Source organism: Atractosteus spatula, chromosome 5 (assembly GCF_055471065.1).
Source record: "Atractosteus spatula isolate fAtrSpa1 chromosome 5, fAtrSpa1.hap1, whole genome shotgun sequence".
NCBI lineage: Eukaryota > Metazoa > Chordata > Actinopteri > Semionotiformes > Lepisosteidae > Atractosteus > Atractosteus spatula.
Genome location: NC_142710.1, coordinates 30,021,220 through 30,309,577, shown reverse-complemented (window position 1 = coordinate 30,309,577; position 288,358 = coordinate 30,021,220). Strand labels below are relative to the sequence as shown.

The window sequence follows — 288,358 nt, the reverse complement described above, 5'->3', positions numbered from 1 at the left end:
AAAATCTAAGCAAGTAAAAGTACAAATGAAATGTAACTAACGATATTAGCAACAAAATAAAATTACAAAAATGAAGATAGGATTTTAGACGCGTTTTGATTGTTGTTTATGAAACATAGGTGCAGTATACATTCTACTGTCTGTATTGCTGTATTTTCTCGAAAAAAACATTCATTGATGTTTGTATACAGCCTCAACGCATAAAATATTTCATATATGAAACCCCTAAAGCTAAACTTTCGTATCCTAAACCCCCCTTATCTTCAAGGAGGTGTGTAGATGTGTTTTATGATGTTTATTTGAAAATTAATATGAACGCTAATGCTTGTATCGATTGGAACATTTTCTTTTCCTGAAATGAAGCCTACTAAAGCAAAGTCTTTATCGAAGCAAATCAGTCTTAATATTTAAAAAAAACACGTTCAGAAGGTATTTCTAATACCATTAAAAATACATTTTTTGAAAACTTTATACGCAGGGAAAATTATTCGAAACTAATAGCTGGTAAGGAATAAGGTAATGAGTGAAAACCGGTGTTGCTGCCCAATATAATATGATAGCTGTTTTACTTATCAATAATGTTAGGTTTGAGAAATAATGAGTTATAATAAAGTTAATAAAGTTTTTAATGTAGTAAACTAGTTACGTGTTCATGTACTCTACATAAAACATTTATTTGAACGGCGGCTGTTTAATTAATCGTTATGGATTTCAAGGTATACGTAAATGAAACGTTAAATCAGTGAATTAACTATTGTTTCGCATTAGACAAAAGTAGTTCATGTGGGTAGCTGCGTCAGCATGCGTAGTCTGCAAAGGAACAAGTAGGTTTATTGTGAAGATGAAGCTAATTTTTTCAACGAGTTCAATGAATAGAAATGAATCAGAACCTACTAATCTGATATTACATGATTCCAATTTCTATATGAAGAAAACAGTGTTTTGAGAGGTTAGTTTTCATAAATGGATAAGCCTACCTATTCTGATTAATGCATTAAATGGATAGGTGATCTTGTAAAAATTGCAGAAATTTTATTTTAACAGAATTTTTTAGAGGTGCAGTAAAGTTCGCATCAGACGCACTCGAGCGTATTTGGTTATACCTGAAGTGAATACAATACAATGAGAAGAAGAAGAATGTTGGGGATGGAGATTGGGAGCCTACAGCTTCGTACGTTTTAATAATTTAACCACCCGCGCTTACAAATGATCAAGTCAGCCACTCCCTCTTGTGGATAAAACTGAGCCTGAATCTTAGGGTTATAAAAGATGAGTCGAACATCAAAATAATGAATTAAGCAGTCAAGGTTGAAATGAACCAGCTCCAATTAAAATGTTATTTATGAAGAAACTTTGACAAACGTCTAGAAATCTTTGAATGCTCTGTAAAGATGAAAAAAACACACATATTGTTAAAAAAAATACAACTCGGGCAAAATCCAGTGCTGCGTTACAAAAGTTACAACCTTTCAATTAATAATACAGTTTTTGCTTGCTAGTTTAACTTCAGTCTGTATTTCACTAATGTGACTGGCAACCATGTGCAGATGTGCGCCGCACAAACAAAAACACACCTAAACAAATAAGTAAATGCATAAATTAGCCAACTCGTAGACATAGTTCTAAAGTTGTAAAGTACATCAGAATTCGTTCATTTTATAAGAACCATAAACATCATTTAGGTACGAGAACACAGTTGTTCCTTCTTTCTTTATAATATGATTACTCTATGCACACTTTCTTTTGAATTCAGTAAGAGCATTGTGTTAAAAAAGCAACACAACTAAGTGAATTCCCACAGCCCTGAGCATTTGTAAAATGAAGCTTAAATATATTTACATGTATTTGTTTTTGAAAAATATTTAATGAATAGCAATTTCGGAATGCAAGTTCTGTGTTGCAGGGTGTACACTTGAGTTAATAAAAAGGAGATTCTATAATGGTGGCCTGAACTGTGTGCACTTGTTCATTGTCTGTGAGGATAAAAGATATAATGGCCTTACATTGCATGTAGCCAACAAGACATTTCCCCAAATGATGGCATAATGTCCTCAGCTGTCAATTGCATGGGAAGTGGTGGTCTCTACTGAAATCTCATTAAAAACACAAAATTACACACAGAGAAGGGAGTAACAGAAGATGTGCAGTGTTATTATGAAGACTCTGCCAAGCAAACTGTGTACCACAGCCACAGGTCCTGTATGATTCCATTTTCACACCAGTTTCCTAAAGACTACAAGACGCGCAAATAATTAAGATGCAGATGACAAATAGCTGTGTTTATTATCACAGCAAATGCTGGGATTTCCTTATCTGTTTCTGCAAGCAGGCCCAAAATGTAATTGGATTATGTTATTTGATTTTCTCTTGAAGAAAACTTCTGAAAGGACTATATCATACTGTATGTCATCAGATCATGCCATTAAAACCTTCTAGTGGAAAGGAAATTTGTGGAATCTGGAAGTGCCGAGCATGCTGTGAATAAGGCAGCTTGGACTGGATGGTGTTACAGTAGATGTTTCAGTGTTATCCTGGGCAAGCAATTGATTGCAACAGGCCAGGCGCTCACTACATTAGGCCAACAGGAATTGAAAGATCTTTCAGAAAACACAAGCACAAACACCTTTGCCACAACAGCCAAAGCCAACCTCTAATGTATATCATATGCATGTGTTGAGCCACAATGATGATACAGTATTTCATTCCTATGTAATCTCTGATTTACAGTATTTGGGAAACCCAGATTTTGGAGAACATATGTTACAACATATGGTGATGATGTTCATGATGCCAGCTTGCTCTTTCCGTATGTTAGTTCCGTTAACCTATCAATGCCTTCACTGCTCTGGCCATCCACCACTTTGTATATTGAGTAATGCCTATTTGTTTTTGTGCTAGCATGCTCAATCCAGTCTCCTTTAAAGGTGGTATGGCTGCTCTACATTCACAAAAAATGTAATGACTAATTCCAGAGTCATCAGACTGTAAGGAAGAGGTGATTGCCAAATTTTGTGCCTAATTGTAATTCTACAAAGCTTCTTTCATACTATTTAAACAGAAATGTATCAGGGATTGCAATCATTTGTATAGCATTCTCATATTCCATTTCCCTTCTTCATACCTAGAGACATTCTCCTATTCTCCTTTGCCCGAATATCTACCATTCTCTGCCTGTCAAAACACATTACAAACTCCAAACAACCAATGCAAGAACACCTGTTAAACACTTACTACCCCTGAGATCTCAGTTTAATGTGGAAAAAAAGCTAAAAGACAATCTTCTGAAAATCTTCACAGTAGCACTTCAATGTAAGAGTCCTTCCCATAATCAGATGGTCATATTTTCAGGATTTACATTTGTCATTCTAATGAATTCAGAGGTGAGTTAGCAACAAGGTGTTCTTTGAGGATTACGAAAAGAACTGGACATCCTGTGTGAACATAATGACACTTGTGTGGGGTGCTGCATGTGCTCTTCAAAATGTTTTCGGACCTAAATGAAGGAGGAAAGGACTTAATGATGAAGATGAATCCTTTGTAAAGAAGAAAAAAATCATGAACATTGTTAAAAAAACAACTAAGCCAAATTCTGAGTTTTGGATGCTGGTGGAGTGGATTCTCTGACCTTCACTGTTGGTGGTGCAGTGTTGTGCTCCAAAAGCTTATACAAATGGAGAACTGGAATTGGTCAGTCTTGTCACTTCTTGTATGTTTCAGAGTCGTAATTAGAATATATTGTACTAGTTTTAAAACTCTTATCACAAGAAAGTGAGGTATTACATGCTACATGGTAACCATTTTTTCTGTCTGATGTACTTCATATTTGCATTCAAAGGTTTCCTTTTACAGGAATCTAAATTAATACCAATGTTTGTGACCCTGAATTTAGTTCCCTCATGACTGTAAATTGTGTGTAAAGGGGACCTCTAGTGGTGCGATAACATACTGCCTGCCAACTGAGACAAGGAAAGTTGTTTCAAAATGCTTGGACAGTGAACCTAGTAAATAACAGTATACATGTATCTCTGTCAGAGTTAGAAATACATACATTATTTATCTTGATCTTTAGATTATTTGTCCAACACGTCCTCTATGTTATTAGGCTTTTGCAGCACCATCATATTTTTGTGAATTTCTATGTCTGAAACACATCCTATTTTACATTATTGCATTATTACTAAGAGCGGTGTATATACATTTGATATTTTCTTTGTAAATGAGTGTAGACACGCACATGCATTTATTTTGAGCAGTTTTTCACTTGAATAAAGACGTTCCAAGTTATTAGTGATTTTTAACCATCCATTTGCACTTATTTCAGTTTTTCCTTCAAGATCTTTAGGACACGGTAATGACATTAGCATGGATCAGAAATATCGGAGTGTTTGCTTAATGGGTTTAATGGTGGGGCTATGAAGTAATCAGAGAAAACCTAGGGCTCAGATTGGATGATCTTAGATATACACATCCTAAAAATGTGTGTGTGAGTTTTCAGTTGTGCCCTGTGGCTTCTCTCAGTCTGTATGTTGTACCAATGTAACAGTTTTACTAGAAATAAATTAATACTTTTGTTCTGAAAAGAATTGATCCCTGTGTGCTTTCTTAGGTTTTATACATCAAAATATAATGAAGGCCATAAAAACAAAGGGGTTAGTATTGGCAAACTTCGTACTTATTTCTTCTTAGAGTTTCCTCATTAACTCACCCTCCTGTTGTATTTTCTTTCTTGTTTAAATTCCCTTCTTGAACAGATCACTCCACGCTGTGGGTGCCCCAGGGAATGGGGACGTCCGGGGAGGTGTTACAGACCCAAGAGCAAGGGCCTCACAGTCCAGCGGGAGTGGCCGGCTCACTGCACACTGGGCGTGGAGCAGCCTGAGGTCAGACTGTCCAGGGTAATAGGCAGCCGGGCTCCAGGAACAGGGGCCACCAGGAGTTTCGGACTGTCCAACGGGACAGTGGCCGGACTAGAGGGAGCGGGGCCACCTGGGGTAAAGGGCAGTCCGCCGGAATCACCCAGCATGCACGCAGGCAGGGAGTGGATCACAGGGTGTAGGAAGGGGTGTACCACCAGAGCCTGGAGGTTTGGGTCCTGCACTGGGGCCGGGCAGGACAGTCATCCAGAGGGAGCACACTCTTCAGGTGGTCTCCTCCAGAAACCAGGCCAGCATACGCCATGAGGGCGGATTAGGGGGGTGCTTCAGAGCCCGGGTCCGACGTGGGCTCCCGGCCTCGTTTCCACATCCAGCAGTCTGGAGGAGCCCTGGCCCGCACATGTTCCCAGGTGGAGTCCGGGCGCATCAGGAAAGGGGAAAATGGGAACTGAGGACTCCACTGGGAAGCACCGGGTGGTTGTTCGTAGGTGAAGCAACTTCAGATCAGTGCCAGATCGCTGAGGAGAGACCAAACAGGGTTTAAATATCCCACAGCACCTGGTACTGTGTGACGTTTCACTAAAGCCAGGTGCTCTGCGTATCCTGTCTCCTCGGACAGAGGGAAGGCGTGGCCTCAGGCCACCGTGCTGTGATGCAGCGGGGCGACAGTAACAGCTACTTCTTACAATTAGCACAGCGCAAAAAACAATAACACTGGATTTCCTGAAAGTGGGAAGGAAAACATAACACCAAAGTGAAAATGATGTGTTGAACCTCCCAAATACTCGCTTTTCTGTTCTGTAACTGAAATAAAAGTGGTGAACTTCTTAATGATTCACCATTCTCTTGTTTTCATTGACATCTAATGCAAAACATTATCTCCACCAGGAAACAGGGTTGATTTTATTAGTGAGTAATGAGTCAAACTACAGTAAAATGGGTCTGACTCATTTTACTTTTTTATTCCCATTTTGAAATGAGAGAAGGGCTCTCGTACACATAACAAAACTAGTTTTTTTTAAGCTCTTAACTACCATTCAGTTGTTTATTTCTATGTATGGATCATTAACAGCTGTATGTTCTCATTTTATGAACAAGGATAATAATAACACTAATGCTTGAAGGCACTTCACAAAGTCTAAACAATATTTTGATGCAAAACATGTATTTTGATTCACTGGGTGGAGTACAGAATATAATTCTACATTCAAAATGGCATTTTATATCATTTCTTTTACATTGTGTATTTCCTTAAATTCAATTTCATCACCCCAAGGACACCATCCCTAAATGAAAGATTATGTCAGGATATATTTCATGCATTAGTTAATATTTTGTCTTTTTGCTCAGATAGGTTTTTAAAGTAGCGGATATTGATATTTTGTAGGTCAGAGGTCAACATTTAAAGGTCATTGAGGCACTTGGAGTGGTGATTAGGGCTTTGGATATCTGAATAGAAGGTTATAGGTTTGGTGTACAAGTTGGACACTTCTGTTGTACTCCTTGAAAAAAGTACTTAACACACACTGCTCCAATACAGTAAATGCACTGCTGGGTAAATGGGTCTCCGGGTCATCATTGTAAATAAAAAGTTTGTTCTTATTTGACTTAGCTGGTTAAATAAAGAAGAAAAGTGTTTTTGACAAACAACCCAGAAAAACAATATCACTGGCATAAATGATTTATTCATTCTATCCATTCATCATTTTTCTAAGTGCGTTATCCAATTCAGGGTCATTGGGGAGACGAAGCCTATCCCAGCAAGCAACGGGCACAAGGTGGGATACAGCCTGGACGAGATGCCAGTCCATCACAGGGCACACACAGACACAAATACCAGTTTACCTACCAGTATCTCTTTGGACTGGTGGAAACTGGAGCAGCAGGAGGAAACCTACACAAGCACAGGGAGAACATACAAACTGCACGCAGACAGCTCCCTAGGATTTGAACTGGGGGCCCTGGTATACATACACTTTTTTTTTAATTAAACAATTTCATTTAGTAAAATGCAAAATCCGATGAGGGAAATCTATTTTGAAAATATTCCTAAATTGTGTCAAAATGAGATTAAAACATGGGTTTGAAAATAAATTGTGTTTAACTTTCAGTCAATAAAACGCCCACAGCTAGATACTGGAATGGTGACATACTGACTTTATTCCATTCTTGCACTGGCCACTGGCCATGCATTGGCAGTGAACTGTGCATAACCTTCAAAAAGAGCATGGACTGTTCCATTTCCTCTGGGGGTGTTCACTCAGAATACTCACGGTTACACAAAGTACAGGCCATTGATGCAGGCAGAAATATTGGGATAACAGTGTAATTAGAATATGTTTGATATAAAGTGGAATTATTCTGTCATCTTCAGTGTTGCTCTCAGTTATATTCAACTATATTTTTAATAATAAAAATATCTGCTTGGAAGATCTAGGTAAAGGTTGTGAAAGCAAGCCAACTTATCTTGGGTGTAGACAAAAACATAATGCTTTATTATGTATGATAACATGTGTGAGAATACTATGTACAGTATTTTTTTAACAAAGTGCTGAGAAATTTTCTCTTCCCTCCAGCTGCAAAGTAAAGGTTTTTGTTCTTAGAAGAAGAAACAGTAAATTGTCCTGCTACGTATTTCTTATTATAAAGTAGGGATCACATTTCATTTAACTTAATTTATACAGATATCAGCAGCCATTTGTCTGGTCAATACATGTGGGAACTCGATGCTGAAAGAAATATTAATGCCCCGTGTCGTTTAAATCATTAGCGACCTCATAAAAAAATCACCTTTCCTTTTTATAATTGCATTAATAGATCTAAATATGTGAAGAATGGCTGTGAAATTCGAAGAGATGTGATATGAATGGGTAGAAGCCTTTGGAAATGCTGTGAGTGGCAAAGCAATAATATTTTCTGTCATTTGCTCCAAGCCATTTGCTTCAGTGAGAAATTACTTCTAAAAATAATAACAATGAAAAAGAAGATGAAGAAGAAAAGCACATTTAGCTCCAGGGCTGCTTCTGTAGTACATCATTTCAGGGATTTGCAAATATTTGCTGGGAGAACTGTATGCTTTGCATGCTTTTGAAGTCACTAAAAGATTTCCTTTTGTCATCTGGGTTTGGTAGGCTGAACTTTGTTGGATTTTCATAAATTTGTCCCATTTTTAGCAGCTCCTTGAGTACTCTTATCACACAAAATGGTCACTGGTGCCCCCACAACTCAGGGCTTTTGAGAAGAAGATTAACTCATACATTTTTTACTTGGATGGCACCGTGCTCAAGCATTTAGAACAGCTGGTCTTTAAGGGAAGCCAAGCTCTTTAAAATAATGTAAATGCAATGGTTTGCATGCTTGGCTGGTTTAACATCAAGTGACAGCGTGGTGGGATCATGGAATACAGAATCCGAAAGAAGAGAAGATTTCTCTTTTTAACTTAATTGGTGTGATGTAATAGTATGGTTCATAGCCTGGTCATTGGATTTACATGTCGATTCTGCTCTTTAGGGTATTCTGTTCATGAGACTTTGCTCTGTAGCTTTTATTTATTTAACTTTTACCATAAACTGACAACCCCGTTCAATCCAGAAAGCTGCCTTTTCATTGTATAATTACTAGGCTGAGGCGAATATAGGATTTGAATGTATATATTTCTCTGAAACATATCCCCTGGTAGAGGACTTTCATAGTTCCTGTAATTATAACAGACAAAACCAGTAAATTTATTTCAGTCTTGCACAAGTCTTATATGGTTTATTAGGAAAGTTATTATTCCATGAATCCAAACCAGGATCGTGACCTGTGTTGACAGGAGTAAGTCCAGGATAAATACAGGATTTACAGCCAACAACAGAACAAAACAAGGTGCTGATAGAGGCCTTTGTAAATTTTTATGTCTGGGGAATGGGACTGGAGTCTCCCTTGCATGTTTTCCAGCTAAAAACAGGGAGCGATGGGGGGGGTAGTCATGTAATGGGGGTTGGTCACAATACTGTATTGCCCCCAATTTAACTCATGGATTGCTTGGGATTACTTTCAATAATTATTTGTGAATTCTTTCTCCCTCTAAACACAGGAGTCTCTTTATAATTCAGCATTGCGTTGTCAAGTTCCTGGTCAAATGGTTCCTGAAATTCTGGAATGAATTATGGATTCATACATTATATGATTATCCAGTTTGAAACCTTAATCATGGCATTTTCCTATATCAAAACTGCTGAAATAGCAAGCAAGAGGCAGGCATGCTCGATGGAAATGTTCTGCAGATCATCTACAATTATCTCGGCATGTCAAGGTGTCTCTGTATAAACGGGGACCCTGAAACTTTCATGCTCTACTTTTGTTTGTCCCCAATGGCAGGAATTGGCACCAATAGTAGTGAACTCCCAGAAGAGTTCATTGAAAGCCCATCTAATGTGAACCAAGGATAGATCTACCTCTAGGAACAAATGAAACTTCATGCACTGAAATCACCAGGGATATCCACCACCAAAATGCTCAACCTTAAACCATCAGCAGGTATTATCACTGGTACTGTTTTCTAGAATTTAAAGGGCATTCTCAAGCCTTGATAATTACATCGTAGTAGTGTGATCATTTGTTTAAAATAGAACGAAGCAAACATGAGACAGAAGATGAGAAGTCATTGAACAAAGATGCACTTATGGTTCAGAGAACTGCAACATTTCAACGTTCCACACTGACCAGCTAATAAGTTTAGGAATTGAAGTTTTCTGTAGTGTTATTATTATTATTCCTTCCATTTACATGTGGAATAAGTGCTTTTCTGGACACTCCACTCAGATAATGGGGACTCTCCTCCACCACTACCAATTTACAGCCCCACCCGGATGATGCTACGGCAGCCAAAGTACAACAGCACGCTCACCACACACCAGCTTTCAGTGGGGAGGAGAACAGAGTGATGAAGCCAATTCATAGATGGGGAATTATTAGGAGGCCATGATTAGTAAAGGCCAGAGGGAAATATAAATAAATATGGTTTTAGAAAAATAAAATCTACATGGATAACATTTTCTTTCAATCTGCTATTTCATGGATGAAACCCGAGTACTTTGTCTAAACATGGAAAAAAATAGCTAAGCCTTTAGCATAGATTTCCGATTTAACCACTAGGTGGAGTAAAGAGACGAGCTTTGAGAAAACCAGGTTAATGATAGTCATGATTACAGTACCAGAGAACTAAAATGTGAAAGTGATATTGATAAAAAGTTTATATGTTTGCATATATTTTCGTAATTCAAATTGAAAACTAATAATTTATACACTATAGGCCAAATCTGAAGGCAGAAGTGAAAAATCATAATTTAAAGACGAGTGGTTTTTTAACTTTTCTCCGTTCTTTTTCAACTTTTCATTTAAGAAAATACAGACACTGTTAAAGCATTGCCACAACTGTTTCATTATTTGCCTCGTATGCTTTCCTATTGAGTCTTATCCACAAGAACATGATAGATGAGACAGACCCAGGCACTTAAGTGGCCAGATTGCATTTTGCAGGACACTGTGGTTTTGCTTGTTTTCCTCACTGTCAGGGTATACTCTTTAGTGTGTGTGTTTTTTCTCATTTATAGTTTTTTCTTTTAGACTTGGCCTGGGCTGTATGTGCCTTTTTCTCTTGGGACAGTAAAAACAAATGGCAATAGTGCACAACTCCAAACATTCGGTTTCAATACTGTAAAAGGTCTCTGTTGTCTAACCTTTCCTATTATACTTAACTGAACAAATTGACCACTTCTAAGCGTTAACCATACCTTTCATATGATTATTTGGGTTATTGATTTCTAGTCATCTGAGATCAAACAGTCTTCAGCAAAGTGTCACTTGTAGTGTAATTTTTGAGACACTATGCAGGAATCTTAAAGACCTCCCTGGAACATCTTTTTTTTCCCTGCAAAGTCTGTGACATCTACAACACCATAACAACAACATCTTAACAACCCTTAAGACAAGATTGTGTTTGTTTATACATACTGTACAAGTAAGATACCATGCCTCTTCAGAAATACTACTGTGTGTTAATTTAAATAAGCACTCCCGTATAACAAAACTATTGCTGAACCTTCTACTGCTTTCTTTCAAACTGCATATTGTTAGATACTTGTTTTCCATTCCCTGCTGATACTAACAAAAGTCTGAACATTTTATTTCTTTGATTGTGCCGACCAGCAGGAACAAGGAAGGAGACAGCGCTGCTGGAGCTGGAGTCTGAGGAAAGCTGTGTTTATGGTGTCACGTGGTGGACTTACTTGCAGAGTCAATGGTAAGTGATAGAATTCAAGGTCAGAAGGAGCAGAATTAAGATTAGGTTCTTGGCCACAAAAAATACATCAAGGCCCTTTTAGTATGAAATGAAGAGTAGGATTCCCCACCCCCACACCAGTGAATATACACCACCTTTCCTGTCAGGAAATGAAGTCTTCTGTAAGCATTCCAACATCTACTGGAGCAGTTCTCTGTTACAGAGCTCGTTTGTATAACCTGATGTTTCCAGGGTTTTATGGACTGGGAGTCATTTTCAATGACAACATCTATAAAAAAATGTGCAGTACTGAGAAAACATTTGTGAATCTTAAAATAAATATGCAAATATCATAGTTTCACCATGATGGCCTTCTTGAATCAAAACCAGTCTTTGTGGTAATATCCAATAGTGCTTTGAAACAAAATTAAACACATTATAAAATGAGTAATTAAGGAACAGGGGATGTGAAAACGTTTTTTATTAGCTCAATTAAGGGAATAATTAGAATCGGGTGTTTAAATAATTAGGCAGATCTTGGCAGATGAGTTTGGAAGGCCCAACACAGATCAGAAAGGTTGTGAGTTTGTTCTTAATCAAGTGTGTGGAAACAAGTCATGTTACAATCTCTGAGGACCTCAGAAAAAGAGTTATTATTGCTCATCAGTCCAGAAAGAAATCTAAAACATTTCAAGGCTTTGGGCTGCACCAATCCACTGTCAGATAGTGTACAAATGTAGACCGTGAGACCACAGTGACTCTACCCAAGAGTGGTTGTCCTACCAAAATCTCTCTAAGAACAAACTGGAAAATTATTAGGGAAAGTATGAAGAACCACAGAGTAACAAGTTCAAGGAACGCAGGCAACTCTCACAATGGGTAATGTGACTATTTATGGCCCAACTATCAGAGAAAAATAACAATGGTGTTCATGGAAGGATAGCAAAGACCAAACCACTGCTCTCCAAAAAGAACATTGTTGCCTATCTGAAGTTCACTAAAGAGCACATAGATGATTCATGGAGCTTTTGTAACAATTTTCTCTGGACAGACAAGTCAAATGTAGAATACATTGGCCTCAATCAGACACTTTATGTTTAAAAAATCAAAAACTGCTTTCAAACACATTACCCCTTTCAAACACACAAACTCAGTGAAGTCAAGGATAGTGGTGGGAGTGTGATGGTTTTGGGCTGCTTTGCTGTCTCAGGACCTTAATGGCTTGCCATCATTAACACAGCCATGAATTCTGGATTGTATCAGAATATTCTAGAGGAGCATGTCAGGCCTTTCATCTGTGACTTCAAGTTGAACAAGAAGTGGTTCTTGCAGGAAGAGAATAAACCTAAACATACAAGCAGATCTACAAAAGAATGACTACAGAAGAACAAATTCTGAATTTTACAGTGGTCTAGTCAAAATCCAGACCTAAACCCTATGAAAATGTTGTGGCAGGACCCAAAAACAGCTGTCCATACAAGGTAGCACTCCTATGACAGAGTTGAAGGTTTCCTGTAAGGAGGAATTGGCCACAATTCCTCTAAACCGCTGTGAGCGTCTGATCAATGGTTACGGGAAAAGTTATTCTGTAGCCATTGCTGCTCAGGGCTTTGTCACCAGTTACTGAATCTAAAGGTTCACATACATGGATATTGAATGTTGCATCATTTGAGGATAAACAAATGGTGAAAGTATCATTATTTATTTAATAGCTTTAACACAATCTATTATTAAGATTTAGATTAAGATCTAATTTTAGGTTTGGTTTCAAATCTGAACTATATGAAAATCCTAAGGGGTTCACAAACTTTTTCTCAACAGTGTATATCTTATGTCTTATGTTATGTATTGTATCAGGTTATCTTAATCTTTTACAAAGATTTTCCTGAAAATTATGTTTAAGGTCTAATATATAAGAATGCAGACTAGCCAAGGGGGGTTCACAAATCCTTCTTTTGCACTGTAGTTACTGAAACCAAATGAGATAGGTAGAGTGAATGGTCTCCTATTTTGTAGAAATATTGTTATGTTCTGAATAAATAATGTGTAGAATTTTTCAGTGGCCTGTACTAAATACCCTGCTTTTGGAGAAGGCTGTTAAACTAGATTACACTAAAGTCAGACTAAACTAAAGTTTAAAAAGACCTACAGAGGACAGAGAGTCAAATATTGAATTTTTAAAATAAATTATAGTGCAGACATTTGGTCCAGCTCCTTAATTAAATGCATACATTTTTTATCTTTAATAAAAAAGCAGAGAACCACTGGTGCCAACATCCTGCAATGAAAGAAAATGGAACTATTGTGTGGGGATGGTTCTGCTGTAGAAAACATGTAAAATTGTTAGCAGAAAGAGGCCTGGTTTCAGAGACTGCAGTACTGAGATTCAGACCCATATTTTTCCTATCTGTAACTGTCACCCTGGCAAGTGGCCATACACATTCTGTCATTAATCCCTCAAGCTGTCCGTCCACCCCCCACAAATGTTTACAGCACAAGCCATGAGGCAGCAATATTTGAAATGCCAATGTTTATAATTCTTGCTGAATGAATTTGGAATAGATTTGTCAATTCAATACTAGAGAATATTTTTTGGCACATTTTATGTTTAAAATAAAAACTGAAATTGGTCTCCTTTCTTTTTGATCATAAATTAAATTCAGTAACCTACCCCTGCACATAACACAATTCAAATCAATTTAGTCTAAAACATGTTTTTGTCTAGGACTCAAAGAAGTGAGAAGAAAAAATTTAAGTCCAGACAGTATTCCCTGTGTTAAATATTATTAGTGCTGGATTAGGCTCCAGTTTCTCCAGGACCCTGTATAGGAAAAAGCTGTGAGAAAATCGATGGATGGACTTCTTTTCTTAATTTGGGAGTTCCACTGGAATCATAACTTCAATTTCTTTTATCCATTATATATGTTAAAATCAAAGGGGTTTTCCTACACATGGGCTTTCTAACAAGTCCTATCATATTTATATTATTTAATAAAGTATCACAATAAAATATCATGTGAATAAGTATATGTATGAGAACCCTTAGATTCCATAACTAGGGATTTCCTTGACCAGAAATGACTTCGACTTCGATATTTGAAGTCTGCAATTTCCATCATGGGATCTATAAAGTATCTATCGATTTCCTATAAGTGTTTATCATTATTTAGCAGTTTTTGTGAATGATATCCAATTCGTACTTAAAAAATTACTTTGAGTGGGTGACATTTGAAGCTTTCTTTGGATGAACAGCTCACTTCAGGTCCTACCGTAGTGTTTCATTGCGGTTTCTTTTCTTCTTCTTAGCCTTTTTGCTGTATGTTTGCTTGTATTTTTGGTATTATTCTCTTGTCTCATGACCCATGACTTTTTCACACAAATGGTAGGCCTTAAACTCTTCGATTATTTGTTTATACAACACGAAGTTCAATGTTTAATTGATTATGGCAATTTGCTCAGGTCCTGAGGCAGCAAAGCAGCCCAGAACCTTATTACTCCCACCACCATGCTTGATGGTCTGGATGGGGTGCTTCTGTTTGAAGGCAGTGTTTGGTTTCACCACACAAAATGTTTTTTTGTTTCAAAATGTTTGACTTCTGATTGGTCTGTGTAACGGTTGCCGGGTGAGGCTCCCATGGAAAGTATTTTAAGACCCTATGCGAGGCGGCAAATCCAGAAAGGAATAGGGAAAGGAGATGAGGGAAGGTTTATTGGCGCTCACAATGATGATAGGGAAATCTGTGCAGAAGTGAAGGGTAGGTATCCATTGCAACAAATCCAGGGAGGTCCACAGGAGAATCAGGAAACAGTCCATATGTCCATTATTAGAGATCCATCTGGAGACAAAACAGGAAAAAACAAGAACCAGGAATACGGGGCTTCATCCCAGGTCCCGGGCACAGAAGGTCAGGGTAACTGCTATTGGCCTATGCCCTCAGACTTCCCCGTGAAGCCTGGTGGTAGGCGGGCCATGAAACAACCATTTTCCAAAGCTGAGTATCGAAGGCGGGGGGAAGAAACTTAAATAAGCGACTTAACTAGACACATGAGGAAGTAATAATTAAAAGGACTATCTAGAGAGGATTAGAGTGCCCTCTGGAGGAGGGGATGTTGACTGTGACAGTCTGTCCAGAGAATATTCTTCCAGTAGTCTTGTGGATTGTCCAAGTGCTCTTTGGAGATCTTGAGATCAGCAGAAGCAGAGATTTTTTAGCCATGAAAATCACTCTCATTCAATCTTTTCCTGATGGCCTGATGGTGGACTCATGAACATTGACATCATCTACAGAGAAAGAGAGAGAGAGAGGCCTGAAAATTCTCAGATTTTACTCTAGGTTTTTTTCAGTGAATTCCTGGATGATTTTCTAGGTTCTTTTGTGAAAGGTCCTTAGCAGGACAATCGGTCCTGGATAGAGTCATCATGGTCTTGAATATTTTACATTTTTAGACTATCTGACAGTGGATGGATGGAGCGTAAATGTTTAGAAATTATTTTGTTAGCATCTCCACACTTAACAAGGATTTTTCAGTGCTTTTTCTCTATCTAATCCTAAAAGAGGATCAAAGAGTACATACGAGTCAAGTACATGTGACAGGAGATTGTAATTGAGTAGCCATCACTTCTGTATGAGGAATGGGAAATTGGATATACAGTAAGGCTGTTGTTTTTAAATATTTGGAGGTCTAACCCAGGTTTTATACAGGTGTGATAGCAGCAGACTTTAGGCCTACATGAAAAAAAATGGATTGGACAAATGGAAAAGGCATTGAGAAGCTACCTTTGAGAATGTGCATAGTTACTGGATTCAGGACACACGTAGAAGGTCTCAGCTTTGGGCACAAGCTCAGTATATGTTTTTGCTACATGCTACCTGTAACATTCTGCACTTAATATACATTAAATGTGATCTGCCAGATCTGCTAGCTTGCCACGTGAATTCTTTCAAAATCTTTTGGTATTTGCAGCTTCAACAGTGTTCACATATTCACCAATGATACCAAAATAGGAGGATATGATTAGTTTTCTACCTAAACAATCTGAGCAATGGTTTTAGTATAGGCCCCTGTGTTACACCATTAATTACATCACCCAAGTGTCATCATGCACCTCTTATCTATACATTTTGTTTCTATCCAGTGACTAGTGACTATTCAAAGCCTAGAAATACCAACTGCCTGCAATTGAGGAATACATCTTTTACAAGGAATATTATCATATTATCAAACAGAGCTTGTATCATAGTACAAGCTCTGTTTGTATTACATCACAGCTGTTGCTTGTTCAAGTCCTACCTTTTCTAAACAAATTCTGACTAGCCTCTAGTTCAAATTACTATCTAGAGAATCGTCTCAAGTGCCCTGCGATGGACTGGCATCCTGTCCAGAGTGTATCCTGCCTTGCACAAGTTGCTTGTTGTGATAGGCTCTGGTATCATGACCCTGAATTGGATAAAAAAGGTTAGAAAATGGATGAATGATCCTCTCAAGTTAGTTCTGAATATCTCTTCTGTAACCTTAAATGTAACCCAAGTAAGATTTAATGGTTTGTAATTACTTGGTTAGGTTTTATTACCATTTTAAAGGATGAGTGCTACATGAGTTCTACATTAGCAATTTTTAAGATTGCCTTTGGTCACATTTAATAATAATAATAATTCCTTACTTTACACGTAATGGGGACTCCCCTCTACTACCACCAATGTGCAGTCCCACCTGGATGATGCGACAGCAGCCATAGTGGTCCAGTACACTCACCACACATCAGAACAGAATGATGAAGTCAGTTCATAGATGGGGATTATTAGGAGGCCATGAATGGTAAAGGCCAATGGGAAATTTGGCCAGGCTGCCAGGGTAACACTCCTCTCTTTTTGAGAAACACCCTGAGATTTTTAATGACCACAGACAGTATATCGGTTTTATGTTTCATCCAAAGGATGGCGCCTTTTTCCAGTATAGTGTCCCTGTCACTATATATATATATTTGGAAGAGTTCTGTTAATTGTCATGGAGTTGGAAGGGACGAACTGTGGAGAGGCAGGAGAGTGGAAAAAGACCCATATGCGTAGAGGCAGAACAGGGGATTAGCCGTTGCTCAGCAGTTCAGGAGTCGAATAGAAACCAATGCTCTCAGGCAGCGGACGTGGGGCGACCTGGTGCTAGGCGGGTCTCAGGATATCCGAACGTCAATGCTGAGTGAAGGTGAATGAGAGACTCGGAAATATATAGCCCCAGGGAGAGAGACACTGGAAGGACAACAAAGCACAGGAAACTAGGCACAGGACAGAGTAGGAGCGCCCTCTGGCTGCAGAGGGCGTGACACTAATGAGCTGTGAACAACATCTCGTTGTTTCTTTATATACAATTTGTAGGATAACATCAGCATCTTCTATGCTCATATTATTTCTTATAGAACTCTGTCTTTCCTCAGCCTAAGGAATGTTATTGATTTCTTCCTTGATGAACACATAAGCGAAATATTCAATTAGTAATTTCCTTTTAATCTTTTGAAGATGATCACTTTCAAATCTAAGCACTTTACTTGATCCTTACTTTTCATTAGCTCTTGTAAAAATATTATTTTAGCCAGTACTGTAATTATTTTGTATATCTTTTTGCTTTGGAATTTGGAATTCTTCTTTAACTTGATCCTGATATTTTTACTCATTTTATATGGTGATTTCTCTATCTGGATATTTTTCTTTATATATTTAAACAGTTACTGATTTCATGTATATCCTATCTCATTTTAGTTCTCTTATGGTTTTTTTACCAGCATAGTCTGCTTTTCTTGTATTTAAAATGTATTTCAAAATCTTATGAACCATATATCTTATGATTTCTAATTTCTTTGAATGTTTTACATATGTAAAGAGTGCTGTTTATGTTCAAGTCCCTTGTCCCAACACAAACAGCATCAATTGTGTCTTCACTTGTATTTGCTACTGTAGCTATTCACTTGTAATTGTCCAGTGTCCCCTGGACAATGTTAGCCACTTCAGTTGCAGGGAAACACACTCTGTGGTTGACTCAGGATCCTTTATGATATCTTAATTAAAGTGTTCCTGAGAACAGCATCGCCACAAACTACCACCTCTTAGTTTGCATTTTTGGCAGCACTGGCATCCTCTGAAATAGTGACTAGTAAATGAACTATGATGGTGGTAGGAGTCTCTAAATTATAATTAAAGTTACTGTATCTCATTCTTTGCTTGTTACAAATCCATTATGTGTTTCAAAAAAGATGTCTCTCTTGTTTCATTTAATTTGCTATAAATACAACTAAGATATTGCTACAAAGACTTAATTTGCCAAAGTGTTTATATGGATCACACGGCTTTTGAACTTGAAATGCTACATTTTACATCCATTTTCATTGCCACAGACACTCAAAACTTTTTTTGTCTCCAAAACACAACATTGCTTTGGAGCACGTTGTATGTTAAGTTCAAAAAGATATAAAGCAGCATTCCATAAAACATACTTCTCTTGTTTGCCAAATATAAAAAATATATATCACAAATAGACATTTGATTGTTGTTATTGAAAAAAGATTGTTTTTGTCCTTCTATAAGCTTATTTCCATGCTTATTTGTACCACGTGTGAAGCTGCTCAGCATTTAAATTAAAAAAAAGTGACTGCTGTTATGTAAATGTTTTTAGTCTTATTTCAGGACCAGAATTTGTAAAAGAGTGGTCAAGCAGGAATTGGAGAAAGACAGCTGGGTAGGAAACTGGTTTGACCAGATGCATTTTGTCATTCCAGATAGAAAGATATATACTGTATAGTGTTTAGAAACTTCAAAGAGAACTTAATGGTGTTATTGCTGTCACAGACTTTGAAAACTAATTACAGAACTATGTATGACATGCAAGAATATAAGGCATGTCTTTGGGAGAGGTTAGACAATTTGTCATGGTCGTCATCCCTCCTGTAGCAGGTGCTCCTACCTTTTTTGTTGTGTTCCCAGTTTTATTTGTCCTAGCTGTGTCATATACCCTTTTCCCTATTTAAGCCTGGCGTCTCCATAGTTCTGGGCTCAGCTTTGGAAGATGGACGCCTGGAAGCCCGCCTAGCACCCGGCACAGGCTTCACTGCGGTGTCCTGACCTACTGAGCCTGGGGCTTGGAGCGCCTTGTCCCGTCAAGGTTTTAACTATTCGTATTCCTAGTTCTGTGTTCATCTTGGATGGATCTCCCAGCACCTGGACCTTGGACTGCGACCTGATTTCCCCTATTGGACTTCCTGTTGGACTCATTCGCCTGCCCCCATGGATCACGGATCACAGATCACGGCCGTCACCACCCCCTGTGTTTCTACCCAACCTGATCCTGCTGTGTCTTCCCTGATGTCCTGCTCCAGTCACTTCTGGATTATTCCGTCTCGCATAGGGTCTTTAACTACACATTTCACAATTTATTGTAAAAGGAAAACTTTTTATCACTGGAGATTTTAGTTTAGGGCTGTGGAGGGTATTGCTCTTCCTTTGACACCGTTGAATCTCTCAGAATATTATCAGTGTGTACACAAAGCAAGGTGATAACAAATGTTTTAAACAATGACTCTGCTTAAGACAAATTATTTTTAGATTATTCTTCAATACAATGTACACTACAACCTTTATTTAAAAGTTGTATCTAGTTTTCCATGGATGTCATCATTGATTGTTGGCAAGCATGCATCTACACCAGCCCCAATCCAGTGGGTTGTATAGGTCTGAATGCTGAGCCCCGGACCACAGTACGTAACCCAGAGACACCATATCACCAGATTAGGAGTGCGTGTTACGATGCTCTGTCACTGTTCTTGGCTTGCAGAACCTCTCTGGGCTATGATGTGCCAGTGGTCCCTTTTTGGAAAAGCCTGCTCATTCCCAAAAACCAGTCCACCACAGAGGTATTAGTAACAAAATATCTTCCTTTCCTCTTCATCTCCTCTGGACAACCTCTGCAAGTCTTCTGTAATCCAATGGAGGAGTCTGAACAGCCAAATTCCCGACAAACTCCTCTTCCTTAAAAACCACTCATAACATAACCAGGGACACACTGACACACTGAACTGGGCTTACCCCCTCAGTAAATGTCCAAGCTGCCCCTTTAATAGGGAGGTAAAAGGCCCTTGTCTCCAAGAGACCTACTGATGCACCTTACATGGCCTAACCCTTGGTGCCCAGTTTCTAATTATAATCAGCACTACTCTACAGCTCTGCAGAGACTAAGGAGAATTCAAATTAAAGGCGGGAAAACATAGTAGAGACAAAATGCTTAATTCACTCTAGATCTATCATTCATCAGCTAAATCCACTTCGTAACTAATAAAATACTTGCCAGTTTCTTCCATTAACTCTGTTAAATCCTTCAAACTTTAACTGGGTTTAGGACAGCGGCCTGGCTGCTGATGTCAAAACACAGATGTACAATATCAGCTTCTGTGCTATCTAAACTCTCTACATTTCAGGATGCCACTAACACACCCAGGGTTCAGCATGCCAAGAACAGTGACAGACCCCCTAATACACACTTCTAACCTGGTGATATGCAGACTCTAGGTTACATGGTGTGGCCTGGGAGACAGCATTCTCAACTAGGTCACACATAGATCACCAATTTCTAAAGACTGGGAGCATCACATTGTGTCTAGTGCCAGGTTAAACTATACCAAAACTCCAGAGTAAACTGTAAACTGTATAAGTCATTGGATAACCTAGAGAACAGCTGGATGTCAAAAGTAAACCCATTCCCATACAACATACACTTCAAAATCCCACACCAAACTGTCAGGTGACTGTGGAGCTGTATCATTTAGAAATGGCAGCCTACAATACATTAGTTTAAGAAAATTGGAACTGAACTGTCAGTTGTTTTTAGTCAGCTTTTGTTGTTGATTAATTTTGTTTAGTGAAAATAAAAAAAATAAAATTGAAAAGTAATTTTTGCTTGTGGTAACTGTTTTACATTCTGGTAAAAATTCACAAAAGGAAATACTGTTTCCTTTTTCATTAGTTTTTGAAAACAGCAACTTTAACTTTCAAAAGAAACTGAAAAGTAATGATGCTTTTCTCATCTTCTGCTATGGAAGACAAGTGATAGGGATATGACTGAATCCTACTCCTGATATATGAGATGGTCATCTTGGACTGCTATGTGTTTAGCCTGCTATTTTGTTACCTTAATTGGGCATCTTCCACTGAGGTGTCCACCTAATTGTTCCCCCCCTCCAAGGGAGGAGTGTTAGCACACTGCATGTGTCCAGGGATGGTCAGCATCAAATTTCTATTTCTAGCTCATGACAGCTGACCCCATTAAGCCATTGCAATGTCCAGTCTGTCTCAGACTGGACTTTCTATCCTTCTGTATGATATTCAAATTAATGTGTGCAGGCAGTTTTCAGATATATTATTATCCACACATTTTCTAACTGTTTTATCCAATTCAGAGTCGCAGCAGAGCCAGAGCCTATCCCAGCAAGCAATGGGTGCCAGGCAGGGTACACCCTAGATGGGACGCCTGTCTAGTACAGGACACTCACCGACACAAACACGCACTCACACCAGGGCCAGTTTTCCTGGAGGTCAATTAACCAGCCAGCATGTGTTTGGACTGTGGGAAACACTCTGAGGAAATCCACATGAACATAGGAAGAACCTGCAAACTCCCTGATTCTCATTCATTTGTACTCTTCTTCATTGTGCACCAAATCATCAATATTTGTAATCATCCCATCTGGACACAGTATCTTCCAGCTACCTACATTAAGAGAATCAAAGAAACAGAACCTTCTCCTCTGATATATAGTACGTGCTGTCAGGCTGATTTCCTTTATTTGACATGAACTGTATATATAGAATGGTTGTAAAAAAGCTTTGACAACTGAAATAATTGATACGGACCTCAGCAATGCCTCCCAGTAATGATTGTGAACAAGAGCTGTTGTGCAACAAAGTGGCAAACCTTTAGTTACATACTGTACATGTCAAGCAATTTGGCCGGAGTTGATTTAGTTTAGCATGGCCACTGAAGAGTTTTGTGCCTTAAGGAAGGAATGGCAAGTTTGTGTCCATGAGGAGTACTATTAGATATCACACTGACTGACTGAGAGATGCAGTCTAGATTCAAACCAGTATGATCCAGGTTGCAAAACTCTTCTTCTATTCCAGCCAGAGGCTTTTACCTGATAAATAGAGTGTGAGTATCAAGGACATTGTTAGCAAGTCAAGTATTAGTGACGGTTTAACAATACAGTGTACAAACATAGACAAATATTATTGAATAAATTAGTCACTATTGTGTTAAGTTCACTTTTATTATATTAAGCAAAAGTAGGAACCCAGTTACACCACTGACATTTATGCATTATTATATAATTCTAGAATTAAATAGTATTCACTTTAAACTCATTTACAAAGCAGGAATATGTTTTCAAAATAACAAGAATGGAGGACTAATAGTACTAGCAGTGCTAGTATATATTGTACTATTGTTCAGGTGGGTAGCTGCGTCAGCATGCGTAGGCTGCAAAGGAACAAGTAATAGATTTATTCCATGCTTTCTTCTCTTTTCAGCATGGAATAAACCTATTACTTGTTCCTATGTTGTACTCTATCTTATGGATAATGTAAACTACTGCCACAAAAGGTGGTCACTGCCTATGGTCCTATGTGCTGTGTATTTCATTCAACCATGTGCCCAGCTATAAAAAGCACAATCCGTGTATTGTCCAGACTTAAGACATAATGACAGCATATACTTACATCCTCATGATCATGCATTATAGTGATACAGTTCTGTGTAACTGAGCTCAAGTATCTGAGGCATTTGTTAAGTCCCATTTTAGCCAACCTGCTTACTCTTCCATACTGTAGCTCTGAACCAAACAGAAAATTGACATTGACAAATACAACTGACAGTCACTTCCAGACTGGTTGCTTAAAACTTCCCAAGTGTTCATGCGACACTCTGCGGGAAGGAAAGGATGATTAGAATGCATGAATCCCACCCACCACTCACACACATTCAGACAGTGAGAGAAAGAAACCAAAACACCCAAAATGAAAAAGAAAGCTGGAATCGTTCTAGCAGTTAGCGTTCTACCTATACGGAGCAAAGGCAAAACAAGTGCACATACTGTAAATGTAGGCTAGCTGGTGCACGCACATCCGCAGTCCCCTTGAATACACTACACTGCAGCGGCATTGCTCAAAAGCTAATAGCATCAATTACAGTTCTTCGTCCGTGCTTATCGAACACTTCTGTTCTAATTACAGCATGAATGGCTAATAAACTTGTTTTTGCAACGGTTGACTAGCTTATGTTCTGGCAATGGGAGAAGGGGGGAGGAAAAAGTGCTACTCCACAAATCACAAATGCATCCCTTCAGCTTTCAGGTTGCAGTACTGCGGAATGGGAAGTATTTCCTTGCCTGGGAGCCGTAGTGAAGAGTGAGGGGAGGGGCTCCACGGAAGAACTGGCAATCAGAAACCAGCAATTGCTTCGGTCTTCTTTTTGCGGTATCTGCCACATTCAACAAGAGGCGTTTCGCTGTTTCACGGGTCAGTCTGGGCTTCTTTTAATGTGAAATTTGCCTCGCCATCCGTGGGAAGGCACTTAGGAGCAAGGGGGGAGAAGAGAGAACGGAGGGGAAAGAGCCCCTGCAGCGAAGCATAAAAGTAGGCTTTTATCACCCAACGCTACAGGCTGCAAAGTGAGCAAGAACGTTTTTCTTCCCCTCTAAGACTAAATGGTTTAATTCTTTTGGGGTGTCTTCAAAGAAAGATCAAACAGCGGGTACAATGACTGAGAGAGAATCGGCGACAGACACCGGAACTGCAGGTAAAAACTATTCTATTTATGATTCAAACCTGTAAAGCTATGCTGTAGTACTGCGAGGACGGCCAGTGAAGAGATGGATAGGCGTGCACATCTGCAATAGCCCAAATGGTCTACAAGACTGCATTTTTGTTTTTTATCTCCATTTTTTCTTTCCTCCTTCCCTAGATTCTGAAAGTGGGTTAGGTAATGTATTGCGAATCCCATGTAAACCGAGAGGAACGATGTACTAACTACAAGCTTGTGCAGTATGTTGTGATTTCAAGCTTTGACAGACCACTTTGAAGGCTTGAAGTTGGAAACGTTCAAACCCGATTATGAATTGTATATATTCCTTTAAGGGTTTTGATGAGCCTTTTATTGACGGAATGCTAATATGGCCACACATGCACTGCTCAAAACCTATTACTCAATGCTGGGAAAATTTAATTGGCGAACTTGGCGGTGGGTACTTTCCATAATTCTATGATTCTGTTCCAAAAACCTGAAAACACAATTTTTACCAAGTAATACGGATTAAAGTGCGTTATTGTTATTAGAACTGCGTGAGTGGCTAACTCTGGACAATGGATATTTAAGGTAAAAACGAGAAAATAAACGTGGTCCCTTTCCATAAAAAGGGATAAAATCTAGAGGTTAAGAAAAATCACATCTGAGTTTTGACTTCCATCATCCATGGCGGTGCGGAATGGAGTCACATGGCCGGTCCCTAGGGGATTCTGATTCAATGCAGCAAAACTGCATGCGCTGCTCCCTGCCAGGTAAAACAATACTGCGGCTTGGACGTTTCACCCATTTGTCTTTTTCTTCTGTGATTACTTCTACCACCAACTCGGCGGGGATGATTGGACACAGTTTCTACATTTAAGAGTGTTTTTGTTGTACCTCAATGACACAGGATTCCTTTCACTCTGCTGTGGTTATTCCTGTTGCTCTAAGGATGGTTTCTGTGGCATACAGTACTGTAGCTGATGCCCTCTCCTGTTTCAGGAGAGAGAAAAGTTATGAGATGCTTAGATGAATATGTTTTTCATTGGCAGTGTTGTAGATGAGATTTGCAATAACTTACAAGGGAGTGTTCCTGCAGGAGTTTTACGAAAGAAAAGGCACCGTCTGCCCTTCAGAAGGACAGAGCAATAGACTGTCTGACATCAGCGCTCATGACACTTGGGAGTGGTCCTTACATCCCATTCAAATCTCTTTTGCTGATAAACTAAACTGAATTATAATAGTGCAGCACACAAACCCAGACTAAGCTTTTGCATGGACAGGCATTGCTACATGGTAAAAGTAATACAGGCCTGCAGTATTTTTGTGCAATTCATGCCTTTGAAACAGTTTCCATTTTGCCAGAATTTTCAATTTGGTGTTTTCCATATCTGTTGAAAATATCTTCATGCTTTCAGGTTCTCGCAGGAGAATGGCCACTGGTTGTCAGATTTCTAAGCTGTCACTTGTTATCCCCCTGCAGTGAAGCTACAGAAACAGATCAAGCAGTATGCCGTAATGCATTCTCACCAATCCATTACTGCAGCAGTTGCCTGGGATGAATGATGGATGATGGGGAAGAATAGTCTGTCAAGTATGGGTGGTTTAACACATTTATTTGTTATAACTGTGATTGAAGAAGTGTGTATTCCAGCATGGGCAAGTCCATTTGACTGCTGATACAGACCTTTTCTCTCTGTACAGTATATCACCAATCTATTTTATTTACCTGTGGGGTAATGCAACACACATGTATGAGGCAGGGCCTAAGGAAATATTAAATAATCTGCTATTCTAAATGTATTTCCAATTTATATAAATGTTTGTATAAGCCAAACATGAGATGAGTGAAGACGTCATGTTGCCAGCAGCTTTGTTTTAGGCCTTTATTTCTGTGTCAGCAGTGTTCTTGAGTATCTCTGTTATTGGTGTTACTTGTGTACTAAATGTTGCTTTACTGTGTAAAACTAATTAATATTGACATTGAAATGGGCAAGACGTCTAAAAGATATGCTTATCTGTGGAGATTGACCAAAAAATTGAAAAGTTTAAAGGAATTTTTATTGATTTGAAAATCAAGTTTCACAAATCTTGGATCCGGTGTGTGATTATAACATGGTGTGTCTTATGTCTGGCGTTCTCCCTGTATACATGTGGGATTTCTGTATTGCTGTGGTTTTCATTAACCAGTTGGTCAATTGGTGTGTGTGAATTGTGCCCAATGTATAATAGTGTCATGCAAGACACTTTTAACCTGCTCAGGATGTAGTCTTTCTATGTGCCCCGTTTTTTTGGAATAGACTCTGAGACTCTGTGTAGCCAGTTACCAGTTACAAGAGGGTTTATGATGGATGGGAGAAATTAGACTGTGCACTACAAAGTATAATAATAATAAACTTTATATAGTGCCTTTAGGTGGCTTCTCAAAGCGCTTTACAGAACAACAACAATAATACAATATACACAAGATAAGCACAATGAAAAAACACAGTGTGAGGAACAGTAGATGGGGTTACTGAATACGGTAGGAGCAAAGGGGGTAAATAACAGAACCAGTTAAGTAAAAGCCATTCTAAAGCAGAGGCTTCTGAGTCTAGATTTGAAAGAGTTTAGGGAAGGTGACTCTCTGATATCCTTAGGGAGAGAGTTCCAGAACTTTGGGGCATAACAGGAGAAGGCCCTGTCACCCGTAGAGTGTAGATAGGGGGACAGATAGGAAACCAGAATTAGAAGAGCGAAGGTTGCGATTATAGTTCAGACAGGCACTGAGGTGCCAAACCATGCAGAGCCTTAAAGGTGAGCATGAGGATTTTGATGTCGACACGAAACCTGACAGGAAGCTAGTGCAAGGACAACCGGGATAGGAGTAATGTGATCACCTGCACTAGATCTGGTCAGGATTTTGCCTGCTGAATTTTGGTCATACTTGAGTTTGTTCAGTGTGGATTTAGAAACCCCAGTGAGTAGAGCATTACAGAAATCATTTCAGGAGAAGACAAATGTGTTGATCAGCTTTTCAGCAACAGTTAGCAATTATTTCTGAGGTGAAAGAAAAATGTTTGGACAATATGTTGCACATGTGGGTTGAATGTCAAGCGTGAATCAAATATCACCCCCATTTTTTTCAATTTAGACTGAAGTTCAATTACAGTACCATCCACAGATAGGGTTATAGCATTGGCTTCACAAAGTTGATGGGGGGTGGCAATAAGCATAACTTCAGTCTTGTCACAGTTTATATAAAGAAAAATTTGAGTCATCCATGTTTTTAATGTTGGAGATGCAATTAGAGAGAATAGAGACAGCCATATCAGTGTCAGGTTTGGTATGAATGTAGATCTGAGTATCGTCAGCATATAAGTGATAGTTGAGGCCATATGATCTTAAAAGCTGATGAAGTGGAAACGTGTAAATGCTGAAAAGTAGGGTGCCCAGTATTGAGCCCTGAGGAACACCAGAATTAACGAGTCCAGTTTCAGACCTAAATCCGACAAGAGAGACAACGTGACAGTGATCAGTGAGGTAAGACTTGAACCATTTTAAGAACAGTGTCAGAAACTCCAAACCCAATCCAAAGACGAGAAAATAAGATATCATGATTAACAGTGTCAAAAGCAGCACTGAGATCAAGAAGAATGAGGATCAAAAGAGAACCAAAATCTTTGAGCTATTAGAAGATCGTTAGTGACTTTGACCAGGGCAGATTCTGTGCTGTGAAGTTTTTGGAAACCAGATTGGTGAGGTTCGCAATGAGGTGGTTGTTTAACTGAAATGTGACAGCACATTCTAGAATGTTTGCAAGTTGGAGATGAGGCGAAAATTGTTTAGGTTTTCCAGAGTCATGTGTGACTTTTTTGGCACAGGTTAATGACAGCAGTTTTGAGGACAATGTATATATCCAAAAGAGTCAATTTAATCTGGATTTCATTTACAGAGTATCACATCCCGTCGGTTGTTTTTTCTCCATTTCTAAGATCCCAGTAGGAGTCTTTCTGTACCAATGTAACAATGCAACAAGGACAGATGATGTATTGCTTTCCTACATAGATTAGAGTTTATGAATAATATTACATTTTTATGGTCTAACTAAATGAGTTTTCATTATACACTGCATAGATCATTAGTTTAGCTGCAAAGCTTTCCTGTTAATTACAAAGCATGGGTTGTTTTTCTGACATTTAAACCCACTCATGCCATTACATGCATTTTCTGGCCTATTACTGACATTACTTTAAATCTCTTTTCTTCATCAGGCTCGCCGAGGAAAAAGCAACTGCATGTCTTTTACAGCAGTAATCAAAATCTCCTAGTGACTTGCAAAGTACAGAAACATGTCAGGAACACACCCTCTAACAAGAACAGCAAGTGTATGAAATTTGAATGAGAAAAACCGTTTTAAAAGAAGCATGTTAATTAACATCTGTGTGTGTTGGTATTGCCTACCAGATGGACTAGATGGGCCTGAATGGCGTTCTCTTCTTTGTAAACTTTATTATGGTCTAATGTGGTGGATATGCCAAGATAAGTCATCCATCCATCCATCTACTAACCACTCCTTCCATCTCAGGTTCACAGGAGCCTATCCCAGCAAGCAATGGGTGCAAGCCAGAATACAGTGTACTTTTGTGAATTTTCTTAGGATCAATTGGGTGGTTGCTAGATTTTTATCTGCACTGAAGCCCAAGTTAGAACCTTTAATCGTAGTTTGTTCAGCGCACCAGGCTTTTGTTTGTAAACACCATTATGGCTAGAGTAAAATGTGCTGTCAGACTTCACGTGTTGTTTGTAGGTAGTCTAATCTCTTGACTTTACAGTACAAGATGACTGGTTGAGGACTTTTAACAGTTTGGTATTTCGACATTTAGAAAGTTGCAGACTTTGAGCATATAATTGGGATTTTCCAGTATGTGTAAATTATTATGGATGCATGATTAATAGTTAAGGTCATGAATGATGTAGTACTACAAAGTGAGTTGACTTAAAATAAGCAGAAGGTCAAAAGTCTCAAAAATGTCAGTGGTCAAATGTCTTTCACTTTTTTAGAGAAAAGAAGTACAGAAGATGTTTTTTCAGAGTAAAGTTGAAAACTGTATAAAAACTTAACATCACTCCTTGCCTATCATTATATATTTAATTGCTCTTTATCATTTAATAAACATCATAGCAAATTGTACAGTGCCAATAGTCCACACTTCAAAACCAAGCCTATAATATTCTTATATTTTAATGGTAAAAATTAAAATGTTTTGGCTTTGTGCCATTAGAACTGTGTTTTTGTTACGTTTATTCTGCTCCTGTTCTTTATAGATGTGTGGATGTGGGTGAACATGTGTCAAAGGTTGATTTCAAGCCGTCAAGCAGAAGATTAGTAAGTGTAAAGACGTGATAGCTCCCATCCAGTGACAATCAGAAGAGACTCTGCTTCTTGAGGAGCTGGGGTGACCACAGTTGATTGAAGCTCATGCACTACTGTGCTTGACAATCAGCCAGCTCTTCTTATCAAGAATAATTTATTGCATTGCCAGTCTGTTTTAAAACAATAAGATGCCTACAGTCTGGAACTCAGGTAACATGTAATATAAAAAGAGCAAGATTCAGAGGTGGCACCTTATGCTTAAGTCATGTGAAGATGTTAGTGAACAACTAGGAGCACCAGAAATCTTTCTGAACTGTTCCTTTGAACGTCCAATTGAGAACAACTCGTTGGTAGCTAGTGTTGGTCTTCCTGAGGTATGGAGACCGTAGTGGGTGTGAAACCCTTGAGCAGAATCTCTGTTGTTGGGTGTTCTTGTCATGCACATTCCCATGGTGTCTGTTTGGGAAGCTGCCACAAAGAACCTATTGTTCAGGCAGGGGAAACACATTGCTCCAGCTCTCCTTTCTGCAGGACAGTGGCATATTCCCTTTCAAGAACCAGGGGAACTAATTTGACACTCCGGCAAAGCAAAGGTTAAGCCTTCGCTCAAGTGGCTTCAAAGGGTTTAAACGGCATAGGGTTTGTCGGCTTATTCTTTACATGAATAGTAAAAATGTTGTTTCAGGCGTGTGATGCAGGATGAGCAGGAACTCTATTTTCCATTTTTCTTCCAACAGTAAAGTCTATATTTAAGCTCATAAACACACTCACGCAATTATAACATAAAACACACTTTTAGGATCCTGTTAGACTTTTTGCAACGGGAGCTGCATTTTTTCCAGTGCTGCATGCACAATAGAAATGTGTAGTGCAGATATTTGTGTGTTGGAAGTTATGTGTCCCCTCAGTGTGCAGGATGAGTCAGATGCAGTCAGCAGTGCCCTGCTTTCTCATCATGTTTGTTCTGTGCTTTTTATCTTACTTTGATGGTCCACGGGGAGCAGAGAGCAGCTCTTCCAGTCTAAAGAGAGTCTGAAAAGAGTGTTCCACACAATTTAGGCAGACATGCTATATTACAATCAAGCCAAATGAAGCCAAAACAGGTTTCTCCGCACAATTTTTGTTTCTGCAGTCGTGTAGAATTTGGAGCTTTCCGTACATTTCGAATCAGAGTAAATAAAAGGTGTTGCAACTATACATGAAACTACTGTATATCTGAAAATGTGTGACCCCGTTTATGGTAGAGAGCTTTTAGAGTGTTTTGCTTTCCTGGTTATGAGTTAGAAGTGCAGGATGTCTTTTGAAACATGTCTTGAAGCCCTAGATCTTCACATATCTTGAAAGGATTTGCTAAATAGTCTTCTCCATCTTTATCAATAAATTATTGGAGCAGTTCATAGTTGTGTGGTAGAGAAATAAAACAACTTGTACCCGGTCAACATTTCAAGCTGTTATGACTATTTTATTCCAGATCAATATTTGTGATTGCAGGTCCCCTTTTAGAGAGAGGGGAATAAGTACATTTACCCCTTTTATTACTAAAGGCAGTGCCTTTTAAATAGATACGTAAAGTTTTAACCATGACCATGATATTACAGTAATGTACCTGCCAACTGATTCTCTGTGTGTTAAAAAAATGGTGAAGGATATAATAGTTGCATAATAATATTTGGCCTATTTGGTGTACCATAAAACTGAGAGATGGATCAGTAGGATACCATAAGGAGAAACAGTTAAAGCTAACATTATGGCACCCAAAGACTCATTTGTTTATTGTGTATTTGTTAAATATCTCTCTACCCCTTTTCCAAATACAAATGTTTTCTTTTACTTTTTTGTAGCAATGTGCTATTCTTTTTTTATTTTTCAGTATAACGTTATGAAATGCAGAACTGGTTCTGTTCTTGATTATGACATGTAAACAGTGTTGCCTAGTGTTGTTTACACCCCTTTTTTAGAATGGACTCATGTATGCTCTTTTATAGGAAGTACCCAGTGCTATGTGATGCGACTGTTCTAATATGTGCAAGGATTATGTGGAACTTAATCAGGGTCAAGTTTTTTTTCAGGAAGGGATCATATTTAGACCTAGACATTGTTCTAACTCTAAGACAATCAGACTCTAGTGTAAACCTTGACACAGGATGATGAAAGCATAATTTGTTTTTATTTGAATCTGGATCCTTTCCTGAATACTGGAAATACAACTTTTTTCAAATGATCAGGATGTGTAAATCTGAGTACAATTAAATGTATTCCTCCTAGATAGTTTTGAAAACTCGAGAAAAGCAAGTATACTAAAGTAATTAAGAGTACTATTTACAGAGACTGGAGCCTTGGTAGCTCAGACGGCAAGGGCATCTAACTCCAGACCGGAAGGTCCCAGGCTTAATCCCAGGTAGGGGCGAATAATGTACAGTAGCTTGCTCTAATTCCTTCCAGACGGCTCCAAGGTCCACTCAGCCTGCTTTCCAAATGAGTACCAGGGGTTAATCCTTCCAGGGGAAATTGACCGGCCGGAGCGTGATGCTGACCACATCACCTCCACCTCTAGTGTTGGATGGTCAAGAAAAGTGGTGGCCTTTGCCCCCCATTCCCCCATGGGCCTTTATGGCCTGATAAGGGACCTACCTACCTATTTACAGAGATTAATTTTTAATGTATACATTTTTTTCCACCTGTTATTCTTATGCTTACTCAGATCGTTAAGAGTTAAAGTTTGGAGTTTTGGAACACCATGGTGGTCTAATCTTCACATTCCTCTGAAGTATGTGATATGACTGTTCACACATGTGGTCAGGCAGAGTAAAGAACAGCAAGACCAGAAAAAAAGAACAGATGCAGGAATCTACTCCAAATGCAGAAGGAGGGGCCAAGCATTACAGACATTTCTTCCATTCCCTGCATTGCATTGCAAACAGCGCTGATCTTTGCATGAATGTAATCAGTTCTGTGGGAAGGGTCTTTAGGTCAGTGCAGTTCTGATGACATTGTTTTGGTGAATTTAAGGTAAATTTAACACACGTGATAAATAGTCCTGAAGATGTATTTTCTGAGAGCTAGGAAATGATAAGTATCATATTTCTTTAACTCCCCCACACCTCCTTTCACAAAGGCCTCCCAGAGCTGTTAAACTTGGCAAAGCTGAACATTTTGAATATTGGGATTGGGTAGGAGATAATATATATTTAATGGAAAGATGTGTAATTAGGATATATCTGTTCTACGTACAAATGAGAAAACTTTGGAAGTGATGGAGAGGCAGAGGAAAAGGAATTATAAGTTAAGCAAGATTCGCTTTACATTTTCTGTCTCCTTAAACTTGAGGCCCCTCATTGGAATGCAGTCAGTTCCTGGAGAGAGTGCTCCTTAAGGGCTGGACCACTGAGCTTCCTCTCCAGAGAGCATCAGCATGCATCTGTGAGGAGAGGAGTTCGGGTTCCCATGAGAGAGCAGACAGCAGAAGCACAACCAAATCCAGCTGTGCAGACACAGTCACTTCACTGGAGGAGACATCTCTTTTGCTTGTATGTTAAAATACTGTAGGTCGGAGTGATCAAAACACATGCAGAGTATCTCAACTTTCTCTCTCCTGTAAGATATTTGGAGTTGAAGTGAAGTGATAGTTGTGTTTTCTTTCTCTGTCTGATTTTTCAATCTGGAAACTGAAATGAAGTGTGCTTCTTGGAAAACCCCAAGGAAATCAAATCCTTTTCCACCAGAATTCCAGGTTCTGATTGCGCCTAATCAGTTGTGTATTTTGTGTGCAATTAGTTGGCGAAATATTAAAATAATTTTTTCTGGGAATGCACGGAAAAAGGTTGGGCTCTAGTACGTTTTGTTGGGCTAACAACAAAGCGCATTGCTGCTCCTAGTGCTGTGTTTATTGAATTCACACAGTCTGGTATTGTGTAAAATTGAAGACTAAATTGAATTGTCCGTGTCTGCAGTGCCTTGAGAGAGACAAGCCGTAACAAATCTTGAGAATTACATCGTGCTTCCTGAATGACTTAACTCCAGTGTGCTGACCAAAGTCCACGCTGGGCTTTCACAGTCTGACCTTTCAAAAACTCCCTCCTAAATCTACAATGTCAGACATCTCCACCTGTGCTAATAAGTAGCAGGCCTGCCATGTATCATCTGTTTGGGTGCGGCATTTGTGATGGTAGTGAATGCAATTAAGTTGATTAATCAATCAAAAATATACTTGTAATACAACACGTTGTAATAATGGGAACAAAAACTCTGCATTAGCGCATTACTAAATCAAGTGACGTCCTCCAGGAAGTCAAAATATCCCATAAATCGGTAATAATTCAGTTTTACCATAATGTGTAGTCTATATTTTATTGAAAAATGGAGATGCAATAACATTAGGGTTTCTGTCCATGGGGGTATCTTTAGAGATGTCTTTGAAATATATAATCTGATTCTTATTGATGCTGTTTCATCTTTTAGATCCCTTCTTTTTACCTTGATTCAATCGCTCTTTCATACTGAAAACTGTTGCGGTAAAATAGACAATGTTGACTAAATGCATTACTACAGCCTAAAATCAAAAACTTGTGTTAAGCAGTGTTTGTGATTTTTCTGTTTTATTTTTAAAAAACAGAGGGAACAAAAAACTCCTGATTAAAGGTCAAATGTAAGGTGTCCCTATGGTAAGACTATTTTATTGGTTTAAAACAGATTGCGCTGTTTCTTATTCGGGTCTTTAGAAACTGGAATTGAAATGCAAACTTCAAAAATTCAACAAGTAGAACCTAATTCTATTAACGTTATGAGCAATCAAAAACATTTTAAGTGCAGCCAAAATCTGAATACTTTTTCAATTGTGAAAAGAAGAGATAAAAAAATAAAAAGTCAAACATGCTTTGCAGTCTTCTGAAACATCTTTCCAATATGATTTACTTTACAAAATGAGCTTTGAATTTGCCTGTATTATCTACTGTAGCTTTGCTTCTTGTCAGTGTTAGAATTTAGAATGTGCTAATATTTTCTCTGGTCTTTTTTTCTTCTGGCCTGTGTCGTGGTAGAATGCAGACAGCTATGCTTCAAAGCAGTTTTACAATGTGTTAAAATGTGGTTTGTAGTCAATTATAAATTACTATTGTTTTTAAATACAAATCTAAACCTTTTCCAGCATCTGCGAATTCAGCTTCCTTCATATTACATCTTTTCCCTGTCTAGTCTGCACTGCTCAGGACTGAGAATTTCAAGTGTCAGCTGTAATGTTGAGATAGTCTTTCTTTTGAGTTGGCACTCCTTAGGCTGGTAAAATAGAAAAAAAATCCTTTCAAATATGGAATAAGCTTTATTTCTTTTAAGCATTTGGACATTCTTAACTCTTGCAGAAAATGAGTGCAGATAAAAAAAGTGCAGAAGTTGCTAGAATGATTTTTGTAGGGATTTCCTAAGAAATAGCACTTGTCATGTATTATTATAACCCAGCATGTGAACTAGGTCATACTCTTTCATCATCCCTGTACCATGTGAAGGATAATACTAAGAGTTGTAATTGATTTAATACATTTCTTGCTTCAAGCACGTTGGCTCAAAAGAAGGCAGATGTTATTTACAAAGTTGGATACTTTCACTTGCAAGTACCATCATGGATATGTTCTGTAGTGGATTCATTATAATATTAAATACATGCCTCTCAAATAATTTAAACCACTGTTATATACTGAATTCTGCCGTCACTGCTCTCAGGGGAAGGGCTGCTGTAAAGGAGATGTGGATGATGGATGTTGGCTTTTTGCTCTCCAGACCAACCCAGCCAGCCACTGTGTAATATAAGTAATCTCAGGAGGTTTGATTTGGGGAGCTGCATCAGCATGTGTCAGCTGTAAAGGAGCAAGCAAAGGTTAACTCCAGCAGAAGATGCAGAAGGAAGAAGGCTTAAAGGCTAAATTGGATATAGTGTGGAATAAACCTTTACTTGTTCCTTACAATTAACCTGGCTAGCACGCATATGAGATTTCTGCAAAAGATAGGCAATAGATATTTTACTACCTCTCAGGACTGACCCTATATTCAGTGTCAGAAAGAAAAAAACAACATTTAAGCACTGTTTTAAACACATTCTTCTTTCTTTTTGCCTGCAGGTATTATGGCATGCAGGTGAGCACAATTAAGTACTGTGCAGTATCTAGATCAGGGGTCAGCAGCCTTTCAGAAGGAGCGTGCAAAGAGTTAGCACATGCACCTGTTTTTACGAATTTGTGTGCTATTGATACTTTTCTAATGTTAATAATAGTCTTACTTATATTTTCGTTAACAATTGTGTAATATTAAAATATAATATCTAAAATTAATTAATTAATATGTACATCTTACCATTTAGTGTGTTACTTGCTTTGCTTTCCCTTGCTCAGTTCTCCAGTCTCGGACAGTAGCTTGACACTGAGCAGCACACAAGCCTCTGAGTGTTCAGTTGTTTACCAGCAACCGAAGGAACAAAGAACTGACTTCATATGTGAAAATACTGTACCTGTTCACTGAGGTACAGTATGTTGATCCAAATGCTGGGGGCAGTGAAATGTTTCATGTTGAAAAACTCCTCGTTCATCTCTCTAAATGGTTGAAATGGATGAACATCTGGCTTTGCTGTGTGTGTGTGAAAAATGTTATCAGCTGCACAGATTGTGAGCTTTCCGGTGAAAACAATAGGGTAGCCCTTCTAAATATAATGCAGTAAATAAACCAAGTGAAATCTTTCTACGCCAAATACCTTTTTGATTGGATAGCATATTGTAGAGGATTACAGAACAGTCAAGCATGGTTTTCTATCATTTCTCTGACTTAATTTCCTTGTGGCTTGGTATTGCATGTGCCATTAGAGATGACGATTCTTGCCAATAATGGCATGCGTGCTGTAGGCTGCCGACCCCTGGTCTAGAGAAATTCTGACCCTTTGCTTTAAAGTTGGGCACATGTGGGTGGTGGAGATGAGTGGCCTACAGGTGGGTGGAAGCTCTGCTTGAATGATCTCATTAGTTCAAGGCAGGATCCCCTTGAGCCCCTCCTGGCGGGGGCTAAGCACTTGATTCCTGTTTCCCTGAACAAAGAGAGCACTGCCCCGCCAACACCTTCAATGAGTCTGGCTTTTTCTCTGCATGAGGCTGAATTGTTCTATTGTCATGAACACACTGAGGAGTCAGTGGACAGTGTTGTTTTCTGCCAGGTTTAGCAACCCGACAGCTAATTGGAGATTCTCAAGAAATCGTCATTGAAAAGATCTAAATGTGTGAAATATTCTGTGACGAAGTGGGGGAGGTATTTTATCTTACCAACATGTGTGGGTTTCGGGAAGAAAACAAAATATAGCCATTAGATTATTTGAATCGACCTTGGTTTGTGCTTTTATTCAACTTCAATAATAATCTATTCAAGCTACATTCAGTTTAATGCACCAGGTGTCTTTTTGTCTCAGACTACCAGACCCGTGGCAGGTCAGTGTTACCTAGGCGTGCAGACACAATCAATAAATTGATCCTGGATTCCTGTGTCTTGTTCCTTTTGAGCCAAAGTTAAGAAAATTAAGCCTATTATTTCATATAGAATAAGGCTCATTTTTATCAGTAAGTCCTCGGTTCTTATTTTGGTACCTTTCTTATAACAGCACTCCTTAGCACTTGTTTCCAATTCGTTTCCCACATTATGAAATGCTTCACGTGTTAAAAAATGTTTTTTTTTTGTACAGTGTTAAATACAAAATAACAGAAAGGTCTTCGAAAAGCTATTTTTGTAAAATAAGTTAAATACAAAGTAAATGTTCCTGAATGAAACTAGATTGCACAGTATAATGCTGTGCATGGAAAGGATTATTTGTACAATTTGTTCAGCTGTATTCACATGCATTATTATATAATAAATACTGTAACTGTTCTTTAGTTAAAAAAAATCTGATTTATTCTTGGAATAATGTTGCTTAAAAACACTCTGCTTTTGGAGGTGTAAAATTTAAATACTGCAGTTAGAGCCTTTTATTTACAGACTCACTAATGAGCCTCAGAAAGCAGACAAACAGCTTGCTTACTGACCTAATAATACTTACCTAAAACTCCTTAGGTACTCAAGAATTGTATAGCAAAATGGGGAATATGTTTTTAAAGCATTGCATTATTGAACATGGGCCGTTTTTCATGTATCTCCAAATATGAAAAGTCTATATTTAATGCTTAAAATGTGATTTTATTTTTATTATCTGGGTACATATTCCATATCGTGTGTGGGTTCTGGAGAAACAGGGATTACTTTTGTCGAAGTTCTAGTTTTAGGTCATGGTATAGGCCTGCATTGTAGCTTTGAAGCCGTGCATTGATTGTCATTTGATTGTATGCTCGAGCTAAGGGGATTCGGATGTACAGTTTTTTCCAGTCTCCAGCTGTTGCAACACATGTTTCGTGCTCTTTTTGTCTGGGAATTTGGCCAGCTGGAGGCAGTTGAAAAATGACCTCTTGGTTTTTACTGTGCTCACAGTTTACTACATAGTAGCATGAATGGATGTTCATACAGACTGCTGTAAGACAAGGAACATGGTTTTTAAGAAAAAAGGTGACCAAGACTCACCCTACAGTTTTAGTCAATGATGTTCTTTAATTTTTTCTCACACAACAACTGCAGTAGACCAGTTTTTAGAAATTATGCAAATCTTATTTTCATACATTTTCTTCGTGGATTACATCTTGCCTATGATTTATTTATGCCTCTCAACTTCTGCTACTACCACCACAACAAATAGCTTCAAATGTGCTTGTTAATCACCTTAACTGCTGGACACGGGTCCTAAATGAATGTATTGCATCTGAGTTTGACCAGTACCAAGACGTGGCACAAAACAACAGTACTTTCTAACCCATAAAATAATTACAGAGTAGCAAGATCTTTCTATGTCATAGTAGTAATAATAAAGCTAAAATATTATAGAGATTTCAGCCCCTTAGAACATGTAGATATGGTTTCAAGACTTCTTTGGCTTTTAGACTAATGGAGAAGGAAATGGCAGAGTTCACAGCTTTACGGTCTACTGACCACAGTGCACTCCGTCCGGTTGCAAAGGTTTCTGAATTCTGTATTTATGTCCCTTGCAGGTAGACAATGATAAATGATGAGAAAAATGAGATATTGTGTTGCAATGAAAATGCTTTGCAGTAGAAAACAACATTAGCATGAAATTATTGAAGTGCTTTCTTATGTTGGTTACCACATTTTGTGCCTTTAGGATATACAGTTGTGCTTGAAAATGTAGTTTTTATCATTTTGGAAGATTGAAGATCTTATGTTATTAACTTATACCTAAAATAGATTTGTTTAAGTCCATCAGGTCTAACACTTCCTGTAAAACTGGACAGCCTGGTCAACCTATATTTAACTTCCAAAATGTTAATTTCCTGTTTTGTGATACTGCTAAGATATATACAAATGAACTATATTTGGTACTTTAGTTCCAGAGTTAAATTGCAGGAAAGGCAAGTATTGATGTTTCTATTGTAAGGCCTTAATATATTGTATGAAGAACAGCATTCCAATATTCAGTAATTGTATCCTTATCTGACAAATTAGGCCTGTTTTCTCAGTATGCTTTGAATTTGTATTCAGTTTAAAGTACAATCTTACCAAAATAGTTTTGAAAATGTAATTATTCTTAATAATGGAAATCTAGAAAGCTTTTGATAAAAAGAGCTACATGACTTCCTGTGCCAACTTTTGTTTCTTGATTTTTCCTTTATTTTGACCACCTTCTTTCCCATTATACAGTAAATCTTACTGCTTGGGCTGGTTTCCCATTAGGCACACGAAGAACCACCCTTGTCACCCTGGCCTGTGCTTCTGCTTTTAATTAATCAGTATTTTCTGTCACATGGTGTTCTGGTTAGTGTGCAGCACCTCTTTTTAGCAAACATTTTATTACATGTGCTCAGGTGTTGTCATCTTGAATTGTCAGCAACACCTTTGTGACAAATCTTTTTGCACTTTTGTTCTTCTCAGTAGCAATCATAGGATTTTAGAATGCCTTTTTGAAACTTGTTTTCTTTGGCTTCCTGCTTCCTCTCACAGAGTTAGATATATTACTGCAAACAGGTTTATTTTAATCTCTGAACGTGTTTATCCTCTATTCTTCTTCAGATGAAATGGGGATCTATAAATTCCATCCATCCATTTAAGAATTTCTTCATCCAGTACAGGGTAGTGGGGGATTCATAAAATGTTGCATAGTACTTTCTTAGGCAACGTTAACAGTGACTCTGTCTTGAGATGAGCAATTGAGCTCGTCTAGGTCTTAACAATGGCAAAGAATATACAAACACTATACAGTATGTCAGCTTATATTTATGCTGAAAGCAATAACGTCTGAATAATATTTAAGATATTGGTATTAAGAGTGGCTTAATTTGTTGCCTTTTAAAAGGTTACAATATTGCAGATGTTTTTTGGGAGGAGTTACCTTAGGGAAAACAGTGTGATATAAGCCATACAGGCACTACAAAACTGGATATCTAGTGAACTTCAGATTTCAAATGCATTGAGCACACTCAGTTTCTTGGAAAACAAGGGGAATTCAGTGACTTGAAATATGGAAACGTTACAGTCCATGTCACCCTAATTAGAATGCTTTATTTAAAGTATAGCTTTTGATTTTCTGCAAGAAAGGAATTGCACTATATATTCCCATTTGCCATTTCCATAGCAACCTATTCATGTTTTGTGCTACTGAAAAAGTGTAAAAAAATAGTCAGTGTTATATCTTAAAAAATATTTTGATAATCTTTTTCCAGTGATTAGTTTTGTAACAGACAGAAAGGGATGTTTTTGAACATTCATAAGGAAACACTGTAAGCACCCAGCAGGGTTCATTTCCATTAAAGGATTTTGCAGCTCAGTGAGTACAATAGGTTGTATTAAATCAGTTTCAGGCAATCATGTTCTGTGGATTTTTGTTGAATTATAAGTTTAAGGAACAAATGGGTCTTTTTTTTAAAAAAATGTACCAAACAGCAATAAGTCCCTACATTTGTGTAAGTCATGAAGCAGTAATGTATCTTATTGACTGTAATAGCAAGCAATTAAAGGAAACCCAATAGCAAAATTACTGGCACAAAATTGATCAGTATTGAATGACATATCTCCACAGGGATTCTCAGAATCCAGGTGCTAGTTTGTGCGTGATGGCCTTTTGCAGTAGAACACGTCATTTAGGGTATAGAAGGCCAGTGTGTTGCCCATGGAAGTTTTTATATTAACTATTGTTTGTTTGTAGAGAAGGTAACTTCCACTGCATACAATCTGTTTTTCTGGCCTCTTCATTGACTTCATACAAGTACTATATACATTAATCTGGCAACACTTTATTCATTACTGAGAGGGGCCACAGAAACTGCCCCATCCTCTTTTGATATTAAGAAAGACTGAAATTAATACCTATTTTGAAAACAGTAATTAAACAACAGTCTGAAAGCTCTAGCATGTGGATTTGACTTCAGGCCTTTTGACAGCTGGTGTTCTTGCAGTTGTGTCTCCTTAAAGACTCAATTCAGAGCACCCTTTTATGAGCAGAGATTGCGCTCGAGTCTGAGGATTTGCCTGACAGCTTGATTGTTAAGGGCGTCATGTTTTAAAAAAGCTGTTTTGATGATGCAGAAGATCAGTGTTCAATGGGTTGTGTAATATTGTGGTTTGGCAGTTAAAATGTCCCATTTCAGTAATCCACTATCTATTGACAGATTGCCAGTATGTATGTTTTATGCTTTATTTTAATATGCAGAGCCCAATCCTGCTATACTACCTGATCTTTATGGAATATAAGAGTTCCCTTTCTTGTTTTTATTTTGTAACCCACAAGTACACAGTTATTTTAGACATTTTCAGTTCTTTTTAGTATTAATTTACTCCTACCCATCAATATGTTTTCATTTGTTAATGATCTCATTCATTTGGGGACATGTCTCCATTGTTTATGATCTAGGGGTGACTTCCTGACAGTCCTCTCTGCATTTAGGGAAGATGAGTCTAGAAGAAAGTGGAAAGATAAACAACATCTGCAAAAAATTGTGCAGATTAAATATCTTCAGCCTATAAAGTAGGAGAGCTCGTGGAGTCTTTACAGTTCAGAGCCAGAATCTGATTGTAACAAAGTATTGTTATACAGGCAAAAATAATGTTTAATGTAGTCCAAGCATGACATTGTTTCTACAGTTATTATGGCTGTGTGTCTGTTAAGTGTAATTCAGAATGGGTACAATAATGTGAGTTCAGACAGCTCCTTAAAATAATGCATCAAAGCTGGGTCATTACTGTATATTCCTGGTAATACATTCTGAGAACTACAAAGTTCTGTACTGTCATCTTACTCATATTCATTTCAGTGTTTTTATACAGAGAAAATAAAGAATTAGACTATTGAATTGACAGAACTGTCAGTAAATTGAGCTTCATGGAAGTTAAGTCATGTTTCATGTCTGTAGCCTGTTTCCCTTTCTCTCTGTAATGGTTTTCAGTGTATTTCGATTCTTAAGTACAGTATGTCTTACTGCCATGCTCTAGATTCCTTCTGTAGTCAATGAACCTTCTGCTGGCACTGAAGTTCACTGAGAAGTTCTCAGAGGAATTGTGCCCTGTTGACCTACCCAGCTTCCTGTGTAACATTCCAAGTAAGATGCAAGATTTCGTCTTGGAGGATGTTGAGGGAAAATGGATGTCGTGTCATAACTGTTTTTTAACAAAACTCTCTTCTCTTTTTCTATATAAAAAACCTCTACTCAGAAAGTTGTCTTGGTTAAGATGCTATGGATTAAATCGTGGATTCTAATTATTGTCAGAAGCCCATCCCCTTACTTTACAATAGGTCCTTTATTTAAGAGCAGCAACAGCTCAGCAAAAAAGGATTGGGGAAAAAAAGATTAAGTGGAAAGTTGTCTTTCATTTTCTTCACTTAGATGTCTTGTGGCCTTAGTTTTTCTGTCAACCCTGGACTCCTGAACTTGCATAGCAGGCATTTCTCATTATTGTTCGCTATAAACCTTGCAAAGATGCACCCTGATATTTAATGCGTTTTTCTATATAAATACCTTAGCAACAGATTGGGAAGTAAAACATGAAATGTCCAGATAAACTGCAACGTAAATGAAGATGTATTTGTATGTGAATGTGCTTCTTACTCTTACAGTATTGTTTACATTTCAGTTCTGAGTATGAGGGCTTTGTTTGCAGGAGACTTTTGGGCAGTCTTTGCAAATCACTTTCTGAAGAGCTTAATCTAGTCCCCCCCCCCCCCCACCAACCCCTGTTGACTTTTATTCCTGTAAAGAGAGATTCATGTCTTTATATAACCGCATATGGTAGAAGAGTGAGTAAGCTGTGGAAAATAACACAACTGTTGAGGTAAACTCCTATTAGCACCAATCCCTTTACACTCTAAGTATTGATTATTTTTCTTAGAAAAATGTTTTTTTTTTTTTGCAAAGAGGCTTTTCAAGGCATAAGCGAATTCAACAAAAAGGACAGAATTGATCTACAGGTGGTCTCTAATTCAGAGCTGTAATGGAACAGTAAGTGCATTGTGTTGGTTGTGAATGTTCAGTTTTCCCGTAGATGAAAGGCAAGCAATCTGGAAGACAGAGAAATAACATGCAACCCCGCTGAGAGGCAATCTTCAGCCATGGTTAATATATGGGCCTTGGGCCACAGTCTGTATTGTTAAGACCTTTCTTCAGGTGCTATTAAGTAAGGCGAATAAACCAATGATTGTGGCACTGCAAAATTCAATCCTAATTTTCCTCAAATGTCATTTTAAAAAATGCATTAACCGTTTGAGCATTCTGGAATGTTAGAAATACTTTTTGAAATAACACAAATTAGGGTTCAAGGCATGAAAGAGAAAAAAATGTGCAGTAATCTCTGACTGTTTTCTGCTCCAAAAAGGATTTTCTAAATTAGTTTTGTGAGCTGATGTAAACCTACAGCACCCTTGCAATTGCTTTCTGCCTAAAAATAATGTATAATAATGGTTTAGGGATGCTGTATGTTCTTTTATTGCCCTTTGTATTTCTGCTCTGTAAAATAGCATTAATTTGTACTGTTTGAAGTTTCCTACTGATACGGAAACATTACATATTTATGTAAATTCAATCCTGTAGTTTATTTCATATTTATCTTTTTACTTGGCCAAATTATCTTCCTTCTTAAATAAGCACCTGTTTAAAATTTTGTCAACGTTTTATTTTATTTGGTATATTATTTGTGAATGGTACAATTCCTTCTGTGAAGGTTGTGGAGTTGTACTGTGTATAGTATTGATACAAAAAAGTCTTTTTGAAGGCAGCACAGCACATCATGTTGTTTGATTTATTACCTTTATACGTTTTGAAGCTCATGAGCCATGCAAGTAGAGAGCATTGTGACATATTGCTTTCAGAAAAGCACGATAAAGGAAGGCTGAATTATATCCTTGATGCTTTGCTTTGTGGGGCAATGATATGATGTTAGCTTATTTCTCATTCAACTAGTTCTTCCAACTTTGGACAGTGGCCTTTTCATCTCATTCATAAAGCCATTGTTAGAATAAATGCCACGACAGTCACGTTGTGTTGTGTTGACAGAGATAGAAAATTAACAAGTAATAGGTTTATTCCATGCTGAAAAAAAGAAGAAAGAAAACACAAAGTTCGGCCGTGGAGCCTTCTTCAGGTGTGAGAGATAGAAAATTACTTGCAAGTGTCAATCAACCAAATTAGCATACAAGTCAGAATGCAAATGAATGCTCAAGTCTGACGTTTAAGCCGTTGGTAAGGGGAGTTGTGGTTGTGGGTTCTGGAAATCAAATTGGTGTGAAAGAGAGGCAAAGTAAGTCCAAATCCAAAGTCCAGAGGATATTTTGAGAATGATCAAAAACAATCTATAAAATAGGGAAAATGCATTTGGCACACTCAGATAATCATGATACGGCTGCTTGCCAGCAGTCATATCACCCTGTAACTCACCACTGGCTAAACCACTGAAGCTCAGCAGGTGTGAGCCTGGTCAGTGCCTGGATAGAAGACTAAGGTTGCTGCTGGAAGAGGTGTTAGTGGGGCCAGCAGGGGGTGCTCACCTTGTGGTCTGTGTGGGTCCTAATGCCCCAGTATAGTGACGGAGACCTGCCTCTCTGTGTTCATTAAAAACCCCAGGGCATTTCTCGAAAAGAGTAGGGGTGTAACTCCGGCGTCCTGGCCAAATTTCTCATTGGCCCTTACCAATCATGGCCTCCTTATAATCCCCATCTATGAACTGGCTTCATTATTCTGTTCTCTTCCCCACTAATGGCTGATGTGTGGTGAGCGTTCTGGCGCACTATGGCTATGGTCCACATTGGTGGTGGTGGAGGGGAGTACATTGCCTGTAAAGCTCTTTGAGTAGAGTGTCCAGAAAAGTGCTATATAAGTGTAAGCAATTATTATTATTCATAGTTATTCTTTGTTCACTGTCAGGAAATAATGTATTACAAAGGAGGCTATTCCTGAAAAGAATGAGTACATGCATGTGTAAAAAAGTGTGCATTGTGCAAATTACGTATCAACACATTACAGTAGTACCTGTTCTACCCTAATTATGGTCAATTCATCATATAGAAGGAGAGGAAGAGTACCTCTTTTTACACTATGTTGTTGTCCTGCACAAAAATATAATTTTGTTAATTTAAGAACCATAAAAATCTCTCATCCAAGATCTCATTCGGCTCATTCTTGAAAGAAGATAGAAGAAGGCTGTCTTTTCCCAGAGAAACCTGCAGCCCTTTGTGTAAAAAAAAAAGTACTAAAATGGATCAGATGTAGCTCTGACACTTTTTTCTTTTTTCCTTTTAGAGTCAGTATCTTCTGTGTATTCGTCTCCTGCGAAAAGTGTGGGAGATCCTGGAATCACACCTCTTTCGCCCTCGCATTCTTTGGTAAGAGCTTGGCTGGGGATCAGTAACAATAAACCACTGATAAAAATGACACGTTTTCTCAAGCTAATCCTTACATTTTAATGTTTGTTAATTTTCACATTTTTTTAACTAGTAATTTTCAGGGTATTATCAGCTTTGGTGACCTGTCCCCTTAATTTAGAGGTTTAGTTTTTTACTCCTCATCGGTGTTAATTTCTTTTCTACATCCATTATATTTTTTATGGGACTGGATAAAAGCACCACCATTTCTCCTAACTAGACACATCTTTTGATATTTGCTACAATTGTAACCTTTATTTAAGTCCTCCTTCTCAAGCCAAATCTGAACACATTTTTTTATGTTTGTATCAGTGAATGTACGCTATGTGTAAAGCATATGTTTTGGTGCCTGACCTAGAAGGAATCTGATTATGAAAGTGGAAAACACTGGTATAGTTGAAAGCCCAGGACTTCAAAAAAATTATAGTACTAAAACCAAATAATGAATCTGTTTGTGTTATAAATGGTACTTTCAAACTTAAGTTGCATCAAATCTATGTGGTTTGTTATCAACTGTAAATTAAGTTTCATGTTCTTTAACTTTTAGCAATCATGTTCTTGAACTTTAAGCAATCTCCTCCCTTTCCTGCTTCAAGATATTTCCAGTTCAGTGGATAACCATTATTTTCTACAGGTTCCTGTGTTTGCTAGAATCACTTATAGTACCGGCTTTCTCTGAGATTACTGCTGTCCATGGGTTAAGTTATGATACAGACCTGCTTGAGACTTCAGCCACTTTTTTTCTTAAAAACTCTCTCTTAAGCATGTGTTTTATCTACTCTCAAGATTTAACATGTCATTTAAGTTATTGTTGTTTTTCTCTATCATGAGTTCTCAAAGCATTTTGAGTCCTCTGAGCTGTTTGATAAGATTAGGTAATTAGGTAAGATCACTTTATTGGCCATATCCAATTTCTTGTATTAGGAATTTGTCTTTTTTTCACATACCCCAACTTGCTCTCCATGAGACACACAGACAGGGAGAGAAGCTTGGGGTCAGAGCGCAGGGTCAGCCATTTATACAGCACCCCTGGAGCTGTTGGGGTTAAGGGCCTTGCTCAGGGGCCCAAAGGAGTAGGATTCCTCTGCCGGCCGCGGGATACGAACCGGCCACCTTCCAGCCACGGGCGCAGATCCTTAGCCACAGAGCCACTGCACCGCCTAAAACGTGTGCCCGAAGTGGATTGAACTCAGATTGCCTAGACAGAACTCCTATTGACAAACCCACTGTACCAACAGGCTGCTCTCCTGTGCGAAGAGTTGAAGCTGGGCTTTTATGTTCCACTTCAGCTTTTTTGAGCTGTGTCATTAGGTCGTGCATGTTTCACTTTTGTTCGTGGTAGCAAGGGATTTGGATTGCACAGTGTTATGCTGTTTCATCATTAACAGTATGTTCATTTTTTCTGTATAGTATTACATTTCACTTGGCTTCTTTTTCGGACCCAGTTATATAATATTTTTAAGTATCCCATGTCTGACATTTCTTCATTTTGGCTCCAAAATAACATTCAAATTACTAAAGATCAAGATTTTACTCTACAAATGTTTTTGTTGCTTTACATTTATGATTTCTACACTCACCTAATCAGGTGCATAAAATGTTAATAAAAGTTTGATACAGTATGTACTATATATTTTTAAACTAGCACCCTTTCAGCATATAATCTACCATTAGCTTCTTTTTTCTACATTTTTACTTTAAATTGATCATATGGAAGCTCTTATACAATCATAATTTATCATAAAATACTGAAACAGAGAATATGAGCCTTAAATGATTGTGAATATAATTTTTTAAGATCACTTTATTAGCCATATACAATTTCTTGCATTAGGAATTTGTTTTTCCACATATAATATTTTTTGATGTTAAGTAGAATACTAATTGTAAGGACTAGCGTATACAGTATGTGACAACAAGAACACTGGTGGAAGCACAAAACAAGCTATAGAATTTAAGTTTTTTTTGTGAAGAACTGAACATTTGAAACATACAAAACCGGTATTTGGAGTTTTATCACATATTTGCAGAGGAGATGAACTTACAAGCTTACTAACCTTAACAGCGACAAAACAGCAAAATTTGCATGCAAATATTAAATTGCCGCACCTCTTTTCATTAATACTGCCTGTCATTATTAGGACAGAAGGTTACACTAAAGTTTTTACTGCCTATGTACTGTAACTTAACAGCCTTGGTCGTTAGTAATTATTCATGGCGATATTGTAAAGGCCACCACTCTTATCTTGCAGAAAGACCCAGACCAGAATGTTGCAGCGGGGCCGCTGTACATGGTGGTGGTGGCCATTGATTTCGGGACCACGTCCAGTGGTTATGCCTATGCCTTCACAAAGGAGCCGGAGTGCGTCCACACCATGAGGTGAGCACTGCAATGCAGCAGCAGTGGGGCTCTGGCACAGAGCCTGAACAATCTGTCAGGATGTCTGAAGAGCTGCAGAGATGGGCTGTGCTAGAGGAGTCTCCTTAAAAGCATGTCTGAGACGAGACTGAATGGAGGGAGGTTAGGGTAGAGCAGAATCTCTTGTTTTTCAAGCATTTTGAGGTTAGTTGTTTTATGGCTGACTCATAATAATGGTGCAGTGAGTCTTGTGTTCACAGCTAAAATAAGCACGTTTAAAATACAGAAACCCCTTAAATCATTTCTGTAATCTTTATACATTTGTTGTACAGTATTTTCAATTTGTTCAAAAACAAAGTAGGAAATGGTATATATTTACGGTATATGGCATTAAGTGTTCCGATTTTATAAAATGTATGCATAAAAGCAATTGTTTAAATGCTTAATATATTATTTTGTGTATTTTGGTGGTATATTAGTTCACTTCAGATAGGTTTAACATTTGTCAAATGTTATTACAATAAAAGCTATGGTTTCCCTGAGAAATAACACTATACATTCTACCTGCTATGGACATATTTGAACTTTTTAGACATCTCACCAAAACGTGACAGAAATGACATTTTCCAGCCTGAATTGTTTGTAAGATTTGTACTCTGTTGTCATAACAGTATAACTAATGGAGCCCTGATTGTTTAAACATCCTGGCAGGTGAAAGAAATGGTGGTTTTAGTTGCTGTTAACCAATGCTATGCAATGCATATTTTTATTACCCTACTTTTTTTATTACCCTTTGCATCATTTGAAAAAATGCTTTTGTTACGACTCCAGGTGTCTAGGGGTAAAGGGGTGTAACATTTAGGATGGGTTTGAATGCAGGTGGGTTTCTGGTGAGGGACTTGGGAAGCATGAAAACAAAAGTTTGGTACAAAAGTGATTTATTTTTAAAAACTGAATAAGTGACTGGTACGTATACAGGACATAACAACACACAGGGAAAAGGAACTTGAGCGGTGCCAAAGGAAAGAAAATAACAAAACCAAACGGATCTAGTTACTGTAATACAGTGAGGTCTAACCTAACTAACCCAAACAAACAAAAATCAGAAGGTCTTCGGCATCTTCATGCACCTTAACCTCCCTACACTGAACTAACCAGAACCAAAATACACGAGTGGCACACGCCCCTAACCTGGTGTGTCTAGACAGAAAACAAATCTACTTGTGCAGAATGTAACCCGATAACCTTATCTATAAGTTTTCCCCTGGTGTACAAGTTCACAGTTAACAAAAACACAACACGAGTGAACCAATTGATGGGAAAATGGGTAATACCGAAGAAAACACACAAGCAAGGAATAGGGTAACAAATGAGCACAAGCAAGGTAAAAAGGAAAGAAACGAGTGCGGGCAAGGTAATAACAAAACACCGGCAATCAAAACAAACGAACGAAGCCGAAGCTACAATGAACAAACATGAACACTAGCGAGCAAAATGTGAAAACGAGCCGAAGCTAACCCGAAGTTGAGCCGAAAGCTTACCGAAACCGAAAGCTCCTGAAAGCTCTTCGGTATTTAAACTGTGGATCTAGTTACTGATTGGTTGGGAGTTGATTGATGATGATGTCACAACTGCAATGATGGTGGAGTGATGGACCAATTGGTGGGGGGGTGGTACCCGAATACAGGAAGCGGAAAAAACAAAACAAAAACACGGACACGCACGGGGACATAACAGCTTTATTCTAGATTTTGCAGAAATTGTAACTGTGTATTCAAAAGTGTGTTACTTCTGTGGAACCATTAATCAACTTCAGTAAAAGCACCTGGGGTGTGGTAGCTTTGAGACAGGCGTATGGTGAGGTTATTCCTACTTCCTCACCTGGGTGATTTTTTTTTGTGCACCAGACAGTTGAATAAAATGTTATAATTTAACTGGAGCAGTCTCATCCTTATTTTAACTTTCCATCATCCAGTCACCCTTAACAACTGCATAAATTGTGTTGAGTGTTGGAGTTGTGCTGATCAAAACTGATGTTGAAATGTGGATTTTAGAAGGTTTTTTCGGCATGAAGGCTGATGGTGCACTGTTAAACAAGCATAAGAAAATGAATCCAAGACTGTAGAACATGGAAATGTATTGTTATGCCCACCAGAGAAGTCAGAAATGCAATTGTCTGCTTTGGCAGGAATCACTGCTTGTAGGCGTTTCTTGTAATTCTCTATCAGTCTCCTACATCAACTTGGAGAACTTTTTGCCCACACCCCCTTACAGAACTCCTTCAGCTGTGTGATGTTTGAGGGCTTTCTTGCATGTACTGCCCACTTCAAGTCCCCATACAGCATTTCTATGAGGTTAAGATCTGGGGTTTGACTTTTACCCAGAAATGGAATAACCCAAATGTAAAAGAATAGTACTGTAGGTACTTTAGTTGGTAATCAGTTTTCATAGACATTAATTTTAACAGCCATTATCACCAGCAATTTTGTTTACTAATTGCTATGCATAAGAAAAAATGTTAAACTACACTTATTTGACAATGATAAATCTCATAACATTGGTTATTCATTATGAAAAGCTGTGATTAAAATTTCTTGCAAAATTAATTCAGTAGGCTTGCATAATAATATTAACAACGTATGTCTTACAGTAAGTTAAGTAGTTGAGTACAAACCTTAATTATAGCCTTCTAAGGATGAATGTGTATTCGATAAGCTTTGAAGAGATACTGTGAGATAAGTAGTAAACAAACAATATTTGTAATTCTTACTAAATATTTGCTTAAAATGTTCATAGATTTGGAGGTAGGGGTCCACATCTATGCCAGTGACTGTCCAACTCACCTTTGGAATTGAAGCAAGGACTACAAAAATGATTCAGCTTTTTTAATCTTGTTGATATTCCATTAATCTTATGTTCAGCAAACATAAGTATAGGGCTATGTTGCCCTATACATTTGTATAGAAAATAATACATTTGATATTAAAAAGGGTGGTCATTTTAGCTGGTCAGGCACAACATCTGTCTCATGAGCTTGATACTGTTTCAGATATTTCTTTCCTTCACACTGCAACTGCAAAACCTGTTTAAGTTACTATAGCTGGAGCACAAGCCAACAGAGTGTACAAATAGCAATTGGTTGCTTCCCCCGTTTAAAAGGAACATGACAAACACAGCTGTGTGTATACAGCAGCTTTTCAATTTGCATCAACGTCATGGATTGATGAAATAGCAAACTTTGGGTTGCCTAACATATTTTCTGGATAGAGTACGCATCAATAGAAATGGCACTTCATCACATGGTACATCATTCCAGATTATACATTTTCTGACTATAAATTAATTTAATTAATAAAATCAGTTCTTTACCTCAATCAGATCACTAAATTTCTAAAGATTGCAATACATCTTGTGTTTTTATTTCAGGGAATGCATTTTAACATCTCTGCAACTGTAGAAATACATTAGCAAGGTCTCGTGAATATATCCAAATAATTGTTTTACCACCTGCTGGTTATGATTAAACTAACAGCGACATCCAGCATCTCCTGAATGACGCTGTACGTGTACCGTCAGACCACTCATGTCATTTCTCACTGCCTGCTGTCATGAAATAGTGATGCTGAACTGCAGTGCAAAGGACAAGCTCTGTTAGCAGCAGCGGACATCGGAGAATTCTCTGTTTAGAATCTCTTAGCTTGACATCTTACACAAACCAGAAGAGAGACTGTGTTACAGAATACATTTGAACTAGCAGTCTTTCTTATACTGTAGGTCTTAGTAGATTGTTAATCTGCTGCTTGTACCTACTGTAATATAAGAGATTCACAAGGCATCTAATTATGTTGGAGGTAGGTCAGGTGAACTTAATGAGAAAATAGTATAATTTTTTGTGTTTTCTTTCTTTTCTTTTCAGCGTGGAATAAACCTATTACTTGTTCCATAGTATTATGTGGTTTGACTTCCATTTATATTTCATTTACTACCCCACAATATGCTCTTCCCTATATGGGCTCTGTGTCATAAATTCATCAGTGTCATTAGCGCTTGGAGAACATATGGCATACTATATCACTGTGGGAATAGAGCTATTTATAAGCCCTGGCCTATCTCTGCAGAAAAGCATGTTTTTCCAGTAGAGTAGTATTTCACCACCTGATGTGATTGCAACTGTCACTCAGGAGTACCTGCCAGATGTCTTTTTTGAACAGCACCGTCCTCACAATTCTTCTTTTAAGTCATACACCCATTACAAAGTATGCGTAAATATTAAGGTTGTAAATGCTTTTCTTTTAATCATTTTATTTTTTGTAAAGCTAGCATCATCACTTTTTTCTCTTATATGATTCCAAGATGGAATGCACAGGTTAACATGATCTGATTTCTTCTTCTTCTTTTTCACAGCCTTTGTCCCAGACTGTCCTGGGGTCAGCTGCTCTGGCTGCTCTTCTCCACTTGTCTCTGTCGAGCACATCTTCCTCACTCACTTCACATACCTCCATATCTTTTCTCACACAATCTATCCATCTCTTTCTAGGCCTGCCTCTTTCCCTGTTACCTTCCACCTCAAATTCCATTACCCTCTTTGTTACTTCCTCAACGTCCCTCCTCATGATATGTCCATACCACCATAACCTCGCCTCTCGCATCTTCTCAACCACATCCACCACCCTACATCGTCTACAGATTTCTTCATTTCTGATCTTATCTTACCGACAATAATTTTATAGACACCAGAAATTTCTCCTTTGGGTACCAAAATGAGAAGTAAGCTGTCTTGAGCAAAATCCATCATTATGCAGCCTGAGGAAGTACCATTAGGTATAGAATGTTTGCAGCATCTTTTTTGCCAACACTCACAATGTTTGGATAATACAATGTTTGTCCTTTCAAATGTATATTACACAAATGTTGACAATGAGAAATTTGCTCATGCACTAGCAGTGTAACACAGAGGTATGCATCATTTGCCCATTATAAAGTACTACATTGAGGATTTGCATGGATCCATCCCGTGATTTTGTCCTTACTGGATGTCCAATTACTTTGAGATGTGCTGTGTAGTATAAAATATAACTTTCTTGTCCATCCAAAATGATATAAGGATATAAATAAAGGATGGAAATTTGTCTTTGGCATCACCATATTAAAAATGCAAAAAAGTAACACTCAACATAAAATAAATACATATTAAAAAAACAATAGTTCTGGAATACATATACACACAAATCTCTCTGCCCAAACTACATTCCCATTACAAATAATTTGATAGTTCAATACAGGAAACAGTCACTTACTGTAGCTGCATTTAATATACCAAATGATTTCTTGTGTACTTTCCTTGGCCATAGGCATTCTAAAACTGAAGGCAGCAGATGGAAATGGGAATGAAGAGGGTGAGCGGGGTCATCAATGATAAGCTGAGAGTTTTTTTTAACTGCAATATAATACTCTAAACATCTTATATATACTGTATACTTTATATCATATCTAAAAAATAAATGTCTAGATATATTTGAACAGTTCTTCAAGCTGTTGCTGTGGTTGACCATTTATTTTACTAGCAATATGAACAATTCTGATAGCTTAATCAATTTTTTTGTGCCTGGTTCTTCCAGTTTCTGAAGATCATTTTAATGTATAGTTGGATTAGTTGAAACCAACATTTTCATTGGAATTGGAAATGAAAGCCTTTCCTGTACTTGTTGCTAAATCTTGGCTGTTCTTTGTACTGTGTGCACCAGGCGCTGGGAGGGTGGAGATCCTGGAGTGTCCAATCAGAAGACCCCCACTACCATCCTGTTGACTCCAGAAGGGAAGTTCCACAGTTTTGGCTACGCGGCCCGGGACTTCTACCATGACCTAGACCCTAGCGAGTCCAAGCACTGGCTGTATCTTGAGAAGTTCAAGATGACGCTACATACAACCGCTGTAAGGACACGAATCTTGGCATCCACTATCAAAGCATGAAAATTCAATAACAATTATAAAAAATATCTTGAATGTATATAACTCTAGCACTCCTATTTAAATATTGCACCACTCACTTAAAATATATTTAACACTCCAAGCATGTAAGATTTCTTTCCTTATCCTTTTAAGCTTTTGAGTTTCTGATCATTTCTTTTTGGATGAAAGATTTTTTGCATTGTTTTATTTTCACTGCTGCGATCAAATTTTAAGGTAACAGTAACAGTTTGAGCATTTGAGAAAGAAACGTAAAATGCTGTCTTTTTTACTGTAATTCGAGAGGATATGTAGCAAATTAACAGGTAAACTTGTGTTGCGTTTTGTTTATTCTCTTTACTTCAGCATAGACTTAAGCTTTACTGTTCCTTTGCAGCCAGACAGACACTGAAGCATCTCCACACCTGAACCTCTATGTAACAGATTAGTGTATGGCAGTGTAGCTTGTGGGCAATAAGAATTGAGAAAGCTTTTTAGCCACAAGTGGTGTTTGTGAATCTCTGCATAATCTATCATGTCATTTTAACAAACCTGACTTTATGAAATTTTCTTAACTTTTAGTACTTTTGAAGTTATTGTTACTTTGGACAGCTATACTGTATATACAGTACTTCTTGACACTAAACATAGCAAAGAATGTTTAAAAGCAATACTAAAATATTAACAATAGCAACAATTTGATTAAGTGAAATGTAATCCCTGGTGTGTTTATAGAATAGGTTAAACAGGTGTTAGTTTATTCTTATGAGAGTTTTGTTTAAACTGTAGAAGGCTACCAAATACAGGACATCTGTCCCCATTAACTAGAGAGGTTTGAATCTTAACAGAACTGAGAGTTTGGCAGCATGGAGTTCATGAGGAACTCTCAGATATCAATCAAGGAGCAACATGAATGAGAGCTCAATGAAAATATTGAGCTAACAGTCAGACAGGGCAGGAAACTGTGACTCACATTTAATTGATGAGCACCTGAATTTGGTATAGTTCATCTGTGAGTCCAGGTTTAATGAGTGATCAAGAGCATGCCATTTCTGAGCTCCATGAGGTGACAGGAGGATATACATATTTATACAGATATGCTTAATTATATTAGCTGGCATTACAATAAAAAGGAGGATCGGGTTGTTGGTTGGGATGTTCAAATAAACAAATTGATTGATTGATTGATCTTTTCATATATGTATGTTGCTGACACAGGAAGAGAGACATTGCAGTGCACACACATGGGAATAAACAAAATCCTGTACACAGTGAGTTTAGCTACAGTGAATGTACAGTAATTGTCCTCTAGTGATCCTTGTTCAAATTCTGCTAGAATTGTGATCTATGCTTTGGACTCTACTCTGGATTCTAATATTTGTGAGATACATTTTTTATACATACTTCTCTAGAGCAGTTTACATGTTATGCATGCCTGTTTCAAAGGGACACAGCTAAAAAAATGAGTTACACATTTCAGAGGAATCCATACGTTATCATTTTTTGCCTTGAACAAATAAAAAGATGGTATTTTCACTTGCTAATTGTGATGGAGACTAGGTTGTGGTGCAAACCCAATGATATCCGTTGTCTTATTATCATACCCCTTTTGATAACAGGCCTCTTGCCTTGTCTCTACAGAACCTGTCAGTAGAGACCGAGCTGCAGGCAGCCAATGCAAAGAGAGTAAAAGCCCTGGACATCTTTGCGTATGCTCTGCAGTTTTTCAAGGAGCAGGCACTGAAGGTATCTTGCCAGTGAGATAATGTTATACTGTGAAAAAATATCGTTGCTAACTTTCTAGCTCTTGTTTTTGGCAAATGTTTACCATTGTGTAATTATATTTCTTTTTACTCGTAGAGCAACATTGAGTGTAAGAAGGTATTTGCTGATAAGAAAAAAAAATCTGAATTATAGTGAATGAATTTTTAGAAAATGCATCTGTTTTTCAAAGACTCTAGCTTAACTGAAAAGCTAACGAAGCTAACTCTTAGCTTAGCTGAAAAAAAAACAGTCGGACATTTTGTTTACAGGTGCTTTTAAAAAGAACTATACACTTCCCAGCAGTGCATGTGCAATATGTATTAGAGAACAAATACAAAGAGGAGAAAAGGCACAAAGTAAATTGCCACAATAAAGCCACAGTTGTACATTAAAAGCTACAGTGAAAAGATTGGTTTCAAGAATGTCTATCTCTGTTGCAGTGTTTTATGGGATTTGGGCAGTAAGTTCTACAGACGTGGTGCTACACATTGGAGGGCTCCGTTTCCAATTATAAAAAATATAAAATTATTTTAAAAGCATCTGAAATGAAGACTAGGTATTGGGTTTATTGACCCTTACTGTAGTAGCTACATAATGGGGGTTTTCAGAGACACACACGTATTACTAAAAAGACCATGACATGCTATCTGAATGGCTTCTGTCATAGCACAGGTCTGTGATGCCACCTGTTGTGTTGTCTACTTCAGGAGCTGAGCGACCAAACGGGCTCCGAGTTTGACAACGCGGATGTGAGATGGGTGATCACTGTGCCGGCCATTTGGAAGCAGCCGGCAAAGCAGTTTATGAGACAGGCAGCTTATAAGGTAAAACCTTCAACAGTGGAGAAACAAAGGGCAGGTTGGCTTGCTAAGAAAAGCTTTTGACTCCGTGTTTTGGCTCATCAAGCATTTATAAAAGCACAGTAAATATTCCTGGAAAGTGTGACTTCTGTGACTGCAAAGAAATCGGAACCTGCTGAGATCGGCCCATTGCACTTCTTTTTGCACTGGCTTCCAAAAGAAATGCATAGAAAATGTATTGGAATTCAGGAATACTGATGATGCCCTCGGCCTCACCACAGAACATAAGAACATTAATTAATTATTAACATTAATTATTCTACATTGATGACTGCTTCTCTGGAAAATAAATTGCCTAGTGACGGGTAAACAAGAAATGAATTCTTGCTCAAGCAGGTCTCTTAACCTTTCATGATTCCAAGCTGCTCAAAAAAGGCTTCTGACAGGTCAAGTCCAGTCTCCTTTGGTTCTTTGGATTCAAAAGTTTCCCAATTTAAATGGTTTGAAGGGTGTTTTTATACATAGTACAAACATCATAAGAGAAAAAATAAAATTAACATGTAACTTATTTAATAATTTTACACATAAGACAAATTGGAAAGCAAATCTAATTACAAGTTATGTTAGTGTATTTAAATGCTTTAGTTGGATCAGGTCAGATGAATTCTCTGTGGACATTCTATGCTAGTTGGTTCTTTTATGAGATTCTTCTTTCTTACCTGAAAGTTAAGCACAAAGTAGGTCACAAAATAGTAAAGCTTTATGAAGATGACAAAATGTTCTAAGGTCAAAGCTCTACTATTTTGATTGTGTTGTAGGCATATTTTGATTAAAATGCAAATACTATATACTGAAATTGTCCTGTGTGACTAGTGTTTAGAAGTTAATTATCTATTGTGCTAAAAAGGGACAGCATCTTTGGCTCATTTATCTTTTCTTTAATATCTTTGATTCTGTGAGTTTTTCATAAAACTAATCTCTCAGCAATTTCTCATTCATAACATTTTAGTTTTACTAATCTAATTTTGCTGTAAGGTATACTGCCACCAACAGGCCAATAAAAGATTTTTGCCCCCAAAAATACTGCAGGACTCACGTGTCTGTGTCGGCATAAAGCAATGTACAGTACATATCACACTAAGTGTGGGCCCATTCCATACTGGAGGACTCGAGAGGATGTGCCTGAAGTGTTTGTCTGGGAAGGTGGGGAAGGCAGTTTTCCTGCAGAATGAGCTCATCATGTTTCTGCATCATTGTGCCACACCCCCTTCTCCTCAGCCAAAAACTGAGCAAGAGCCTGAGCAGTGCCTGATGCTCTGAGTCATCACAACAGTATGAGCTTCCAGAACTCTCTTAGGATTGCTCTCACACCACTGCCCTTCAGACAGTTTACAACTGCTGTAAATATTGTGTGAATCAACAGCTGTTGCATACTGTAGAAAGAGTGGTCTATCAAAACATGTAAGAAGAACTTAATATTATTATTTTTGAACTTACATGTTCTTTTTCTTCAGCGTTTTTCAGATACATTTCTGAGCTGTGCAGAATCCAAGAGAAGAGTGAACTAGAAAATCTGTTTTTGTTGGTTTGGTTTTTTAGCTTATTTGAAATTCAGACTAACTTTTAAGACTAGTGGACTCCTAGAGCTGCTCAAGGGCTCATTCACTGCAGTTCTGTGCTTGAGAACCGAATGGATCCTGTGATCTACACTTGTGCACAGTTGGACAAATGCCACTGTTATTAGGTGGTGTGAAGCTCAGACAGTCCTTGGCTTGTCAGGACTCCTGGAATAAGGTCAGTGACTGTAGCCCAGTCCATCCAGACACAGCTGTGCCAGCTGTCACATACTGTAAGCTGAACTGACATTTTACAGAAGGTGCTGACTCAGTTTAAATCTGTTCTGGTGGCATGCACTAAAAAAGATAAAGGCAGCAGCAGATGTAGAAACGAGAGAAGAAGAGATGCTCAGAAAGAAGAACATTTGCAAAAGAGATTTCCAGCTAAAGCTGTCTTTTCTTTTTGATAAGCTGTGTAAAACACTCCCTTCTCTTTTGACATGATAGGGTTTTTCTTTTATATGGTGATTTCTTATCATTGGCATTGCATACATTTGTCTTAAAATACTCACTTTGAAATAAAGGCACCCATTCGTTGCCTTTTTACATACGGTGTTTGAAAATAGGGCTCGACTTTTTATGAATATAAAAGCCCCTAACCTGAAGCAGATTACACATGCGCTTTTAAAATAAGACACTCATGGGCTATTCTGTATTATGTCATTCTAGGACAAGAACTGCATCACTGCATCACTGTTGTTGTGGACACTACTAAACAAAATGAAAGCCATAAAGAATCTGTCATTATTCTGTGGACTACTCCTGGAATTCATAAAGCTTTCCTGGGTTCAGCATCAATTATAAATCCTTAAAAAGTCTTCTGCAAAAATGATTATCACTCCCATTACCCTGTACTCAGTTATAATGCAGTTTATTCTGCACAAGACACATTTTATACATTTATCTTTCCGAAACATGACTTCATCCTCCTCACACTAATTAAGTGCTACGGCTTTTCATTATGGTATCTGCAGTGGGAACCCAGAGTGCCCTGTGGTCACTGCAGTGTGTTTCTGCAGTGACTCAGCGTCTTTGCTGTAATGCTTCTATTCCACAGGGGAGAATCGCAATCCTCTTCTTACCTCCATGAACACAGGCAGCACATTAAGGCGTGATTCATTTTTATGCTCACAGGCTCTGGTTTAGAAAGTTTAGAAAGCTCTGGAATAAAAATGAGAAAAAAAGCCTTTTTTTACCAAACAATAATGTATTGCTTGCCAGAGAGTAAATATATCTATGACAGAAATTTATGTTTATTAATAATGACGAGACAAACACTATGCTGCAGACAACAAAACATCCACACATGTTACTATACATACAGTGTTTACAAACAAGGTGTTTTAGAATCCTAACATTCTAATCACCCTGAAAAAAAACCCAGACTTACCAAGTATTAAACTCTTAAATAATGCCTACAGAGGGCAAAAAAGCTGCTTTCTAAATACATGCAATACAACCTGCAGTTAAATCTCTGTCACTGCACCCCAGATGCCACAAAATAAATGGGAGCCTATCGCCCTATTCTAAAAATTCACCCACAGGCAGGAAAGACGTCTGTAACCGAGTTATCTTTTACCAAGAAAACCCAAGTTCCCTAAAAAAAAAACAGAAAATAGCACGCTCTCTCTAGCAAGGTTCAGATACTTAACTCCAGTCAGGTTTGGTCTGGATGATCATGAAGTAGGGGCTCTCGCCTGGTGGAAAAGTTCCAATTCCTCTCTTGTGGTTTGACCTTCTTTCTCTCCTCTCTTCTTGTTGTCTCTTCTCCTCTCTGTGGTCTTAATGTGATCTTATATGGTGTGTTTCTGGACTGCTCATTGACAGTCATTAACCCACAACTTAATTACCTAGGTATACCAAGGTAAACTTTACAATTTTTTTTTCGATCAGGGGAGACCCCACATCTCAGCAAACATCCCCTCTGCTTTGAAACTAGAAGTGTTTATACTACCAGGTGTTACACACTCTATCTCAACTCTTAGAGACACTTCCTAGTCACCTATAGCTGTAACAGTATCATATTAATTTGGTTCGTTATACTATGTACAATGAGAAGTTGATTTAACTATCAAAGGTGTTACAGAGAGGGCAAATTATTTTTTTAATTCCACTCTCATTGTGTAAGTATGGAGGATATGACGTAGACATATACTGAACTCTGATAATGACAACCACTCTGCACCTTGAAGGTCTGAGGTGACAGGTTGCGTGCAAGAAACAATAGTTATGATGTGTGTTGAAGTGCCTTGGGGCTTCAGGTATGCCCTTTGGAACATGTTCTGCAACTCTGCTTCACAGAATATCCTATACACAGACAATTCACGTGTTCAAAAAAATCCCAGTGACACTCATGGAATCTCATTTTCAATCCATTTCCAATCTCAATAAATCATAGCCACGTTCAATGCAATTATGTCTTCGAGGGGAAAAAATGAAAAAGAACTGAAAGAAACAATTTGTATTTAAATGTTTAATTATAGTAATTATTTCGTCTTTGTAGTTACTACTGTGTGAATGATAAAAGCAGTTTTTCAAGATGGACAGCAGCAGGTTTTTTCCTTTGTGTTCCCTTTTCTATGCCAACCGATTGATGTTGACAGGATTACAGAATGAGATTGTCATGAATGATTATTTCGGTAGTCAGAAGATAGACAATAGGGGTTCATTTGTTTCCTCAAAATAAAACTATGTCATCAGACTCTTCACTATCTCTCACATCTGTACCTCATAGCCATCAGATATTTATTAGATATTGACTTAATTTTTGTGTTCTAGAACATCAGTTGAGAAGTTGATTGAATAAGTATTAAACCCATATTTATGACATTCAAAGCGAAGTGTAGCTTTAGATTCCTATTAGTTTCATCAGTTATTCTGACAGACAAACAATTTACCATTCTGCTTTGGTAAGTGGGTATGAATACAGAATTATGTAATTTTCAACTTAATGTGTGTTCAGTTGGACTGAAAATGAAAATGGGAACTAGCACAGTCCTGAATGTCCTTGGATGAAAAAGAACTTTTGTTAAATTACTGTGAAGTTTCATGCTTTAAGATTCCTTAGTACGTCTGGACATTCTTGGAAGCATTGCAATCTAAATTATATTTCAGTAGGGTATTAACTATATGTAAAATTTACAAAAAATAGAACTAATTAAGAGAATTTCAAAATCTTATATCTTGCTTTTTACAACAAATTCGACAATACAGTTGGTAGGCATTGACAATCAGTCATATGTATATGATATAGAAATGGCAAAATATGATTATTTATAAGTGTGTTAACTAAATAACTTTCCAAAAATAATTTGTTCCGAGGAGCTCATTACTTTGTAAACAATTGATATGTAATGAATTATGTGTCATAAGAATTAAATTGTTAAATACTTCCGTTTTTGTTAAACTGGACTTAATTGTGTTGAAGTTTCCTTTTCAGGAGGATTAAGATTTTGTTGATGAAAACAAGCTTCAAATGTTGAACCTGTTTTGTTTAAAATTACACTTAAAGCAACTGAACCAGAGTGTACACCAAGGATTTCTTTTGAGCTTCTACCCAAAATGAAAGTGCTGCATTCCACACGGATCCAACCTCTTGTTTTCCTGTTTTCCTCCCGTTCAGTCTGGCCTGGTTACCCCTGACAACCCTGAGCAGCTAATCATAGCCCTGGAACCGGAAGCTGCTTCCATCTACTGCAGGAAGCTCCGCCTCCACCAAATGATTGACTTGACTTGCAAGACGACTGTGAATGGCTGCAGTCCAACAGAGAATGTGGGAGCTGGGATGACACAGGGTAAACTAGTGTGTGGGGCATTGAATTATGACTAGATGATGATGAGATGTTTTTGGAGACTTCACAGTCCCAATTGCAGTCAGCACCTGGGGCACCCACTAGATAAATACCATTGTGGAGCAAAGAACAATATCCATATTCCAGTTTATGCTGAGATGAGATTTGCAAGAGAGTTTGCATCTTACAGTGAGAAGTACCTGTGATGGAAATCATTTTCAGAATGATTTAAGAATGGGTCAGTCACTTTTCATAAAGTGGGGCTTTTCAGAAAATATTTTTTGTAATTTGATTGTAGGGATTTATATAGTAATATACCCAATGATGATCCATAAAGGCATCATTGATGCTTTCTATGAGGTTTGAATTTGCAACATCTTAATACAATCAAATGTTTTTGTTTGTATCCATAGTCCTCTCTGACTAAATAACACATCATTCCCAGTATTACAGCTTAGCAGTCACTGGATACAGTAATTAACAGGATCCTAATACCTTCCTGTATATCAACTGTCAGACTTCCATGTCTGTTTAGTTGCCTCTAGAATGTGTATGTTTTTGTGAATACTAGCTTATGAATCAGTTGCTAAACAGTGCATATGCATGTTAGTGCATTGCAGCTGTTTGTTTTACAAGGTGGGTATAGAAGTACAAATGAATCCTGTTGTATGCAAACCTTGTGTTTGCAGAGGAAATTGGAAGCAACCATTGTACATTGAGACTTGTAAAATATTATAGCCCCCCCTAGAAAAATAATTATTATTAACATTTGCATCATGTTTTATAAAATAGTTTTACCTATTATTTTACTTTAAACTTGCATGATTCTTACTTCATTAACACTCCCAGTTTTATTGAATGATGCATGCTTTCTGCTGTTTCAACAGCTGCAAACCTCTAACATACTTACCAAATAAGTGCACCAGTTGCTATATTCCAAAAGTGCATAAGTGAAGCTCCATGTGCCTCCTAACATTTTCTTTCGGTCTTGTTCATTAAGAGTTTAATGAGAATAGGAGGTCAATCGAGGTTCACCCAAGTTGCAAAGCTCCCTTCAACACTGAAATTCAATTCATGTTTTTGCCAGCAGTGAAAGCAGCAACAGCAAATCCATATGGGAAGACTTTTTCTAATACTTGTCACTAAATTGCGATTTAGTTTTTAGGATGTTGTGGTCATAAGACATTTTCTTTGACCGGACACTATAATTTAATAATATAAAATAATAGTTGTATGGGCAGTATTTTTCATTTGAGGTTAAAAAGATAATGCACCTGTGTCATTTTGCTCTGAAATCTGGCCTAGTTAGTGACTGAATTGCACTTTTATTTGCAATTAGTCGCATGTATTTTATTTGTTACTTCTGTTTGTTAGTTCAGAAATTTGCAAGCTATCCCAATACCAAATAGTTCTGCCATGCTTGCAAGTAATAATGCTTTTTTATTTGCCTGCAAATATTTTTTGCATGCTTAGTTTATTTTAATCACAGTGGTCTTTATTTTGATGATTGCAACATTTAAATGTATGAAATGCTTCTAGATTGCATTTATTAATATTATATAGGAAAAAAACAGTAGATTGAGATTAAGAATCACTTTTATTTTAGTATTATTTCCAGGGTTTGGAGCTAGATTTATAAAGGAATGTCATGCAAAAGAAATATTGCTTTTGTCTTTTTATTAATGTGGAATACTGTGTTATACTGTGGAATGTATGCTCGTGTTTAATATGGCGAATCAGAACTAAATTATTTATGGAATGAAGCACAGTGTCTTCATAAATAATATCTTGTACATGAGGTGTTTAGCCCAGTTTAGCCCTTGAAGGTTCACTTCTGTACATCACATTTTAATGAAATAACTATAACGTCATCAAACTGCTCCAAAGTGTACTTACAGTCTGTGGTAGAAAGGTTGCCTAAACTGACAATCTGAGTAGTTAAATATTATATAGCCGGTAGAATTCTGATGCTTTTATTATTCTTTAGATTAATTCTCTTATTGGTTTATCTAAATTCATTGTTCATCGGTTAGAGTATGTCAAAGATTAGTGTCTAATCAAAGAATACCAAGAAGTGCAAGTTAAAAGAGTTGTAAACTTGCCTTTGTTCTTAGAAAAGATAGTTACCAGCCTCAAATTAAAAGTAACGACAGAGATGATTTAATAAGACAACAACCACTGCCTGAATGTTGTGGTTTAAGGAGGTGTGCTTTGAGTAGAGAATTGATTATAGAGTGGCATGTTCAGAACTCCTCAAAGTTCTGCCTGAAGGTACAGTGCAGACCTACGTGTGAGGAGAGTTGATGCAGACTTAATGCTGCCTGAGCCGCCGACTGTTGTTCCCTGCATGGGAGAGCTGAGCAACCTTGACATGGCAGTGATGGCATTCTCACACTGCGGTGCTCTACATCGAGGCCTTGAGGTTACACAGCACTGTTATTTAATTCCAGTTCCAGTACATTGAGAAATTGATCTGTATTAAAATTGGATATTTTTGGCCATATTTCCAATTACTCTGGCAGAAGTGTGGAGTCGCAGTTTGGACTGTAGATGTAGAACTGCAGTACAAGCTAATGGGTTTCAACCCTGAGTGTGGCAGTGCTGGTGTACCCGTGAGCATGGCATTTCACTCAGATTGCTTTAGTGCGAAGCCCAGCCATATAAATGAGTAGAGATGTAAAGTGCTTTGGATAAAAATGTCAACTGGAGTAAATTAATATCCATCTGTTACATTTCACTCTCTTGCCTGCTTTTTTTTAAAACGCAGCTTTTCAGCACTTGCCATCTTGCATTGAGTCATGTTCTTTCTATCAATAACCAGCTAAGGAGCATGTCCGGCGCAATCGGCAGAGCCGCACCTTTTTGGTGGAAAATGTCATAGGAGAGCTTTGGTCGGAGCTGGAAGAAGGTAGAGTGTTCCTTTATTGCTTTTTACATCACTCATCGTTTGCTCTTGCTGGTTCTTAACTTCCTGGCAATGACACTGTGGTCTTTTCATAAACGACCACCAGTCACCCTGCTTAATAACACTCGCAGATTAACAATCTGACAAAACCACATTCTTTGTTTCTCTCACACTTCTGGTCTTGTGTGACTTTGTGTAACTGCAGTCCGATATGGTCAAGGGACCATACATGGTCGGTGGATGTCCTTTATTAGACTATAGTGTCCAGTATGTTGTGGAGAAAGGATGGCTACTCATTAAATAAAAATGTTCCTTGTTGTACTGGGAAAGTTATAATGTACATTTTACTGTAATTGGATGAAGTGATTCTTATGATGAGGAGATGGCTGAGAAGCAATTCCATTACATAATGTTTCAAAACAGGTGGTGAGGACACATAAGAAAGCACTAATATATTAGCCCTCAGATCATTAGAAGAAAAATTGTCTGGGGAAACAGTAAGTTTTTTTTGCAATCTACCACACCAAACTAAACTGAGTGCACTGCCAGGAAATATCATTACAGATTCTAATGGGAAAAATGTTCCCCATATTTTGTAAAATCATCTACAACTGGATTTAACTGCATGAATACAATCAAATGAAATAAAATACAATCAAAAGAAAATATCAACTGGAATGTTGATGGGATGGAAGCAGGTTTTCTCTGAAGTGTGACAGAATGAAAAATTATAAAGAATTGTTTAAACTCCCCATCTTTCTAAAATGCTACTCTGGTATAAATTTGTACATACAGTATGTGAATACAGTTCACTTGATTTAATTATGAAGAAAGACTCTGTATGGTAGAGCCTGGCTCTTTTGTGCAAATTGACATGTTTGCAATGGGTCAGTGCATGGCACAGCTGTTGTGATATTCTGTTTTAATACTCCAAAATAGGTAGAAAATGGGTTTAATAAATATCCTTCTGTATACAGATGTAGCAGTACAAGAAACAGTATCTTTTCTTTGTTGGTTTTATGCAATTCCTGGAGCTGTATTTCTTTCTATAAAATAAAATTGTGCATTTATCAAGGGTATGAAATGAAAGAGCCATGGATATGTTTTTCTTTGAGCTATATACTGTATTTGGTGATAGGTTCGGTTTTTAAACCACTTCAGTATTATGATAAAATATTCTACAAATTAAAAATTAAAATCTGATGAGACTTTTAGTGTGCTATTTTTAGGTTTATATCATCAGCAGTTGTATTCTGCTTTCTCTCTCAGTATTCAGAAATGTAGTAAGAGGAAACATACTTATAATTAGAGGAAGGGTGTCAGAGGAATCATGGTATGGACCTGTTGTGGGGTCTCATCTCTCTTTAAACAGGAAACTCCAGTCTTAGCGTGCATGATACACATTAGTGTGTCAGTTTGACCTGGATAATCCCAAATGATTCCATTCTTGTACTGTATGTACTGTATTTAGGATTATTTGATACTAGGAGTCTTAAAATCTGGTTCTGATCAGGTTATAAAACAGCTTGATCTCCATACACTTATTCCTTTATTCTTTCATGCATAGTGTGTTACTTAATGTCCATCTAGAAGAGAACACAGTAAAGAAAGCTTAATGTACTGACAGAAGAAACCCCAAACAATTCTCTTTTAGAACTCCAGACAAGAGGTAATAACTTGGAGGAAGTCCTTCAAGTGTGCTTGGGAAGTCCAACTCTAGTCCTGGTGCGCCAGTTCGTCTGAAGGCTTGCTAGGTCTCTAAAGCAATACCAATACCTAGTCCTACAGCATTAATCTGAAGAAGATTAATCTGGAGTTACATCAATTTATTGGTATAAACTTGCTTTCTCCTCTGTTATATGTTTGTTGCACTTTAATAATACAAATAAATACCAATGTAAAGACCTATTTGTGCCAAGTGGAACTGAAATCCATTAGCAGGATCTAGTTTGAAGACATATTTGTCTTTGGGATGCTTACAAATAGAAAACTTCCACACATCAATAATTTTATACCTGATCGAGCAAGACTTTTCTTTGTCTGACTGTATGTCTGTCTGCTTTTCTATAGGCGATCGCTATGTAGTTGTGGACTGTGGAGGAGGCACAGTGGATCTGACAGTTCACCAGATCAGGATGCCTGAAGGTCATCTGAAGGAACTTTATAAGGCTTCCGGTAAAGAATGCCTTGGGTTATACCATTTTTCAACATGCTAACAAGATTTGCAGGTCTCAGGGGTTTTGCATAATCACAATTACAACTCTCGGTTTTTTGTTTTCTAATACAGTGCTCTACAGTGTTTCCTGGCTTTTCACACTATAAATTTCAACTGCCTTGAATAAGCATTGACTACAATATTTGCATCAAAAAAGCTTTCATGGGCTCTGCTCTTGACTTTCCAGAGTCCTTTGGTAATGCATTCAAAACCCCCAAACCCTGCAACAATGTCAGAGAAGACCCAACCATGTTCTGGGTGGAGGGGTGTAAAGGCATCATCCTCAGTACCCCATTTCTAATTCCAGTTTGTTTTTCTGTTTTTATTTGCAGGGGGTCCTTATGGCTCTATTGGTATAGACTATGAATTTGAAAAGCTACTGTGCAAGATCTTTGGGGCTGATTTCATAGAACAGTTTAAGATCAAGCGACCGGCTGCCTGGGTGGATCTGATGATTGCGTTCGAGTCTCGGAAGAGAGCAGCAGCACCGGACAGAACCAACCCCCTGAACATCAACCTGCCCTTCTCCTTCATCGACTACTACAAGAAGTACCGGGGTCACAGTGTGGAGCATGCGCTGCGCAAGAGCAAGTGAGTGTCCTGGGCTTCGCTGCTCGTCTCGGGAAGAGCTCAGAAAGAATCACCGACTGCATATGCAAATATTTTCATAAAACACCTCAGGGATGACTTTAGTATGTGTCCTGCTCTCCAAAGACCAGCTTCCTTAATCCTTAGCATGACATTTTGGGGTTCCTGCCTAGCTTTCACTATTTTCTCTTTTTTTGACTTGTTCACTGGTGAAATGCTTTAAGAGTAGAACACACAAAATGATTAGCTTGTTATCTTCCGTCCTTTCTTTTAGTTTACAATTGTAGTTTTTTATAACTATTCAGATTGTGCCTGTAAAGATGGGGAGGGGGTTAAATACAGAAATACACATATATTAATCAAATCTGTCTTGTATAGCTAATGTCTTAAAAGTGAACTGTCTGTCAGCGGCCAGTCTGTGATTACACATTGGCTTTATGAGACCTTATCTGTAGGAATACTAAAAATAGCAAATAATAGCTCCTTCTACATGGTGTTAGTTAGATTGTTAGATATTGTTAGTTTAGAATCTTTGAATAGAGAATCAATCCCTAAAAGCCTAGCTTTTAAGTTCTTCCCCAGAGCTGTGAAGACACTCTCCACCTCCTAGTTTCATGTTTACAAAAATATCGAATGGAAGCTGTAATGAGAGCTCAGTACTCTGTCAGCAATAATACAGAGCTTCCTGGCTGTGTCAGATTTCATGGATTTTGCCAGTGATTCCATCAGAGCATTCACAGATGCTTAGCTTTTCAAACAAAAAGCGTTTCTTCTTATTTTGGCACTATGGCATATTAACCTTTTGCTATTGTTATGGTACCGTGGATTAGATTTCCTCTTCTCAGCAGCCCCTTTAAATACAACTTTGTAGAATCTGTACTTTTGTTATTTAATATCTGACTTGTTAAGCATGTTATTGTTTGTGTGTAGCTCTCAATATCTACTGTTAGTAGACATGAAGCGTTTCCGACACAGAAGCTTCGAAAAGAAGCAAATTAATGGCTTGTGGTTCTATGAATATTGTTGAAGCACTGTGCACGTAAGCTTTTGCTTGCTTCAGTATTTTGACTTTTTTTACACAAAATATTCCAAAATTCTATTTCATGAGCTTGCAACAAGGATTGTAATGACAGGTGAAGACCAATTATCTGCTTTGCTCCTGTCTGAAAGTATACATAGAGCAATAATTATAACTCTTCTGTAGCCATTAATATGTATATTAATCATATGTATATTAATATCATATATTATCCTAAACTTGTGAAAAGCTAGGACTTACATTAAAGCAAAGACAGATGTTTCAGCTGTGATATTCAAGAGATGTCAGTGTGTGATATTATCAGTCTTTTGACCAGCACTATATGAAGTTTATGCAGCTGAATATTTTAATATCTTTCTGTTACCTTCATCTCTTCTGTTCATTTATTTTCTGATATTCCTTATTGAAATATTAATGAACATTTACTACACTGAGTTAAGCCTATCTAATATCCTTGTCTTGTGTTTGCTGACTTCTGTTGTGTAAATCATTATACTTTTGCGATTATTGATCCTATGTTAGTAGAAGGGTATCATTTCCAGACATTTTGCACAATAACTGGAAATGCGTGATCTGATAACAGCACTTTGAAGTAGCTTGGGAGATGTAGAAAGCCTATAAAACATTAGCCAGACTCCATGTCATGTGATATAGCATTCGGATATGGAGTTGTCCTTATTAATTCATTGTGTGTTTATCAAGTTCATTAATCCTGCTTTAGTTTTAATTCCAGGTAATATTTACAATGTATTTGTCCATTTTATTCATATTTTATTTCTTAGATATTGTTTCCTTGTGAGCACTGTGTTAACACACTGTATATGTGGTAATACCGGAATCTTTAAACATGCTGTTGAACATTATCTTATTGATAAATAGTTATTTTTATAAAATCGACAATATGTAACCTTTCCGAGAGAAGGTGTTATTCAGAACGCAACCCTAATTTCCGATAATTAAAAACCTAAACAAGGTAGGATTCTTGTATTGTATATGTTCATCAGCAAAGTGCCAGTTGTTTCTTCCCGAAACATTGTCTTTTTAATTTGAGGTCATTCATTTTGATCTTTCATAGTGTGGACTTTGTGAAATGGTCGTCTCAAGGAATGCTGAGAATGAACCCAGATGCAATGAACGCCCTCTTTAAGCCCACCATTGACCACATTATACAACATCTCAGTAAGTACCCATTTTGAAGGAACAGTGAAAACTCTGTATGCAAGACTCAGAAATCTTACTCCTAACTGGTCTGCATTTATCCTCTTAGAATAAAGAAATTGTCACATATATCTTTATTTTAAGTAAATGAACAGATCAATTGTTATAGAAAATGTAACATTTCAAATATGCTAATTTTATATTTTTATATAGTAATTTTAATTTATTTTTCTTAACGCACTCCCCCAAATATTTTCTTCTTATTCTATACTTTTTGTACGTGAAAGTATATCTGTGTTAGTTTTCAAATTGCATCTTGGCCAAAGGATGCAAACAGATTTTCTGAAGTACTCTTCCTTAAAATTGAAAATGGCAAGTCTGGATAGAAATTCAAACAATGTAATCTGTAGATGGTTTCCCTCTTTCCATACCAAATATAAACCCTTCTGATGTATTAAATGTCTAATACATTAATGAACTGTGATGTACATCCAGTTTTGAAATCCAGTTCTAAATAATATGTGAAATTTGAATTTGAGGGATGATTATATGGCCCAAGTTTGTTTTCACAAATTTGAGCAAATAGTTTTTTTTTTCTGTTTACACAAGTCAGTCTAAATTAAATGTACTTTATCCATTAGAGGATATTTGAACTAACAACTTCTAAGAGAATTAAACCATGCTGGACTGAATTGTATTAAGCAAAATGTTCTCTGTGGCACTTGTGGTATCTTGCCAGTCCTTTTATTCCCTCTCCCAAGACAAGGTTGCCTGTTTTCATACACGTCCTTATTTCAAACATAACTTGAAAGTTCAGAGATATAAAACCAGAACTTTGTTGTGATCAAAATGAGCGTATTTTATCGCTGAATGTGGCTTTCCTGTTGTATTTTTGAGTAAAGGTCGTGTGTCGTCTCAGCTCCAGACGTTTGTGTTTTGTACCCCAGGTGAACTCTTCCAGAGAGCGGAAGTTTCCAACATCAAATTCTTGTTCCTTGTCGGTGGCTTTGCCGAGTCTCCCCTGCTGCAGCAGGCCGTTCAGAACATGCTCCAGGGGCGCTGCCGCATCATCATCCCACACGACGTGGGGCTCACCATCCTGAAGGGCGCCGTGCTGTTCGGCCTGGACCCCAGCGTCATCAAGGTGCGCCGCTCTCCGCTCACGTACGGCGTGGGGGTCCTGAACCGCTTCGTGGAGGGCAAGCACCCCGCGGAGAAGCTGCTGCTGAAGGACGGCACGCGCTGGTGCACCGACGTCTTCGACACCTTCATCTCCGCCGACCAGTCCGTGGCGCTGGGCGAAACGGTCAAGCGCAGCTACACGCCAGCCAAGCCCTCCCAGCTTGTCATCATCATCAACATCTACTGTGCCGAGCAGGACGAGGTTGTCTTCATCACCGACCCCGGGGTGAGGAAGTGCGGCACCCTGCGCCTGGACCTCACCGGCACCGAGAGCCCGGCCTCGCGCCGTGAAATCCAAACAATTATGCAGTTTGGGGACACCGAGATCAGGGCCTTGGCCGTTGACGTGGCCACCCAAAAGAGTGTCAAGGCCAACATCGACTTTCTCAACAATTAACATCTGCCAACTCCGCAGCCTCCAGCTCATTGCAAAGCTTGCAAGACTTGTAAGGTTCCAGCCGTTATGGGGCGGCAGGGTGGGGTCACCCATTAGAAAGCTATATTATTTGTCATTAGTCAAACGGTTAAGACATTACACTCCCCTTAGACATTGCAATCCAATAGGTTTAATAGTACCTCGAGTTTTCACAACAGCCATTTTTAATTGAAGCATTTACATGGGAATGTCTGAGACTCACTGTCTACTACTCTTGGACCAAACTTTTGCTCATACTTAAACGCATTCAGTTATCCAACACTGTTAATTATGAGCATTGATGTTTTGTTAAAGGTCATGCTGACACAAGCCCCCTGAAACACCTGTTTGGGATAGTTGTAGGCTGCTAAATGTGATTTACTGTATGCAGCACATCAGATTACGTGGACTACTGCATTGATTACTGCACTGATCGTGGGGATGGGTTTGTTTGATAGCCCTTCATTTCGATTCTCACAATCCTCCTGTAATATTCTCAACATCACTGGTATGCATATTATTCAGAAAACACATGCCTTCATGAACCCTAGAATGTGAAATGTTGTTTAAGACAATACGAAAACTGAAAGCTAATTAGAGAATGCTGCTAGCTGTACTTGTTTTCAACATAGCCATAGCAATATGCTTGCAGTCTTTGTTTCTTTATGCCTGCCACGCGAGGGAAAAAAGACACTATTTGCTAAGCAATTACTGCCTTTTTATTTGGAATTCCAGAGCCTGTTGTAGTGAAGACCTTGGGATCGATGATTAAAAAAATACTTATTTTTGTTTATTTGTGTATATACAATGTTTAAAATATTGTAATATTTTTTTAATTAGTATTTTAGCAGCTTTAGAATTTGATAGTATGCTTGCTTCTGTGGAAACTGTTATATTAATCTCACCAGCCTAGTATGAACCTTGAAGCTGAAATGTATTGATTGATGAAATGAAAGCATGAGTGACATGGGCATTGCTTTTGGAATATATGTTTGGAGCTTGAATACCTGTGCCCTTAAATTTTTTACGGCCTTTTTTTCCAAAAAGAAATCCTGCTGAACTTGAGGTTGATTTTTAGGGAATTACATTTGTAATTTACCACACCTTTTTCGCCTGGGAGTCCACACATTTTGAGGGGTATTTATGTTAATCTTTTATGCCAAAATGAATTCAGAGCTTGATGTGGAATAAAATGAGATCATTGTAATATAGGATCTCACAAGGATTGTTCTTGAAAGAGAAAATAACATCAAGAAAAAATGCTTCACCACTCACAGGACAACTGTCCAAGCAGATTGATAAATGTCTTCTAAATATAATGTATAATGAATGTAACATGAAATGTTAATAATACAGCTTTGGTAGGTAAAACACATTTTTTTCATTCTTTTTTATAGTTTGAACACAAACTGGTATTTGCACTGGATTACTTTGGAAGGTATACAAAAGATGAAATCATTTTTTTTACTAAATTTTTTAGTTTACCTAAAAAAACATTTTTTTAAAGATTGCGGTCAACTTATCATTTATGAATCAATGGGTCCTTCATTAGATATTAGACTTATGTGGTAGTGTTTGGCACAGGTACCACAACTTGGCAACAGCATTTGTCCAGTTGCATTCAAATGAACTTTGACAGGTCTTGTTATACACATTTTCAGGTACCATGTGTGCAGTTGTACTAAATAATGGAAAATTAGAGAGAAGCGAAGATTTTGTTTGCAGATCTGGCTTGAAAACTAATGGTAAGAGCCTCTGTGATTTAAGCAGCACCAACTAGATTTACAGTACATGTGCTAATTAGTGGTGCTGTTGCAAACCTGTGAACTTGAGGTACATTTGGCTCTGAGACAAAACTGGACATTCTCTTTGTAAGTTGTGAGAAATATAATAACAAGCAGTATTTATATTTACTCCAATAAGGAATTTAAAAAAATGCAAACATTTAAATTAATTTCTTGTCTTAATTTGGACACTTAAATGTGGTTCTGTTTCCAATAACATAGGAGTAAGTGCCAGTACAGTATGTGCTGTCTTTAAACTTTCTTATTTCTTTACACTTTTCTTTTCTTATTTCTTTAAACTGTATGTATTTCTTTACATATGTTCCTCATGGACCATCTGCAACTGATAAACTTCGTATTGATTAAAAAATATACACTCTTTACAAACTACAAAACGAAGACTATGCAGTGTTACAAAATGTCAAAGTCAAGACCTTGTATTGATACAGAAAATAACAGGGAATTAATTGAAAAATAACCTAATATTACATATAGAGTAAAGATTCCATTTCTGAGAATGTTGTCCTTACTCATAGATGCAAACAACCTTGAGTCTTTTCAGATTGGGATTGCTGGCAGTTATAGCCATTATCTACTTTGCCTAGTTTCTGGATGCTTCGGGCCAGTCTAGGATCAGGGTGTTCAGTCTTGACTTTTTCATCTGTGGAAATTCAGTTATTGGCTCGCCTCTGGGGTGAAGCTATAGTCACTGAGCTTGTAACTACTAGGTATCATATCACATACCTAAGGTAAAGCACCTTCGCTTCTGGGTTCCCTGTTCCTAAGCAGCTCAGGTAGGCCCATGCCACAATAGCGTTATATCATGTTTGAAAGTATATGTAAAGAACTAAAATTGTTTGTCTTTTTATCTCTATATGATGTTACTAAGCATTCAGTCTGTGAAGACAGCAGATTACAGAGTGTTTTTTTTTCCTTTTGGAAATCAACTGTGATGAGATGACAGTCTGGATTAGTTGTGTGATTAATTATCTACCCATGTGTAACGACTATTTGAAGGACTAAAATATGTCACAAAGGTGTACACTTTAGTTTCAAGAGAATTAAAGCCTAATGACTTCATAGCATCAGTTATTAATGCACCTCACATCTTTAGTCACTTTGTCTTAATTATTTACTGTATAAGCTGATATCAGATTTTTCAATTAAAACCCGTTAAAATGTTACTGTACATTTAGTAGATGAATACAAGTTTAATATTGCATATTGCTTATTTTTTCATTGTTTTTAAAAGTATAACCTTTTCTCCCCCCCCAAAATTTCAAAATTTGATTTTTTTCTACACAATTTTAGATGGTTCTTGGGCTTTAAGATTGTTATTCTTTAAAGATTTATTTTAAATTCAATGTGCATATGCTTCTATATACATTTTACAATTTATTACAGTCTTTCCACTGGTACTTGTGAAATCCGAATATTTTGTTTTGTTCTGCTAAGCACATTTTCTCAGTATTTTTACTATAGTTTGGGCATATGTCTAGTCATAACATTATGGTTTTTAAGAATAATTCTTAATTTTTAATTCTTTAAAAACTGCTAAGCTATTATTTAGATCAATTTACAATTTAAAATAATGAAAATGTCTTCAGAAATGAAGCTCTAGGCTTTGAAAGGATTGTAAACAAAATAATGAGGAAGTCTTGAGCTTGCAGAAATGTTTTTTTAATTGAGATAGTGCATTCTATTACCTTCAGTTTTATTGGATTAAAACCTAATGGGATATTGTTTGAAGATCATCTATAATTGTGTTTTGTCTAGAAATTACCTTTTAAAAATATCATCAATGGTTTATAATACTGTAGTTTTTAGTTCAGCATTAGAAGTCTCTCTATATATAGTAAATATGTAATTAAGAGGTAGACATTAATGCCATATTAAAAGAGCAGAGGTCCCTGAGTTAATTTTATTAATTCTGTTCCAAAATACACGAGGTACTGTACACTGAAATACGCTACCAGACGTCTTATTGAGCTATCATATAAAAAAGCTTTATTTTCATTGTAAAAATTGGCATTGTAATGATGTATGGATTTTGATAGCAAAGCAAAATAAGTCTATTGTAATTATTTTAAAAGTTATATAATTAGAATTTGAAACGGAAATGCTGCCTTACCTGTACCATAATTTTTTCAGGGACGACACTTTTGTTTACCAGATAGCAATGGAGCAAGAAAATCAAACTATAAATGCATCACATTTCCTTGTAATCTTTCAATATCTAATTCCACTTTCTGCCTAGCACAAAATTAATTTAGTCCGTGTGTGTGCCTCAAAATGTCATTTTACATCTGAACCTGTCCCTTTTAATGGCAGGAGATTCCAGGGTTGTTGCAGAATATAAATATATACAGTATGTTTAAGGTATTTATGTTATTCATAGAACTGTTGGATGGAAAATGTAAGAGTACAGGAAGAAAGATTTTTTTCCAAAGCTTTTAAAAGCAGTAACTGCCTCAAATGTCTCTTTTGCCTGACTTATTGGGTGTTTCTCATGCATACAGTAATTGCCAAATGGTGAGGTTATCTGGTGGAGAGCATTTAATAAATGGTAAACACCACAGATGCTCTTGTACTTTCTTGTAAGTAAATCTAAGCAGTGTATAGCAGCTTCTGTATTGTGATTATCAGTGTATATATAGCTGGAGGATTCAGAAGGAAACAGAACATCTCTTCCCAGTGTTTGTGTAGGCACTGATGACTATAATTCAAAGCTTTTGTTTTTACCTCTGTGTAATGGTTGAACCTCAATTCATATTTCCTCATTTTTCTATTGTTTTTGTTTTTCGTTTCATCAGGATTATGTAATGCTGGAGCATGAGGTGTGTGGCCTTCATTCCCTTAGTAATGTGAAGCAAAGAAAAATGTTTCAGCTTGTAATTATGCAAAATACATGAGAATACTATACAAGAGCTTTGTGACTTAGAGCAGTAAAAAAAAAATCAAGCTTGTAAACCAAGTCCCGGAAATGAAAAACAAGTTTAGAAAAAAGAATGTCTGCCATAGGCTAACACGAAGTTACACATTCCTTTGCAAATGTTACTTTGGAACACCAAAGTACATATATCATGATGCAGTAGGCAAGTCAGTAGTCAGGGTTGTAGACCCCAGCCTCAGCCAGAAGCTGAGGAAGAGTGTGGTTTTAGTCCAAACTGCCACGCATGATAATCATGACAATCATTTAGATTTTTTCAATCACTAGAAGTGAGTGACATACAGCGGTGTACTGTAATTGTGTGTGAAAAGGGGACTCCAATCTGCATTCTAAAGCTGCTCTATAGTCACTGGTTTTGCTGTTGGTACTAAATGTTTGTTTTTTTCCTGTGCTGCCCTTTGTGAAATGCTATGCTGTGTGGAAAGGAAAAGGTTTACGCACTGAATCGAGTTGTGGTGCATAATTTCCATTTTCTTGTCCAGTGTGCCACTTTTGTCTTTAATGCATTCAGCGCCTTTTGTTAAAACACATTTAAAAGGACCCATACCACTAATCTCCTAGGAATATGACACTGTAATATGGAATAGTTAGACATACTATTACAATGTACTATAATACAGATAAGTTAGATATAAACCATGACCATGATAACAGAAAAAGAAATTTAAACTGGTCAAGTGATTGAATCCAAAGAAACCACATATTTAGCTTTGGGTACAGTTGCATTCCTACGTAATTAAAGTAAAAACGTGCTCAACGGCACATTTCTTCATTCCTGCTTCCTGAGTCAGATAGTATTCGATTTTATTCTAGTATGCGACTAGTCAAGAAGCATGGAATTTTTTTCTTTTACGTAGGTGCATTTCTACAGTAGCTCATTGTACTTGTATCATATTCTTTAAATGTTTAGCAATTCCTCGAGATCTTTTTTTAATTCGCTTCGCTCCTTTTGAATTACAACTCCCGAGGAATTTGACAGGAGGAACTGTGACAAGTCAATGAAATGGTGCGTGACATCTCTAAAAAATGTAAGCAATACAGAGAACGTTGATCAATATGCAGTGTCTTGTGTTAATAATAATACGATTAAAAAGGCTCTTTAATTGGAGCTTTCAGAGTTAGAGACAGAATATGCTTTAGCCCTAGAAAATGGTGCTTTTGCATATAATATGCAAGCTTTAAAAGGCGAACGCATATACAGAGCAGTAGAGGTTGGTAACGCTACATAGTTTAAACTGCGAAGTGCTTTGCAGATTCAGCCGGATTTTGACACTATACTTGCCTGGAGTCTTCCAAATGTAACAATAAACGGAAATACAATCACTACTGGGTGTTCTCCAATTACTTTGTTCTTGTCTTGTTTTGGGCTCTTAACGAGCGAACTTCGCGATTTTCTTGGTTATAACCTTGTTTGGGAATGCGTACAGGAGCCTTGATTAAGTGCTATTGATGCCTAATTTATGTGCAAGTGTCAACTTTAAACCGGATTGAATTATTATTACAATTACCGCCCAGATAATTGCAGTAGTAATGCTGTTGTTGATGTGTTGATCGTTATGATACGACTATTTTAAAGATTTTACTTAAGGACGGAAACAGAACATTTACATCACATATCCTAAAGTTATACAAAGTTGTTTTAAACATGTTTCGAATATCATTCTATTGGAATATTTTTGAATACTAAACAGAAATACCTAAAATAGGCATATTGTGGGCAATAGTCTATACAGTATATTCTCCACAAATACAACTTCTTTAAAGATTGTTAATATAGTTTTATCATTTGATGACTTGTTCCACTTTAAGATTCTATAAAGAAAAAAAGCAGTTCAGCGTAACCCTAGAACCTATTTTCGTCAACAGGCTGCAACACCAGGAAGAAAATGTAGAACACGTATATTAATACTTAATTAGGTTTGAAACAACTGCTAGATTAAGCAAAGTAGGAGGAAAACCGCTACTGCAAACACGTCACAACGTCTATTGTTCATCTGCTGCGAAATACAGTACAAATTATGAATGATTGTGACGTCCGCCCGACGAACAATGAATATGCTGTAGATGCTGAAGATCCGGCAGACTTTACCACCCTACAATAACGGTAACATCCTAAGGTGTTTTTCTTTCCATGTACTGTATGACAAAAGGTCAGTCATGTTTTGTGAATCGTAGCCATTGTGAAGTTATTATTAAAAGCATTAATATAACATTGATGAGAAGAACTCATGGACATATCATGAGGAGGGACGTTGAGGAAGTAACAAAGAGGGTAATGGAATTTGAGGTGGAAGGTAACAGGGGAAGAGGCAGGCCTAGAAAGAGATGGATAGATTGTGTGAGAAAAGATATGGAGGTATGTGAAGTGAGTGAGGAAGATGTGCTCGACAGAGACAAGTGGAGAAGAGCAGCCAGAGCAGCTGACCCCAGGACAGTCTAGGACTAAGGCTGTGAAAAAGAAGAAGAAGAAGAATCGAATAGAAATGAATTTGGGATTTCAATAACATTTAGACAGTTGCTTCGTTAGTACATACATTGTAAATAATAAGAGTTGCATTGATTGAATGTTAAATTGTGCAATGTGCTATTGCTTTAACCTTGTGTTTGTACTATGTGTGAAGCTTCTTTCAAGGGGAAATAAGAAGGTTAAAATAGAACTTATAGTCGTGCCTGTCAGAGATACAGAAGGTAAACCTCTTTGTGGGGGAGGGTGTTGATGGAGAAAGGATTGAATTTCCCTTTTGCAGTGAATACTGATGCAGTAATACATCCGAGAACCAATTGCTAGAATTAGTTTCTAATTCTAGCAAAAAAAAACACCATGAAGTAAAGTCAGAAAACCACTGTAGAAAAACAGCTCAGGAAAGACTCATTTTATATTCCATTGCATAAAATTGTAATATCTGACTATAGAACCATTTAATGTTTGATAATGTAGTTATCTTTCTTACTAGACCCCGTATCCATATATTATGCATGGCTGTCCAACGATCTGCACGTGAGACTTTTGGATTCAGAGAGGACTGCAGGTTCAATACACTGCATTCTAGTTATACAGGTATGAACTCAATTTTCAACAGAGCAGGCATCACCACTTCTGTGTGATGCTAAAAACTGTAAACCAAAACGTCTTTATTTTCTTTCTTTGTGCAACTGAGAATGAGTAGCTTTCCTTTGTAGCTTTCATTCATCTTGTCATCTCCCACTGTGGAATCTTAGCCCTTTTGGTACCTGACATTCACAACAGAATTTAAAAGAGCACCTAGAATCGATGGATATACCGCATTTTTTATAGCAAATTAAGTTTAAACACAGCAGTTAGTGAGGCTACTGTTCTTTGGCACAGTATTGCCCATTAGGCCAAGATCTCCAGTTGTACTGCAACAGGCTCTCCTTTCCATTCTGCTATAGCAGGTTTGGTAGGGAGAAAAGTTAGATTAGAGGGGCCCCTGCAGGACAGTAGCAGGGCTGCATCTAGTATGAAGACAGAGCCATTGCAGTGTTCTGTGTTTTATATTGTTTGCAATCTTTGCTAATTTGCTTAGGTGTTAGTAAATTGTTTATGTTAAATAATGTGATCATAAACCAATCCTGTACATAATCCAATTTATTATTGTGCTACAGTGCTGAGAAAAAAGTACGACATTCCCTTAGGATTTTCCACATATTTCATATATTTAGAATCTAAAATCTTCTTAAATCTTAATCTGAATCCTGCTAAAGCAATTAACCTGATGAAACAGATCACACAAAATATGGTGCTCTTTCAACATGTATTTATTTTTAAATTATGCAACATTCGATATCCATGTGTGACATACTGTACAGTATGTGAACCTTCAGTAACTGGCAACAACAACCTGAGCAGCAATGACTACAGCTAAACATTTCCTTTAAGTATTGATCAGTCTCTTACAGTGGTTTAGAGGAATTTTAGGTCATTCCTCCTTATAGGAAACCTTCAACTCTGTGACATAGGAGTGTTGCCTTGTATGGACAGCTCTCTTTGGGTCCTGCCACAACATTTTCATAGGGTTTACAGTAGGTCTGGATTTTGACTAGACCACTATAAAATGCAGAATTTGTTCTTCTGCAGTCATTCTTTTGTAGATCTGCTTGTATGTTTAGGCTCATTGTCTTCCTGCAAGAACCACTTTCTGATCAGCTTCAAGTCACAGATGAAAGGCTTGACATTCTCCTCTAGACTCTTCTGATACAACATGGAATTTGTGGTTTTGTCAATAATGACAAGTCGGACATTTTGGTAGGAAAACCACTCCTGGGTAAAGTGACCGTGGTCCTGAACTTTTTCCATTTGTCTGATGGAAATTGGTGGATTGGTGGAGCCCCAAATCCTTAGAAATGGTTTTGTAATCCTTTCTGAACTGATGAGCATCAACAACTCTTCTATTTCTGAGGTTCTCAGAGATTAACTTAGATCATGGCTTTACTTGTTTCCACAAAGCTGTATGATAAAAAACAAACTCACAATGCTTCTAATCTTTATGTAGAGTGGGGCCTTCCAAACCCAGCTCCCAAGATCTACCTGATTATTTAAACACCTGATTCTAATAATTCACTTAACTGAATTAATGAAACTAGTGGTTTACTCAGTTATTCACATCCCCTGGTCCTTATTTAATCACTGTGTATTTAATTCATGCAACATTTTGTTCCAAGAGAGATCAAATCGGTTACTTTAAACCCTTAGGGACATTCACATAGATACTGGTTTTGATGTGGATGACACAGTGGCACAGCTGTTAGCAGTGCTGCCTTGCAGCACTGGGGTTCTTGTTCCAATTCCCAGGGTGCTATCTGTGTGGAGTTTGTTGGTTATCTCTGTGTTCATGTAGGTTTCCTCCCACAGTCCAAAGACGTACAGGTAGGTGAATAAGCTGCTGGTTGGAGTGTGCGCATATTTATGATTGTGTCTGTGTCTGCTCTGTGCTGCACTGGCGTCTCCTGTCTTGGGTTATCCTGCCTTGCCCCTGTTGCTTGACATGATAGGCTCTGGCTTTCCCATGAACCTGTTTTGGATTAAGCAGTTAGAAAATGGATGGATAGTTTTCAAGAAGGCTATTATGGTAAAACTAGGAAATTTTCATATTTATTTTTGGGGCTCACAAACTTTTTCCTGGCACTGTATATTAATATAATCTGTTCATCAATGCCTATGTAAAATACCTCTGTGATTGATTTATAATGGACTACTTGAATGGAGTCTTTTCCAAGGATTAAAATTAAGCCTGGTATGACTGTATGTTGTACTTCATATTTATTTCTGACAATTAAATTGCTCCATATCTCAGGAGTGCTTTTAGTATTATTACTTACTTGAATGGAGGTCTGTATATAAACAAAAGCTCTTCATTTATCTTTCACATCAAATATGTTCCTCAAAAATGATTAACCAAACCTGAACAGAAGTAGTGCAGGGATTTTTAACTATCAGGGGATATGGAGGTGTTCTGTTGGTTTAGGATGCTACTGTGGTTAGTCTGTCTCAACATCTCTTTACACACATTTTGAAAAGAACTTTTTGGTCACAAATATCAATTTCAATTTTTTGTACCATTCAAACACTGTACCAAAAAGCGTTTATGGTCAATAGCAGATACAGTATTTTTTAAGCAATAGTGATGATGGCCATTATACTACATTTCCTGCACTCTCTTATTTGTTCAGAGTGAATTAAAAGGTTTCCTTCATTTGTGTCTATCTTGTAGGCTACATTCCACAGCGAATTTACCAGACTGGGTGTACTTATGGAAAGGAGACTTCAGAATGCATGGAGACCTTTTGTGATACAACTCAGAAAGCACTGGAGGACAAGGCAAACTTTGAACTGATGATCGTGTCTGCTCCCAGGCTAAAACCCATTCGGTCTGACCAAGAAGTTACACTAGCATTGGAAGAATATTGCCAAAGGCAAGCAGCCGCTTCACATCAGATAGGTATAGAACTTTGTTTCTAATGTTTGAGCTAATAGCTTGGAACATTGATGACGTGCTTTTCTAAAAGTAGAGACATCATTGGCTGAAATGGATAAATATTTCATCACTTTAAGAAAATAATTCAACAGTATTAGCACCTTGAAAGCCGTTCCATTCAGGGGTCAGCCAACCTTTTAGAATATGACTTATATTACAGAATATTATTGGCTTTTGTCCGTGCCATTTGAAGGACCCTTCCAAGTAACTCATCAATTATTTGCTTGCCTGAACAATGGCAAGACCTGTACAAGTAGACTGGGGAGTGAAGCAGTATGCAGAGTCACGTGAAGTCAGAACAGCACAGTCGAACTGAAGCACAAAATTGGTCTTGATTGGAAACCTGTAAATGTTCTTGCTGTTTTCTAGTTGGATATTACTGTTGTGTTGAAAGTAATCAACAAGTTACTGGATACTCAATTCATGTTGTAATGAGGCATGTAGTACTCTGGGTACCCTCAAGCTTGCATGTCCTTTTTCTATATTAGATGGAGTTTACTGAGGTGTCTAAAAGTATTAGGTGAATTGCAGATTTTTTTCAACAGGTTTGAACCTCAACAATCATTACAATGAAGGCCATTGCAAAACAAATCATAAAAACTGTGATCATATATCACTTAAAAGAAGTGAAACTATTCTTTCAGGTAGTATAGAGAATAAAACATTAAACTGGTAGCTCAAAAAAGGCTTCATATTTCCCCCATCTTTGTGTAGGATCCAAGAGAAGCTTGCTGGAACCTCCCAAGATTGGTTGGACTGGGTACGTTCCAAAAGCCAAGGTCACTGACTTGGGTTTGGGAGTGCGGTACCATGTGATGAGTGGACACTGTTTTGAAGCATTCAAAAACTCCATCACGAAGGAGCCACAGCCTTCCTCAAGGCAGACACACAAGTAAGTTCCCTCTGAGTAGAGACCCATTTCTGGAAAACAGCCTGCATGGGGAGATCAAGGAAGTTGTTTTATGAGATCTCAAAAGGAGGTTGTCAGTAGCTCACACGTGGTAAATGTTTTCTGGTCTTTTGCATTTCAGAGATGACTCTCATGGTATCCCTTCTGCAGACATGTCAGGATCACGATTGTACAGGCCAGAAGGGATGTTGCCAAAGTACACTGGATACATACCACGTAAGACAATAGTTTTTGAATAACTTTAAAGAATTTTGTGGCAGTCATGCATGCAACTAACTCAGAATAGTAATACTGTTTGGTGAGTGAAGGAATTATGATTTGAATTTCATGACCTGTTTTCCAAATGTGTGAGGTGCAGATGAGCATAATACATGCTAAAAGTGATTGGGCTTCCCCAGTAGGTAGCTTACTTATTAGCATATTGTTTATCCCTACAATGTACTGGGTGCCTGCATGCCTCAGTAAGACACGTTCCTCTCCTCTCTGGACAAAGACTTGAAAATGTTCACAGCTGATGATTCCAAATTGGAAGGCTACATGAGAAAATTATTTAAAAAAATATTGCATTGGTCCTTAGATGTCTATCCTTTGCATAGAACCTCTCTCTACCCATCTTAACATATCTTGGGAAATGTGAGGAGATCAGTAAAAAGAGTGTCCTGAAATGTCTCCTTGTAATAAGCTTTTAATTGTTTTGCACATATCCTCTTCTGGCAATATGAAAGCCATATCTTTAAAAGTAATTCTGATAAATATGGTGGATATAGGTTAGTCCTGTATGTTAACATTTAAGTCACACATTTAAAAATTGAGAAGCATACAGTGTGAGTTGGACTTTTTATTACATTATGAAATATCAGCACTGCCCCCTTGTGAATACTTTGAAGACTATGTAGCTGAAGCAAAAATATGAGAAGTGAAGGGCAGCTCATTTTGAACATGGACAAAAGTAGACACAATTAAAAAAAACAGAACAAAAGGCCATACTTATTTTAAGATTTTGGTCTATAATTTTCAACTTTAAACGGATTATTTCCAAAGCTATTTATCAACTAAATGATATATGAAATTTATTGAGACCCAGATGTGTGTACTATAACCATTTTACAGTGCTATGAATTATTTTTTAAAACAATTTTAACTGAACTATCTTTAAGTACTTATTTACAATGAATGTACTTTTATGTATACCTTGTGTAGCATATATAAAGCCTTGACCAGTAAAAATACTATTTTTGAGATTTCATGTTTTTATGGAAAAAGGAATAACTTTGTGATTAAGAGTGATATAATGGAACTGTGAAATAAATGCATTTTATAAATTATAAATGCATAATTTATAAACTAACTTAAAAACATTTCAAAACCAAGCAAAAAGTAAAGATGTAAGCATTTACATTTTCTTCAGGATATTTGCTTTAAAGAGTTAAAATACAAGAAAAGAAACAAGAGACCCATGCTGTGATTTTATCATTGCTCAACTACGGCTAAGTGTTTTTTAAACAAATAATGATGAACTAACCTTCAAAAGGTGGGTATTTACATCTCACAGCTCACATCTCACAGCCTTTAACAGCCAGAGTGTATTTTGGAAAGTATATTGTTTTTACTTAGTCCCATGGCAAAGTCAAAAGAACCTACACTGCCTTAAAATCATCTGAAACCAGATGACCAGATGCCAAATCTAGTGGGCAGCTTCACAAAATCCTTTCTTTGCTGTGACCTAATGAGCACTTCAAAGAATGGAGGCCTCTTCTTATGATTGCTGACCATGCCTAGTGTTGCTTGAATTGGTCAAATCAATTATACTGACTTAATATAGAACTGTAATCAAAGAACAAAGAATGTGGGAATGTAATTTTTATTCTTGGGATGTAACTGATACGCTACAGTATGTTTTTGCTGTCTCTGTAACAGAATATGCCATATCAAAAAAAAGTGAACCGAGTAAAAAAGAGGTCAGAGATTTGGCAGCCTTGGTTCTTTGGAATTCCCTTATATTTTTAAACAGTTATTATTTTGTAATGGATCTACAGTGTATTCCATCCTTCCCCATGATGTGTCTAGTGAAAAGTTATCCAAATGCTCTGAAAATTAAACCAAGTATGGCTTACAGAACACTGTGTCTTTATGGAACCTGCCTCAACATCTGGCTACATTTAGTTGGAAAACATGTTTTAGATCTAACTACTACTAAATAGGGCCTCTTAACCCCATCAAGGTTAGGGCATTTTTGGGGGAGGTGTACAAACATGCATTTTGAAAAACATTTATGGAACAAATGCTGTTGCTAAGGCAATCTCGAGGATGATATTCCCAAAGAAGCTCTCCAGTACCACTGCATGTTGCCTCCCACATTTCCACTCAGGATAATATTGTAATATGGAGCCACAGTAGTCACTTTACAAATATAATCGTGTACCTATAAGTGGGAGCTTGACACATTTTCAGCCCTCCGCATTAACGCTTATCATCTCAGTTCCCTTTGTCAGGTAATCATATTAATGACTGTAGGTTAACACAAAAAAAACCTACACAGCAATCACTTCTGCAAGCAAAGAAGATTGTACTCCGCTTTTATTATGTTCTCTGCATGTGTATCTTTGTGTCCAAATAAATGTACACAGCTGTGCAAAAGCCTTAGACATCCAAGACAAAACTTGAAATCATGATATACAACACCTTGCAAAAGGATTTAGGGTCCTGTTTTGTGAAATTTGAAAACTTATGCATGCACTCTTATTAAAATAAAATTAAAATAACTACTTTATTATTATTACTAACACAATTATTATACTCAAACTGAAAACGTCTAAGGCTAAGATAAAGTAAGTTCCAATACATGCCAGGAAAAACTAAGGAGAAAAAACTGAAATATGCTGATTGCAGACAGTAAGTATTCAGACTCAATATGTGGTGGCAGCATCTTTGGCAGTAATCACAATCACAAATCTTTTTGAGTAAGTCTCCACCAACTTTACATACCGGCTTGGTGCCATTTTGCCTGGTTTTCTTAGCAGATTTGTTCAAGCAATCAGAAGTTACTTAGGTATTGCTTATGGAGTTTAAAGTCTTTCCACAGATTCAGGATTGAAGTCTTTGACCTTGCCACTCAAAGACATTTATTTTCTTATTCTTAATCTGCTTGTGCTTTGGATCAATGTCCTGCAATGTCCTGCTGAATGTTTAATTTTTATTATAACACCTTTGCTTGTTATTAATACAGCTCAGTGTGGGTGAAAAGAAAGCAAGCTATTTGTTTAGTAATCTTTACCTTAAAAACACCTGAGACGTTTACACATATACAGTATATATAAAAAATAAATATATATATATACATGTCAAGTGTCACTTTGACTTTGATTTTATAAGAACATGAGAAAAGTTGCAAATGAAAGGTGGCTGTTTGGCCAGTTTGGTCATTTAGTTTATTTGGTAGTACGTTTTTTGATCCAAGCATTTCATCCAGCCATTTCTTGAAAAACGCCAGGGTATGAACTTCTACAACAGCGCTAGGTAGCTTGTTCCATACATCCACAACCCTTTTGGTAAAGAAGTACCCCCTGCTCGCAGTTTTAATTGCACGTCGACTTACAGTAGTTTCCACTTGTGCTTGTTGATTCATGTTTCACTTTTCATTCTGAGGAAACTGGTTGTCTTTATCAGTGCTTTTGTGGATTTTGAATACTTGTGCCAGGTGCCCTTATAGTCTTCTCTCTTCAAGACTAAAAAAGCTTCAGTTTCTTTAGCCTGTAAGTGTAGGACACTCCCTTAATCCCCAGAAAGTATTTGATTGCTCTTCTATGGACCAACTCCAGAGCAGCAACATCATGTCTATAACATGCTGACCAAAGTTGTACACAAAATAATTTCAAGTTTTGCTGAAGCAATTTGCTCAGCAGTTACCAGTTAATAATCTCTTTTGAAACAATGCAGATACAAACAAGGAATTCAGTTAAGGAAGCAGGAATGACATGGAGCATTATTCTGTCACATAATTTAAAATAAAACTGCAGCATGACCTAATATCGAAACGTGTACTGCTTGTATTGCAGATAAGCGATTTATCAATGGACTGACCTATGGAAACATGTGTCGGAGGAATTCAGTTTGCAATCACCTTGAAAATTCCTACGGAATGCATTCTGCCAAAAAGCAAGCTTTCCAGTCAGTGTCTCAATAGCCCGACATGGAGAAAGAGAAATCAAAATGAGGAAGATCCTGAAGTTTGGGGTATATAACACTGAGCGAATGAAATATATTGTGTTTCTAAATATCAGTTTTTAGGTCTTTCATCACATAAAAATGCCATTAAGAAGCTTGTAAAACATGTTCTGCAGATCACGTCAGAATGGAGTCAGAATGTTCTTTATCAGCCACCATGGAGTACAGTGATGATTTTTAATTACTTTATGGATAATATGGACCTCTGGGTTCACATAAATATTCCTGAAGATATTTATTACATTTAATATTTCTTCCACACCTAACCCTGACATTCTTCATTGGGTGATATAAGCCATACAACAGTTACAATAACTAGGAGCACAACGTGTTCTTCCTTTGGGCAGTTTCAAGCTAGCTTATCTTTACCTGTTTGCTATGACTATGGGCAAGTTAGATACTGTACATGTTACTGTCCGACATTCTGATTGTCCTTTTCATTTTCTCCATTCTCTCCTCTTTCTACAGACACAGTGCATCTCACTGTGGGGTATTCTTCTTTTCCACTCTGGAATATCAAACAGCCTAAATGCCTAAAATGCCTAAACACATACCGGCAGCCAGCAACTTCATTCTCCAATTCAGATCTAATCTTGTGCAAAACAATTATTGTAAACACATCTGTCCATACTTTTTAGATAGACACTACAGTTCTTTAGATATCTGTTTTCATCCCAACTTTCTATTTCTTCAAAGCAAGTACAGTACAATATTATGAGAGGGCAGCATAGTCTCAACTGTTTTCTTACTCCTGGATACCTCATGAGTATGAAGTGACACAAAGTGTGACAGCACACACACATGGTAAGAACATGTGCTCTTGTGAATTGGAACATGCAAATGTGAACATATTAAAGGCAAACAGGCGTGGTCATTTTCATGCAATGATGAGAGTGTCTTGAGTATCACAATAAACTCTGTCAGCAACTTCCATGTTTTCAGGAGGGGAACTGCATTTCTGTGAAAGCTGCTGAAAGAAATATTTGCAATGTCAAGTCACTGGGGTTTAGGGTCCGTTAACTAAGGTTTATGGTCCACCCTCACTAGACCCAAGTAGCTATATCAAGTGGCAGGGAGCAACCATAATTGACCCAGACTCAATGGCAGGAATCATCTGATTTCGACAGACCACCTGGAAGATTATTTCTGCACAGAAACTACTATGCCATGATTCAGTGTCATCTGGCTACATGATGGCAGCTTGTGCATGAACATGGATACCAATGCCTTGCACAATGGAAAAGGAAGGTGTTGTCTGAATAACCTGGGATGTGTCTCATTCAGCAGCTGCAGACCCAGAGTATGTGGGAGAAATGAAGAATGGTTTGCTGAGGTGTGAGTAGAATAATTATTTTTTTCCAGTCAAATACAGGGGAAATAATTGTGTATGTGTGTGGCATAAAATCTAGCATTAAAATTAATTAATGAGAACATAAAACTTAAGAAAGATTTTAAATGAGGGGAGACCCTTTTGTCCAACTTACTTGGTTGGTTGTTCAGTAGTTAATACTGTATGTTTTCAGTGTTTTCTCGAAATACCCTAGAGTTTGGATCTCAATCATGTGGCTGGGAAGCATGTTCCAGATACCCACCAATCTGTGTAAAGAAACATTTCTTAATTGCCATGTTAAATTAATTCCCTTTTAGTTTCCAATTGTGACACCGGGAGCTTCCAGACTTGAACACAATCTCCTGGGTCCAGGGATCATTCTTGTTTTTCTTCTCAGACTTGTGTGGTATGGTAACCAAAAATCAAACCCATGTTCTAAATAAAGTCTCACCGGTGCTTGTAAAGCTTGAACTTCTCTGGATCTCAATTCTTGTTATATACTCAAACACTGGTTGCATTTTTATTGCTTCCCCACATCATCTTGATTAATTAGAATTGGTATAATAATAAAATTAATTCTAATTACTTACATTTGTATAGCACTTTATAGACCAAAGGATCCTAAATTGTTTCACCTACTCCATCCACTACTGAAGTGCAGCACTCAGCAGAGAGACACACAGCAGTCATTAGGCACCAGCAGCCCCACTACATTGCTCGTCTAGTGGAGAAATGACCCGCAGCTAAGCAGCTTACAGTATTTCACTTGGAAGAAGGAAGATTCAGACAGCTTCAGAAATAAAGACATTCTTTAAGTGACTGTTTTCCAGCAATTGTGTTTAGATGTGAGGTTGTTGAAGCCTTTTGAAATCATATTTATGTGGGATGTTTTTCGTATTACTGTATTTGTTTCGGTGTTTTTGAAACCTTAATTACAGAAGAAATATTCTCATTTTGCGAAGAACATTTTAGGGAACTTGTTCATGAGAAATGGAGTACTCAACTGAAGTCCGAGAGGGATGACGACAACCAAATCACTACACGCTGCAGCTGTTCGGACGCATAATCATTCCTGACGTAATTTCTCCTAAGCGTAACATAAGCAACACTTTTCATCTCGTGCAGCCCTCCTCTAGCCCTTCTTCACCTGTGCAGCTTCCCCTTGGTGAACTCACTCTGCCATCTTGTCTAATGGCTATGGGCTGGCCCTCAGCTAACCAGCCTAAGTCAGTTCTGATTGTGAAGACTGTGAAATATACTGTACAGTAATGCTGTTCAAGATGCCCTGCTTTGATTCCTGCAAAATGTGACAGTTCAAAGGGGGAGTAAAGTACAGGTAAATAAGTACAATAAATACAATAAAAAAACTACAAATGACAGGAGGCCATTTGTGCTCTTTTTTGATAGTAGATCAAATATTGATGGTTGATCGGCTAATTGATCAGAAATTACTATCCAGTCATTAATGAAAAGAAACACAATCGAGTCCTGAAGATGTCCACTGGCCTGCCTTCGTGCCTTTAAGTGATAGTAAAAAATATTACTAGTGACCAATTGATGGGGATTGTTAGCAGAATGCTGGATTTTTCACGTGGAGTTGTACTTGCATAAAGGGTGTGTTTGTACTCTATTTAGTAGACCGGCTCACACAAAAAAAAAAGTTTCGGAGAGGATACCAAAAAGCAACGAGGAATCTTTTTGTGATAGTTGCCACTGTTTCTTTACAGGTTATATGTTGATGTAAAGTAATATTCCACGTTTTCGCTGTTTTACATCGAACGCTCCTTCCTTTTAAAGAAATCATCGATTATTGAGTCTTCACTACTTCGTAGTTTTCCCGTCCTTATTCATTGTTCTCTGAGTATAGAATGATTTTATCATTACTAGCCATTTGAATTATTGCATTTTTAATCATTAGGAGTACCATAATGTATTCTATTGAAAAGTGTTGTTAGGTCGTCTAGCTCGACAACTAGTGAAAATAAATGTGCATCTGTTTATAAAGTTTCGGAAGAGGAAGTTTACGTTGGCGTTATCTGCGGAAACGCAAACGGTAGGACTCCCAGCGGCTCAGATAGAAGATATTTAAGCGAAAGATAGTTAAGCGGTTATACCGGCTTTAGGAATTAACAGGCATTGAGTGTTTTTTTATTTATTTTAAACTTAAAAATGTAAGCATTCTTTCCAAGACCTGTTTAAAGGAACATCACGTGATAAAAAAATCACCAGAAACGGGGAGCACTACGGTTGTCAGCTCAAGACATTGCTTAGTTTGTCTTACCGTATAACCACAGTCCCAAAGATTATGATTATGTAGTTAATGAAGTGAGGAATCGTGACCTTTCTATTTACATCGCTATTGAGCACTGGATGTGTAAAGCCCCGCTATCAACAGCAGGGGTCTTCTAAAGTTAAGCAGCATTGCACAACCTCTTAAATTCTACACTTTTAACTCTATATACTTAAAACTGATTGCCTTTTGTATTGCTTCCCATTGCCCTGAGGAGGGAACATATAACATCTTTTTCATAGGTGGATCTTCATGCTCATTATTTCCTGTCTTGTATATACAGTATACTGATGGAAAAAAAGAAATGCAACATTTTCTGGAATGAGAAAACTATAGTTATAGCTTATGTACTTTCACACAAAGTTGTCGATTTGTTTTAAGCCCACTGACCAGCAATACAGCTTGTGCAGTGAGGCATTGCAACTTGCCAACCACACAAAAGCTCATTAGGTGCACTTTTACCCAACAAGGTCCAGGTGGAGCAATGCCTGATCAGGTCAGTCAGTTTTCTGTGCATTCCTGATTGCCACGAATGTAACCAGAAGCAAGGGAGTGGGCCATTGGCATGCTGCAGGCAGGTACTGTATGTCATGTGCCAGCATTGCCAGACGCTATGGAGTAGGCTGCTCCACTGTGTCCCAACTGCAGAGAAGGTTTCAGCAGACCGGCAGGACAGATGACTGTCCAAGATCCATTCGCCCTCAAGTGACCACACCAGAGCAAGACCGACACATCAGACTGGTCCATCACAGAGATCGTTTCATATCTGCCACCCGTATTGCTGCTGAAACTGCCAGCAGACACAATGCCCGCATCAGTGACAGGACAGTGAGGCTCCATCCTGCTATCCTTAGAGCAAGCGACCTATCAGAGGCCCTCTGCTCACACCTCCTAGATGTCTTGGGCCAGACAGAGGCTGCGATGGACTCGTCAGCTATGGCATCAGGTCCTCTTCACGGATGAGTCACTCTTCAGCCTGTTCCACGCAGAGGGGAGGGCCAGAGTGTGGCGGAGCAGGTGTTGCATTTCTTTTTTCCATCAGTATATATATAGTTTATTTTTGCTACCTGCGGGCAGCATGCTACTATTCTTTTCATTAAACACCTGTGAGATGTTTAACCAGACTTGAATTTTGTCTTTTAAGTTTAGCCTTCTTTACTGCTTCTACAGGGTTTTCTAGGAGCAACAATAACTGTAGAAGTTTCTTACCAGATCAAACATTTTGAAATAACTTAATTTGTATTCAAAGTTAACCCTTAAAGATGCAATAAGAAAGTAAATTCTCCTTGCAGCGGGAGGGGACTGGGTGAAATAATAGGTCAAGTCACTTTTGAGTTGTGAGAAGACCATAGCAATTTTTCATTAATGATAAAAAGGAGCACTGCACTTGGCTGACTTTCTGGATTGTGGGAACCAAGGTACCAGAACACTTCTGCGCTGACCTATATGACTTTGTTGCTGCAAGTGAGTATGAATTCTATGTTTAATTACGGTTTTATCTGGACTTATGAAGCTGAAACACTATCTGTATGAATACATCTACAAGATCTAAATGCAAAATATGTTCCTGATTCCATTCCCCGAGTTTCACCTGAGTAGTCATCTGTTGTATTTGTCCTCCTGTCAGGTACTGTATCTGGGTGTTTGAGACCTCTTTTTGCCATCCAATTTTTATTGGCTAGGAAAAACCAAAAAACCTTAACTCTAACCTCTCTGCCCCATGTGATTCACACCGCGTTTATCAGGACATTTGTCAGAAACGTTTAACCAATTGTAAAAGACATCACACCCCAGATCTATGGAATGAATAGAACTATATCCTATTTAATGTTTATCTTGAAGCTGGGGTTGTGTTTTCAAAGTGTTTCAGTATATTATTCCTTGGTCAGGCCTCCCTCCACTTTGTTTCTAAACTTTTACTGAAAGTAATGTCTCACATAACAGAATATAAGTTTGTCATCCTTAAATTCTACAAGGCAGATGACTGTAATTACTGGAATTAACAGGCTATTTTGTCGTTAGTCTTCTTATTGAAGGCTGGAATAAAAAAAGTGACTGCTGTCTAAATGAATGTTGAAGAAATGGGCAAGTTCCCTCAGACATTTAAATCAACATATAATACTATAATGTAGTTCTGCCTCAAGCTGTACAGCAGAGCAACAAGGAGATTGTTCTGATTGGTATTGTGCAGTGATGATGGTTGGCTGCGAAAGTCAACATGAATATGAATTTACTTTGTCAGCATTATGATGGAAATGGCAGGCTTTTTTTAATGCCCTATTTTACAACATTGATTATAGGGTGGGGATCTAAATAAATGAGTCCACAACAATGCTGTGCAATCAAGCCTTTATAAGCAAGTGAAATGCCTGGGACACATAAATGAATACTGAATACAAATGTGGCCTATTCAAATTAGATACATAAGTGACACATTAAGCTGAATTTTGCTGATGTGCACTACGCCTAAATGGGAAAAAAAGAAACAATCTTAACATGTAATTTAGTGCAAATGTCTGTTTTCGCAAAAGCGACAGTCAGTCTTTCAACATTATTAAAAGTAATGTTTATCAAGCTGCTGTTTAGACTTTTTTTTACAGTTCACCAATTTAGTCAAGAAAATAGGAAAGGATTTAATGAACCAAAAGGGTATGGAATGCCAAACGTATACGTTTGAAATCTGAATTTTCAATGACTTTAGATCACTCACAGTTGAAAACAGTGTTTTCCATAATTATTTAGACTATAAAAAATTAGATGGAGTTAGAAAAAAGGGTAAAATGTATAGACCTTCAGAATGTGAAACTCTAACTTACTGTAGATTGCCAACATGCATGCATTTATTTCTGTCTTCAGTAGTCAACAACATAAATAAAGACTACATGGCCATGAAGTATCTGTGAAGGGAGAATAGAAACTCCACCACTTATAATAGTAGCAACATTATATTCTTTCACTTTTATTTGAATATGAACATTTTCAGGTGCCTGTGCTCCTGTATCTTCTGTGGGTGTGTCTTCTTTATGTGACTCAAACTTTCAGATCTGGCCTTCAGACCAGTTTTAGGTGTCTGTCTATAAAATGCATTCATTATTTGTCATGGTTATTTTGTCACACTTTTGCCGAAAGTGCGAAATATTGAAATGCTAGTTCTAATGCACTCACAAATGACTTTATTACACGTTTTGCTGTGAACACTTGGTCAATTTTTCAGTCATGTTTTGATAACATTGACACTTGGGGATGATGGGACTGAACTGCAGATGACTTTGTTCTAGCATGGCTCTTCTGGACACAACGTATAACATAAGAGAGGATACAAATACAAATTTCATGTTAACCTATTTTAACAAAATAGATAATCCATTTATAAATAGTTGTGTTAGTGAAAGTTAACTTACAGATTAGAATCGGAAGCATGGAACCTGACGTGTTTTTTCCATTGCTATTTATTAAATCTGGGGTTCCAACACTGCTCCTGCCCAGCAGGATTCATAAAGGCCTAGAAATATTCAGCTGCGATCAGTAAAAGCACTCTAGGACCAGAATTCCCCCAACTGAACAAAAACATTTTTAATAACTCAAAAGTATTCCTGTTCTTTACAAAGCAGGTGATTTCTCAATGCATGAGACAGGGTCCAGGATTGAAGGCTCCTGTCTTCGATGCTGAGTGGTTAATTACAATAAAAATTAGATTGCTGTTGTGTCATAGTTATCTTACATATCCTGATATTGTTCTCATCCAGTCACTTTAGTACAAAGTGGCTGTTCCGTCCTTAAGAATGTGTGGAATTTGTACACAGTACACAGGTACACAGTCAGGACAAATTAGTGGAGATGAAAATGATTGTTGTTTCAGAGCCTCTTGCTGGTTGGACTTCTAACCAGTAACCTGCAGTATATTAGTGTTGTTGGTAATTGTTTTGCTCAGAAGGTGTTTGTAGTTTCCTGATTTTGTTTCATTTTCAAAAAAAATGTGTGGGATGTTCTTCTTGTGTGAAATTTACTCGCATATGGCAAGATCCTGTTTTTTCTTATCTGTATTAAAAGGAAGGTTAAAGCTGACTGGGTGATTAACAATATACAAATGCATTCAATAATGTTAACACAACCATAGAATATGAAATCCACTTTTATGTGTTTGTGAGAGAGACCCCCTATAATACTGAATTTGTCGGTGTATATTTATTTATCTGCTGTAGTAGCTGTCTGCTCCTTTCATTTATAACCTGTCCTGTGTTTTTCTTTTCACCTCCACTATTCTTTTTTGGGTCATTCAGACCCATTTCTACCACTGGTTCAGAGTAAAAGTAAATGACAAACTCAAGTGCTTGAATAAGACTTTATTTTGAGTATTTTGAATGGCATTAGCTCTTACAGAAATGTGCAGGCATCCAGGGTTTGAAGGATATCTTTTCGCACTTGCCCTCTCCCACAGAACTGGAACCTGCAGTTCAACAGAGACAGAGTGTCAAGTGGTGATATAAAAAGTATTATTATGTGTTGCAACACTGCCCTCTTGTGTTTAGCAGTTTTAAAAATACAGTTTAAAATTAAAAAGGACTTCAGACTACAAAATGCTCATTGTCCACGGAAGGCAATATACTGTATATCTTTTGTGTTTCAGTATTAGCACTGTACGTACATTTTCCCATCTTCTCCTCTCTGCACAACCACTGTTTCACCTCCAAATGTAGGCAGCAGAGGATTGATTTGACTGTTACTCCAGAGGAACTTTACTTTAGTAACGTCACCCACGTCCAGCTCTGTATCAATAAAACCAATGTATGTTCTTCCTGGACGAAGAGTTCCCCTGCGGAGAGATTCCAGATTAACACGTTTCTGTGTACAGTACCATGTGAAACTGGTATGTTTGTACCAGCCACTGAGGTTAGGGTGCTTAATGGTGGACTCTTGTCCATATTTAAACTCAGTGGAGCAGCAAGGAAAGGCTTACCAGAGCTGACATCTTGGCATGTTTCTAATACATAGAATTACTCAAACATATCATTAATCAAGTTAATATGAGTGGAATATTTCATAATAACTGTACTTACTTCATAATCTGATATTGTTTTGTATTCCCATTTGTCCCAAATACAGATACCATAATGTAGCCTGCAACGGCTCTGTCGCCTGTGATTGTGACTGTCACTTTATAGTGCCACCCTGTATTGAAGGAAGGAAGGAATTTTAAGTCAAATAAAAGATATAGACAACCCGTGGCTGTTGGAGCCTGACTTGACAGTATATTCCTCTTGCGGTTAGCGATTTACATCCAATCCTATTTCTTACTTAGATTTTAATGAAAATAAGTTTATATAGTGCATCACTAGTATGCCCAAACCTCATTTCTGCAACCCATGCTTTAAATTGTAAATAAAACAGATGCTTGGACAGTTATTAAACATGTCATTTAAAGAAGAGTTCAGTCTGTGAAAGGTTTGACCAATGAGAAGACCCACAGGGATGGTGGGTGATCTACTGTCATCTTGATGAAGACCATTTGGGCTTTACGTAGCACAAGCCTACAGTGATGAGGATTTTCACTTCTTCCTATTTTTCAAACTGCTCATGTGAGACACGAGGATGCCTAGCCACATCATACCAGTCAAGGGACACCGGAACAGATAAAGCATTTATCTTATGACAAGAACTGGGGTCCTGCATCAATCTACATACATGTCAGCCTAACTTGTGTTTTTGAAATCCCTTTCAAAATCTTTTCTTAAGAACACCTGGCACTGATTGAATTGAAACTTGTCCAATTTCTTCAAGAACCAAAACTGTTTCAAAATTACACCAGGAAAGACCATCTGGTTTGGTACTCCAAACAGAATAAATATCATTGCATTTGACATACAGTTAACATCTGGTGCACTCTTTCTTTCCTGTGTAAACCAAGATGACCAGTTGAAAGCCAAATTGTTGTCGTTGATATGGGGAACCATTACACAGAACTGAATGATGAATTAAAGGAATGATTCTAATCTTTGTTATACTTGCATACTCACACCTAGCCTTCACCTGTGAAAATGCAGTATAGACACATGTTATTCACATTAGACTGAAAGAGGCCAGGTATTTTGTAATTTGACATTTGACAATAAGCGATAGATTGATACCCATACACAGCTGTACTAATTTCTAGATTAAAGTGTCAGATTAAACTTATCACTGTTTATGTTTACAGATGTAAAACAGTTGATGATTAAACTTATTAGAAAAATGTTAGAGTTGTACATTATTGCTTCAGGGTGAAAAGTCCTTAAAAGTAGATATTTTTAGTTCCTCTATGCAGGAGTACATACGTCCAAAAGGCCGGGCATCTCCAGTGTTTAAATAGAACTTCAACTTTTCTGCACCTTTTGGTACATGGAACTCATTTGCATGATGACCCATGAAAGGGCACCCATTCTGGGGGCAGGGAAAGCAGGAACCCTGAATGGGGAGGAAGAGATCATAAACAGTTAGTAACTGTGTCCGTTTCTTATCCTGGTTATTCTCTCCACTTTTCCTTGGTTCACATTTCTGGTTTATCTTTTGAAAGCAGTGTATCCAGGGAATTATTGGTATACAGTATACTCAGCCTTTCTTCCTTGTAGTATTTCATATACATTTTGAGCAGTCATATGGACAGTTACTGATACAATAAGGAAATGTACTGGCAGTTCAACAATTCAAAGGGTGTGATTTCATATTAAAGATATTTGTCACTTCCAACATAGATGCTAAAGAGCACAGATATGTACCTGTGTGTCCCTGTGTAGTTTACAGGGCTGTGGACAAAGAGCAAGTTTTAACATTTGTTTTGCAATCACACTATGGTTACATTACAGAGTTAAATTTGAAAGGATTCAAATATTCAGATATGGAGTGGCAAAAAAACAGGTTCCGACATCAACCAAATGAGCATCTGTAGTTGCTAATATTCAGTGACAACTATAGAAAAACTATCAACATTTGTATGTTGTCCAAGAGATAATTCACAGGTGGGCAATCCTGGTTCTGGAGGGCCAGTGTATGTGTAGGTTTCCTAGTTCTTTGTTGAGCAGCAGCACCTGATATTGTAAAACTGGTCCTAATGTCAATAATGAGCTGATTCTGGTAAATACAAGCCCAGCTTGACTGCATGCTGTAGAAAAGCCATCCCTTTCAGTTATGTAGTTAAAATGATTGAAATGTTGAATGTGGAACAGCTCCAGTGGTTTTACAAGTCTGACATAGGTACAGGTTAGTTGTAGATGCTTGCACTGCAGGAGGTCAATTTCTAATGTATCTACTACAGTGAATCCATGCAGTGCAAATTCTAAAGCTTTCGTTCTTAAAGACAAAGGACAAAATCTATTGGATTGTCAGGTGAAAACAAATCGCTTACAGATTTAAATGCCTCATCGTCATTACAAGGGTATCCAAGGAAGCTCTCTGGGTTTAAGATGCTGTCCAAATAGTACTTGTAAGACCTCAGATGATTGCAGGCCACAAAGTCCCGGGTTCCTGACAAGAGAGAGAAAAAAATATATAGTACTTGTAAGACCTCAGATGATGATAAAATGAAGAAAGGGTGAGATCATCCTTACATGTTGTTTTAGTCTAGAACTCCCTAGCATACTTTCCAAATGCTCAAAGGTTGGGTTTCCACCACATGGCGAGGAAGCATGCTCCACATACCAACTACATGTATAAAAGAAGAGGTTTCTGCTCTCTGCATTAAATTTCTTCTCTCTTTTTTTTCCAACTGAAGGTAAAATAGTTCCTTAGATTAACGCTATATATACCCCTTAGGATATTATATACTTGAATCAAAGGTCTTGTCAATCAGCTTTGTTCTAGAGTGAAAGGATTACTCTCCCTTAACCTGTCTGTATACTGCAGTCCCCTAAGATAGCCCCTATCATTTTTATTGCTCTTCTTTAAACTCTTTCTAAGGGTATAATATACTTGTTGCGGTATGTTGACTAAAAATGAACACAATATTCTACTATCTCACTAGTGCATTGTAAATCTTAGGCACAACTTCCCTGTATTTAAATTCACATTTTCTACTGTATAACCAAGGTTTCTGTTTGATTTTTTATTGCTTCTGCACAAGACTAAGTCTTGATAAGGATATAGAAGAATCTCCATCAGCACACAGAGCTCATTCATGTGTATTCCTGCAAATCAGGACCACCCATGCAATATCTATAGTGTATGTTGCTACTTTTGACATGGATTACTTTGCATTTATGCATGCTACATTTATTTTGTCATGTGTCTGCCCAATCCTCGACTTTAAGTCTTTTTGTAATTGCTTTGTCCTGAATTTCTATTTTGTCATACTCCATATATCATCTGCAAATTTAACTAGCTTGCTAAGAACTGTATATCAGAATCTAAATGTTTGATATAGATCAGGATGAATAATGGGTCTGAATTAGATCCCTGCATCACACCACTGCTTACATCTTGTTGTGTATTTTAAAATTGCATTTAAAATGGTGAACTGTTTGTTAACCATTTCTTGATCCATATGCATACAGAACGTCAATTCCCATGTTTTTTATATAGAGAATAAATCTTTTATGTGGTGACTTCATTAATGTAAGTCTGTCATATGAATGCTTTAGCTTTGTCTATTGTCCTTGCTTGTTTGAAGAATGATAGCAAGCTTGTGAGACAGCACCTTCCCTTATTAAAAGCTTTTAAAATATTATTTTGATTAAGCTGTAATTTCCTAAGTTGTAATAACTATAATTTCCAAACGTTTACATACAGTATAACAAATGCAAGACTGTCTTTTAGACTTGATGTTACTTCTGAAATTCTCCCTTCTCTGGGTTATGCTCCCATTTTTGAGTAAGAGGTAGTTGCCTGTTTGGTAGTTAGTAGCTAATCTTGAAAGAAGAGACGGTATCAACTTTGTAGTTTCTTTTATACCACCACAACCCCCTGTGTAAAAAGTGCCCTCCTGTTCTCTATTTTAAATGCACTTCCATGGAGTTTTTCCTTATGTCCTCTTAAATATTCAAGCTAAGGGTCTGTTAATAACTCATATTTCCTTAATTATGTAGACAGTAAAACTGTTATATCCAGTAGAATGTGTAGTTGGACCAGAGATTCAATCCACAATCTCTCAGTCACTTCCCATGCACCCAAATACAAGAAGCAGGCAAATCTGTTACACAAAAAGACCAGCCCTGGCATCTACACTGTTGAGCGTCTTGGTGAGTGATAACACTGGAACACTCTTATGTTATGTAGACCTCTTACATAAGTAATATTGAGACAAACTAAAGGCTTAAACAGCTACTCAAACCAGTTGAAATGAAATACCAACCTTCCCAAATCCCATCTATGTCAATTATCTGAGAAATGACATTCTTGTCACAACCTGGCATGTGTTCCCCTCCGTTGGGGTAGAAGTCAAGATGACCCACAGCCTGCGACATTCCCATTCCTGCCAGAGAGTCAACAGCAAGTCATTTTGGCGAGAATATGTATAACATTGTTGTATGTTTTTCCTTTGTACAATGTTTTATATGATAATAATTATTTGCATTTGTATGGTGGTATCATAAAGGATCGCTATGTGCTTTACATATAGGAGGATTATATTTACCACTGTGGTGCAGCACCTGCAAAGGTGATATATGGCAGCCATTGTGTGCCAGCAGCTCCCTGCGCAACCAATCAGGTGGAAATGGGACAGATTACTTCAGCAGGTGAATAAAGCATAAAAGTTCAGGTGGGCAAGTCTTGTCTTGTGCAAACCCAGACTGGAATTTAGACAGGATACTCAGGTGACATCCCTATTCATGTTGGTATTTCTTAAAAGTCACCTTTCCAACAGAATTATCTTGTAAAAATACTCCTTTAGGCTGAATGAGGTACAGTATAGCACAGTGTGGAGATGATTCAGTATTCCTTTGAGATAAAATCTGAGTGTTTCATCTGAGTCTCCACAGAATTCCATGTTCTCCACACCGTTTACTGTGACCCTTTATCCGGATAACAAGCCTTCAGCAACAAAGAATTCAAACAAAATTTGAACAAAATTCAAAATCACGTCTGCTGTATTCTCATTTGTTCTTATTATTTCACTTTTTGCCTACTCCTTAGCCTTATTGTACCAGGATATAGGCCAACATAGTCAACATAATAGTGTTATTAGCAGGGAAACAAAAGTAGGCAGAGTTGCTTTAGAGGAGGAAACTCATTCTCCTCAATCTAGCATTCTATTCTCTTCTGGTAAGAATCAAAAGTTTGAGAAAAGATTTTTAGTAACATTCTCTCTGCTTTCTGGCAGTCAGAAAAAACACTTTTACCACTCAGACAGGCGGTTTCTTTCTCAACGCACTTTCAAAATCCAGTGTGTACAAGTATATACCAGTTAAGTACTTCAGAAACCTTTTTGTGTTGTTTGTACCTGTTCTAAGTATTCTAAACTCGTGTTAAAAATAAGGTTCAGCATTCAGGGAATATGACTGAATAAAAAAAAGTAAAAATACAGAAAGATATATATTGCAGACAATCCTGCATTATTATTATGGGCTTTTTTTCATTTTGATTGTTGGAACTCTAGAAAACATGACTCCAGTTCATACAATTTGAGTTACAGTGGGAGTTTCTGGTCTCTGCCAAGTGTTGGCCTAAATTTCAACCTTACCAAGATAAGGAAGCATGGGCAGTGAATCTGTGTGAATGACATCAACAAAAACTGCATCACTAGGGTCCAGTCGGACCAAGATGGGAGTTCCTTGAAAGTACGGCTCTGCAGGATCAAGACCTGGAAGTCAATAAAACAATAGTTTAGTGTTGCCTTGTGTTTGAAGGGCTTGGACTATATTATAACAAATAGCTCGTATTGATGGAGGTTATAAAATTTGTTTTGAGCATGACTTTAAGTAGAAAAACAAATATATTCTTAAAAATGCCATTTAAAATACAGTTGCTTGCTGAGTACCTACCAGTGATTCTACCAAGACCCTTGAGTCTTCGGCCTGCTTCACCAGCAGCATGTGCCCCTAGACTGTGTCCGATTACATGAAAGTCAGCTGGCTTCTGCTTAAAGTTGGTCTGTTTATAAACATAAGCATATCATTATTTAACAGGTTTTACCAGTGTCCTCCAAAATGACAACCTAATGGGATACTTGTGGAAATGTTCCACACCGAACTCTGGTTGCACCTGTTTGAAGATAATATTAAGGTTTTGAAACAATTTCTTCTCCTCTAAAATGTATTTAAACTATCCAAAATGCTTGTGAGGTTTTTTGGTGATCTTCAGAAGAATGCTAGCAAGGCATTTCTCTCTCTAGTAACATGGCTTTTGGCTTTCTGAGTGCTTTTTAAATCCAAATATTTTGAACTCCTCAGAAAAGTGTTCTTTCATGTAGCTTTTATAAAAGAACTCTAGTGCAACCCAGAGATAATGTTGAAATTGTTTTACAAGAGTGAAAGTCTTAGTTCCAATACCCTCTAAGTAGTGAAGTACAAATTACCACTAACAAGACATTTGAGGGCTATTTGCTTGGAGTGAACTGTTTAGCCCACTTGACTGTGTCAAGATCTGCTATCTTATCTAAATGTTAAGAACATTATTTTATTCCTTTATCAAGATTTTTTGTCAATGGCTTACTGAAATTCCCCATTTACAAAATTATGTTTTACTGCCTACCGATGGAAAACCTTATTTCAACCCCAGTTTAACATTAGAAACGAATGTCAGAAATATTACTTAGGTGCTTTTTTCACCTGCATAATATTGCCTGTTAATGACTTGTGTTGTCCCTGTCAGATACCGAGAAACTACTTCATGCATTTGTTTTCTTAGATTGGGTTACAGTAGTGCATTTTTCAAAGCATGTTATCAGCAGGCTTCAGTATGTTCAGAATTCAGCTGCTAGAATTTCAACCAAATCCAAGTCCTGCAAGATTACTTGGACTAATGTTCCGTATATCAAATCGTGTGGATTTTCTATTTACCTGAAATGTTGTAATCATGTCAGCCATCTGTGCTCCAATCACTCGGATGTTCTGAGCACTTTGCGTGTACAGGGTTCTTCCTCCTTTCTTCCAGTCTACACAGATGCAGTTTATATCTTCTATTTGCAGCATCAGCTATAACCATGCAGATTCAATAAATGAGTGAACTGGAGAGATACTTGTCATTGCTAATGGGGAGGGTTTTGGAATGGCCTAATATACTGGTTTGTCTTATATTTCTAAAACCAAAGTAGATGGCTGGGTTCAGGATACTTTCATATTGATGTTAAAACTTTTTCCATTTGACTGCCTCCAAGGTTCAAATGAGTCGGACAGCTTTTATTTTTCTTGACTCCGCTTAAGAATGTGCATTGAGTTCCTTCACGCTCTGGGATTAGAACCTATTGCTGTTTCAGTGGCTGAGCTCTCTCTCCACAGGACTTTTCTTTCTCAGTCCTTTTCAGCAGTATCGCTACCATAGAATTTTCATAAGACCTCAGCCAAGCTTGTCACGGTTTTAATCCTCTGGCTTATTAGAAAAGAGAATGGGTGTTTCAGCCACCTATAGAATGCACATATAGAATGGCTTAATGACTTTAGTGTGGCAGGCAAGGTCTGCAGGACTGAATGGCGCAAACCTTGTAAAGCCGATGATTCGCAGAAAGAGAATTAAATGATCTCGGCTGTATATGTTACATAATTTAAGCTAATAAATACTAGAGAAAAGTCACTACATTCTTTCCCCTGTGATTTTGGACCTGTATGACATTATCCATTGTGCTGTGCATGCATCGCTTTTAATTGAAAACTGTAGAATGTGTTGGACTAAAGGCAGGACTTAGAGTGGCAGTGGCCATTGAATGGAATATACATGGGTTAAAGTAGTTTTAAATAATTTGTATAGAGCAGCCAAAGGAATTAGCATTGAACTAAATGAATTGACTTGCCAGGATTCAAATTCATTTTACTAAGTAGTTGTGTGATGTGTGTGGTGTAGGTGTATGTGCACCCATAAGAAAGGGTGACTCCAACGTACTTTACACATGTCAATCAGCCAGTTTTCATCTCCTTTATCAATGTATCCATGGGTGATGATGCGTGTCGTCCTGTTTCCCCTGTAGTTTGATGCCAGAATAGTCTCTACTTTGTCAGCTGTAATTTCCTGCAGAAATGAAGATGAACAAATTGCCATAGGTTTAATGACATAGCAGTAATATTTTAGAAACAAAAAGCATGGCTCTTGCTTTTTCGTCTCTATCTATTATAATGACGATTAAGGCCCGTTGTTCATTGTCTTGCCTGGGGAAAGTTTTAAGGTTTGTGTTAAGAGTGTATTCACTTGCATGTAATACAGTAGAGTAGTATGTTCTCTGGACCTGTCGGTCTTTGCCTTGTCTGCTTACCTGGTGATTGTTTGGGTTCTGCCTGGTGTAAAGGAGGAAGCGGGCGCCAATCTTCTCTGGACTCCAGGGTAACTTAGCGATGGGCCTCTCTGCTGTGCCAGCCCAGGGCATGTCATCTGTGAAGCAGCCTAGCCTGCCATAGCAGACTTCAGCCGCTGTCGTAATGGAAAACACAGCAAGCAGCCTTGAACAAAATATAACCTTGTGCGGAACATTAGATTTGCAAGTCTTTTCATTGGTGTTTAAGAACTAGTTTTCACTAAAGCCTTTACACAAATAAATCAATCGTAAATTTCTCAGACATTCAGACTTTAAAATGATCTAAAATCTCTGCTCACTGTTTGTTGCTCAATTGTTTGTTGTTCAGTTCTGGAAAACAGGGCAACCATGGCCTATTGCATTCTCATATCTCAGGGTAAGTGAGAAAGATGAATGAGGACATGTTCACATTGCTACATCAGGAAGAGTGCACAGTGGGTGAAGTCCAAGGTCTTGATCAATTTAGTGCTTTGCAGTCAGGTTGCGAAGTGGAGTTCAGTCGAAAATAGACATTTTTGCTCTGATCATCACAGTTGGACCTCCTCATCAATTTATCTGATGTAGACAACAATTAGCATATTATTCTGCACGTCTGCATTGTGCTTGCTGATGTCCTTCAGGGTGGTCTCCACAAAACAATGCTCAAGAGATCTTGCCTTCACTGCTGGCGAGTCTACCTGAAGAATTGCTCTAATATAATAATGGCATGAAGGCAACATTCCCTTGATTAGCACCATATTCTGTATTTTTTTTCACTTTTGCCAGACTTCACAATCATCACATTACAATCACATGTACACACTCAATTCACATTAATTTAATTTCTTTAATGCTCATCCAACAGTTACTTAATTGAAGGAGTTCAAGTAGGGAGCTGTGTCAGCATACGTAGGCTGTAAAGGAACAGCTAAAGGTTTAACTGTACCATGCTGAAATAAACCTTTTCTTTTTTTTAATTCCTTTTCTTTTCAGCATGGAATAAACCTTTACCTGTTCCTTTGCTGTCATCAATTGTATGTCAGGTAGGAATGAACCTAATAACACCGATAGCATTTAACCAGTACACAAAATTCATGGACTTTATTATTCTAAAAAAATAGGTATGTTTCTTTGACGCTTAGTATACTATGATCCACAAGAGTATAATCTACTTGACACAAAGGTTACTTCTACTTTCTATAATGTACAAAAAATAATATTTCAGCCAGTATGCTTACACTACTAAGATGTATTTAATTTAATAATTTAATACCTTATAATATAAATAATTTGAGAAATATTTCTTTGATGCATCCCAATTCTATGTTTTGAGCATTTGTTTAAAAATATCAGAATTATCAAGAATCGCTCTCCCAACTTTGTGAGGCTGAGGGATACATTTTTGCATGTGACACTATTTTGTTGTTGTTAAATAATGCAGACACTATTATTACAATACCTGCATCCAAAAACTAGACTTACTGTGTACAGTGCCAAGGAAGAACAGGACAGCAACACAGGATAGCAACATCTAAAAAACAAACATCATTGTTCTCATATTCGTAATTTCTAGGGCTATCAAAGACATTCCTGTACAAAGTATAAATCAGTCATCGCTTACCTTGAATTCTGCTGTTAGAATAAAATAATATTCCCTTTCCTTTATATAAGATCCTGTTATAAGTCACATGTACTGTACATGATTATAGCTGGGAAGGAAGCAGGTGATGAACAGTAGGTGCAGCTAATCCATGATAATGTTTAAGACATCAAGCAAAGCATCGGGAGGTTTCTCAGAGGTTGTCAAAGAGTTCCACTGAGATGGAAAGCCTAAAGAAGGAATCCTTTTTGTATGATCACTTTTACATCGCTTTTGTCTGCTTAAGGAAACGCCATGAGGTTGGGCTCAGGAAGAACTTTTATAGTTAAGGCAAAGGTCTTTAACACAGCAAGAACTATTATCTAAGCCGTGTTAGCAAGCTGAGATCATTTGAACATGCTTAATGGCACCCCCCATCAACTTCGTAAAGCCAGTCCTGTAACCCTATCTGCAGATGGTTCTGTACTTGAGCTTCAATCAATATTGAAAAACTTTGGGGTTATATTTGATTCTGGCTTAACATTTGACCCACATGTGCAGCATACTATCAAAACATCTTTTTTTCACCTCAGAAATATCGTTAGACTACACCCTATGCTATCACTAACTGGCTTTAAAGCTGAACAACACATTTGTGTTCTCTCGAATTGTGATGTGATGTTCTTCTCGCTGGGGTATCTAATTCTACTGTGAACAAACTGCAGTATGTCCAAAATTCAGCAGCCAGAATCCTGACCAGGTATAGTGCAAGTGTTCACAGTACTCCTATCCTGGAGTCCTTGCACTGGCTTCTGGTCAAATTCCGTGTAGACTTTGAAATCCTCACGCTCACCTATAAGGCTCTGCTTGGCTTGGCACCTCAGTACCTGTCTGAACTATTATCGCCCTACTCCCCACCTCGCAACCTTCGCTCTTCTAATTCTGCTCTCCTTACTGTCCCCCAAGCCCATCTACATTGGGTGACAGGGCCTTCTCCTGTTATGCCCCCCAGCTCTGGAACTCTCTGCCCAAGGATATCAGAGAGTCACCTTCTCTAAACTCCTTCAAATCCAGACTCAAAACCCTCTTCAGAAAAGCCTATACTTAACTGGTTCCATTCTTCACCCCTCTGCTTTTCTTAGTACCACCATCCACAGTCTCCTCTATATATTGTAATTGTGTTTTATCTTGTGTATTCTTCTTATTTATTGTTGTTGTCATCCTGTAAAGCACTTTGAGAAGCCACCTTTAAAGGCGCTATATAAAATTAAGTTGTTTATTATTATTATTATTATTATTATTATTATTATTATTATTATTATTATCATCAGCTTCTGAATCTGAAAAAAGAAGCTTTCCTCTCACCTGGAGTAACTGCCCTGGGTTCCGTGCTCTACAGCAGTTTATATTAAAGAGCAAACAGGGAGAGCAGTTTGGCCAGTGACAGAGGAAAGCTAAAATAAGAATCCCACAATAGAAAGGACAGAACCATAATCACTGTAAATAAAACTAAAATGACCAGAACATTAAGGGCAAATGTCTGAGGGAGGTAAAAAAAAAGCTTGCAATGAAGACCTCTGCTATATTTGGCAGACTAGTCAGACTACACAATCAAAGTGAAATACGATATAGAGAAAAACTCAAAATGCAAAAGACACATCTAGAATCAACTCTAGATCTTTTGTTAGCTCTCTTGTGCATGAACTAATGATGCAACAACACACAGCTAGCCAAGAAACAACTGAGCAGCCAATTGTCCAATTACTTTTGGTCCCATGAAATGGGGGGACTATGTATAAAAAGGGCTGTGATTCCTACATGGTTCACACAATATGGACATAAATACCCTCGGATTAAAGCTGACATTCTGCACTTTAACCTCATAGTCATTGTTGTATTCAAATTCAATGTGCTGGAGTACAAAGCCAAAACAACAAAAATTGTGTCACTGTCCAAATACTTATGGACTGCACTGTATACCTGTGGTGTGTCCTGCGAACTGTTAGATGAGCCGCACTTATTACGCATTACATTCATATTTTAAGAATTACACAGTCTGCCTCATCAAAGTAAGCCAAACACTCACCACACTACTACAACACAATGGGCTTTTTAAACTATATTTTTAAGAAATTCTTTAAAAATATAGATTTGCGTTGCAACAGCTTTCTGTGATATTCACTTAATACATCTCGGTCAGTTGGTAGAATGAAATTGACAGTAATATATGGCAACAAAAAGAGCTACTATACAGATAAGCAACACCTATGTAAAGACTATAAAATGTGTGTGGTGTCTTTGTACAATGGTCTATGTAATCAATATCTTTTCTTATTGGTTGCTGCTGGTTTTCAAAAACATGCCTCCTCATGTAGAATGAATGTGGTGGGAAAAACACCACTGGCTTTTCAGCATATTGACACAGATATTAAGCAAACATCCACAGCCTTGGGATGGAAATGTATTGCAGCTCAACAGTCCACCTCCTATATTTATGCAGGTTATGTAAGCTACTGAACACTGAAAAAAATACACCTGAAGCTTCACCATAAAAGTGCTGAATAATTAACCATTTCGAATGAATTTCCTAAGCAGTGCTGTTACTCTGTAGTAAAAGAGCAAGACTCAGACGTTTGGCGACTTCTACAAATCATCAGTTCTGAAGCTACCTTAGAATATTAGGAATAAAAAGTCTGCCCTACTAAGTCAACAACTTTCATTTTTGCAACGTGACAAGTAAAGGTTTATTCCATGCTGAAAAGAGAAGAAAAGAAACACAATGTTTTGGCTGTGGAGCCTTCTTCATATTGAAGGGTGTGTCGGGGCAGAACAAAATGGAGTATGTTGTTATACATTCTGGCTCCTCCCTTTTCATTCGTAGTACTGCAGTTGCTATTTTGGGTTAGCAGATGATATAAGAAACATGATAGTCTTAACTGTTTTGTATCTTCTTACTCTACTGACCAGTTATCCAAAGCTAGTCATTTCCACTGATAACAAATCTTTTGGTGGATTCTTGATTCAACCATGTTTTTTCTATCTTGCAAATATACTGGTTATAATTATAATAAACCTTCACCACTGAAGAAGAGAAATGTTTAATCATTTAATGTGTACTCTGGTAAGAAAACTGAACTCAGTTGTGTGCAGTACAACATGAGGCAGTGTGTTTTCCTTTTAAGCATGAAAACACTGTTTAAGTAATACATTTCTGGAATGAAGCTAAAAGGGACCTGACATAAAAACCTTTATAGTAATCCTTGACCTGATAGTTTCTCTTTATCAACCATGAAGAGGAACAGTTTAAATCTTACTGACGCCTAGTAAGATTTATTGTTAGATAATTATAATTAGAAAATTGAGAGGTAAGAAGTGAGATTTTTTACAGTGCCCACCACCATTTGTTTTTTGTCCAACTAAGATTTGTGACCAAATAAAAGAGGCATTATACACTCTAGAACAGTAATTCTTCAAATGCCCCCACGGTAACTGTACAACTAAAAAGAATGCTGACAAAATAATGAAAAATCTCCCTGTAACAGACAGTTTCAGAGCATTTGATATATCTATTGGAGTCAGATGTGTTTAGTGGTATGATAATCCTATTTGAAAATACCTCCAAGGGCTTCCTAGTCCGTTTGGAGCACTTAAGCAAACACAGATAAATTAAAAATAGTGAGGAGGGGGGAGGAGATGGGAGATTGGGTGCTCCACCTCCCCACCACAAAGTTCCCTTAATGAATTGCAGGTATACGCTGTGCAGTTTAGTTTGGCATGAAATCAACCAGTCAGTGTTTTTCAAATTTTTTAACAAGGTTTGTGCAAAGCTTCACATCTTCTGCCACCTACACGTGCTTGGCTTGCAAGTTTACGAGTGTCAGCTGACTGGTCTTTCCTGCATGACTTTTTGGTGTGTGAGGTGATGGTTTTCCCTGATGTTGTGATTGGAATTGGAATTGCGTGCAAGACACAGCAGGCAGAGGGCTGGGCTAAGATGACAGGCAGCTTGTTCTTCGTCTGCAGGCTTACTGTTGGAATGTTAATCCTGCTAATGTATCACAGTAGCAGCAGATCACCACAAAGCTCTACAACAGCATTGCAAAGACAAGCGTGACGCTAAAATATACATTTTTTGGCTGCAAAGAATAATGAGCAGGAACTCTGAGTGTATTTAAATGTACTGCATTTGGTTACTACTGGACAGACAAAGCAGTTTTTAAAGTTAAAATGCCTCCATCTCTGCCAAAATAGGCTTCTTTTAGCTTGTATTACCTTGTCTGTTGGTAGTATTTCCTTCTGAGTGGTAGTTGGTACCTCAAATAAAATTATTTATTCGTACTGTGTGAAATAATGGATTCACTATGAAGTTGATACTACGCGCTAGTTATCACAGTGTCCTCTTTCCTCACTGAATTTATCTCATACTTGTCAATGTCTCAGATTGTTGAGTCTGTGGATTGGTCAAAGGGGGCATTCAATTAATCATTATAAGCACTTTTATTTCTTAGCAATTGGAAATGATTCTATTATTTTTTACTGCATGTGTACGTCTTAGATGATATTGCTACTTATGTTATTTCCCATGTTTAGTTAAAGCCACATTTCAGTAAACCACAAGATTCAGAATTTTGAATGGAAGAAAAAAAATCAAAATCACAGCTTCTCAAATAGTCTTTTAAACTAATGAACGCCTGCAAAATGTTGTGTAGTTCTTCATGTGAATGCTGAAGTGAATCCATTTTGGACACAGGGATACCAAAACATTAAAACTGCTGTTGCATCATAAGAGAAAAGGGCACAGAGTATGCCAGAATTGACATGTTATTGTTCAACCTGGTCCTCAGTCTTCAGGTGAAGCAAAAATTGTGGCATGGGTGAAACATCAAGCCATTGTGACAGTAGAAGAACATGCGGCATTTGGCCACAGGGGGGCAGATTATTTGTCTTAAACACTGTTCATCAAACTTAATTGTACCATTAAAGGCCAATGAATCCTCCAGGCAGCAAGGAAAATCAGGGGTTTGGTTAACTAAAATATCTTTGTTTTGCTTATAGTGATTCAGTGATAGAGTTTAACATGTGAAATGTATTGCAGAATCAGTTTGGTGAGGGTTAGACTTTTTTGCCTAGAACTGGAAAAGAAAACAATCGTGAGGGAGAAAAACTGTCTGAGGTATTCAACACCAATATGAAATATTGTTCATTTGAATAATACAGCGCAACCATGCAGAATGTGGTTTATAGTGTTAGGGTCTGTGTGTTGTCTGAAAGACGTGAATTAGGTGGTGACAAAATTGCAAAGTTTTCTAGAGTCTTCAAATATTTTATGAAATGATTGCAATGGGATTACCAAGGATTACATTGCAGTCATATTGAATAAATTACTATTATTAAATACATTTGAATAAATTAATTTTTAATTAATAGTAATTATTTTTGTCTCATTGTCTAAGAATTCACAGAAATATTACTAATATCATAACTGGTGTCTTTTAAGGTGTCACATATCTTTTGGATGCACTTGCTCGTGTGAAGTCCCAGATCTTGGAATGTTAATGATTATTTGGGTTAATCTTAACATGACACTGGTAAACTGAGCGTTCAGAAGTAAAAGCTTTGAGCAGAATTGTTCAGTTTTTTAACTTTGTGATTAGTGGGATCATGTGCCCATCTGAACTATATGTGAAAGGTGTTACATAAAATAAATGAGATTATTATTACTTTTACAAACCACAGATTGTAAACTGAACCAAGGAGTTATCAGAGGATTGCAAGATCATTTACAGGAGGTAAAACAGAAGTCTTCCTGTATTGCTTCTCTCCTTCCCTTCTTAAAAAAAATAAGTAATAAAAGTATGTTGGTAACAAAATGGAGCTTCCCTTCTGCCGCAGGAGGAAATGGGGTTCATTATCTGGATTAGACCTAAAGTGCCAAAGTGCAGCCATGGGAATTCCCATCAAGAAAAAGAGGACGGATGTGAACCTCGCTGCGCGATTTTATCTCCAGACAAATCACAGCCTCTGCGGAACTCTTGACCAAATATGTGAGATCACATTGTGGATGTTGTGAATGTTAGCTTAGCCAGGGACAGATTTTAAAACATCTTTCTGCATTTATTATGGCTACCATGATCATTTTATTATGCAGTACAGGAAAGCACTGGCTGCTGTGGATTTGATGCATCTTTCGTAAGGCATCTGTCAGTGTCAAAGGGCCATTACAGAGAAATACAAATCACCTGCACACCCTAGTTCATCACAGCACACACTTGGAATCTGGTCCCCAACTGTACAAGGAATATATCGCAAACAGCAATGAGCAATTTACACTGAGGGATGTACTGTATAATGCATTCACAATGTGTTAGGTAACAGGAATGTATCTAATTTAGCAGATATACCTGTATTGTAAATCAGTCTTTGAAGAAGCTGATGGTAAATGCCAAATCCCGCAATTTGCGCTAGTGGTCTTATTGACAATGGTATGATTTTTCTTAATATCAACTTCAAACTAATTGATGGCAATTTTAAATTTCTTATGAATGTATGCCAATCAGAGTTGGGGAACAGAACAAGTTACCCAGCCGTGTTGTTGACGCTGATACCCTGGCTTCTTTCTTGAAACACTTGGCTGATATCAATTAGCTACTAACTGCTCAAATGGCCTCCTCTCATTTGTGAGTGTTCTCATCAGTCATGTCAGACCTACTTATGAAGTATGTCTCAGACTGCTGAACAATGTATTTCACATTATGAAGTCTTAATTTTACAAAACCTTTCTTAGATAATATTTCATTTCTTTAACAGCTGGGCAAGATGTTCTACAGTTATTTGTATTCAGAACGTTTTCTCAGTGTATAGGCTTTTACAGTTGCTAGGTGGCAGTACAGTCCTATGTATCCTGTTTCTAACTCATGTCTCGCCAAATTTGGACAGCACAAGCTTTGTTTAGAACAAAAAAACACTTTTATTATTGAAAAAGGTCTGTTTTTAAGAGTGCTTCATTAAATGAGATAATACAAGCCCGCTTAATTTATATTATTTAAATGACAGCTTGTTTCACAGCCATGGGTCTCCGAGTGCTTCACAATGAAGCCTCTGATACAATCACAAAAGATGATTTATCATGTATGTTTCACATTATTCATCTGGAAATTAAAAATACAGTTGGTTTTATTTTTTCTAATTCCACATATTTACTGTTCTCTAGGTGTTTCCAAAAACTAAAAATGAATTTAAGATTCTCTAATTGTTCAGTTTCCTGATAAATTTGTTAACAAAAACTTTTGGGGGGCATTTTTACCCAGACACATCAATAAGCAGAAAACCAGTACAGTATTGTGGAATAACATTATTATAAATGAAGGTTTCTACATTTTCTATTTCATAAAAGAATAGCACATTATAATAGCAGACTGAAGCATGTTCAGACATTTGGGAAATGATTCAGTTCACTATGCACTATTTCAATATGTAATATTTTCCCAATCTAGCATGCCTTGAAAAGAAATAGGTCAAGTTAAATTCCTTATTAAATTTATTCAAGGTCAGGCATTAGTTCGTGACAAAACCAATATATTAAAACTTTCTTCTGATTAATTTGTATAGTTAATAAATTCATAAAGCCTTCCCTTCACTCTTTAATTTCTTTGAACTTATTTAGTCAGATTCCTAATTGCTGACATTTTTCTGTAATATTGCCTTTTATTGTTTTCTGTCACTTTTTTGAAGTGATTCATAGATATGTGTAGCCAATACCAGCACACTATAATAGATTAATCATAATGTATATTATTATTATAATTATTATTATAATTATTATTATTATTATTATTATTATTATTATTTTATTATTATTATTATTTGGTCCAAACCCTATAAGAATATGTATTTGTGTGTGTGTAAGAGAGCGGATTTGTGTCAAATACACCTAAAAAATTGTTTCAGTAAACACTAACAACATTTCTTCTGATAAACAGAAACAAAACATTTTAGACAGATTTGTGGATTAAAGTGGATCCAAGTGTTTAAAGAAGGTGGGTAAAATGTTAGCCCACCAGTGCCACAAGTAAGATTGGGAGCTAGTATCTGTCAAATAGGATAAGAAATGTTCATTGATCTCCTTAGGGTACATGTTGGGTTGAGCCTTTTCACAGGTTGATGTCAGATAAGAAATGACAACAAAGTAAATATTGACAGTGAGAGAGAGCAAAAGACTGAAATGGGGACTTAAAGAGAAACAGTTCTAGCCGTCTTTTATGTATGTTATTCTCAGAGAAGGGAGTTAAAAACATTATTCTCAGATAAGGTGGTAAAACTATTAGTGTTTCAAGATTACAAGTACAGTACAGCAGAAACCATGAGCATATTATAAAAAAATCAAGTCCAGCTCTGAACAAACAGAAAGCTGCCATTGGTCTATTTAAAACATGTTGCAATTAGTAATAAAGTAAAATAAGTGACCGGGGAATTACCTTGGGAATGATTTCCTAGTGAGATGCCTCAAAACAATCTGAGATGACCAACAGCAGTTAAACAAGTCAGGCATTATATTTTTCTCTTCATCATTTGGCCATGTCTATCAGTGGCTCCCACATTTGTTTTTTAATTGGAAAGGACTGGTCAATAGGAACAAATATCCTTGTCACGTTCCAGGATAAAAACCTGATAAGATGATTTAATTCTGATGTGAATTTTCAAAATAAAGAATAAAATATTTGGAGGTATAACGAAAATCTATGTTTTAGCAGGCTAGCCAAGGTAACAAAGTAGGCAACGTTTTCTTTAGCCCTGTATACCAAACTAAAAGGGTTTTTGGCTCTTCATTTTTCAGCTATACTGAAATTAAAATTTCCATGTGCATTCATGAACACAGTTGAAAATAAAAGTTTCAAAGGTGTTTTAAGGAGCAGTACAATACCATATGTATGTGTCCAAATGTTTCAACACTGAAACCTCTTCTTAATGCAATACATCATAATACATTTCTGTTGGCATAAATAATTTTAACTTGTAGAATTGTAGAAACATTTAAGAGATAATTTCTTCTCCTTTATGGGAACAGATAAAATAGAAGAACTAGATTACTGTAATTTTTCTTCTACATAATGAAAGGCATTGTGAAGTCAGAGTGTAGTTGGGTACAGTAGGTGATAGCATGAAAGCATTCACAAACTAGCCATCAACTGCAGATTTTTCACTTCTTTGGTCTGTTTGATCTTGGTCAGATTAGGACTGATTTTAAGTCTTTTAATAAGTATTTAATTTAATTTCAAAAGGAATAGGACAAATGGAATATGCCCTTTAATATTAGAGTTGAAAGATGTTGAATTTGGGGGTGGGGTTAAGGGGCGAATGAGTGTTATACACTCTTGAACACTGTCATGTTTAAGCATTAAAATGATTGGCTTTTTTACTTCATTTATTTGGTCTCAATGTCTGTAACATTTTCACAGCAAAGATAAATATTTCTAGCCAAGGCCTCCCTGAAAAAAGAAACAATGTATAACCTAAAGTGAAGAAATTTACAGGCAAAAGGTTTTTGGGTGGGGTCAGCAAAGACACCATGCTCACTGCTTAACCGGTGTATTGGATTGTCAATAGACCCAAATTCTCACATTCTCACACAGACATGATCACTGCTATCACTGTCACTGCCCCTCTGTTTGGAGCTGTCCTCATTTCACCAACATTTTGTTAGGTACAAATCCAAATGTAGACCGTATATTCTGATGAATGCAGAGGAACTCGCTGTGTACCAGGGACTCAATAAAGTGTTTTAATGAAGCGTCGGATTAGTGGCATAATTGCAGATAGGGAGAAAACAAGGATTTTACTGCAGGGACCTCTTAATTAGATTTAAGGATGTACATTAAAAGATTTTCTATCGCAAAGCCTTTAGTGATGTTTTTCAAAACCAAATACCCTATAATTATGGCATTTGAATTTGATGATGAAGACAGTTACACCTGAGCAAAAAATCAAGTAACATTTAACAGTCATTAAAATATTGCATCATTTGTTCATTAACAAATAGAACATAAGTAAGTTTCGAAACAAGGGCTGAAGAAAGAGTAGTTCTTCACGAACAAGACACAAATACAAAATAATCTGATTGTTTTCTTAAAAAAATATTCAAACAGTAAAAGGCTACACTAAAACACATAAAAAAAACTTTTTTTATATTTTTAGAGGAACACATATTAGAAGTAAATGTAGTTATATTTTGATACACCTTGTAAAACAGTATTTGTACCATTAGTAGTCTGATGAAACTATTAGTAACATCTAAATTTAATTATTTCCAAAAGAAATATAACAGTTAATATATAGTTTATAACATAGTAATATTAATATATTTAACATTCAATAATTAAATTGCAAAAATGAGAAAACGTTTGACTATAAATTATTATAGTTTAGTTTAATTCTTGTTAAGTTTAACATCAGGCTTTTTAAGAAAGTTTATTTTTAAGCTTGTTGCTGTTTGCAAGTTACTACAGACGGATCCTCAGATCATCATGTGAAATTTGAAAAGTGGACCATCATGTTCTAAGCCCAGCATTTTACAGAAGTCACCTTGTCAGGCAGAGCTTTAACGGAGTTCCTCTATATAGCTGGTTAGCTCATATTTGGCAAGAGAACACTGTAGGATATTGGAAGCTCGAGGTGGTGTTGCTAGTCAACCATACGTGTTGGGAAATACAGCAGACCCAAGCTCTATAAAATAATATAATCCTTTAATGCATTGTGAGATTTTCTATGCAATGATACTGTATATACAACATGTATATTTAGGTTTTCAGAAGGATTTTCATAAAGATTAGTTCTCAAATTGCAGGATGTGGCTGTCCTGGGAAATATTTGTACTTAGGTTATAAAATGGTTAATAATGTGCATAAACCATAAAGTACAGAAAAGAACAAAATGCTCAAATTGGAATGATGCAATTAGCGGAGTACCACAAGGTTTTATAATGGGTCCACTGCTCTTTTGATTTATATTAATGCTCTCTAGCTTGTGGCTCAGTTAGTAATCAAGTCTACAAATGGTAGAAAAACAGAAGCAGCCACTGTAGGATTTAGCCAAATGACTGGGCAAACACCTGGCAAATGACATTTAATGTAGAGAAGTTCTGTGTGGAGTTTTATGTTCTCCCTGAGTTCATGTGGGTTTCCTCTGGGTGTTCCGGTTTCCTTCCACAGTCCAAAGACATGCTGGTAGGTTAATTGGCTTCTGGGAAAATTAGCCCTGGTGTGAGTGTGTGCCTGTCTGTGTTTTTGTCTGTGTCTGGCCTGCAATGGATTAGGATCCCGTCTAGGGGATATTCCACTTTGCACCCTTTGACTACCAGGATAAGCTTCAGCTCCCCCACGACCCTGAATTGCATTAAGCTGTTAGAAAATGGATGCATAGAAGTGCAGTGTGTTACATGCTAGTAGTAAAAATGTCAACCACAAATATATAATGGAAACACTGAACTTTGACAAAGCCACCTATGATGAAGACTAATGTGTTTGTGTTGTTATTGGTTTCGTCTTCTAGACAATGTAGGGGAGCAATAGAGAATGTCAGCAGGATGTTGGTATACTGTATGTAGTCAAAAGTATAAAATATAAATAAAGGAAAAATATGTTAAAATTGTACAATGCAATACCTCACTTATAATAGTCTGTTCAGTTCTGGTCCACATAATACAAAATATAAAATGTTTCTCTGAAATCTGCCTGGAGAATAGAGACCAGGTACATTCCCAAGCTTAAAGGAATGTCCTACTAATGGACTAAAAAACTAATATTGTTAATTTTGAACAAAGAAAACTAACAGGGTACCAGTTATAAGTACAATATTTAGTATCTCTAAGGACATTATGAAAGTCAACCCATTTGACTTCATCAAAATCAACAGAGTACAGGAATGGACTACAGTTAAGTGCATTTAAAATGAAGAATGGAAGGCACTGCTTTGCAAACCATGTTGTCTAAACTGATGCCTTTGTTTCTTTCACAAAAGGCTGGATGTTTCTTGAATCACTTACCTACTCAAGGCCTATTGTGCTAGATATGTCAGTGACCTCCTCTTGTTTACAGCTTTTATGCTCTTTTGAATGACTGCAGTGTATGCCTAAGCTGAGGTGAAGTGAAGAAGTGTGTTGCACTGTGATGCCCTCCTGCACATCACATTGTATAGCTGTATTTGGTCAATTGTGGCATATTTGCATGGCACAGGGACCTAAAATAGCAAGAAGCAAAATCCATGTTTATCCTCTTAAGAGTGGTAAGGGTATGTCAGATTCAAAGTCTAACATGTTAATTGTCATTTGTCATTCAAAGAGACTTGTTTGCAAGGTATAATGTTACTATGTTATTAGTAAGCAAATTAAACCATGTAGTTTCAGAACAATAAACACATGTTTACTCACATATTTTTACACAGTCAACACAAGAGCAACATTTCATATGAAAACATGGTAGTTCTGTTTTCTTTTTTACAACCATGTAAAACAGAACGAGAACTTACTTATATAAATAGGAGATCACATGCAGTAGAAGTGCTGGGAAGCACTTGCATAGTGTGTCCACCTGCCACCTATAGGATCATGGAAGGTTTCACAAATTACAGGTGGACTTACTGTATGTACGACAGTGTCCAATGTGTGGATATATTTAGCAGTTTCATACACAGTGCTCATAACTCTATAATAGGATGTTTTATGCATATTGTGCCTGCACACATCTATATTGTTAGAAAAAAAAGCCAGAGGCTGTTGACCTTTTTTGTATTATCTGCATGACCTATTTTATTTTGGTGAAGATGAAATCAGTTCTTTGCAGGAGAAAGTTGGGTGAAGATCTGTGTAGCAATAGATTGATGAAGATGTAAAACAATCCAATTCATTAAATCAAAAGAGAGTTGTTATGGACTATGAATGAATTGTTTTTTTATTTGAAGCATGCTGTTGCAGTGACTTTCATTCTAAACATTTTCATATTCACTAACAATTAGTTATTTTTACAAAACAATTGCAGGGTATTATCAATTTTCTTTTATTGGAACGATATAGCAGTTGCAGTTTGCTTCAGTTTATAAATATCTCTTTCCAATGTGACCATTTTTTTTACCTGTGTCTATATGAAGGGGAATAATTATTTTTCTTTCCGTCTGTTTACAATAAATCACCATTTAACCCAGATCACATGTGTAATAGAGTTAGTCGAGGCCACAATTTCTGCCCCAGGCCAGGAGAAGATGACATGTCCTTTGAAATGTGCATGGTCTGTTTCTTTCCAGTCTGCAAGCCTGATATGCAAACAGCATAATTTTCATATTGGGTATAGGAGTGACACACACACTGGTAACACATCCCAGGTGCCACCAAAATGGCAGAGGCTGCTGGCACTCAGTTATCTGAGGATAACCTAGCCAGGTCCCTTTGTCCATCCCTGTTGGTCCTCTAATGATTATGCATCACCCCAAGGTGCTGGCAGCCACTGTTAGGCAATGGCACTGATTTCGATTTCAACTGCTGACCTACTGTATTTGCTATAGGGAATATCTTGCATTTAACTAGATCAGCCAGTCAAGTATTACCAACTTTTTCTGTCATGAACTATTCTTTGGCTTTTTGTGTTACTGTGATGTTTCAAAATAACACAAAAACACTGACTTAATGTTTGTCCCAGGCAAACTCTTGCATCCTGATGGATTTCTATATTGACTCAAGTAAGATGAAAAGAACTAGAATTTTTCCAATATGGTGATGGCTGGCTTATTAATGTAAATTATTTCAGAACTAAAAGCATATTATATTTAAGTCCACAGGAATTTTGTTTTGCATTACCCACCTGGATTGTTGTTTTTGTGTTATTGGGAAGCAATTTGCCGCTCTATGGGGCCAAGCCTTTCATAAAAGATAATTTGGGTGTGGTTTTTATAGACTTTACTTCTTTTTTGTCAATTAACTTATCCATGAGAATAAAAGGTCTATGTACAGGCTGGATAAGTGCAATTTGTGCCAATTCTATTTTCAATTGACCTTGACACTGGATTTGCAGTTTTTAAAAATAACAGCCTGATGCATGGTAAATGACTTCTCTATGACCTGTTTTAGTTTTCATTATGCCTTACTCATCTGCAGTGTCTGTTTTTTGTTCTTATCCTTGCCATTTTAAAAGACACTCCCTTGTAGAGGTAGAGAAAGAGAGCTATAAGTTTACACCTGCTATCAATCTACAGAGCAAATGCACTGTAGAAAAGAATCCACAGTTTATCCACCAATGTAATAATACATTCACAGTCTGGTATCCATTAATCATATTGTATGCATATTAGGTTGAATACGTCAGCTCCTCAACAGCACAAAATGTTCGTTAGTCAGTAATTTCTGATGTTTTCCAACATGAAAAATAAGTTGGCATTATCAAAGGGATGCGTTAACCACTTCAGAAGTTAAAGCCAGTGATCTCACTTTTGATTCAGCTGTTTCACTGGTTTATTTTTAATGTGCAGCTGCTTCTCCATACATCAGAAATCAAAGGTCCTATTTTCCTATTAAAAAAAAAACTACAGAGTAAATTAAATGACTAGATTGAAAAATACCAAATAGTGAAATCACACTGTTTTAGTTTTGACTTCCTTTAAAATACTATCCCAACATATTTTATATTCTTTTAACCTGTCTATGATTAATGTTTTTTTTAAACTCCAGAGGAATAGTTTTTAAAGAATTGTCTATAGGAGTCTGACTTGTGTTAGATCCTTATCTTGCAGTTTTCAAAAAGATCACAAATTATTTGTTAATCATGAAGAAAGCACATACTATACACTTATTTAGATGTGGGAATGTGGCAATTCATTGGTTATTTCTTTATCTGATATGCCAGGATTGTGTGCAAATATACACTGATGTTTAATTCACACAGACTATGCTGTGTTGTTAACAGACTAGTTAATAATCAAAGTTTAGGTTGCAATATGAATATAAATTCCTATTTATGTCATTAGGGCATTAGCCCTGATGGCCATGATTTCATTCTCATGTATAGGATAGAAAGATAATGATTAAACAATCATTAACTGTATTTATTGAAGACCCTCATCCCAGATTCTTGTACTTAATGTAAGGTCTTTAAACCAAAAAATAAATTATAAAATGTATGGTCACCAGTAAACTAAAATCATTGCCATTCTTCGTATTCATTTTCCTTGTTTTATATCCTGTTTTCCCTGCAGTTTTTTCAATATCCATAAATTAAGATCTGAATACCCTTTTAACAAATACGATTCGACTTACTTCTAAAGACAAGCTTCAGTACATATTAATAAATCCTTTAAAACTGAACACCTGCAAGGGAAAACGTATTTGAGAAAAACATGAACTGATACCTAACCACGAAACAAAACTGTAATCTTTTTTTTTTCCAGGTGGTAATATGTCCTTTAATTTCAATACCTGTCTTAGTCAGGTATTATACCATATTCCTACATGACTAGTAAAGTCTGGTCATTAGATTTCCACCATTTCATTGTCCTTTATTCAGTTGTTTTGGTCAACTAGGGTATTATCTTCAATATTGTGTCCACAACTGAAACAAGCTCGGGGACATAAACATTAAAACAAAACTGAAGTTTATTAGAATGACAGAAATAGCGACACTGTATGAGAATTTGTTTTGCTCCTTAATGTGGAATATCCCTTTGGTCTTTGTGTTATCATACATATGAGATTTTGGTCTTTATAAGTTCAGTTACACCACAATGCGAGATTAACACTTGCCATTGCTGAATATTTCCATTTGTTTGCCATCTGTCTGTTCTAAGCAACCAGAATGTTGTACGAACACACATAAACCATCAGAAAGCAGAGAAAGTGATAGTTTTATTGTCATCCGAGTATTAATCAAAGGCCAGTTGTTTAACGATGTCTAAAACATACATGAAGTGAGATTGTATGTATTCTCATCGAAATGTTTTCGAATACTGCAAATTATTGAAAAAAGTGTCCTTTTTGATGGTTCCGCTGTCAGAGAGATCACAGAGAACTTAGACAAAGAACAGTGGAATATAATTTTAAAAATAACTTGGAACCATTGTAATTTATTGTGCATTATGAAGCTACTCGGTCATGACCTTTGCAAAGTTCTACATGAAAAAAATAATTTAAAAGCTAAAACCTTCCAATTGAAAATTTTTGTTTAGTAATGTGATTTGGTTGTGTAGCAAAACTGCCAAGAGGCAATTGGTTCTTTCTTCCTATAAGTTGTTTCTTTGTAGTCTTAATTTAATCTCACATGCTTGATCTTCCATGATCTGAGCGGTTTCCCTCATTATATCTCCCCCGGCAGCCCAAAGCATACTGCACAACTTACATAATGCTGGCACAGTCCTTCATAAAGTAAGGCAGAGGACCAAAAATGTCTGACTGTTATTGGATACCCTTTGCACACTAAGGTTGTCTGCCAAAGTATAGGTCAAATGTATCTGTTACAAGAAAATGCTCTATATCTTACCACTCAGAGGTCATCAGTCAGAAATAAAGACATTGGGAGAACTGGTATCTTCATAAAAAGTATTTTCTTATACATGAGCTATTGATAAACAGCATCAGTTTTAAATGAGACAAAGCAGGCTACACTGTAAAATGTTATTTTATGACAACATCACTCTTACATATTGTTTTTTTTTACAGAATGGACTCCTTTTTTGTAACATCAAACAACCCAGTATATTTAATGGCTTTTTTTTTCAAATGTCTAAATTTCTTTCTCTGCTGGATGTGATACTGTTGTTGAGAATGACCACTGCTGATATTCTTCTTTTAGTAGACAGTGCCCTTTGACCTGCTGAGGCAATGGAATTCAAAACAAAGATTAAAATTCCTAAAGGATGTACTCATAGTACGTCGATCTAGGTTCTGCTCTTGAAGAACATGCTTTTTTCCTCTTCAAAGTCCTACTTGTTTCATAGATAATTATTTCACATACAAAACAAAGAAAAGTCCATTATTTACATCCTTTAGCCCACACTACAACCACAGGTCCCCATATTTTATGGTTGTGAGGGCCATGCGTGTTTATATGTATGCCAACAGTGATATCAAAAAGCAGTCATCGCATCTTAAAACCATATTTTGTACGCTCATGCGGTCAAAATTATAGGAGTGGACATTCTGGACATTTTCAAAATTCCTTAAACGTTGGTCAGGTCAACTCAGGTAAAAAACAACAACAACAAAAAAAAACTGTCCATTAATTGATTATTTAAGGGTATGAGTGGTCCACCATAAACTGGGGTTTTCAAAAAGCTTATTCCTGTAGGGTTTTCATTCCAAGGCATACATTATTGTTTAAATTCTTTAAAAAAGGGTCATGAAGCAGTCACCTCTCGTACGGTTGCTTACAGTCAGTCACAGGGAGTGTCTTCATACGGGCCTGTCCACGGCGTATTGGCAGGGGCTCAGGTTGGAGACAGGGTTCTGCACCGCTGGGTAGGCGAAGTTGGCGTGCTGCTTGGCCTTCAGCCTGAGGCTGGCCAAGCTGGAATTGCATGTGTCTCTGTACATGTAGGGACTGGCGGTGGTGGCGTAGGGGCAGGCACTGGCAGAGACGGCCGAGTTCAGGGTGGGGCTGTTCAGGTTGTTGAGATTGCCAAGGTTGTTGAGGCCCGAGCCGGGCACGCCGGTCACGGCCGAGGGCACCATGGAGGATGCCATGTTCATGGAAGAGATGGAGCTGGGTGGTGAGAACATGGGTTGAGAGGAGAGAGGGCTGACATTCATGGAGTTGAAAAAGGGGAAGCTTTTGGCAGAAAGTGGGCTAGTGGCGAGACTCTTTGTGGCCCAGTTGTTGTAGGAGTAGCCTGAGTACATGTCATCATATGGCTGCATGAGTCCATTGAACTGGGCCCCAAAGCCATTCTTGCACAGCTCTGCCTGCTGGTTCCGTTCTCTCTTCCTCCACTTGGCCCGGCGGTTCTTAAACCACACCTGCACAGACAGGAAGAAAGCACAACACACCTGATGTCAGCCCTCTCACAGAAAGTGAAAGTTCCTGTTTTAACTTCTCCAAAAGAACACTTGTTCGATTGGAACCTGTGAACTCAACAGAAGTTGGAACCTGTGAAGCTGAACATGGCAGATATTGAATCAATGCAATTGTACATACAAAGCCACTGAAGTATCTCACTTACGGTGATGAAACAACAAACATACACTGAGCATAAAAAGAAACTTATTTCATAATTGCAACAAATTCAACTAGCAATCAGGAAAAGGACAAAATACTTTGTAGCCCATACACTGATAGTTTATTGAATACCCATAGGCATTTTCAAGTTTACATTTGTCAACCATAGATCAACAAGGGATCTATTATGAAAGCCACAGGCTAGTTCAGTGTGTTGACCACTGATGGAAACCTGCCTCTCATTTGTACAAGGTTGCGGATTCTGTCATGCGGGATTCTACCTCTGTCCTTTGGAAAACCCATAACAAATATGTGCCTCTTCACAGGTTTCAACAACTGTTCAATGGGTCACAAGTCTGGAAAGTGGGGCATCCATGGCATAAATGGTGTTAAATCAACTCTTCTCCTGAGCCCAACCAACTCTCTCACTAATGATCAGAATGATCTTTTAATCAAAATAGGCCAAAATCTGTAATCAGTATGCAGAATGTGTATAATTTTCCCAAAACATACAAAAATAAAGTGAACGTTTTTTAATACACAGTACACATTTTACTTTCGGTGAGCAGCCTTTACTTGCATATGTAAAATTAAAGAAACAAAGAAAAAGTCTACTTCATAATAACTGCTCGTCCAAGATCCAAAATGATTAAAATACTGCTGAATGGAAGCAATTTTAATGCTAAAATAATGGTAGCCAATATTTTATACGTTCCTGAAAGCTGTGAAACAGCTCAAAAAAGCCTTGAGGAGATGCTCAGTATGAGGCTTTTGAATTAAATTGTGTAATGATGAGGCCACTGTCGACAACCTATATAAAATCCGCAACGTTCAGATTTTGGCATATTCTCTGGCCCAGACCCTCATGGCTGAGACTGAAGGATAGCCGGCAGGCCGTGAAGATGAGATTGTTGGAATTATTTTAAATATGCTGAAAGGGGCAGCAGCAGGGGGGGTGATAAGGACGACAGGGAATTTGACATGACAAACACATAGACAGGAACTGACATCTAGTTGCACTATATATATATACGGCACATAAATTAAATGATGTCTGCAAGAGGGTGTCACTTCAAAAGAACTAGTGCATGAATGGCAAAAAGATAAACAGAATACATCTGCTGTTGAACTGGTGTTGGAGGACCAGTAGATGGCATTCTTTCCTCTGGACCAAACATTCCAAACCAGCATGTGACCATGATTTGGGGAAGTTGTTGACATCGATGAACTCTCCGTTTGGGAGAGCACTCCTAGAATACTCATTGGGGTGGTAGGTGCTATGTACTGTAAGTGTCACGCGTCATTAACAAAGATATTGTGATTGTTGCACAAAGTCTTGAAAAATGTGCTGAAAGAAATGAAAAACCCTTCAAGGTTACCAAATATTTCTGTAGCTATGTTTTTTGTAAGCCAAAAGTGGGATAAAATGATCAATGAACAATCCACCTCAAATGCAGCATAAACCCCAGAAAACAACCTGGGTTGAGCTCAAACCATTAATAAAATATGTGCATATATATACACGCACTGTAAGACTACTAAAATGAAGGGGGAACTTTACATAATACATGACGGTATTATATGGAGTGAACCCATATTGTAAAGAAAGGTGTTTAAAGTAGGAGTGTCTTCAGCTGTTGCATTCTTTGTTACCAGACAACAACTGCCTCATTAATGATACAATACAACCAGTAACCATTCTACAAAGCCTTCATTTTATACTTTCATTTATATACAGAAATAAATCCACCTTGACTGATGAGGACTGCATATTGATTTTTATTAAAATCACTGAGAAGGTCTTCCATTCCTGAGAGCTGTACCTGCTCACTGGAGTGCCTGAATAAATAAACAGAGGGATGTGTGAACTTTCTTTGTTTACCAGGAGTCCTCTCTGCCATTCGTGTAACTCAAACCTCTGCACTGGGTGAAACAAAACCAAAGTCAGGAGTGGAGCCCTGTTAGAACCTGTGCCTAACAGTCACACAAGCTGCATGTGAAGAAACTCTCTCTGTAAAAACGTGCATGAGATAAGAGTCATCACAGTTCTGGCAACAGCATTATATTGAACAATCACAAAAGAGCACTCCTAGAATACTCATTGGGGTGGTAGGTGCTATGTACTGTAAGTGTCACGCGTCATTAACAAAGATATTGTGATTGTTGCACAAAGTCTTGAAAAATGTGCTGAAAGAAATGAAAAACCCTTCAAGGTTACCAAATATTTCTGTAGCTATGTTTTTTGTAAGCCAAAAGTGGGATAAAATGATCAATGAACAATCCACCTCAAATGCAGCATAAACCCCAGAAAACAACCTGGGTTGAGCTCAAACCATTAATAAAATATGTGCATATATATACACGCACTGTAAGACTACTAAAATGAAGGGGGAACTTTACATAATACATGACGGTATTATATGGAGTGAACCCATATTGTAAAGAAAGGTGTTTAAAGTAGGAGTGTCTTCAGCTGTTGCATTCTTTGTTACCAGACAACAACTGCCTCATTAATGATACAATACAACCAGTAACCATTCTACAAAGCCTTCATTTTATACTTTCATTTATATACAGAAATAAATCCACCTTGACTGATGAGGACTGCATATTGATTTTTATTAAAATCACTGAGAAGGTCTTCCATTCCTGAGAGCTGTACCTGCTCACTGGAGTGCCTGAATAAATAAACAGAGGGATGTGTGAACTTTCTTTGTTTACCAGGAGTCCTCTCTGCCATTCGTGTAACTCAAACCTCTGCACTGGGTGAAACAAAACCAAAGTCAGGAGTGGAGCCCTGTTAGAACCTGTGCCTAACAGTCACACAAGCTGCATGTGAAGAAACTCTCTCTGTAAAAACGTGCATGAGATAAGAGTCATCACAGTTCTGGCAACAGCATTATATTGAACAATCACAAAAGAAAGAATGAGTCACAAGTGCAACTTTGTAAGAGGAAAAAAAACACAGGTGATAAATTTGTCCGTACTGCCAATAAACCTTGTGAGTGCTAGTAGATTGCTATCACTGTAAGCCAAAATGTATTTTTTTAAATTCATCTGATAGTTAAAACAATTGTTAATTTCTGATCCTAATTAATGTAATTACAATATACATTTTCTAAAATGTTGATTTACATGGCTATTGAAAGATTGCATTTAATTTCAAAGGTAAAAAATATTGAAAACTCATTATTCCACAATGTATGATATATAGGCTATTAATTCTGTATAAAATGCATGGTATTCCTGGCAGTTAATAGTGAACATGCGCACACTTACAGGTTACTGTTCTTAGTTTAATCAGAGTAATATCATATTTGCATAAATATGCAAGATATTGAAAAAGCACATGGCTTTAAATTTGAAATCATTTCTAAAACACTTCCCTTGGGACTCTGTCAAAAATAATAATAAATCCATTAAGTAAAACTGTATTATTAAATAGTCATGTCGAATGTAATTTATTAAAATGATTAAATTCAGAGTTAACTTCAGAGTTTTTAATGAAAAAGTGTCAAGCAGAAACTGTTTTCTTCTCATTTTGTCGACTCTAAGACCCTATTTTTAGAGAGCACAGAGAGATTAAATTTATAAAAGTAAATTTCAATTGAAGAAATATTTAATTCTGTGCTCAGAGAAAGATCTATAAAATATATGAACCATTTTCTTCAACTGACATTTGAGGTAGTGCATCTTCTGTATATGTGCAAGTGTAGAGCGAATTAGCTGATTCCTGCAATATATGACTCAGATAAATTATATAAATGTACATTTTGTTCCAGATTAAAAAAATATGTGTTTTCTATTGAAAAAAACAATATAATGAATATCAGCTGCACTTAAAAATGTATTCCAAATCATTATAGCTCTTTTGACCTATAAGACAAATTTAAAGAGATTACAGGGCAAACAGCTGTCCAATGCATACTATTAAGAAACAATTTAAACCAATTTGAACCCTCTTCATAGCCTCAATTACGTCATCTGCAACTTTCAAGTTAATGTCAAAGGTTTGCAAACCAAACTTCTACTAATAAAACCTTAATTTGTACAGATGATTGATCCATTTTCCTTTAAAATCAAGTCCAGCAGTTAGGGTTTATGTTTCCGAACTAAACATAACTCTTCTATTTTTACAAGTGAGGTGTCAGGAAATTTGTTATTGCACGAAACAGAACGCCTTTGCAGAAAGCCACATGCAATGTGTTCTGCTATTATGGACTGATTTATTTGTTAGTTTCTTGTGAAGGAAAAGCTACATTTTGCTTTAAAGCCAATTTGCCTATCCAAAACACTGCAAAGCAGGGCAGTAGCATATTAAAAGACAGGCTCACTTGTACACATTAAATTACAGTATCCCATTTGAATTTAAAAGGATAGATAGACTTTAAATCTGTTTTCATTCATACTATAAAAATATAATTTCAAATCTCTAAGAAAATATATCACCCCTCTATCATTAGGTTCCGAAAACCTTACATTTTTTTCTCAGTGTATTAACGTTTGGCTTTACACTTCACTAATTCACTTATCTTGTGAATTTACTGAATTATTGAACCAGATTATGTTTTCGATATATTGCTGCCTAAGTGAAGCCGTCTGTTTATTTACACATTATAAATCATAGTACCATAGATCACTTCTCCATTAAAACCTAATGTGAGATACAGTATATTTTCCGTCTTTTGGTTCCTGGGTTTTAGCCATGGTACTTACTTAAGAATAGACTAAAAGACCTAATGAGTGTAACTTCTTTGCTATTTGCTTGTCAAAAATATTTTGTTAGTTTGGTTATCAGAACACACAAATATATATTCACAGAAGAATGTTAAAACTGTTTACAACACACATACTGGGCCTTATTATCACCTCTGGTGTGCTCATCAGCAACCCGAATGCCCTCAATCTCAATCTGGGAATTTCAGATTATCTAACTGTTTTGAATTGAGGGTTCCAGTATCGGCTTGCAAACATAAGCATAATATTAGGTTTCTCAGCAGCAAGTCCATAAATTCAGATTTGTTTTCCCAATTCATTTAGGTTCTCTTGACCCTCGCTTTTAATATTTTCATGCCATCTCGCCTCAGCAGATATCTGTGATTACTAAAATGAAACCCACATCCTTGTCTTTGGATCATAATTCATCAGTCTTGCTTTCTATAAGATTTGCCATTCACTGTCCAATTGTTGTACATTTCATCAATGAATCATTAGATAACTTGTAGTTACTATCCCCCTCTTTAAAAGTAGAACTTAAACTCCAGCCATTTTTGGCTTAGGCTCTAGAACGTGCTGTTGCCATTCAGTTACAAGATCATTTATCTTCCAAAAATGTGTCATAGACCATTAAGATTCTTGTGCCATCTCTCCTCGCAGATATCTGTGATCACTTAAATGAAACCCAGCTCCTGTTCCTTGGATCATAATTCAACAGTCTTGCTTTGTATACGTTTTGCAAGATCATTTATCTTCCAGAAAGGTATCATAGACCATTTCAATCTGTTTTTGCCATGCATAGCATACTGTACTATGGGAATTTGTGAAAGGATGACATTTTGGAAGACTGACTGTCACTAAAACAGTATGTAGATACTGTACTTGCACATTTGCGACTGTATTCCCCTTATGCTTTTTCTTTTTCTTCAAAAAGTGTCTTCTTTTTATCTTCAAAAGTTGAAACCTTGGAAAAAAATCACGCATATCCAACTAATTCCATCCAACTGCATGAATTCTGTTTTTTTCCAGTGTACCCTTTAAATTTCCAATCCACTGAATAACATTCACTTGAGGGTGCCGTTGATATGAAGTGCTTTCTTACCAGATATCAAAAGTACGAAGAATGTAATCTAGTTTATTTTAATTTAGATTTTCAAAAACTCATGTGACTTTTAATGCAGCCATATTATTGTTGATCTTTTTAATTGGAATATTTTTTCCAACAGTGTGCATAAACCATCAACATCTTTCTTCAAATTCAAAATCTGATTATATTCTCTCCTCTTCAAGTAATGCAGTATGCAGTGTATTATTTCACAGTCTACTGAGACTACTTTTATTATTTTTAGATTGAAAAGTAATCGCATTGTACCTGTGTATGATTGGTCCATTCCTAATTTATTTGTTTCTCAGTTGATGTAAAAATCACACTTAAATAGAACAACTTCCTAAAATCACAATTTAATAAACCCTGGAAGGGGAGCTTCAATGATAGAATTTCCTTCATGTATTACAAAGTTGGAATGAACTCTGTGACCATGTGGTCAGGATTAAATGTCACTGGAGGTTTAAGATTTTACTGTGCAGGCAAGTGCAATCTGATACGTATTTGTGCTTAATATCCACAAGCGTTGTCTAGTGTTCACTCTGGACAGCATGCAACAAAACTGCAAAATCACCCTTCCATTTCTCACTCTTTGTAATCTACAGGGTCTGGATGTTTTTTTTAGGTTTGTTTTTCTTTCAATGTGCAACATCTGTATTTCTGTTTTGTAAAAGTGCTTTTTCAAAACAAGTTTACAGTTCCAACAGATTGAGTCAATACAACAAAGAGGTGTAATATTGTAATAAGGAATAAGAAGGCCTACAAAAAATAATTATATATGATGTTTAAATCAAAGGCTTCAGACAAATTATTTTAGTGCCTTGGACAGTTTATCTACAATGGAAAGTAAATGTAAATGGAAGACATTTAGTAAAAATAATGTCATCTTACAACCTAATGGTACAGTATAATTAATATTATACTCTTAGATCAGTAGAGCTTTAATCACTTAAAAACAGTCAATTTAAAAAAAAAGCATTATTTTGAAGTAAGAAAAAGTAATTCACGACTTAAAAAAAAGGTTATGACCATTTCCGTCTGAATTCCAATTAACTTCCTCTAGCTTCCCAAGACCTATTAGTACACTCTTTAATTTGTCTCCACCCCACAATTGGATATTTTTAAACATTAAACCAGACAAAAAATAAAAATCGGTCCACTAGGCTGACAATTATGTAGAATCTCATACACTAGTAGAGCCCTTTTTGAGATCCATCCATCCATTTTCTAAATCCTTCATTCAGGGTTGTGGGGGAGCTGGAGCCTATCCCAGCAAGAAATGGGTGCAGGGCAGGACACACCCTGGACGGGATGCCTGTCCGTCAAAGGGCAGACAGACATACACTCACGCCAAAGCCCATTTTCCAAGAAACCAATTGACCCATGTTCCACCTTATTTGTTAGAAGGTCCTAGGATCAACAGGCCAGAACCATTTATCAAGTAAACAATTACAGATAAACAACTTGAATTTCATTTTAAATAAAAGAAATTGACTTATCTTATTGTAAATTGACATCTTATTGTATTTACAAAATATTGAGGCTTCTTAAATCAACAGCCTCCTTTAAGTGCCGTGGAGAATAACTGAAGCAATGTGGTACATAAATTATTCTTTTATAAAGAACTCATTTTTTCGTTTCATTCAAATTCATAAAATGTGCATATAATTGAGATCTTTAGCTGATGTGCTAACTGACTGTTCCATTAAAATATTCCGCAGCCCATGAATCACCAAGTCACTTGCAGTATATGGAAGGGGACATCCTTCAGTATTGCACAGGCTTCAGTCACTTTACAAATGGCCTGTCTATATTTCGCCAGTGCCCACAAAACATTGTGTGGCAAAAATTCCTCTTCTTAATCAGCTTTGATTCTTTTGAAATGCCATCTTTTCTGCATTAGTAAAAAGAACAAGATCAAAGATAACAAGAAAGCAGCACATTACAGGAAATCTGTAGAATGCAACCGATTGTGAGGATTCGGTCTTTTGTCTTGTCGTTGTATGCTTTGCTTAATGCAGAGGGAGTTCTTCTCAGGTGTGCCAGGGACTACAATTCTGAGAAACAGTTTTCTTTATCTGTCTGTTGCTTCATAATGTTAGTAAATGGGCAACTCCATATTCTTGGTGTCTTTGTTGATTTTACTTCACACACATCCTTCAGATGTTGTACTGTTTTACAGTGTATGGTGGAGATGTACTGTATGGCGAGGGTTTTGCAACATCTTATGCCCAACTGGGATTACAAAATTCCAAAGTTCTCTGGCATAAATAGGGATTTAAGGAGCTTCTGTTTTAGTTTTCTCATCCATAACAAACAAGATTTCATACTAAATTACCTTTCATATGGATAGCATGAATCTTTTCCACTGGTTGTCAGGTACATCGTGACACAAGATAAGATCACTTTATTAGCCATATACACTTTTTTGCATTAGGAACTTGTCTTTTCCCATACCCCAGCTTGCTCTCCATGAGACACACGAACGGGGAGAGAGAAGCTTGGGGTCAGAGCACAGGGTCAGCCATTTATGCAGCGCCCCTGGAGCAGCTGGGGTTAAGGGCCTTGCTCAGAGACCCAACGGAGGATTCCTCTGCCAGCCTTGGGATTTGAACCGGCAACCTTCCAGATCCTTAGTCACAGTGCCACTGCTCTGCCCAATTATCCGAATTACCCGAATATCACCCGTCATCATCCATCAGAGTCTGCTTAAGTACTATGAGTACATAATTGTAACTATGTAGTTTATACTGTCTTTAGATGTACTGTGGAGTCATCATTGGTTCCGGTCACACTGGAATGACAAAACCTACCCGAAGAGCAGGATGACATGGACACTAGGAAAGTGATCAGGAGTTCAAATTGAACCTTTCTGAGATTAGCTTTAATTCTCGAACAAAACTGCCACTCACTGTACCAGTGCTCATGAGACTCCTGCTCCTTGAGTAGGGTACTGTCAGAGCCACTAGTGCCTCTTCTGGGCCAAACTACCAAAATATGATATACCGAGCATCAAAAGGCACTATCTGTTAGAAGAGTAAAAATGACAAATATACAGTATAATGCCGGAGTACTGTCACACCACAATGAGCCTGCAGGTAGAGGCTCCAGGACTTGATCATTGTAGTACCATGCAGTCAGGTTGCCCTCATTACCTGTGTAGCTCTAAGACACTTCTGCAGAGATCATCACGTCTGGTCCTTCATTAGTATTGTTCTGCATGTCTCTACCACACTTGCTAATATAGTATCTGTAAGGGTGATCTACACATGATCTTGGTTCATCAGTTCAATAGGACTTGAGTCCACCTGAGATATTGCTCCAATGTAATGATGGCATGTAGGTACTGTTCTCTTGCTAAGTGGAGTATATCGCTGAGGAGTGAGTTGGTGCTTATGCAGCAGGCAAAGCCATTCAAGTATATAAAGGCCAGTCAAGAATGATCAATTAGTTCACTCATTCGATATTCTAAATTGTATACTTTACTTTTCAAAAATCATAAATGCATAAATAGAATGATGGTTTTCTTTTGATGCTCAGTACACTCACAGTGGTCAGATTGTAGTTGCTAAGTCACAGTATAAACCCTAGTATACATGTAATATATGCATACTAGTATATACAGTAGGTGAGCCCCAGTATAGTATATACAGAGTGCTGTGTGAGTGGGGAGTTGGGGGTGTAGTGTGTTACTAACATCCGGGAATGCTCAGGCACAAACAGCAGTGTTACAAACATGGCAGAACCTGCATTTCATATTACCCTGAGAAGGAAGATTGGGCTCTATATGTGTTTGTACATTAAGTATCAAGCACATGTAACACAAAACAAAAAATGATTTTTTTTCTTGCTCACAGGTAATTGTAAGGAACTAAAAATTAATTTTGTTGTCTCCATGTTTACGCCAGTTTCGAAAATTCCTAGAATCAGAATCTTGGTGAAAATTTTAACATGAATTTAGAAAGATTAGATCCATTTCTCGTCACTTAATTCCCACACTCTCCTTGGGGTTTTCCAGTGTATGAATGTGCCGGGTTTTGGCAGGAGTGTCTGCAAGGAGTGGGTGGGTTTTGGACACAAAATCATGGCGACTGCCAGGGGATACAAGGCATCGTGAAGTACAGGATTCATCAGAAGAACAGTATGGCATACTGTTTTATACAGGCCCATTTTGAGTAGTACTTATGCAAACACACACATCAATTCGTCTATCATGGAAGAAAAATAGGTTTCATTTGTTTTTCAGTAAAAAATTTAAAGGTGCATTTTAAACAGATTTTGTTGGTGACAATTCTGTGGTAAAAAAAAAAAGAAAGGCCGTGTTAAGTGTCCTTAAAAGGCTTCAAGCTGACCAAAAAAGCAGGAATCTGTTTCAATTTATTTAAAACAGGGTAATGCAAATTAGCCTGCAGGCCCTCTGGAACAGGCTTAAAGTCTTGACAGTTTGCTTTGTGCTGCCAATTTTCCTCTCCAGCCTTCCCCGAGTAATTGGACTCTCCACTCTTTGGAGTAACCAAATATGACGCCATTGTAATCTCCTACAATTAAGGCAAGAGACAACCAAAAATAGATAAACAAATGCTGCTGGGAAAAACCACAGCTAGCCTTGCAATCTAATTTAGGTCTGTATACCGAGAGCCATTCAAATACAATAAAACAATAGAATTTAATGCTTCACGGAATACATTGGATATAGAAACTTAATTTTAAAGGGAAAACTAATGTTTAACTTTTTTCAGATAAATATGGAAAAGTACATTAAAGAATGAATAACAACAATGATGTTTCAGAAAAAAGTAATATCTGAACATTATGGCACATACAAAGCAAAGTTAACAAACGTTAACAAAAACGACCCATTAAAATTAAGTGTAACATACTGTATTACCACAATATTCATGTGAATTTTCATTCACAGAGCTGATGGAGGATTTGGAACACCTATCCACTGTACAGGAATCGGTTTTTATCATTGTCAGAGACCAATGATCTAGAGCAGAGGTGTCCAGTCCTGCTCCTGGAGGGCCAGTGTGTCTGTTATGTTTTTCTTCCAACTCCACTCTTAATGAGCCTAACCAGCTGGTTCCTGGCCCAGTTTAACAGCTTCTCCCAGCTCGTTGGATGCTGCTGCTTTACAGAGACCTTGGAAACCCGCAGAAACAACGGCTCTCCAGGACAAGGACTGGCCTGCTCTGATCTAGAGGCGTCTGTTTGGTGTGACGTACCCTGACCCGGGCCTCTGTAAGGTTCGTCCACACGGCAATCTCCTCCCTGGTGCTCATGTCCGGGTAGCGGTTCCTCTGGAAGGTGGCCTCCAGCTCCTGCAGCTGCTGGCTGGTGAAGTGGGTACGCTGCCTCCGCTGTTTCTTCTTCAGAGAGCCCTCCTCCGCGTTCGACTCGTCCGTCTGATTCTGGTGGGACTTCTCCGTGTCTGGCACGCAAGCAAACATCAGTCACAACCAGGACTCCCAAACCCACACACACACACAAAAACATGGTTCACTTTCACGGAGTTAGCGATTTCAAGTTTACAAAACAAAGGGTTGTTTTTTCTTCATTTCACTGAAACTGTAAAATATAAAAATGTATTTTTAAAAGGAAATATAGCACTTATAATAGTATATAGTGTAGTATATAATATAATAGTACATAGTATAGTATATAATATAACAGTATATAGTGTAGTATATCATATAATAGGATATAGCCGTAGTATGCTGTGTGTTCCTGGTCAGGTTTGAGGCAGTCTGTCGGCTGTATTGTAAGCACAGGACACAAGATAGAACTACATCCTGGACAGAGCACCACTCACTGCAGGGCATGAACATAAACGCACACAAGCACATATGGATAATATGCAGACCACGATTACTCTGACATCTAGTACATGTTTGGAAGGTTTGAGAAAACCAGAGCACCCAGCAAAAATCCAACTGAGCATGAGGGGAACATGCAAACTCCATACCGAGGATCTCCCAGTCCAAACATCAAACCCAGGACTGAAGAGCTGTGAAGCAGCAGAACTAACTACCACACCAGCAGATATAACTACCTGTAACTACTTTTTTTAAGAATAAAAAGTGAAATGTCATCCTCTACTTAAGATTCGTTTAATTCACTGCTTTAATTATTCAGGAGCCAAGCACAAGGTTAAGATTTAACATGAAGGATGTGTGCTTTAATCAAACATAAAGTCATCATTCAATAATGGCTGCTTATATTCAATTATTAATTACAGTTCGGTGTTAATGAAGGGTTCTTAACCTAGTTATGCATAGATAAATTTAATTTATCAAGACAGAGATGTTATTTTAAAAAATGTGATACAGGCCTTAACACAATAGCTTATAGTATGTCAGTCCAAAGTAATATATAGCTTAGAATACATACCTAGTTTTATCGCATCTGTGTCGCATCTGGAGTTATTTCTGAATTATACAGAAATCGGGAATTTAGCGATGTATGAAATATGGGACATATTCCCTTTGCTTGTCTGAAGCTTTTGTTTTTAACGTTTTAAATGTAGCTTATTGTTAGGTACGTCCAGAAACTTTGAGAGAAATGTACATTAATAAGCTGACAAATTCGCCGTCATTAATTTCAGTTCATTTGCCCTCAGAAATAACTTCACTTGAGACATTTTTTTGCTCTTCTGTAATTCGCTGGATTGCTGAACTGTTCGTGCTTTTGAATATAGTTTATCTTTATTTTAATGTGTCCTTACTTGTGTCTGTTTCGGAAAGTATGTCTTTTAAATGATTGCTGCTCCCAGGCAGCATATTTATCATTTAAAAATAATGTTATTTAAAAATACAACTTTGTGTGTGGTCCCGCATATGCCAACGGTCCCGGAAACGAATGGGTATAAGAACATAAAAAATGTTAGAAATCAAAAGTCACTAAACCCATCTAACCCGTTTGGTTCCTAGTAGCTAATTGATCTATGAACCCCATCCAGATGCCAGGGTATCGGCTTCAACAATTAACTGGATATCTCCTTCCAGACTCACGCCCCACAGTGTCAGAAAATGCTTCTTGTTCTCGGTTTTAATTGTGCTTCGCTGTTTAATTGTGCTTCGCTGTTGATTCTGCAGGACTACATTGAGTTACAACTGTGTCCGTGCCTTTGCGAAGTTCTAATTAAACTTTTGCTTTGTACTTTTAGCGTGATTATGGTAAGAGCAGTATACAGTAGTACTCAAACGATGAACCACCGTAAAGGGAATAATTCTTCTAAAATCTTTTTGTATTTAAAAAACAAGTTCAATGGTGCTCAGTGAAACTTGTCAACATGTATTCATTCTACTTGTCCATTTACAATAATAATTTCTGGTATAGATGTGCACATTATTAACTGTTGCCATTTAAATTAACAAAGCGAACATCTTAAATACTCTATAGGCTGCAGCACTCGAATAATAATGCTGTTGTAGCTCATACTGCGCAATTTGATAACACCACATTTTGAGGCAGCTTCAAAGGTCAACATTACAATAAACAAACTAATTTATTACCTTGTATACTTGGTACTCGACTACATTTTCCTTCTGTGAAAATAAACTACATTTCGACGCGCATAATGGTTTAATAGTTCCTGTAGGAAGAGACTACGTGTGTAGAGCAGTAATAACAATAACAACCACAACAGACCTTTTTTAAATTGTTGATTTCTTAAAATAAAAACATCTAATCACCATAAACATAAAATGTAGGCCGGTAATAGGATTATTTACACGGGTAAGCCCATTTTTGCATACACCTGGTACTAGTCGCTAACTTCAAAGCCTTAACCTTCATGTGTATACACGCGCAGTTTATTTTCTTAACAGAAATTATACGAATACCATAATATTTGTATTGAAATAAAATCATTCATTAAAAATTATTTACAAATGAAACTTCTTGTACCTTCAGAAGCCACGTCTCTTGTTGCACTCACAGAGTTACAGAGTCCATTTGGAATTCTGCATGATTCTTCAACCACTGACATTTTTCCCCCAAGAAGAAGGACGAAAATAATCTCTAATCCCAGATGAACCAAACAAGGTTGCTGCAAACGGCGAAGCCAAATAGTAAATGTTATGTCTGCTAAACTCCTGTCTCTCCGGATCCTAGCTCTACAAATTGAAGACCCCACAGAAAGAGCTAAATTATTTCGGCACCTAATCCAGGGATCAGCCTTTTGTGACAGGGCAGGTTTGGGACTGTTTGGCAAAGGCTTAGTTCTTTGGGAGCAGTTATAAATGATCAACGTGGTTCAGAAGACTTCATAGCCACCTTTAAAGCCAATAACATTCAAGCCTTCATGATGTAAGCCTGTAAACTGACACTGACTTAACCTGGGCATTCTTTAAAGCCTTTTCCCCTTCTTTTCGTATACATAAAATAAAAGTATTTTACATCATACAAGGGCGCGCACAGGGTGTGACTTATGCTTGAACACACTGTAATTGCTTAAAGGAAAGATAACCTGTAAATATCTGGAATTGTGTTTTCAAGATAAAGCCAAACGGAGAGATTTTCCTGTGCTCCTGTTAAAACCTGTAAGTATAATTGAAAAGGTCTGGACGATTTTCAAAGGATTAAATGAGTAAAAAGTGCTGCAAATTAGTATCTAAAATACAGCTAAATAGAAACGCAATCACTTATCCGAAATTTTAAAAAATACAGTATAATCACGTTTCTGCGTCATAAAACAAAGCATTTTTCTTTTCACGTGGAAAAATACTCGACAACTTCCTCAATGTAAATGAAAAATAAGGTAATGTGAAGTTAAATACTGGGTTTTACACATCATACGAATGTCGTGTGTTTAGTCTAAATGTAAATATTTCATTGTTATAAACATTTTAAAACATAACATGGCCGACATCTATGCATCAACGAGAATAAAAAAAGCCATTAAAAGTTTCATATCTCGATATTCCCGTCTTCCTACGTAAACCAGAAGTAAAAACAAAGAAGCATTAAATGATTCTAATTCTAGTTTATATCAATACAGGATTATTGTCTATTTTGCAAATATGATATATGCACAGTTATGCAACAAAATATTTTGTGTTGGGCGTGGTAAAGTAATTATTTTGTATCTATTGGTGGAACTAGGCTTAACAATATTTCTTTTTTCTTAACGTTCATAACGGCTTTCAAGTTAATATGCATTTCACATGTTTTTATTAGTTTGTTTCTAATAATTTGCGATAAAAAAATATGGCAAACTTGAGATTCTTATTTTAATCTAATGACTTTTTCTTCACTTTAAAATTACAGCACTTCACTACGCCAAACATTACTATTCGTGGTTTGTTTCCTTAGAAATCAACAAAGATTTTTTATTAAAAACAAAAAGGCAACTTTTAACATACATTAATCTCCATATGTTATGTGGTTTTGTTTTTGCGCATTGATCTTAACTCCTTAATTAAATGTTTTAAGAAAAACAGGAGTCGTCTTCATTATTGGCGAATACACAAGAGGAATCATTGAGGATACAAAATAAACACTGGATATCTGTACCCAGTAAAATCGTTATCAGTATGTGTTGTTATTTTACATTTTCTTGCTTATTCTGAAGTGCTTTACCTGTTTTAAGAATATATTCCTAACTAACCTAAAATAACAAAATACTATTTTAGCTTGCCTGGTTCTCTTTTTAAAAAAAAGAGGAATAATATTTTAAACATGGAGCTATCCATAAACACTTTTGATGTTAAAGAAGTGTTGTTTTTTATCGGAAGAAAAATAAAACAGTAAGTATCAGTGAAACATGATTTGACCGATCACAAATATTTAAATATATATATATACACGTTTTTCTACTTATGTCGAAAAGACATAGACTTGTGTATGGTAAACTGTATTAAGCACACCACTCAAAGTACATTTTAGTTAAGAAGTGCGTATGAAGAGGTTGTAAAATGAATTAGCCCAAGTGGTCTACGTTCAGAACAATCCAAAAATACTTTACCATCATATCATCTAAATGGGGTCATCCAAATAAATATTTGCGTGTAAGCTTACATTATCCTTCCGATTACAATAAAATAGCAAAAACCTACATACTGTATATGGATGTATACATAAGCTACGACACTCTGGGTCTGAGATTGGTATTTTTAAATACTTGAACAAAAAAAAATATTATGATAGATGATAAAGTAATTCACTATCTATGAACAATGTTTATTAATATTTTTTTATTGGAAGAAAACGATATATTTATATTACATTTCGAGAGGTCTGCTGTAGAAGCAGGCTGGGTAATCATCTCGATCATGTAGAAGCAGCTTGGTGGAGATGTGACAAGTGGTGTAACCATTCATCGTGTTTCCGTTTTCTTTCTGTGTGTGTGAGAGGATGGGCATGGGAAAGACTTAAGAAGCTTAAAAAACTTCTAAAAATCTTTAAAAAAGGTTTCCGAGAGTAATATTTCATAGGTGCATGGTTAGCTTTAATATCTTTGAAGGCTCCACCATGTTCTTCTGTATCTCAACTGACTTCAGTTAAATTATTCTACTTTGGGGAGGTGCAACAATTGTGCCCCGCTGTATGGTATACAGAACATATGTTATAGAGTCTAGGGCCTATACCGCTTATAAATCGTTGGAAAATAAGTTTTTATACATTCTATGGAGAAACCGACAAATATGAAGTTTTGAATTAATGTATTATAAATCATTGGTCGACGTATGTTCTATTTGGAAAATATTTAAAAGTTTGTTGATTTAAGTGCAATATTTGTATTGTTCTACATCGCAAATTAGAGATTATTATTATTATTAGTTGCTGTTGTTGTGTGGTTGTTGTTGTTGTTGTTGTTGTTGTTGTTGTTGTTGTTGTTACTATTGTTTCTTTTCGTTAGATGTAAAAAAAATAAGGTCCCTCCCTTCATGCTACAAAACACTGAACTGTATTATGTGTACGATTCGGCAAGGTATAAATGCTTTATTTTTGGATCAAGGGTGTCACATCTTTAGCTAGATAATGCTTTATTCTAAGTTATATTAACTTCAGAAACCTAAGGATTGTTTCTTATATTTTAATTCATAGAACAGTCCTACCTTCAGGTTGACACCTACCTGCAGTCACCATAGACAACTGTAAAAGAGTTTCCTAAGACGACTTCATTTTTACTGCACGTCTTGAAAATAACACGTAATAATATTATTACACCTTAATGATAAGTATAAAAATATTTTCAACTAGCAGTAAATATTATACGATAAAGACACGAGAAGAAGCTGCAAAACATACATCACCAATTCATCTCTCCTCTACATACAAGTGGTATCTTGTCAAGAATAACAAAATACAATTTAATATCTTCCTTAATGGCCTATCAAGGACCTCTGCATTTCCTAGAAAACTAGATTTGACTTCCTAGCATAGATTTTCTCTGCTCTAGAATTTGTGAAGGCTTGTTAGGAGGTCGATTTACGACCGCAAACTCCGTCGCCAGACTCGGTTGTAATTAAATCTGTATTTATCAACTCGCTTCTGCGAGTGCGCCTTGCCGCCCAGGAGAGAAACTCACTGGAGAATAGAACCACGTTTGGAATTTTGTTTTCCATACGTAAAAAAATGACCTTTTCTTAGATTTTCCCTCAGAATTATTATTTATTTTCTCATTCAAATGGAAGAATCGAATTATTTGCATTATTAGTAGTAATCATTTTAGAAAGCGACCTTCACGATGCACGTTCTGAAGGTGAGACAAAGATTAAGATGAGAGACAATAGAGGCTTTTTGTTACAGTTTTGTGATGGTTTAGATTCATTGACTAGTGTGTTTGAAGTTCGTCTATCAATTCTATTTACTCTAAAGTGTAGAAACCGCACTTCCTACAACTTTTCAGAACACTTTTGGCACTTATAAAAAATAAGATTAAAACCCTATATATCCAATCGTAAACATTGATTGCTACAGAATTCCCCCTTTCCTGAATCAGTTTTAATTTGGACAACTTCTTCTTAGTGCTAGTTTTAGCAAAGATTTATCCGGGACAGCCACAGTACATATTCAGGTGTCATCAACAGAATGTGTGTGCTATGTTAAAGGTCCTTAGTGGATTATTTCTCTTCATTTGAGACCTTTAAGTGTAACTTCAAAGCGTCTTCTACCATGAGAGGTCCACACTTGTATATTCGCATACAAAAAAAAATACATGGAGAATATCTTAACTACCTTGGAAACCTTTTCATTGCTTCATAATATTTTGTTTCCGTCCCTCGTTATCATTCTCCGTCGTTTACATTTAATCCCAAATCCAGACAGCTAATGAAACACGCGCATGCATTAATAACTGCACCTTTGTAGTCGGCTTACATTAAATCACGCTTCGGAGGCCTAATTTTGAATCGCCTGATTCTGGATAATGTCATCAGTTTGTCCGCATGTTCGCACTATAAATGTTTGCTTTTTCCGTCATCCAGCTTCATCAGTCTCTCAGACAGCTGGAGGTGTGAATTATCTGATGGGACAGGAGAAGGTAACGCTCTTGACTAATGATGTAGACCAATTCTTTGATTCCTGCCTCCATCCAAAACGAACTACACGCAGGTCAAATCCAGTAGGTGCATCTGGATTACCGAGGTGGCAAGGATAGGTTTTGCAAGCAATGGGTAAACAGCAGAAATCACTGAAAGAATGATTTAACACATTTTAGGAAACGGGGCAGCGTCTGTGAGCGTTTTCAACCGTTTTGAAAAAGAGAAGGATAGTGTGTAGATCTACTCTGTGTGTGTGCCTTTCAGCCCAATCCATTGCAAAACAGAACTGCAACCGACATCTCAATTATTTAGGCCTAATTGATGATTAGCAGGATCAGTATAGCAATCGAGGCGCGATGGAGGAAAGACCAGCAGGGGAGCGACCTGAGGTAGCTTTATGCCTGGTGCACCAAACCTTATATTTTCTCAAAAACATACTGTAGATTTCTATCCCCGGGTTTCACGGAAAAAACATAAATTTTTCACTTCACGTCTTGTAGTGGCCTATGTAAAATCAAAGCTTTAATGGATTTTACTAAGTAGATTTGATAGAAAATGCACGTAATTGTGACTTTCTATCAACTCCACAGTGAGAGTCATGTCCTGGAAAGGGGTTGCAGAGCGAAGTTTAAAACCCCTGTCCTGAGAGATATGCGGATTAGGTGGTCACAAGGGGTGCTTCTGTCCAGAAAAGCCGTGATTCAGTCTGTCGATGTTTTTTTTTTAATACGGTTAAGGTCATTTCAGCAAGACTAAGAATGGATTAAATAGAAACTGCTTAACTGTGAATACTGTATTAATATGCATTCTTATTAAAGTATGTAGCCGTGTAGCCTGCAAAGGAACAGGTAAAGGTTTATTCCATGCTGAAAAGAAAAGAATAACAACGTTTCGGCTGTGGAGCCTTCTTGCATGGACTAAACCTTTACTTGTTCCTTTCATTCTTATTCATTTAAATAACCATCACGATGAAGTTAGACAGGAGGGAATGAGTTATGCATCTCTTAATTTTACAAGCCTTTGGTCTGCAATCTGGATGGTAAATCATCTTTCACAAGACAGCCTTGCTTTTTCTTGAGACATTTATTTTTGTTTACAGTATACATTTTTGTCTGAATGTATCAATCGTAGCACTGAAGACGGTTAATTGTGCTTGGCTCACCGCCTTTCTTATAACATTAGTTCTGAGAACTGTGTTTTTTTTTCGCTCACCTAGAAACTGAATATCTCTCAAACCTTCACATAAAATCTCTCTACAACTTGACCGGATTTAATTATTCATTGTTTTAAATATCAGGGACATTAAAAATAATGTATATTTCCCCTAATATTGAACCGTAAACTGAAGCACAGAGGCTACACACTTATTAAATGTGATAAAAACAAATGTTACCAAAAAAAACTACTGTTGCCTTTGGTATGGTTGTTATTTTTTTTCTCTAATGGAACAATTCAGTTGTACAGTGCTTTTCCAAGTGTTTTGTTTAAATACAAGACGTGAACTGACCACTGTTTTCTTGGCCTTTGCATCCCGGATCGTGTTGAGGGGTTCCGGAGTCCGAGAGCGACAGCGCCGGGCTGCGAGCCTCGCTGTCAGTCAGAAGGTTAAAATCCATAACCGGCGCCACCAATTTCTGTAAACGGCAATGCGGGACACATCAGTACAGATCCCAGCACATGCGAGAAGGAACGGGCACAAAACAGAATTTTAACCTGAGGTCAACTAAGTTTTTTGGAGGGGATCTTTACGTAAGGATGGTTGGCAATCAAAATTCCTGATGCCTTCAGACAGCAGCACACAAATGCAGTCCCCGAAGGCTACAGTCAGTTTTATAGGTATCTACAAATCATCATCTGTTTAACTTGGACCAATTAAGCAAATGCGTTGGTGAGCTAAGTAACCTGAGACCTCCCGTGGATCCAACACCAGAAGGGCCCTACATTTTGTGCAGCTATGATCCCTCGAGTGGCGTAGTGGTTGAGTACTGCTGTACGGGGATCTAGGGACTCAGCTGCCGTCTTGTAACTGAAAACACTTTTAAGGCATCTATGTTTTTGTAGCAACAAACGGCAGTACTGTTAAACATCTCATGCATTGCTTTATATCATATATAACATAGTAAAGAATAGCGGAGGACGTTCATCACAGATGTCTGGTACGTGTTATCTTCTGAGATGTACCGTGTATGTTACATTAATCTCTTTGTCGAGCAATCAATGTAGTGTGAACATTTATGAGACATTTTCTCCATGTTTGTTAGAATTATGAATAGAATGTAATAATTCCGACAATAGTGTGACTGAGAAACATTGGCACTGAATACTGAACATAGAACAACAGCTTTTCATTGAGCCAAAAAAAGCTAAAATATTACTCATTCAGCCTCTATCATAAAGGAACTTATTCGTTGAAAAGGCTGGCGGCCACCCATCAGGGTATGAGGGTGCAAGACAGCTAAAACTATAAACTTCATCTCATGCCCCCTTTACACCGTCAGACAGAAACCCCGCACCGAAGTTGCGAAATTCTTGACACCCCGAATTGAACACAGGACCCGTAGCGCTTTAACAGAGATGAACCTGTTGTGCGTCACTGTAAAATGAAAAGGTACCTTAGTTGTGATGGAAACAAACACAATAAAATCGCTTTGATACTGTACAATAATGATTCTCTGGCATTCATTTGAGAGAATGTTTTTTCAGAGAATAAACCTTGTCTCTTTAGATCTACATATACACTTTTGTCCTCTGTTTTGTAATAGTTTTCATGCATAGTTTTGTTTTGCCAAACATAGATTTAGCTGTTAAAACATTTTCAACTTTGCAAAAAAAATATTTGTAACCTAGTGTGTGAAATCGGTAGGTTTACTTTTAAAGAATAATATTAAAGATTACACATGTAAAGAAGTGTAGTTTCAGATCTATGCTTTCAGGGGACCGAACTGAGCTTTAACCTTTAATTAAGGACAAACTACGCAAAGTTCGCACAAAACCTCAGAAGCCGACCTAAGATAAGGTGACAATGCATCTCTAAAGGCTTGTGACCAATGGGCGTTGTCTGAAGCATAGTCAGTGGCATGATTTTCCGCAGGTATTGTCATATAACAAGAATCTAAATGAACCCGAGGATTGATGAATCAAGGTCTATTTGACTTGAATGATTAGCCTAACAATAGAAAATGCACACTGAATACTAATCTTCTAACAGCGTCCGAATAAGAAAAAAAACACCGGTGAGCCCACGAGAATGGCAAATTTAGACGGTGAAAGTACGGAAAGTTTGAATGGACACCTATAAAACGGAAGAGCTGCATCTCACTTCATACCAAGCACTTCTTTGTTTTGATATATTTAGCCTTCGTAGTAATAGCGTTTGGATTTATAGGTGGTATTTAAGACTGAAATAGCAGCCTCATAAATGTGGTTGATACGTAACGGATCCTAAAATAACAGTTCGTTTATTTATATAACGGCAGTTAACACCTTCCAGATATAGGAACTGAACAACTCCCTCAAGATTTCTCCAGATTTACAGTAGCGATTCTGAGCTTAAGGACAGAGCAGGTTTCAGTCTCGTTAAATCAGTACCGCTACTTTGTCTTCTGGTTAATCTAGTGACCCATGTAGATATTGGATCTAAACTTGGTCAGCTATCCAAGAGATGTTACCAGGAAAAGACACTAGGCTAGGTGTTAATGGGGCATGTTGATATAATACTAATATTTCTGAGTATTTATACATACGATTTTCCAAATGTAACATCCAGATATAACTCCATTTTTTTCAGAATGTTGCAATGGCCTATTATATCTCATGGGATACAGGGTTACAGATTCCTTATGTCTAATACCTCTACACCCCTCAGGAGGCATTCATAGTTATTCAAGCCTTGATTTTTAGTTGAAATGATTTTACAATGAATAACTACAGAACATCTTCTTTCAATAAGGTGACAAAGGTGAAATTTGAAAACTTATTGTCTAGAACTAATGTACAACTATGTTACGTAAAGCAACTGATATCCCAGCACTCTTAATACGCTTACCCCATTCTGAACTGCCTGATATAACACAAATCTTGTGGCAGGCAGTAAAAGGAAAGCTACAGTTGTTTGTTCATAAAGAACATTATAAATCCTAATCACTTGTTACAATTTCTTCCAGCTCAGGAGTACAGTCTAACTGAGAGCACATCTCTCTGAGGTCTCTGAAACCTGGTTTGGATATTCTGATTTAAGATTATTCATCTTTAATGAATCTATTCAGAAATTAAAATTAAATGAATTATATTTACCATATAGTACAGATTCTACATGACACTCATTGAAATGAAGGTGTGGAAGAAAACTGAATAATAAACTTACCAAAATAGTACAGTGCTTGTAGTGATTAAATATAAAAATATAACACATGCCTGCCTCTGTCCTACCTACACACTAGTTGATATGATAACACATTCTGAATGCGAGGACAAATTGGCAACAAGAACGAACCATAGATAACAATCCAATTATTTAATAATTCACAAAGGGTTCTGTGATCACCAATATATAATATACTGCCATTTTAATGTAGTGCAAATGTGCTGGTTATATAAAAAAGCATTAAAATCAATCTATACAAAATGATCAGAAAAAGAATAAAAGCTACACTGCTTTGTCAATTATCTATATTCAACAATTATTCAAATTTAAAAATGAAAATATGATAGAAAGCATTTAGTTGTGATAGGAGAATAATAGAACATAGTTTTCTAAAAGCAGTTCCAATAAGGTTCCCTTTAATGTTCTTCATCCTAGGGCAGTCTCTTTTATAAGTTGGTGTATATAAGATTTTACTTATAATATGAGGTGAAAATAGCACTTGAGTGCTTTCTGTATTTATACAGTCCTGGAAAGTGATAAAAGTCAAATCTTGAATCAGAATGGCGGTACAATTGTAGAATTAATGCTTGGTTTCTGGTGCCTCAACTGTGAAATTAAGACACTGAGTGTGAAGGTAGCCATAAGTTCAGGTTTGATAATTTGGCTGACAATGATGTTATGTCCATATGAAGATTTCACAGTTATATTTGCAAAGACATGGGATTTTGTTTATTACACATAAAAGGAGGAAATAGTAAATTAAGAACTTCACTGTGTTTCTAAGGACAACAGTGTACAATATAGGCTTTATGGAATAAAAGCTTCTCCATACTTATTTTAGAAAGTCATCTCTACCAAATTAACATTAAGGTAAATTGGCCATAAATGATTTTTTTATTTATTTAAAGAAATGATTTACTTATCTTTGACAACGTTTGAGGTATTTCTGTCATTGTTTTTAAAGCATATACTGTAGAATAGAAGGAACTAGATATCTTACTGTATAATTATCCCTTAATTTATCTAGGTAAGCCAATTGAGAACAAGTGCTCGTTTACAATATCATTTTATTTGTAAAACAAAACTTAATTTGTTGTGAAGAGATTTCATTTGACCCATACACATAAAGTGTGGCATACATCCTGCTGAAAACAGTGTGCCTTTTGGGGGAAAATGTTATATTTAGCATCAGTTTAATACAGATAGATACATAAAACAAACTCACTGGAAAACCCTCTTATGAATTCATTCTGAATTTCCAAATTTCAAGGTGGTGACCAGTTCACGTCAACATATCACTCATCGTCACACATATGGATTTAAGCAATAGTTGCCTTTGTTTTTCAAGTTTGGATATTTATAGAATAGAGAGAAAGGAAATACTAGTAACAACACTTAATCCAAATTGTCAAGCTCTCATCTCCTCTTTGTATATACTGGTATCTGCTGACTGTACTGGCGATTCAGGACCAAGTCCTCCATTTTGAACATGAATTTGAAAGTATTCTTTGGCACATGGCCTTATTCATTCGAAAGCACACTGCAGGCCCGAAAGTTAACATGATGCAAAGAACTATGGTGTAATTTGGAGGCAGGACAGGAAAAATGGTGAATAAAAGTGACAATAGTAACTCTTCTAAATGAATGCAAACCAGCTTCTGAAATTGAGTCAGCTGCTAATTTATTAAATGTTATGTATCACCCACATTCTAGTCCTCAATGGGATTATAAATATTCTCTTTCATCTAATTAGTATTTTTTTTCATTATTTGTTTAGTTTGTTTGTTTCAGTTCGTTCAGTAGTCTTAAATTGAACATGTAATGTAGTTATGGGGAACATAGCACTGTAAGTCTCTGTGTGTTAGAATTTCAGTGTAATGTTACCTGGCACATTGAGAAACATATTGTTTCACTGCAAAATCCACAACACCAATTTAAGAATTTAAAAGAATGTTCGAAAAATGAGACTTTCAGTCACAGGACAGTCAAATACATTGATGATGGTATTTGGCAAATGACCTGGTAAAGCACCTGACTTAATTACAAGTTTACATGTAACAAAATAGCATAATCACAGAATAGTGCATCAGTGAAAAATCCTTTCTTCTCATATTCTCTTTTATTTATTTAAATATATGAATTTAAAAATCTCTTCTATGTTATTCTTATTTAATATTATTTCTTCTTATAGCAAAGAATGTTTCAGTTGCTACAAAACATCAATGAATGGAAACTTTCTTTCAATCATTTTTTAATGTTTCCTCCATTAAGGGCAATGTATTTTACACAGTCAGTGTTAGATGGTATTTATACAGTATAAGTCAGTAAAGGAGATTGTGTTGGAGGAGAAGGAGCACTTGAAAGCATTTGCTCACCCTAACCATGAGTAAGGATTAGTTGATATTAAGAGTTTTTGATACACTGTAAAGAAGCTCCATAAAACATAAAATTAAGGATCAGAATGGCAAGCTGTGTATGGTACTTCACAGAACGTCTGTATTTGAATGTGTAAGAATAAATGCAATCTGTCAACACTTGAGAAAGATTACTTTTTAACTGGTTAATAGGTTAGAAATGAACAAAAACATACTGAAATATTTTAAATGACAGCGGTTAGAAAAAAAATGACACTAATTGTGAGGAAGAGTGTTACTCCACAGGGTTCTGGCGTACAATATAACTAATGTTAATGACGTGTATGAAATGAAATTATGCACAATATGAAATGAAAATTAGATATTATATCCTTCCAGTTCATTTTAAAAGGGTAAAGCACTTCCAATACATATAAAATCCCAACTAACACCACTTTATTGTTTTCATTTTGCCCTCTGTTTATTAGATGTTAATTATGACTAATATTGTGAAAGATTAAGTATAAACCGGTAATAAAAAAGTAATGGTGTTTCAGAGAATTGCTCATAAGATGGGAAGGGAAAATATATATGGGTACTTCAATACAGCTTCTGCCTGTCTTTGTAGCTTTCACAGTTTGTTTTTCAGTTCATAGCTGTAAAATATTAACAATTCCACTTAGAACCTACCTAATATTCAAAGATTATAAAAGTGTGCAAATGTAAAATGGTCTGCATTCTGTGTGCCATTTGAAAAATTATTTTTCTGCCACATAATCTTTGGACAACAACACTGTGGAATAATTATGAGAATGAGTATCCATCCATCTGTCCTTTTTCTAATTGCTTTATCCAGTTGAGGGTCTTGGTGGAGCTGGAGTCTATCCCAGCAAACAACAGGCGCAAGGAAGGGTACATCCTGGATGGGAAGCCAGTCCATTCCAGATGAGAATGAATATGACATACCACAATGACAAACAACAACAAGGCAAAATGCAAACAAGGCAAATTAAGAGAAAATACCATATTGAGCAAGCTAACTTCTCCACAAGATTCTCCAGATGGGTGTCACAAAAACAGGAACATATATTACATTTTGATTTCTTTTACATGTGTATTGTGCTACCAGGCAATCTTTGAAAATCAAGTTGCAGTTGCAGCTTGAATGAAAAAAAATCCTTTTGAAAATATAAGAGTTAAAATGTTATACTCAGACCACATACTGTATTCAGAGAGTACAAGCAAAAAAAAAATTGAAGTCATTGTTGTTGCACAAATGTTTCATTTTTGCCTTAGTGTGACCCTGTCATCCTAAAACATCTTCTTAAATCCTAAAGTAGGGTTCAAGAAGCAACCTTAAAAATGAAATGAATCAGGTACATTCAATTTAAATTCACATTATTGACTGTTAAATTGATAGATCAAGGAAACATCGTATTGTGGAACATGCTCCACATTAAGTGAAGCAGTAATAGCAAAAAGCACACACAAAATTAGTGTGTTGCAAACTGTCAAGGGCATCTCTGTGGTGTACATGGTCTTCACACACAGAATGGCAAAACCACAGTTTTGTTACTACCATTCCAACCTCCCACATGAGATAACCTAAGACCCTGGGACCGCATTGACTTTATCTCTGATTCACTTAGCGGCTTAAAATGAGATTAAAGTGAAACATTTTCAACATCTGGGGCAGCTAGACTGATGATCATCTTATTTGTGTCAATGCAACCTTCTACTACCTCCTCTCTGATTCACAAGGGATCAAATGAACTACATTGTCTTCTATTGACCAATCGGTTCTCATAACACTGATGGTTTTTGGCTCGTTTATTCTTATTTTGAATCACATTGTTAGGAAGCCCAGAGCTACTCGAACAACTCATAGTATTGTTACCACTAGATCATTCCATTGTCCCATAGGAAAGTTAAATAGACCTCATCACTTATTATGTATATTAATATTAATGCTATTTAACAGAAAAGCCAATCTCCCTTTAATGATGTTAAATTTTAATGATGTTAAATTATTTCATAAAGATATGTATAGTGCTGTCAAGCCTCCCATTAAAGGATATATATTACGTAGGTTTGGCTCTTCACCAGGCTGCTGCTCCTGGAAATATCTATCATGTTTTAGAAAGGTAATAATTTTAGAAAACATCTGCAATCTGTTATACAGGAAGTTTGAAAGAAGTGGGTAAGAATCGTGATATGATTGTGCAGTCATGGCCTTGCGCAAACACATCGGTAACCTGCTTTTCATGTCATAACCTCCTCAATCTCGGAAAGCCAGTATTGTGTATATTTATTTCGCCTTGAAATGGGCTGCTGGAGCTTAGGTAGGCATAGCTGTTACCAACCTACGTCAGATAAATCATTGTCAGATTTCTATCAACTGGTCATGTTTCTAAGGCACAAATGAGGAATGTATGTGCACTTTTAAAATCTATTCCAAACAAAAACCAGCACCACAAAGCATAAACTCTTTCAGTAACTTTATTAAGGAGGCATTACATTCATAGAAAGAGGCATCCAAATGTCATACAAAACAGAATGTGTCACCAAGGAGAGTTTTTTGGATCTTTTTAAAAGAAAGTAAATCTTAAAAAAAACACTGCCAAAAGATGAGTGATTAAGGTGTGGTTAAGGAATAGTGATCACTGAGGTGTGGTTAAGGAATAGTGATGATTAAGGTGTGGTTAAGGAATAGAAGTTGGCTTGATTTAGAAATTGCCCACCTTTGTGTAGCCCATTGGTCATGAGAATGTCAAATGGATAATCTGCAGTTGAGATTACTGAAGCTCACTTTGGACAGTGCCAGTGGTGGAGGGAAGGGGGCATCAGAAAACTGGAGAATCCTGTTGTTGTATCAGTTAAATTCCACTCCCGAGGAATGTATTATTCACACTGTAATTAAGCTGCAAACACCTACAGTATATGGTATACACCAGCAGTGGGAGGAGATATCTTCTGGACTATAGCTCAGTCAGCAACTTCCACAGCATAGACGAGGTATGCTGGTTGAAAGTTTTCTTTCTACCAAAGAATACAAAATGTCATTTTCAATAGTTGTCACTTCCATCCTAGCTTACTTGTTTGCCTTGGGAATGATGACCTCTTTTAGATGGTAGAAAATGTATTTTTTGGGGGGGAAATCTGTAAAAGCTCTAGTGTCTCAAGATGACACTCACGAAGCCAAAGGCAGGCATGCATGGGTGACACATCCTGATCTTATTTTTGTGCAGCCCAGGATGAGATATCCTTATCTCTGCTGTTATAGAAAGGACCACGACGTATACTAGCATTTGCCTTCCCAAAACATTTAGTAAGCAGTTTGACTGTTTTCTTCTCAGACACAGTAGACATCATGAATTACATTCTCTTCTGGCTGATGTGCTGAGCCCATCTCCCAGGCCTCTTTAAGGCTATTGGCTGCTCTTGAGTTCCTGCTGTTTTTCCGGGTGGCATCTAAATGTTAGTAAATGTCACTAATGTCCAGTCCAGCAGAAGAAAACAGTCAATAGCAAACACCCTAAGCAGTGCCTGTCAGAAATAATAGAGTGAAACAGAACACAGCCTCCAGAAGGAGTCCAGGGAGCCAGGTCTCCTGGATTAGAAAAACAAAACGCAAATAGAAGTGCAACCTGCGAAACTTTTGCCAGTGATCTGAGAAGTTCGTTATTTTATTATTATTCCCTTCTAAACTTTTAAAGACTGATAGACACGGAAAAAAATGTTAAACAAACCCCAAAATAAAAGAAACCAATATCCCATGACACCAACAAATGAGTTTTCGTCTGCGATATGCTACAGTGAAGCTTTTTACAGTGCAGTTTTCTACTGTTTGTCACATTTATGCCTCTCTTCATTATTCATTTGTTAAAGTCGGGAATCCACACATCCATGTTCACAGCAAATCCATACTAACTGGGTAATGTCAGAGAGTTGAAGTTCAAATAAGCATCTGAGTGAGACTAAGCAATGTCTGCAAAGCACTGCTGTTGACAAGTTCTGAAATCCGACTTCACAGAATTATGAGATAAGAACATTCTGGAAAGTTCTTGCAAAAGGTCCACGCATTTAGTGTAGTTCATATGCATTCGTGTATTCTCACATTGCTTTTATTTATGTTTTGCGTATTGTCTATGAGCTAACCAGTTAGGCAAGCTTTTGAAATGTTGTGTAATAAAGACATATCACTTTTTTAAACAATGTTTTGTAAGGAGCTTATTACGAGATCATTACCTTTAAAAACAAATTAAAATGTTAAAGATTACCACATCCTGTTACAGAATGTTCCCCTGTAGTTAAGTAGTTAGGTGATGGATGAGTGATTTATCATCTTGTCGGTGGATTAGCTCATTTTTAATACAAGTTCAAGAACATGAAATTCACCAGCAAGTACAAATAAAAGATTTATGTATACCTTAAAGGCATCTGCTTACAAATATGTCATAGCCTATCTGATTACATGTTTTATTGTAATTGGCAGGGCTGAGATTGAAACTAATTAAAAGTATATTAGGCAAATGCAATGTTACTTGTTTCTAAGAAGGAAAGTATTTTCTGTTGTATATCTTTGATACAATGTTTTGACTTAAAACCTGGATACTTTGAAAACCGAAATAAAATATTTCAGGATGTTTCCAATTTTCTCGGTTAACATTTAATACCAGTGTTCGCTGTCGTGGAATGGCCGAATTGCAGCACGTAGGATCCTGTGAAAACTTGCCATAAATCCTGGTACCGGAAAGAAGGTATCCGTCAGGTTTCATAGGTATTTTACCTGAAGATAATGTTAAACATGTCTAATTAACCCAATATTTCGTTCGCTGAATTAATAAGGAACTCGGCTGGAATACAACAAGGGAAACTTCAGCTCTCCGCAACCACTGTTGCAAACCACAGAAAGGCAGATATTTTTAAAACAGGGAGGAAAGGTAAGCCTGTATATTAAGATTTAAATGTATCTTAGTATCTCTCAGCACAACAGAGGGATTTTAAAAGCCGAGCTTATGCCGAGTGCTTGCTAAAAGTTTATAGAGAATATACATTATGTTTCTAAACGGCTTTATCTTGACAGCATATTGTCATAGCGTATCCGGCAATTCTGCACGGAAAAATAAGAACAGTTTAATTAAATTTTGATTTTACAAGCCAATTTATTCCTAATGGTCGACCTTTTAGAACAGGAGATCACGATAACAGAGAAAGGGAAAAATGTTTCTAAAATGTTTTTTCAGTCGGCCTCTAAAACTGTCACTAAATACCTGTAAAACATACAGCAATTAAAAACTAGGCTAATAGAAGAGCCAACACCATATACACATATATTTCAATTTCTGAAAAAATGAAGGAAAACGTCGATAAATAATTTGCCTATGTTAATTATAATAAGCTAAAACCATAAAACAGGACTTCTACAGTACATTGCCTTTGCATGAATCACTTAGTAGAAAGGAGGGTCAGATCGGAAAGAGCTAGATGGAGTTCAACTCCTGTGATATGGATAAACCAAGCTTTGTGAAACAAATGGCATACACAGAATGGCTAGCAAAATGTATTAAGGCATAAATCATATGGAATAGATTATAAACACTTTTAGTGTTTATTTCTGCTGCACGAGAATAAACATTTACAAAATGTGTTATAAAAGTAAACATCGACGAGTAAGTACTCCAGTCTATAAATAGGCTACTGGGTATTTGTATAATTCTGCTTAAGATCTGTGTTTCGTTCTTAAACATTTCGTTTTACTGTGTAGACGAATTTCTGTTTATAAGACCGGTGCAGAAATACGATATTTTGATTTCACTAAAACGCGGAAACTCCATTTCACTAGAAGGCAACCGTGCACTGAGAACACAAGGTTGTTTAAATTATGAAACGGGTTATTGAAAATCAACAAAAAAAAAGGAAATTAAAATCCCATGAGGCCTCTTCCTCAGTGTGTGGAGAGACAGCTTTCTTTATACAGGCCTTGGGATTGCTAAATGAGCTTATCATTTACCAAAAAAGAGTTATATTTTCCTTGAAAACGATGGTGAATTACAAATCAGTATTTAAAACATTAACAGTAAAATGGGGATATATTCCGATTATCACGATGTTATCAGTACTCAACTAGTTCTTGGAAATTGTAAAAAAATCTACTAGGCAGTATTTTTCGGCAGCAACAAGAGTATCGAATGTTAATTAATTCCACTTCATAACGCAAATATGTTATGCACCAAAAAATGAGAATACAAGAACGCATTCAATTTAATAAAAATAATTCCAAGAGAAATCGAAACTCGTTTTATGACAGTGACCTACCACTAAAACGTCTGAATTGTTTTCTCATTATTATTAAAAAATATTTATCCACTTGTAACCAAAAGTAAAAACTCACTAAATTCCTAATTTAATTGACGGGAGTCTGAAAAGATTTATAGCCGTTTTTTCTATTCCTTTGTTTGACACCTAGATTTTCGTGATCATTTTCTAACGGGGTTTTCTGAAGCGACTTAATCAAATGGGTTTGCTCAAAAGGTTATAGTAGTGTTCCATTGTGCTACCACGCAGTGCAGTCTCAATGCAGTTTGATTACAGCATGCACAAAAGATGTAATATTCTCGTTACTTGTATTTTTAAAATCAACGCCTTTATATACTCACCTCTGCCTTTCCCCTAAAATCACCAAAAAGCTACATTTTTTATGTTTTCTAGTGTTTTTTTCTTTCACAATAAAATCATACAGACAATTGTGGGATATCTACTGTATATAACAGCTATATAACAGTTAAAAGGGAATAACAGAATTATGTTTATCTAATCGTGTCTTTTAAAATAGACTTGTTTTATAAAGAAAAAACAAGCAAGAATGGGTTGGGTTCCAGATTTCGAACACAAACGAGAGTTATCGTATTTTGCATGTAGCATCTGTCTGTATCTTTTTACTTTCTTTTTGTTTAACGAATCTTGCATCTTGAATGGCCATGGGTGAGAACAGGATTTAGGGAAACTAGACAACTAAAGTCCAGTCAACAGCACGTAGTCTACAAACAAATGTCTTTTCTTCTTTTTGCAAGTCAAACGAAGTCCTGATGTTGAATTAAGGAAACAAATGACACAGACATTGTAAAGGCAGAAATGTAATAATAATCATCATCATTTCTGATTTTGAAGAAAACTGGTGACTCCATCTGCCAGTTTTCCCGAAACAGACTGCTCCTATTTCCATGGGTTCTAGCATTAACCCGGGAATTATTCATAAACGCGTTGAGAATTAATTCCTTGGATTAAGAGTTGATTAAGATGTGTGTCACTTTGCTGTCTGAGAACTTATTAAGAGCCTCCTTGAGGAGACAGCAGATGGAATTTCTACCCAATGTTTGTAGATGATAATTTCTCCTCTTCTTACAGCAATTTGCATATGATTGCATCTGTCAAAGCGCGATTTTTTTTATTCGTAGTACCACATCTCCATGTTTTAAGGAGTTTTTTTCCCCCGAGTTTCTATTCCTATGCGAACCTGCCCATCATAAGATAACCATTTAAGTTTTGTTTGCTGCATGAAATTGTACAACTGATAGCAGCAAATCGCAAACGAAATCCTTTGTTTTTAAAAAACTTTTAAAATAAAAGCATGTAAAAAAGCGTTGAGAAGGTATTTCTAAAGTATGTAAAAACGAGCAGATTTGTTTTTCCTTAAGACAGATGCGTAAAAATAGACGTACTTTCGTTCACCTACAAGAATACACATATGGTTACTATTCACCATTTGAATGATACTTTTAAATTAGATACATTCAAAGGTCAGCCTTAACATGTAGTTATCTGTGCAACAATAGTGTGTGTTTCTGTTGGTTGTGTCTTTATGCGAATTTGCCCTTAAATTATTTATTTTGGGATTATATACTGTAGAACAAAATCCGTTGGATGCAACGCAACATGTTTTGAAGCAGAGGTGATATTTTCCGTGGTGACGAGAATAATATTTTATAAACCTTTAAATGTACAGCCTCATGTTAACTGAAGTACAGGATTGTGTTGTTGTCCTGCTAGTTTAAAAACATATTCAGAGTTTATAAAATCGCTTCATTTTATGTAACAGTATTAGTCTATTACGGTTTCTTTCTAACGTTGAATTGCGAAAATTTTAGAGTTTTAATAAACTTTAAACGAAAATTTATTGCAAATTGCGAATGAAAAGTTTTTTAATACCAGTTATTAAATCATTAATGATCAAACCTTTTTAAAAAGGTGTGTACAAGGCTTAAAATATTTTTCTATATATATATATTGCATTTGCACAAAACCACGACATTGGGATGAATCCTAGTAATTTAATTTATTAAATTAATCTTTATAATATAATATTTACCGCTCTATTTTAACATTAAGCGCTGACGTAAACTGCAATAAACAAATGTACAATGGAACAGGGTAGATACGAATTACACACCTGCTGTAAATAAATAGATGTTTTCTATTCTGTACTAACATATTAAATTAAATATATTAAATCGGCCAAAAAACAAAGAATCGTAATAACGGTGATCTGGTAAATTGTTACCAATGACGCACCAAATAATTTTTAGATTTGCAGACAAACCTTTGTAAACGATTTTTACCTGGAGATTATGAACAAGCATGGCCATTCAAATAACTTGAAGATAAAAAATAACGACTTTTGCTGTTAAAATGCATTAAGTATTCTGGAAATACGCTGATCCAGCTAATATCTTACCTGTCAATAGATTATCTTCGCTCAATGCAACAATGACACCGAGTAACCTACTAAACGCATACTCGATAAGATCAATATGTCAGTTCTATGTTTATCTTATTAAGATTAGTTACAGGCCTACACCCCTAATATTCGGGAATATAACACATACGAGGCAGGTATACGTAGCCTGTTTTTTGTTTTACTCAGAAAATATTAAAATGCATTTTTAAAATCTAAATAATATAGCTAGGAGCTAATTAGCCTAGCGATGGGTTTCCACATAAATTAAACTGTTATCGACCCAGAGACTGCAATGTCTCCTTTTCTGCTTTTCTGACAGTCGATGACTTCATTTATTCTTCCTCCTTAAACGAACCCCTTCTCTCAGCGAACAGCAGTGAGAGTAATAAAAAGCTTCATTTAATTCCCAGTCACATTATTATCCAATCTGCTGGGAACATATTAATATTCAGCGCTTGAATTGAAGGGTTATTTGCTGTTTGTAGCAGCAGCGTGAGGTGGCATTGAAAACAGCGTGAATAACCTCACAGAATGTAAAACAAATCCTGGTGAATCGCTTGTGCAATATATATGAAATACATGTTTTGGATAAGATTTAGGATGTGATTTTAATAAAGGTTAAGACACAACTGAAATGCTAAGAACATATAACGTGCTCAAAATCAGGTAAAGTGGGTGTTTGTATCTTACAAGAGATTTCTGAGAATCCGATTTTAAAAGGCTTAGAACAGATACCTGGACTGATTTGAATGACTGATCGAAACAAAAAAAAGCAAACCCTGAACCAACCTTTAAACTAGCAATGGTCGTTTCATACTCGAACATATTCTCAAACACCAGAAAACTGTAAAAAAATAGTTTGGTTATTAAGTTAGTGTTGTTTGAGTGGATATATTATTAATTGGGGCAGTGCAAAATAAATCTGAAAATTGCTTAGACAATAGGAAAAAGTTTGTAATCTATATTCTATCTGGAAACATTTATATGAATGAGTAAAATGTGTTTGGGAATGGGTCATATTTTTAATGCACAGGGGATTGCAAAGAGACCTCTTCATGCGACTTGACTGACCCTCAGAAAAGCTGAGCAACTGAACGTTATCATAATAGTCATGACACTTGACTCGCCGCAAACTCGCAAATTTGAAGGGGGGTTACATCGCGTGCAAAATAGACTAGTGATTTTTCAGACCAATGAGGTTGTATGTTGGGTGATAAACATTTGTGGCTTCAGTAAAGAACACGGATCTTTGCTCAGAGAAAGGACACGGATGACTGGCTAATGCAACAATATTTGAAAATTTTAAAATAAAGTATGCGTTAGCTCAAAGAACATGCAGCCCCACGTATTTATTACAGTAAAACGTTTTGGCGTCCTCGGTTAATACAGATAAAAGCTTAGTTATAATAGTAATCATAGTAATAAAAAAAGCCTTTGTACTGCTGTTGTCATCGTAATTTACTAATTTGCAATGCTTTCCATAAAACCAACACATTCCTTAGTAATGCAAATTAGGCTAGATTGTTACACAAATACAAATCTAAAACAGGACATTAAGGAAAAGATGCATGCTGTCAAAATTTATCCATTGGTTATTTGTTAAATCTGGCGCGCAGATTTGTGGTTTGAAAAAATGATATGGTGGTTTATTTATATAAAAAAATACTTGTTCAATGTATAAGTAATAAAATGCAATTTTTTATTAACTTTATTATTTAACTTAACTACAAATACAATATACCCCGAGATCAGAACACTGACAAATGTAGTTATATATAGCCATTTTGACATAAGAGGCTATATTTGGAAGCCGTCCATTACATATTACAATGCACCAACCTAACTAGACTTCGTTTTGTTCTTGTTCTCTTTAGGTTTGAACAAAAACGTCATTTCGGTACACGGGTTACTTTGCAAAACTCACTAAACTTGTTTTAACCTATTGAACACTCATACTATCTTGAGGCGCTCTTCATCCTTTAAAAACAGTCTATAAAATTAAAACTAAATATTGCTATTACTAATAAGAATTATATTAATGAATCAGTAGCTTTCCTGTATTAACGATGAAAAACGGCAGTTCCACGCAAGCGAATAATTTCCTTCTTGATACGATTCTTCGGGTAATCATTAGCCGTCCGTTAGCAAGCCTGGTTTTTAACACCTTTGAACTGGCAGGTCAGCGCTTATAAAAGAGCAGCTTTTCCAAAACATGTCTATTTTTTGGAAATGTTTGCAAATTTAACTTTTTTCTTTTTTTCTTTTTTTACCAATAAGACAGGAATTAATGTGAAATACAAATAATACTCTTAATTATATAACCTAGTGAATATGTTTGTGTTAATATATCTTGCCACCCTTCCTCTAAAAGCTCACTTACATTCTAGCAATAAACACCCTAATGTCCGCCACAATAATGTAAATAAGCAGTCCGTTTTTGTTTCAAATAGCAGCATAGGAAATAGTAGCACAGACAGCGACAGTTTATTGTATTCTTCATTTTATAAATTAAAATAAATGATGCACGAATTGATTTCTTTTGATGTAGTGTTAATTCCGGAGGTACCTTAAGTAGATGTATCTTATTAAGTGATTCGGAATAGTAAATACGTTTTTAGTAATGTCAGACAATTTAAAGCTTAGTAGGCCAACTTAATTGCCTGAAACCTACGCATAGTTTTTCATCTTTTTTCTTGGAGGTGTGTGTATACGGGGGGAGGGGGCCTGTTTTTCATACATAAGTCTCTTGTGGTGTGGGACCACCTGCCAGCTATCAATTTTAGACAGAGCGGGTTCCCTGAAGATTGACCTCTAAAATATTGTTTGTATTCACTTTCTCATAACACACAATTTATGAGAAAGATATGACACATTACGGAGTAACACTGCACATCACACTGCACATGTGACTGCTTTAAATGTCCTCTGTCGAAAAAGATCGTATCTCCTTTAAACATCCAGCCCTTATTTTTAAAGAAGAATCCTTCGTGGAGCCTACATAACCGTGAAAATTAAAATGTTTTTACATATTTACACTATATTATTATAAAGCAAGTTTCTTAAAACCTTAGATATTTGTTTTATTATATTTCAAATTATTTTTTTAAACAGGATCGTAAAACTACGTTTTTTACGGTGCTGTACATACTGTACACACCCAAAATATATTTCTAAACGTGTAGGCCTACTCTATTGTACGTTCATGTCTGAATGAAAAGGTTCATAGATAAGACTGATATTAAGAAGTACTGAATGTAGTAGTGAATGATATACTGAATGCGCATAACTTGGATTCAAAGTCAAAGAACAAATATTTTATTGGTTTCCTGACTGAGGTTGGTATTTGAAAAAGCAAAAAGGCTAATTTATGTCATAATATGTATATTTCTGGACAGACTGCATGGATCTACAGACTTATGTTGGACATATTTCCTCTATGACAGGTCCTGTGAGTAAAACTGGCGTCTCAAAGCCAAAGTGAGCATTACCTAACTGTCAAATGATTCACCGGGGTACGTGGACCATACAAGCGAAACAATATTTATCAGAATTTATTATAATGTAATATGTATTAGGTTTTATGTATGTTCTTGTTAGTACGTCTTCTTATTTTGCCGTCAAAACATATCAATTGTGAAGAAACTTAAACCCTTACTGTCCTAAACTGTTCTTTAAAAGCATTTAGGTTGATTATACAGTACACGAAATCACAGAGCGCACTGATAAATCCATTATAGCCCCGTTTTAATCTGCTGACATAAACGAGCAGTGTCATCACACAGTAACACAGACAGAAAACTGTTAGTATATTTTATTTTTTGTCATCTAAACTGAAGATGAACAATGTTCATTTTCTTTCTGTAGACTGCGTGTTTCTGGCAAAGCGAGCACATCCAAAGCGCATTGCTATTATGGCTTCACTACGGGGGAAATTATCTTTGTCTCGTGTTTAAATTATCCAGCTAATAAGCTTTCACAAATGCCGCAGCTTTGTTGGTTTCTGCAGCATCACCTTTGTATTAGTATACGTCTGTCCCTTTACGTGCTTGTCTCTCATTTTCTGCTTCCGTCGACACTGACCGTAAAAAAGCGTTGTAAAACCAACGCTTCGAGTACGATGAAAAAAATGCTGCTTAGCATAAGTTTTAAGTATTTGCATTTTTACAATACATCACAATTTACGTCGCGTTAACACAAGTCTAGGTTGACTGGTTAAAGACTTTATTAGCTACCGTTTTAAAAATTGTCAGATAAATATGCTTTCCATTTTTTCTAGTTTACTTTAACACAAAGCAAATAAGATACAACATTTAAAAAAACTTAAGTTGGTGTTGGCAATCACTTACATTAAGTCCCAGCTTGGTGAGATTAATCCCTGGATAAGATAAGTTTGTAGAGGATTAATGTTGTCCTAGATGGATGTAGCTGTCAGATAGAAAGTTCCTTCGGCTTGAAAAAAACGGCAGTTTCCCCTGATCACTCTGGTCTGACATGAAGAGAGTCGGAGAGGGAGAGCTCAAGAGGTTCCCATGCAGCGGGGGACTGACTTTATGCTAAATATCTTGTGCGGCAGGTCAGCGCTGAAAAGGACTGCCCACTTAGCCGCTTCTACTCACCCACACACCCAGTGCTATATCGCCGCCTCTCTGACACTCGCCTCACTCTCCTTTCATAGCTTTTCTTGCTAACGTTTACTAATGTTAGACCGTGTGCTCTACCGATTCTCTTGAATAATGTGTTGTTTCTTCACTGGATGTTATTGGCCCGGCGCGTTTTCTTTTAGGCCAAAGTAAATTAAATGAATCTCGAACATATTTTTAAACCACAACACATATCACACACGTTCCCGTTACTCGCGCACGCCAGTGTTTAACCTGTGCAATAGATGAGTTTCGTTTCTCCTTGTAATTATTAATGGAATTAATAGAATAACTAATAACCCTTTTCCGGGAGACGTACCACAAAGTTTTTCAACTGATATATTTTTTCACGGCGATATTAGCAGCAGTCTAATAATACGAAGAGGTTTTCAAAAGATATAATTTAAAAACAGATGATTATTTTACGTTAATTTCTTATTTTAATTTTTAGTCACGAAACCGAATATGTCGCAGCTTAGCAAAGAGATATTTCCACGACGAGTAGGATGTTGACATCGTTTTTCACAGCCTTGCCTAATAAGCTGTCGCGCAAAAAAAAAATAAATAATTCATTTATTGTGAAAATCAGAGTCACTGTAATCACAAGCGTCACTTGTTATCAATTTGTCAGGTATTCTTTTGTAAAAGGGGGTAACTATCATGATGCAATTATAAAATGTGACATCACTTCCTTGGAACCTAGAGTTGAAATCTGTAGTAAAAGGCCTGGCCTTTTCTCTTAGGAGTAATCTCCACTCCTTGTGAGTGTACAGCCTGTAAGGATACTTCATTGCAATGAAGCAGAGGTCCCCTCAAGACTTGATGAATCCTCGGGAATGCAGAGCTGCCCTTGTCACACCTCACTGAAGTAGCTGAACCTACAATACAATATTATATGTTCACGATACTCCTTCCATCTAGCAGGAGTGCAGAGGTCAGTAGAAAAAGCTAGAAACATAATACTTAAAACATGAAGCTGTGTAGTAAAGGAATTTGAGAATTGTGTATTGGTTTTTGATTTTTCACTTGGAAACAAAAATAAAATATTCAAATCTCTTAATTCGGTCCCCATTTGCTCCAGTAGCATTTTCATTTCCACAATTTTCTAGTTTCAAAGTGCATTCTGAATGATTGACGTGGGTTCGTACCCCACTTTTGACAAGTTTCTTACACCAGCAGCCATATCACCCTGCAACTTGCAACTGGTAGTCTACTGAAGCTCAGCAGGTGTGAGCCTGGCCAGTACCTGAATGGGAAACATGGGAAAGCTAAGGTTGCTGCTGGAAGAGGTGTTAGTGGTGCCAGTAGGGGGCACTCACCTTGGGTCTGTGTGGGTCCTAATGCCTCAGTATAAAGAAGGGGACACTATACTGTAAAAAGGTGCCGTCCTTTGGATGAGATGTAAAACAGAGGTCCTGACTTTCTGGGGGTCATTACAAATCCCAGGGTGTTTCTTGAAATGAATAGGGATGTTACCCTGGGACCTGGCTAAATTTCCCACTGGCCTTTACCAATCATGGCCTCGTAATAATCCCCATCTATGAACTGGCTTCTTTACTCTGTTCTCCTCCCCACTGATAGCTGATGTGTGGTGAGTGCTCTGGTGCACTGTGGCTGCTGTTGCATCATCCAGGTGGGGCTGCACATGGTAGTGGGGGGGATATTAACTGTAAAGCACTTTGAGTGGAGTGTCCAGAAAAGTGAGATAAAGAGTGCACAGAATTGACTCTTCCTTCTGTAGTCATTTTCATTGCAATCAGTCTATCTCAAGAGACAATGTTAAAAACTACTGTAGAGTTAGCTCTGCATAGTAGAGTATCATTTTGGACTGATTTGACTCACTCTGGATTGCAATTTCTGCCAAAGCAGCAGCAGATGAAAGAGAGGTGTTTGAGTAGGTGCAGGATTTACTGCTTTATTTTTCAAGCTAGGAGTTTGCTTATCTCATCCTCTCTTTTGCTGGTCCCTTCACGGTCCATCTTTCTCCAAAATTCATCAGCTACTTGTCACGACCCGCACTCAAGCATGCAAGCGCTCCCACTTTCCCACGAGCTCTATTCACTCTAAACATCCACGCAACAGTTAACACCACACACTATTTAAACCCCCACTCTCCTCTTCTACCTCGCTCACTATATTGAGGTCCAGAACGAGTTTCTAGTCTCTCCAATCATCTCTTACTACTGTACTTTTTGGCTACTGACTCAGCGCTCCTTTTGACCACGACTTCGCCTCTCGTTTTTGGTACTTCTTCAATTCGGAACACTACTGGCTTTGACTCCTCGCTTTCGTGTAAGACCACAACTTCGTCTCTCATTTGGCACCATACTGTGGAACTCAATCTATCTCCCGACCTGACTCCACCGGAGTTAGCCAAGCACAGGATCCTACCTACTGCTGCCTCCTGCCTTGTGACACTACTATATCCTAGTTGACTTAATCAGATCCCTCCATCTTAATGTCTGACTTGCGGAGGAACTTGTAGTATTTTCATGTGCTCATTGTTGTTGTGTGTAACTAAGGGGCACCAGGGAAATAGCACTGTTTATATACATCCATTGTCAGAAAGCCATTTAATCCTGGTATGGGTCAGAAAAGGGCACAAGGCTGGACTACACCCTGGATAGCTGTAATACACATACACACACAGAGAATTTTGAGATACCAGTTAACCTACCCAGCCTGTCTTTGAAAAGTGGAAGGAAAGCACAGCACTTGAAGAAAACCCATGCAAACACAGAGAGAGCATGGAAACTACACACACAAGGTTCTGTAGCTCAGACTCGAACCCAGGACTCAAGATCTATGAAGCAACAGTGCTAATTGCCACTCTACTGTGCTGCCATCCACTGTGTACATAGCAATTTTTTAAATGTGTTTTTGGGTATGTAACATACTTACAAAAATGTAGTTTCTGACAAACAGTGGTTTGCACAATTTAGATTATTACTATAGTAAATAAGAAAATACTACTTTGTGGATGCTCAATTTATGTTAACTAAGAAATGTCCTCCTACTACGTCCATACATAAGCATTTTAGCTAAGTAATTGCCTATTTTGACATTAGTATATACAACACCTTGTTTCTCAATGAAAATGAAGGCAACTCCTGAGCAGGAGGTCATCGTGGTAAGATTAAAACCCAGACTGGAATGACTCAAGTGGACAGATATGGGTGTTGTGAATTAATGTAATAATTTTTTCGGAGTTGTTCAAGGAAAATGTTTAGAAGTCATCCTCGTCAATTTATGGTGACAGAATATATAGATATTTGATGTTTTCTCTATGGATGCTGACAGTTTTTTGGTAAAAAACATGATCTCCTAGTTTCATAAAATAATTGTGGCTAATAAGCTTGGAAAGTGTATCTAATGATGAAGTTCATTTACATTTAAATTATTGGCATATGCTTCAGACAACTGAATAGCAGTTTAATAGAATAAAAAGTGGAATAGAACTTTTTCATGAACACAGAGAACTATTTTCTAATGGGGTTTAAATATGATTTTAGTTATGCACCACATGCATTTTGAGTGTAGAAAAACCACTGATTAGAATTGCAGCCTTGTGCTGGGGCTCTGGGTTCAGTTCCGGACTTGGGGTGCTATCTGCTTGGAGATTGTTCTCCCCATGTTTGTGTGGATTTGCTCCAGGTGCTCAAGTTTCCTGCCACAGTCCACAAGCATTCTGGTAGGTTAATTGGCTTCTGCGAATAATGGCCCTGGTTTGAGTGTGTAAATGTCTGAGTTTCCGGCTGTCTGCCCTGCAATGGACTAGAGTTCTGCCCAGGGTGTGTCCTGTCTTCGCCCGTTGCTTGCTGGCTAGGCTCCTGTTACCTGAATTGGAAGACGCCAACAATTGGATGGAAAACAATTGGTGTTGACCATATGATTGAAATGGCTTGCAATAAACATAAGCTCATTTTGAAATTAAGAAGTACAGAAAACCTTATCACATTTGAAGAATGGGTTCACATATGGCTCCAGCCCAAAATAGCTCTGCCTTGTGAGACTGAACAGTCAGACAACCTTGAACGTTGTATGGTAGCAATGCATTCTTGCTCTAACCTCACATTTACTCCTTACAGGCCAAAGGTTTGCAAGCAAGAAGGCATACACAGGAGCAGTATTGTTCTTTCTTTATCTCTTTAAACCAAAGCCAGGTAATATAACCAATGATTCTAACACATATGAGGATATTGGACACTCTTGCATCACTAGAATTTAAAACAAATTAAAAATATCACACAAATCACTGTGAACTGTTTACGCAAGTAGGATGGACTTCTCTTTAAACAGGTAGACTGAAGAACAGGTATACTTTTGTGTATAAAGTTCTCTGTGGAAACCTTCCATTTATATTACTTAAAACTGCATTAATCACTAATACTTGTCAATCAAGATATCAGTCAATGTTACAGATCCAGAGAAAAGTACTGAATTAAAAAAAACATTTAGTTTTTTTGCTCCCTGATCCTGGAATTCCCATTAGTAAGGTAAATGTTTTCTTACATTATGTAATTGTAAGAAAAATATGTAAGTAAACTATGGCATAGGAATTTGTTGTTAATGTACTGTATTAAGATACTTTAAAAGACTACTTTTATACAGCTCTGTTGATGATTCTAAGTTATTATTGTTGTTTTATTCTTATTTCTAATATTTCTTGTATTTCTAATGTTGGTTTGTTGTTTTTGTTTTTGTTTTTGTATTCATGCACAAATATATATAGTTTTCATTTACTAAATATATAAGTGCTTTCAGAAGCCACTTTTAAAGGCACTATATAAAATAAAGCTTATTATTATTAAAAGATATCATGGATATAATCAAATATGTTGGTATAACCTTTTTTTAATGTGTCAGACCATATTATGAAAAGTAAAGTGTTCCTTCCAGCTGATCCATGGCTGTTTCAATAAAATCCATTTCGCAGTGTCTTGACTTACGCAGTACTATTCAAAACTAGGAATATATGCTTGTGAGGAATTTATGAAAAAACCTCCACTTTAAGACCATGTGTTTTTCTCCTAATGGGGTTTAAAAAGGAGAATCACTCAGTGGATGATGATCCATGTATTGCTCCAAGGAAGAAAATAGGAAATGCCAGTGTGCAGTTCTTTTCTGGACAACTGGACACACCAACATTTTTTAATATATATATTCACTATATCATTGTAGTGATGGCATTTTGTAAATCATGTAAAATAAATGACCAGAAAATTAGAACATGTGTGTTGCAAACTCGCAACTAGAAAGGATAAACTCAAAAGCAAGTGCACAATGGGCACATCACAAACAGGATTCCACTGATGCAGGACAGGGATATGGTCTCGAAGTCATGTTTTTCTTTCAATTTGTTTCAATTTAAATACATTAAAAAGGAGTCCAAAAAAGTCATCAGTTCTATGTGGTCCTCAATTAAAGAAATATGAAAACAAGCATTCAGAGACTGTTGGGGAGCTATTCATGGCACCACTGTTTTAAGCACAAACTAAAGTATATTAATTAAACTGAAAAAAAACAGTTCAAAAATATATTTTTTTATTTCCAAAAAACATTTTAAAGTATTCTAACAAACCTCCATGAAGTTATGCAGTTTCCGTTAAAGTTTCATATATATCAAACACACAAATTACTTTTTCTTCACAAAAACAGCCTATGATGTTGACATGTGTCATCTACAATACCCACGTAATGAAGTGATTTATAAAATCTATGCCTTTAAGTGAAAAATTGATAAGCAACATGTATATTATTGAAGTGATACAACAGCAGTGATAGCTTTGGACTCCACTGGAATGAGCTTCAGAATACCAGAGGAGCAGCAATGTCAAACTCATGACAGAACTAACATCAGAATGATGCAGTATGTTAATCACTGTTTATGACGCATGTGTGAAGGAGACAACCTAAGTTATCAGAACACGCAGCAAATACAAACTCTCACAAAATTACCTCAGGAAATGAGAACTCACTGAGCAGGATGGATCAAAGTCAGTTTATGAGACAAAATAATAGTATATATACTATCAGAATTAGCAAGACGTTTCTACTGTAGCTCAGTGACACTTGGTAGATGAGGTAACCTCTCAGAAGATGACCTCTGTGACTTCTGTGCAAGTTCCTTTCTCTTGTTTTTGTTTAGAAAGTCAAGGTCATAATCAGCAGGGAGTGTGTAAGGTTGGATATGCCATTCAGTACATTAGCCTGAAATAAGGGGTGTCGATGCACCCTCCTCCTGTACCTCAAAAGCAGTATCTAAATTGTTCTTTTAAGTGGTTTACCAGAGCCTGCCTTGGCAAGCAATGGGTGGAAGGCGGGATACACCCTAGGTGTGGTGCCAGTCCATTGCAGGGCAGACACACACTCACACCAGAGCCAATCTCCCCAGAAAACATTTAACTTACCAGTATGTTTTTGGACTGTAGAAAGAAACTGTAGCACCTGAAGAAACCCATGTGAATGGGGCAGAACAGACAAACTCAATACAGACAGCACCCCAGGTCCAGAATTGAACCCAAGGACTCATTTATCAAAGGCAGCAATGCTAACCACTGCACCACTGTGTAAACCACCACCTTTATTGTTTTTTAATACAATGAATAATGACAATTTGGGAGAGTATGATCATGGAATATTTGTTTTTGTCTTTAGTGAGCCTAATATCCTCAGGGAGAGTCACCAACCTCTGTTTTGTTTTTACTTGCAATAATTTCAAGTTCATTAGGACATACAATGGGTGTGCACTATAATTCTCCTAATGCAAACAATTAGGATGTACAATTCTTTTTAAGTCCTCAAAGGAGTTTAGGGCCAATTGCCTATTTTGTTGCAGAAGCAGTTACAGATTCAGTAAATGGGTTCTAATAATAGGTGAATTCTGGCGTGATCCTGGGATTTGTTTAACTAATCTAGTGAAATAATGTGGTAACAGAGTGTAGTGTTAGTATCCCAACAACTAAGTAATTAAAACCTGTACATCTTCTCTGACAGTCATCTTGTTTTATTCGACTTTTAGTGCTAATGCATATCGATGTAATGCAAAATGTACAACAAATCAAATATTTTTCACATTAGGTGGGCATTTTGCAATTTATTTATTGTACATTTTCACATTTATGGTTTAGGTATTTTTGTGTAAAATTATCCCATGCTCAATTTTGTATAAATATTATATTAGCGTTGTTCATTTTTAAGAGGCTTTGGGAAACAAGAAAGTAATGACTCAAATGGGTTAAAGTTTTAATATCATAAAAAGATAATTTTAGAATAGAAGCAGGTACTTGCTGAATACACAGTTGGCATGCATTTCTAAAATGTGCAGATTATGTGTTTAGGCATGAAGATGTTTTTTTACTATAAATAAACTGAATATTATGTCTTATCATTCTTTAACTGACGTCTCTTACAAATATGTGTAAAGTACTACACAAACCCAACATGAGTGTTTTATCTACACATCTCAGATTTTACTGGCAAATTTCAGGATATAATGCTGCCCACTAAGTAGAAAGCACACAAGAAATAATTACCTGATGGAATGCCATTGTTTGAAGATAGAATGTTGCAATTACACAAGTAGCAGGTGATCAAACACTTTGCAAGAAAGCAAACAAAAATCCCAGACACTGAACAAGACCTTTCTTTACAGGATGCACATTCAGCAAGGGAGAAGGCACTGGTAGAGATTTTCTGAGATTCCCTTCAAGGCTTCACTTTATCAGATTGTGTTGGAAGTTTATGTGTATGTGTAATGGTGTAAAACAGTTTTCCAAAACTGTTGTGCTTTATTGTAACAGGACCATTTTGTAACTGCACAAGTATGAGTAAAATATAAGGTTTTAAATGGGGTACAGAATTGCCAGTAGACATAGCACTATGACTTGACAAAATGTTGGTTACTCGATCCATTCAAGGCAGTCATTATACTCCAAGTTAAGTTCACATACTCTTATTAAAACCTTTGAAGGCAAAACAAGACTTCACCTTTTTACATGTTCATTTTATATAAGACCTTAGGACAGTGAAATGGACACTCATTACAGGAACATTTTGAGAAAGTTCAGTTTCATTTCAGTTCTTCTTATCATTAGTTATTTAAATTAGTTATCTGTAACATCCTTAAAGGTGATTAAACTTGGTCATGTCAGAATCAAACTTGAACAAACCAGTTAATTAACATTTTCTCCATGTTGACATAAGAAAGTATTAGTACTTTTATACTTTAAAGACAGGAAACAAAATTTGAAAAAAAAAGATATTTAAAAAGCATGGTATTCATATAAGAGGTAGAAATCACTTTCAGTTTCAGTTCTGGTAAAAATTCCAAAATCCATCCTTGTCTCTAAATATTCTGCCATCATAGACAAATAAAGAAAATGTACTGCATTTCTTTGATGATACTTTATATTTTCAATTGAGTTTGTCTTTTACAGGAAGCTGTTATTACTTTTCCGTTCTACAGGAAAGCCTTGATGTGGACCTTAAGGATACCCCGCTGCTGCCGTCATCACTGTATCTCAACCGACCATGCTAAATGTGTTTAGCCCGCCCCACTTGCGACGCGTCTCTAATCGCAACTCCGTTACTGTCTGCCAATGGCCAACATTGATGTCAATCAAAGACAGCTCCTTCGACTAAATTATTTTTCCTCGATTTTCTTTAGTCCTTGCTACTGGTTTAGGTTTATTGGTGATTTTCTGCTTTGTGGAACTATGTATTCCTTTTAAATTAATTTAGTGACATAGCTAGGATTTTATTCCTTTACTGTGATTGGCCTTTGTCCCCGTCCGTCATAACTTTCACCAAGCAGCATGTTCAGTTACACGTCTACTGCGTTACCACGTCAGTGAGTTTACAAAGTGCTTTGGGAGAGCCGGCTAGTGTTTTTTTTCCAAATCTATAAACATTCACCAATCAAGCGTAGGTTTATGCATCTCACCGTGAGCTGAGCTTTTTGACATGTAAACCTGTTCGTTACTGGAATGTAACAGGAGTATCTGTTAGCACGTATGGTGTAATTAATTGTTTATTTTGGTCTTATTGCTGGATAAATCAGCTGAACATTGAGCAAGCCGCCATCTTGGATTCGGACCCATACAGGTAGGTCAATGCTATCCATATATGCATTCATATACATTTTACACGTTGTCCGATGCGAGTGACAGCTTTCGTGTTTGTCTTGTAGACTGCAGAAGAAGGCCACATTGCTCTGTCTTTCACTTATTTTGCCAGCGGAGTGTGTTATGGAGCACACCGATGGCAACAACAGTGGTCAGCCACCTGTAGTATCTTACTTGCTTCAGCTCGCAGCTAGAGTATTGATATGTTTAATTACAAAATACATTTTGACAATAAACACAAAAAGCCGACAGGGAGCGGTCAAGTGTATTAAAATCTGTCAGATGTTACTGTTGGGCTATCAATGTTTTTGTTGCCAGTTAGTGTTAAGGTAATGTCCAGTCATAGACGAGCAGAGGAACTGTAGATTGAAGACTAACATGTTTGCTTTGCTGTTGAAAAACCTCACATATTAAGTGACACGAATAAGCGCTTGCTTTCCAGGGCTAAGATTGGATTCAGCTGCCTTGTATGTGCTAGTTAAAAGTGAAATATATCATTTTTGACACAGTGAGACAGTCTGGGAGATGCTGGAATGCAAATTCCAATGATCATTTATTGAGTTGGGGAATGAGAATGAGGGACGTCCGTATAGCTCCATTAAATGGTGGCATTAAAAATAATTATTGCAAAATTGTTGAATATGGATGTTTTGTTATAGTCACATTGGTATTTAAACGCTTTTATAACATGAACGAAGCAAGCAGACTTCACACTGTTGGTTGGGTATAGTTAAAGAGCGACTTCCTGTCATATGTAATTGCACGGCATCATGGGATACAATATGAACCTGAAACATTCCTGCTAGGGGCAGCGCGTTGTAAGGGAAGACTCATTTTCGGTCAAGGGAGGCGTGTCCTGTGCAAAGTATGATGTTCTTTTACTACTGGTAGCAATGTTTAAACCTGTATGTAGATAAAAGTGAAGTTAGACTATTTTAGTCCTTTTTATAAAGGAAACAGAGTCAGAAACCCGTTTGGTATACACTCACTTAAATACATACATGTTAAGCGAAGCAAGCACTCCAATATTGAATTGAAGGTTTTGACCAATAACAAAAGTTAGGATTTAACTGTTACAAAAAATCAAGTCACTGAAGTGTCCAATATGGTGTTGTTGTCACCTTTAATTTACAATAATGGAAGAAAAGAAATAACTATATAGCCACATATTTTATTTCAGAACCAAATAGCTCTTTGGTCAGCATAAAAACTTATTCAGATCTAGATTACTTACAGATATTTTTTTCTTTCCTAGTCAGCCATTCACATTTTGCTTCAACCTGAAATTACTATGACTGAAAGTGTCCTATATTCTGATTGTGTAGCTAGCTGTATTCCCAAATGAACCCTTTTCCAGTTATCAGGGTGATTATTTTGCACTGCCCAACCTGTAGAACAGTGGACAGGGCACAGCTGTCATTTTATTCCAATATCCTGCCATTAAGAAATAGTGTACTTACATTAGCCAAAATCAAAAAGTAACACGTCTTTCTGTTGGAACACACTCTTAATTACAGTAATCTTTCTCTAAGGGAAAAATCTTCGTTTTAGTTCTGAATCTGGTAGCATTACACTTTTTGCCCTTAAACATGTGTGGGAGGAATGAAGCAGTTTCAAATAATTTCTAAACTTTATTGATACTTTTAAAGCATTTGAATTCCTTCGGTGATGTTTTTCCTAAGATCTGCATTGCATACACTGTAGCAGCCTTTAACAGTGTTTTAGTTGTTCTCTGATTTTTTGGAAAGTTTGTTCTTTGTATCCATTCATGATTTTAGGTGTGTAATAATACAGGTTTCTACGGATGGTGTGCAGAAAAAATACTATAATGTACATCTTCTTCTGCTGTAACCTGGCTATTGTTTTTTGTTGGTTAATATTATATGAGGAACATTCTGTTGTTTACCAACCATTGTGTGGCAGTGAGAAGAAGGCATGTTTTTTGCAGGCAGGAAATGTAACTTGACCTTTTAAGCAAACAGGCATGACAGGTATGTTTTTAAAGAACCTTATATTGCATCATGTTTTTGTCCTTTTGTTTCATGAGTTTCTGAAGCTTGCTTATCTGCATGAAGTTTATCCAATATTGAGCTAACACTTCTTTCAGCAAGATCTTATTGTCTTATATCATAGTGTGTATGATTTATTTGCTATTGGTGGTTAACTAAGACGTTAATCCTATTATCATAAGACAGGCAAGCATGGTACAACTACTTCATACATAATTATTGTTTCAGGATGTCACTACTGTTTGAAAATCCTGACTGGTCTGTGTTTTGTACAGCAACCACTCAATAATTCTACTAAGATTGATTTCTTCTGATTTAGATTCTGAAGACTTCTTTGCAGACCATTTTTTTAGGGGCAGGGGGTCCCCTCATTGGTCGCCCCTGTGACACCACTTGTTCACTTGTTGTCCCCATGTTTGTAAGAATTTTTCTGAAAAAGAGGTAGATGATAGGGGTTGCTGAGCGGTACGACTCTATCCGATAGTCTTATTTAAAAATTAAATGACATTATCAGAATTTAAGTTCAATATAACCTTTTTTTGTAGCAATAACTATTTCATGTTCTTCTTTAGAATTCATTATGGTGGACAAGAACATATATATTGTTCAAGGAGAGATCTGTTCTGTTGTTGGTGCCATCAAACGGAATTCCAGATGGAGCACCCATACACCTCTGGTAAGACCATTTTGTATGTTATAATCATATAAGTAAGTTTGAAACCCAGGTTGTTAATCACAGATTTGAACAGAGCTATTACTAAAATCTCAGTTGGAGTCAAGAAGATGAATATAGAAAAGCTTGTTTATTGTGCTTCATGTGCAGTGTCTCTCCCTTATAGATTCCTTGGGTAATAGTTCACTCTTCATGGCCAACATTTTCTGAATATATATATATATTTTCAATGTACAGTGCAGCAAATTGCCTTTTTCTTAAGTACAGTGTCACTTGTCTACTGGTTCATGTTTTATTATTGATTATGACTTTGAAGATGTTGAGTACTTAAATAAGGTCCCCTCATACAGTTTTCTCCATTCAAGATTAAAAACATTTAGTTTCTTCAGCTTGTTAGTGTAGTACATTCCTTAAACCAGGGAAGGTATCTGGTTGCTTATCTGAACTGATTTTAGAGCAGCAATACTTTTTGTAATGTGGTGACTAAAAATGTGCATAATATTATAAATGAACTCATGCCAGTGTACTGCATACTTTTTAACATTCCTTGATTTAAATTCTACACTTTTATCAATCTTAACATTGTTTGACTTTTTTATTGCTTCCACACATTGCCTAGAGGTTGTAAATGGTGTGTCAACATAAACGCTCAAGGCTTATTCTGAAGTAGCTTCTTCAAATACCTTGTGCCCCTATGTTTTATTTATAATTTGTTCTTCCTACTTGCATGAAACACTATACTTGTCTACATTAAATTTCGTCTCCCAGGTGTTTGCCAAGTCTTGAATTTAGTCCAGATCATTTTTTCTTTACTTTTTCTACAGTGTTCAGTAATCCTTTTACTTTATAATCTGCTGTCTTAGGAATTAACAAGAGCATTGATCCTAGTTCAGACCCCTGTGGTACTCCATTAATTGTATCATCCTGATTTTTGCACCGACACATTGTTTTTTAGATCATTCATGTTCCCTGTTATATTTAGGTGAATCAATTCCTTTAGCTTTTTTAATGATTTTACATCTTAAATGGTCATCATTTCTGAAAAGGCAGAAAGAAATTATGCACTCGCAGTTCTTCAAATTCTGTTCACAAAAAGAAAAAAAATGGTTTCCATTATATTGCTTTGAATAAAGCTGGAGAAAAATCTGAGTATCTAAACAAAGTGTGCTGTTATGTTGTTTATGTTTGTGCAGTGTTTAATGTACATGAGTTATGTATTGAGAACTTGCACTTCAGGGTGTTTCCAGTCTGCATTCTCATGTGTGGCTTCAGTTTTGTTTGTTCAGTCCTGTGCTGGCATAAAAGCAGTGGAAAGATAACCTGGTGACACTGGAGGAATGGCATGTAGGGTCCACAGCTGAGCATTGAACTAGCTATTGGATAATGTCCATACTATGAAAAGAAAAAGTGCATGAACCTTACAATTTAAAGGTGCGACATCTGAAACTAGAAAATATTAGAATAATATGACTGTGTGGAATTTTATTCAGCATTATCTGCACAAGGGGCAAACCTTCGACTGGCTAAAAGTCTGGAATGATAAAAAAAGAATAGTATTCTGTAGTTCAGTGTTTACCGCTCTAGTTTTTATTATTAGCATCTGTATTGATAATCATCTCATTATATGCCAAGATTTAACAAATCTAAATATTTTAAAATATCTGCACACCTAAAACATGGTCAAAGATGGCATGAATAGTACCATCATTTTCAGTGTCTTTCATCATTTTTTGTGGTCACTATTTAGGATGAAGAACAAGATCCACTACTGAACAGTTTCAGCCACCTGAAGGAGATACTCAACAATATTAAAGGTATGTCCTTTTCAAATGAACATTTGATTTGTAAAGACCCATTTCTATGAGTAGCTTAATTATAAGGAAAATGGTCTTAGGTTAGGCAAAGAAGTTTTTTTTTTTACCCAGTGTGAAAATCATTTTTACAGGAAAACAAAATGTGCTTAGAATCACCTAATTGTTTTATACCACAATATTATTACCATACATTCTTATGAGTCCTTGAACTTCTTTGTCCTCAAAGTATCTTCTGGTGCTTAACTAGTGCATATGTTTTGTCCTTTGCAAATAGTCTTCATTGTTCTGTTTGATTACTGAATTACCCAATCTATTGTATTGTTTTGTAGCCCTTTCTGTTCATCTCTCTGTATTACTTTAATAACCTTCAGATCAGTTTGGGCTTTGAGAAAAAAATCTAAAGCTGTTAAATGAGGTAGAATAGCAAATGATTAAAAACGCATAATAACATATAATGTTTAAAACAAGAAGAGACATCTGGTTAACTAGGCTGATGGGATGTTAGGAGCTAATTGATCTGAGGATCTCATCCAGATGTTTCATGAAACATTTGAATATTTCAGTCAAATCCCCTTGTTGTCGTCTCTGTCCAAGTCTACAGTGATGTAGTTCTTTCTGACTGTTACTGTAGGACTACTTTGAGCCTGGGAATGTATCTGGTTAGTCTTCTCTGGACTGATTCCAGACAAGCAGTGTAAGTTTGTTGTGTTATGTCCACAATTGTACACAATATTCTAAAAGAGGTTTTACCAGTGCTTTTAAATTTGTAGAATATTAGCATGCCATCCCTTAAATTAGACACTTTTCACTTGTATATCCTAAAGTTTACATTGTCTAGAAGATATAATTGACATTTTAACACAAACACTTTAGCCTTTTTCATTCGTCGCCTCTTCAAGTTTATTTTTCCATTTTGTGTCTGCAGTTTGTTTTTGCTTCCTGAATGTACAACACTCCACTTGTCTACAATAATTGTCATCCTGTTATTTTTGATATTGTTTGCAAGCATGACTAGTTTACTGTGTCAGAATCTGTTATCACTATAAATTGGGAAGAGCAGGGGTTTTAATGCAGATCCCTGTGGTACTCCACTAATTAGGTTACCCCTGTCAATGCATTTACCCTTTATCTGTACTTTCCATCTTCTGTCCATTAAGACTTTCTCAATCCACACAAAGACATTTGAACAACAACTCCTTCAGTTTGAGAGTTATTATTTTCTGGGGAACATTAAGAGAAACCTTGTAAATATACCATATCCTGTGTGGATATGTGCGCATATCTATACTTAACAGTTTAATTGCAAGCAGGCCATTAGTTTTTCCAAAAAGATGTCAGATGTTTAATCATGTTATATGGAAATAATAATCATGATCCATTGTTCTTTTTTTCTCCCTTTGACTTAGCTAATCCACATACATAAGAAAAACATGTTTTGATTGTGTATTCCATCTCATTATTGAATTTCCACAGTGCTTTTCTTGTTTGAGATAAATTGGACAATTTACACATTCACCATACTGCAATGGTATAGGCCCTGTACAAATTGTGACACTTTCTGGTTGCTTTCTTGATAGCGAGGTACGTTGTACTGTATCAATCTGTGTTGTTGCTTGCCTTTTTATTGTCTTTATTGCATTAATATAATTGTTTCCCTCTGTTTACATTATTTCATTTTATATCAAATTTTTTCCTCCGTTTCCATTATTTCCTTTACTATGTGTTGAGGCAGTTTGAGTTGTGAGGTCAGAATGGTGTTAGGGTGGGCAAGCAACATTCTATGCCAACGGCTATATCACTCTGCAACTCACATCTGGTAACCCACTGAAGCTCAGCAGGTGTGAGCCTGGCCAGTACCTGGAAGGGAGACCTCCTGGGAAAAACTGAGGTTGCTGCTGGAAGAGGTGTTAGTGGGGCCAGTAGGGGGCGCTCACCCTGCGGTCTATGTGGGTCTTAATGATGCCCCAGTATAGTGACGGGGACACTATGCTGTAAAAAGGCGCTGTCCTTCGGACGAGGTGTAAAAACTGAGGTCCTGTCTCTCGGTGGTCATTAAAAATCACAGGGTGTTTTTCGAAAAGAGTAGGGGTGTAACCTGGGCATCCTGGCCAATTTTCCCATTGACCCTTACCAGTCATGGCCTCCTAATAATAATCCTCATCTATGAATTGGCTTCATCACTCTGTTCTCCTCCCCACTGATAGCTGATGTGTGGTGAGTGTTCTGGTGCACTATGGCTGCCGTCGCATCATCCAGGTAGATGCTGCACATTGGTGGTGGTGGAGGAGAGTCCCCATTACCTGAGTGGACTGTCCAAAAAAGTGCTATATAAGCATAAGCAATTATTATTATTATTTTTGGTTTGTGCTGGGACACCTCTGCATCAGATGTGAATTCAATACTTAATAGGTTTGGAGTTTAAAGGCCAAATGTTTTTTTTACACTAGTGTTTAATGTTACAGACCACATATTGACGATGAAGAGAAAGATGATGGTAGTCAGGTGTTCGTCTTGGTTCACACAGGAATAACACTTTCACATGTATTCTGCCTGCCGGTACTATAATTGTACCTATACATTTGGCCAAATTGTTTTAATCAGGTGCAGTTTGCATGATATGTTGCACAGTTTATAATCTGTTGTGGCCATAAAATGACCCTAGCAAATTTTCAATTGATTTGTGATATCTGCTTAATAACATTTTGAAAGGATAAGGGTTAAGGATTAGTATTAAGGATTATTATAATACATGGATGAGGCTGACATCTTAGTTGATGCAGGACACCATTTTTGTCACAAATCTAATCTTATCTGCTTATCTGTCCCTCTATGCATTCCTAGTACTAGGCTGCTTAGGAACAAGTCACGGGTTTATTCCACGCTGAAAAAAAGAAGAAAGAAAACACAACATTTCGGACGTGGGGCCTTCTTCAGGTGTGAGCACCCTCACACCTGAAGAAGGCTCCACGGCCGAAACGTTGTGATTTCTTTCTTCTTTTTTTCAGCGTGGAATAAACCTATTACTTGTTCCTTTGCAGCCTACGCATGCTGACGCAGCTCCCCACCTGAACTACTAGGCTGCTTAGCTGCCTGATCTTCAAACAGTTTTAAAAGTGTGAAGAAAACAATCTGAACAACCGCTGCAGGCTCCATTGCTTTGAAGCCTAAATATAGATTTGATCGTAGAGGTGAATTAAGGAGACTTGTTTTAATTATTGTAATGTAATGATTCTCTCTATCTCATAAGGAGCAGCATAAGGGTCAGCAACTCACTGCTACAAAATGGCACTGCAAATGAAAATAATGTTCATTTTAATGTGTATTTTTATTTTTCCAAATATATTCAAAAGAAAAATCCAAGCTTTTGAGACCTGATGTAAATCCATTCAAGCTGCAAATATAAAGTGCCTTTTCTGTTCTGAACAGCATATTTAATCAGGTGTGGCAGAAATTTCCATTGAGAAGAGATGGCCTTTTGCATTTGTCAATATTGTCTTTCTCATTTCTTGCTGTAGGGGTTTCTGTACTTTATTTATAATTTCCTAACTCCCATTGAAACCGTTTCAGAGTTTGTTCATTATTTAACCAAAAACTTTGTAATGAACAAGTGGCGTAATGTAAATGTTAAGCTTTGTGGTGCTGGTATTCTCTAGAGTTCACACACACAGATGAGCCAGACAGTGGAGAGATACCATGTTTGTGAGGAAGGGGTCTGTAGTAAGATGTCTGTAAGATTTGAAAGGAGGCTCTGAAACAACAGGGGCTTGAACAAATGTCTGTCGTGCACCTGATGTTCATCACCTACTTATCTTCTAAGCCACGTCCATGCAGTATGCTAGTAAGAATCTTTGCATTTCTGCAAACGGTTTCTCTCTGGTTTCTGCCTCTTGGCTTCCTAGATCCAGTGGCCGGGAGAGGAGAGGCACAGTTATTCATAATTTTGTTTTGATATGTTACATACAAAAGTAACTGTACAGTGCCTTGCAAAAGTATTCAGTCTCTTTTAAATTTTTGAAGACAAAATTAGTTGTCAGCAGATATCCTCATATCAAAAACTGAAATATGCTACCTGCATAAGTATTCAGACCCCACATATTAATATTTGTTAGATCCACCTTTTGCCACAATAACAGCTTTAAGTCTTTTGGGTTAGGTGTCTGCTGTCCTCGCACACTGGTTAGGAGTGATGTTCGCCCATTCTTCTTGGCAGCTTTGCTCCAACTCATTCGCTTTCATTCATTCGTTCACTTGTTTCTTCGGACAGCGCTTGTGGACCACAATTTTCAAATGTTACCACAGATTCTCGAAGGGGCTTTGATCGAGCCTGTTGAGGACATTTTTTTGTTTGTTCTTGGTCCACTCCAATGTTGCTTTGGCTGTGTGCTCGGCATCCTTGTCCTGCTGCAAGGTGATTATTCTCCCAAGCATCAGTTTTTTAACAGACTGAAAGAAGGTCCCTTGCGGTTTTTCACTGTACTTTGCTTCATTCCAACTAGACTCCCTGTCCCTGCTGATGAGAAGCATCCACACAGCATGAAGCTGCCGACACCATACTTCACTGTGTGGATAGTGCTTTCTGGGGCATTCGTGTTAGGTTTGCTTCACACATAGCACTTTGAATTTTGGCCAATCTTGTTCTCATCTGACCACAAAACCTTTTCCTTTTTCCTGGATCTCTCTCGTCCTGTCTGATAAACTCCAGGGTTTTGAGATAGTTCTTTTTGAGTAGTGGCTTCTTTCATCCATCCTCCCATACAGGCCAGTGTTATGCAGAGCTCTTGATAGTTGAATGATGCACCTTTGCTCCACTCTCAGCCAGTGAACTCTGTAGGTCTTTCAAAGTGATTGATTGGCCTCTCAGTGGCTTCCCTCACAAGTCTCTTTCTTTTGGCTGGGTTTTGAGGAACGGCCTTTTCTAGACTGGGTGGTATGATGCAGCTTCCACTTCTTGATTATTGAGCAAAGAGTGCTCACTGGCATATCCAAACTCGTTCATATTTTTTGTGCCCTTTTCCTAATCAAGGCTTTTTTATATTTATCTCTAACTTCCTCAGAATGTTCTTTAGCCTTTATTTTCATACCATCAGATTCATGCCTGACCAGTGATCTATAAACAGACTTGAGTTTTTATCCAGTAAAGGCGACGGCCACTTCAGTGCTGCACAGGCAGAGGCCAATGTACAAGGCAATTATATCATCATTATGGCAATTTCTTTCAGCTGTGTAAACTTAGCTACCAGAATACAGGGGTCTGAATACTTGTGCAAGTAGCATATTTGAGTTTACAATAAAAGTACTGACTGGAAAAATAAAAAAGTAAAGGTTTATTCCATGTTGAATAGATGCATGGAATAAAACTTTACTGGTTCCTTTACAGCTTACGCATTTTTATAATATTTTAATTAAGAATTAATTTAATTTTTTACTGAGAAATTTTAGTAATTTTTTTAAACTGAGTCCTGTCACATCCCACTTTTACTTTTTGTTTCTGTATTTTAGTTTGTTGGGAAGAACATACCATAATTCTGTACTTCTTCATGCACATCTATGCTCCTAGTGTTGCTGTATCAGGCAAGTGTGATCATTCTGTTTCACGCTGAGATAGGCCAGACTCATCATACAACAGAACGGAGGTTCCTGAAAAAATGTGTCAACAGATTGTTGTTTTTAATTTGATCTGGTGTTATGAAAGGTGTGTATTAAATTAGTCAAATGAAATTTAGTTTCATGCTTGATTTGATGGTTTCTTTGTGCTTCAGATGCTTCACACATTACAGCAAAGCTATCTTTTAAGGATGTTTTTTTTTTTCCAGTCCCAAATGTACTGTGGTGTGTTATTTAAGTCTTTCTTGAAATTCTTCAAGGAAATGACCTTACCCTCTTAGGTGACTTGGGCTAATTGTGATTTGCCCGTGCAAAACATGGAAGGGAAATAAGGACATAAAAATCCCTAGTGTACTCTACGCATCACAATCCTTGTCTTTACAAGTTCGGTAAAAGGAATAGCTAGAGGTGATGGGTCTGTTGACAGAACGTGTATCTGTTTTTGGGGGGTAGCTGTGTGATTGGGGGCAGGTGCCTGTTCAAAGTGCATTTACAGAAATCTCTTAGAGCAAAGTTTGTTCTTAACAAACACACCTGGGAGAAAACATCCTCCGGAGTTTAATTGTTAAGATTGCCGAGACCTGTCAGATGAACTCTAGTAAAATCACAGGTGCTATCTGCATGTTTACTCTAGTTAGGGCAGCCAGATTAGACTTAATTAAAATGGTTTTTTAAAGTGGTTTGTGTTGTAGTATTTGCATAAAATATATCCTTTCATTGATGATTTGGTTCCATGACTGTGGTTAATAGAATGCTTTTAACGGAGGGTGGTAAGGTGAGTTGCAAAACAGCTGTTTTCTTCTAAAAACAAATTTGAGTGGAATTTCCCTATATAGCAGATGGTGTGTACTTGTCTGCAACAATATGACCAATACATAAAAGGCATAAAATTTTAAAAATATAAACATTTATTTTTATTGCCTTCCACATGTCCCCCTTTCAGTGATTTGCAATGGTTAGTTCCTTCTTCCTTGTTTGAATATGCATGATACTGCCTGTCAGCAGTGGTGCACAGGTATATTGAAAGTGCTATGATCTGCTGATGCAATCTGTACTTTGCTTATTTAAAACGGCGTTTTTGTCTCAGAGTGTTTCTTATTGGATTTTAGTTAAACTCTCTGGAAACAACACTGCTTCAAGTGTTTTACAGAGCTAATTGCCTTTTAATGTTTTGGAACAGTACCGAGCTGGTTGGCATCATGTGTCCATAAGTGCAGTTATAAGCTGCTCATGCTGTTGCCAATATTTTGAGATGCACTTAGCTTTGCTGTGAGGTACTGATTAATAATTTCATCTCATCATTTGGTTTCAGGTTCTGCCTTTGTCTGATTTCTGTGTTTTTCCATTTTTTTCTGCATCACCCAGCACTCAAACTACTATTAAGAGGTTACTTTTCTAGTGTCTTTGTCTCTAGACCTCAGTGTTCTCTATGGGTCTGAAGTGAACTTTGAATCCTACCAATTTTGGAAAATTTGAAGTTGTAAAGGCCTGGTGTTAATAGTGTTGAGAACATTGTTCTCCGGATAATTAGACTACATTAGTTTAGGTTCCGACATGGTAATGCTTCTTAAAAAAATGTTAAATAGGGTTAATAAATGTGGTGCAGTATGGTCATTTGTAATGTTCCTTTGCAGTAGAAGCACTGGCAGTAATGCTAATAACACATGCTAGGCTCTGTTGGGGGTGAACGAGCAGCACAGCGGTTGTGTTCTCTCAGTCCTCACTCTCCAGGGAACAGCTTAAGATAGACAAGCACTTCTGGATGTAGCCTGGCAGGAATCTGGCACATTTTTTCATTTCTAAACACCAAAGCTCTTGTTAGTGCTTTGGGTCTGGACTTGAAGAATGGCCCCATGTGTGCTGTCTGCGAATGAGCCCTTTTTGTTTTTTCTAGGACACTCAACTTGAACCATGAGTACTTAGTGTTTACCTTTGTGTTATAGTTTTCTGATTATCACTAACGTCAGGTTACTTTGTCACATCTAGCAATTTTATTTTCCCCTTTGTCCAGTCTTATAGATTGCATTACTTTGATGCAACAAATGTTGAATAGTTTACTAATAGGTATTGTAAGCTCATGTTTTTTTATGTAGGTATATTTTATATATAAAGATTTATAAATAAAATGTTCAGAATTTGCTTACATTTAGCAACAACATATGTTGTCTTAATTTGAACTTGCCTGGGTAGGAATTGGAAATGTCTGTGAAAAATTTTGACAGTCATCAGTTTTTGTTAGGGTTAGTAGTTACGGATTTAACCATGGATTGGTTGATGTTTCGCTGTCTTGTGCAGAGAAATGCTAATGTCACAATTACATGGCCAACCTTTCGTTAACATGTAGACAGGGTGTACTTAAGCAGTATGTTCGTGTCATGGTGAAAGATGAAAGACCAAAATGGAGATCAGATTACAATGCAAACGTGGACACTGCTCCAGGAATTTCCTACAAGGTAGATCAGTATTTTTCCTGAGTAAACAGAAGTTAAGCTTTTCCTCTTGGATAACTCCATCTAAAAGGACACTTGGTGGGCTAGTGGAGTTTTTGGATGCAGTGGTCCAGCTGTCAGCTAATGAAAGCCCTGTAATTCCCTTCACACTGTGTATTTTATCTCATTTAACAACAAAAGCAACTGGCAAAGGAAATGTGGATTAGTGGAGAGTATTTCTCAGCAGCTTTCCGTTGTAGAGGTTCCATTCTCTTGCTCCTGTTCTGCAGTGATTGGCAGGAACATGTGTATAGAGTGCAGCTGGAAGTATATCATCTGCAAATTTAGTTGGGTAAATATAGCAGGGAGTCTTGTCAGCCTGGGAGATAGATTGTTCTGGGAAAGGAAGTGTTGTCTCTCATTCGAAAAATAATTTCCTACACTTCTGGGACAAGGCTTTTGCTCTCACTGCTTTTATAACAAAGAACATACAGTCAGGGAGTTGGGTAATGATTGGAACATTTGTTGTCACTTTTTTTCACAATAAAATAGGGAACAAATACCAACTGGGGATGCCAGTGCTTTAGGTAGTGGGAAGTTGTGAGGTAATTTGACAGCCAGACTGGATAGTCTCACCACGAAATAAAGCAGGAACAAGCAATCTAGGGTCCTCCCCAGGTCTGTGGTTTACACATAGGACATCGTAATAAAAGATTTGTTTTTGTAAGTAAATGGGGGACAGGAGTGTTCTATTTCAAATTAAATCTGTGAATTGTGGTAAACGGTTAAATAAGGCTACTGATTTTGTTTTTGCTACTGATAGTGAAGATGCAGGGCCTATAATTTGTGATATCTAGTTTAGCCAGTACAGTGAAGCATTTGGTTTCCTTTCTTTCTATCGATCAGAAAGACAAAGATTGAAAATAATTTCAGTGAGACTTCATTCACTTTATTATTGAATCTTGCAAATTACTTGAAGTCATATTTAAGTAATTTTGTTAATAAGCATTTCCCTCTTTTTATTGTGATTGTTTTCCACGGGCTGTCTGATGTAAATTGTAATTAATTGCAAACATATAAAGCTTTCATGCAAATTTGCCAGGAAATATGAAAGTTAGATTTTTAATTTGTTTAGTTTGAATCTTAGTCAAATCTGGTTTAAAAATATCTGATAATACTAAGGGTGTCAGTAGTAGATGAATAAATGGTTTAGCTTAGCACGTTCCTCAGAAACCTCAAGTACAGCAGCAGCTACATATTTGTTGTTCTCTCATTACTTTAAGAGGTAAATCTGTGATCTCTGTTAGTCCATCTTTAAATTATTGCTAAATTTATACATTGCATCTGAGTGTACATAGTATTAAAGTACACTAATTTACCAAGCCTTTATTTATATAGGACAGTTCTTAATTCGTAGTAAGTTTAAGATTTACGTTGAATTTATAAATGGGAATTTAGTGAGGGTGGTAATTTATAGGAGGAACAGACAGCAAAGTAAAAAAACTAAAATAAAAAATGCTGTTTCCATATTATATGCCTTTAAGCCTGAATGTCCAGTGTTTCAACTGTTGGTTAGTACAATGAATAATAACTGCTAGGACTGGTTATAAGCAATGTCAATTATGTCAATTAGTAATAAAATGCTGCACATTATTAAGCAAAAAGCAGATGCAATCAAAAAAGAAGTGTGACTTCTGATTTCATTCTAAATGTGTCCTTCCAGACCAAAAACCAAGTCTGCTTTGTCTTTGACTTATTCCCCACTGGCCAGGGGATCTTTGGCTTACAGGGAGTTGGAGAAAAAAGAGTTTGTCACCTTTTATTTGAGCTCAGAAGTTTACCGTACTAGCAGTGTTTGCACTCATTAAAGACAGGAGCCTTTGCTTTTATTTAATGGCAGTCTTATTTTCTTTTGAGAAATATTTGTTGATACTGAGGTTTATTGGATTTTTGAAGTAGAGATATATGACTTACACATCAAGCATGGTGGAAAATAACCGTTTTGCTTTCAGTAGAGCTTTGAATTTCTTCAATGACAAGAGAATATTCCTACAAGAAGGAACTGTATTATGTTCAACGTCAAACAGATGAATCCGATTCAATCCCCAATTGAATAATTCCGTAGGATTTATTTTATTGAGTGTACAGTGGAGCACAATATTGTTGGAAGGATGGGGAGGAATGTAAATTGAATGTACTGTACTGCTAGTGATATCAGCTGGGGGGGGGTGTTTTTTTTTCCTCATGGCTCGTTATACAGAAGTCAGCCACTGCCTTTGCTTTTTAAATCTTTAAATCTTTTTTTCTTCCCTCCTGTGAAGGTCAGATTTTTGACAAGTCTGTGCTGAAAGCAGGGCTGCTAAATCCCCTCATTTTTATTCATACAAATACAGGTTTAGTGATTCTGAGACACCCACAAGATTCAAAGCCAGAGCAGGCTATGAGTGACAGTTCTGCTCAAAGCTTTTTAACACTAACTAAATTCACAAGCACACTTCTAATTGACAGGAAACACCAGACATATTAAATGTGTGAATGTGTATATATATATACACATATACATAATATAAGATCACTATTGTAAGGTTTTTTTGGAATTCACTTTTTGCTATGAATAGGATTTCTGCGATTTAACACTTAATTTGGATTGTTCATTTCATTCATTTTGTGAATGTATTACAATCAAAATAATTACTTATACATCTTGTGTAAGCTAAGAAATAACATTAATTGGCAAAGTGATTCATTAAAACATTGTGAGACTGGTTCATTATTTGAAAATTTAATGGAATTACATAATCTCCCAAACTGTCTTTTGCCAATTGCATTTTTATTTTACCTGTTCAATAAGAGTTGTGAATCATACAGCACATAGAATGGTTGACCACATGCTCTGTATAATAACTGTAAAGGTGTGTATATTCTGAAAAATATTTACATTCATATGGTCAAAATCAGATGAATTAAGTCGTTGGCTTAACTGAGAAATTGATTAACTCTGCTAATTACGTGTTTTGCTCTTCCATGTTTTAATAATTATATTAATGAATAGATATTTGTATATTTTAAAAGTAATGTCAGATACAGGGAATTGTCACAAAAAGTTATATAAAATATTCAAAGCAAGAATTTCTTTAAGGCTGAGTTCCTGTTTCAGAACACATGAAAAAATATGGCACATAGCTAACATCCGTCTTGAGAAAGTAATTTACTAAAGCTAATATTCCTTCTGCGGACAGAATAGGTTGGCTATGTTACAGGCTGATATGTAGTATGCTGATTTAAAGTGTTTTGCTTGTGATATTGAATAGGCTTTGTAACTGAGCAGCCTCATTGTTATAGACGAAGGCTTTAATCACAATCCAGTCCTTCTTAGTGATGCCAATGTATGGCCCTCAAATATTCCATAAGTAGACACACTTGAATAAAGAATTTGGAATGTCAAGATTGCTTGTAATATACTTCTTGGATTCTGTGGGCTCTGTCTTTTTATACTGTCTAAGTTGTGAGGAAGTTAAGTGATTTTAGGGTTAAATTGGGATATTTTGTTCAAACCTTTGACTGGTAGGTTATTAAATCATTCTTGAGAAATCCAATAGCTTTCTGCTGGAACAAGGAATTTAAGATCAGATCAGATCACTTAATTGGCCGTATACAATTTCTTGTATTTTTTCCACATACCCCAACTTGCTCTCCATGAGACACACAGACAGGGAGAGAAGCTTGGGGTCAGAGCGCAGGGTCAGCCATTTATATGGCGGCCCTGGAGCAGTTGGGGTTAAGGGCCTTTCTCAGGGGCCCAACGGAGTAGGATTCCTCTGCCGGCCGCAGTATACGAACCAGCAACCTTCTAGCCACTGGTGCAGATCCTAAGCTGCAGAGCCACCGCACCGCCCCATTTAGTGGAAATATTGTCATTGGTAACTGGTGATTTGTGGATGATTTTAATGATAGAAATGTCCTTCTTTGAACCTGATTAAAAGGTGGAAAGAAAGAATATAATTATATATATATATTGGCTAATCATTGATATTCACTTTAACCAATTCTATGCTTATCATAAGATGAACAAAGATAATGCAGGCACAAAATGTCTGTGATTAAACATGCTGAGCTCACACAGTTCAAGGTCAAATCTAATGGCTCAGCACGGCTGAGATCAGACAGCACCTCTATCCAATAACTTCATGTGGGTCACTATTTAATGTTTACATTCTGTATGTTCTGTGGCTGTTTAATATCTAGAAATGTCCTGTTTGATTTGCAGAACAGTTGAAATGCAGAACAATTATCCTTCTGAAATAATTCACTATACATCTAATACCAACTTTAAGCCCCATGGTGTTGGTAGTGTGATAACAACTAGAAAATAGCTAGGGTGAAGTACTGTGCTTCATTTTGTTCTTCTTGATGAGACTGATGCTGATTTTTGAAATGGCCTAATACAAAAATGCTCCTTCTATTAGTATATGGGGAAATAAATGTGTTATTCAGCCATCCGTTATCTGCACCTGCTTTTTTCTATAGCCGGAGCCTCAGCCTGCTGACACGGGGCACACACAGTGTTGCTCACAGAGACAATTGAACCTGTCTGTGCAAGGTAGGAAGAAAATGGAGCGCCCAGAGAAGAACCTTTCAAACATGCAAGCTTCATTTGAAAGGCGCCCCAGTCTGCAATCGAACCTAAATCGAGGGGATAAAGTCTTTGAGGCAGCAGTGCTAATCAACATGCCACTGCACTGTTCTACACATTGCTAGATTCTGGAAATGTACATTTCCCCCTTCAAATCATTTGGTAAGGCAGGCGAAGAACTTCCCATTAGGAAATATTTATACCTCACGTGTCATAAAAAACACAGAACACCTAGTTACCTAGAGTGACATTAAGAATGAACTAGTAAATTGTTTAAATTTAATACATTCATAAGCCTTTGAAATAAATTAAGTTGCTGTGTTATATTGCATTGTAGATAAAAACCCCACTGGATGGCATGTAAATTTTGGTTTTAAACTTGAATCTAGTGTATTGTGAACTAAAAAGCACTCTGTCCCACAGAAAGTGCTACTTTATGTGTAATGGAATCTTTTTTGATGAAGGTCAGAGAGACACATTAAGCTAGGCCTGTTCTGTAGCAAGTGATTGATCTTGTTAGGAATTTACAACTGCTGCCCCAGGATCATTGCACCACCGTTTCCATTACAACATGACCTAGTCTGACTTTATAAGCGCATGGCCATCTTTTCTTCTTCAATGTACATTAAAGATGTTATCCAATGTGATCACGAATCATAAGATCACCTCTTTCGGAATGTCTAAAAATGAGATTTTGTCATTTCAATTGTAGACATAAGGGGTTTATTTATCATGGGCCGGTTTTGTAAGATGAGAAATGGAAAATGTCAGTTTGAATCTTGTACTTGGACTGTGAGCCTTTGCTTAATTGTAGAAGATAAAAACATGTGCTAATTTGGTCAGAGGTTAAACAAGCAGGCTCGCACTCTGCCACTCCATTCATCATTCTCCTTTCTTCTTGTTCAATAGAAACCTGTTTTGAGCTGTTAATTGACCTTTTTGTTCAGTTGGCGTTTGCACCACATATTGAATGCTTGCTTTATGAAGAAAACATTCAAACAGTTTTACAGTTACATGGAATGGGGATTCACTATAAAGTAGTAAAAATATCTGTCAAAACAGTGATTAATGAAGTCCCTCTGCTGGGCTGCGACTGTGCACTGGTTAGTAGCTGTAAATCTGACCATTTAATAGTCCTTTAACCGGGGAATGACAGCTTGGGCTTATGCCTAGTGTGAAGAGGGATGCAACTGTTGTCCTGTTTCAGAGCCTCTCAACAATGTGCTGAGTGGATGGAGAATCCCAGCAGAACACAGTCAATCATGGCTTGGTTTCAGAGGTGGTGACAGCCACACAGGGCAAGATGTTCACAAAATAAACCAGAGGGTCTGCGAGAAGTACATATATTCCAGTTTCAGCAAGGTTAAACAAAGGGAAAAATATCTGACCCAGGGTCTTCTCTTTAGCCTTTCTGTCCATCTGAGTAAAAACTGCTCCACAAGGATGTGTTCTAAAAAAGCCTAAGTGGAATGGGTTTAATACATGGACTACCTGTATAGTTAACCCATTCAAATGTTTTCATGTCTTTTATAGACAAATTAGTCATTAAAAACAAACCACTTGTGGCAGTTTTCAACTTTCATCCATGGTGACATTTACAGTATCACTTTGTGGTAATCTAAACAAACCAAGTGCTCGTTTAAAATTGCTGCTGTTCACACTAGAATTTGTGTTGAAAGACACAAAGGTAATTGGGTGACTCTTCACAAAAGTGTTCTTGCATCTGAACAAAGTTTTACAAAAGGCCTATAACTATCGATACTGTTTGAACATAGACACTCCATAAAGATCTAAACCAGAAAACAGTTTTAAATCACAAACTACAAGAAAAAAAAATTTAATCAATAGAAAGAAATCTTAATTAGTTGAAATTTACTTATTGTGGAATTTAGAGAACTTGATTGTAACATTTGTGTTTATTTCTAAGGAGATAAAATATATAACAGGTTTTCTTGAGTTCAAGCACAAGCTGCACTCTGTAGGCCTGGGTCATGTTAATAGCTGAGACTGACCAGGACTCCTTTAGGTCTAGTGCACAATTAACAATGTGCAGCTGGGGTAAGGCTGGGCAGCCAGGGTTTTATTTTCTGGCAGATAACTGCTTCTGTGACTTGCTAGGTGTCTGTTGGCTTGCAGTGACATCAGTGAGAGACATGGCATCAATTCTTTCCCTCCTGTGAGGTGCTGTGGAGCTTGTTATGTGTTACATGATGATTTTCTTTGCAGATGACTTGAAGGTATAGGGACGTCTCATTCTCTTGCAAGCTATACCGTACCGGAGTCACAGTTTAATTTTTTTTTTCTATGATAAAAATCAGCGATTACATGTTAATAATAAAAACAGTACTTTTAATCTTATCACTTCCTCACAACTTCTTATATTTCAGATATTTGTGTGTTCTTTACCTGTGGTCATGCCGTCTATGCTGTAATACACAGTTACTAGAGAAGCTACTTTTTTTTCCTGATGGAACACCTTTATAGAAATGATATTCTATTGAGAGGTTTGTTCCAGACATTTTAAAAGAGATACAGTTTCTCAGGGACATCAACATATCACTTTCAATAACCACTTATCCAAATCAGGGTCACAGTGCCTGCAGCCTGTCCCAGGACGCTTTGGGTGCAAGGCATGATATCCTCTGCATAGGACACCAGTCTATCGCAGTGCACACACAGACACAAGGGCCAGTTTAAACCTTTGTACTGTAGGAGGAAACTCACCCAAACCCAAGCAGAACATGCAAACTCCACACAATTAGCACACCAGGTATTGAACTTGGGGCCCCGTGCCCCATAGGACCAAACTGATTCAAGGTGAAAAGAATATTCACAAAGTAAACCTGCGAAAGATAGAGAGAAAGTGGTAGCTTCCTCTTTAGCAACAATTTAAATGTAAAATTCTTGTATCAAATTGAAATTCCAAGTGTGTAAAATGTTTTTTTAATGGTTTCTGCTGTGAAAATTCCCAGTCAAGTAACGTGTGGTTACAAACTACACATCTGTCTTTCATGGTTTGTAACAGATTACACATTCTGTCCTGTGGGATTCTGGAACCTGGACATGGATGTGCTAGTTCACCAGTCTCTGAGCTCGAGGTGCCATAAGTCATCCCATCATGTCCCACAAATGTTCAGTGGAGCTCAAGTGTGGCGACTAGGACATCCACAGTATAACAAATAGCATCGTGACATGTACTGTGCTGCTGGAATGTTGTCACATTAGGATGAGTCCACTGGAAGGGCAGTAAGTGAGATCCCAGGACTTCATCAGTGTAGCACCATGCAGTCAGGTTGCCATCAATCACTGCGTGTAGTGTAGTGACTAGACACTTCTGCCCAGACCATCACAAATCATGGCCTATCATTCATGTACTGTTTGGCTGTAACATCTTGCCAGAATAAAAATTCCTAGCTGTGATCATCCCACATGGGGAGCATATCATGCTTTGACAGAGTCCAAAGTACCAATGGCATGAATCTGGCGTTTTTATGATTAGCTGGCTAGATTTGTCCATGCCATGTTTTTTTCTTTCTTGGTTTTCACATTGTTTGCCATTTAACTATTTAAATGTGCCTAGTAAACTCTCAAACTGATGAGGTGGTTTAGTTCTTATGGAACAGTAAGCCACTGCACTGTATTACAGTCAGTCATAAATAATCAGTTAATCAAAATGATGCCTAAATCATTTAATCCATATCCCAAGTTGACATTATTTTTCTAAAATCATACATGCATAGTGATTTTTTTGATGCTCAATATATAACACATATTGCAAACCACTATTAACAAACTACATTAGCCATTGTGACATTGTGCTCAGACATTTGTACAAACTCCGCTTTGCATTAATAAATAGCATAAGCTCCCACCTGAACTATTCTTAAAAAAAGTGAAATAAATTCAATCTTACGGTTTGGGATATTTGTAAAATCCCAGAGATTAAAGTGCAATGGGGGGCTGAGACAAGCAAATTTACACTCAGATTTATAACAGAGCTTTTGTTGTGAACTGTGATTTTACCCTCCCTCTATGCAGTGTATAATGAACAAATATTACTTGCTAATTGCTTTTTCTGTCTGAATTAATATTGACTAAATACACAAATTCATCTTTAGAATTTGGTGATGGGCTACATAATGATGTTCATTCTCTCAATACAATATGTGGCTTTTCAGCATCATCTTGGTGAAGCTAAACATAAATCATTAATTGCTTTCTGAAACTAAACCTGACGTTTGAATATCTTTATTTTATATATTTTTTATTACCTAAAACTTGGCAACATGAAGAACTACTTGAAAGGATCCAACCACAGTTTCAGTGAACAAAAGCATGTGCCACAGGTTGAAGTGGGCCAGTACCCTCTTTCCCATTTTACTTGGAAATCAAACAACTTAAGCTATGAGCGCATTCTCTGGCCATGTTCATTTTAGGACACCCCACTAGTCTTTTTTCTGTTTAACTTTCTGTATGACAGTTTTCCATTCGATTTACTTTTTTATCTCTGATGATAACCCATAGAAATCACATGCCTTATGGTTATTTCTTTTCACAAATGTCAACAGTGTTGACAGTTTATAATATTAAGAAGATCAAAAAGAAGTGAAATAGAGCCATATGTTAACTTGTCTTAACTCCTCCAACAGGATCTTTAAAAGGACTGACAAAACTGGCTTCTCAATTTTAGGGAAGTGTTCAGAAGAATATCTGTTAAGTGGAAACTTGTTGATTAGTGGCATCAATTAGTGAATTAGTAAACTCTTTTATTTTTAGCACTAAGCCCATTTATAATGAATTTAAAAGAACTAAAATAATAATTTAGAAGAATGTATGACCTAATTTCAGAAGAAAGACAGTAATACCTGAACTACTGAATTACTAGCATAGAGGTATTCCTGAGAGAAATTATAGCACTTTCAGGTTTAGATTTACCCCTCCAGCATATTTATTACAAAGTCTTTCTGGTTACATACCATTAAAATGGAACAGGTCTCTCTGTGTGATGTTTATATTCTGACTTGCTTGTATTGAAACACAGGTAACAGTGGGACAGATGGTTTTACAATATTGTTTTCTAAATTGCATTTTGATATTTTGAATATTCTAGAGACATTAAATTACCCAGACTGCACTTTGTCATTCCATTTATTCTTACCTATCAACTTTGCCTTTATGATAATCCACCTACACTGTTAAAAACAAACTTTAAATTACTTTTGTGTAGTCTTCTAAATAAATGCTGCCATGCTAATGACTCTGTGGAATACGATTTATTAATAGTATAACTGTTTATTACATTTCACAATAATAATGTATTATTTTACAACTTTTTGGTGGCTCTGTGGCTAAGGATCTGTGCCTGTGGCTGGAAGGTTGCCGATTCATATCCCGCGGCCAGCAGAGGAATCCTACTCTGTTGGGCCCCCGAGTAAGGCCCTTAATCCCAACTGCTCCAGCGGCGCCGTATAAATGGCTGACCCTGCGCTCTGACCCCAAGCTTCTCTCTCTGTCTGTGTGTCTCATGGAGAGCAAGCTGCGGTATGCGAAAAGACAAATTCCTAATACTAGAAATTGTATATGGCCAATAAACTCATCTTATCTTAACTTTCCAGAAATTATATAGATCTAGTTACTTTTTAACCTTTAGTTTGCTATGTTTTCTTAATATTATATAGTAGGGAAGGCACTTCTATATTATTGGATATTTGTACCAGTATGTCTTCAACAATTTGCCCATTGCATTGTAGGCTTTTAGATCTATGCAGGCCTAATTATTACATGCTGTGACTTGAGAACATTAATAAAGCAAAAACGATTGCCAGGGTTTCAGGAACCTCAACACCTTATCATTGAGCAGTTTTTATTGCTAGTTGTGTGTTCTAGAAACAAATTGTGGCAGGTATGTGGTGACACTTTGATGGAGGGATCACATTTTCAAGATTGATGAAAAGAGTAGGTATTGACAGTTTCATAAGAGCCAGGCATTTGCTTTAAGTGTGTATATGGAATTTGTTGCTAAGTTTACCTGACACAAAGCTAAAATTATTTCAGATATGAAAAGGGAGTCTTTGCATGGATGCAGTTTTCATGCTCTAATTTTGGCTCTGCAAAGCCAACTGCTTTGTTTTAAGTGAGTCAAATGCATGTAAATGATCATTTTCCAGATACATCGCAGTCCTGTAAAACAGCTCACATTCCGCTTGGGTAAAAGAATCTCGCCTACCTAACATACTGCTGAGTGCTGAGGTTAAATGTGATCAGTCATTGTCATAGTAAAAACACAATACGTAATTCCATATGTTGAAGATCGAAATACAGTTTACAGTTAATTTGCAGTTAGGAACATAATATTCTTTTGCAAAGAATGTGCTTCACTCACTAAAGAAAAATTGATTCTGTTTGCTAAAAATGGACCAATTTAAATGAAATATACAATTCATACCTCTGTACTGTATGATTCTTTGCTTATTACCAGTTAGGTCAACATTGCAGTTTCTGCAAGCCTGAATAGATTTTAGTAACAGTTCCATTGAAATCAAACCTTGAGTTTGAGTGAAAATAATGTAATGATCACAATAGCATTGGTATTGCAGAAAGCACTGTCTGCTATATGCCATTCGAATCCTAAGCCTGAGTATCCCACAGCAATTCCCTGAAAGCCTTGACTGACTCGGCTAATAAACCTCTTACACCTACAAAGACATAGCTGCCCATTATTTCATACACCATCAGGGCCTTCTGACCACCAAAAAAATAATACCCTTCCATTCCAATTAGTGTGGCATTTTGTGTATTTTTCAGTACTCTTTGTTTTCTGTTAACTGTAAGGACTTTTCTTTTTTTTAATTATTTGGTTAAGCAAATACGGATAAATATAGTCGTAATATAAAAGTGAAAGAGTTAATGATGTTTATGATACTGCATTAATTATCCAATTGGCAATGATAATAATACCATGCATTTTTTTCTAGTGCAGCTACAGTACTGCTCTTAATTATTGAAAACAAACCAAAAACTGAGCAGTAATTTTACATATTTTTCCATTAGGAATATTGCAGATGATTATGTATGGATTTCATATTATGTTATATAAGCTGTTTTCAAAATTGCGTGGTATGATTTATACGAAATTTGCTAAAAGAAAAAGTGTTTAGTTTCCATAACTGCACTAAAGTGTTTATCGGTTTTGTTAAACTCTATTAAGTATTTCTATAAGGAAATACTTTTCTTGTGGTCAGGAAAAAGAGCATATTGCTTGAATGTTTTGGATCCACTAAAAGACTTTCTATCAGTGCATGACAGAAAATGTCGGTGGCAAATAATTTAGTTTGGAGAGAGGTTATTTTTTCATACTGTACACTAAAAATCAAATTATTACACATAGCAAATGCATTAGTAGCTTTTGTGTTATTTTCTAGTTTGAAATGTACAAAAAAAAAGTTTGGTTTACAAAATGTCAAGATGTTAGGGGTATTATTGTTTCTTATTTTCCTCTTAGCTATTGTTCAGTGTTTAATTTACTCCATTATACAAAAACTGAACTAAAAGAGCAATACGTTTTGTGATGAACATGGGTTATGATAATAAAGGTGTGTATAAAATAATTGTGTAAAAAGTAAGCATATCCTTCTGGTGTAATTTAAGAAAGCATGCTAAAATTATTGTTATGGTCTTAAGTCTACTTTTAAAAAATGTATGGTTGTAAATGTAACGTTTCAATATGGAAGCCGATTTCCTGGGTTTTGAGTTTTGTGTATGAAATCTTGAACCCAAGACTGAGTTGATCAGGGTTGACATCATCCTGACAGAACCTGGCCTTTCCAGGCTCAGTCCTGTTTTTTTTTTTAAATGCATCTTTCAGTCTGTCAATCTGAATCAAAAAGTACAGTAATTTGACATTCTGAAAACAGTAGGCAATGATGATGATGTTATACAGTGATTCAAGGTGATTTTTATTACAGGTATGGATCTACATTTCTACTACCTTTTGGTGGTACAAGGCCATACAGTAGTTAGGTCAAGTAGCACTGGACAAATACATGTACAGTACAATGTTTTTCTTAGAATGCACTCATCCATCATTCCATTTTCAACAAATGACCTGTGTGTTCCTGAAAAAGTGAAAAAGGAGATTGATAATAAAAGTATACAGGAATTCATTCTCTGTTTTTAAGAATTGTCTAATGCGGTGTGCGGAGTGCCCTTGGGTTAGGGTGTGTTATTTAGATGTCATTAAATTACTGTTTGCTTTGATGTTTAGTGTTAATTGTGTTCTGCACAGCTTCCCTATTTAATGCTTTAGGCAGATAGAGGCGTGGATGTACCTGTCTTGTCTCTTGAAGACTAACCCTCACTTCGTTGAATGGAATTTTTTTTCCATTACAGCTCCATTTGTATATTTGCCAAGGTGAGCTAAGACACTATAACACCTCAGTAAGGTTGCTCAAAACTTTTGATAAACACAACTCCTGCGAATGCCTTCCAAGCTTAAGCGTGGAGTATAATATTAGCAAACCCAATAGCTTTCAAGCAGATGCTTTGACTTTAAAAAAAGAAAGGTTATTTATGGGAGCAGCTGGTTATAAAAGAAACAGATACTGGGGTGTCATGGGTCAGAAGTTTCTTGGTGGATGATTAAACGACTGCAAGAGTTCCCCCACATAAATATTGAATATAAGAGGTGACATGTGTAAGAGCATTTAAACCTGTTGACATGTTCTTTTTAAATAGAGTCTGGTCAACAGCGAAACAAATTTTGACCAAAGCCAGCATGCTGACAGGAGAGCGAGACGAGAGACCCCAGCATTCATACAGCTGACTGACTGGAGACATGCTAACGACTGGGACAGCAAGGAGGTGTTGATGGCACTGAAAGCAAAATAGACCCAACATCGTGCAGCCAGCTTTTTATTGCAGGAGCACTGCTGCTACCAAAAGACACACAGCACTATGGAGGCACAAACTGATCCACAGGCATTTACACTCTCAAAGCTTCAACCGGCGGAGAAAAGCTTTCCATGCATTTTTCAGGTGTTTTGTATACGGACAATAACGACAGTGTGGGTCTATTCTCGTGCGCTTTTTAGTGTTGTGTTCTATACGTTCATGACTTTCATCATTTCACTTTCCTTTTCATTTTAATAAAATATGAAGTTATTGAGAAGATCTGAAAAGATAAGTATAGCTGAGGAATGACACCTATGTCATTGTTAATGCATTTATTGAGTGCAGGTTATATTTTTAAATATGGATGCTACAGGATGGTCATGTGTTAGGAATTCTCTATAAAGTAATGTATTATATAGTACTTTACTCATAATTCTAATAATACCTTTGACAATAACCTTCACCTTTCCCCCCATCATGACTAGTTTGTTTTAAGCTTTTGATTAATGATATACAGTTTTATCAGTTTCAGGTTCCTTAGAGTTCAACCTCCAAGCATCTCCAATGCACTCTGGCACATTTTCCCATTTTTCTTGCTGTCTGCTCTTACATGTGTGCTGTATGTGCCCAATGAGTTGATGCTTTTTCCTTGTTTGTAATGGGATCTTTTATGCACATAACTACATAACACATGACTTTGTAAATCTGTGTTACGAAGACGGATGTGAACCATGGGTTTCAAAAGAAAAATCCCTTAAACTCTTGAAAAGTTTATTCACTTTTATTTTTGAGACAAGCCTTTTATAGATGCACTGCCGCATCTTGATGAGAAATTAGATCTTCAGAGCCTGCTCACGTCTTTAGTGGAGGGGAGGTGTGTAAGCCTGAAACCTGTTTTTAACTTATTTTAACTTTTCTGCTTAACCGAGGGGAGTTAACTGTTATAACTGCTGAAATCTTGACCCTGTATTTATGACCTCGCATATTATGGGGTGCATATTTTAGACTAAGGGTCATTGTGAACTTGGCAAGCTGAACTTTTGAACTCTGTGTACTCTTGTGTCAAGTATAGGGCAACTTAATCCAGGGCTCAAGGCGAAGATTCTTCTTTATTCAACAGCACAGATCTAAAAACCTTTTTTATATTGTCGCATATTATGGATTGTCCGTGCAAAATAATTTTGCAGTTCAAAGTTTAGGATTGCCGTCACAGTGTACTTCAAAACGGAGCAGATTTTTAGGGCCGGATTCTAAATTAATTATATGTTGAGCCAAGTAGGTATTTTGTACTTGATTAGAAGAGTTATTGCGATACCTAAATGTTTGTGGTGAGCTCTCTTTGTGGCTTGTAGTTATACAGTATGTAAAGTATTGTCTTTGGACAAAGCTAGTCTTTGACCTTTGGGATTCCTATTTCTTGTTGTTCATTTGTTTCATGGTTACAGTAATGTTGTAATGTTGATGCTGAAATATGCTTTTTTTGTTGCTTCTGCTCTGCGTACCCATTTTTAAGAGACTACATTTAAATGGATTTGTATAGAGATGCTATACCAATATATAGATATAAAAAGCTGTGTTGGTGTTTCTGCACACTGCAGGACAATGCAGAATATTAACAAACTAATTTGGCACTGTTTTTGTAATTTGTGTTCCTCAACTGGTAGCCATCAGTTGCTCTTGGCAAATAGATCAACAGTATACCCTGATTCTAAGTGAAGGTATCAATCTACTGGACTCCTGTGAAATTTCAGTTTTAGCCTATCTAAAAGATGTGCTTCTCTGAAGTCCACAGAAAGGTAATATTGAATCTGAAATTCCACATTTGCATTTATTAAAAATTCTGTCAGTTTTCTTTATCTAAGATTCTGATGATTACAATTCAACTTCTGTTTCATGTGTTTCCATCGTAGTACTTGAAAGAAAGGATCAAGAGAAAGACCTCTTAACGGTGATGTTTAACCATTGATTATTTTCGTGTGACTGTAGTTCTTTCCATTAAATATGGTTGTTTTGTTTTGAGGTGACAATGGCCTACCGATTGTTTTTCTGTTTATCAGAGGTGACATGACCAGTGGCGCAAGGGGGCAGAGAGCCCTGTGTTGCCACAGCTAAATATACATCCCTGACAGCTCCATAATAGGTTCCAGGAAGTTCAGTCAAAAATAAAAACAAAGCAACATTTCTAGCTGATTGAATCTGAAAGGCAGTTTTTCCTTGCTGAATGGGAAAAATGTGGAGTTCAGCATTCCATGGCAGTGATGCACTGGGATCACATAGGCTCATCCTAGCGTGTGCAGAACAGGGCTGGAGACCTTGGTACCTACAAAATCTTTTTTAAAAGTTCTGATTTATGTTAAAATAAATGTAAGAAAATAAAGTATTTAAGAAAATAAAACTGTATAAAATAAATTATTTAATATAGTTAATATAGAATATGAAACCAAATGAAATAGTATTCATGCCTTCAGTTTTTGATAGTATATTGTTTTTCTTTACATTAATACTTAAATGTGGTTTACGTAAAATTCTACTTTGAACAGTTGGTGTGTAAAGATGTATGGCTCTTGGTAATCAAATCCATATACATAAATACATAAACATAAATCTATATTTTTCATTTAATGAATTTATTTTCAGTTTATCATTGTTGCATGTCTGAATTTTGGATTAATGTTTTCCTTTATTATTAAGTTCTGAAATAATTACTGTATACTTTTAGATCTGTTGTACAGTACACCTATGTCAAATGTGTACTGTATTGAATAGGGCTATTGTTTTACTGTTAGATTATTTTTGCTGTGGCATTTATAATATCTTACTTTAAAATGGTGTGTTTGTACAATTTCACAACAGTACTTAAAAATGTTTTGTGTGCAAACATATTTTTTTTCTATTCTTGCTTGCATTAAAATGTATTTTACAGAGCAGAACGGTGGTTAAGTTCAAGTTACAGATATGGACACTGCTGCTGTACCATTGAACCAGACACTGTACCCAAATTGCTCCAGCCGCATAAAACATTAGTCAACAAAATGAATGGTAATTATTACTAGGGGGTACAGGAGACATACTGCAAGAAACTGCATCAGTAACAGACTCTGACTTCTCAGGGGGAGTGGTCAGGCTGGGGGTGAGGGAGCAGTTGCACAAACAGTAACTTTCACTTTAGAATCCGTGTGGGCACGTTACTATTCATACAAAATGATGTGCTATCAGAGATGTAGCTTATCGTCTTCTGTGGGGCCATCAAATACTGTTAAATGTGAAATGTACCCTCACATTTTAATTGTTATTAATTTATCAAAATAAGAGTCTTCATCACTACATATAAACTTGAGTACATAATAATCCCCCACCCCCCGTCACTGCCCGTCATGTGGAAGATGACATCTCAATCTTTGCTAGCGTTGTACTATTCTTTTGTTTTATTTATAAATTAGTTTCATTTTTTAAATGTGTTGTTTTTTTTGGTTTCTAAGATGTTCTTGTCCCACTTTATATCTCAGTGTAGCCTGTTAGACTGTAATGTGAGTTTTCATCTTTTAGGATTTTAGTGCTTTGACAGCATAAATGTGTATTTCTCAGAAGATCATTTCAGTAAACAATCTGGATAAATGTTATATTAATAACCTCTCATCTCCATCTTAGCTTTCTGTGGTCACAAAGTTTGCTACTATAAATGAAGTGTGGGAGCATTAGAAAACGAGTGGGGTGAAGTGTTTTGAACAGCTCAGACATCACCCAATCAGTCTTGATGTATATCTAAGTCTTTTGCACCTTTGCTTTACAGAAGTAATTTTTACTTACAATGTGTAAGTTACAGTAAATTTACTTCATTTAATAGGGGTGAATTTTGTTACAAAGAACAGAAGCAGCCAACCAACAAGTCATGGGTTACTGTACAGCACAGTTTCGACTTTCAACATTCTCATGTGAAAGTAGGCTGGAGTGTTTACAAACATCTCTCATACAGCCTTTATCTTTTCTGATTTTTGACATTAATTCATAAAGATAATGCACTCCCTGGATCAAATCCCATTTACTCAGCTGTCTAATATTACTCTTCAGTATCATGGAGCCACTTAACACAGTGTGGTTTAAAACGACTATACTTCTGGCAGACATCCCTAACCTAACTCAAACACTGTTTTGTAAATTACGTTTGTATTTCTTTGGTTTCTGGTTTAGTTAAATTATGTGCTGAGAGACAGTTTATGGCAAACATCAAGCTCTTGGGAAGTGCACTAAAATGTTAAGTCTGGACCTTACTGAATATGCGCAAATAGTTTTTCGACTCTTACCCAAGCTTTGTTCTAGATAGTTTAATTTTCTATTGTAATCGCAGAAATTGCTTATCACTTGTAATTCTTAACGAAAGAGGGTGTATACTTTAACCTAAAATACTTTCGAATATTCAGAATATTCAGATATATTTAAGAAATCAAGTATATACTGTAGAAAGGGTCATTTCAAGGCATTGTGCAAAATTGCAGGAAAAAAAGAAACATCTCTTGGACAAGGCAAAAAAGATACTGTCATGCACAAAATATAGAAATGGCAAATGAGTACATTTTCCCTGTTAGAACAGTGCAAACTATCACTTCATGTTGGTTGCCATAAGCGGTTGCCTTGTGGACCACGGGGGAGTAATTTGTGATAGTTGTCGCCTTGGTTTACTAAGCTGTGTGATGCTTTTGAAGTCACTTGCAGATGAGCAGTGTAGCGTCTGGGGTCTAAACCTGATAGGCTTTAATGTTTCACCACCACGGAACCATGCGGCATCATGAGACAGAAATATTGTCCAGCAGGGTTTTGCGGGCGGAAGGGCATGAACTGGAGTTGTCGCTGTTGTCTAAAGTCATTGTTGTTGCTATGGAGAGAGGTCACAGCTTTCAGGCTCTCCTGGAGCTTTGCTATATGTCCCGTTACTTATTTGATCACTGTAACCGTTAGGTGATCAGCTTCATTTCATCCCCGTGAACGTAATGCTGTATTTTAAATTTTAATTTGTGCTTTCAAGAGACAAAAAGAAATACTGCTAATGGCTGGGGGTGATGGCATTGGTCTTACTTTGAACTTTTCATCTCGTAAGTCTGTATGTGGCTGCTAAATAAAGAATACAAAGGCTTTATTTGTGTCGTTTTGATTTTGACCCTTATTTGCAGTCTGAATATGAAATGCTCACATGGAGAATCTGCAAAGTAAGACTTGTTAGTCGTTCCATAAAAAACAACCTGCGTGTGGCACAGCGCGCTCAGATTCCACTCCAGACGTAGGAGTTTTCAGTTTCAGCCAGGGCAAATATTGCAGAATGCAGGTGTCTTTTCACGTCGTTTTTCAGAAATCCAAGTATGAGCAGCGTGTTTATTCATGAAGCTCTTCTGCAGCTCAGGGGAAGCTTCTTGTATCTGTAAATGAGGTCTTGTGGGCGGAATGTGAAAACCCTCATTAATGTGTTTTGCTCCTGTTTAGGATTTCTCACTCGGCCGTCGCCGATGCTTGTGTCCGTTCCATCCCAGTTAACTGAAACAGCCAAGATTAATATTAATCCCCTTAATGCTACAGCTCATAATATAGTCATTAGGTGACTTGAAACTAATCCTGCCCACCTAACTGGTGTGATTTATTAAATACACATGGAGGATTTGCTATGAATGCAGCAAGGGTATAAGTAGGCATCAAATATAAATACAGTGGTATCAGTCTATTAATACTGATGAATGGCAAGCTGAGTTGTACATTTAAATTACAGCTTTGGGGCTTCTGTTTGCTTTAAAGGATCATGCTGTAATTTTTTTTATGGTATATTTTTCGCTATTCCTCCATTATTTGGTTTGCTTGCCTCTGAACATCTATAGCAATTCATTGACCAGGTTGAACATTTGTTAACATTATGAGGGATTGTCCATTTCATTGCGATTAGATTATTTTCAACAATACAAATATTTAATGAATAATAGAGCAAGGTGTACAGTAGTTCCACTTTGTATTATATCCTCTCAGTGGCTGGCATTTCAGAGTTCTAATACGCATACAGTATCCTGTGCTAGAATACTCAAACCATATAAAGCATACATAAAAAAGACCTCTGACCATTGACAGTGGTAAAACTAATTTACTTAATTGAAAAAAAGGCTTCAGATTACCGTTTTTCACTTACTGAACTGTAAACCTAATTGTCTAACAGTTGCTGTACAAAGTCATCTACATTTGTGTGAATCTGAGAAGTGAGGTGTTTGAAAACAATGGCTTGAATAGTAGCTTTGTGTGGGGGAGAAGGAGAAAAATAATAAATGTACTTTCATGCAAACTATTTCATCACATCTAATCGTCTCCAAACACTTTGCTGTAGTGCCCCAGCTGACTGAATGATGATGCACTGAATGCAGCCGGTAGAAATGAAATTGATTGATTCACCCTTAGAATGCTGCACCTAGTATGAGAATGGATGGAACATGGAGTTTATTGAGGAATTAATAGATTCAGAGAACATTAAGCCACTGTTTTATTTATTTGTTCTTTTTGGTGTTGCTATATCCGTTTTCAACTTGAGTGAGTACCACTTCTCACAACACTTGAAGTTCTGCTCAGATGTATTTTCTAAATAATACTTAAGTGAGCAAATGTGATGTTACAGAAAGGCTGAGAATATGCTCTCAATAGATTTACCGAAGGGAAAATGAGAGTATTAAAGTACAACAGATGCATTTCCATGAACCTTTTTGCCTAAGAAGATATTCAACATAACCTTTTCAGTCTTTTTGAGTAATTTGCCTTATGAAAGTAACCTAGACTATTAAAATATTATTTACAGCTTATTTACTGGCAACAGCAATTGTCTTAAGCAATTTTTAAATTGATGAGTATTACTATGTTATCAATCCACAGAATCCTCATCTGAAGTGTAATTAAGATGTGGATCTTTGCATAAAATCTTAAAACAACATTAAACAGATCATACTGTAAAGAAGGTAACCAGTTATAACTGATGGAAACGTGAAAACAATCATACTTATTCAGTGGAATGTTATATTTAGTCATTTTAAATCTCTGTTTAAGGCAACAAAGTGTTTTGTAGTAAATAGCATTTTCAGCAATTTACTTCCTATTTTACTGAAAAATCTTTTAATTGCAAAATGAAAATATTACATTCTTGTTAAGAGTGTCTGATATGTAGAATGTATTTATTGCACAATTGAAAATGTAGGTGCAGAGTGTATTTTAAGTGGCAAGTGTATTTTGGCATAATTGTTGATAGGCTGTTTAATTATAGCGTTACATTGCCTTGACTTTTAGCAAGATATTTTTAACACAGAAACATGATTTTAGCTCATTTGCGAGACGTCTGAAGCTGCAGGCTTAGGTCATACTTCTGTGCAAATTATTTATACACAAAACACTGAAAAATATGTATGATTTAAGAAACATTTTAATTTCTAATGAGCAAAGACATCAGGAAAAGTCTGTAATTGATTTTTATCTGCTGTTGTTTTCTTCCTATTGTATCTCTAATACAGTAGCTTGGCCTTTTCTATAAATCTGCAGTGCATGGTAGAGGATTCTCACAGGCCCAAGGGAACGCCATTAGCAGTCTGAAGGAACGCAGCAGGTGAAACAAATAAGCGGGAGATATTTTTTTTCCCTTCATTCTTTCCGTGCAGTTGTGGATAGTGGTACTCATCAGAACTAGTGTGAAATTTAGTCAGAGCCTGAGCATGTGTGCCGATTTATCCTGGCGAGCTGACCACCATCTGTGGCTTAACCCTTACGTGTCAGAAATTTTACTGAAGATGCCGAAACGGGGAACATATGCCGTTGTGAAGAGTCGCCGTCTTCTTTTTATTCACATTTTCTTATTTTTGAATAATATACATTTTTTCCTTGACGTTTTTATAAAGCTATATGAAATTATTTCTTTCAATTTCAAGAATAGTCTTTTTTTTTTTTCCATCGTACCTTAATACACTGCTCCGCATTTTAGTAAATGTTACTAGAGGTTGGTGGGTTCAGATCCCAGGTGGGGCACTGCTGTTGTACCCTTGAGTGTAGGACTTGACTCAGATTCCTTCAGTAGAATACCCAGCAGTATAAATTTGTATTTATACAAATAATGTAAGTCACTTTGAATAAAAGCACAAAACGCCTGTGCTGTGTAAATCGAATTGGAATCTTGAGAAAATAAGAGTGGATTTTATAGTTCTCCTGTTTACATATAAAGCAAGTAGGTAGCTTATTTATCTTTTATCTATCATAGCATACTCCAGCACTTAATGTGAGGTCTGCTAATTCAGATCTTATTCTCCCAGTAATATGTCTCAGCACAATGAGGGATAGTTTCTTTTGTGCAGTCCTAAGACTGGGGATCTTGTTGTCGGATTCCTTTAGGTGGCTGATCGTGGCATTTTTAAAACTCACTTTTTATTACTGCTTTTAATATTCAGTTTTGTTTTACTCTTTTTTTTTTCTTCGGTCTATCTACCATTCTAACAAGATTTTTGATGTTTAGTGCTTTTATATTAGACAAGGCTTTAAGTCTTTTGGAAAACGCTTTTAAATAAAATGTATTACTACTTAAATTGCCAGCCAAATACTGTATGTTATTAACATAATAAAAAACATTTCAAGCAGAATCAGTTTCTGTTAATAAAAATATAATTTAAAGTTCTGCTCTACCAAGTTACCAACACATTTAATCTAGAAATAAAATAGCTTAATTCTTATGTATTTAATGTGAGAGATTCTTCTGTAACAGGTTTAGCTAACAAAAACGTCTTTCTTCAGATCTTTGCACTTAAGGTTTTTGCATGGCAAAAAACTGCTGTTAAGCTTGCTCCGTCTTAAAGAAGTATTGAAATAGTTAAGCACAGCAATGGAAAGGAACTGAATTTTCACCGCTTCTTGTTCTAGAATGTTTTAATTCAGCATGATAAAACATCCGTTATTTGTAAGTTGATTGACCGTAAAGTATTTCATTGCAAAAAACAGCCATCTATCACTGGGTGAGTGCGGGCTGCGAAAAACATTAACTGTACGTCTCTTGGCTTGGGTTGCAATCTGCTGGAATAATGCAGCTTCTGTGCAAAGTATGCAGCATAAAAAATAAATTTTATGTACAGGATAACAGGTGCAGGGCTGAATCGGCAAGGTCTACTAATGAAGTCATGTTTTATGAATGCAGCGTAAGTTTTTTATACTCTGTTGGACTTCATTTCAGCACAATTTTTAGACTTGTACCCTGTTTTTCGTTTTTACTAGCTTGTACATTTCTTTGTTGAAAATGCAAGCAAATGCATTCAACGTGTGGTTCTTTTTTATTGTGGTAATATTACTTTCTTGTTTTCTTTAGTTGTCTCCCCTTGCTTTTACTCAGTAGAGAAAGCTCATCAATCTAAATCTCCGATAATAAAGACCATGTTCTGGAATTCCCTGCTTGGTCTGTAAAGGTTAGAATGTAAATTAGTATCGCATGTTATCAGGGTGAGTTATTGACAGGTCAGCTGATACCATCTGGTCCTTGTGATTCAGAAAGCTATTACCCATGAGAGCTTTTACTGTATCTCCAACATCTAACAGGAGAACGGACTGCTGTAGAACTGTCCCCTGCTGCATTAGGTTCTTTCTGAAAATGTATATCATTATTTCACAGAGTTGACAGTTTTATCCAAAGTGACTTACATTTGAACCCCTTTATACTGCTGGGTATTTTTGAAACAGTCTTAGTGAAGTACTATACTCAAGAGTACAACATCAGAATCCCACGTGGGATTTGAACCTACAAACCTCAGTTATGACCAGAGACCTAACCACAACTCCACACCGCTGCTGGGTATGTGTGTCCCTCATCAGCTGGGTATGTGTGTCCCTCAACAAATTAAGTTACGTGATGTACCATGTTAGGTGGGGAATGGGGTATTGTAAAATCAAGCAATATTTTTGTCATATTTTAGATCAATTGTAGAATGACTTCAGAACAAAAACATAGAACATTATTGAGAGTTAAACTCAAACTGTATTGTATAGCTTATACACCTTGATAAATCCCTTTTTGACAGGCCTGGGTTGTTTTGATTTTGATGGCATTTGAAAACAGATGGAGTCCATGTCTGTGATATTTTCTGTATTCTCCAAGAAAAAGTAGTAGGCTATCCTGTTAATGCTTTTTTTTCAATCTCACATTTTTCAGAGCTAAATAACATTCTTATAGCAGTGTTGTTTTCCTTAAGCAGGATAGACTCCCATTTGAATTAATGGTCAATACAGTCCAAAGGGCAATTTGAACAAAAAAGAAGGTCAGAGGCCAGTGTGAGGCAGGTTTGTTTGTTGGTCTTGAATGCGCTTTTTTAATATCTGGTGAAGGTGTTGCAAACAAAGCCCGGGCTGCCATTCAGTGACCTGGTAAAAGACTGATAGAGTGATTATGAAGTAGAGAAGCACATAAAAGACTGTGTGGATTAGGAGAAGGCCTGACCAAACAGCCCTCATGTTTATCTCTGAGAATTAAAGTTTGTGCTGTGCTGTCACTTTTGGGTTAGCCTGATTGCCTGAGTCTGTTCTCTGTGTCCAGCGCCAATAGCATGGGACAAGGTCACGCTGCTGCCGAGTAACCAAGGCTCCCTCACGGACTGAGGCTGAATGGGGTAGAATTAGCCAGAACGTAAGAATGTGATAAAAGAGATGTTATTGGCCATGGTCCTTCCCAAACACATCACTCAGATCAATAGGTACTATTTGTCACATGTACAGGTTTTCAAAAATTCTGGTAGTACTGTTTTTTCTTTGTCCTTTGAAGACTTTTATAACTGAAAATAGTTAATGATGTGGAGCTGTTTTGTTTTAATATTAGTAATGTTTTAATAGTGAGCACTGAATTGTTTCCCTACCCTAAGGTGTGAGGAAAACTAGTTTATTTTCTTCCAGTGGAAACTAAATATGCATTTACATGTTTAGAAGTGGTTTTGAAAGGTGATGAGGATAATTAATCATATTACATTCAAATCCTATTTTTTTCTTCCTTATAAGGAAACAAATTTGTCTTTTGGTTCTGGTGCATTCCTTTGAGTTCCAATTAGAAGCAATTACATTCATTGGTTTTTATATAACCCATTTCATTCCTTTTGACAGGAAAATCTCTTTAACACTTGAGCTTAGTAGGAAAATCAATATAATTTTATGGTAATTTCTCAAGACTTTTTTTGGTATTGACTATACAGGTTACCATGGTTGCTAAGTAAATAGGTGAGGCTTAGCCAATTAAAACTGAAACCAGACAGAAATGGGTAGTGAGTTTTTAGATGCATTAAGAATGACTGTAAAAACATAAACAGCTGTCAGTTCCAGACAGCTTTTCCGTTATCTCATTTAAACAAATTTTTTGGATACATAATTTCAGCAAGAAATACAATTATTTTTCAGCTAACATATGAAGTACTTCACAGATTATTTTTCTCTGAAAACTTCATTTATCATATGCCTTCAAGACAAATATAAACGTTTAGAGCCCTTTCACACCACACCTTTGTCAGTAATCAGTGTTTCAGAGTTGTAAATCTTTGACCACACTTATGCGGTACAGAATGTCATATATTTGCTGGTTAACCAAGTGGTAAGATCAGCTTTAAAACTCAACACTGTGCCAGAATACACATTTAAAAAAAAATTATATTATATATTTATATGTTTTTAGTTATTTCTATAGCTTGAAATTAGTGTATAGCATATAATTTTTGATGGGGTAGAGATTGCTTATTTCAAAAGTGATCTTTCAAATGCTTCATCTATCGTGAGAGTTTTATGTTCCGTATAAAGATATCTGGATGTTTTTGAGTTGTGAAATCATAGTTTATCAATATTTTTTTATCCTCAATATGACACTCAGAATGCTAGCACTACTCCTCTGAGTACTAATGTGAACTAAAAAATGAGTAAATGTTGACATGCTTTGTTCATTTTGCTAAACCACAAGAAAGACAAGAAAAAGTGTTTTGGACAACTGAACTACAAAGAGTGTATTGTTGCCCATATAATAGTAGCTTTCTCTATAGTTAGAATTTGATGTAACACCCCTCACAGGAATATGTAAAAACTTTCTTAATTTCATTGAAAAAAGCTATTTTAAAATTATGAACAAAACATAAGCATGGTTTTTCAGATCCTTTGAACTACTAAGATGATTAACTGCAGGTATAATGGGGCTTGTATACTGCAAAGAGTTTTAGAGAGCAAAAAATACTAAAATATACCATTCACCTTTGTTGATCAATTAAGTCATGTCCTGATTATTTCTGAAAAATGAATTGTCCAGATAATTTTTCAATTCAATTTTTTATCATTTTATCAAAATGGTTTTGACTTCTAAAAAACAAAACATGTTCTAGTTTAAAAAAAAATACTTTTAAACCCTTCAGTGTAAACCTTGTATTTTTGCCCTGTTTCATTTAAACCCATCACTCATTTAAGACATTATAATAGCATGAACACACGTTCTTATATTTCCGTCTAAATCAAGTGTTTTGACTTGTTTTTCTTAAAATTAAACTTGTCTATTCAGTTCAAAAACATGAAACACGCTTATATGAGTAGTTTACTGATTGAATTGCTTCATTAAACTTCCACAGGGCAGAATAATTTCAAACTTGAAAGGTACACGTACAAGTACATTTGAGAACCTCTATACATATAGCCAGCATGCGGCATAACCAGTAACTGAACTATTGCAACGGCATTACAACTGGTAAACCTGTATGCCCTTAACGTTTGCATGTTCACCAGCTTTGTCCCCACACACTCAAGTTCAAATTTTCTTTGAGCACATATCACCACTTCCTATGTAAATCATTCATCAGGATTATATAAATAATAATTAGAAGAGCAAAGCACATTTCTACAGTATTTCACATTCAGTTTTAATATATAATTTATCCCTGTTCTATAATTTGAATTAATAATGATGCACAGTCTAATAATAGTTTATTTTCTGGGTGCAGTTTCTTAAAAAGGAATCCTCATTTACTCTGGTAATTTGTTTGTGCTAGATTGTGAGGAGGAGATTCTGTAAGTTGCACGGTATATTGTAAAATTGTAACAGCATTGCAGAAAAACTCAGTTCCAATCTTTAAAAAATGGAAACCGTAGTTTTTCCACATTGGGAAAACACTTTGTGCTGTGCAAATGCTGCAAAAAGATACACAGTTACTTTAAAGCACTTGGAAAAGTTTTAATTTCTCATGGGCTTTTAAATTGCCTGTTTAGGTTGTGCCGAGCATTGTTCAAAGCATATATAAAATACCGCTGCGAGTTGTACAGAACGACCATATGGACTTCCATAACATTGTTACATCCTAATTGCCTGATTCGACAAGTGCCAATTTCCTTCAAGAAAAAATAGGGGAGGGGGGGGGGGGGGCTCTTAAAGTTGACATGCATCAAACTTCTCTCGACAGATGGATCAGAGTGTCCTCCAAGACTTTCTAGTGTGAAATGAAAATTCTCCCTGGATTTCATTTAGCCTTGCTGGCCTTGTTAAAACGTCCCCTCTTCGCGGTATTAGGAGAGAACCACTGGAAATACCTGACTTTAATTCCAAGTGCGGTTCAGATCAATAACCATCAGTGTTTGGTTTTGGGCCGCTGAATTGGTCACGGGGTGACTGCTTTTTGCTTTGGTGTCATTTGATTTAAGTAATTTCAGTTGGAGCTGACTGAGAGTATCTCAATTGGCAGCACCACTGGGGCAAGTGTGCTGAAGCCTAGAGCACCAACAAGTTCATCATTGTGCCATTTGACATTCACTTTCTTCAGAAGTCAGTGGCGTAATATTAGGAGAACTAATGCAAATAGAAGATAGCAGATACAATTGATGCTACTACTAACCCCTGCATGCTAGAATAAGATATATTTCTAACGACATAGGTTAGGTAAAATATTCAAGCAGGACCTATACCCATAGTGCAGTATATACTTTTGGAGGATAGAATAAAAAAATAAATATATATTTTTTAAATTATTGTGTATTTATTATTCATAAACCCTGAATTCCCAATTAAATGTTGTCAGAATTGTATGGAGGTAACTTCAACAGTTTTCGTTGTATTCTGCATACTGAACTACTTGGACATAATATATTGCATACACCCTGGATGCATAACAGCTCTATTTGTATATTGAGTTCTGTCTGAGTTTATTTTATTCCATTTCTATTGCATTATTATTTATTATTATGTAACCTTATTTTGTAACCTTAATTTTGTGATTTTTATCCCCCCAATCCCCGGTGAACTCTTAGAAAAGACATTTCATTGCCAGCAACTACTGCTGCATGCTGTATTGTTGTGCATTTGATAAATAAACTTTGATTGATTAATATTTTGTTCTCTACTTAGAACTGAGCTACAGAACTGACAGATTCTGTCAAATTTATTCTATTAGTAGGCAGAGAGGTAAAATGTATGACAATTGGAAATATTTGACTAAGTAGTTAATTATAATTAAATCTTATGATAAAACAGACTCTGCAGTCCATTTTTGCTTTGAATAACAGCTACACAAATTAAAATATTTATTTCCAAGCCCTTCTGTTTATGCAGACACCTCCCATGATGTCTACCTTTTTTAATTAAAATGAATTTGATGGATCTGTATCGTTATAATGCTAGATTTCTTTTTGGTTGGTTATAGAGGGGTGGATTAAAATGATCTACTGATCTGCCTGTTAATACTAATTCTTAGATACATTTGGTCATTTTGTGCCAGTATATGTAACTGTTATGGGATTATACAGTAATGGCAGCCAGCAGAGTGCAATCAAAAACAATTTTTTAATCACTATAAAAGTTAGTCTCTTAAAGGAATTTGTTTTAACCCAGTCAGGGTACGCTGTATGACTGTGTAAAATATGTGACACAGCAGTCTGACAAATTAAGTTATTCATTCTTTTGTAATTAAATTAAGCAAATACAATAGGCTGACAGCTTTGGTGCCCGCTGTCAAGCAGTGTTTGTATTTCTGGTGTTGTAATCATGTGCTCCTTTCAATAGCTTTGTTCTTTTTTTTTTCTACACATCATTGAACGGGGCGGAAAATTGGCTTTTTGTTTGCCGAGTGAAATGCTGTGGCTCTCGTAGAATTCAAATAACTTATAGTTGCTTCTATTACATTTAAAATAGGAAAATGTAGCACAGTTAATGAAACCGGTTCCTGTTTCTGGTACCTTTGAGATCTGGGGTGACAAGTTTTCTTTTTCTTTGTTTTCTGTTACGCTTCGTAAACGTTCATGTAGCAATGTAGCCATTTACGTTTCCCTCCTCCCAGTTTGTTTTTCCTGTAACATGTGTTTTTCGTTAACTTTCTTATTTGTTCCCGTGGTTTTAACCTGTGTAGGGCCCGCGTGTTTTTATGGTTGATGCCGAATAAATATTGCTTTATTTAACCCAGAGTTCAGTGACTTGGAAGTTCTCTAGTTTAACCACCTTCTAAGAAAATAATCTTGTCTTTGATGTTCTATGCAGCTATCGGACTATAAAGCAAACCAGTGGTTTGGTTTTAATACTGACTCGGGTTTATAGAGAGTTTTCTCACTGCATTCACGTTTCCTACTTATCCAGAAAGGTCTGTGCATTCTGTTGGGTAGTGCAGGAGTTCTCTGCTTCTGATTCTGCTTCTTGACAGGCAGATATTGAAAGTTCAGCAAACCCTAAGGAATTTACCAGTTTCTGCTTTCAGATTACATTTCTGAATTTTTTGTATTGGGAAATCCGTAACATTCCAGCATCAGAAGAAAACAATGGAAAAGACAGAGAAATAAATGAATTTCAATACGTTTGAACTCAGATTAGTCTATAGCTTGGAATCTGTTAAAAATATAGATATTTAGACATATCCCAAAATCTATCACACTGTTATGTAAAGAATAGACTTTCATACACATCAGTTCCCCTCCTGATATGCAGCCGAAACATGATTACAGTCATGAGCAAGGGTTCTGTCATTCTTCTAGCTGAGCTATATCTGAAATAACAGATCATTTCTACAGCTCAGCTAGGGTTGCCTAGACATGTTGTTTTTCATTGACAGTTGTTAGTGTATGTTCACTGTATTTGCAGGTTTTTACAAATGGAAGTTTTTGAAACAAAACAGACAAACAAGCCAAACACAAATTAATCACTATATTAATTATACAGAATTATATATAATTACCATAGGTATCTTTGGTTTATCAAAGATATTGATAGAATATAAAAAAGATAATGTCTGCTACCTCATATTATAATGGTAAAGGGTCACAGAAATTAAGGAGTGATTTTTCCACTGTGTGTAGAATCCTGAAATCCTCTTCTCCTAGGATATTCCATCATATTTTTCTTACTGCCTTGAGCAAGGTACTTACCAAGATTTGGTCTTGATGAAATGATGCGTCTTGTGTCTTGTGTCTTGTGTCTTTGAAGTGCACCAATAAACAATTAACCATGTTTGCTTTCAGCAATACATCTACCTTTAAACAGTTTCTGATACTTTTGTCAGTTCACTGTACAGTATTGTGTTTGTATCTGTGTATCCAAGCTCTACAAATATTGTGTGTTTATATTTATATATAATCTGTTGCTTGTGACTTATCGACAGTATGATATGGATAAGGAGGCCTAGATGAATTTTATCAGTCTGTTATTTTGGGCAATGTCAACCAGAGGTCATCTGATTATATCATGATCATTTTGCCTTAGCTGTCCAGTTTTCTCTCTGAAGTAGATTTTTATTTCTTTTATTGAAGATTGATTTGAACTACAGAGCCATATTTATACTTTATTTAAGAAGATTGGGAGACAGTTGAGAGTATTCCTGTTGATGAGGGCTTTGCACCCAATGGCCAGCAGATCAATACAACACAATTTAACTTATATCTGTGAGAATTTGTACAGGGCCCTGAAGAGAGGTGTGAGTTACAGGGTGATAAGACCTGATGAGATCTTTATTAGCTGCTATTGACAGATTCATTTGACTCCCCTATTCCCCCCTTTTCAGCTTTATATAACGTAATAGGCACTCCGTCTACCTTTAAAGTTTAGCGAAGTAATTCCAAGAATGATTTGACAGAACTTTGAGGATCTTGTTTTCAGAATCCACGCAGAATATTATCCTTGGTAGATCTATGAGATTTTATTTTTTGTGTGTTTTTCTTTCCTGTTGGTACTACAGTATGGCAGTGTACCAAACATTTGCTTTGTCTTTCTAAATCTATCTGTACAATTGCAAAAACATTTAAATTAAAAACATTTTTGTCTTTGCAATAGTAACTGAAAGGTTTTACACCCAAACAGGTGAAATATGTGCATTTTTTATATTAATTGTTGAAAGTTATTAATGGCATTTTCCCTGAAGAAAAAAAATGTTTAGTTTTATCAATCATAGAATGTGATACAGCTACAAATATCAAAATAGCATTTTGGCCAGTACTGTGTTTGTTACTTTTTGCTTCCTTCTCAATTATCTTGAAAAACCATACAGCTGAAACCTTTATGTTCCGTTTTAGAACATTGTAATTAAATCATTTTCCCTTTGAGCAATTTAACAAGATGGCACATGTTGTCCAGGATGAGTCTTTGAAGAAAACATCAAAGCCTGAGCCAATGCACATTTTAAATAGTTAAAAGCCATCCTTCTCAAAATTCCACATTATTAAACCGCTGATCTGTTTTTATGAAAATGGTTGATTCATGGGAAAACCACACTGTGTGTGGGTCAATATTATTTTTGAAATCCTTCTCTTATTACAGTTGGCGTATTGGCTTTTGTATTTGAGTGGGATTCAAACACCACATCCATTGCCTTCCATTTTGATCTCTCATTTATACGAGTGGATATCGCATTCCTCTGTACAGTACTGTGTATTTTTTCAGAACTACAAGGGCTTAATTTACCCATCCATATCAGACATTGGGTGCTGTTTATTATCTGATCTTAGAGGGCAGCATTCATACTTCAACAAGTTGGGTAGTACTGTAAGTAAACCTTTGTCCATTTTAGGCAAAATGCTAGCAATTTGTAATTATTAGGTGGGACACAGAAACTGTAACGCAAGAATATGGAATTGATTAGTGTTATTTGTACTTTTAAATTGTGAGCTCAGTTGTAGTACAATATTGTGCTGTGATGTGAATATCACATGGCATATGGCTTATGGAGTAAAATAAAGGCATTCATTACAAGAACAAGTTTAGAGGTGAAATGTTTTTCAAGAAACCATTCCACTCAACATTAAAACCCTTGCTTACAGAGAAATGGTATAAAAGACAGTTGTATATTTTGACAGTTGTACTGTCCTGAGTAGCGTGGGCCAGAAAACAAAGCTCTTGCTCATCACTCACAATAAATGGATAGACTTCAGATCTGTGGATACATTTCAGTTCACTTCTAGTTTACACAGTGCATACAGTGTGAACTATTAAATGTGATGCTTGTACGACAATGTAAAAATGTTCAATGTAGGAATAAAAATAGAACATTTCCTCGATTGACTGTATGAATGTGAATTCCAAGTGGCTGTGTCTCAAGTCTAAAACATTCTTTAAGTTACTGAAGTGCAGTGTTGGCTTCAGAAATACCAGTAAAATACAAATTGCAAAAAACAATTTTGTTCCTATTGGTGTTATTAAAGTAAAGCAAAGAGTGTTTAAAGTACCAAAAGGAGTGGCCAAGTTGACATGTAATGTAATTTTTTTCAATAAAGGCAGTCACAGAAGTAGATATGTGCTTCTTTAAAAACTGGGTAAAAAATAACCTTGCTGCTAGATGACTGGCACAATTTCAAAATAATTTTGTATTTTAACTAAAAACAAGCTGGAGGCTATCGGATGTCAGAAGTTAATACTCGGCTGTCACATGTGCACTTTAGAAATTGGAAGAGGCCTGGCTGTGCTTTTGAAGTTGTAGGTTGGTTTTTGTTTTAAAGTAGCTGTTCAGAGGTTTAATCCGAGTGTATTGCTGTGGTAAGCACTCCTTCCACAGAAAGTTAAAAATGGTTCGTGACTCCCATAACTTGTTCATTGTTGTTTTACCTGGTTTGTATTTTTCCTTTTTCTTCTGCTGCTTTGAAAAGACTCATTAACCCAGGTTCAGTGGATGGCCTGAGGGCTGCCGATCAAAAGAGAAACCAGGGCCGTGCTTATTATTAAATTTTAAGATCAAGACATTATAATACTTAAATAGCCAAGTTCTTTTTTTCTATAGTTTTCTATAGCTGTGTTCCCAGCAGTTACTATGTTAAGGCAGTACAATGGGTCTGTTGGTTGTGCTTTCTGTTAGGTGAGTTGTTTGTGATAGTTATATACTTCATCTTCAATACAGAATCTACTTGTAAAGATTTTTTTCGGTCATATTGCTCTTTATCCCAAATTTTGAAAAAGCAACTGTTACTTAATGGTGAGAAAAACTCTGTGTTGATCGTGATGTTCATTTTATTTCCACATCTAGAGGAGTTTGTTAAGGCTGTGAGTACAGTTGACATTTACCACAGATGATTAAAAAAAAGATGATCCCTTTTTATTTTCTTAAATATGAGTAACTTCAACACTAGGAGTCACCTTCAATGCAGTAAGGTTACATTTGAGTTAACCTGTCACCCAATTTCCTTTTCCACTTAGTGATGTCGGAATCATGTGTCTGCAGCAGTCTTCCAGAACAGAAGTTCTTACATTATGCAGCATCACTGGTGAAACAGGGGTTTCCATGTTTTTCATTCATTTAGAAAAAAAAACTCGGGGCACAGTCCAGTTTATGTTCATTATGATATTTCACCACTAGTCTCAATGAATACAACAGTTTTGTGCAATTAATGCATCCAGGAGATATTTTGTTGAGGTATTTTGTTGTGTGAAAAACGCATGCTAGTTTAGAATTGTTTAAACATCTGGAATGGACACTGGAACCATAGGTCCCCTATTTACATGCATTCTTGGAGGCTAAATTTGTGATTTTACGCTCTTGATTTATGCAGTTTATTATGAATGAGGCTAATGTATTCCACTTTTATGATGGTCTTTATCAGGTTGAAGAATAGCTTGTAAAATATTTTTTGGTTTTGTGTGAAACAAGCAGTTATCAATATAATGCCTGTAATAAGAACTCCAGATTTAATCACAAAGTTCATTGTTGTGGTTGTATTTTGCATTTCTAATTGTTGTTGCATACACATAGACCATTTTAGGTTTTGAATAGACCTTTTGAGAATAACCACTACACCAATCATGGTAATGGTATTAACAATAACAATATACCATGTAGTGTTCCACACTGAACAGCATTGTATGTGTTCCAGTTCTGTGAGTAATCATATTGACTTCCTAGATACTACACATCTTTTTTCGAGTAGGATTAATATGTAATCTTAATGCTTTAAGGACATAGTATGGTAATGTTTGTAGAATGAGGATTATCTGTGTCAGTATATCTAACAAAATGTTATTGCTTTTTACAGTCATTAACCAGTAATATTATAGCATCAACAAAAGAATTAGTTTATACCATAAATTTAAGTTATGTCCTGAGACTGAAGCCTTCTGTATACTTGATTTATTATTCTGCTGGTTCACAGTGAAGTACTTTCACCCTTTACAATTAAATATGCAGTGCTGACTGCTGTGTTTGAGGTGTGTGTTAGAAGAGGTTGTGATATGCCTCTTTAACGATTGGTTTGAAAATGTTCGTTATCCTTTTTGCACTCCCCATGTAGGATAAAAAATATGTACTTGGGAGTTTACACACATGAAAAACACATGGCTTTGGTTATGCTGATCACATTGCAACAGCGCCAAGGCACATTGAAATAGAGAGAGAATGCACCCTTGCAACGTTGCTGTCAAGAACATTGCAGTTTGAAGTCTCTTGAGCATTTGAGGTCCAGCTACCATTACTAGACTCCATTAACACTACCAGCTGACTGAAAGCACTTGTGAATGGCCTGGTAAACTGCATGACCACATAACAGGATTGAGAAATTTGGAGAGCTCTTTGGAGAGATTGCTTTTGAACAGCAGCAGATGCCTACGTAATCGGGCATCATTAAAGACCCAGTTGTCAGGTGCCAAAACAATAGTAGCATCATGTGTAATACCTATGGAGCCCTCCAACTGCAGCGCTTTCTTTAAAAGTGGTAAAAACACCCTGGAAACCATGAAGGTGCTGTTTTCTAGGAGGTCCTGGTTCAGTTTCTCATTGGATGGTGTTATTGCACATGTGGATACAGAGGAAAAATGAAAGGATTTATGTGTTTTTTTGGTAGCAGAGGCAAATTTGGTGTAAGGGTGATTAATGCTTGCTTAAGCTCATATTGTGTTTTCGATGGTAAGTGGTATATGGGTTATAAATACTTCTTTTTTAAGTTGTTGATGGTAACCTCAGTGCATAGCAGATCTGTGCTCCATCCTATGTTACAGGAGAACTATAATAATATCACCCCCTAGTCTTTCAACATGTGATTGGCTGTACCCAAATGTTAAGGGTTCCTAAAGATTTCCTATGTCAGTCGGAAACCATGTGTACTTGCTTGCTTGTGGATCAGTGGATTTTAACTTAATCATGAGGCTGTAGGTCAGCGTGGACAAATGAGTACATCAACCAAAACTAATGTTGCTGAACTGCAGTTTCCTGCACTTCCTATGGTCTGTATGCTGTCTCTGCATGTCTCTGCCAGCTTGTGACATGCAGTGCACATGCTTGAGTTTAAGATAATGTGTATTATCCCTTACTCTGAGGTACTGTCTCTTACCTAAATCATCCATGGACCCTTACCTCACATGACCTTTGAACTTTCTTGTCTGAATCTCGTTTAGAATTAATTAAAAGATTTCATAGTCAAAGCTTTAAGAATAAACCTAACTTTGTACAGTCCAATTTTTTAAAGTGCTGCATGTCTAATTTTTCAAACGTTTTTGTGAAACAAAAGAATTGCCTGTGCCTGACTGAAAGCAGGGTTTTACTTATTGTCGGTTGTTACCCTAAAAATAGCTCCTGACCCTTTTGGTTTTAAAATCACCCTGCTGCAAAGTAAGTTGAAGTTATTTCATTAATGCTACATCCTATATAGTTTTTTAACAAGGCTTTTTAAATTCAAGTCGTAATAAGATACCACGACTGCCAAGGTGAATGAGAAGCTGTCTTTCAAATTTGGTGCTCTGGTTTCCAGCCTGCCATGATGTTTTAGAAAAGGTTACAATCTCTGCGAGCTAATTCCCTCTCTGATCTGCCCAGAGGCACTGTGTCTGTTTACACAGCAGTTATGTAGTGAAAGCATATTAAAAACCTCTCCCACAGCAGTGTTTACTACATTATTTGCAAGTTTGCATATGACTTAAGTCGAGGGCTTACTCTTACTATTGGTTTAAATGAGTAGACCACCAACCTGTATTGGTAATGATAAGGAAAGATTTAAATTATTAAACTATTTGCTGAATACATTGAAAGCAAATAGAACTCTATTTAACAGGCAGAAGAACATCATTTGTAAAACCTAATTTTGCTGCATGTAGCTACATCATAAGAATAAACTAAATATATCCTTGCTTGCATCTTGAAATGTTATAATAGCAATACATACACTGTTTTCTTTTTGTAAAACCAATATTCTTTATATAGGTTCAGGATTATACATTTATATTACCTGGTTTTTAAAGTGTGGTGTCAAACCTTTAAAATTTGTCAAGTGACTTATTGTAGTCCAGTAACCTTGGGTGTTTTTGGAAGTTGTGCAGATAGTCATTTGAATACCAGATTGTTATGAAGTAAAATAGCATTTCACTGTCAATTTAAACTTTTTTGTCTCAGTTGTGGAGCTATTTACCTAATGCATTTCGTACCATAATTATTGTATTCTTCTTTTAATGAATTTCTTTTTTTTTAAAAGCCACTCTAAATGTATTAAAAAGACTAAATGTTCAGACTATGTGCCTATTACAACAGACTGGTCTCCATATGGAAGATTTCTTGTAAAAATGGCAGGTAACATATAGAGAAACTTGATTTAAATTTTATTCAATGCAAACATAATACTGTAAGTACCTAGCATCCAACACACAGCATCCCTACAATATATAACACACAAAGCACACTTGGTGCTCTTTCAGTGACGGCCTTTGTTTTCTCACCATTGTTTAGAATTGTTTGTGGCATTAGTGTGAGAGATGAGGTGACTGCCAAGTGTTCACTTGTTTCATTTCTGGTAATATCAAGTTTGGTTTTCATTGGAACAGTTTGCCTTGCTTTCTTAAGATCCTCAGCTTTCAGTTTTAACAGCAATACGTTTCATAGATGTTCGGAGTGAAAGGTTTGCATGATGATCTCTGTAAGAGAGAATCTGCTGGTTTAAATCCTTTAAAATTACATCTTCATCGACTGTGAATGAACTGTGATGTGACAACACTCAAATGGCTGAGTGTTATCTGGGACAGGGCGAATGGAGTCCTTCCTGGTCAGGCCTTTGGACCAAAGTGAAAGCCTTGGTGTCGGTTTCAATGACAGCACTGTGAGAAGAAGCATATAGACATCATGTATGTTAAAAGCTATAGTTACAGATATGATTTTTTAATGTAAATAGTGTGGAAGTTGTATTGGCGAGTGAGGATAAGTAGCAATTAAAAAAAAAAACTTTTAAAAATCTCAGCCATATATATATATAAATCAATATAAATATCCAGCAACTGGAAGTCTTAGAGAGGGTTAATGATTATTTGTTTCATTACAGAGCTGTCTGACATAGAGCCCAATGTATTTCTACGGCCTTTCCTGGAGGTGGTGCGATCAGAAGACACTACAGGACCCATCACTGGACTGGCACTGACATCGGTCAACAAGTTCCTGTCGTACGGCCTCATAGGTAAAGAAGTAGACTAGGCAGAAATTGATCATTAGCAGCTTTGTTTAAATTCTTTCTATTGCTCCTCAAAACAGGGTATTCAAGACAAGGTGGTAAGTATGTTGTTAAAAGATGTTCATATTCTGAATTTCAGATACTTGTTGTCTTTTCCACGTTCTATATTTTTGGGTTTTGAGTAGCTGATGATGTGTTTTTCATATTTTGGCTCACAGCAATAAATCCTGTCACTGGCGACAGGCTAGAATGAAGAGGTGTACGTAGACACCTGCCCACTGCTGAACCATTTTAACACAGTGCAGGCAACGTACCCCCACACTGGAGGGTCAGCGCTGATTGGAGGAGAGGTGCGTCCCTCACTGATAGCTCTGCAAACCTGCAAGCACCCAGGTGGCTGCAGAGGTTTCTGTATTTGCAGGGAGCTGGGCAAGGCCTGGTCAAGTAATCCCACACTGCCCTTTGTGACATTTAGTTAATTGTTCACCACTGCTTGCTGACTCCTGGTCACAGTCAGCGAGTGACATGACCCAAGCTGAGGTCCGCTGTGCCTGGATCACAGAGCTCAGCCTGTGTACTCTATGGGCAAGCTGAGCCACTCAGATTTGCTTCGTCTTAGGACCTTTAACGAAACCCATCGTGAAAGATGAAATAAATAATACAGAGTTGTAAACTCACAAGTATATCTGAATTATTATAGGTAGTATAGGCTGGGTAATAGTTTCCTTCTGGTTTCACTCCTGAAATTTCAATATTAATTAGTATGAATGTCTGAAGCTGTCAGAAGATATTCAAATTAAACCACTGTAAGCAAATCCTATTCCAACAAACGTCAGTCTGAATAGTAAATACAAAAGAACGGCAGAAATTTACCTTATAGTACTTCCAATATAGAATACATCATATCATGTCAATGCTGGTGCTACTGTTAAAAATAAACCTATCTAAGTCATAGCATTTATTGTGCTTTATGTTAAATCACAACAAATGCATATTATGTAGTATGTTAATTTTTAACTTTGAGAAATGTTACATCTTTAGAAATTAAATTTTACCAAATGTTGAAAACTATAGAGCTTTCTGTCTGAATAGCACCTTCCTAATCCCAGAAATTCACCACACCATATAAAGAAGGTTTAAAAGGAATGTCACCATAGAAACAAGTTCAACAACCCCCTGTAAAATACTGTCTCTGCAAAAAAAAATTATATCGCCAATTTCTCAAAGTATGAAAAGATGTTACATGTGGAATTAAGCTCACTACAGAATCTAGTGTATGTATGTTTTACAGTAAACTTGTGCTGTACACGACAATACACTTTATATTGAATATAAGCAAATGCCACACTTTTCTGAGGTTAAATAAATGGCTTTAATTTTTTGGATGTGCTATACAAGGTAAATAGAGCACAAGAACAGCAGTGTGAGTAGGACTCTTTCTCCCACACGTTACTGCACTTCATGCAGGTCTGCCTGCTGCAATGTAAGCAGTATCGTGATAAAAATGTCATATTGTTAACATGGATTAGCTGTTTTTCAAATTAACATCTAGTAAGTATTTTACTTTTTATTTTAATATGCATGCAGTTATTTTTAGCTTTTTGTATGAGAATAAATGACAGTTTCTTTTCACTAACACACAGCAAGTGGTTATATGAATGATTAGAAATGATGCAGGAGAAGAAACAGGTGTAATGATTTCTATGGCTCCTATAATGTACACTTGTAATGTAAACTTGAAAGTTTAGGTTATGGTAATGGAGTAGTCCACAGTAAGTAGAGTTAAGAAAGTTGTAAGGATTTTGTTGGAATTGAATTTTCTTGGTACGGAATGTAAACTTTTTTTGACTACTTGAATCTAGAAAGGACAGATTAAAATTACACATGTATCAACAAGATGTTAATTAAAAGCATGTTTAAACAGTATAAGCCAAGCACTCACTTTTTTTTAGCTTTTAAGAAGACGGCCCTGCATTTTATTTTTAACATTTGGTTCACAATTAAATATTTGCAGTAACTACAATTGTTATTGTTAGACATTAGGCTAATGCTTAGAGACAGTGTATTTATTGGATATAAAGTATCCCACTTCCAGTGCCTGACACACAGTTTTGTTGTACCTGTCAGTGCCATTATCTGTTAATGTAAAATGTATTAATAGTTCAGATATTTTAAGGAAGCAAAATATTCAGTCCCATTAATAAAGTGACATTTTGTAATAGATCCAGATTTTTTCTAACGTAATACTCTTGAAAGTGTTGTACTCAGGAACTGTTGAAAGTGGAACTGTCTTCTATTGAGTCATGTTATGAAGAACATTCTAGCAAGTGGACATAACCCTGCATTGATTATACGCAAATATTTTATTCACAGGCAGTGTTGCTGACTGCAGAACAATTTAGTTCATTCTTATGGAAAGTTAAGCAAGCTTTGATCTTTTATGTCCCAGATGCCCATTGGAAAAGGTACCTGATATAATTTCAGGCACCTAAAGTGCCCAAAAGATTTCTGATGGATCTTCTATGACATCCCACACTGTAAGAAACAGTCTGCATGGTATTGATGTGCAAATGGTCTGTTTTCAGTGCCCTCATTGGTGTTTCATGGTGACTGTACTGTCTCCATTACACTTCTCTCATATTGGAATGCAGACCTGTTTATTAATCAGGTTTGATCTGTTATTCATCAGGTATTATCTATTGCTATGTTAACCAGGACTGACAGTTGGGATTGAATTAAGATAGTGTGAAAGGGAAGACAACATCTTATTAGTTACAAATCAAAAAGGATGTCCTTTCGTAGGGGATATCCAGATCAAGCAGAATGTGATGAATTTTGAAATTTTATCAAAGACTGACTTTCATCAGTAATGGTAAGGGGAACTGGCCTTATTTTCTTTTTGATGTTAAATAAGAGTACTGGAGTAGTAAACTCAGCTGCTGTCAAATACTGCCATCTGCTGACGAACACTTCCTGTAAATTAATCATTAAACAAGTTTACAGCTCACTTGCACTGCAGTAAAGTGGTTTATGTGCATAAGAACTATAACAGTTAAAATCAGCATTCAGTAAATGTAAGATAGATTCACCTGGATGTAATAAGAAAGACATTTCTTGTAAGAAATTAATGTTGAGCGCCTTGAGTCCCCATAATGTATAGCATGTCATTCTTTTATACACTAAATGTCAATTTTGAGGTCGCTTTTGAAATCTGTTATTATAACAGCATGTCAGGGAAAAGGTCTGTCCTTTTCTGTGGTGTGGAGGGCAATTTGGACATATCCTATCGTTTGTATCCCTTCACCAAGCAACAGCATTGGAGGTTGAGAGTGATATGCTCTCCATTCAACTTGAACAGCTGAGCTGCAAAGCATTCTTCTCTTCATCAGCCAGCTCTGTTACTGTCTGCAAAGCTACATCTATACTGTAAGTACCTGTATTTGGTGATGGAATCGGATCTTTGTGGCTGGGTACACTGGGTAATGGATTTTCCTGTAAGCACTTGCCAATTCTATGATAAGCACGCCTGCTCATGTGTTGTAGCTCTCAGCAATCACATGGCAAAAGTGAGCAGTTTTCCCTTACTCTGCGTCATGGGTTCAGTTTTATAGTGCCAGCTTAATAGTTTTCTGATGTTACTTTTTGTCTTCCAGGTAGTGGGCATTTATGGTGATTGAAAGGATATTTTTTCCCCACCTACAATTTGAAAAGCAGTAAAATATTGTACAGTTTGAATTTCTACATGTGCATGGTAGAATTGATCAAAATATGAAATAGAGCAAAACGTCTGCATGCTGTGAAACTTCTGCAAAACTGACATTAATTAACTGCTTACATAATCCACTTAACTAACTTGTTACTACTTAACAGCTAAGCAAACTATGTGAATTGGCAACAGTTCTTCTGCTTAGTCAGTTCAATTAAAAGAATAATCAATCTCCTCAAACAGTACTGGGGACCCTTGTCCTGGAGAGACAGGATGTCTAAATGCTTGGAACAATTTTGTTTTGACCACTTAAGCAGCTGATTTGCAGCTATGTAGTTTTCAAATAATTTGAAATGAAAATACCAGCACCTGTACCTCTTTAAGTGCTATAGTTGGATATTCCTGTCCTTGAGCAAATGTAAGAATTAGACATTAACAGACACCACTGTATTTTGAGTGTTGTCCACCATTTGTATTTGTACAAGAGTTTTCATTAGGCTTTTCATTGTTTTAGGGGTGTAACCAAATTTTCCATCGGCCCTTACCAATCATGGCCTCCTAATAATCCCCATTTATGAATTGGCTTCATTACTCTGCTCTCCTCCCCACTGATAGCTGATGTGTGGTGAGCATTCTGGCGCACTATGGCTGCCGTCGCATCATCCAGGTGGGGTGGGGGGGGAGTCCCCATTACCTTTAAAGCACTTTGAGTGGAGTGTCCAGAAAAGCGCTATATAAGTATAAGCAATTATTATTATTAATTATTGTTTTTCATTGTTTTCATTGTTTTTCAATGTGTGTAGTTTTTTGGGGCTTATTGTTTTGCTGTTTTTTGTCATTGATGTTATTATTGCACAGTCACTGGATAATCAAGAAGGCTATCAAGAGGTACAAGGATTACTCATTGAGTTCTTTTAAATCTGAGGGAAAAATTGGACTTCTATTTGAACTTTCAGATAACAAAAGAAAGCATTAAAGAGCAAGGTCATGTGTCTGAGCATGTCTGAATTTAGCAAGAGAATGTTTTGAATAGATATTTTTTTCTTCTAATGGTTAGAATTGCTTCAATATTTGGACCTTACAATAAAAGCAAGAAAAAGGTTGATAAAGGGTATACCTTTTCTCACAGTGACTTTGACAGGATGTGCTCAGCAGACAGTTGAGTATTGTGTACAAAATACATGCTAGCAAAAACCTTTGAGCTCTTTATTGATATTAATCCTGCAATTTACTTGTCAGGTGTATGATGGGTCTTATTGTGTCTACTAAAAAAAGTTAATCTTTCTCACTTCACTTTCATGCAGTGGGTGAATACCTAGAAGATGTTAATTTTAGGGCATGTTATGATTGAATGGGTTTTTGAAAATCTTCCAGGCATAAAATACAATTGAGTTTTCTTTAGTGTAAATGTCCCACTTTTACAATTAAAGCTTAGAGCTAAATGGATCGGTTCCAATCTATATATGTAATTAAATCCTATTTAGAAAATTGATTACACCAGTGAGTAGTTAGGCTACAGAGGTGACGTACAGAGATGAGCTCTGCTATTAGTAGCTTGGGGCTGAATTTTGGAGACACCTGCTGACCTGACTCTTGTGTTGTTCAATTATTAAGGTGTGTGAGCGAGTCTCTTGTTCAGTTTTCACTGTAGAGTTCAAACGAAGAAAGTGTGTTAAAGAACAAATTCTAAAAGATTTTTTTATTGGTCTTGATGTGGTCAGATATTCTTGATTAGTCTCAATATATAGTGTGAAATCAGCTAATCATCTCTTTTGAAAACTCAGAACCAGTTTTGTTCAGTAATTCTCTGGTCATTTTCAGGTTACAGAGGTGTGATCATACTGTCAGCGAATATTCCCTTAATCCATTTCCAAAAATATTTTATTCAAATTAAATTGGAATGGGGGCTAAACCGTTAACACTTACCACAGTCAAAGATCGTGTTGGTGCTCAAGATGTAAAAAGGGGAGGACATGGCCAGTCAGGCTGGGGGATGTGGTCCCCCAATAAGCTGCTGATGATCCAGGTTTGAGGGGAGGGGGTGCTCGACTCCTATGAAATCACTGCTGCAGTACAGGGATGAGGTTTTTAAGGGGAAATGGTATCTCCTCTCTCCATAGACAGGACTGCTCTTAGTAACAAGGGCAATGCTTATTTGGAATTTTTAACAATGGGAGTGTTGCGTTTATCTCATTTCAGTTCTGCTCAATGCTTGATACAAATCTGTTGATAAAACACCAAAGAATTTCTTCAAACGCATAATAGGATGTTTGACAAATAATACATGAAAGGAAAATGAAAAAAATGTTCTGTACTTTTAGAACAATTAAAAATATATTATTATTATTGATTCATTGTGAAAGACTACTTTACTTTGAACCTTTTTCGGACACTGTAGTTGAAACAATGGTGTCAGTAAATGGACAAAACACAATGAGGAAGATGTCTTGAGAAGGTTTCAGTTATAAAGAGGATTACTTGACACAGCTGTTAATATCCTGCTTTAGGCTTAAATGGAAGCAGTGTTGCCTGGGGTGCTGTGTTGTGTGTTCCTTTATTTGAAGTAAAGCCCGGTCTTTACTTCTGGTATTTGGTTTTTGCTTTCTTTTTTCAGTTAGATTTTTGTATGTAATGTGCATGACCCTTAACGTGCTGGGGGGTCTGCTAAAGATTCCCAGTTAATTGCGCAATGGCAAATTCCACCAAATCTTCTGCCTGAAGTCTGCTGACAAAGTGATTTCCTCCACAGATGTCACTCTGACAGGCATCAAAACTTTTACTCTAAAACAAGACCAGTTTATTGAAGAAATTAAAAAAGCGATATATACTGAATAATGTTTTTGTGTGTGGCAGTTTCAGCTTAAAATAAGTTTCCAATTTTTTGTAAATGAATTTCAGGTAAAAGAAATCAGTGTAATGGTTATGTTTCTAAACGTTAGTAGTTTCAGTTGGGGTGGTATTTTCTTTCTAAAATGTCTCCTAAAGTAATCTGGTCAGCATGTTTAAAAGGCACAATAAAACTTGCTTAAGATCCAAATAATGGATATTTTGAACAGCAGATAGTTTAAGGTTTTTTCTCCATGTTCTACATTAAGACAGCTGTTATGCACCTGATCTTAGAGCCTTTATCCCAAAAAGGGATTAGTGTTTTATGTCACTTTGATATACTACTGGACACACAATTTCTCTATTTTCAGTGGAGACAAGCAGCTTTCAAAATTTTCCAGGTTTGTCTCTTTCCTAAGCACTGGAAGTTCTGATCTGTGGTCAGTCATTTGACATGAAATGATTAGCATATATTTTTGAAGCCTGATCATCCTCACTTCTTGTGAACAACATACAGAATTGATGTTTAATCCCAAAGACGTTTTAGTCAATCAGGCTACTTGAATAACCATCACAGCCTAAACAGCAAACAGCAGCTATTTGAACGTTTCACTCTGCAACTTTCCCTGGGTCCTCTTTCCTTGCGTTCCAAGCTTCTTAGTTAATGAAATGGTTCTTAAGTAACGTGGAAGAAAAACAAGCTGACTCCATTCTGGTATCTGCCCAGGCTCAGATTTCAAAACACGGGCCTAGTTGCCTAGGCAGCCAATTTGCCAGACTTCCTACAAAAGGGCACATTTTGTGATTAGTTTTCATGCAGGGAGGCTTTGAAGGATCATTGCAATTTGATAATAGGAATAAATGTAGACTATAGGTCACAATTTTGGAAGCAGTATCCAACATCCGATTTACTGAGAGTTAAGGCTCTTAACTCTGTATTTAACATCTTTGAAAACACCTTTTATAAAATGGTTGAGGTTCTATTTTGTGTGTTTACAGTGAACTAGATTTTTGTATCTTTGTACAGATAATATAGGTTTGTCCTTCATTCAGTTCATTTCATTCAGTTATTATACTGCTTTAACACATAATTCAACTGTGATGCTAAACCTGTTGTTGGTATTAATTTTTCTTGTTTGTTCTGTAATTGGAGAAATAGTTATATTACATTTATAACTGACTGTTAAAAACTAGATATTGAAATGTTTTAGCTTGTTGGTCAACATTTTAATGTGGTAGTCTCTCAGGGTCTTAGTATTTTTTAATGTATTTCCCTCTTTTTAAAAAAGTAATTGAAAACATCTTATAGCCCATAAGTGGAAGCATTGTTTGGTTGTTTCCAGTAAGGGGAAATTGGACAATTTTAGTTTGCCTACTTGATGTACTTAAAAGCCAAAGTACATATCAGTAAACATAATAAAAATCATATGCAAGAGGAAAGGTTTATGAGGAGCAGGGAAAGATATCTGATTGTGTTTGGGTTTGTTTCCTGTCAGTTTCTGATGTTCAGGTTTACACAGAACAAAAGGGATATACCATGGAGTGTGGACATTCTTGTAAGCCATGTTTTTGTCTTTCTGCAGACTCGAGTCATGAGGGGGCAGCTGAAGGAATTGAGAACATGGCTGATGCTGTGACACATGCTCGGTTTGTGGGGACTGACCCTGCCAGTGATGAAGTGGTTCTTATGAAAATCTTACAGGTACTGGGCTTTTCCAGATCTGCTACTGAGTTGGCAATTCAGTTTTGTGCTAGCTCATTTCAGGCCTGTGCCATGTCCTTTAGTTTAATTTGTAATAATTTCAGGTGCTGTCTTTTCTTATTCACATCCAAAGGCCAGTGGAGTATAGAATTAAAGAAAAACTATTTTTCCACACATAATGATGCTTATCTATGACTTAATGAGCTTAAATTGTGAGAATAGATGTAGAATTGGATTTCTGATGAAAGCATTTAGGCTAGATTTAATTTATATAGCCTTTATCATAATTTCACTGCTGTTAGGTGAAGTCCAGTAGCTTAATTTATTCTACATGTGTACAAACACTGCAACATTTATCCACTTTAGGAATTAAAACATAAGAAAGATTACACGAGAGGTCATTTGGTTGCTAATTGATCCAAGGACATCATCCAGCCTTGAAAGCAGCCGAAAATAATTTAGCTTCAATGGCTGGTTGGCCTGCTTCATACCCCCTCCTCTCTTAATGTACAGGAAGTGTCAGTGTGAAAGTTCCTTCTTAGATTTTAATTCACCTCTACAAAGTTTCTACTTTTGACCTCTAGTTTGTGTTTCACAGTTGATACTAGATGACTACTTGGTTAACTTTGTCAATGCCTTTTAGGATTATGAATACTTTGATCAGTGCTTTCATAGTTTTCTTTGTTCAAGACTAAAATGCTTAGCTCTTTTAGCCCTTAAACAAAACTACATTATAGAAGATAATCCAACCTACTGTAGGTCTGCCAGTTGGGCCCTCCCAGTAAATACACCTGATACACCTGGGATGTTGGGTATTTTTTTCTCATGGCTAATGTTTTAAGTTTCCAGGTTTATGTATCTATTTTGTTTGGCATTATGAGACCACAATGCAAATAAACTTGTTACAGTACTGTTAATACTCATGACATAGATAACTAGTTTCCCAAGGCAACGATATTGTTTAAGCTGGTTAAAAAAGATACAGTAGCATATTAATCAAATATGCTTTCCTTTTCAAATATAGTTTTCTTTGTTTTTTTCATTCATTTTTACTATCATAGTTTACAGTTTTGAATGAATAATTTGAGTTTTTAGAACTGCACCTTTAAAGCTACAATGAAATGTTTCCAAAAGGAATTTATATATAGCCTCAAAAAAGAAAACATGCATTAATAATAACAGCAAATTTAGGAATACCTTTTATTTCTTTTTTTTTCTTGTTGAAAGAGTTGAAGCATGATGTCACAAATTCTCTGAATTGCACATGTCAGTGTAGACTCAGATTATTCATTGGAATGTGCTGCAGTGTGCCAACAGCTGTTGTGTACCGCTTCAGATGTCGCAGGAACACTGTTGTCTGAGAGACGTTACTATGCCAGTCACAGCGTCAGTGTGGTAGGGCATGTTCAGCACCTCCACATGTAGCAGTGCCCAGACCAGGGTCGGCTCCATTATCGCCTTCATATGACAGCTGTAACAGCAAGAGCATTGCTTAGCAACCCAAGAATCCATCCGCAAACGGTTATGAGCAGGTTACATAAACATGGCCTTCGTGACTTGTGTTTGCCATGCCTCTCCATTGCGGGATGGGGATCGCGGTGTAGAATATGTAGGCCTGGATGGTTGAAGTGTGTACATGTGTTTTAGGGATGTTTCCTTCACCATGGATTTAGTTTTTTTTAATTAAACATCTTGTAACTCGCCTGGAAATCTATTCCATGCCCATGTTTTTTTGGGCTGTGCATAATAATGATATTTGTATGTTGAGGAGTTTTGTATCGTTAAATTGTAAATTTCAGTTCCTAACTTTTATTTTCAATGTGACAGGTACTAAGGACACTGTTGCTCACCCCTGTTGGAGCCCACCTCACCAATGAATCTGTCTGTGAGATCATGCAGTCCTGTTTCCGTATCTGCTTTGAAATGAGACTTAGTGGTAAGCTTCCTTCACACCTACGTCAACTTCAAGATTTTTGGTTTGTTCAAAAACCAGAAAAACACAACAATTAAATGTTATTTTGATATGTTAGCTATAAATTCCATATCGAAATGTTATAAATTCTGATTTAATAAACATGTAATTCACCTGTACTAGCAACAAGTTTGAATGCCCTGAAGTTATAATTTCATTCTCCTATTACACTTTGAATTTTGAAAGACTAAAGTCTGCAGTGGAATGTGACAGAACTGCTTTTATTTAAATGATTGTTCGTGATGCTGGTTAAAGAATCCCTTTGTTTAAAAATCCTGTCAGTGTTGTTTGTGCAAAATAGAAATGTCTGTAGCCGTCTGAAAAAACACAAAAGGAGAGTAAATGAGTGGCTTGCATTGCCTGTATTGATATTCTCTTGACGTTTGCACTTTTTCCCCATTCCATGGCTCCTTATTGGCAGCGATTGCTCTCAAGTACCCCTCTCTTGCTTCAGTTCAGGGGGGTTGCTGCTACTGCCACCTTTAATTTTGAGAGGTTTAATAAATTCTGCTTAATCCTTGGTAAACATAACTCAGAGGGAGGTCCACCAGCAAGACCCTCTCTTGATAATATCATGTGGTTTAATGGCACCTGTGTTATTTGTTTTTCTTCTCCTCAGAGTTATTGAGGAAATCTGCCGAGCACACTCTGGTAGACATGGTACAGCTGCTGTTTTCAAGGTATGACATGATCGCATTAACCTGTTTTCAGAGTGTAAACTAGAGGCTTAGTTGAAAGGGAAATATTCTGCAACTCTAATAACAGGAAACTAGGTATTTTTAATTAGCTCCTAGAATGTTGTTTGCCAGGAATTCAATTAAGAGAATTGCAGTTGACTTCCTACGTAGTCATCACAGCGAAAAGAAAGTGTTAGTTCTAAAATCAGCTTTTAATCATTAGGTCACTGGTCAGGTCGGGGAAAGGAAATGTAAATTACACCAAACTGGTGTTTGCAGGGGCTTCTGTGAAAGGGGAGCCAAGCTGTTGAAAATGACAAATAGAATGTCATTGCTGCTGGCTAAAGTTGGGAACCTATCAGATTCACATTGAAAGATGAAACAGTAATAGTATATTCCTTTCTATTAACAATTAACTGCATTGCTTTCAAATCTTTTTGCTGAAACTTTCTTATAAGAGGGGCATTTGTCATCTTAAACAGTATGAGTGATGTATTGTTTGCAAACTTCATATTTTGATTATGGTTTAAATACAATTGCCTGGCCAACCAGGAGAACTTAGGTGTTGCTTTATAACTGGTTTGTTGTGCTCAGACTAATTCAGTAAAGAATGCGCTGGTACCATGTTTCTCAACCCTCGGTCCCATGCCTGGAGTACTGTTGACCAGTCCCTGCCGGGAAATTGCAAAGAGGGACAATTGAAATGAGTGAATTCAAGATTCTTTCTTCCATCGTTTTTTTTTAGCCTAAGGGCTCCTCAATGAGGAGGTCTCTGCTTCAAAAATGAGAAACACTGCCTAAGTAATTTAAAAACTGTTTTTCTTACAGACCAATGGATTTGTGTATATTAAACTTGCCGCAAAGTTTCTAGTGATTATTTGGACATACAGTATGTAGAAATTCCAGACCTCATATGTTTTGCTACACACAAGCCACCAAAAATTGTAAACAAATTATTTTTTATACCCAGGTTTATTACTTGTTGCATTTCTTATAGATTTATACTCACAATTCTGCTCAAGTTCTCTTTCCTGTCTATTAAGTTATGTTTTTCCATCAGTGTAATGTTTTGTGTTGTTGAAATGGTCAAATATTTTGATAAAAATACATTTTTGATTGATCTCAGTTGCAGAAATTGATTACTATAGTCCCTGCTAATATAGTTTCTTTTGCAAAATTATATGTGATATTCAAACTAATTTCAGCATTGTAAGGATTGTCTAGAAAATCACCAGATTGCTGTGTCTTTGTGCTGTTATACCCTTTTCAGAACAAAGAGAGACCCAACCAACTACAGTCACATACTCATTAAGGCTTTAACACGTTGTCATTGTTTGCTGGCTACTATCCCTCAGTGTAGCGCTATAATGAGTTTTAGCAGCTTTTGGCAGCAACAGGCTCAATATAATTAGTCCTGGATCTACTCAAGTAGTCAAAAGTAGGCTTAAATTGCCTGTGCAGGTATTAAGAATGTTAATCTGTTTAGCCTGCAGATCATCTAATAAACAAGCTTGCTTGACACCATGAGATTAATGTGGAGTTGCACATTAACCTGTTTCACCGAAACAAGATTTTACAGTAGTAAAGGAAAAAGTAATAGATTTATTCCATGCTGAAAAGAGAAGAAAGAAAACGCAACGTTTCGGCTGTGAAGCCTTCTTCGGGACTTCACACCCGAAGAAGGCTCCGCAGCCGAAACGTTGCGTTTTCTTTCTTCTCTTTTCAGCATGGAATAAACCTTTACTTGTTCCTTTGCAGCCTATGCATGCTCACGCGGCTACCCACCTGAACTACTTTTACTGTAGTATGTCATTTACAACTAAAGGTAGTAATTTGTTTACTACATTTAATTTGTTTATGAAAATCTAGAATTTTTATAAGAGGTAATCATTTCATTATTTATATTAATTTTTATTACAGTTGGTATTTAGTATATTGTTTTAATAGGACTGCTGTGTTGATCAGTACTTTTTTACTCCATTTGGGCAAGTCAATGCTGAAAGACACTTGAAGTGTAAAAAATGAAGATTGAGTTATGTACTGTATGTTATGGTAGATTTTTGTGATCTTGATTATTCACAAGTCAATTTGCAATTTATCCTAAATTCATCCTTCACTCTAATTTGTTTTCAGGTTGCCGCAGTTCAAAGAGGAAGCTAAGAGTTTTGTAGGAGCCAATATGAAGAAGGTAAGTTAAAGTAAAGTCTTTGTGTTGGTAGATCCTGGAATCCTTTTATCTCACCTAGGTCCATTTGCTTGCAGATCCCAGATTTGACCTTTTCTGACCTTTCTCATTCCATCTTGTGAGAATCATGCTTTGTGGGGATTGCTTTAGTTTGTGATAACTTTGTACTGCAGACTCACTGTTCTCTAACTGAGGTGTCAGCAATTAAAACAGTTACATTGATACATATAGCTAGTAAACTCAATAGTGCATTAGGAAAAAGTATAGGCTGTATGTAAAAGAAAGGACAGTGTTTGGCATGTATTAAACTATACTCAGTAATCAAAGAGACTTTGAAATGGGATCTACGTTGCCTACTTTTTAAAAGGAAAAACCTTCTCAGCATGGAATAAACCTTTACTTGTTCCTTTGCAGCTTACGCATGCTGTCGCAGCTACCTTTTTGTACTTTTTAAGAAAATGCATTACGCTGATATGATACTTTGAATTAACTAGTAGTAGTCTTTCAGAACTGTTTCTGCTGCCCTATATTGACTGAGCTCTGCATACACTATCTTTTCCCCATTGAGACAGTCATCTTTTTAATGTGCAGTTTCTGTGTAGATACAGTACCTTTATATATGTTCTGTTTAACTCCAACCTGCTTTCTTCACCTACCCCTTGTGGTAGACCCAGTGCTTCTGTGTGCCAGTTTATTTCACCCTTCTGAGACCACATCATTGCATAATAGATTGGGTGGTGTAAATGACAATTTTCTTTGGTTTCAGAGCTTTGGTTTCAGGGTATTTTTAAGTGTGCTTTAACCTTTAGAAACAATGAAAGAGGTTGTGTTAACCATGCAGTGTGTAAATGTTAAAGGAAATTCTGTAGAGATTTCTGAAGCCATTACATTTTGATTAAAAACACCATTTTACAGGGCACTATTGTCTTTCAGGGGTTATTCGTGTTTTATCAGAAATATGTTGGGGTCTATAATTTAGCTTGGGTCGATATTGAGATGACCTCAATGATTTCACCATTATTTGAACTAAATTGGCCCACCTGTTCATGAAAATGAAAAAAATAAACCTTGAGATGATAGCGATTGCCTTTCAGTAAATTGCAGATGACAATTTAAGGAAATCTTTAGTTTACCGAACATACAAATGTCAAGCAAAACACTTCTGTTGACCATTCAGTATACTAGGAAGGGTAAAACACATATAGTAAATAAAAATCCCTGGCTTGTGTGTCAGCTGATGGCAGCTTGTATCCCGTTTTCCTTTTCATGGTGCAAAATTTTGCTTTTGCAGTTGGCTTATTTTTCCGTTGTCTGCATTTTTGGGGTTTGTTTTGTTTTAAATCTGCACATTTGCCTGTTTTCCACAGATTCCTTCATGTATCCTCGACAAAAGGGATCTTATTTGTGCGGAGCAACCTAAAAACATCAATCAATTAGAGAGGGTATTACTGGTTTTAATGACTGAAAGTTCCTTAAGAAAATGGAGATGCAGTGTGCCCTCTTCCAGTGCATTTAAATAAACCATGTAGCATGGCTTTTAGGGAAAGTGCATGAAGCTGAGGTTGCATTTCAGTCTTCAGGTGCAATTTTGACATCTTTTCTACCTTTCTTCTCTGGATTTTTGTAGGCCGCTTTAAGCCTTGTTTTGTAGTAATTTATGAAACATTTGGAGTGGTAAGGTTTAAAAAATAGTGTAATCACACTGCATCATTTGTCTGCGGTGAGATTTATCTATATACTGAACATCAAAAGAAACTTAAAATTAGAACTGCAACAAATTCACAGTTTTTTGTAGTAGATTCAGTTCAATAAAATATCAAACTTGACACAGATATACTATTGGTACTGTACATACAATACTGATTAACATTTATCTTTAACAGAAGGTCAGCTGTAAAAGTCACAGGTGAACAGTGTGCGTGACCAATGTTGGAAGTAATGCAAGGTGTACATGCAGATGTTGTCTTGTGGGATTCATCCTACTTTTCCTGTAGAGCCATGATCAGCATGTTTCTTTTCACTGATCTCTAACCCTAGATGCAACACGTTGTCCGAGCTCATCCCACAAATGTTTAATGGGGCTCAAGTCTGGAGAGTAAGGCATCTGTGGCATAACTAATTTCTCCTTGTAACAAAGTTATTGTTGCACAAGCAGCAGAAAGAACATGCTTTGTCCAGCTAGAAAGTGTTCACCTCAGAATGTGTACAAAATAGGTAGCAAGTGATGGCCCAGGGCTTGATTGCTGTAGTGCTATATAGTTACTGACTGCTATCAAACTCTTCACATGGAGTTCTTAGTTATGAGAAACTCCTACCCAGCACCACATGTGGACCTCCCCATCACTTGATCTGTTGTAGACAGCAATTAATATATCATTCTGCATGTTTGCACTGCACTTCAGGATGGTCTACATAAATTCTTGATTTTTCACTGAAGTGGCCGAGTCCTGTCTCCAACATGCAGATGACATGGTGGCATCGATCTATAGATAAATGGGACCTTTTGGTTCATTTCTGTGTTTTCATGCTTGATTTTCGCCAGGATTGATATTAAAAAGGTTAAATCAGCTTATTGCCTACCCTATTGACACCATCTATGAAGGACTGGTTTTGTGCCCACGCAGCATGTTATACATTGAATGTATAACATTGTCAAGAATATAACGTTCAGTCGAGAATGATACTGAAAACATTTAATTAATATGCAAAATGAATATTTAAAAAATACCTGCATGCATACTGATAAGTTTCTTTTAATGCTCAGTTTCTCCTTTGTATATTCTTCAAATAGTTCAGTTTACTCACAGCTACAGATTAAGTTACTTTTAACTTAAATGGAGAGCTTCAGACCAAAGAGAGAAGGTATTTCTTTAAATGACACTATCATTCAATAAGATAATCCAGTTAATGTCTTTAAGTAGAAGACTTCAACAGGTAGTCATATTAAAAGTAGCTTGATACAAATGCATCCTAGGCATATTTTAGATACTAAGTTACTGATAGGAATTGTATCGATTAATTGTATTATAGCTACCTAAAAAAGTCATGACTTATCACTGGTTTCTTGGTGGTTTTGTATCTTGTGTTGATTGTGTAGTACCTAGCTGACACAGGATTTCAGTTTTGAATTACTTTTACTGGCAAAAAATTTCCACCATTTTAATTGCTTTCTGTGTTTTTTAGAGTTCATACTGGTTAAAGGTCCAAGTGACTTTCTCTCATTTGTGACTGTTATAATGATCTTTGTATGTGATAGGACAAAAATAATTTCAATATTAAACGATTATTAATGGTGGAAAACTTTGCAAGCCACACTGGATCTGAAAACAATGAATGAATCTGAGACATAAAAAATATATTTTTCAGGTAGCCATAATACCTCCAATGCTAATATTTCCCCCTAATATTTGTAAAGTAGAAATTGATACAAATTGCTAGAATAGTTTAGTGTCTGGATACAATATTTTTATGTCTTACATTAAATACAATATTTTTAATGTCTTCATTAGTCCTGGCAATTTATAATGGGTTTCTCAAAGAGGCATTTAGGACAGTCCTCGGTTGCATTACTTTTAAAATTTAAAATAAGCAGGCTAATTTGAAGGTAATCCTGTTAATTTAATGTATGTTTAACTCTCCCTTGTATAAATCACACCCAGCAGGAGTCTTATAAAATAAACAGCAGCAAGCTGAGGCTGTAATAAATCCTCTGTGAAAACTGCCCAGTGTCACAGCCGCAGAAATGAAAAGCACTCCCCTCCGCAGTAACCAGGCTTGCTCTTCACCTGAATGCCTTCTCTGTGTATTTGTGTGTGATACTATTGGGAGTTCACCTCTTTGTGTATGAACTTCTTTTGAAAAATGAACAAAATGCATGGTATTTTGTTTTGACCCTCCATCTGCTGTGCTGTGTTTCCATGCTTCATTGAGAGAACTCTCACTGTGCTAAAATAACGTGTAGTCACTAATCACTGGCACCTGCCATTTTTTCTTGAGGCTTACAATATCTTGTGGAAAAACAAACGTGTACAGGTAAGGAAAGTAACTGAAATATCAGATTTTTTCAAAATGAAACAAAAGATCAGACCCTAGGTCAGGAATAGTGTTAAATCAAAGAATGATTTATACATACATGTATGTATTCAATTTGTGTTACACCAAATCTCAGAATTTATTTGTAATTATGAGGTTAGGTAATTATATAATTGTAATGTATTTACAGTTTCATGGTTTGAGCTTCTCAGATTTTATAGACTGAAATGAAAGTTTCAAATTTCAGATTGCAAAAGGTAAAACAGTTAATAAAGAATGAAACAAAAAATAGATCACTGAGATACATCTAGCATAAAACACTTTAACCTAGCTATAAACATGAATACCATACCAAACTGAGAAAGACTGAACCAGAAGACTCATCTTTATGGGTCCTTGTGTAAAGCATTTTAATCCAATTGTAAATTGTGCTTGGAGCCATAGCAGTTCCTGAACATATTTTGAAGATGCCACTAAGTCTGTGAATAGCTGAGAATTAATTGCAGGTTATTAAAATTGTGCACTAGGTGAAATTAAGAATAATATCTTTTTGTATTTATGAGACATGTCATTAATTATTTATACATGTATTTATGTCGAATGTTAACCCATTGATAGTCTGACATTCTGCATGTTGGTGTTGAAACTGCATATTCAAACATGGGTAGGGGAATATTTCATTTTCGTTATATAGCCCCTGAAAACAAATCCTGCCTCAGTGGACACAAAACCCCAGCACTTCAATTTGAGATTGAAGGTTGTATGCCCTGTAGCAACAATGCCCAACTTAACAGTCCTGATGGGTTGGTAGAGCTTGTTAGCCTACTGGTAAATTAAATACACAGTGCTTTGTTACAGTAAGCTTCCTGCTGTTCATTTGAAGGCCTTTCCTTAGTTTAGGATAACAAAAAAGGGCAGTAACCACTGGTGTCACATTTTCACATGTGCTCAGCATGGCCATACTACAATTAAATCCCAGCTGTTAATCATTTGGGATTCTTAAAACCTAGGAACTTGTTTCATAGAATGATTGAGTTTAAGGATACAGTAAGTCTTTCAAAAATAAATAATTAACATTTAAATTAAGACTTGTACACAAATGTTAATATTGGTTTACATGTTCTGTGTTTTGAAGATTTTGTAATTTACAGCGACAGTGTCATTTTCATATAGTAGGAGATATGTCACTGACATCCTCAGGATTTCCTTGCACCTCTAATTATTTTACTAAATTGGACTAAATATTTCTAAAAGATGAAGTACTTTTAGGTTTTAATGAGTTTCAAATTGAAAAAGCTCCCTGCCCTCTGTTGATTTTCTGATCTACACCGTAAGTTTATCTAGGGATCTACACCCTAAGTTTATTTTTTTGTCTAGGAATGATTTTATCAGTAGCCCTTGCAATCCTTTAAAAAAGGAAAAAGTTGTCACGGAATAATATCCAATGAAACCTGTAACCTTCATTTTTTAACAAAGTATGTAAAGATATACTGTATGCAGTATAACAAATGAGAAATTTCTTATATGAGAAAAGTATCTTAAAATGTTGGATTTGGGCAGCAGATGATTACTGGTTCTTAATAAAAACTGTTTTTGATTTCTTCGTACAGGTTTATGCTATAACATTGTGGTATATCAAATTATATTTAGTGTAAGAGGACATTCCCCTATTTTCTTATTCTTAGTCTCATTTCTTCATGCACTTATTTAAAAACAAAAGGCCAATCTTTTGTGTGTATTTGAGAACTACTAAAAAGAAGAAATTGTACTCTTGGCAAAGGTAGAAAAAAGTTAGTTTGTAGACATATAGAAGGTCAAAGACTTGTACTAATTCAGAGTGTACTGACATTTGCAGTGCATTAAGTGCTTAATAATGAATTGTGCTTCCCAGCAGTCAATTAAATGTTGTGCACATGCATTTGCTTGTTTCTAAATGTTCTAAAGTTTTAGTACATTAACGAAGGACAGTAGTGTAAGAGGGTGTTGTTGTGCTTGTAGCTGAAGATGCGAGCAGGGGGAATGAGCGAGTCATCCAAGTGGAAGAAACAGAAGCGATCTCCACGACCCCCCCGCCATGCAGTTCGTGGCACCTCTGGCCTGTCTGAGCAGCAGCCTGCATCCAGCAATGGAGCCCCAGCAGCCCTCAGCAACAGCCTCTCAGGTTAGAGCCCAGTCTAGCACACAGCAGGGCATTTCTGCTGTTTATTTGTCTCGTGACTTGATCAGAAATGTTTCTGCTGCTTATAAACTTTGATCATTGATTAAATACTTCAAATGGAAAGTGTTAAATGGAGACCTATATGTATGGTTGATAGCCTTATGCACTTTGTTTTTAATTTTTCATATTATTTTTGTTCTTCTTTAACCTATTTAGGTGTTTTATTGTCTCTTTGAAAAGTGCTTTGTGACAGTACATGTATTAGTAATAATTTTGGGCATAACATGAATTTTTACTTCATTGTTGCAGTTTGAGGAAATGGCATTCCTCTCATCCCTTGCCGGATTTTTTATGGCCTCGTCCTGGTCCTACTGTTATTGTCTGCTATTTTGCCCTTTTGACTTTGTGATTTCAGGTGGGGTCCCATTTATTGAACAGTCCTCTGGAGGCACCTCCAGTCTCCCAGTGTCTGATAGTGTCGGTTCATCCATATCCAGTCCTACCACTGACAGTGGTCTGGAGACGTCCTCCAAAACCACTTCAAAGGAAGATCTCACTGACTTGGACCAAGGCAGCTCTACCGGCACCACCCCAGCAACAACTCCTTCTTTGGAGATGGGCAGTAGGAAAGCAGAACTGGACCAAGGGGACTCACTGGTACAAACGTTTTCATGCATTATAAATTTCTGAATCACCTTTCCTGGAAAGTGCGCAACTTGAAGCCTAAATAAGTCTTTAAACTTATTTTTATAGGCTAAATATCTAAATCTAAGACTTGGTCATACAGTAAGTTCTTTACTGTGAACTTTACAATTTTCCTGGGCTTTAATAAACTCTCTTTTTAGACAGTCTTAACAGCCGATCAAAAAGCAAATAACAATCAGAAAGCTTTCCTAATAGAGTCATTGTATTTGGTTAGTTTCGTATGAGTTACTACTCTAAGAGAGGAGAATTCACCAACAGTTACTGTATGAGCTATAAGCGATGTGACTGCAGCTTTATCAGTGGTAAAGAGAGTTTAACTCTTTCACTCTGTTGGCATAATGTATACCGTTATTTCAGTCCCACAATACATCCAGCCACTGGTCTGTTTCTAGCTGGGACTTGATTTTTCCTTTCTTTTCCCAGATGGAAGGAGTTCATGTGGAGCGAGCCCAGTCAACCTCAGTGGAGTCCATTCCTGAGGTCTTAGAGGATCGAGACTCAGTAGCAGAGCAGTCAGACTCTGCCTCTGTGCATGACATGGACTATGTAAATCCTCGAGGAGTGAGGTTTACCCAGTCCACTCAGAAAGAAGGTGAGGGAAAGCTGCTTCAAACATCATTGCATCTGTAAGACAGCTTTTCACATTTCTTTTTGTCTTAGTCTTTCACACTCTGTGATACCAGAATGGAAGGGAAGACATTGAAAAAGAACATTTCCTTTATAGGTTTACATTAGAATTGCTTTTTTAGGGTAAAATGGTCTCTTAAAAACTGATGTGGAAGTTCTTTGATCATTGCCAAAAGATTTTCTAGCTTGAGGTCAACATCCTGTATCCTTTATTGCACTGTGAAACATAGAAAGACACCTGGAGACTGGCATTGTCAGCATTTACATTACCGAGTTGTAGTGCTGCTGGGAGATTATTTAAAAAAAAATAAATTTTAAAGAATACTTAAAATGTTGAAAGATTTGACCTGTTTCAGTTTCCAAGAACATAGTTTAATATTTTGTTTTAGTTTTGTTATGTCTCACTTATTTAGAAATCTAATATGTCACAGACATGTTTTAAGTACATTTTTTGTCATATTGCTGGAATTTACTTTAATTTTTTTAATTTATTTTTTGATCACTATTGTACTGCATATTTCTTGTTTCCATACTTTATGCTGGAAGGCAGATATATTTCTGTTTAATAATACAGTACATTGACTTGTGCATCTCTCAAGATGTTCAGTACCTTGGCCCCTATCTTCATACAGGTGCAGCCCTGATCCCTTACGGACTCCCCTGTATTCGGGAGCTGTTCCGCTTCCTTATTTCCCTCACCAACCCCCATGACCGCCACAACTCCGATGTGATGATGCACATGGGTCTCCAGCTCTTGACAGTGGCCCTGGAGTCTGCGTATATCGCCAGCTACCAGTCCCTGCTTAGCCTTGTGAAGGATGAGCTCTGCCACCACCTCTTCCAAGTATGCCTGAGGAACTATGGGACATCTGCACTTCTTAAAACATGGCAGAACTGCACATTCTCATCAAGCCTTTTAGCATCAGCTTGGTAACACTAGAAAGAACATTTTTATTAAGACTTACAGTACACGCTTTAGGCAGTATAGCAAAGATGTATAGAAAGGTATTAATGGGTTGTTCTTTGAGACAGCATGATTAGAAAGTTGTTCACACATTGAAAAATGCTTTCATCTATTTGTAAAAATGTGGATATTTTAAATACTTTCTTTCTTCCATACCACATACTCTACATTTGAGCCTTTCCATAAGCATGTTTAAAGCTTATCGGAAGAATGTATACTGTCCGTGCTTTTCATGTAAATGGTGCTATATAAATCTCGAATGATTGTTATTGATTTCTTTCTGTCAGAAAAACACTATCTTCAATAAAAGGTGATTTGATCATGTTACAAATAAAAATAGCTATTTTTTTTTCCAGTTGCTCAGTATGGATCGAATGAACTTATATGCTGCTTCCATAAGAGTATGCTTCCTGCTTTTTGAAAGCATGAGAGGAAACTTAAAATTTCAGCTTGAAGTAAGTGCAAAATTGTAGAAATGGTCATTAAGAGATACATGCATGTAAAAGTTTATGAAAAAAATAACTTAATTTAATAACTTAAAATAATACATTGCTTTCGTTGGCTGTTATAACCATAATTAAAATCACTAACTGCTTTTTTTTAGATGTATTTAAAGAAGTTAATGGACATAATTACCTCAGAAAACCCTAAGATGCCATATGAAATGAAGGAGATGGCTCTAGAAGCGATTGTTCAGATCTGGAGAATTCCCAGCTTTGTAACAGAGCTGTACATCAATTACGACTGTGATTATTATTGCTCTAATCTATTTGAAGATCTTACCAAACTGCTTTCTAAGGTAGGTTTCTGCCTCCTGAGCACTGTGAACTCAGCTTTTGACTTTGAAAGGATGACTACAGTTTCTTTTTAAAAACACATCTTTAATCATTTGTTGCAGTTTTGTTGGACGATTTTGTGTCTTAAATAACTGGTATGCTTTTATTTGTTCTTATTTACCGTAGAATGCATTTCCAGTCTCTGGGCAGCTCTACACAACCCACCTTCTCTCACTAGAGGCCTTGCTAACAGTGATTGATAGCATAGAAGCACATTGTCAGGCTAAAGTCCTCAGCAGCACTGTACAGCAGGACAAGTCAGATGCAGCCAAAGGGGATGGGGATACCACTATAACTGCCAATACCGAGATTCCTGGTGGTAAGCAGTTGTGGAAGCTGGAATGGAGCTCATATTTCAACTGTGATCTCATATTATGGGTTTGCTGAAATGCATTAAAAAAATTATACAAAAAAGAACCAAAACTGAAATATATTGTTTGTAACATAATAAGTTCATATGTCAGTTTTGTAAATTGTCTTTGTATTGTTAAGACTATTATACTAAATCTCCATCTGTCTTAATTCCATTCTTACCAAGTAAATGCAGGAATGAATGTTTGAGTTCAGTTGCAGTTTCATTTGACCTTCAGTTGTTAAAATGTATACCACTGGAGTAATAATAGTTACAGGTTGTGTAGACAGTTTTCCCGCCTAAAGAGTGGCTAGGTATTCTTTTATTAGACGTGTGTTTTGTGTACGTTTGCTAAACTAGTTACCATAGGTCATGCAAAAAATGCTAATGCAGTGTATCCTTTTTGCTGCATTCTCTCCAGATACAGAAAAGCTTGTAAATGACAGCAAAGTACAGAGTGGATCCGAGGCAGAAACAGCTTCCTGCCCACCCACTAGTGGGCGCTTAATGGCTGAAAAAATGAAGCTAGGAAGACAGGATCAAGAAGAAATAGACCTGGGTAACCCCTTCCTCATAACTGACTTCGCCATTCGAGGATGAGCATTTATTGTCTGTGTTTATAGATTAAATTTAGCCTTTGTTCCTCCTTATCTGTGTATAAAGCATATTTATGTTGATCTTGATTGTTAATATTTGCTTATTTTATCCAGCATCTTTTCCTCTGTGTTTACACTGATCCTTTTACTGTTTTTGTAATTTCTTAACATTCAATGACGTAATCAGTCAGAGAGGTGATGTGAACCTCTTGATGTTAACAGTTTGTGTTTTAATGTCTTAGCAGCTGAAAAGAAGGCACCGAAAAAACCTCATCGCTTCTCTAGCTGCTTACCAGATGCTCAGGAACTTTTAGACATCAAAAACAAAAAGAAGGTACATTGTGTAGTAGGGTTTTCATTTTATACAGGAGCAGTATTCACATGCTGACTATAAAGGTGCACAGCGTGTTCAGGGAGTAATATGACAGGCTGTTTGGCCAAACAAGAAAGACATGTCGAATGGCCTCCTCTAATTTACAGCCCTTTTATATTTCTATGTAGTCCTGTTCTGCAAGACTTCCACAGCATTAACTGTAGAGTGGCAGTGGCTGAAGGTAGCACCCTTTCACCTTTGTGCACAGATCAAGCAGTGTATGCATACAGCAATACTGTTCAGAGAGTCCTGCTAAATGGGAGAGATTTTTAAAATGCTTTGGAAAGTACTAAATGGAAGTGCTTTATTTAAACACAATTTTGTTTTTCTTTTTATCTTACAGCTCCTTATTGCAGGCACAGAGCAGTTTAACCAAAAGCCTAAGAAAGGTATTCAGTTCCTACAAGAGAAAGGTTTGCTCAGCAGCCCAATGGATAACAATGAGGTAGCACAGTGGCTCAGAGAAAACCCCCGCCTGGACAAGAAGATGATTGGGGAGTTTGTCAGTGACCGCAAAAACATGGAACTCTTGGACAGTTTTGTTGGGTATGTTGTACTTTATGGAAAAAATCTTAATCTCAGTGATGTGTCATTAACATTATACTTTAAATCCAGTTTCCTTGTAATTTTATTTTTTATTCACTATGTGGAAGGCTTAACTCTGTTATTAAAATCTGCTTGCAGTTCTTCCTTAATAAATTAAATGAAAATCAGTCACTGTTCTTTTTGAAATTTCAAATTCCATCTGTACCTTTTGTATACAATTACTTTGTATTAAAGCAGTTAAGCTGGTGTTCTGATTTTTATAGTTTTAACCTGCATATGCAAAATTTCTTCTGACTGCCTAAAATATTAATTTAGAAGTCAGTAATTTTAAATCAGTCCTAATTTTGTTGTGTGTTTTGTATTTTAGTACTTTTACATTCCAAGGTTTGAGAATTGACGAAGCCCTGCGTTTGTATTTGGAAGCATTTCGACTTCCTGGGGAAGCCCCTGTCATCCAAAGGCTACTTGAAACCTTCACTGACAACTGGCATGTAAGTCATCTGCTTCACTGTACCTAAAGATCAAACAGTTATCTTCCATAACAACACAGAGAGGATTATGTAGTCAGTCTGTGTCACCAGCTGTCTCTATCATCATGTAATTAAAAGCACTGGAACAGAAACCCAGATATGATCAAGGACGGGGCATTAGTCAAATGCAATTTATGAGAAAGCATTTATGCAAGAGATGAGTGCACGATATTCTACGTAATAAAAGTCTCAGTTTAGAATGCTGGTATTCTTTTCTTTAAACTGAGAGAAGCTCTGATCGTCATTTGCGAGAATATTTAAATTAAACTGAAGTTAATTTACCAATTTTGGAAAAAGGAATTGCACGTTGCTAACTAATATGGAACAGTATACTGCTTAATACATAAAACAATTAAGGCAGTGTTCAGAGCACCTGTGTTTATTTTTCTACTGAAGAAGTGAAAATGGAATACTGTGAATATACTGTTTTATTGTCAGTCCATTTCACTACTTTTCAATAACTTTCATTACTTAATCTGACCGTGTAGTATGTTAGGTATGAAATTCTTTGGTGAAATAGCATATTGCTTGTTTTACTCTTACAGGCATTTGACATTCATCTTGTATATTTAATTTGTTCGTATACCACAATTAAATTAATTTGCCAACCTTTAAAAGGTTACAAAACTACAATGTTGAACATGAGGTCGTATAGGGTGCTCATGGCTCACAAAGGGTTCTGAGGCGGTACAATGTCAGGGAAGGAGTACAGTACGAAACATTTCAAAGAATGGTTGATAGCCTCCTGTCAGTTCAGCTGCACTGAAGCACTTTCCTTGAACTGCTGTTCCAAGACATCTGTCATCAGGGTCTGTCTTCGTTAAAAGAAAAAAAGGTCTCTTGCATGGAAAAAACTTTTAACTCACTAACACTGGCTGACAGACTGTTGGAAAGGCTTGTAGAGTTCAACATCCATCATACTGCGTTCTTTCATTTTCTGGAATGAATGCCAAGCGTTTTCTGTTGTTACCTTTATCTGTTTATGTACTGTAGCTTGAGTATTAGTATAAAACCCTGTTTTAAAGTAAGCATATTCATGCACATATCAATACATTCTATTTATGTTGGCCCTTAATTTGTGTTTATTGTAATGCTAGTTAATTGATTTATTTTCTTTCATTTTTAACCTATACAGTTTAAGTTCCAATCAAGCCTAATAGAGTTTTTCAGAATTTAACTGCTTTCAATGCTATCCAGTACTGATCTATTATCACATTAGCTATCTGAATCATATTAAAAACTTTTTATTTCGCATATTCATATATGTGCATACATTTATCGTGTATGAGTTCATAAAAAGTAGCATCTCTTTTGTAAATATTAAGATTCCAAGAGAAGGGGCACTTTATACTAGGCTAAGATTCTGCAACAGATAAGCCAATTAAAATTACTACAAAATCTAGGGTCTGGCACCAATTAAGATGACAGCCTTCAAACTATTTGTTTATTGTAATGAAATTTTGCACCAGTTAAATTGAAGCTTGTCTGTAGTCTTCATCAACCACAACCACAGGTTTATTCAGTTTGCACCTGTAATGCTGAAACTAACATTCTAGCTCTTTAAAAACTGTTTGGTGAATTAACTCCAAACCAGGTAACTATCATTCTTGTAAGGATACCATTCACATCTAACATACTAATTCCTCTATATAACAAATTGGCCCAACACTCACTGTCTTGTTTACATACAGCTGTATGCAAAAGTTTGGGCACGCCTGGCCAAATTACATGTTTAGTTGATTTTCTAAGTGAAAAGAAGTTTCAGCGAAGAAACTTAAACTTGATATATTTCTGCAAATATTAATGCACAGTTTATTTGCTGAATATAACAGATTGAAGAAAATAAAACAGTAAATGTGGCATGTGCAAAAGTTTCAGCACCCTATCAGTCAGTATTTAGTAACACCCTCTTTGGCAGAAATCACAGCCTCCAAATGTTTCTTGTAGCCAGCTAACAGTCTTTCTATTCTTGCTTTAGGAATTTATTTCCCCACTCTTCCTTGAAGAACGCTTCTAGTTCAGAAATATTCTTTGGTCATCTTGCATTCACTGCTTGTTTGAGATCTACCCACAGATTTTCAATAATAGTAAATAATAAAAGTCTGGGGACTGGGTTCCAAAACCTTAATCTTTCATTTCTTGAAGTAGTCCATGGTTGATTTTGAGGTATGTTTTGGATCATTGTCTTGTTGTAATATCCAACCTCTTCTCAGCTTCAGTTTCTTCACTGCCTGAGGGACATCCAGAACTCCAGGATTTGTTGATACTTAGTGGAATCCTTATCTCTACCCGCACAATATTTCCTGTGCCACTGGCACACAACCCCAAAGCATAACACATCCACCCCCATGCTAAACAGTTGGCAAAGTGTTCTTTTCTTCAAATGCTTCATGTTTTTTTCTCCAAATGTACCTTTGGTGACTGAAGCCAAAGAGTTCAATTTTTACTTCATCAGACCACAGCACTTGGTTCCAAAACGCCTCTGGCTTGTCCAAGTCTTGTATTGCATACTTCAGACACTGACTTTTGTGATGAGACCACAGGTAGGGTTTCCTTCTTATGACTCTTCCATGCAGATCATGTTTGTGCAAGCAATGCTGCACACTGGACCAGTGCACCACTACTCCTGTGCCAGCTAAACCTGGTCCTTTGCAGTGATATGGGGGTTTTGCTTTGCATTCCTGACCAGTCTATGAGCAGTTCTATCGGAGACTTTTTGGTTTTCCAGATCTTGTCTTGACTCCAATACCCTTAACTTCCATTTCTTAATTTCAGACAGTGGAAATTGCAAGCAGGAAGCGTTTAGATATCTTTTTATACTGTAGCATTCCCCTGCTTTCCATTATCTTTATTTTCTAAGAGTCAATTATCTTTATTTTCTGATCCTCAGTCAGCTGCTTAGAGGAGCCCATGGCTGTTGAGTGTAAGCACAACACCCTGAGAGGTTCGAAGAGTCAGAGAATTTATGAAGCTCTAAAATTGTCATCGCCTGACTTAGATTAAGGCTTAACAAGTTAAGGCTTCTGAGACCATACAAAAAAATACCAGTAGTTGATCAAACACATCAAGCACATGCCACATTTGCTGTTTTATTTTTTTCAATCTGTTAAATTTAGCACATAAATAGTAACTGTGCATTAAGATTTGCAGAAATATGTTTATTTTTGCTCGCTGCAGAGGTTGTGTTAACTTCTTTTCACTTAGAAAATCAACAAAACTTGTAATTTGGCCAGGGGTGCCCAAACGTTTGCATTCAACAGTATGTCAAACTGCTTTCATTTTGGGAATCACTACACAAATTGAATTGAAACATTGTAAATTTCTTAAACAACCAAAGCTGCTTGAGATTTGCACCTCACAAGTGGCTGTGATTATTTTTCTACCCAAACTGGGTCATCAACAGCTTAGCAGAACAACATCGTTTTGCTGAGACTGCTCCCGTTTAAGGCTGATCTTTACTATTAATTATCATTCTAATGGTAGGTATCATTCTAATGACAACAGTTAATATGAAGTGAATGAAGTCTCTGCATAAACCAGTCTCTGCACTATTTGTTTGCAGTGTTCAATCTACCACTGCACTGATTGATTTAATACTGAGCAGGTTTCATCTCATCAAGACCTGCTTTCAACTTGTACCTCACTAGTGGCAGCAACATGTTTTACACTTGCAATTTCTCACTTGCTTGGGGAAATGCAACTGCTCTTCTTCAGAAACTGCGTGGGGACTAAACTGCAGTATATGCATACTTTGCTTCGAAACTGCTTGCCGTTATCTAGTTTTTATTTATTCTTGTCAATATGTGTTGAAAGATTATTTTTAAATGTTTTAATATTTTTTGTATAGAAAGTGAATGGATCTCCTTTCGTATCAAATGATGCTGGCTTTGCCTTGGCATATGCTGTGATAATGCTCAACACCGACCAGCACAATCACAATGTCCGCAAGCAGAATGTGCCAATGACAGTGGAGGTGAGTGGAGCTTTCTCATTAAAGATCTCTTGCTGGATTTTCACTTTAGCCAAAATATTAGTACATTGCACATTTTATTTCTTAAAATTGTTGGTAACCCTAGAATTACATTTTTTATATCTCTATATCAGTTCACATTATTCATCCTGTGAAACATCGTTTTCTGTAACTTTGCTTACTTATGCTAAGATGTACTGTAGAAGTTCTCTTGTTTGAAATCTGAAATTGAATGTGTTCTTGATATTTTTCTTGTCTAGCTCAAATATATGTAAGTCATTCACATAGAACATTCTCAGGCAAGTGCTTCATTATTTTAAATCCTCACTAGTATGAAATACAATCTTCTGGGCATGTATATAATGTAAATTCAGAAATGCAGGAAACAATCTTATCTTTTTAGACCAGTTGATGTTCTTGGCCTGCCACCTAACGTTCAGCCATTTCTTCCAGCTCTACAGCATGTCTTTATGGAGAAGCTTTCCATTGCATTAGACATGATACACATTGGGGAAAAAAACAAAATAACATGATCTTGTTAGATATTTACACATTGGTGAACTAGTGTTTGTTTTGCTAAACTCTCATTCCGTACTTACATAAGCATTTCTATTAGGAAGGAAGGGCTCACTCACAGAGGTTATTGGCAACAGAGAATCTTTAAAGCAGCTTCACAGGCAGTCATACAATGTGTCACCTTTTTTATATCACATTCTGTCTCTTTAAAAACATTTTGGGTCCAAAGGAGGACATAAAGTAAATAATCATGTTTACAGAACACTCTTGTAACATTTATATTTTAATGCTGTCAAGCTACTGGTCACAATTTGTGAAATGACAAATATGACGACGCATGGTTAATTTAAAAACCCTTTCTGAGGCTATATATAATACTATAATACATAATGCTATATTTTACAAATACTAAACATGTACTAACCAATATACAATAACCCAATACAGTATATGCTATATAATATATATATAAATAGTACACATAATTAACCCAACAGAGGTTATTTTCCAGTTAATGTTCTTTTTTTAATGTGATTTTTTTTCAACTTTGATATAAATTAAAATAAATGGTGGGTTGGGTTATGACCTTTAATGAAACTACTGCTGACAGTGCTGCTGCAGCTGCTCTTGTTTTTTAGGAAATTTCACACCATCCCTTCACATTCCCTTCAACTGCTGTTGTTCAGAATTATCATTTCAAGTGCAGAGTTTCAAAATGTTCTTCAATACTACATTTACAATACAGTACTTGTGCTAACGTCCTGCTATATACTACATCTAGTCACATAGAATTCTCTTAAAAAAATTAAAATCTATCTCTTATCCTTTTTTTTTGTAAATCACTGTGCAGCAATTCAAGAAGAATCTAAAAGGGGTTAATGGGTCAAAGGATTTTGATCAGGATATGTTGGAAGACATCTATAATGCCATTAAGTAAGTCAATTCAGAATTGTAATATTTTATTAAGCTTTCATTTTTAACTTTATATGCCTGTATCTTGTTTATGTTAACTTTATTAATTGTCATTTGGATTCTGCATGAGTATCATTATCTTCATTGTCTTCATCTTTGTGAGTCTGAAGCTGGGAGACACTGTTGCTGGGAGACTTCAGTCTGTGGCTGTTCTTATCTTGCCATCTGATGAGGAGGTTCTCATCATGGTGTATTTGTCTCTCCAAATCCAGTTCAGCATTTTGTTGGTCTAGAGATCCTGTTCTTCTTTCTATGGGTCTATCCCATACTGGTTTTAACAACAAAAATAAGTAAATGGGTTGTGAATAAAAGACCAACAAATGGCTTAAAAATATATGAGTGATCACGATTTTTATTTCTTGTCAAGTAATTTTTCTGCCAGACTCCATTTATGACTGCAGCTTATGTTTACAGTATATACTTTCTTTTACAGGAATGAGGAGATTGTGATGCCGGAGGAGCAGACAGGTTTGGTGAAAGAGAACTACATCTGGAGTGTGCTGCTGCACCGGGGAGCCTCTCCTGAGGGGATCTTCCTGCACGTGCCAGCCGACAGCTATGACAACGACCTCTTCACCATGACCTGGGGCCCCACCATCGCTGCTCTCTCCTATGTCTTCGACAAGAGCCTGGATGACACGATCATCCAAAAGGCCATTGCTGGCTTCAGGTGGGTCCTAATGTGGACATTTTGTGGGTTTTTTTTTTTAGTTTATATTAGGATGCAACATGGTTATGGCCACCCCTTAATGGACTCCACCCTTTCAACTTGGTGATACACATACCACATGCACATAAAAATTGGAACCACTTTAAGGAATACCATCATTCCATCTGTCATACATAATGCACTTATGGACTTGTAACAGCTGTGTTGTGGCTACATAATCTTTTCCCAAGCTCACATATACCATTCATTCCTAAGGACAAATGAAGGCTATACACACTGCTGTACACGTTTCAGACAACTTAGACACAAGCAGAAGTTACAGTATATATACCTCATAAGCTTCAACAAATTTGCTCAACCTTCACTCTTGTTTTCTACTTTTCCAGTCCTAGGTATATTTGATAAATATAATTATTAATTGTAAACCAACCTTGTTAATTAACAATATTTAACTCTTGATCACAACATTTCAAGGTAAGATATACATGCGTGGCCAATATTAAGTGTGATAGTAGCTAAGCCATTGCATTTCACTGATCAAATCTAACTGGCTCTTCAGGTCATCCTCATCATTAACATGATTTGTTCTCATTACACAACCACAAAATTTAAAGGCAACTTCTTGTACTACCAAACATCTATCAGGATTTTAATTCATAAATGATTTCATCATTGTAAGTGAGACCTTAATTTCAATTAATTTGTCTGGATGAATGTAGGTTTATAATTAAAATAACTAACATTTCAAGATTACCATAGAATTGTTTCTTATTATTTTTTCATGAGTGTTTCTTCATCTTTTTCATTAAAAAAATATAGAATGCTTTTGGACAGCAGCAAATGTATATACAGTACTTGCTGCGTGTACAGCAAGCATCTACAATTACAGTCGACAGCAAAATAAATTGCTTCTTACTTTATAACAGAACAAAGGCCTGTGTGGATTTTCAGATATTTTTGTATCATCAACAGCCCACCACCGTTGACAGTATAATGAATTAGCATGGTATACAGGACAGTTGTACAGTTCACTATTTGACATCATGAAGTCTGTCTGCTAAAAATTAAAACTTTTTTGTTCATGTTTCTTTTTAGGAAATGTGCGATGATTTCTGCACACTACGGATTCAGTGATGTGTTTGACAATTTAATAATTTCCCTGTGCAAGTTTACAACACTCAGCAGTGAGGTACTTTTTTTTTTAAATATGGGTTACAGATGAGCTTTAGAAGGTGAATTTAAGATACATTTTGTGTGTGGATATACAGTAGCATCTTGCTCACCCTTCATGTGCTGTGACTGAGATTCCTGTTGTTTACACTTAATAGTTTTTTGGAATGTGATGGTTTGATGACTTTTCTATTTTTGTGTCAGTCTGTGGAGAACCTTCCCACTGTTTTTGGAAGCAATGCTAAGGCCCAAGTTGCTGCCAAAACGGTCTTTAACTTGGCCCATCGTCATGGTGACATACTGCGAGAGGGATGGAAGAATATCATGGATTCTATGCTGCAGCTTTTCCGTGCAGAGCTCCTGCCTAAAGCCATGGTGGAGGTAAGCAAAGCCATTTACAATGCTGGGCTAGGGGAACATGTATTGTCAAGATGTGAACACAGTATTTAAATGGAAGTAGAAACATGTTTATTTGATCTAATTGGGGTCAGGGCCAGACCAGATAAAAAATCAGGAGAATAGGCAATGAGCTTTCTGTCTGTTACTGCTACTTTTAAACTAACAGGAGCTTTTTGTATAGTTCTTGCAAGCAGTGTTTTGTTCAATTATTAACAAGAAAACCTTCATGTATTTTTAATATGTTGTATGGATCACTTTTACACTCTGAACTTTAATCCTACTTAAAACTACAATTTAATCCTAAACTTTACAGATCCCATCTATAAAGTCTACTTAATGATATACAAAATAGCATGTACTGTATTTTAAGCTTCCTAGCACATAACATCAGAAAAAAATTGTCTACAGTTTAAAAATGCAAAAATGATTATCATTTGAAATCATTAAAGTATTAACCCCCCCTTTATTTAAATAATTCACAAGTAGAACTGTTTTGCATCTGTAACACAGATTCAGAACAATTTAGTACTCCTTTTGTTTTGACAAGCTTGCATATTGGACAGGTTGCCTTAATGTTTTTCTGAAGAGAAATGCACCACTTTGCAGCATTCTCTGAAGAGAAATGCTATACCTTACACAACTGTTTTCTGTATTACACCGCCACCTAGTGACTTTTCTAAAGTAACTTTTTACATAATTGGTCTTTTGGTTACAGGTTGAGGACTTTGTGGAACCCAATGGAAAAATCTCACTTCAGCGGGAAGAAACACCATCAAATCGGTAAAATTTTATTTTTCATTAACATTGCTGAATTCAGTCCACAAGAAAATTAGCACCTTTTCCTAGCAGTTTGAACTTCATTGCCATGAGCAACCTTTGCAAGGTTGGGCATTATTGTAGCCTCTGATCACCTCAGCATCAGTCCTGACAACATTTACTTTGCAGTGCCTCCTGCAAACTAGCATTCAACTAGCAGTTTAATACATGTCTCTTGTGTTATCACAAGAATGGAAATGAATTCTATCCAAATTCCATTTTCCATAAATATGGTACTGGTAATGCTGAAATATATTTGTATTATGATGACTTTTGAAGAAATTGCAGATTTACGTAACTGCTGACCGAAGACACGGGTGATTGTCTAACAGTAATTTTATTAAGTGGTGTACATTTCATGCATTTTCCTTTTCTCTCTAGTGGGGAGTCTGCCGTGCTGAGTTTTGTGAACTGGCTAACTCTGAGTGGTGCTGAACAATCTGGACTAAGAGGACCTTCCACAGAAAACCAAGAGGCCAAGCAAGCTGCCCTCCTTTGCATAAAGGTCCAAACCCTTCTCTGATTGCATCCTGAATTAAACTGGTAAAATGGTAAAAAGAGTACCAGAGCACAAACTGGCCCATCTGGACAGTGCTCATCCTGGGTTCAGTAGCACTAATTGGACTAGTGAGGAGGCCTGTCCATTGCAGGGATTACCCACAGTTCACACACTGCTCCCCACTTACACAGCTGATTGATCTGGAGCAGCTGGGGTACATCACTCAAGGAGACCACAGCAGTGTCTACACTGGGACTTGAACCCACAACGTGTCAGTTAAGAGTGCAGAGGCTAGCCCACTAGGCTATGCTGAAATGAAAGTGTTACTTGGTTGTTTAGTGTAATTGATGTTTGTTGTAAATGCTTTATTCTTAAGATTGTTGCTTTTCTTTAGCAATGTGATCCTGAGAAACTGATAACGGAGAGCAAATTCCTCCAACTTGAATCACTACAAGAGCTAATGAAGGTAAAAGACTGAAGGCAGACGCATACTGACAATTAGATTTTTTTTTACATTGTGTGAGATGAAAATACATTATACAATGCAAGTATATGATAGTGTTGTAGAAATAATTATTTTCTAGAATGTATGAAATTAGTATACTATATATGAAACTAGTATAAGTAGGTAGCTGCGTCAGCAGGTGTAGGCTGCAAAGGAACAAGTTAAGGTTTATTCCATGCTGAAAAGAGAAGAAAAGAAAATGTTGCGTTTCTTTTCTTTTCTTTTTAGCAGGGAATAAATCGTTACTTGTTCCTTTATAGTATATAGTATATGTGAAACTGCTGAAGTGCTGGCTGGTAGTTAGGTGTAAAGCTCCAAGAAGTTTTAGTCATACAAAATCCTTGAAGCAAATTAAGAAGTAACTTTTAAAATACTAAGGATACTGGAAAATACTGAGGATACTCATCAGTTGCAATACTAAATGGTGAATGCTTTCTTTTGGCCAGGCTCTTATATCTGTAACTCCAGATGAGGAGACGTATGATGAGGAGGACGCTGCTTTCTGCTTAGAAATGTTGCTAAGAATTGTGCTTGAAAATAGGTAACTAAAATCTGTTTACTGTCTTTTAATGTATTTTTTTTTCTTGGCACATATCAACACTTGAAGTTCTAGTGAGAGTGTTGCTAAAACCAATGACATTCTCTAACACATGCATAGACATTGTGTCAGATCCTATCCCAGAGTACATTTTGTGGTAGCTGGGTAGATGCAGTTTCCTTCAGCCTCAGGTTTATTAAGCACAAAATAATTTAGTTCCATAATAAAATTAGATATCAAACATGCTGATATATTAAGTTAGAAACTAAGACTGATTTTGGCTGTCATGCTCTTAGTAAAACTTATTGTGTGGTTGTGTTTCTTAATGTGTAGGGATCGTGTCTCGTGTGTATGGCAGACAGTCAGGGAACACCTGTGCCATCTGTGTGTTCATGCCACTGAGAACTGCTTCCTGGTGGAGAGGGCTGTGGTAGGCCTTCTGAGACTGGCGATTCGGCTGCTGAGGCGGGAGGACATCAGCTCACAGGTGACATTGCATATTCTGCACATTTACACATATGAGTAGTACTGGCAGTACTATTCATTCAAAAAACAGAGGACACAAAGCATCTTCGTCACTTTGACTTTTGACAAAGTTGGTACAGTATATGACTATGTATATCCTGTCAAAGTTCACAGTATCTTTTGTGTATCAGTGACCTGTCACCCAGTGCTGTGCTGTGTTAGCATGGCACAGTGTGATTGGTTGCCTGATAATTCTTATGCAGCACAAGGCCTTTATCAGTATAGGTAGTTATAATTTCATATTTTATAGCATGAGGTTAGCACAGTGGCATGTGGAGAAGAAAATCACATATGACCATTGTATAGAAATCAAAGTGAAGAAGGCTACTCCAGTAGACAGATCACAATTTGACTTTGTGCCTTAAGCAAGACTCTGTAGATGATGATTCATAAATACTATTGACAGTAAAAGTAGCCAAGGAAGAAAGTCCAAACAATCCAAAAGCGAATTTCCTTGCATTAAATTCTCTGGGTGATAGGTGACTATGATATCTTGGAAATGACCTTGTTGCAAATATAGGCATTAATGGTTCTTCATGAACAGCCAGATGAACTTTATTTAGTAAATAAAGTAACGTTATATGGGTAATATCTGTAAAGAGAGATCAAGGTACTTCAAATGATAGTTCACTTAATCTTTTCAAGACCTTGTTTTGACTAGCGGAGATAGGCTACATTAAAATGTAAACGTTTCATGATCATCTGATTGTAATTATTAATATCTTTTCATTCATGGCCTATTTTGGTCTTTGCAAGAACAAGATGATCTTTCCATTATGTCATGTAAAGGCCATTGTGCGTCACTGTTTATTCTTTTTCACCTTGTCTTTAACCATTTTGCCATAACCAAAAGCAGCATACATATTCATGGCAAACAGGAAGTAAACAGGAGCAACAGGAGTTCTATCTGAATTGCTGTAAGGCAGTTGTGGGAAAGCTACAATAAAATACACTTCCAATCCAAAAATAATATCCAAAGTTCCTGCGCAGCAAGCAAAAAGCATGTGGATACCAGTAGTGACTCTCACGTCCTTGCTTTTTCTTAAGGTGCTCCTTTCCTTAAGGCTTCTGTTGATGATGAAGCCTCATGTACTGTCCCGTGTGAGTCGGGAGGTGGCATATGGCCTGCATGAACTTCTGAAAACCAACGCAGCTAACATCCACTCCAGTGATGACTGGTACACTCTCTTCTCCCTGCTGGAGTGTGTTGGAGCTGGGGTGAAGCCTCCTGCCTCGATGCAGGTTGCTGCTGGGCCAGACAATGACACGGGTAAGACTAACAATTCAAATCCTGCTGAAACAGGTTCAAGTAGATAAATGCTGAGTGATACAATAGAATAATAGAAGTGCTGCACATTGTGCAAGCCATAGGTTTAGGGAAACATTTCTTATCGTCTTGCTTAACTATTACTGCTTCAGTTTCTTTGCTACTTTGGCTTATTGCTCTTCCAGGTTTCTTCGGTTTTTCATTATTACTATTTGCTAGCTGTTTGCATAATCTTCCTTTGATAATAATAAACTTTATTTTATATAGTGCCTTTAAAGGTGGCTTCTCAAAGCACTTTACAGAATGACAACAATAAATAAAAAACAATACACAAGATAAAACACAATTACAATACACAGAGGAGACTGGGGATGGTGGTACTAAGTATAGTAGGAGAAGAGGGGTAAAGAATGGAGCCAAGTAAATGCTCTTCTAAAGAATAAGGTTTTGAGTCTGGATTTTAAGGAGTTTAGAGTAGATGAATCTCTTATATCCTTGGGGAGAGAGTTCTGGAGTTTGGGGGCATAACAGGAGAAGGCCTTGTCACCCATAGAATGTAGACAGGCTTGGGAGACAGTTAGGAGACCAGAATTAGTAGAGTGAAGGTTGCGAGGTGGGGAGTAGGGTGATAATAGTTCAGACAGGTACTGAGGTGCCAAGCCTTATAATAGGTGAGCATGAGGATTTTGAAGTCCACACGGAATTTGACAGGAAGCCAGTGTCAAGGTCTCCAGGATAGAAGTAATGTGATCATTTGCACTAGACCTGGTCAGGATTCTGGCTGCCGAAGTTTGGACATACTGCAGTCTGTACAATGTAGATGTAGATACCCCAGCAAGTAGAACATTACAGTAGTCAATTTGGGAGAACACAAATGTGTTGATCAGCTTTTCAGCCACAGTTAGTGATAACATAGGGTGTAGTCTAGCAATGTTTCCGAGGTGAAAGAAAGATGTTTTGACAATATGCTGCACATGTGGGTCAAATGTTAAGCTAGAATCGAATATCAACCCAGGTTTTTCAATTTAGACTGAAGTACAGAACCATCTACAGATAGGGTTACAAGATTGGCTTTACAAAGTTGATGAGGTGTGCCAATAAGCATGACTTCAGTCTTGTCAAAGTTAAGATAAAGAAAATTGAGTCATCCAAGGTTTTATGTCAGAGATGCAATTAGATAGAATAGAGACAGCCACATCAGTGTCAGGTTTGGTATGGATGTATATTTGAGTATCATCAGCATAGAAATGGTAGCTGAGGCCATGTGATCTTAAAAGCTGACCAAGTGGAAACATGTAAATTCTGAAAAGCAAGGGGTCCAGTATTGAGCCGTGAGGAACACCAGACTTAACAAGACCAATTTCAGACCTATACCCATTAAGAGAGACAAAGTGACAGCGATCAGTGAGGTCAGACTTGAACAATTTGAGAGCAGTGTCAGAAACTCCAAACACAGTCTCAAGATGAGAAAGTAAGATGTCATGGTCAACAGTGTCAAAAGCAGCACTGAGATCAAGAAGGATGAGTATAGAAAGAGAACCAGAATCAGAAGCTATTAGAAGATCGTTAGTGACTTTAACCAGGGCAGTTTCTGTGCTGTGAAGATGATGGAAGCCATACTGGAGGGTTTCGAAAAGGTTATTTGCCCTGAGGTGGTTATGTAACTGAAATGTGACAGCATGTTTTAGAATTTTTGCAAGAAAGGGTAAGTTTGAGATGGGGTGAAAATTGTTTAGATTGTGCAGAGCCATGTTAGGCTTTTTTGGCACGGGGGTAATGGCAGCAGTTTTGATGACTGTTGGTAAAATGCCGGTGCTCAAGGATTAATTTATTAAACTTAAGGCATAAAAATGAGAATAAATCAGCAAACTAACCTAAAAAGACTTGCTGTGTTTGGGTGGTCTATAAACTGTGGCAATGATACTAGATTGGGGATAGTGTGAAGCCACTTTCAAGTAAAAGAAAAGTATGAGCAGCCACTTCTCATAATTTGGTTTCTTCGGTTGTACCAGGTGCCCAATCCGACAGCGAGATTTCATCCTATCACCCCAGTGAGGTCAGTCTGGACCGTGGCTATACTTCAGATTCAGAGGTCTACGCAGAGCATGGGAAGCAGTCTAAAATGCATCGCTCTGTCACAGATGTGGATGTGGCTAATAGTGGATGGTTAGTGGTAAGTAGTAGATCTGTGTAGGCCTTCACTAATGTTACTGGTGTTTCTTCTTAACTTCCAGTATTTGAAAAGGAAGGGGATATTACAAAAGTACAATATGTATCAGTTATAATTTCCAACATTAAGGGTTTTATTGAGGATGTAAGGAGAAACTGATGTGGCTTCCACTTAATGTGTGTAACAGCTAAGCCAATATCATCTTGCTGCTTATTCCCATTCATTGTGTTTTTAATTTCAGGTTGGGAAAGATGACATTGACAATGGTAAGCCTACAGTACCTGGAAACAAACCACAGACTTCTCCACTGATCAACCAGTACAGCCTGACACTGGGGCAAGACATGGGGCTCCATGACACCAAGTCTCTCATCAAGTGTGTGGAGTCCCTGTCCTTCATTGTCCGTGATGCTGCACACGTCACACCAGAGAATTTTGAGCTCTGTGTCAAGACGATCCGAGTGTTTGTGGAAGCCAGCCTTAATGGAGGTGAGCTTTTAATACCTGGGCCTCTGCGTCAATGTAAATGTTTGCTCAAGGACTTGCACATTTTCTTACTATTACGGTTGGTTATTTTTGTTTCTTCTGGTGTTATTGCTGGGTTTTCTCTGAGCGCCATGGTTTCCTCTGCCCTCACGAAGACTTGTTAACCATGTTAATTGATGTGTCTAAAAAGTCCTTGTGTATATGCTTGCACGTTTGTATGTGCGTCTGTACTCCTGATTTTCCCTGTAGGGTCTGTGTTGCCACAGTCTTTACGAGGTAATAGATAGTGCGATTGTAGGTTTAAATTGAATTTTTTTCTTGCATTTTTGTTTTGTTTCTAAACCTTAGTCTTTGATTTACTAAACTATTTTTGAATGACACTAATTTTGGGACCCTACATTCTGGATATTGCATTAATTCTTACTTTTTACTGGGTTCTTTTCCAATTATTGCCTTGCTTTTAGTCTGATCTTTAAAAAAACATATACTTCATTTAAAAACAGTCTTATAGTCCATAACATTATTGTACACATATAATAAAAAAGGCCTATCTAAAACAGACATCAGCACTTTGAATTTAAACAGTTTTGTTGTTAAAGCAGCCTTTAAGCAGCTTGATTGGTTTATGGGAAACGGGAAGTGGGCACAGCAAGGCTTCTGCTGCGTGGTTTGGGTTCTGTTCTCGGCAGAACCAACAATGGCAAGGTTCTAATGATCTCATTCTGCAATCAATTTTTCATGCCTTTCAATGGAGATAGCTTACATAGCTATGACTGTAGTAGTTTCTTTCATTATCATCCTTCATAATGTTCAAATACAATTTTTTTTCATATTGGTGGGATATTGGTTGAATTAGTTTATCTATTTTAATAAAATATATTGTTTCATCAAGATATGCAAAGGAGTATTTAAATCATATTTAAGTTTTTATTTGATAGTTGAAAAGTGTTTCGATTCTTTGCAGCTGAACTATACAATTATTTGAGATGCAGGGGAGGCCAAACCTGTAAAGCCACTCATTGAGGAGTACAGGTTGAACCCCACGATCCTGCCCTTGCTGGTTCAAGTAGGCCTTTGTCTTTAACCGATTGTGACGGGCATTCCCCAAGTGGCTGGGTTGGGTAATCACCACCAGGACCGGTTGGACTTGAGTCTGCCTGCATGTTTGTCTCTCTTGCTAGATATCTGAGTGTGTAATGTGGTATGAGAGGTACATCACGTTACCAGCTGAGGCTAGCTCTCCTGTAGGTGCCATAGGCTTATAGAGTGAAAAGTGGCATATGGTACAGGCATTTATATATTTCATAGGAAAGCACGCACAGTCCTCATCTCCCCAATGCTAATGCACAAGGTTCATACCTCTATGTAGGGCATGTTCCACTACTGAAATTTCTATAATTACTATATCCTACTAGTAAATGTTTCTATGTGTTTAAATGGGCCAGCGGTGAAAAAAGGAAAGGGAAGGTGGAAAATTGATTTAAAATTTGCAGCACTGCCATTCTCAATTTCAGATTTTTCCATTAGGTTGATTGTTGATTTCACTCATGACTCAAGAATTTACGTACCTGACATGTTTTTTGGCTTTGTTTCAACAGGGTACAGGACACATGAAAAGAAATCCAAGAGCCATAAATATGATTCCAAGTCAAACCGGTTCCGGAAGAAGCCACGGGAGAAAGAGGTATCCTTGAAGAGGACAAAAGTATCCAGTCAGCGTCCCTCTCGTTCCCACAGTGATGATGAGGAGGACGAGGGGGTTCCTGCCAGCTATCACACGGTGTCATTACAGGTTAGTCAAGACGTAAGTATAGCAGCCCTTTCCCTTTCTCCTTTTCCTCCTTTTCCGATGCTAACACACTGCGAGTAGGGGAATCAGGTCATTTCATCTCGGGTGTTGTTCCTACTTCTTTCACCATCTCGTTTTTTTCACAACTGAAAAACAGTTCAAAGGTTACGAATATCTCCCCCTCCCTTTGGTGTCCTTACAATGTTGTATTACTGGTAAACACTGACCTCATTGTCCACTTTTAAAAAGTTATTAAAAGGATAAAACACTTCTGACCAAATGCAAAAGAGACTTTTATAGGAGACTTTTGCAACAGAGGACACTTGTGGTATAGAACAATACAGTAGACTCTCAACTTATGCGCTCTCAACTTATGTGATCAGCTCTAGAAAATAAAAAATATTGAAAGAAAATATTGATAATATTGAAAAATATGTAAGCCTATGAGAGCTAGTAAGTGAGCCCATGCAGTCATGTTATTTATTGTTTTATACTTATATGTAATTTCTTGTATCACTGTAAGGTCAATAGGAGGTTTTTATAAGGACTATAGATTAAAATTTGACTATTCGAATTTGGCTTTGCCCACTACTCAAAATCCCAAACCCTCACGCAAGTTGAGTCAACTGTATTTTCTTTCCTGACTGTAGATGTCACCTACTAAGATAAACTTTGTAACTAGCCCTGCTTCTAGTTCAATTATTATCATTTTTTGTCTGCACAAATGATTAGTTTAACTGTGTGGTTTGTGTTAATGTTCTGCTGCTTGTGTTCTTGATTCCAGTTGCTTGACCTCATGCACACCCTACATACTCGAGCAGCAAGCATCTATAATTCTTGGGCAGAGGAACAGCGCCACCTTGAGGCTGCAGGCAGGAAGATTGAGGCTGACTCCCGAACACTGTGGTCCAGTTGCTGGTGTCCTTTACTACAAGGCGAGTTTCATATGTTGAGCTTAGTGTATAATGGATCAGTAAGAAGACTTCAGTGCTTCTTCTCACAATCTTACTGTATACCTAATTGCATACTGTATTCAGTAAGAAGTGGGTTGTTAATAAGCGTAGTCCAATTCTTGTTTAAAAATCTCCGTATGCCCTTTTGGATCTGTTTAGTTACATTTTCCATTGGGATTTAATCTCATCTCTGATGGTGCGGGACCTGTTGGCTTTTTCCAGGGATTGCCTGGCTGTGCTGTGATGCTCGGCGCCAGGTCCGAATGCAGGCTCTCACCTACTTGCAGAGGGCACTTTTAGTACATGATCTTCAAACTCTTGATGCCGTGGAATGGGAGTCATGCTTTAACAAGGTAGGAATTAGTACACCGTTCCAATTATATCATCCATCCTTCAAAAAAGCAGTTTGTCGAAGGTAAGGTTTGAGAAAACCCTGAACCTCTCCCGGAAACATAGACTGTACCCTGTCCATTGCACACAAGGCTCATTAAACTAGCTAGAGTTGTCTTTTCAAATGAAATACCATTCCTTATCCAGGCCTTATTTGTCATAATTATCTCTTAAGTTTATTTTTTGTTTATATTATTTATATGAAATCTCACCTGACCTCCCATAAAAGTTATGACTACTTTCTCACTGCTGTCCCCAGTTGTTTTTTGTACATAATTCAGGGCAATACTTTGTAACAGTTCAGTTTCATTCAGCAGCTGTTTTTGTCTTCATATCTTTGAATAAGACGAGTGGCATTGAAGCACAACACAGACTGGAAGTGAGGAGCAGTATCCGAACTGGGAGCAGGAAGGATGTGGTCCATGAGCTTTACCTGCTGTGCTGTCCACAAAATGTCAACTAATGTTTTTTTTTATATTATTGAAATTTACATTAAATAAGCATTGGTTTCATCATACTGATAATTATATTAGTATGACTACCAATGAACTGATGGAAGGAGTACATTATTTGAAGTGCATATCATTATTTGCACCTTCTATCAGAAAACATTCAAACAAAGAAAAAACAGCAAGAAATAATGTTTTGTTTTTCACTGTTTTAACTTTTGTAAATAAGAATAGAATTTTCTGAGCTGTAGCATAAACCCAAGGTATTTTTCTTGTGCAAAGTAGAAGTGTTGTAGCTTCCTGTCCGCACTATCTGCCAGTGCCAGGTTTCAATTATTGTACCACTAGGGAACATTTAACTTTCATTTATGGAAGGAAAATTCTTGGTAAAAGTAATGCAAAAGCAAAGTTTAAGTGAAAACATACCTTGTATTGGAAGCAAAACAAACTTTGCACTGGAATGGCAGTTTCTAAGTGTAAGAACAGAAATGTCCAGTGCCAAAGGAAAAACAGTAACTGTACACATATGTATGTAAGAAATCGTATTTTCCATACTTCAGGTGCTGTTCCCCTTACTTACCAAGCTTCTGGACAACATCAGCCCTGCGGATGTAGGAGGGATGGAAGAAACTAGAATGAGGGCTTGTACACTCCTCTCAAAGGTGTGCCTAAGTCCGATTAGTTTTGGGCATTTCTTCAATATCTTGATTTTCATCTACAAATAAAACATCATGTGCTCTCCAATCTCTCATTATTGAATGTCTCAGTATCTTTTATTTTTCTTCAGATGGGCAGATATTATTACACTTATTTTGTTTGGGATCTTTGAATTAATACCAGAATATGGTATTGAACTGTGGGTTTATTCTTAAGTAACTTTATAAGCAATATAATTGATGGTAGTTATCCACTTTTTACGTTACTGGTGTAGCTCTGGGAAAATGCTCCGAGTAACCACAAATTATTTGCGCAAAGTATTTGCATGTTTATAGACACTTCTCTGAGCCATGTTTTTCTTCTGTAGGTTTTTCTACAGCACCTGTCTCCTTTACTCTCCCTACCAACATTTGCAGCCCTGTGGCTCACAATTTTGGATTTCATGGACAAATACATGCATGCAGGCTCCAGTGATCTGCTGGTAAAAGATTTTATATTTTTATATTAAGTTTGAGAATAGATTATAGTGTTTGCATTTTCTTCCTAGTAATCAGTTGTTACTTAAGACATATTCTGTTTTTCTTTTTGACTGATTTTCTACTGAACTGTTTCATAAGAAACCTATCGGAAGAATAGCCAATTAAAATAAAAATACCACTCTTTACGAATATTCTGTTAAAAGTTCCAGAATATAAAGATAGAGTTTGTAAAGCATTTTGAGATGTTCTGTACTATAAAAAAATATCATATTTTTATGATAATTAAATTTATTTGTATTCTGTATTAAAGCAATAATAAATGTCTATAAAATTATTCCGAAATATATTTTTAATTATAAGGAGAGTTGGAAAAAGAAGACATCAGAAGAATGTGGTATTAAGCTGTGGGTTTATTCTTTTAGTTGGAAGCCATTCCTGAATCTCTGAAGAATATGCTTTTGGTGATGGACACAGCAGGAATTTTCCACAGCACCGATTCCCGGACAGGGTATTCTGACCTGTGGGAGATCACCTGGGAGAGGATTGACTGCTTCCTGCCCAGACTGAGGGAAGAGCTTTTCAAACAGGCAGTGATGCCAGGTATTGAACACAGTCTAACTAGCCTCACCCTCTGTGTGCGGGAATAAAAATCCTGACAGTTTAACTTCCAGTTTTCCTTCAACCTCAGGAGGGGGGTGGGGGTGGGGGGTTCCTATACTCTATAAGGTAGTATATTATATTTATTTGAATATTTCAAAATGTAAATTTAAAAGCATCATTGCAGAGCTGCTCAGAGGATGTATGATTTAGCTAATCATACACATGGTTTAAGTGAAAGTTGGTTATTGAAGATATAGATGGTCAAAACATGCTTAAAACAATTGTGCGATTAATAGAAGAAATAAACTGGAAGATCTTAAGCGAATGCACAAATTAATCTTAGTTGGATATTTTCCATGTTTAACTTTATTAAATCAATTTTTTGTGCAGTTTTCAAACTAATATTGTTGTTTCTCAGTATAAATTTATTCAATACTGCTGACAGCGTTCTGAATCTTGCTGATCTTGTTTGAAATTAATAAGCAGGTTCCATTTCCACAGTGAGATATAACAATTCTTTTAGTTTCTTTTTAATGAATAACCTAATGCTTTTTTAACTTTTTTATAGTATTGAAAACACATGCACATCGGCTTAGTTAGCCTATAATTTGTTCAGTGTAATTGACTGCATCCACCTTCCCCCTTGCTCTTGAAGAACCCGTTCCCAGTGTGCCAGTGGACTCTGCTCAGCCTCCTCCCCCGCCAGCAGCTCCAACTGAGCCAAAGCCCCCCAGCAGACCAGTTTCACCCCAGGAGCCTCCTAGACCTAGTGCCAATGGTAAGATATAATACCACTGTCCGCCACCACTGCAGGACGCTGCGTAACTACAGTCCTCCATCACATACGGATGTCTTATATAAAGACTGTATTGCAGAGAACCGGATTCATGTCCAGCTGATGCGTTCCTTGGTCTTTGCAGTTTTGCAGGTTTTATGGCAGTTACGTGTATTACAGAAAATTGTCATTATCATAATTTTATTGTATTACACATTCACATAGAAACTACAACTGAAATATAAAAGGTAAATAACATCTTGCAATAACTAATTTCACGTAATTTGTGTTTTCAGTGTTAATCTGTTTCAACAGTTGTTATTGAAAGTCCTGCAGTGCTCTTTTTCTCTTTTTTGTGGTTAAGATTTGTGTCCTGTAAATTATATTTATTTTCTGGCTTCATTTGTGGCTATCACATTTCCAGTCCTTGTGATCCATTCCACTGATGGAAGTCAGTATTTTTCTAATATTTTTGTTCTCCTAGGAACTGACAAAATACCCCCAGTGATGTCCTCCACTGTACCCCCAGTTTCCACTCCCATTACCACCCCAGTAAAGATGAGCTCAGTGGACATGTCACCGTCCGTGAACCAGTCACCATTGATCCTGCAGCCCCTGGCCTCACCACTGCAGGTGGGCGTCCCTCCCATGTCTCTCCCCATCATCCTGAACCCTGCGCTTATTGAAGCTACCTCTCCTGTCCCGTTGCTCACATCGTCCCGGCCAGCTGACCCATCAGCTACCTCCGAAGTCAAATAGATCATCTCTAATCCTCAGCACCTGCTTGACATGGAGAGAGGGGGTATCCGCCATAAAACCATCCTGTTGTGTTATGGGAGAAAGCAATCCATTTGGCCCTTCCAGCCCCTCCACAAAGAGGTTTTAAGCATAAGTCCCATGTGCTGAAAAAGAAGTGACTGCTCCCTTCTCACAGCTTGCTGCAGTGGATCATTTATAAAAACCATAGAATTGCATGGACAATGTGGCATCACACAGTCTAACCTTTGAAAAGCGTGGCGGTTTTCGGGATAACTTGTAATGTGTATCAGTTGGCTATAGATCATCCAGACATCTAGTTCTCCATTCTGTATCTTTGTCCCAGAAATTAGAAATTTATTGTAATACAGAAGTTTAAAAAACATCCTATATAGCCTTACAGCGTTATGTCAGGAAATCTCTTGGGTGTATCATGCAATTTCCAAACAAGAACAACTTATGTAGGTTTAACATGATTTTGATTTTTACAAGTGGTACATACAATTTGAAAAACCTTGATTTTCATCAAAGTGCACGACATGTAGACTGACTTGTCAGTCATAGTACAGCACAGTATACAGTCCAGGAAAGTTGGTTTTAATTGTATTAACTCAATTTTACTGGTTAAGGTAATGCATGTTTACCATATAGTATGTACAGAACTTAATCTACATGATTAACAATAACAGGGCAATATTGCTTCAAGGGATTGTCTTTCATTTTAAAAAAAGATCTTTTGATTTGTGTAAATGAAACTTTGTTACACAAACATACTGAATACACTTGATAGATATGTACAGTAAAATATTAAATTGTTGGTAATTTATATATATTTTGAATAGAAAACTTAGATTAAAACTTAGAACTTAGATTTTTAAAAGAATGAAATCTTGTGACAGGATGACAGCTGCCATTCAAGTAAAGATTCTCTGAACTCGTTAAGACCTTAAGCATGACTTGGCTTACGATGTAATCAGGATTTTATGATCTTGGTTAAGTTAAAAGAGAATTTTGAAATAGTTTTTGCAAAACAGATGGCGATTTGTTTTGGGTATCTCTGTTATATCTCACAGAATGGAAGTGTACAAATACAATATTTCTCCAGAATCCTACCTACTCTTCAGTATTTCAGAACTGCTCTCTCTGGCCATCCATACTTCACCCTCCTCCAGGTGTACAAAGAATGAACAGGCTGTTGCACTTAATGCTCACCTGGTGGTGTATGAACCTTTTTCCTCTTAACTACGCTAGTTTTAATAAAGTACTCCTAATCGTATCCGAAAAAGGCACTTGTGACACTTTATTGTAATCAGATATTACTTCATTGATGGAAAATTACTGGATCTTAATAAAAAATGCAATAGGACTCACCATGTATTTCATGTTGAAAGGGAACACGTCTTAAATGCAGTTATTTACAATGTTTACCTTTCAAAACATTCCAATTATGTTACTTTGGCTTCTTCTAAGTATTGACAGCCCCAAAGAGAACATGTTTTGTTTATGTACAGAACTCGTTATTTGGTTTTTATTGATCTGAACGAATTTTATTTAAGTGTCTTAAGATTATTTTGGAGTTTACTGTTGGGTTTATTTTGTAAGTACGGAATGTGTATGAGGATGTATTTGTCATGGGTTAAAGATAGATGCACAAGTCTGGTGATTTAAGGCTAATGCTTTACATTGCTCAAAAATTATTGTATTAATTAACTTAACCCATTAAATGTTTCTAGCATTTAACAATCAAGTCATTTATCGACACCAATAGACTGCAGCTGTCCATACAAGTGTTGTACATCTTTGCTCTTACATACAATGATAATTCAAAGACTGGTGTTATGCAATTCCCAAATAATGAAAAAAGAAAGGAAAATGCATTTTATCTATAATAATACACTGGCTTTAAAACCCGCTGTTTGAACCACTAGAAAATGACATTTCCAGAAGCTTGAGAACTTCAGAAAGTGGAATTTGACATTTGGTCGAAGTACTGTAAATGCACATCACCTTTCCATTTCAATTTAATATTAATTTTCAAGTTCAATCTGGAACTATAACTGTCCAGTTGTACCTTACATAGATGTATGTATACCTGATGTACTGGCTGATATGAAGTAATTTTTGTGATGTCTAAGCACAGGTTTGAACTGGTTAATCCGTTACCAACTGGAACTGATAATCCTTACTGCCTTATCTATGAATACTAATTGGAATCACCTGAGGGTACAACCATACCACCAAGAAATCTGTAGCATTCGGCCATTGGTTCCTTTTGTAAGCTCTGCATTCAATAGTTATCTCTCTACTGAATAGTTTATTGCAGGAATGAATTCTGAAGTGAAAGAACATTACATGAAAATAATGTATATATTAATGAATGGTAATAAAATGTTCTTTTTATTGTGTAATAAATATATAAACCAAATTAAGCTTTTTTTAATTATGATGAAATGGGATAGTGATGACATTCTTGCTTTTGATTGTATTCACTTTCTGGTCAGTAATATACTATTAGAGTAATCATTACTGAAATTAAAGATCAAGTATTAAAGGAGAACTGCAATGCTATTTTTTATAGTTCTGAGTTAGAAATATTTGGCATTGATGAGTGCATTTCAAGCCACAATAAAGGTAGAATATACACAGTAATGTGTAAACTCCATCCAATTTATATCACAAAATAGACAAGATTTCCAGGAATGCATAGCGTCATATTGCTATCATTGTCTGCGATTTAGGACAAGGCGACAAAACTTGGTGAAGTGGCCCTATTGCATTGCACACAAACAGCTTGTGAATACGTCTTTTAATCCAATACAAATATTGCTCTCAACTTTCAGGCGGTTTTGCTGACAAATACTACTTGTTAACTATGCATGCAGATCATGTTGGAACATTTCTGTGATGAAATTTCTGCTGCACAACCTGTATTCACTAGCACATCACATTAGTCATATAGCAGCTATTGAACAGAAAGGGCCACTTCACATTGCAACTTGTGCAAACTCCGTTTTGTGACAAAATGGTACTTTCACAAAGTTAATGATTTGAACATAATTCAGAATTTGTAAAATTTTGCGATACCATCAATTCTGTTACTGGCTTGAGAGATAGGCATTGCAGTTCCGCTTTTAAGGAGCAGACACAGGAGAAATCCTATAATAGTCCTAGTATAGTAATACTAGAGGCAATATTATAGACTAAATTGGAACCTGAGCTCCAGCGTTGATTATGTGTTTGTGCAGAATTCCCTGACTTCAGCTGAGACCGTATAATGCTGGGAACAAAGGAAGTGAAGTGGCCTAGACTCCATAATCTTGAGGATAAGATATCATGATTAGTGAAACCAAAATGGATTACAGCAGAAGTCTTTAAATAATACCTCCAATGACAATGGACAATCTCACAAAGGTCAGACATGCAAGCAAAGCCCACCCATAATGAGCATAGATCACTGCTGCCCATCTTCAATTATATCTTTAGCAAAAAAGATCTAAAAATGCTATTAAGTGCTTTAAGCTTGTATAGCTTAGAACACCACAGCATTCAGCATTGACTTTTTGAGAAGGAACAGTTTCACCAAATTGCAGGCAGCATTTTATGTCCCAAGGTTTAGTATATATGAGATACTAATTAGAAACAATTCATACATGTGAAATAGGTTGAAGATGTCCACTAATTTAGTAAGGAGGTTATTGTTTAAAAAAAATATTTTTTGATCATTAGGTCAAGACTGCTACACAATCAACTGTCATTTGTTGTCAAACATCTGTTTTTATTTTAAAGCAGAATGTCAAACGTACATTTTTTTAGTAAACTAACAGTATCAGAAACTACAAGGGATATTCATGGGAAAGAACAGATAACAGTCTTTTAAAATTTGTCTTTGTACACGGAATGTAAGGACAAATCAAGAAAACAAAAGTCATGGGCCATCATCTTAAAGTTGAAAACTTATATTTAGCTCTAAGTCCACTCTAACTTTCTTTTAAAAGGTGACTAAAAAACAGTGTAGTTGAAAAGCATACAGTACTTCACACAAACATTTTTCCTCACAAAAAACTAGTTCCACCTTTTGTTATAAAAAGCCAATTTTTAAAATTATCTTCTAAGTACATGATTCCTCTTGTCCATTCTAGATCGGCAGCTAAAAACCCAACTTTATCATTTTATTAAAACTGTAAAATTACACCTCAGCCTCTTTTACTTGGTGTCAAGTTTGGCCATTTCCTGCACATATATGCCGATGCTTTCACTGTCAAACAAGACAAAATAGATGTTTTTCAGGGAAGAAGATGTGGAAGAGACAAAATGACTGGAAATCGCCTTGATGATCAGCTGGGCTGCCGTCTGCTTCGGGAAACCATTTCTAAGCAAAGAAAATACAGTTACTTGCTGTGCTCTGGATTGGTAAAACTGCACAGTGTAATTAATGAAGACTACAATTACACAGGTGCTAATCATAATATGCATAGATATGTAAGGATATTTTTTTTTACCAATTTCTAAAGTTATTTTTAAATATCAGCATATACAACATATTTAGATAGTGCCACATTAATATAACTGCTTGCTTTTTAGGAAATGTTATAAAATTCAACCAAAGGCTATATATGATGTGATAAAGCATTTCCCAAGTGGCCTCGAAATTTAATTCACCTTAATTGTGCATTAACTTGTCTAAGAACAGTAAACCTCACTTACCGGCCTGTGGGAAATGAAGGAAAAGCCACAGATTTGAGCTTTTTGTCCTCGGCAGCCGACAAGCAGTTCTTGACGGTCTTCTCTAGCTGCTCCTCACACTTGTCTGAACCCCACTGAGGGATGTTGCAATGAATCACAAACTTGGCTGCTAGTCCATTGGCTTGGCTCAATGCCGCTTAAGAAAGAAATTACACAACTAAATTACCTGCATAATGATAATAAAACCTACACATGCACCAACCTGAAGTAATCACAAGATTAAGGTACAACGAAGGTACATTTTTTATTAGAAAGATAATGCAAATGTTACATTACTGGACATCTTTCAGGTTTTGTTTCCAAACATAAGGCCACCTAGAATCACTTTGATGAACTGCTACCTGATATTTTTAATAATAACGAGCAGACGGATATACAAATAATGCTCTGAATTAAACCATACTGTTCATGATCCACTGGGTATCTGATAAGGTCCAGATATGAGATGACTTCAGCTGTGTGCCTAGAAACCACCATACTCTTATCTAATCTGTCACTTAAACACTTGTATGTATTCTCTTATAAAAGTCACTTAAAACTAGAAAAAATTAAAACCGAGACAGAAAGTTTATGAAGATTTCAGAAACTGACTTTACAGCATGTGCTACCCTTGATCTGTTTTCAGCCTATACGTATATATAAATGAAGAATTTAGTTTTTGAAGTAAAACTTCCAATCAACACCTTCTAAGACTTAAAATAAAGCTCAATATGAATGATTATTTCTGTCCATTTTTCAAAGGACCATCTCATCTTTCAAATGACAGAAATACAACTAAATACATCTCGCTGGGAAACTCATTTTTCTCATTCAAGGTGTATGAACTGCCATTTGCAGCGTGGGTACTCCTCTTACCTCCTGCTACCTCCAGTGGCCCATGAGACTTCCGCAGTTCCTTTACTGCATCTAGGAACTCCTTCCCTCCAGCCTTCTCCAAAGCATTACCTGCAACAGCAGTGGTGCACCATGTCAGGAATGGTGCCGAGTGTTCATAGACAACACACATAAATGACAGGCAGACAAACCAGAATCCTTACCAACACCCTCTTTCAGGTCAATGTCTGCATTTGTCGGGTTGATGATTCCTTCCACTTTAATTGATCCAATTTTACTGATCTCACTCTGTGTCAGAGAAAGCTGGTAGAAATTTAAGAAAAGGGAAACATGAAATTGTTAGATTGCTTACAGTTTAGCCCCATTCAGCTCACTGATTAAACTGTGAGCTTTTAAATTAAATATTAGAAGAGCAACTGACCAAAATGTTACAAGACATTTAATAGCTACAATGTCAGTGGAAAGATGTTTTAATTATGAAGTGTTGCTAGAACTGCATTCACTAGTAATAAATCATTAAATTTACACTACAAATGTTTAAAACTTTACTATTAAAACTATTCTGAACATTTTAACAATATTACTGTCATTGCACATTTAGAAGCGCAAAATTATTCTGGATGTATTTTTTTAACACCACTACTGATTGTAACAATGTCCGTTACCAGCAGACAAATCACATACTGTTGTTCTTGTCGGCCTCACCTTCTGGCCCAGGAAAAGGCTCTTTGTGGAGAGTATCGTAAAACCATCGCCAGGCCCATCATCTGAAGTGGAACTTGAGGCCCCCTCTTTACTATTCTCTGCGCGTTTCTCCTGTGCAGAAAAGGAAGAGGTACTATATGAAGCTGACTGCAAGACATTCACTCAGGCTACAGATTGTGGTTAACAAACAAGACACAGCACAACTTCTTAAGAGGCATAACCTGTAACTGGACATTTGCAAGTCTTGATGTACCACCGGGATCGGTTTGAGGTGAAGCTCTTTCATTCCAGCTTTCAGGTCCTGCTCCTTCCGATCCGTATCAGAGATTTATAGTCCAGTATAGTAAGCAAGCTAGTTAAGTTTGTGTCCAATACACAAGTAGAGGGAAAGGCAATCAGAAAAAGTGGCAAAGGAATTCTGAAAAGACTGAAATAATTCGCAGAGTGGGCAGACACTTTGCAAATGTAACAATGCTGGCAAGTGCAAAGCTTGTGTCCACTTCACACATCTGTTGGGCGATTCTGAGCTGCAGGGATCTAGGCGTTTATGTAAATTATTGTACATTATTGTAGTTTATCTTGAGAGCATAGAGGATGTAATTACACCAACAAAGCTTGACATACAACACGAAATAACCAGAGGTTTGAAACATAAATCACGGGAACCTATGGTCAAACTTTACAATTCAGTGGTAAGATTTTAGTTGGAATGCTTTTAAGTTTTGTTCACTACTTCACAAAAATATTATAGACACAGAAAGAGTTCAAAGAAAAACAAAAATGTTGTTTCTGGGAATTCTCGTTTACAGACAGGGTATATATCTAAATCTCCACAGTCCAGAATAAAGGAGAAAAGGGAGAAGATTTGATCCAACTACACACAAACCTGAGATTTTTTCCAGTCACAATCGTTTTAAAAAGTGAAAAAAAATATATATATAATTTAGTTAAAATGTCTGGGATAAAATGACATCATATTCATTATGTCAAGCACTCTAATTAACAAAAAGCAAGTGGAATTAATTTTGTTTGCTATGATGCTTTGCTTTAACCTTTCATTTTTTTTAGCACTTTCCTCCTTAAAACGTCATTATCAGCACATTAAGTATAAGTATCAATACAATCATTATGGGTGTTAAAATGCATTTTCTCACACAGGGCCCCAGTTAGAAAACTGTAAGAATCCATCTGGGACATGTAAATAAAGAATAGGAAATGCTTTTTATGCAAAGAACTGCAGGCTTCTGGAATAGGCCCAAGGTCAAATTTAGATTTCCTTATCTACTAAACTACCAACCAAATGAGCAAAATAGGCAAAATACCTCCCTCTCATTTGTAATCCTTCTTGTATTCTTATGGTTTAACACGCAACTGAAATCCATCTCTGGTCATGCATGTAATTCCTTTCTGGTTTTATTTGAAAGTTCTTTTTCAACCTTAATAGAAAACCAGTGTAAAAAGCTAATTTCGCTGTATACTGCAGCCTTAGTCTATTGCAATGTATGAGTTAAGCACAACTGAACAATCTGGACACTTGGTCTACTAACCCTTGATTTCCTTCCAGGTTTTCCTTTGCTGGTTTTTTTGCCTGCAGGCTTCTTAATGGCATTTTTCACAGGGCTGGCTTTCTTCTCAGGCACGGAAGCCTGGGAATCCACTTTGACCCGGGCACCCCTCTTCTTGGACAGTAGCTCTGGGTGGATCCTGGGCAGTACCCCTCCACTGGATATAGTCACTCCCTTCAGCAGCTACAGGCAAAAAGACATGACCTCGTCTCTATATCTCACTGTATCATTACATTGAGTGTGGAATACAGTCAGAACAGACACAATTGTACACCAAGTATTCACCAGGTAAAACTATCAGTAAGGTTAAAATAACTTTTACACTACATTATAGTTCAGGTGGGTAGCTGCGTCAGCATGTGTAGGCTGCAAAAGAACAAGTAAAATGTAAAAAGGAACACCCTCACACCCGCAGAAGGCTCCATAGCCAAAACGCGTTTCCTTTCTTCTCTTTTCAGCATGAAATAAACCTATTACTTGTTCCTTTACAGTACATTATATATCACTACCATTATGGCCTTGGAGTATTTATTGACCACATGATCTTCAGGTGTCCTGAATTATCTGTAAATATAAGGCAGTATTGGACCTGATTAATTGGACAATAAGAAACTAGTTCCAAAGAAACTTTTTTGGGACAAATCAACAGAGTGATGTAATTAAAAGAATATCATGGCAAATTAAAAAAATATTTACAAACCACAAAATCAAACTATCAAAAAGCAACAAGTGCAGCAATATCCACACTAATGCCACTTATTCTTCACAATCTGCAACGTTTCATTGGACTGACATTCAAACTGCTAAAACACACCAAACTGAGGACTGAGACTGACACTGGCGAGAGAGAGTCCTCTGTAAAACAACACAAGGGACAAGAAAGCTTAGAACAGCAGCAGGCTGCAATTTAGGATTTCACAAAGACACTGGTCTGCAATAAGAGTTCCCTGGAAAAACCTATCCATCCCAGGATTTCTCAAGAAATACTGCAGACTGCATATAAATCTAAAGGACTGATCAAGAAGTCTGACAGCGTATCTGTAGTTTGTGACAAATCTACAGATGCGAAACATCACTATTTGTGCCGTGTTATTTTTGCTGTTTGCTGTTTTTGCAAAGACAATACATATACAGTACATGCTTTGTGTGAAGAGCCCTTTCTTATATATTTTTTGCTTTACACTGTTTTATAAAGGTTACTGCATGTTTTGATATTGCACTCATTTTATTAATTGTCTCTTCAAAATCTATGAACATATTGTATTCACATTCCTGATGATAACTTTGCCATGTTCACTGTGATACTTCCAAAAAAACAGATGTATCTGACTTTTGACACTTCATCACATGTTGATGTTAACCTGTTAAGATTTATGCACACTCATTGCTGTAATTAAATCACTAGCAGATGATTAAGGTACTATAATGGGATGCTTGTTTAATAAGTGGCTTTAGAAGAGGAAATATGACCTCATGGTGTCAGAGGATTAAAAACTACGTAAAAAAAAGAGAAAAAATAAATTAAAAATGAAAACGGAAAAATAAAGGGATTAACTATCATTAATAGATTTCACTTAAATACAAGTGACATACAATACAATAGAGAGTAGCTCTTATTCAAAGGTGTTTATCCTCACGATGTATAAATACCGGCTCTGTACAGTATTTCACTCTTAGTTGTTGAAGTACTGGCAGACCACTGTTTAATACTGTATACAAGGATAAACTGAAACTTAAGATTTGGAGCTTATGAACTCTAGCCACACAATATGTGACTCTGAAGTGCATTTGGCACAATCTGATACCGTTGCAATTACAAGGTCTAGCATCTTTAACTGACTTGCTTTTCGGGTTAACCACAGAGTGACTGTTTCCGTCTGTTAGGAACCACCTGGTCCCGGAGACCACATGATTTTAACGGAACTCTTGCTATTTTGGAACTAAAGAGAAAAAAAAATCCACTAATCCTCAGCAAAGACATTCAGATTTACTGTAAACATGCGAGGGGACCCACGTGACTGAGACAATTACAAAACAGTATTATACTTGAAACATATAAATGGTCATACATATCTATACAATTAGATTCATGGTAAGGATGTATGGTAACATACAGTATATCGATATATATTATATATCAAATGACATCAGAAGTAGTCAGTAGGTGTAGTGTGTTCTGAATTCAGATGCAATGTACTATAGTGGGCTACTCTAATGAGTATGAAACCTGCATGTTATAGGTTCAATCCCAAACTGTCCAACCTCTAGACTTTGGCTTATAGGTGCCTTCCAACAGAACTATTTTTCTCTTTCATTCCCATATTCTTTTAAATACCATTGATACTCCAGACAAATGATACAATGTACAGCAAACATTTTGTGAGCAGTACGTGACTCTCAGGTCTCAGACATGTGGTTATAAACTCCTTGTACCTCCTTCACCACTGCAATGTTCCGCACCTTAACATTTCCCTGCTCAACCATCACCTGACCACACAAACTCCGCACATCTCTTTTACATTCTGTAAGCTACTAAAAAAGCACAGACGTTGAGATTTCTTTTCAACAAACATGTCTGCACATTTCATTCTTCTGAGCTTCTAGCTCCTTATGTGCAGTTTACTGACACTGACAGATAATATAATTAAGCTTATTATTTTCTTAAGCACATGTAGGATTTTTCTGAATGTCTTCTGCTGTCATTATCTCAGAATATTCAATACACAGAAGGTGCAGTGTCATTTGAATAACTTTGAACCATAGTTAGAAACAGTTAGCTGATAAAATAATTACAACTATCTGAAAGCTCAGATGGGATAATAACTGGAGGCTATTGAGGAAAGGCTGTTCTCTGTTAACCAATACCAGTAACTTCTTAAGCAACTTAAGGTCACTTGATCACCCAGAAATGTTCTCTGTAAAGTACATTAACTCAGTACTACTTCCGGTATCCAGAAACAAAAATGGAAGTGACCTCTTAAAGCTCAATTTGAAGTTTGATGTAGTAAAGATAAAACAGACAATGAGAACTTACCTGATTAAGTTCTTCATCATTGGCAACTGCAAGCTTGATGTGACGTGGAGTTATTCTGCCTTTTTTATTGTCCCTGGCAGCATTGCCAGCTAATTCCAAAATTTCAGCTGGAAAACAAAACAAAACACTTTTGAAATTCACACACGAACTTACGCTAAATATTCCATACCATTCTTCTAGCTTTTTTTTATATGTGCCTAGTGACTACCTTCAAATGAGTTTTACTAAAAGCTTTTCTGTATGGTCCTATTTTCCCATACCAGCACATTTTAATTACACTGCCTTCATTTTCTGTTCTTTTTTGTTATATGGTCCTCAAAGCATCAGCATGAAGCCCTGCATGCCATGATAGCTTACTGTCCCATTCAAACCCGGTACTTCTAGTTACTTCAAGCTGGGTAGCAAGGAAGTGCAAAAGACGGTGTTCCACTTGTTAAGCACAGTACACTGAACCATTTCAGAGCCTCCATTTATCACCAATAGTTTCAGAAGCACGTTCTTCTGGATTAAGCAGCACAGAGAAGACAGGCAGAATAACAAAGAACACGTAGGAGCACATACACCACATAATTTCCAGCAAAAAACACAACCTTTTACAGTGTTAATCCCTTATTGGAACTGGGGAAATACAAAACCAAACCAGGAAACTCCTGAATCCTGAAATACGTACACAGGCTACAAAAGCTGTAGCTGTAAGCGCTCACTTATGTGGGTCCCGGTGTTGAAACACAGTTGGCGAAGAGCTTACGTTCACTTGCACCGAAAGGCCTGAGGGGATGTCTCGTTTACCTGCCAGGTACTCTATGACAGCTGCCATGTAGACCGGTGCGCCCATGCCAATGCGGTACTTGTGTGTCCCATGGCGGAGGTACCTCATCATTCTGCCCACAGGGAAGATGACCCCCGCCCTGGCAGAGCGGGACTGCTTGGTGCTTTTCTTCTTTCCCCCTCTAGCAGACATCCTTCTTCGCTACGTCGCTCCCTCAGAGGACAGACACTCAAGCTGGGGTTCAGGCACACGGGCGGCTGAAAACCAGGAGAACAGGGGACGGCTGTAGGTCAGTCACACCTCGCTTTAGTACACATTAAACACAGTAGTGCACCATCATCCTTTCAAATCCTCCTTCCCTGCTGGCTAAAATGAAGAAGCCCCACGTCAGACAAGTACATCTGCAAATCACGATCAACCAACGATCTTATTTGGTTTACATTCTTTTTTTCTTCATCAATGAGGTATATCTTGGCACATGACTACAGTTAACATACAGAACTTCAGGTAATGGTTAATACATCAGTCTCCTCTTCTACCACTGCATGCTGGTTAGTGTATTACATAGAAAGCAACGCAGAGATACTCATTACAATTTTTTTTGTTCAATAATTGTTTTTTATTACTACATTTACACATCCTACAAACTTGTACATAAAGGACTTTTAACAGATCTTATGTTAGAAATAGCTAAAGCATTTTAATAATGTGTTTTTGTGACCTGCTGAGTACAAAACAAATTAACTTCCAAGTTGTACTTCTAAAGTAATAAATACCATTACACTGACTGGACCGCCTCCAAAATTGTCTAAATGTGCCTACTTAGGAACGCCCTTGCATCTTCACCTCTTGCTGTTCTTGAAATAGGACACTTAAGACATCTGTCTTCTGTCATCTCCGTTGTGCAACATGGGACTTAAGAAGAAAACTACTACCTAATGGACAAACCACTACAACGTATTTTTAATTATGACTTCTAAACCCTTCTCGCATTCAAGAGTAAATCTGATTTTTTGAGAGACAATTTGTAACACATCAAACAGAGCATTTCATCTTAATATTAATTTCCCAGAATCTCACCTTCTGTTACTTATTTAAGAAACTATTAAAACATACTAGTTTTATCATGTAATTTACCTTCATTACCCTTGTGTTTACTTAGATGCAACGACATCTGATACAGCTAATTTTCTACATGTATAGTAGGTGAATCTCTTTATAAGTACATATACCATACAGTAGATATTTTGCAAGTTACATGGATTTTAGGTGGCAATATTTTTTTAATGCCAAGCTGTCAGCATGCAAGCTGCAAAGAAATAGAGCAATAGAGACTTTAGGTCCAATGTAGAACTAACCTCAACTTGCTCCTCTGTACTATTTTTTTATACATTAGTTGTAGTGCCTCTACAAATTTTAGCTTGATCAAAGTTAATATGTTTTTCTCAATGACTACTGAACAACGAAGATACAAAGGTTCCAATGTTCTATTTTTGAGAATTTACAAAAGCAGCAAGAATTTTAGGGCAATGATTTAAGCTTTTGATCTATAATGATTTATTTTGAAGCTTTCTGGTTCAATGTGAAACCATTATGATTCATATGACTTCATTCATAGTCTGAATACCAAAATTAAAACTTGATGTACTGACCTACAAAAGACAAACATGCACTGCTGATACTGTTACTTGTTAACTTGAGAATATGAGTAATTGAGAATGCGAATGTAATTGTGTACTGATGAAGTGGTACAGCATTCTAAAAATCAGCACAAATGGAAAGTGCACTTTTCAGCTGCACTGGAAGCCAAAATGAAGCTCTTTTTGAGACCAAAAGCTACTTGCAGGTCATGGAAGAACATATTCAACTTCCTGTACACAAGCAAATTAACATGCAACACCTTAATGCAAATCCCACTATATAGAATTTACCAACAACCCTAAAATATACAACTCCATCATAAAAGAGTGAAATATTTTTTTTCACAGAGATAAGCAAAAAGAGGCCAGCAGAGAGGAAAAACATCTTTATTGAGAGTGGAGTTCAGCATTCAGCATGAAACTATCAAGGTGACAAATAATCCACGCTAAACTAGGCAGGGGTTGGATTGGGAAATTCCTACATGAGGTCGCATGTACGGATATTAATCACTTCTCTTATAATTATGTAATATACATTTGAAAAGGTGTACTTAAACCTTTTTAATCAAACACATACCAGTGATGTGCTCTCCCACCCCTCCCTGTAGTGTGAATAACAAGAAGGAAAAACAGAAACTAAATGACAGTATATGAGCAAATTAACTTCCTACTATTAAAATCATTCTCCAAAAAGCAACATCCCCTGTTGCTTTACTCCAATGTTTGTCAGTTGTAATAAATCAAAGGAACTCACAGTCTACAGTTAAAAGTTATGATTTTACAAAACTCCTTTTCTCTTAATGTCAAAACCTAAGAATGTTAAAAAACGGAATTTTGCTCTGTTGTGTATTATGTTTGACTTCTCCCAATACTGTATTTGAGTTCTTATCTTAGCATGTTTAGGTACCTTTCAAATTAAATGCCGTTTAATCAAAGACGATTCTTTGTATTTTGTTACAATGCACAGAAAATAAAACATTAGAAGGACTGTGAATGAACGTCATACTCCAAAAGTTTGAGAAAAATAGGTTGAGCAACTACTGTATTTAAATACAAGTGTAAAGACTTAGCAGCTGAAAATGACGACCTAGGGTAATTCGTGGTTATATCTTTTTTCCCCCAAGTGCCATTCAGCAGATTCAGTGAAAGGTTCTTCGTTCCTCTATGAATTTTTGTTGCTTTTCCAATACCATTTTAAAATAAACATCCACATTTACAATCCACTGAACGACAGTTATTTTGACTTTGTGGTTACATGAAGACAGTTCCCACAAAGCAAGGTCCGATTTAAAGTTATTGTTCACGATACATAGTACCAATAAGGTTTTCGCAGTTACAGTGCCGTCTACCTGGTAGCACTCGGTCAACCCCAGATTGTACTGCAACAGTGGACTGGTTAAAGAGTGCCTGTTTTTTTAAGGTTGGGCCTATAGAAAAATGGAGGTGTTTCTGGTCATGAAACAATCCTTTTAATCTCAAATGGTATTTACACCAGGCAGACACGAAGATAAATATAGAAACGTCGCTCAGATGTAATTATGTACAACATTTTAAACGTAAAATACCTTATTTCGCAAAGCAAAACTTCTTAGCATCAGAACACAGGTAACATAAACCACGCATTTTTACGTTGTAAGCAAAAGTGTTCCGGTTATTTTTCAGCTAAATGCGGATCCATCGGCAAAACAAAAAATGCATGAAATCTTCCTTAAGCGGCAATGGTAAAACAATGGTAAAAATAACTTCCGACACATTACAATCCTAAAATCAGCTCAGGTCAGAGTATTATGTGTATTTTTGACAAGGCCTATATTTTTCAATTGTTTGAGCTGAACAGCCATTTAAATCTGGTTTACGTACATATAAAGAATAGTGCATACTAAGTGATAAAGCTGATCACCGTGATGCAACAAGGCAAATTAAAAAATGAAATAATTATTTTTGTCCTAATTTTAGCAGTTTAAATTGTTAAATTAAAACCTTAATGGGGGACCACGCTTGCTCAGCACAAAGAAAAACAAAAGTAACTTCAAATATTGAAATATGTGTGCATTCTCTACTGCAAACATAACACTACGAATAAGTTGAATTTTTTAAAGGAGCCACGCTACCAGCTTAAAACGAACACATCAATGTATCACTAGGCCTACGGCTTTCCAATTAGAACTATACGTATGGTTTGTGCTCAAAGCAAATGCTTTTAACGATATAGGGCCGTAACCTTTCTTTTAACTCCGCTCCTCCCTGAGCTACTCAACCCCCCATTTTGTTTTCAATCCATTGAATGTGCAATCGTATCAGCCAAAGACTGAAAGTAGCTTTCGGAGACGTAGTTTGCTGCCAAACATAACTAAGCTCGCATTATTTTAGTGAATCTTTCTGATTTGTACCTTTTTATTCTCCCCTACCGAATCATGTGCAGGCCCAGGTTTCCCTTTGTAATCCCCAAGGAGTTTCTTTATCTTTCTTTCTGTCCTTGTGTATCCTGTTCTTTTTTAAACTAAGGCAACAACCAATGTACGCTCATCCGAGGCTGGCTGTGTGCTACTGATGCTGGTGAGGGGAAAAATTCAGTCCAGGGAAAAAAAAAAAGAAAACGCCCCCTGATTAGGGGTGCAAGCGGAAAAGAAGGAGGTAGATAGGATCAAAGTGTTATTTTTTCAAAACCGTTTACATTTACAGCGTAAATGTAACAGACTATAGTATATACAGAATCTCGTCACAAAGCCGAGTTAGTTTAAACATCGATTATATAAACGAAAGAGAACGTATTCGGCTCCGGCTTTGCTTTATTCTTCTTCAGCTACAGTTTACTAAATCCGTTGCAGATGTATGTTTCCCTCCAATGGTGGGGTTTCACCTTTTTAAAATTAAGCGTTTAGTTTTTAGTTATTATAATATGGGCTAAATCGGAGGGATTCATTTAACCCTCTAAACATTTGTGTAACCGGATATTTATTTATTTATAAACCCGTTTATTTTAACGGTTATAGCATTAGATTTTTAAAATACATTGGCTTTTGTGGTAATACTGTATTTTACGTTTTGTGTTGCCTTCTTCTGTTTCCACTCTTTATTACATATTTTAAAGCGCTTTAACTTTTTTTTGTAATGAGAGATACTACAGAACATTAAGAAATGTATTAGTATGCTTTCATTGGACACATGCTTTAAATTTAAAACCACTAACCACTGGTTTTCAAAAGGAAACATTCCAAGAAAAATAACTATGATTGTCAACCTGCTTTAAATTGTATCACTTTATGTAAAATCATATGGTAATATTCTTCAAAGCTTTTTTCAGTATACTATGTGTGATCTGACCATCCCTTGGGAAGTAACTAATTATAAATGTCACTTATTTTTCGAAAGTAATATTTTAACAGTTGGCTAACAAAGTACAGTTTTTCTCAAGCCACTTGACCGTAACAGATGGCGTTTTGAACCTTTTTATTTTTTCCACTTTGGATTTCTTTGGTCTACCTGTGGATGCTCAACTGTCCTCTGATAAAATTGTACTGTACTGTCTTTAGAGAAAACTGCTAAAACAAGTTTAAACAAGTAATGTCCCCTTATGTTCAGTATATATCTATCTGTCTGATTAAGGTTACTATTAGGGTTACTATAGCATACTGCAGTCCACTGCTGTACAGTACATGAAAAATAAATCCCAGCTTTCTCTGAGATTGATATTATCGTATTGAGTAATAAGCCTTCTATTAAATTGAGAAGTTCACCCGAAAGCTACAAATTACTCATAAAGTACCACATTTCTAAGGGTATAGGTACTGTATACAGTATGTAACGGATTTTAATTTTCATCTCTTACAAGAACAGTGGTTAAGACGTGAGGGTATTTACCAATATACAGTTATGTAATAAATTAATTTGATACTTTTATTAAAAAAAATAACATTTGTACATGTGTGTATTGTACTATACCAATCTCAGTGAAGTATCTAGCTCCAGGATAGAACAGCTGTCCACACAGGATTTGAACCCATACCCTTACAGATACAGAGTGCTAACCACTACCACTCTACAATGCTGCCAAACTTTAGAACAAGCTTCCAATTTATGTTACCCCATCTTTTGGACTCTCTAATTCTCAAGAGCTTAGGGACCTTCTGTCTTTATTTTCCTGTTATCACATATTAAGTCAAATGGTTGAAATAATTAATGGCTTGAGTTAAGAAGAGAACCACTGACAATAGTTTAAAAAGCTAATTTGTTTATATCAAACCTATCAAGAGCCCTTCGGTCCTCATACCATAGCCTTGATTATGATTCTCACAACTAAATCCTGCTTTTTTTCTTTTCATTCTGCACAATATAAGCAGAGATTTTACAAGATCTGGGGACCCAGTTCTTTACGGAGTTCAGGAATATCCTGTAGGACTGGGGGAATTGTGGAGTAACATATTTTTCTTATGAAAGCAGCATGGCATTTTGTAGCAGGAATATTCTGAAATATTCCTGCATGATATTCTGATAAGTCCATAAGGATTATTGCCTCACCCCAAAAAAATCCCCCAAAAAAACCATGATTTGTACCACAGCCCTCAATATCTCTTTGTTTGCCTTTACATTGCAAAGTTATTCATTTTTGAAGCAGAGTCTAGAGATTGTGGCACTTTGTTGATAAAGCCATTGCTTCCAAGTATTATCAACTACAATGAATTCACTAGCTGTACAGTTGTTTTATTCATGTAAAGAAATACGCACGAATGTGACAGATAATGTGTTTCACTATAACATTGGGATCTGGTGAATCCAACATAGAGCTTTTTATTTTGAAATACTACCGTAATCATAACTTTCATAAAATTGGGTGGGTTAATTATCTCAGGAAAAACTAACTAGGCAGTTTTCAAGTGCATAGAGTGTATATATTGTATAAGACAAGACAGCTCTATAATAAATGTCACCTACACTGGCTCCATGCCTTTATTATTAATAGTCTTTGGGGTTTCAAAATACAAATCAAGGAGATAGATAGCAAAAACAACCAATTCATAAATCATCATCATCATCATTGTTATTGTTATGGTTATATGCACAGTATGACTGTGACATAGACTGATTATTAAATGGACCAAAAGAGAGCTAAGCAGGAAAACTGTTTTCTAGCTTTATTTATTTCTTGTAGCATAATAATGCAAGTCTACCTACATTTTTAAAATTATGTGTTAACCTAGTTATTAAATACACAGCAATGAAAAGGGAAGAGACCCAGGTTTATTCTCATTCGTTACTGATAATTATGTATGTTTTCTCTCTGAACCGCATTGTATTATATCAAGTGCTCTCCAGCATTATAACATGTAAATACAGCAGACTCAAGCGGTCCAGATTGGCCATGGCAAAATTCAAAAGGTTTTCAAAATTAAAAAGTTTGTTGTGAGATAACTAGATAAGCCATGCTAAGTTCTGAGAGCTGGTGAACTTCAGTCTGGTACAGCTGCTGCAAATATATAAAAACCTGAGAAAGGGAGTACAGCGTATCTGATCGTTTACAGGAACCCCCAGGAAAACCTGTATTTACATTACAAAAGCAGAAGAAGATCAAAATGTGAAAAATTAAAAAAGACAATCAAATAAAGGTCTCAAATGACACTGTAGTCATTGCTTCAAACAAGTGGTCTGAATTAGTGCATTTGTTTACCTTAAAAAATGTAAAAGGAATGTACTCTGGTGTACTTGGTGCAGCAAAAACAGTCTACATATACTGCACAATATGCAGACAAGACAATAGCCCTCCTTAAGACAGCGCACAGGAAAGAAGCTGTTCAAATATCGGGTAGGCCCGGTTTTAATAGGCAGGAGGTGTTTTCCCGAGGGACGTTTATGAAACAGGTGGTTACCTGGATGGGAGGGGTCATCAGCAGTCTTTGCTGCCTGCTTCTGTCCTCTGGAATCGTACAGATCATCAGTGTATTAGAACTAGTTGAGAGACACCAGAATGTTTCAGTTGGTGCAAAATTTACATTCTCTGCTGTGCTTTCATGATATGTGGTGATATTTGTGTCCCGTTTAAGGGTATTTAAGGGTATTAGAGATCATAATTCCCAAAAACTTAAAGGACTCCATATCATGCTACCTTTTTTATTCTTGAATATACAATATAAGACACCCTGTCTTGTTATCTTACAGTATTTTGTCATTGATTCGTATACAAAGAGTTACAATGGGTCATATGGTAAATCACATAGCTGTATGTGAAATAAAAATAATTGCTGATTGACATTTAAGTTAGACATCCTATGATGTCTGCAATGCTTCCAATATAAATATGATTTATTTCCCTTCTCTTTTTTAACACATAGTTAAAATGACAAATGTTGGAATTCACAAAATTTGTGGTTGTGTATGTATATGTTTGGCATTACTACAACATTGCAAATTTAGAAAATTGCAAGAGCTGGTAGATTATTTTTTATTAAATAGAAATTTATTTTTAAAATCTCTCTATATATATTAACTCTGAACACTTTAGCAAGTGTTTAGAATGCTTTAGCAAATTGAGATAATTATGGATAATTCATAACTCTTTGTGCTCCTTTGCTTAATCTTACATTTTCAATGACATGATAGGAAACTGCACCTTGCCGAAATCCTCAACCACAACTCACCAGCAGGGGGCAGTAAATGACCTCATTACGTCCCCTTCTGAGGAAAGGAAGATTCCGGCCGCCCTTCTTTTCACATGTCCACCTCCGTTGCGATTGGATCGAGGAATCTTTTACGGTTGGTTTAAAATATTACATATTGGAGTAGTAAGATGAATGATTTATGTTCTCTTTAGGTTACAATATTCTGTAAAAAATATCCGTAATAATAAGATTGAAGTAAATGTCCTCACTGTGATCAGGCTGAGAACAGTAAGAAAAGTGCACAAAGAAAAAAGAGGCACTTCTTTTGATGAGTGCAGAGATGATTGTTAAATGAAAATGATACATTTATAAAGCAGAGGAATGCTTTCCTGAAGACTAGATGATGCAATTGTATTTTTTTCTAATATTTTTATGTGTAAATTACACCCTTGTGAATTTGTCCCTCCTCTAATGTCAGCTATTTTTTGATAGTTTACCACAAACATCATCAATCTTCTTCAATGAACCATATAAAACAGTTTTTAAAACATATCCATATCCTTTTGCATTCAGATATTATTTACGTTTTGTTTGGTGGTTTTCATGCCAAAGAATGCCAGTGTGCCATCATCTACTAGAGTGCCAGCACTGTGTGCACATGGCCGCACTACACAGCAGCTCAAGCGGAGAAGTGATCTGTTTCTACACCTGCTGAATTTCACCATGGTTTCAGGGGATCACATCGCGAGGCATCTTTATTAAGCAAGCAGTCAGAACCGCAGTTTACCGTCTCATCCAAAGGACAAGACCTCCTACTGCACAGCACAGACTCCCTCATTCTGTTCTAGCAACACTTCTTACAATAGCAACCTGGTTTTCAATAGAGATCCCAGCACTTTCCAGAGCCAGCTTGCTTCCGAGAGCTGATGAGATCAGGCTACAGGATGGTCATGATGCAGTCATTTAAAACCGAGAATGGGAGGCAATTCTTTACACAAAGTGTTGAGTGAATCTGGAAGAAGCTACAGAGCTGTTGTTGAAGCTTCTGCCTCGCTTCTGTTTAGACATGGTAGGATAAGATCCACAGACTGAATGGCCTCTCTTTTCAACCTGGTCATACTTGAAGCACTTATGAATGTATTACACTGAAGTACTTATGCTCTGGATGGTACACCTTTTCTGACACAAGTATACCTCAAAATTAATTAATGAATTAATAAATAAAAATAA

At 36.8% G+C, this 288,358-nt stretch overlaps 6 protein-coding genes across 13 annotated transcripts; 3 read left to right on the top strand and 3 right to left on the bottom strand.

The window, feature by feature from the left end:
• Positions 1 to 23,718: 23,718 nt before the first annotated feature.
• Positions 23,719 to 71,032, top strand: hspa12a (heat shock protein family A (Hsp70) member 12A). Its single transcript, XM_088916598.1, has 13 exons — positions 23,719 to 23,967; positions 45,151 to 45,233; positions 47,525 to 47,652; positions 53,376 to 53,562; positions 55,219 to 55,323; positions 56,049 to 56,165; positions 61,380 to 61,551; positions 63,502 to 63,504; positions 64,370 to 64,456; positions 66,524 to 66,628; positions 67,001 to 67,259; positions 69,371 to 69,474; positions 70,401 to 71,032. The coding sequence occupies exons 1-13, from the start codon at positions 23,928 to 23,930 to the stop codon at positions 71,030 to 71,032; spliced, it is 2,022 nt and encodes a 673-aa protein (XP_088772724.1). The 5' UTR covers positions 23,719 to 23,927.
• Positions 71,033 to 78,760: 7,728 nt separating this feature from the next.
• LOC148834919 (sperm-associated microtubule inner protein 5-like) lies at positions 78,761 to 88,228 on the top strand. Its single transcript, XM_088915568.1, is given in 6 exon segments — positions 78,761 to 78,842; positions 81,514 to 81,741; positions 82,492 to 82,669; positions 82,809 to 82,903; positions 82,996 to 83,084; positions 88,196 to 88,228. Coding segments are annotated over 6 exon segments (705 nt in total).
• Positions 88,229 to 94,865: 6,637 nt separating this feature from the next.
• On the bottom strand, positions 94,866 to 105,558 carry LOC148834918 (pancreatic triacylglycerol lipase-like). The gene is made up of 13 exons (XM_088917101.1): positions 105,540 to 105,558; positions 105,401 to 105,449; positions 103,901 to 104,055; positions 103,534 to 103,659; positions 102,498 to 102,632; positions 101,481 to 101,589; positions 101,180 to 101,299; positions 99,851 to 99,970; positions 97,910 to 98,028; positions 96,843 to 96,972; positions 95,589 to 95,700; positions 95,177 to 95,344; positions 94,866 to 94,978 (listed from the first exon to the last, which is right to left on the bottom strand). Exons 2-13 carry the CDS (start codon positions 105,447 to 105,449, stop codon positions 94,906 to 94,908), a joined length of 1,416 nt encoding a protein of 471 aa, XP_088773227.1. The 5' UTR covers positions 105,540 to 105,558; the 3' UTR covers positions 94,866 to 94,905.
• Positions 105,559 to 121,103: 15,545 nt separating this feature from the next.
• On the bottom strand, positions 121,104 to 161,965 carry pitx3 (paired-like homeodomain 3). The gene is made up of 4 exons (XM_088915150.1): positions 161,789 to 161,965; positions 143,496 to 143,622; positions 134,726 to 134,931; positions 121,104 to 123,480 (listed from the first exon to the last, which is right to left on the bottom strand). The coding sequence occupies exons 2-4, from the start codon at positions 143,602 to 143,604 to the stop codon at positions 122,917 to 122,919; spliced, it is 879 nt and encodes a 292-aa protein (XP_088771276.1). The 5' UTR covers positions 143,605 to 143,622; positions 161,789 to 161,965; the 3' UTR covers positions 121,104 to 122,916.
• An 8,996-nt stretch (positions 161,966 to 170,961) lies between these two features.
• Positions 170,962 to 269,670, top strand: gbf1 (golgi brefeldin A resistant guanine nucleotide exchange factor 1). Of its 5 annotated transcripts, none has more exons than XM_088915229.1 (41): positions 170,962 to 171,187; positions 173,789 to 173,892; positions 175,637 to 175,703; positions 220,983 to 221,114; positions 229,224 to 229,342; positions 231,170 to 231,278; positions 231,934 to 231,994; positions 234,125 to 234,179; positions 235,544 to 235,618; positions 240,207 to 240,369; positions 240,782 to 241,023; positions 241,495 to 241,663; positions 242,331 to 242,542; positions 243,019 to 243,117; positions 243,267 to 243,461; positions 243,625 to 243,817; positions 244,272 to 244,409; positions 244,692 to 244,780; positions 245,163 to 245,365; positions 245,733 to 245,856; positions 249,743 to 249,868; positions 251,232 to 251,314; positions 251,787 to 252,023; positions 253,119 to 253,212; positions 253,398 to 253,574; positions 254,308 to 254,372; positions 254,790 to 254,913; positions 255,302 to 255,373; positions 255,859 to 255,953; positions 256,284 to 256,437; positions 257,523 to 257,745; positions 259,755 to 259,915; positions 260,154 to 260,400; positions 261,996 to 262,201; positions 262,971 to 263,121; positions 263,362 to 263,492; positions 264,539 to 264,640; positions 265,003 to 265,116; positions 265,537 to 265,714; positions 266,370 to 266,492; positions 266,974 to 269,670. In XM_088915229.1, the coding sequence occupies exons 2-41, from the start codon at positions 173,797 to 173,799 to the stop codon at positions 267,246 to 267,248; spliced, it is 5,679 nt and encodes a 1,892-aa protein (XP_088771355.1). In that variant the 5' UTR covers positions 170,962 to 171,187; positions 173,789 to 173,796; the 3' UTR covers positions 267,249 to 269,670. The 5 variants fall into 5 exon arrangements, with proteins under 5 accessions (XP_088771355.1, XP_088771356.1, XP_088771354.1 ...); XM_088915230.1 differs by having other exon boundaries at positions 244,689 to 244,780; positions 261,996 to 262,189; XM_088915228.1 differs by having other exon boundaries at positions 244,689 to 244,780.
• A 1,329-nt stretch (positions 269,671 to 270,999) lies between these two features.
• On the bottom strand, positions 271,000 to 283,117 carry macroh2a2 (macroH2A.2 histone). Of its 4 annotated transcripts, none has more exons than XM_088915235.1 (9): positions 282,926 to 283,117; positions 278,916 to 279,152; positions 278,127 to 278,233; positions 275,075 to 275,275; positions 273,528 to 273,638; positions 273,026 to 273,125; positions 272,844 to 272,933; positions 271,950 to 272,124; positions 271,000 to 271,614 (listed from the first exon to the last, which is right to left on the bottom strand). In XM_088915235.1, the coding sequence occupies exons 2-9, from the start codon at positions 279,085 to 279,087 to the stop codon at positions 271,449 to 271,451; spliced, it is 1,122 nt and encodes a 373-aa protein (XP_088771361.1). In that variant the 5' UTR covers positions 279,088 to 279,152; positions 282,926 to 283,117; the 3' UTR covers positions 271,000 to 271,448. The 4 variants fall into 4 exon arrangements, with proteins under 4 accessions (XP_088771361.1, XP_088771359.1, XP_088771360.1 ...); XM_088915233.1 differs by having other exon boundaries at positions 273,507 to 273,638; positions 282,926 to 283,116; XM_088915234.1 differs by having other exon boundaries at positions 273,507 to 273,638; positions 282,944 to 283,084.
• Positions 283,118 to 288,358: the final 5,241 nt, after the last annotated feature.

What these genes read in the sequence shown, in the direction of transcription:
- pitx3 (XM_088915150.1), bottom strand. Translation starts at nt 143,604, where the DNA reads ATGGATTTTAACCTTCTGACTGACAGCGAGGCTCGCAGCCCGGCGCTG. An exon ending in CAAAGGCCAAGAAAACAGTG is followed by an intron (nt 134,932 to 143,495) that starts GTCAGTTCACGT and finishes CTTGCGTGCCAG; the next exon opens with ACACGGAGAAGTCCCACCAG. An exon ending in TTACAGAGGCCCGGGTCAGG is followed by an intron (nt 123,481 to 134,725) that starts GTACGTCACACC and finishes CTGTCTGTGCAG; the next exon opens with GTGTGGTTTAAGAACCGCCG.
- LOC148834918 (XM_088917101.1), bottom strand. Translation starts at nt 105,449, where the DNA reads ATGTTGCTATCCTGTGTTGCTGTCCTGTTCTTCCTTGGCACTGTACAC. An exon ending in GCCCATGCTTCCTTATCTTG is followed by an intron (nt 99,971 to 101,179) that starts GTAAGGTTGAAA and finishes ACTCTCTGGCAG; the next exon opens with GAATGGGAATGTCGCAGGCT. An exon ending in ACGATGAGGCATTTAAATCT is followed by an intron (nt 96,973 to 97,909) that starts GTAAGCGATTTG and finishes CTCCCCATTCAG; the next exon opens with GGTTCCTGCTTTCCCTGCCC.
- macroh2a2 (XM_088915233.1), bottom strand. Translation starts at nt 279,087, where the DNA reads ATGTCTGCTAGAGGGGGAAAGAAGAAAAGCACCAAGCAGTCCCGCTCT. An exon ending in TGTCATAGAGTACCTGGCAG is followed by an intron (nt 278,234 to 278,915) that starts GTAAACGAGACA and finishes TTTGTTTTCCAG; the next exon opens with CTGAAATTTTGGAATTAGCT. An exon ending in AACCTGGAAGGAAATCAAGG is followed by an intron (nt 273,639 to 275,074) that starts GTTAGTAGACCA and finishes TTTTCTGCACAG; the next exon opens with GAGAAACGCGCAGAGAATAG.
- gbf1 (XM_088915228.1), top strand. Translation starts at nt 173,797, where the DNA reads ATGGTGGACAAGAACATATATATTGTTCAAGGAGAGATCTGTTCTGTT. An exon ending in ACATCAATCAATTAGAGAGG is followed by an intron (nt 235,619 to 240,206) that starts GTATTACTGGTT and finishes TTGTGCTTGTAG; the next exon opens with CTGAAGATGCGAGCAGGGGG. An exon ending in CTGGTGTCCTTTACTACAAG is followed by an intron (nt 263,122 to 263,361) that starts GCGAGTTTCATA and finishes GGCTTTTTCCAG; the next exon opens with GGATTGCCTGGCTGTGCTGT.
- hspa12a (XM_088916598.1), top strand. Translation starts at nt 23,928, where the DNA reads ATGACTGAGAGAGAATCGGCGACAGACACCGGAACTGCAG. An exon ending in TGAGACAGGCAGCTTATAAG is followed by an intron (nt 56,166 to 61,379) that starts GTAAAACCTTCA and finishes CCTCCCGTTCAG; the next exon opens with TCTGGCCTGGTTACCCCTGA. An exon ending in CATGCGCTGCGCAAGAGCAA is followed by an intron (nt 67,260 to 69,370) that starts GTGAGTGTCCTG and finishes GATCTTTCATAG; the next exon opens with TGTGGACTTTGTGAAATGGT.